Consider the following 236,853-nt stretch of genomic DNA (forward strand, 5'->3'; position numbering starts at 1 on the left):
ATCTGTCATTGAGTCAACAGGCGTGGTTTCGATCAGCGGTTATACGTGACAAGGTTTGTACCATAAGGTTCGTCATTGAGTCAACTGGCGTGGTTTCGAATCTACGGTTGTAAGTGACAAGGAATAGGGTCGCCTGTCCAACCTCGTGGGTTTTCTCCGGGTCCTCAGGTTTCCTCCCACGGCTAAAGACCCCCTACGCGCAAGCGAATTGTTGAAATACAATTGAATCATATGTTAGTCCTGAGTGGACGTTAAAGCCCATTTCTCTTAGATCTCTCTATCTCCCTCGTTAAAAATAGTTAAATTTTAAAGTTATAAATTAAATTCTCAATATCCGTAACAACCGAATATATATTATGTCTAACTTTGTTTAACTTTGTGTATACAGGGTAAATCTGTAAAAAATTAAAAGCATATTCAACAGCATAGTCAAGGGCCTATAATATTTATCAATCGTTATTTTGGCATTATTATGTGCAGTAACACATTGTCTACCGAAACACACACCCGTCACCATGGCCAATGGTATATTTCCAGGCCGGTTGGGGAAGAGTTCAGGAACGTTGGGGATTCCATACTTGTTAGGTTAGTGTTAGGGTTATGTACGCCCAACCTTTTTGTGTCTAACTAGGCATGTCGAAATTTCCGACAGGCCAGAAAATAGACACCGCCGTGGGCAATGATTATATTAACTTCCGAGACGGTCCTTGGGAAGTCTGAGTTAGGTTAGGGTTACGGTTACCTACCCCTTTTTGTGTATAACTAGGCATGTGGAAATTTTCAACCCTGAAAATAGTTATTCCCGTGGACACTGATTATATTAACTTTCGTCTATGTAAAAGTTGCCATGCTTCTATATTTATACGAAACGGAAAAAATATATATATTGTAGTGGGAGTAAACCGTAAGACTTGCCGAAATTCAAAGAAGTTAGGCACTCGATCCTACTCCTTGTCACGTACATGTAATATTGTACATTTTCACCCGAAAAGGACTTATTGAAATTTGCATTATAACTACCGTTCGAGTGATAATCTTCTAAATAATAGAGAAATTAAAATTGTTTAAGGATTAGTGAGGCAACTGGTAGGTAAGGATTAGTGAGGCAACTGGTAGATAAGTAACGTGTTCTAAGATAAGTAATGAGTTTCTAAGAATAATCAATAATATTTGGTGCTTTCATTTTTACTTTATTTCATAACCTATTTCATATATTTAATATTTTTGGTAATTTTAAAGGAGAGAGAGAGAGAGAGAGAGAGAGAGAGAGAGAGAGAGAGAGATGGGTTTAACGTCCACTCGACACAAACTAGGTCATTTTGGGACTAACATATGGTTCAATTTTATTTTAATTATTCACTTGCGCATAGGGGTCTTTAGCAGTGGCAGGAAACCCGGGGACCCGGAGAAAACCCACGAGGTTGGACAGGCGACCCTACTCCTTGTCACGTACAACCGGGGATTCGAAACCACGCCAGTTGACTCAATGACAGACCGTATGATACAGCGCGCGCGTGCTAACCATTTGACCTGGATATCCAACCCCATATTTTAAAGGAGCTAAATCGCTAATATTTGGGACCTAGATATTGACACAAATGGGTCGCAACGCATATAATAATGTAGTATGAATGTATATTATAAACTGATTTACATTCAGTCGTTTTTGTCTTTACTGTAATATCTAATTAGTTATGTTCGGCGAAATACGCCGGAAGTCTCAACCGAATGGCAATCTCTAGCGTCTGGTTATTCCAGTCTACACCGATAGTATTTATTGTGCATACTCACCAGATAAGAAAATGCCGTCGCCGTTTGACATGGCTTGTGGAATATGTCTAGCCTCGTTCTTCGAGTCCCTTGTTACAAATGGGTCTGAACACATTATGGTACACGATTACCAATGGTAAAATGTTTATTTTGTCTTAAAGGGCCAATCCCGATAATATTTTGGAGAATAAAACTGCTTAATTTTGTGTTAAAACCCCTTACCTAAGGGCCGAGCATAATCAATATTTGTGATATGTTTTCAAACAACTTACACCCGTCAGTCTTCATCTGGAAATGGAGACCGGTGTCCCAAGCTGTATTATGCGGTGTCTGGATAAAACCAGACTTTTATTTTATAAAAACAATGTGTAGGTGAAATTTACCTTTCGTTATCCAGTGCGGCACATGGGTCATTCACTGTATAGACCTCTAAAGTAACGGCGATGGATTATCAGGTCACTCAGCGAAAAAATTGACCAGAAATCTTAAAAGGGTTACGTGTCCGGATAAGCATTTTTGACGTTCACGTCCAAACAACACAATATTTTGAGCTGAAATTTTGAGACAAGGTGAATACATCATTCCTCATTATTTTGGCGCTTAAATTTCATACGAACTCGGACTTTTATTTTTGAGACTCTGTTCAAATCGGGATAGTCCCTTTAAATATTGGATATCAGAAGTCCATCTTTTAGCAGTAAGAACACAACATCAATGTTGATTCAAATTGACAGATAATTCGTGTTTTCAATGTCGAAGACTTTGGATGATACCGAGTTAGAGACTTCGCTACTTTAATGTATGTTCATTATTGATATATTAAGAAACCTGACCAGATTTAGTTCCAGGCCAGTACAATATAGAGACAGTTTATATATGAAGATCGCCCCTATATTGCAAAAGTGTGACCCACTTGATTCAATTACAGACCTGAAGCGGAAACGATACACATTCGCCCCACCCCCTTTATAGATAATATGTCATTAAACTTGTCTTGTTCAAATCATTATTATTATTACTTGACTCATCTGGAATATTTTGAACTTCATCATTGAGAATCATCCGACAGATTAGTCCTGCCTGTTTGTGTCACATTTTATGGATTCACATTATTATTTTTTTATAATGTTTATAATTTATTTATTATTTATAACTCAATTTTAAATGAAGAGTTTACCACCTTATTTCGAAGGTTTACATTTTGTTTTCAATGCTGACAGTGTGTCCATATGTAAAATGCAAACCAGTTTGTACAATACATTTTCCAAAAGTACGCCCTTGATAGCAAATTGAGACAACCAAATTACAGTAGAAATACTACAAGGTGTCTTTTCATTTCACCAGAACGTACACAATAATACCCAGCTTGGTATTTACGGTCGGACAAAACCCTTATCACTATAAATGATACGGAAAATGTCCACTTTAAAGAACTCAATATCCTAAACATGATTCCACATCAATGATTTGACATTTCGTCATTGCAATACTACACAAGTTTGTGTCAGATGTATTGTAGTAGAGAAGAATACCACCACCCCACCCCAAACCCACGAATTAATTAGAAAAGTATTGTTTAATTGTTTAAAGATTTATTATGTAAGAATTAGATAAAGGGCGAACAGTTCTCGCTATTATACTTTAAAAATTGTTAATGGAAAATGAATATTGAAAATTTCAGTCAAATTATTTCATTCTGAAGAAAGTTATGACTGTTTCAAGAATAGCGTAGTCTCAATTGCTACCGTTGTTACGATCATAAACAAAGTCTCGAATACCCATTTTTAAGTTTTATATGTTTCAATCTATCAAAAAGCGCGAGCATCCGATGGTCCCGAGAGTTGAGTATAGTCTTGTTAGGTTAATACACGTCTTATATAACATTGTAATTTGAAGGCAAGAGAAAGACCTGCATAATGCATCTTTAATTGGAAAAAGCATTGTTTTAAAGGATTGATAGCCAGATAGCTATGGACACAGAAAGAGATTATGAGATTAAGAGATTTAATCTTTACCCGAGAGATATTTAAATTTGGATTTAAAACCCCAACTGTTTGTTACAAACTTTGATATGAACTGATTCTACAGATGTATTGCATATACTTTGATGTATATATTAGTGATTTATATGAGCTGTTAAACCACGATTAGTGGTAACAGGGTCTGTTGTAGTAGTAGTACCTCAGTTCTTTAACGTCTGCTTCCACAAAAGTGATGCCGCGAAACAGGGCCCGTGTTAAGCTGTCTTATATCCGATGCTAAATATGGTGTTACCTGCAAAGTGGGCCTCTCACTATCATGCTCTTGAATATACAACCATTAATATTCAATCCTTAAAGTTATGTAAATATGTATAGTATATGTGGTTATTAACGTTATTTACTGTTTTGATATAAAAGGTAAAGGAATTACATTACATTACAGCCATTCAACTGAATGTACCTATCAAACATTTACATAGTATTTCACACATGGCTTTGTATTTGAATTTAACACATTTTATACCCCCACACGTAGTTCGCCTGTCAACAATTGGCTCAGACAAACTCAGTATAATTCACTTAAACGTTAGAAGCCTGCAAAATAAACTAGACTTACTGTCCACCGATTTTCCGATGTTGATATAATTACTTTGTCTGAAACGTGGATCAATGACTCTATTAGAACTAACATATGACGGTTAAGTAATTTTCATGAACCCAGTTTTGTTAACAGATCTATTGGACAAGGTGGCGGAGTATGCATCTACACCCTAAACGAAACCTTTCTAGTTGGCATATTCTACCGGAAACCATCATTAAATGTAGAATATTGCAATGAACTTGAAAATAACTGTAACTACTATTCCCCACATACTCGGAAACTAAACGACATACGCGAATCACAGAATACATGTACTCTAGTACAATCCTTGACTTGCGTTTTGTAAATTGTTCCATTTTATTCAAGCTTGTGAAGTCTTGGAAGCAGGAATAAGCAACCGCTGTCCAATCAAAATTATTGTAAACATATCCAAACCACAGAAAGAAACTTTCACCCGTCCAATTTGGAACTACGATACACAGAGTTTAAAACATCTGGAATTACTATTTGCAGAACCCAATCCAGCCTACCACTATTGCCACTGTCATCTCTAAAATTATTGTTGATGGAATAAAAAGCCATATCCCCTCTAAAAATGTTACATTAAGACTAGATGAATGGCTATATCCGTCGTCTAGTAAGAAAACCTAGTCGTATTCATAGGAAGGCTAAAAAAGATAATACCTCATCTTCATGGTTCAAATTCAGACAATTTCGTAACTACGTTGTCAGTGAAATCAGGAAATATAAGTTAGAATATTTTAGACGATACAATTAGTTTTAATAAATTAAATGATCGTAAAATGTGGAATTTAGTAAAATCAAACACTGTGAATGGAAACACTAAAAAAAAAGAACTCCCACCCCCCAAGTAGAAAACCCTAGACGACTCCCCAAATGTGAAGGGTTGGGACGGGCCCGTAGCCATGAGGTGGCTAAGCCGCTCCCCCCAAAATCGAATTAGCCCCCCGCCCCCCCCCCCCCCCCAAAAAAAAAAAAAAAATTTCGCCGGCAATAATGATTTTTTTAGGAGTGTTCAAATTGGTAGGCGACCAGTAGGCTCGTAGCATGGTCCACGGAGGCCTGCCTGTCATCATCACCTCCTGATTACTTGTCTTGATACCATACGTGTATTGTACATAAGTAATGTGAGGCGTGTTGGTCTACTGTCACTGAACACGTGTACTCACTCATCAAACTCACGTATTCGCGGCTCCTCTCGTCTCGCGTAGTCCTACCGGCCTAGGATCCGACTCGAGTCCAGTGTTGCCATTTCCACTGGCAGAACATTTTTGAACGTTTTGAGATTGAGAATTCGATAGCGACGAAGACAACACGATGGATGCATTTGTGATTAGAAAGAGGTGCCTACGGGCGCCTAAAATGTAGGTGCCTATTGTGTCTAACATAAGGTGCCTATTGTGCAGCCTATACTGTAATTCTATGAATAGAAAAATAGAACACCTAGAGTTCACTTGCAATTTGATACTACAGCTGTATTGCCCGGCCTAGAGTTCTCCGCGTAAATGAAAAGACACTCTCTACTACCCCCAAGATGATATCGGCGGGAGGAGTCGAAGAAGGAAATTTAAGAAAATTTAGCCATAAAACCCTGTCTGAGGCACTCCAATTTGAGGCCCAGGAATGCACTCAGATGCGAGGAGAGAGCACCAAATTTTCCAAATTTTCTGGGGGAAGACCTGAAGTCCCCCCCCCCCGCCCTGGCACGCGCCTTCGGTCCCTCCAAAAAATTCCATAGCCCCACCAAATTTTACTAGCTGGCTACGGATCCGGGTTGGGATGACCGCGCTTACGACCTCTAGCTGGTCGGTCACCTCTGGCCTGCGGCTGTGGTTTCGACCCCTGCATGGTGTGAGCGTAATAGTATGTGGCTTGAAGATAGGGGAGCCTTCTCAACCTCGTGGGTTGACTCCGGGTACTCCTGTTTCCTCCCACAGGAAAGACGCCTGCGCGTGGGCTAAGATAATAATAATAATAACAATAAAAATAAGACTTGTCTGCGATATTACCTTCAGTAGGAGCGGATGTTAAACACTAAGAACAACAACAACAATCCCCAAATGTATACCCTATGACGTATCTATTGAAGATCACAGTTTTTCCAATAAAGAAGTTGATAACATTTTATTATCCTTAAATATTAACCTCCGATCATGTGAACAATCGTATACTCAAATCATGTTTTAAAACCTTATCTAAACCCTCTTCTGTTTAACATATTATTCCAATTCGGTATCTTAAAAGATATTTGGAAGCTTGCCAATATTTCCCTGTTTATAAGAACCTGAGAGGTAAAAGGTCGCAAGTGACAAAACAGGCAAATTTGATATTTTTGCACCAAAACTTTATAAATTGACCCCTCCAGGTTATAACAAACAATGGTGACAATTGCAATGATACAAACTACAATATGGGTAATTAATATTAGGTAGTAAGTGGAAAACTTTACCAAGATGTCACCGGAGAAAGGTAGTAAGTACACTGATGGCAGTGTAACAAGGTCGTAAGTGACATTTAAATATGTGCAGTAGCAACTTCTTTCTGGCAAACTTCTTTCTGGCTTTCCCACAAAAGCCTGTGTACATTTCATTTTGCGATAGTAGTGTTTAAAATTGATCAACCCGCAGTAGACTTTAATCCTTAAGTGACATTTAGGGATTGGGCACATTAAAAAACACAATACAATTTATATGGAAAAAATAATCACTGGTCTGTACACACATAGCACGACGTTTCGACAAGTATCCTCTTATCGTTGTCGTTTTGTGGTTGATAACAATAAGGGGATACTTGTCGAAACGTCGTGCTATATGTGTACAAAACAGTGATTGTTTTTTCGATATAAATTGTGTTGTGGTTTTTTTTTCACAGTAGACTACACAAAGAACGGGGCTGTAGGGGGGCCTTTTTGCGATACTGCATGTAAGAGACGCTTTTAATACCCCACGTTCGCCGTTTCAATGGACTGTAGTACGGTATGCGTACACACTAGAGCGAATGGGAACTAGAGAGGGATAGAGCGAGGGTTGTGATGCAATGAGACGCCCCTTGAGAGAGAGAGAGAGAGAGAGAGAAGGAGCGATGGGTGGGGGGGGTCTGAGAGCGAGAAAGAGAGTAAGAGAGATCCACATTGTAACTTAAAGATAGGGCTATAGAGAGCTAGAGAGGGGGGGGGGGTAGTTAAAGAGGTGGGCTAGGGACAGAGAACTAGCGGGAGTGAGGGCTAGAGAGAGCGAACTAGAGAGGACGAGGGCTAGAGAGCGAGCTTAAGAGTGGAGTAGAGAGAGAGAGAGGGGGGTGGGGGCTGAGAGCGAGAAAGAGAGATCCACATTGTAACTTAGAGAGACAGGGCTATAGAGAGGGAGATGGGGGGGGGTAGCTAGAGAGGCGGGCTAGGGACAGAGAGCTAGCGGGAGCGAAGGCTAGAGAGAGCGAACTAGAGAGGACGAGGGCTATAGTGAGAGGACAAGAGCTAGAGAGCGAGCTTAAGAGTAGAGAGAGAGAGAGAGATGGGGATTAACGTCCACTTGGTTCAATTTTACTTCAATAATTCGCTTGCGCGTAGGGGTCTTTTATCAGTGGGGAAACCGGAGGACCCGGGGAAAACCCACGAGGTTGGACAGACAATCATACTCCTTGTCACGTACAACCGGGGAATCGAAATTACGCCAGTTGTTTCAGTGACAGACCTTATGATACAGCACGCACATGCTAACCGTTCGGCCATCCACCCCCCACCCCACACACACACACACACCATGAGAAAGATAAGAAACAAGATGGAAAGAGCTAGAGAAAGAGAGAGATGGTGAGAGCTAGAGAGCGTAAGATAGAGAGAGACCTAGAGAGATAGCGACACGGAAAGTGACAGCTACAGAATGGGCTAGTGAGGGAGGGACTTAAGAGAGTTATCGGTAAGGGGGGGAGGGAGCTAGAGGGAGAGAGATAGCTAGAGGGCGAGTGGGGAGGTCAAAAAGCGCTAGAGAGTTGGCTGCCAAGGGATGAGACTTGTCCCTCGAGAAGAGAGAGAGAGAGAAGGGCGGGGGTGGGGCTACAGAGAACAACCTAAGGGGGGGGGGGTAGGGAGTTAGCTCGCAAAAGAAAGAGGTGAGGGAGAGCTTGACCTCGAGGGAGAACAAGCTAGAGAGAAGGGCGAGAGCTAGAGAGTAAGCTTAGACTATTAGAGAGAGATAGAAAGAGAGAGAATCCACAAGATAAAGAACTAGAGAAAGAGCAAGAAAGATCGGGAGAGAGGGCGTGAGCTAGAGAGAAAGCTAGAGCGCGTGAGATAGAGACCTAGGAAGATAGCGAGATAGAAGGCGAGAGCTAGAGATGGAGAGATGGGGCGGGGTCTAAAGAGAACTATCGATATGAGGAGAGCAATCTAGTGGGTGAGGGGCGGAGGGTTAGAGAGAGATAGTGATAAGCCTGCGATGTGATGATACTATCAATCTACTGTGAGAAGGATAGAAGAGATCGAGAGAGAGAATGAGCTAAAGGCTGAGGGTGGTAGGGAGGGAGCTAGCAAGGGTAGGGAGTAGCGATAGAGAAGGGAGAGCAGGGAGAGCAGGGGGGGGGGCACAGCAAGGGAGAGTGGGGACTAGAGCGAGATAACAAGTGGGCGAGATAGAGAGGTGAAGAGAGTGAGATAGAGAGAAGGTTGTACGATACCGTGAGGCTTGACAGGGAGGGTGCGCGCGAGAGCCAGAGAAAGGTATCAAGATAGCGTGAGGGATAGAGGGAAGATGGGTCTGGGGTTAGAGAGGGGTATAACATCCACTGAACACAAACTAGGCCATAATTTTACTTCAATAATTTGCTTGCGCGTAGGGGTCTGTATCAATGATAGAAAGTCGGAGAAAACCCAACGAGGTTGAGCAGGCTACCATACTGTTAACCATGCCACTTAACTCAATTACAGACCTTAAGATCCAAAGCGTACCCGTAAGACCAATATAACTTCCACCCCATGGCAAAATCACATAAGGTCGTAAACAGCAATAAGTATGTATCTTTGGTTATAGGTAGAGAGTAGAAAAAGGTCGTAAGTGACTTTTCCGAGTTACCACACCTGATAACTGAAAACTTTATATTGCATTTCTAGCTATTCCCAATCATAACATACTGTACAAAATATTAGAAAAAACAATAAATAAACAATTTTACAGGACCATTTTCAAACCTTTAAACTCGATTTTCTCGAAAAGTGAAAAATGTCACTTACGACCTTTTCCCTCTCAGGGGACGAAATGTGATATACACGATGTGTGCAATTATAGGCCAATTTCACTTCTTAGTCGTCTAGGCAGATTTTTTGAAAAATGTCTTGATAAATACTTACATCATTTTTTAATAGAAAATAAAACTATTTCCCCTTTTCAGTCGGGCTTTAAACCAAACGATTCTACTATCAATTAATTGAAATCAATGATTATATTGCTAAGGCTAAGGATGCAGGACATGAAATTAAAGCTATATTTTATGACGTAAGTCGCGCGTCTATCCGAGTCTGGCATAATGGTTTACTAAACAAATTATATGCTGTAGGAATTAGAGACAAATTTTTACTCTTAATAAAACATTATCTTTCAAGTAGACAACAGGTTGTAGTTATTAAAAACGAAACTTCTAAAATTAAAACAGTGGAAGCAGGGCTCTGCCCTAGGCCCAGCATTGTTTCTCATTTACCTTAACGAAGTCATCAAGAACATAAACTCCCATATCAGACTGTTTGCGGACGATACGTCTTTGTATGTCATTATTGAGGACCCAGTTTTATGCCAATCTAGTCTTACTGTCTTAATGATGACCTTTCTAAGATATCTATCTACCTGCTCAATTGATTGGAAAGTTAATTTTAACCCAAATAAAACAGAAAGCATGACTTTTTCACGAAAAAACCCCTCTTCGTTTCATGTGAATTTTAACAATACCGACATAATAGATACAGCTGACTACAAACACCTTGGGCTAATATTCAATTCCTCAGGACAGTGGACCGTTCATATTAACTCCGCATTTACTAAAGTAGGTAAACTTGTGGATGTTCTTAGAAGTTGCAAATATAAATTGTCAAGGAAATCATTAGAGATTATATACTAATCATTCATTCTCCGTTTATTTGATTACGCTGATGTGATTTATGATAATTGTAGTAAATCTGACAGTGAAAAACTTGAAAATATTCACCTTGATGCCCTGAGAGCTATAACGGGTTTGGTTAAAGGTACATCTCACAAACTTCTATACACTGAATCAGGTCTCACTTCTCTGAAACAACGACGATATAGGCATAGGTTAACCATATTTTTCAAACTAGTAAACAAACTGCCCCCACCCCCTAAAAAAAACCCTGATGTCTTCTTGTCCCACCTAAAATATCGGACATTAATCCATATTTTCTGCGCGATACCAACCCTCTAAGATCTGTCTATTGTTACAAGGAAACCTATAAATCTTCCTTTGCCCCACTAACAGTTCGCGATTGGAATGAACTACCTGCTTCACTTAAAACATCTTCACAACGCCTATCCAAACATGATAAACAAGTTCCCTTACATTTTTACTTTGGCAATCGCTCAGTAAATATTGCCCAAACAAAACTTAGACATGGTAAAAGCACACAAAATTATCATAAATTTCTAATGCATGTCTCCGAAAACCCTTCATGTAAGTATGGCTACTACATGGAGAATACAGAACACTTTTTCTTCTTTTGCCCATGGTACAAGGAAGAACGAATCCGCATCATCGATAATCTCCTCTACTATTTCCACAATATTTCAGCAATTCTTGACGGAAACCCGAAGGTAAATGATTTTGAGAACCAGCCCTGTTTTGAAATTGTTCATTCGTATATAAGCGTTACAAAATGATTTAAACTGATAAAGTAGTGATCAAATTGACTAAAAAGCCTAAACGCCAAATTTGGTGTTAGGCATTGCTGTTATGACAGGATGACGGACAATAAAACTAAATGACAATTACTTTACTTCTTTTTAAGTGTACAATAGTCCTTATGTGCATTACCTACCCGTCATCTTCATGTAAAGGACCTTGTTAACAGATATATATATAAAAAAAACAAGGTACACATTTTGAAAATCTTAAGAAATGCACGCAGACCACTAGTTGGTGAATTTAGCAATATAAACCAATATGGGTCATCAGGTCAAGACAGTTTAACACTTTATGTTGGCCTAAATCATAGGTGGTTACTCTCTTTAAAGTAGCTAAGTCTCTAACTCAGTATCATCCAAAATCTTCGACATTGAAAACACGATTTATTTGTCGGTTTAAATCAACATTGATGTTGTGAACTTACCGGGAAAAGATGGCCTTGTGATATCCTATATTTAAGACAAAATAAACATTTTACAATTGGTACACGAATCGTGTACCATAATGCGTTTCAGCGCTATGTGTAATAAGGGACTCGAAAAACAAGGTTAGGCATATTCCACAAGTCATGTCAAACGGTGAGGCTATATTCTTATCTGGAGAGCATGCCCAATAAATACTAGCGGCGTAGACTGGAATAACCAGAAGCTAGAGATTGAAATTCGATTGAGAATACTGGCGTATGTCGCCGAACCTAACTGATTAGAAATTACAGTAAAAACAGAAACGATTGAATGTAAATCAATTTATATACATTCATATTACATTATTGTATGCGTTGCGACCCATTTGTGTCAATTTCTAGGTCCCAAATATTAGCGACTTAGCTCCTTTAAGATTACTACACAGTATGAAATAAAATATATTTATATAGTGGATGGGTACATAGTGGAAAATACAGACCCGTGTTAAGTTGCCCTCTTAATATTTGGTTAGTAGTAGACGAGTTTTCAAATTTACGATTCGGCATTAATTTGTTAACAGGTAGGTAACTTAGAGCTTAATAATGTTTTCTTCCCGCGCAATAAATTTGATTGGGTTATATTTCTTATAAATTCAATTAACGCTGGATTAAATTTTTTAAAGGGCACATAAAGCCCAACGATTATGAATTGTTTAGTTTATCAGATTAAATTAGGTTGCTTTATTCGGGCTGATTCCAGGCTTTTATGGTAATTTTGTAGCCCTATAAATTCATTATAAAGTCATTATCAAAGCAACTTCACATTTCAATCTTTTTTCGATATTATTATGGCTTGCTGGAGAAAACAGATTCATCATTTCACGATTTTTCGCCACATGAAAACTTTATTACTATTTTTTTGTATTTTTGCTTAAAGATAAGAGTCTAAAAACATTTTATTTTTTGCAGACAAATCCTCCGTATTAGTGACGATTGATTATACTATTCAAAATGGCGTCAGGTACTGTTCCGATTGACAAGGGATGGGCGTGGATTATAGGAATAGGTACATGTATAATTGTTATTCTTCTTGTTAATAAAAGAATGTGTGCTTTGAACAATGATACCAAAAAAACAATATAAACGCCATCACTACGGATCCTATAAAAACCATAGGATAATTGATACAACCGAACAATGGTTTTATTTAATTAAAGAATACGAAATTTAGAGAAAGAACTCCACATTTTTGCTATAAATAAAATTCAGAACAATTGCTTCGTTCTATGCGACGAACAGCTACAGCGAATGCAATTAATTCTGTGGTACTTTTAATCCAATACCCGAGCGATCCGATGGTCTAGAGAGTTGATTCCGGGTTTGTCACCTGACAATAATATTAGTCTATATAACATTTGAAGCCAGAACAAAACGCCATGCAATAAGTAAACTAACTGACAGATAATACCCAGATAAATCGCTATTTTTTGGCACCTAGAAATGAACACAAATGTAATATGAATGTATATAAAATGGTTTACATTCAATCGTTTCTGTTTTACCGTAATTTCTAACCAGTTATGTTCGGCAAAATACACAAAGAGTGCAAATTGAATGCAGTCATTAGCGTCTGGTTATTCTAGTCTACACTCGTAGTACTCTTCTGTGGGATATGTTTAGCCTCGTTCACCGAGTCGCTTCATTTTAACGGTAACATAACAACATCAATGTTGATTTAAATTGACCATTAAGTCGTGTTTGCAATGTCGAAGACTGTGGATGATATTGAGTTAGCGAGTTGCCTCCTTTAAATGTAACACCTGCTTTATTTTTGGTTAGATTGGTAGAAATAACGTTAAGGCGTTCTATATGGATGGGGCGGTCCATCTTAAAGAACCAAATTTCGACATTTTCGACTTCTCCTAGAGCAGGATGTCAACCACGGTTGACGGTGCTTATTCAGATTTGATCCTATTTGATCGGCTGCAAATTAAAAAAAAAAGTGATCGCCTTCTTCTCAAACACGCTCGATGGATTACAACCAAATTATGTTTTACTTTTTTTTCGACTGGTTTCTATTGCTTGATGTATTTCAGCTAATTTCATAGGCCTATAATTTATTTGGTAGTGTTCATTCCATTTAGGTCCAGTCATGCCGGGTGCAAATGAGAGGGTCAAATTGAGACAATTTAAGCACCTTCGACTGCTGGATTGATTTCAATCATCAAATCTGTTTACGGAGGACTGATTTTATGGGCCACATTCTGTACATTGATTTGGTTTGAAAATGTACTTTAATAATATCATTTCTGAAGTGGTAAAATATTGTTGTTTTTAAGGTATATTCGTACAGAACATGATTATGCTTGGTATCTTAAAGTGTTTTGGTATATTCCTTGTGGAATTCATAGATGAGTTCGATGCTTCGTCTACACTTGGGTCGTCTATTATGGGCATACAGTCGCTGACATACGCTTTTTCTGGTAAGCATGCATGTACTCAGTTATAAAATATCCTTTGTCAGACTGAAGATTTATTTTAAAAAATAACCTACTCAAAACACACAAAAAAATTATTTACACGTCATGCACGGTCATTAAAATAACCAATGCAATGTTCATTAAATAATGTCGATACCCAAAACACAAACAGAAAATATTTTCACGGCTTGCACGAAATAACCAATGCAACCTTTATTTAAAAAATGTTGATATAGGTTTTTCTATCAATTTGGAACAATTTTAGTATTATTTAGTATTATTTATAGAAGCTTTAATTACAAGGAAGAATATATATTATCAAAGAACCGTATAGCCCAGCTACTGATTTATCGGTTCCGCAGCCCACCACTAGCGTCCTCCGTCGTCATAATGTTCAGGTTAGATGAATTTGGAAAATGTTTTTGACATTGGTTTTGCAAGATTAGTATTTGGAAAGTTGTTTTCGGTGTATGTTTCTGATGAAGTGTAATTTTTATACGTCCACATTAAAATGTGGTCGTATATTGCCGTCGCCACCGTCCGTCGTCCACAATTTCTTGTGGACGCTCTAGAGGTTAAAGTTAAAATCAATTTATACACAGTATTTAAGGTCATGAGACGAAGAAGCCTATTGATATTCAACGATTTCTGATAATTACTGCCAGAGTAATATATATATATTTTTTTTGGGGGGGGGGGGGGGTGTCCTAAATCCGCCACCGTAAAATACAGTTAAAATAAACAAAGGTACAACTTACAAATCTGATATGACAAATGTCTGATTTTTAAAACAAATATCGAAATTAGATAAAAAATAAAGAAATAAAAATTAAAGCTGAGTTCCGATTACAAAACTACAGAAATGATTAAATAAAAAAACGTTAACGCCCTAAACAATCGTTATACGTGTTTTTAATTTGTAGAACAAACATGGAGATTGCTTACGGCGTACAAAAACAGAGACAGACCACGACCACATCGAAGTAATGCCTTGGCAAGCACAGTGTCCACATGCGGCTAGCTATACAACTACCAATTACCTACTGAATGATTGACGTTTTTTTTTACTAATTTCTTTCACTATCATTTCTGATTAGGTACATATTATTTTACTAATTAGACGAAATAAGTCTATGTACTTTTGCTCTAAAAATAATAGAAAAACTACCTTACTTCAAACAATAACAAATCTACCAACACCAACCATTTTTCTCTTATTTCGTAGATACACCAAATAATTTTCTGCATCATAAAGTCTAAAATATATCCAAAGCAGCAATAAATCTGTTGTTCCCTCCATTAAATAGTCACCATGATTGTGTTGTTATTTATGGCGACCAAGGGACATAAGTATTGATGTCCCTTAGTGTTATGTCAACAACATAGAATCGGTTAGCGTTGGCAGTGTAGGTATTGTTTGGAATAAAGCAGTTATTTCGTCTGATTAGTAAAATAATATGTACCTGATCAGACATAAGAATTGTGTAAAATAAACGTCATTCAGTCAGGAGGTAATTAGTAGTTGAATAGCTAGCCGGATGTGGACACTGGGCTTGACAAGGACTGCCTCTATTTTTGTACAAATTGTTCTACAGTTTGTTGTACGAATTGAAAACAAGCATGGTGGTTGTTTGGGGCGTTAACTTTTTATAAATTTAATTATTTCTGTAGTTTTGTGACCAGAGTTCAGCTTTAAGGACTGTGCATTAATAACTAAGAATAAAGAACACAGAGCTGTTTGGTTTTCCAGGTTTCAGGTTATATCAACTGTTAGTGCAAACAGAGTGTTCAATACAGTTTATTATACTCTTCAAAAAAAAGTAGGGAATATTAAAATGCAAATACCTATGCAGGTTGTGATATGATAAATAGTCATGGACACTTGACATGCTTTGAGAGTATGTTCACAGATGAAGAACTTATCGCCCCAACAGAACCACTGAGCTGCATGTGCGACCCGCAATAGCGCCATACACGTGGGAGTGGTTCGTTGTCAAATTTGACACTTCAAGGAAGGGTTGATGAAAACTGTCGCTTGCTGGTTCATACTATCCATGTTTGCTTTCCTATCGGTTCTTGCATAAGATTTACTTTGCTTTAGTGTGTTACGTTTAATTTGATCATGAGCCGTGTTCGTCGACGTCAACGTCAACGGACAACGCCGCAAGAATTGGCCGTGGCACTGCAAGAGGAGTGGGTCCGATTGCCTCAAATCGTGATTGGACGTTTGGTTAGGAGCATGCCACGACGAATTGCTGAATGTTTGAGGATTGGTGGAGCAATTACTCATTATTAAGACAAAAATCAAAGACGTCCATTTTCACTTATGACAGTGTATCTCTCTGCGAGTGAAATGGGGCCGTCATGTTCATGTTTAGGCAATTGGCCTGTTATTAACATACATTGGTTACCTCTTAATAAGACCAGCTGTGCATTTCCGCAGTTTTGTATTGTTTCTGAATATCCCCTACTTTTATTGAAGAGTATATTATTGATCTATGAAGACTGCTCATTATCTGACAATCAAATTCTTTTCTGTCATGTAACATTTGTTATAGTCATGTAAGAATGACCGCCCTCGGTGAAATTGGATATTACTAAAAGACGATCACAAAGTTAAGGTACATTTACGCTGTTTCGTTATGTTATAAACAAAATGTAGGTAGGATGTGTGAAGTAGACAGATAAGCTATGACCATTTAACCGTCCATAAATAATAGACTGAAAAATGGTAACAAGTGTCGGTCATAACATCCGGGCACTTTTGAGTAAAAAATAGGTTACGTGCTCTTGTTTTGAAATTAGTCTAACTTAACCAGTCTACCGACCATTCTCCGTCTGATTGACAGTCCGGGATAATCAAGGCTACTTTCTTTTTACGAAACATAATAGAAAGCTGGAACAAGAAATTGAATTTAGAAACATGCACGTTAGGCAACTCAACAATTGTTTTAAGAACCTTGTAGAAGTAAAATGAAACTACTGCTAGTATCATGTTCTTCCCTAACCCGAGTGTTTCAGAGATATTATTTGTACTAAACCAAAATATGTCACTCCTAATGGTATAGTTAATGATAAAGCAATTTAAAAAATACAAGGACGTAATTTCTAAAGCTGCTGTAATAACCAAAAAGTTAAATATTACTGCTATTCAGAATCGTCAATAATAGATTTTTACGGCTGTAATAGTTCATAGATGTTTAGAGCATTTCACGTGCGATGGCTATTTATACTCATAGACTCTGTTTTCGTACCGCGGGACTAGTCAGAAATCATTTCGAGACAAGCCACTCAAGCGTGCACATCCGCCGTGGTCAGTTCAACTTTCAGTAGAGAAAATTTTCGCTGCACAGGTCACCCTAACAGTAGAAGGTAGGAAGGCTTGGTAGACCTGATGAACTTGGTTAACGGGATTGGTTCTTGGAACTGGCAACTTCGATTACGCTGTGTAATTAAACTTAAGAGACTATGTTTATATTGGGTGGCCCAAACAAACGAGTACAATATTTAAAGTAGAATAATAAAAAAAGATCACTGGCCATCACAGTCCCTGGATTTGAATCCGATGGATTACGCCATCTGGTACAGTCTTCCTGAAAAGGTTTATGAAAGACGCACGAAAACATTTACGGAAAATGAAACTGGCGGATTAAATTCTGGCAAAATGGGCAGAAATATAAACTTTGAAGAAATACGATTTTAGATTTTATGTATACTGAGGGGAGTGTAATATGACCTCTCAATCCCCTAAAGATAATTTAACATTATTTTTTAAACTCGATACTATGTTAACACTATTTGATAGATTGACACACAATTCGGAGCCAAGTTGTCAAATATCAAGATTGTACAACATTGGAAATGTGATTGATATAGTTACTATACGTTTTGAATTATTCTACTTTAAATAGTGTACTCGAATTTGTTATAACCACCCGATGTATACTATCTACAAAGACCATTGACATGTTGAGAAATTATATAATACATAGTTACTATGCAAGAATAAAACAACAATTAACGTTTGAGCGAGTACTACTTGCAGCTTTACGAGAACCGAACTCAGCTCTGTCATAATATTATATGTCTTTATTATGGAAGCCTATAACTACCATTCCTAATTTCTACCTTTCGCCCCTTCAGAACACGAAAGTCGAAAAGTAGAAGTTACGACAAAATGTGAGGCGACAAGACGGTATACAAGCCAAAATCAACTCGAAAATAGGAAATTAAGAAATAACACACCGCGATAATAGCGCCCCCCCCCCCCCGTTTTTTCTTAATTTCTACTTTTCGACTTGCATTTTGGCTTGTATACCGTCTTGTCGACTTTCGACTTAGTCATATTTTTGTATTTATTGATGTCAGTAAGAAGGCGCCAACACGCTATACAAGCCAAAATGCAACTCGAAAAGTAGAAATTAGGAAATTAACACACTGCGCTATTAGCCACCTATGATCTGTCGTACTGTCGACTTTTCTATTTTTCGCCTAGGATTTTGTTGTAGTCTCTGCATTCCAGGTCACATTTGAATACGCGCAATTCCCGTTAACAAATGTGTCTGTGTGATAGGCACATAGGCAAGTTTTTAATAACAATTATTCAGTAGTTTGTTCACAATCAACGAAATCCGTTTATAATTTACCACGGTTCAGACAGAGACCTGGTGTAAATACTAGTGATAATCGAGAGGAGGCTCAAAAAACACCAGTTATTCACCACTACAACACAACCTTAACACAAGCGTAACCTGGGACTTGAATTGACTCATTGACGATTTTAACCGGTTTAGAAGACGCCCTTACACCTCTGACCTAAAATTGGTTTGAAAAAGAAATGGTGCTTTGTAAGAAAAGCGATTCCCTGTAAAAGCGAGGGGTCTAGTTGTAACCACTTCTAAATATGAAGAGAAATTCATGGAACGGGTGTCAAAATTATAAAACATCATTCTTTACTTAGTCTCTTACATCGTTCACCTTATACGGACAGGGTCGAACTAGGTCCTTATAATATATATCTGTCTTTTTAGCTGTCAACCCTAATCGCATATTAGATACCAATAGAGCATTCTGTAGCTACAAAGGACATACTATAATATAACACTGATGTATATTCATATACATGCTTACAGTATTATCTCCAAACTGTGTCTTTAATGTTATAATAGTATAGCATTTCAATACAGACAATACGTTAAGAATGCTTTCGTTAAATTTAAGGCATATAACTCGTTTTGAAGGGAATACTATTCATAAAGAATTTAATAATTATGTAGAGAGCTAATCACCATTACCAAGTATGAGAAAACATCCCAATGAAGATCTTTTGATATATTTATTTCATTTCAGCTACCATATCACTTCATATTTTAACATCTATATTTACCAACAGACAGGTCATGTTATTTGGATCAGTTATGGCTTCTTTAGGAATTGGATTGGGCTTCTTTGCGGAAAATATTTCGTTTCTCCTGTTCACATATGGTTCCTTGATAGGTATGTTGTTTCTTTAATGGTATATTATCGGGTGTCGCGGTGGCTCAGTCAGTAAGACTTTGGCACACCAACCCGGGGGTCCCATGTTCGATCCCGATGTTTGGTAGGTAGGTTCGTAGGGATGCAGGACAGGGGCCCTTGCAAGGGATAAAGTATAGTCGTTCGGGTGAGACGAAAAACCGAGGCACTGCGTACACATTGGCATGCTCGTAAATGAATATTGGCAGTTGGAATTTTATATAAAGGAATCCGTTAAAGGTGTCCGTAGCGCCACTGTCTGGGCAAAATCTTCCTTAGCCGAGTCGGAGTAGAACAGTGGGACGTTAAACCCTTTTTATTTCTGGTACATCATGCTTAAAATTAAATCACGAATTTTGTATTAAATTTGGTGCTTTTCTGATTTAAACAATATTTGATTTGATGATTCATGTTACTTACATGCATGGTCAATAAAAAGTAACTTAAGTTACAGCTTATTCACGTTCGCCTTCGTATTGATAATCAGACGAGGCGGCATGATATTCATAATACAAAATGCTAACCACAAAAATACATACACTATGATAATATTTGGGTGTATATTCTGCAAATAAGAGTTTAGTAAATTTAAAAAGTTTTATTAATTCCAATACATTTGACCGATACATTATTTTTGAAGACGTCAGATGCATGCAAACTCGTCTCCGTATTTATAATCTTAATTAGCAGGGTGCTTAGTAAATTGTTGTTGACATTGTGGGAAAAATTGCCACTTTTTTTCGCAGATGTATGACTATGATACCTATTATGACAGCCACCACTTTTACTAATTAGCTGGAAAAAAATACCAGAAAAGAACCACGACCTACTGGTTAACACAAAACTGTTACAATTTCGAAAGTTATATACCAATAAATGGAAACGTGTACACAATATCACCCAATAGATCCCATAAAGATTGAACTGAACAAAGAGTGTGAACAAATTCAACCTGCCTGACATTTTTCACACGAAATAAAAATAATCACACGTTATGTTTAGTTTCAAAGTGTACTAGATATCTTTCAAACTCATTACATTTGAAGCAAATGGCCATGTAATTTGATTGTCTTTCTTCTATATTTAACAGAGTGTGCCAGTCCGCCACTTGTTTCCTGGAATTCTTTTGTTTGTATCTTTGAGATATTTGATTGGAATTTAGTACGACTTCCATATATACATGTAGTTTGCGTTTTGTTGGATTCCATTCATTTTGTCTATAGATTTATGATCTCATACTTTTAGGTTAAATGTTGAGGTATTTTGTTGAAAGGTGTACTTAGTTAAATATGTTAGAAATATGTATGAGGTACCTATCAATCATAGATTTGGATCAGCTACTTACCGATTGATAACGTTCTGTAGTGAAATCTTTGTGGATCGCTACATTTGTTTTGGAAAGCAAGTAAATGTGCATAATCTGGTCGAGATTTTTAACCCGTGCCCCGCCGAAAAGCTAAGCTAGTTTATTATAATTATCCCCCGCCTTTCGAAGAAATAAAGTAGTTATTATAGTGGGTTCGACTATCTGTCTGTTCGTCAAACTTTTTGAAACACAATAACACTGCTTCTAATCGAGGTAGAATGTTCAAACTTTACATAGGTCATAATTAAGTGTATGTCTTGAGTAAATTAGAAAGTGCAGGGATACGCACTGCACCACACCTAATGTACACAAAACAGATCTACGGACAAGACACAATACGCACAAACGAACATATCACATACAAACGAGCATATCAAATTAAGTGAATGAATCTGGGGGTTAGCCGTAAGCGTCCATAGCGCTGTACAGTCCCGGGCCTGTAGTAATACAGAAACAATCAGGAATATAACCCAGAGAAAACCATTGCGTAATACCAGCACGAGTCACGATCTGCTATGTGCCACATGAAACATGAATGTAAGCATATTGATGTAAAAATTACCTATACAAGTAACCATATCGGTGAAATGTATAAAAAAAACCCAGGTAGTCTAAAACTAAATGGTCTAGATGAAACTTGGAGTACAGTTGCATTACATCAGTAACTTAGTGGGTCACATTTCAGAAAGGTACACTGAGCACAATCCTTTCTAGTTGTCCCCCGCCTTTCACAGAAAGCAGGGGACTATTAAAATGGGCCAATCCGTCTGTCACACTTTTTGGGGCACGATAACTTTCTAATTGAGAGTGATGAAACTTGGTGTATAGTTCCATTATATCAATACCTTGACAACGTTCGATAATGAGCATTTTCTGCTAAGGGTTAGCAGTTTGATTGAGACTTGAGTTCCATAACTTTGATTTTAAATGAGTGAAAGTGGTGAAACTTGTGACTTTGGAACAGATCTTTGATTCTAAGTGAGGGTGTATAATTTCATCATATCAATGACTAAGTTTGATGATGAGAATATAATCCTTTAGTGGCATTTAGCAATTGGAAACATAACAAAACTATACAGTTATATGGGACAACAATCACTGGTTTATTATACACAAGCACGACGTTTCGATAAGTATTCTCTTACCGTTATCATTGTGCTTGATAACGATAAGAGAATACTTATCGAAACGTCGTGCTTGTGTATAATAAACCAGTGATTGTTTGATAACGATAAGAGAATACTTATCGAAACGTCGTGCTTGTGTATAATAAACCAGTGATTGTTGTCCCATATAACTGTATAGTTTTGTTTTGTTTTGTTTTGTTTTGATGATGAGAATTTCTGCTTAGGCTAAGCAGCGATAATTGCGGTAGAATGTTTAAACTTGGTGCAGATGTTCATTAGGTGGACGTCATGGCTGAGTTCGATGACTAACCTTTTTTCCGTTAAAGCTAAGCAAGGCTAACAGATTTCATTGATCGATGCTTTGGGGCAAGTTATCTTTGATTCTAACTGATGGAGATAGTTTCACTACCAGGCACCGTACTTCGAAACCATGACGAGTTCGATCGTGATAATTTTCGACTACTAATAGTAAGTACAGGGAGACTGCATCACGCACAATTACACAAAACAAATCTATGGACATTCCACTATAAGCAGAAATCACAAACAAACGTACATATCTGATTAAGTGAATGGATCCGGGGGCTAGCCATAAGCGTCCACTGCGTTGTACAGTCCCGGGCCTGTAGTGATACACACTTCATTCAAAAATGAAAACTAATAATCAGGATGAATATAACCCCAAAACATTTTGTAATAACAGTACGGGTCATGATCTGCTATATGCCACATGAAATATGAATGTAAGCATATTGAAGAAGGAAAAAAAAAATAATAATCAGTGTGATTGCCCGATACTTTTCAAAAAGATTATGTGTAGTTAATTAGTATGTTTCATCTGTTTATTTTGGGATTGTGGCTGGGGACATCAACCTCGCTGTTGGCCTGTTTGAGCTAAACCTTGTCTGTTCATTTTAAACAGAATCGGGATATTTGAGCTTTTTTAGGCAATATTGGCCAAGGTTACCAACTTACAAGACATAGTATTTGTTTGCAGGAAGAATTTTTTTGTTTTGTTTCAGACTTTTGTATTCAATGTTAAGCTGTTTGTTGAAATTTTTCAGCTGCATATTTGTGTTCATTTCTTAAGACAAATGCATATTTTAAACTAAAAATTTAGTTATTACAGTCCTTATGTGTTTCAATGTGTTTACTATACGTTTTAAAAAAGCCAAAACAATATTTGATGGCCAACAGTGTCCCCTTACTTTCTTATTATATATATTTTCCGAATATGTTTGATAATAGATACCATTATAGCAAAGGGTTTTTAATGCATCATTTTTTTTTAAAATGGTGCGTCGAAAATCCATGACTCTGGGCATATTTTGCGTTACCGACTGCTAGTGGTTATGTAATGGTCAGAATAATGCCGTAAAATAATAACAACCAACAAAAAGAAACGCATTAGAATTTTTATAATTAATAAGAATTCGCGAATCATAGCTCATAATAGTTTTGTATTCGATGACCATGTGTACGGAGTTCAGCTAGCTAACAATTTGTTGTTCACTTGTACATGGTCATTAAACAGTGTTTTTCTTTTTCCTTTATTCAAATGATTAATCTACTGCATCAACGATATCAGCTTCACACTGATTTCCCTGTAGGAAGCCGGATGTCGAGCAAACGATTTTGCCCACGCACTAAATACAGACAAACGGAATCTAATTATATTAAGTTTACATAGATAACCACCCGCCAACCTATTTTATCTTATATTAGTCAGTGTCTTTGATTAACTCATATATCATGAATTTGAAATAATGTCTAGTTCAGTCGAAAGCAAATTAACGAACAAGTCTACACATAAAGAAGATAATACTTAAATAGTCGTATATTTTACGAATAAATCTATTAATAGACTAGTAAATATTATTGCACACACACACACACACATAATATAATATTCAAAGACTGAGGGCTACTAAAGCAAAAGACAGTTCGGATAATATCATTACCTTTGTCGCTACTCATAACCCCCAACATCCCAACTTCTTTAAAACAATGTACGAGAGTAGGGCAATCCTGGCATCAAACGACAACCTCAGAATTAAATTTGATAAGGTTCAATTCATTAAATCACAAAGACAGCCACCTAATCTGAAGCGTCTCCTAACCAAAGCAAAATTCAATTCATCTATCACAAGGACCGGCTTTTATGTATCTAAATGCCCGGATCTTCGATGTAAATGTTGCGACCATATTACGCCAAATAGCAAATATAATTTTCCTAAGTTTACATTTAGTGTCAACGACAATATGAATTGTGACACAAAAAATCTCATATATGTCTTGACTTGCAATGGGTGTCTAAATTTTTACATAGGGGAGACGTCCACGCATCTACGGGATAGAGTACGCAACCATCGACGGGATTGTAATATTGAAAATGGGCCCTTATTTGTAAATAGACATATTTTTAAATGTGCACAACACCTACAAGTAAAATTCCAAATTTTCCCTTTTTATAAAATGAAAGTCGATGACACCACGAAAAGGAAATTAATGGAAAACCATTTTATTAAAAAATATGTTCCTCGACTTAATAGTCAACAAGTAACAATTGGCCATTAGCTTCATTAATTTTCTTAAATCTATCCCATGATTATCTTAAACTCATTGTTCATAAATTGAACCCCATATACTACAGATTAACACATGTGTGTACATGTTTCTATTAGTTAACGATATACTATGTAACCATAGACAATGGTAACTATAGCCAATTAAAACCACAGTGTTACTATGTAAATATGTATAAATATACTATACTGTCCATCTTTATACAATGACATTATTTATGAATAGTCCCAAGACGGACGAAAAGTACTTTAAAATGTTAAAATGTTATTAAACCAGTGCTGAAATCAGTTTGTGTCGGCATACCTTTTTTTATCTTTTCATCATTTACCGTGAAACAAAGTAGTGCAGCTTTGCGGTTGTGCTAATAATTTTGGATATATATATATATATATATCCAAAGATATTATTGTATTCCGCCAAGCTCTATAAAAGTTATTGAGCTTGTCGGAATATAATAATACAAACCCAAAGATATTATTTTATTCCGCCAAGCTCAATAACTTTTATTGAACTTGAGTTATTGTGCTTATCGGTATATAATATCCTTGGGTTTGTATTTTAAGGCATAGAGTGGGCCAGATTATGTTTATGATTACTGTGATGAAAAAGAAGATATCACGTAATAAAAACAAAACAAAATGTCCTTCAGCAACATTCGTTTTTTATAAGCATCGCTTGTTTATTTTCAGGGATTGGAAATGCCTGTATCTATGGACCAAGCTTAGTAATGATTGGTAAATATTTTAATAAACGCCTGGGTTTAGTTACTGGTGTTGCAATAGCTGGAGGAAGTGTTGGACAATTTACAATGCCACCAGTTGTCCGACTACTGTTTGACAATTATGGTTTACGTGGGGGGCTACTATTGTTAAGTGGCATCATGTTTCAGTGTGTTATAACTAGCTCTCTAATGAGACCCACTTCGTATTATACATCTGAGCAGTCGGAAAGCGCTTCTTCACGTTTGGGTCTTATTTTTAAGAAAACTGCTAAGAAACGTGAACTATCAGAACACCTTGATTCCAGCGACCTACGAAAAGTGGACAGCGATGAAGGTTCTGACAAATGCTATTTCAAAAACATTATTGATTTGTCACTATTTAAAAGTTTGAAGTATATAATGTTGGTTTCTTCTACGTGCTTTGGAGTAGTTGGTGCAATCTTTGTAGCAGTTTATATCCCTGGTCACGCAAATGACCTCGGTATTAACGACCAGGATGTAGTATGGCTGATGACCATTGTCGGAGGTGCAGATTTGATAGGGCGTATAGCTTGTGGTGCACTGGCTGATAGCGGACTTATACAACGATACAACATCTTAGTAATATCGTTTCTTCTGAATGGCATCCTTGCTATTATGGTACCATTATTTACCGAATTTTGGCATCTATCTGTTTATTGTACGGTTTACGGACTCTTAGGAAGTTTCTACTTTTCTCTTATCTCCTTGGTCTTAAGAGATTTGTTTGGACTAGAAAAGTTACCGAAAACGTTAGGAGTCTTGTTCTTCTTTGAAGCTATAGCCAACGCTATTGCACCGTTTATTTTAGGTAAGTATATCAAAAGTGTATTGGGGTTCTTTCTAATTTATAGAAATTGGCCATACCAGGAATAATCAAACTTGTTCTTATTGTTTCTTATGCCTATAAGGGGATCGACCCTGCTGACAGTTTTAATCTCCTTTGTTTCAAACCACCACTGTACATGAACCGGTTCCACATTGTTTGCTGGTCTACAAATTTGTAAAGACGACAGCTATTAAGAGGAAACACCATTGCGTGTGGTTTGTGCAGATCTGTACAAAAGGTTTAAAAGTGCAATGGATATTCGCAACTTTTCAAACCATGTTCCCACATATTATAACACGGGTTAACAACGAACAACCGAGGTACTTTGGCAGCTAGAATTCGAAAAAGGTATAACGAAAATTTCGTCAAGGGGCGCAAAATTTTGTTGTGTCGGATTGCCTAGAATCAAAGATGTTTAATTTTATTCATTTCAAATGGTATAATATATTTATGTTTAGAATTAGTTCAAATTCCAGTGCTAGATGTTTTTAACAACGAGACAATGGGGCCATAAACCAAGATGTTGCCTATCATGGGAATAACGGTGGCTATCATTATGACGCTGGCCCACCAATCAGTAGGTTCCGGGTTCAATGCTGATGTTGGTCGAGAAATACTCTTGAGAATTTCCAGTCTGATTCACACTTGTCAGTCTAGTTGTTCGAATTGGACGTGTACGTAAAGAACCATTGATAAAGGAAAGGGGGAAACGCACATTACCTGGCATGTCATCGTCTCAATTAACCCGGTTAATGCAGAAAGGTAGGGCATTACATCCCATTTCATTTCGATTAACTATATTCAACTGTATTTTTCAGGGTCTCTACGTGATACAACTGGCAACTATTTGGCTTCCTTCTATTATATGGGTGGTACTTCTATTGTGGCGGCACTTATACTCTTTTCAGTAAGATTTTTAAAACAAGCAACCACTCCTACGGACTATGCAACAGAAATGTCCGATATGAACAATAAAGACACATGTGAACGTTTATTAGAACCGTTATAAATAGTTCAGTGGCGGTATTAATCAGGTTACATTGATTGATGATCATTCGGGAATACAAATGAATTAGATTAGATTAGATTAGATTATCTATGTGAAAATAAATATAAATAAATCAATACAAGGCAATGACGCTCCTGTCTTTAGCCAAGCAGCATTGCCGCATTATTTTGAGAGGAGGAAATTTCAATAATTTATGTCATCAGATGCAAAAATTTAGTACGGTGTTCAATCCGTGGAAACATTAGACAATGAGAAACGAACAGCTATATTAGCTGATTCATTAATGCTTGACTGTAGTTTAAAGTACAGAATCCAGTGATCGAATTCGACATGAGGAAATGCATTGTAATCGGTTATTGATTTTAAAGCATTGTTTATAGCGGGTGTATGAAAACAGGATGTCAAGGACTTTTTCCCTGATAATGAATGAAAATATAGCGAGGGTATAGTTTGACAGACTGGTAAACTTGGCAGGTAGTTTTGTCTTCAAAGCCGACTTCATTAGCCCAGTCGGAGCAAAACAGTATGACGTTAAACCCCATTTCATTTCATTTTTCTTCAAAGAATTAACTTAGATTTAAGGGCACAAGCATCCATAAAGTTACCAGCAAATTGGAGCAAAATTCAGTTTTCAAATAAAATGCAGTTCTACACGAAGATTCGTGAGCCATTATCAGTGACATACATGTAACAAAACGTATCCCAATAGACAAATGATGTATAGTGTAACCAATGACATAAAATAAAAAAACACGGAAGAAGTAATCAACACAATAGATAGTGAAGTTCCTAAATTGCAGATGACGCCCAGCATAATGTGACTCTCGGACAAAATATTCTGTGGTTAACCGCATCGAATATATTGTGTGGATGAAATAGCAGCTTGGTGTTAAAATATGTTGGCACTAAATGACAGTAAGATCTAAGGATGTCATTTACTTGTACAGTGCAAATTGGTTACCATAGCACATTCTTTCTGGAATCCTCTGCTGGTGTAATGATGTTCTCAAGTGGAACAGTAATAGACACCCATGACAGTTTCTCACTTGGTATATTCAGAAAGTTCTTTAATCATTCAATGCTAAGAAAATGATACATGCATAGGTGTCATTGATCGGACTAACGCATAAGTCTGTTCCATGGATAATAGTACAAGAAGTGTCAACATATTTAGAATGCGGTTGCACATTTAGTAGTAAGAAGATCGCTTCCACAAAACACAAACATAACCTATAAAGGAACTCCAATGGCTACCAGTTTAGGAGGCGTGAGTTTTATGCATATTCTCAAACGGATCAATTACTGAGACCGCTCCTGTCTACCGCCTACAACCGATCAATATCGGTCAACCTGTTCGAAGACATGGAAGTGGTGATGGCGCATCGCTTGCCTACCCAGCTGTCGGTCCGCATTCATCTCGAGCTTATGGTGCTCGAGCTTGTAGTGTATTGGGACCTCAATATGGAACAGCATGTCATGTGCAATGAGATTAATTAACAGTTTGAATTCTTTAAGCCTATCATTTTAGAATATATTTCCCGTGAAGTGCATGTTAGCTTTATTAATTTTGAAGGTAACATTTTTAAAGTTTAAATGCTAATTTATTATGTGTTTACAGCGGTTCTGGTATAAATCTTTAAAGTTTAAAAGTTAAATTTTTGTTTTCCATGGCTATTTTTAATGACATGAATGTACATATTTAAAGTTACAAGTTAAATAGTGTACAGTGTCTTGACATTTTGTTTGATGTGATTCAGTGAATCTCTTATTTTAATTATTATTATTAATAAAAACTGGATATTAACATCTGTACCAAAGTCATATATATTTTCCTGATATATTTCGTAATCGATGGTATTATCTGATCAGTAAGTTGTTGTAGGGCTTAAAGTCCGCTTCAATTCAATCCTAATTTTATATATATATATATATATATATATATATATATATATATATATATATGCGTTATCTGATAACCCACACATGGTACATCCGGCAATTAAGCTGGTCTACAGATAACAACTAAATTCACGACGTAAAATACTTCAATATGCGTGGTTTTCATTTAAGTAATGTGAACCCGGATGTGTAAAATATTTAAAGGGGATTATCTTCCGCCTCTGAAACCAAGGTCCAAACAATTTATGAAAGTGGTATTAAATGGTATATAAAAAATATGCATCTCCACCTCGGAAACAAATCTGAGCAATGATTTGCACTTTGATTTCCACCTTTTTCATAATTGAAATATTTACTTTTCCTGGATTGCATACATGCGTATTAAATACTTACTTAGTGGACATTTCTGTACTGGAAAATATAAGATCAAAGTTATGTACAATCTTGATATCAATTAAGTTGCTCATTTTATAACTCTTGCATTGTGGTACACCTCTTGAGGTGCATATAATACAATACGCCATTGAAAAAGTACTAACTAGATATCCGTAGACGTTAAACAGAAACACAAACTACTAGATTATGTCATCGGACCTTATTTGGGAAGCATGGGAGAACAAATCTGAAATAACATATGTCAGTATTTTAATTAGACTGGTCCCGCGTCCTATCAAAACACTTCAGTAGGATTTAGAAAACTATACGATGGATCTTTAATGACACCGTGACATTAAATAGGAAGAAGACAGTCCATTATGACATTATATGAAGATGCGTGTCACAAGTTTTAATGAAATTATTTCGACTGGCCAGTTAGGTTTGTTGGAATATCCATATTCGTATTAAGGATAAAATACATTTGAAGTTCGGATTTGAGGTGCCCTAGTATAATCATATCATGTAAGTAGAATTTGGTTTAGTAATTAACTGGATTCGTCTCCTGCGAAAATACAAACTTGATCGGTTTCTTTGCTATACATCAGTGTACTAACCTTCAATCAGTGTACAAACTCTGCTATGAACAACGGCGTATCAAACTGCCAATAAGATAATTTCAGATTTATTTCGACGATTTATTGAGATGGCGATCGAGGGCAGACGAAAATATTAATTCAAACGACAGCTTGGTTATTCTCTCAATCTAGTTTACTGTTAATTAGAAATAGAACCAAACAATTAACTAACTCAATAAACGTGATTGTTGCTAAAATAACCATTTTATTGGGTTTTTTTTAACAAGACAATTTGTATTATTTTACGTAGTTATTTCTTGTAATTTTCCATACAGTTTTAACAGATGTTTGTGGATACGTGCCACCGTATGATCTGTCCGATATGGAAATGATATAAAATTTGATTTAACGTCCTACTGGGCTAATGAATACGGGCATGTAATACAGAAGTTTCATTCGATTCTTCTGTTCCTAAAGAGTTAACTGACACAAGCCAAAAAACGAGGGAAGGATCACGATTTGGACACCAGCCATGTCACAATTGTAAAAAGTTTACTTTAAGCATGGCCATGGAATTTGTATGTCAGTATGGTCGATAGATAGATTTATTTGGCACAACATAAAAAAATCAAATGATAAATTATTATTTTAGAACTAATTTGGGCACCCCTTTAAAACTGGGGCTCCTCTCTTGATTGAATAAATAAAACTCTTAAAATATTAACTCGCGACTTTTTCTGCAGGGATTTGTGCCAAACTCCCAAACATCGAGGTCCAGGGCGAGCTGTTTTCAGGGGCGATTGGAAATATATAATTGGAGATATATGTTGTTTTTTGTCAAAATTACTAAAATTGATCTTCGTATCAACTGAAAAATACAATTGTCTCAATCCGAGGAGAAAAATGATCTATGTGTGAGGTGCAGGAATAGTGAGAATCAAACTAGTTTCGTTGACCGATGATGCATGTACGTACATTGAACGCGCTTGACTTTTAGTATCGCTCGATCTGTTTAGAACAAGTGAAGGGCAGCAGGAAAGTTGCTGGGCCACGAGTTTGTCGTTGGGGCAATGGGAATATGATGACATGGTACGGACATTTGCATGAGTATTTGAGGTAACCCAGCACGCCTCTGATTAATATAATTATTAAAACATGGACATTTTCTTATGTTTTTATTTGCAGATATCTGCCCTGTTCAGGCAACGCAGTAATCTACGAAACATGAATGAAACCGGAATCGGCAATGATACTTTTAACAATTTAACGGATACACTATTCGATTACCATTTTCCCTTTAACGAGTCAACGACTACTGACACTAACTCAACGGCTAGATTTTTTAACTACGCAACAGCGGCTTACAACATATTGCTATTATCAATAGGCAGCATTGGTAATATATTGGTGTTGATTGTTTACGGGCTGCGTTTTAAAAAATCCACGTTCAATACATTCATTGTTTTCTTGGCGGCCATGGATCTGATCTGTTGCGCTATAGAAATGCCCTTAGATGCAGCCAACATGATCCATCAAGAAATCATTCACGGATGTAAGGCAATAGTTACCATAGCAACCACGACAGCGACTGCTACCGGATTAACCCTGGTCGCTATAGCAGCATTACGTTACAGGGGTATATGTCATCCGTTAAAACCTAACATTTCTATATGTCAGTCTCGTATTATTGTGAGCGTGTCATTTGCTATTGCCATTTTTTGCTGTTGGCCAACTGGCGTTCTAGTAACAGACCAAATTGATCACATTGAGGGAGGCCTTGGTGTCATAAATTGTGCACCGGAAGACAGATTTGTAGACACAATTTATCCAGTGATTAATAGTGGTATTTTGTTCATAATTTTCCTATCGGCATTTTCTGCTATTGTTATTCTCTACTTGATGGTAGCAAGGAAATTGTGGTTGCGCAAGAAATATGGAATATCGTCGAATTCGAATCATAAAACATCCAATCAAAGCAGTGATTCGTCTACTAGAGCCCTGTTCAGTAAATCTGACAATTCGGGTGGTTTGCAAAAAGGTGTCGTGAGTACTCAAATTGCAAACAGTCAACAGAAAGTACAGAGTGGAGATTCCAGAAATACGAAGCTAAAAAATCAAAGCATGTTCAGAATGTTGTTTGTAGTAACGGTGATGTTTATGGTTAGCTATGTTCCTCATTTTTCTCTGATGATATACGAAGGTGCGGCAGGAAAACTGCAGTTGACCTCAGTGACTGAGAGTGTTGTGGGAATCGTTATCAGATCTTACCTTATCAACAGTGCTTGCAATCCGATTATTTACGGTTGCTGTAGCAACAAATTCCGAGAAGAGTTAAAAGTAATGTTTTTCTGACTAAAGTAACTAAAGTTACTTCAACACTTTGTGGACCCAGTATTGACAGATATCGAAGAATTTCTATTTTGATAAAGTAACTATTATTTTGTAAATATTGTATTTACGTGTCTTTACAAGAATTTTGAGGTTTGAGAGTATTATTGATGAAGCAATACATGACATCTACCTACAATATACTAAATTCCATTAACTTTAAACCAACAAAAAATCACAATTCTGTAAAACAAAATTAACGAAGTCTCGTACAAAATTATATGATATTATATTGATGTTCTGCATTAATTGTATGTATATATTATTGTTAAATTTTAATTGAGTTTGCGTTTTAGACTGCTTTGCTAAATGCTAAGAAAACAGAGAAAAACCAGACACTAATATGTTTATTTATAACCAATATCCCATGAAGTGAACTCTATCCTGGAACATATATTTTGGTCTGTATCTTTCGCGTATATCATGCTTCTCGACGGCCACGTTAACTGTCAATGTTTTTTCCACAACGCCAAGGGGGGCATTAGATATTTGTTGGCGCCAATGTGATACTGAAATATGTCTTTTTATGGAGAATAAATTACAGACTTCTTCTTTATCCAATCTAATGTTGAAAAATGTCGTGTGGTGAACATATCACTAATCATCAACTGGAATTCATCCAATATCCTCAGCCTGTAGGGGTGTGTGTGTGTGTGTGTGTGTGGGGGGGGGATTTCACTTAAAGGACAAAGTTGGTGTCAGCTAATATTAAATGTGTGATGGAATTGGTTAAACACATTTCAAATATAATTTTAACACAGGGATATTTTGCTACGGTAGTGCGTACCAAAGGTTTGTTTGAAGAAGCGGGAGGTGACGAAATATATTCTCATATATAACTGACTGAAGTAGAGAGCGATAACATATTCATGTTATATAACATTACCCCCCCCCCCCCCCCTCTTTTAAAGGCAAAAAGTTGTTGTATTAGACTGTGAGACGATATCTGTTAGAAACTAACAATTCATAAAAGAATTGGCTATCAGGAGATAAGAGAAAGCGAGAAAAATAGAAAAAGTACGTGCATTCCCTTGTTTTTATTCATTCTCTACTTACACATTTTAAGCGATAATTACATACTATTATTTTTTTCTTAATGCCACACTTGTGCCATTTGTAAAATAACCCAGAGGACACATATCAGTTCGACCATATCAGTTTCCATGGATATCGTTCTGATAAACCACAGCCTATAGCCAAAAATGGTTATGTGTCTTTTTTTTTTGGAATTACAATTAGCATTGTTCAAGCCGTATTTTATGAAAATCCATGCTGGCATAACTGGGAAAATTCGACTTTTGTTGTCATCAGCACCCTTTATTATCATGCTTTGGGGCCAAGTTTGGAACAGAACTGGTAAATAACATTTAATATTTTTTGGTGATTATTAAATAATTTAATTTATCACCCCAAATAACAAAAAATGTCATATCTTATGAACAAAAAATTACAGTGCTAGCTTTAAAATGTGCATTTTATACTGCTCAACGCCCTTAAAAGCTACGACTGTCTCAGCCACATCTGACAGATACCTATTTGAATTTTTTGTTCGTCAAATTTGTCAAAATACCAACGTTTTTGTGAAATTGTTATATTTTTATTTACGCATAACTTCACAATCGCAACACGGCGAACTAGTCAAGAGAGAAAACAGTTTAGGCTTACTGCTTAGTCAATAATGCTTGGCCTAGTTACACTGATGAATATTGTGCTACTATAGAAATAGATCAATATATTTGTTTAAAAACCGAGACAAGCATATTCATTACAGAGTCATGTGAATTACCTTGAGATTACAGATAGCAATTCTGCGTGCGACTGGACGCCATCTTTATTCCTTTGCCATCAACAACAAAGCAATTGAAAACTTCTAGCGTATCCAGATTAAATTTCAGGCCCGATTTCCACATTTTAAGTTCCTTTGTAATTTTCTTTTTCGTGGGTGTGTTATTTCAGGGCAATTTTAGTATGCCGGATTGGTAGAAGCTCCGGCTTCTGAAATCAACGTCTGATTGGTAATCTTGAGTACAGGACATGCCCAAATTGTCGATGAAGTTTCAATAATAGTTTATTCTTGTCTTCTTTAGAAATATTGTTGTCATATCGGCTTACTATCAAAATATTGTCAATATTGTCAAGCCCCCAGATCAACACATTAAAAGTGTATTTTAAATTGACAGGCATGAATGATGAACACCAAAAATTGTCGCTGAAGCATGTTTTAGGTCAATAACAGCTTCAAGCTTTTTGAGATAAGATAATTTTCGTATAACGGACTCGGTATTGAAATGTATGATTACGTCGACACAATCTGGGTGGTATCTAGAAAACGTTGAGAGGTACTGTGAACTCAAATTATTATGTGCCAGGTGTCGCAGGATGTCGCCCCCGCCCGACCGATACATTAACTAGTACATTGCAGAAATTAGTATCGAAAGCGATTTAACGCATACTCGAACGATGTGGTTGTGTTTTCTTCTCTTTTTTTTTTAAAAAAAGAGAAAGTTATAATGTATAACAATTTAAGCCAACGGTGAGGTTGGTGTCCCCCGCCGAAATCCCAAAATAAACAGATGACACATATTAATTAATTGCACATTTATCTTTTTCAAAAGTATCGTGTAATCAAACTGATTATCTATGCTTAGTCTAAGGATAAAACGTTCACGATCAAACTCAGTCAGGTTTTGAAGTACCTGGTAGTGAAACTGTACACCAAGTTTCATCACTCTCCTTAAGTTAAGAATCAAAGTTATCTTGTAAGCATCGACCAATTAAATTGCTTCGCCCTGCTTAGCTTTAGCAGAAAATATTAATAACTGAACTAATAATTCGCCCAATGAACATCTACACCTCAATTAAAAGTAGTGATGTTATGTTTCAACGTCTTGACTAAACTACTTATCGCTACTTAGCCTAGTCAGAAAATTTCCACCATCGACCTTAGTCAATGTATTATAATGAATCTATACCCAGAGTTTCATCGCTCTCACCCAATTAGAACCAAAGTTATCGTGTTCCAAAATCTCAACTAATCAAATTACTTATTTCTACTTAGCCTTAGTGTAAAATGCGCATTCATGTCCGAACTATGGCAAGGCATTCATCTAACAGACGGCTAGATCTATTTCATAGGGCCGACCTTAAGTTTGATCAAAAGTCACAAAATGTACACAGGGCTAGCGCTAAGCCTAACGCTGGACCCAGCCCTAACGCTAATAATAACGTGCCCTAACCTTATTTACATCTCAGCGACCTTGAATGAAATCTTGAGTTGACCTTAATAAATAGATCTAGCGCCTTATAGACATCTATACCAATTTTGAACATTCTACCTCAGATTGATGCCTAAGCAGAAGATGCTCAGCATCAGACTTTAATGTATTAATGTAATGAAACTATACACGAAGTTTCACTATTATCACTCAATTAGAATCAAAACTATCGAGCTCCAAGGTCTTGACCAACCAAATTGCTCTGCTTACCTTGAGCCGAAAATGCTCATTATCGAACTTAGTCCAGGTATTGATGTAATGAAACTGTATACCAGTTATCGTGTCCCAAAGCATCAACCAATCAAATTACCCAGCAAGGCATTCACCTAATAAACACCTACATTCTAGCCCAATTATATAGAAGGAAAGTTATTGTGTCCCAAAAAGTGTGACGGACAGCCTCATTTTAATAGCCCCCTGCTTTCTTCGAAAGGCGGGGGGGGGGGGGGGTAAAAACAGATGGGTGTAACAAATCTACCAATGAACACCAACCAATTTTTTCTTATTTCGTGAAATGTTTTACACAACAATGAAGAAACACCAAATAATTTTCTGCATCATAAAGTCTAGTATTATTGCTCCAAAAATATATCCAAAGCAGCAATAAAACTATAGTTCTCTCCATCAAATAAGTATGTTTTCACTCTCAATAGTTCTCTACATCAAATAAGTATGTTTCCACTCTCAATTGTTGTTGTTATTTATGCCGATCAATGGACATAACTTACATTTTTCTGGGCATTACAATAAAGGTACATTACTAATCGTTTATCGGCGGATTCGATCGGTTAGGATTTTGATTTTTTGCATAATCAAAGCAGCAATAAAACTATTGTTCCCTGCATCAAATAGGTATGTTTTCACTTCAAAAGGGTATAAAATTCCATGTTGTTGACAAACTCAAGGGACATAATGTCCACGAAAAATATATCGCCATCCAAAATTATGTCCTTTGAATTGATCATTGTAAATAATAAGATGGTAACCTTTCTTAACTATTTTCATATATATATATATACTAAGCAGCAAAAGAAACGTCAGGTTGGTATGTTACTCTGAATAGACGCATTGCATATAACTTGCCAAATGTTTTTATTGGACATTTGTGACCATATTTCCAACTTTACCTGAGCAATAAGGCTCTTTCCCAAACACAGAATTGAGCCCAGGAAATGTTCTCAAAAACGCAACATGACTTCTGAGATGGTAATGTGTTCTCCATGATTTTCATGTAACTCATGCTGCACGTGCTGTTAACCGGAACCAGCCCTATAAAATGCACCTCCATACCTGGTTGAATCATTCACACTACAACGACAGCAGCATGCCACGACTCACGACAGCTCAGAGGAACCAGGCGCTTGGAAGACTCGACGTTGGCCACACTGCCGTTGCCAATCACTCCCAGGTCAATGTTCGGACCATCTACAGGCTTCAGCAACGCTTTCGGGCCACCAACACCACAGATGATCGCCCCCGAACTGGTAGACCAAGGGTTACCACAAGGCGACAAGACCGCCATGTTGTGCGAAAGCACGTGCAGAATCCCTTCACACAGGCATCTGAGACAGCACATCAGACAGTGGAAACACACGGAAGACCCATCAGTACCGATACAGTGCGCCGACGTCTTACCAGAGAGAACATCCATTGCCGTAGACATTACCGTGAACCGATTTTCACCCCTCGTCATCGACATGGACGTCTACAGTTTGCCCAACAACACCAGAACTGGCGACACAGGCAATGGAGAACTGTTCTGTTCACAGATGAGAGTCGGTATTGCGTATCAACTGCAGATGGCAGGACCAGATTAATTTCTTGAACCCCTCTTTAGAATTTACGGTATTCTTATAGTTACACTGTAATTTGTCAACCCGATAAGTATTTCTATCCGGTAGTGACGAATTTCTCCAGTTTATAACTTTAAAATTTCCAAATGAAGCAGTTGAAAATTGTTAAATGACCGATTTCAGTATTTTCGTATTCTTTGTAAGCATTTTGGTTTTGCTTAATAATCCAAATGTCCGTATGTATGAAGGATTTTAAAATTATGAATATAAAGTTCAGGTATAATAATGTCCGGAATGATGATTAATTGTGCAGAAGTAAAAATTAAAAGAATGTTTTAGTAGGTTTGTTTTTAACGAAAACTCGACATGTTTTTTTCGGATTCACATGGGTGTGTCCAAAGTCAACAAAGATGTTTTGATACATTTACACCCCCATCATCAGTAGTCTATCTATGTATGGCTTGAAAAAAAAAGAGTAGCATGATTAATAAAAAAATATTATGAATTGATTTCTGTTTTAGTCACGATTGTCAGGTCTATTTTTTGCAGCGGCACAGACTTCTTAAGGCTTCGTTTGCGTTGCCTGTCCATCTATACACGGTCCATGCTATTTTGAAGTGAAAACATACCTATTTGATAAATAGAAATGAAATGGGGTTTAACGTCCTACTGTTCTGCTCCGAACTGGGCTAATGAAGACGGGCATACGCCATACGGTGTGCTATGAGTGAAATTTTGCCCGGACAGCGGCACCACGACCTACTCTTATATCAAATCCCAATTGTCAAGGGACTGTAATTGTCAAGGGTCTGACATAAACAAGATAAGAGAATAATACCTTGTTTTATTTCAGGGTCGTGGGTCTTTTCTTAGATGAAATCGAGTGCATACAATAAAGCCGTGAATGCCCCTGCCACTCTTCTACACGACTGTCCATGTGTGAGGCACCTCGTAGCACAGGCTTTCACAATCTGTAGGGACTTACTTTCTTCAGCTGACTGTTCTTCTTCTAAAACAGCGTTGTGTATTGGGGAAAACTTGTATTTTTTCCTTCAGCATCAAGCAGAAAATCCATTTCAGAAAGCAGTTTGACTTTCTTTAAAGGTGAACCATGGCTAATGGTACCTTGTGTGATCTGCAAGGTTGATATTTACAATAGGGTGAGAGTTGCGTATTCGAAGTTGCAGACCACATCTCGCCAGACATAGTGTTTGTTGTGTCCATGTAAATGAAACAAATCTTTGTAAGCATAATACCCTTTTCGTCCAGTTCACATGAAATAGCTCATAATTTCGTTTCTAGTCTTGCTGGTGGATTCATCAGCTTCGAGTGTTAGAAATGGCACCGGTTTTAAAAGTCTTCATTTAAATATTCACTGATTGTCTTTAGCTATCAACACATTAGATATGTAAGACGAATTTTTCCGCACTGTGGACAAGCGAATCCGTATATCCTCTTCACCAAGTTTCTCTCCAATAAACCGCATAAGATTGTGTTTTGTAATTAGGAAAATAAGTGATATCAACAGTTTTTTAAAATATATTTCTGTTCGAATAGAGCAAGCACCTTCTGGAATCTATACATAAAGGTAATTGAAGAATTACAAGTTACATACAAAATTGGAAGCTCTACTCGTCATCAAAGGGCAATTTACCGCTAAAATATAATTCGAATTTATTTTCTACAGTTAAAATTATATACTATAGGCTGGAACATGAAACTGAGATATGTACAGACAGTGTCTATATTGTACTATTCCACCATTATCAGCTAAGAATACCCCAGACTTAAAACTTTCTGACACAAACCGGGCACTGGTGCCGACTTGACCTCGATTACAAATATGGGACCGGTACTTGTAATCTACTAATCTAGGTCAATAAGTCGAGTTCAAACGTTTGAGTATAGTCACCTATCATTTCTTTCTTTATTAATTTTATGACTTGACTCCCAGAGATAAGTTTACCATTCCTTTCACTCTAGGGAATCACGCCGGCTATTAATCATTTTGAATTCGGTTTCTAATGTCATGTGAATCTGATCGTATCGACAAACCTGAACAAGAAAATAGAAATAACAAAGTGTCATTGAAAAAGGTAGGGGTATAATAATGACCTGAGTTACTATTCCTCCGTTACCTTTAAATTTCCATGTTTTTACCATTTCCAGAACATTGACGTTTTAGTTATGTCGATCTGAATCGCTGTGTTTTGTGAAGGAAATGTTCTATGTATGGTCTTTGTGTAGATCGAGTGAGCTTGACAGCACCTGTCCCTAGAGACACGGTTTTACAAACGGCGCAATAGCTATATTCGAGCCACAGGGATTTTCTGAACATCGAAAGTTCGTCATTGAATTTTTCGGCATTGTCAACCCTAGTTTTCTTGTCACATCCAGATGATGTCCCGATTGCCGGCCATACAGAAAACTCGGAAGTTTTACCGAAAACTCGGGGGAAAAACATCTGACTTTTCGGCACACACATGACGAAAAGTAGGATTTTAACCCCGAGTTATCCGATTTTTGCATAGTGTAAAAACGAAAACTCGTAATAGAGCCAGTGCCTTTAACGCACGATTCCTCTGTTTCCTTATTATAGCCATATATGGGATTTTCAGTGTTAAGTTATGGAAGAAAAAGTCACAACGCATTTTATAAACCGAATGTCACATTTTCTTGATTAGAATATCTAAGCTATGATATAGCAGACAAATGTCTTTTAAACACAGAACTACAAACAGTGCTTTAGACTAATGTCTTCTATTTCAGCCACTTCGCGCGACGGTTTTTTCAATGTTAAGCTATGGAGTAAACAAGCTAAGTCGACATTATAATACGACATCATCTTTAAAGCTGAACGATTACAAAACTACAGAAATAATTAAATAAAAAAACCCCACAAGTTAACGCCCTAAACATTCGCCATACTTGGTCAAATGAGGTCCCGGTAGGAAATAGGGTAATTCAAGTTTCCATTTCCTGTAATATAAACTCAACAAGAATAATTATTGGTAATTTATTATGGAGAATATCAATGTGATTACAAAACAACAACGACGTTTTGAAAATTTTCCATATTTAATTCACGTACGTTGTTGTAGCCGATAAGCAAGTTGATTAACCTCTTAATTAACAAGTAATAATTAGCCTGTTGTAATTTAGCCGAAAGTAGATTGATATATGATACCATAGTGGCCAGTCGGTTTATTGTTTTACCAATCGATTAGATTAAACATCAATCGTTTGAACGGGTCTTTAGCAATGGGAGGAAATCAGAGGACCCGGAGGAAACCTACAAGGTTGGGCATGCGACCCTACTCCTTGTCATGTACAAGCCACTTGCTTCAATGACAGACCTTTTGATCTAAATTCTGAGGCAAAGCGACTCTGTGCCCACGACCTGTGTAAAAGTTTGCCTAAACGCTTATGAAACTTACCGTTTTCTTGAAGAGTCACTGTGTCCAAAGTTTTACCAGCCTGTGTATTTATCTTCCCATCTTCTAACTGAAGGAGAAGTTTACTTATTTTGGTAATCTGAATAGTTTCTTCAGGGAGCCTGTAATATTTTCTGTGTATACGGATTTTGTGCCCCATGAAGTTTGCTAGGAAGTTGATGTGATCAAATCAGGGTGTTCTGCTTGCAGTCTCTGGCAAATTTTCGCAGAATGTCACGGAGTTCAACTGTGTTCCTGGACGGACAAACAAATAAAGGTTTCCACCATCTAGTTCTCCATGTGTCCTGAATCTGTTTAGCATTTCCAGGTCCTCCTTCACTTTAGGGTCCCCAGACTGGGTATTCTTGAAGTGTATTGACCCTGACATTGTGTTTAGTGGCCTGGGTTTCGACCAAAAGCTTGTACGTGCCAGATTTAATTTCATTTCATTTCAGATAACTGAATGTGTTTTATTTTATTTTATTTTAGTTTGGCAGAGGAAACCTTGGTCGAAAAAGACAGTTGGCAGTTAGTTGAGAGCACTTTTGGCCGGTATTTTGTTTCCGGGAGTCTACCTGGAAAAGCTCTTATTGAAGAGGCCAGAAGAGCTTTCCCGTTTCTTTATCAACGGCACTGGCAACATATAAAGTTTTACATAAAAAAACCCATAAAAAAAAAAACATTCTTCTAAAAAAAATTTTTTTCAATTAGAAAAGGGCTATTGAAATAAAAGAGATTGGATATTTTATATTACGAGGGTTGGCTGAAAAGTTATAATTTTGTGAAATTTGACCAAGTGTTATTTCTTGACGTCAAAGGGTCATGTATGTAAGGCTCTTTATTAAATTCTATTAATGCAAGGAGACTGTAATTTGGAAAGGTACCTCTGTATCCCAGAAGAGTAGAGCGTCAGCCATGGGAAAGATAATAACAGATTGACAAACAGTAGTATGCGGTTGCTATATTAATCATTTACTGGTAATGTTTTGTAAAAAGAATAACTTCTTCCACTAGTCTCTCCTTTGCCTAGATCTAGAAATAAAGGCTGACACTTGCCAAAACTGCCGTATGCCAACTTTGAATCGGGATTGAAGGCTTTGTTAAAAAAAAAAGTGTGCTTCCGGATTTACTGGGAACGAAATAAAATTTGCTGTATCTATGTATTTGATAATTAAAACTTTGTTTTAATCCCCTTGTCAGTTACTGTCCGATGGGTAAGTACAAGCTTATATGTAATGTAGGAGATTTGTATAGAAAATATGTAACCCGAGATCATTTCAGGCAGAAGAAAACAAATTTTACGTGAGAATTTGTCAGATTGGGCGAAACTTTCTAATTCCACGAGTTTAAGCATTTAGTAATACTAATAAGTAATGGATAGACCAAAAAGACAGTAAACTGCTAAAGAAAGTATGTCTTATAAAGCCGATAGATTCGTATAAAAGTGTTGACTTTGGGCCTAAGCCAGCCCACCATTAACACATTTTAAGAGAAAATTTGTCAAATTGTGCGAAACTTTCTAATTCCACAATAGGCATTATGGTAATACTAATAAGTAATCGATAGACCCAAATATAAACTGCTAAAGAAAAATATCAAGCCTATAGACTCGTGCAAAAATGTTGGCTTTCGGCCCAAGCGAGCCCACCAGTTAAATTGTTTATTTTTTGTAGCTGTCACCTACCCGTTTCTTCCGTAGAGACTATTCCACGGAGGCGAAGCTTAAGGGAGAGGAAAAAAAAACCCATGGAAAATCTATAGTAGTCCGCACTGCTGCCCTGGCTAGGACATGTCAATCTACCTGAACATGTGACGGCATTGTTTGGTTAAAGTGATAAATAAAAAAAAAAATAAATAAAAAAAAAACAGCCGCTGCCAGGCAGGATACGCCCACATTTTGCAAGAGATGGATAGAGATCAAGCTAAAAACAAAAATGATTGTTTGTACAATCAGGGACCATAATCCCGAAAGTTATGGTGTGAAATGCGCAAATATCAAAAGGGACTGGGCATTTTGGAATATATAGATATGTTTTAAGTTTCATCAAAATTGGATACAAATTGTGACCTTTAGAGGGTCGATAACCTTTATACTACATACTTACTTATACACAATTTGCGTACAAAGAGCGGCCATTTTGTCGGACAATTTCATTTCGATTTTACCGAAATTCAGGAAGTAACCTTTGGATGTGTGTGATTATCAAAAGGAACCAAGATCTATATGATAACATATATTTAAAGTTTAATCCAAATCGGATAAAAACTGTGACTTCTAGGGGGTCCACAACTATATATTTACACTATTTGCGTGCAAGTGGCAGTCATTTTGTCCAGCAGTTTGGGTCCAATTTTCACGAAATTCGAACTAAACCAAAATTGCGGTGTAACGGGGATATATTCGAACGTTTTTTTTTTGTTTTAAATCGGGACCACAAGCTTAAAACGCGACTTTTTGTACAGTCAAGGGCCATAATTCAGGAAGTTATAATCCGATATGCGCAAATATCGACAGGAACCAAGATCTTTGGGTTATAAACATGCATTTCAAGTTTCATCAAAATCGGATCAAAATTGTGACCTCTAGGAGGTCCACAACCTTGATACATCGGATGAGATCACAGTGGCTATGTGGGTAAGACGCTGGCTCGGTAGCCTGGAGGTCGGGTGTTCGGTCCATGCATTGGCTGGAAAGTTCATCCAGATTTTCCGGCGTGCTTCCCCCTTGTCAGTGATAGAGGAGCTGACAAGATCAGCTGTCTAGTCGTTCGGATGGGACGAAAAACCGAGGTCTCGTGTACACATTGGCGTGCACGTAAAAGATCCCTTTTTGTCGTCGCCCCTGTCCTCCCGGCCGTCCGTCCATAACTGTTTGTGGACACTCTACAGGTCACAATTTTTATCTGATTTCAACGAAACTTGAATTAAAGGTTTATCTCCATAAGGTCTCGGTTCCTTTCGATATTAGCATGTATCGGACCGTAACTTCATGGATTATGGCCCCTGATTGTACGAAAAATCGGGTTTTTAGCTTGTGGACCCCCTATACAGGTCACAATTATTATCCGAGTTAAAAAACCGTGTGAACATATCACCGTTACACCGTAATGATGGTTGAGTTCGAATTTCGTGAAAATCGGACCAAAACTGACGGTCAAAATGGCCGCCCCACGTATAACGCAAATGGCGTAAATATGTGGTATTTCAAGGTTCTAGACCCTCTAGAGGCCACAATTTTTTTCCAATTTTGATGCAACCTTAAATTTATGCTTATATCGCATAGATCTTGGTTATTGTCGATATTCACGCATATCGGATCGTAACTTTCTGAATTATGGCCCTTGATTGTATGAAAAATCGGGTTTTAAGCTTGTGGTCCCTCTAGAGGTAACAATTTTTATCCAATTTAAAAAAAAAACGTTTGAATATATCACCGTTACACCCTAATGATGGTCGAGTTCGAATTTCGTGAAAATGGGACCAAAACTACCGGACAAAATGGCCGCCCCTCGTACGCTAATAGTGTAAAAGTATGATATATCAAAGTTGTTGACTCTCTAGAGGTCACAATTTTCACCCGATTGTGATGAAATTTGAAATACATATTTATAACCCACAGATCTTGGTTCCTTTCGATATAACTTCCTGAATTATGGCACCAGATTGTACTAAAAATCGCGTTTTTAGCTTGTTGTCCCTCTAGAGGTCACGATTATTATCTGATTTGAAAAAATATATCACCGTTACATCGTATTGTTGGTTGAGTTCGAATTTCGTGAAAATCGGACCAAAAATGTCGGACAAAATGCTCAAATAGTGTAAACATCTGGTATATCAAGGTTGTGGATCCCTCTAGAGATCACAATTTTGATCCGATTTTGGTGAAACTTAAAATACATGTTTGTAACCCACAGATCATGGCTCCTTTTGATATTTGCGCATATCGGACCGTATCTTCCTGAATTATGGCCTTGATTGTACAAAATTTAGAGGTCAAAATTTTTTTATCCGATTTAAAAAAAACGTGTCAATATACCACCGTTACACACTAAGATCTTGGTTCCATTTGATAATCGCGCATATCCGAACGTAACTTCCTGGATTATGGCTCCTGATTGTTCGAAAGATTGCACTTTTAGCTTGCAGATTCTCTAGAGGTCACAATTTTTTTCCGATTTTAAAAACCGTTTAAATATATCACCATTCCACCATAATGAAGGTTGAATTCGAATTTCGGGAAAATTGAAATGAAACTGCCAAACAAAATAGCCGCTCTTTGTACGCAAATTGTGTAAAAGTATGTAATACGAAGGTTGTGGATCCTCTAGGGGTCACAATTTTTATCAGATTTTGATGAAACTGTGACCTGTACAATAAATCGCGTTTGTTTTTGGCTTGTTCTCTATCCATCGCCGGCAAAATGTGGGCGATCCTGCCCGGCAGCCGCTGGTGTCGGACAGTTGTGGTGCGATTTTCACGAAATTCGAACTCAACCATCAGTAGGATGTAACGGTGATATGCCAACATGTTTTTTTTTTAAATCAGATAAAAATTGGGACCACAAGCTAAAAGCGCGGTTTTTCGTACAATCAGGGGCCCAATTCAGTAAGTTACGATCCGACATGCACGAATATCCAAAGCAACCAAGAACTTTGGGTTATAAACATGCATTTCAAGTTTCACCAAAATCGGATCAAAATTGTGACCTTTAGAGGGTCCACAACCTTGATATACCACATGAAAATGTGGGTGTATAAAAACAAAAGTTTTATCGCCCTTTACTCAAGTAATGTCCTTTTTTATCATTCAAATTGGCCGCTTATATCCCTTGCCACTGATCTAGAATTGATACAGCCAAATAGCAGGTCCATCTTTCAAATGAAATCTGCTGTCTTCTCACTGCCTTTACAGCCCAGGCCTTGAGCAAAGACCACCCTTCAAAAAGCACATAGCATCGGCTGTCTAGTCGTTCGGATGGGACGAAAAACCGAGGTCCCATGTAGATATTGGCGTGCAAGTAAAAGATCCCTTGGCAGTTGGAATTCGATATAAGAGTAGGCCGTAGCGCCGCTGCCCGGGCAAAATTTCCCTCATAGCACACTGTATTAGCCCAGTTTAGGAGCAGAACAGTAGGGCGTTGAACCCCATTTCATTTCATTTCTGAAGAACTGGGTGTACGGGCGGCTAGTCGGGGTTAACTTACCAACAATTTTCTAATTGTCTCTCTGTTGGATTTTATTCTCTTTCTAAATAATACCAAGACATTTCTTTGTTTTCATGAAATAATTAAAGGGATGGGTGTGGAAGGTACGACTGTAAGCAAGTTTTCCGTCTATATGGCACGTCAGACCAAACCGGGCTATATTGCGCCAACATGGCGAAATATGAGACGGGCTAAATTAAATCACAAAACAATATTCATATGCATAAATAAAACAAATATCACATATGTGGATTTTAAAATTAAATTGATGAAGGTTAGCGTCAAATATCAGATATGTAAACACACCAGGTGCGGCAAGGACGGCACACTGTGGAATCCGCGTTGTTTCATTTTTGTCCAGTGGTCCCTTTAACCGTTCTTCTCCACATTATACTGATCAGCATTTGGTTGGAGTATTTTATAAGTGAAGCAACAATGGTGTCACTGTTTTCTTCATTTAAGACTAGTTCAGATTAGATTTTATGTGTTTATAATTTGTTAAAATGTAATTTGTCATTGATGGATGCTATAATGCCATCAATGTATCGGGGGGGGGGGGGGTAATTTAAGACTTGTAGCTACTTTATAAGCATTTTTCCTGTATGTCCCCGAAAGAAAATTCATTTAGATGGGTATTAGTCATAAACGAGGACAGGGTCAGTTTCCACTGGCAGGGCAATTATTTGCTGCATAATCTGAGTCTCAAATCAAATATATTGTTGTCAATAAGACAATGTGTTGTAATTGTTTAAGCTTTATCAAAAAACGAATCCAAATTATGTTTGAGATCGGAATGTTGTACAATAGAATATAAAGAAGAAAAATCTTACCGTTTTATATATTTAGCATTCTGCTGTCAGTATTAAAAAGACTGTGTATATTTGAAGTCGTGTGCAGGGTTCTGGCAAACTTTTATATCCTTATATTATTCCATCTAAAGGTGAAGTCTGATATTTACTGGAGGTTATGAAACTTTGAATGGATCTATCTTAACAATTTAAATATATATTTAAAATATACTAATTTTGGAGATGGCACAGTTTCGTTAATCCGTTAATGGGTTATATGTGTGATTTTAAGTATGACGGTATTTATGACGAATTTTCATTACCATATGCAAGTATCGGTATCGTAGCTATTTCTGTAAACTATAAAGTGTAAGGCCATGGAGGTCTCATTAACATTTTACTATTCCATGAAGGGATATTAATTTGCAGGAAAGAACCATGTATTGCTCGATGTAAAGACACCAAACTACTTCGTGTTCAACATGTTTTTAAACCATTGTAAAATATAGACAAGAATATATAGATTTTCTAAAAGATAATTATATATGTTTTAGTGAGGGGGATTTTGTTGGCACAGTGGTGTTTCCGCCTACTCATAATCCAATACCAACTGCTAAGGCTAAGGGTTCATTTACACACACACCATTGTACACACCGGGGGACCTCGATCTACTTCCTTGTAACCATTGCCAGTGTTAACCCTCGAAACTGAGAATCGGGCTTGAAATATCTCGAAGGTTCTTCTTGTCCTTGCCAAGATCCATACACGGATTCCAGTATATTACGTTCGTTTAATCGACTACCACGACACTCAAATTCATTAGAGTATACATATAACTGTGAAAACAACAATAAATATAAAGGCAGATCTTTCATTTGTAATGAGTCTGTAATCGATGTGAGTGCAATATTGCGATGCTAGTGCCTGTAAATTAGTAGCGTTCCCGCCTTACCCGTGGGGGTAATAATACAGATACACATGTTGTATAAAGCTAATCGTATTTAAGTGTCCCAAGAAATGAATGCTTAATGACCTTGAAAATTTTGTTGACAGTATTGTTTGGGGACTATTTAAATCGACATAGAAAAAATACAATTTTGACTTTTCACTGGTAGTTGATAAAAACATATCATAAAAATCTATTGAAACATGGACCAAATGGTCTGCATAATCTACAACCGTTTTCCCCCATTTCTTATTACTTGATAATCAAGTGGGGTGTAAGATGTCATTTGAAAGACTGCCAAGTTTAAATTCTCTTGAGACCCAATAATGTTCTTATCAAACAATAAATAAAACGTGTTTAATCATTATGTCCGAATATTGATAACTTCTGGTTTGTGTTGTAACAAATAGAAATTGGTTCATTCTAGTAACAAGTTGTCATTTAAAGTGTCTCGCGACCAAATAAACTTCATTAAATTGGAGAAAAGCTGTTTAATAACATTTCAAGACTTCATGTTCTCAAGGCCACAATATCCCATAATAAAAGACATATTTAGACTGACAGATTACAAAGGATACACTTGGTAAAATATTATTAAATCGACCAATTTTAACGTAAATTATGACCATCCAATGTTTCTATTGATTTCAAGCCCCTTTTTATTTACTACATTGTCTTTGGCGTAAATTTTTAAAGCTGATATTCAGGTGAAATGAACTTTTTAACCAATTAAATAGTCGGTATCGGTATATGGGTCTATGCTGCAGCTGCGTGGTAAATAATGAGCGGGCATTAATTATTACTAAAACCCGGTAGAAATCAATGATGCTTGAAATGACCCAATCTGATTAAAACACAGATCCAATTTCGTTTCGTTTTTATAGTTCAAAATTTCGATTTTACTTGTCTTTACTACACTTGGATCTGGAAGCGTTGTTATTTAACTCGTGGTCTGTCGAATCGAGCGTTTGCCCTTTTTGGCGCGGAACTGTGGGTAGACATTAGCGGCAATAGAAATCAAAACAAAGCAAAAGTAGATAAAAAATACATGGCGGCCGCTAATTGGTAAATCGAATAACTGACGTAATCGGGTCAAATGTCGCTTGCTTGGTACCTGACGTCATGTAACGTGAACTCCCACTATAACTTGTTAGATCTACATCATAGAGTTATATATAGAAACTATATATAACTCTATGATCTACATGTAGTGTAGGCCATCGAAAGTATAAAAAACGAAACGAAATATAGATCTATATTTTAATTAAATTGGAAATGACCGTAATAGGAATTAATCGATTTAACTATAAGACATCTTGATCAATATACAAATTTATTGCTGAGTTTGGATGACTTGATAAACACAACTATCATTATTTGTCTTAAAGGCACAAGCAGTCAAATCGTTCACATATATCTCGAAGTGTAAAGCGTGTTATTATTGTGTAATTAAGCACAGTCTGCTATAAACAAAACCCTCGTAAAGAATTTTACTGATTTGAAGGGGGCATAGCAAGATTATTGGTATTTTTGTCTCAGCCAGGTAAAGTAGGCGCTGAAAAATCGGCAGAAACCAAGGACACTTCAAACGACTTAAATTAGAAATGTTCTAGTCTACAGTTGATACTCGAGGATAACAAAAGACATGAACACTGGCAAGAGATGTTTTATTGGCATTTTACAATAACAAAGTGATAAAGGCAATGATAAAATAAATAATAGATGAATGAATGAGAAACATTATAAGGTTGGACATAATTATATTGAGTTAATTATTATATACATAGCATTTAGGCGTGGTAATAATCCAAACGTTTATACCTGTTTTAATATCATACACACTTGAAATTGTATTTTAAACATTGAGACTGTTTGCAAAAGTCACGCAGTCAAAAGGTGAAAGCGTGTTAAAACATGATTAGCTCCCCTTACTTTGTTACCCGCGAATGTTTTTGGCAGTTTCCGTTGTTGTACTATTCCCAAATCCGTAATGTAAAAAAGTTCTATTGGCCAAGAGATATTGCGACAAGCCCTGCGTTTTATTTAGGTTTTTAAGCTTTGTAGATATTTTGAGAACAGACCTATAAAACAAACGATGATACACAGAATCGTATCTGTGCTCAGTGATTATTTTCGAAACGACGAACATTGTCCCTTGATCAGTGTTTCCTGGTAAGACAGAAAATAAAAAAAAGTTACCGATTTATTTTAAATTAATATTTTAACGGATTCCGATTCAAATGTGTATAGGCAGAATACACACGCCAGGAACATGAACGACATTATTTGGACAAGTTTAAGGTAAGTTCGGGGTCTCGGTGGATAAGTTGGTAAGTCGCTGGCTCGCTAGCCTGGAGGTCGGGTGTTCGATCCCTGCATTGGTTGAAAAAGTTCATCCAGATTTTCCGGCTGTCTAGTCGTTCGGATGGGACGAAAAACCGAGGTCCCGTATACACATTGACGTGCACGTAAAAGATGCCTTGACAGTTGGAATTCGATATAAGAGGAGGTAGTGTCGCTGTCCGGGCAAAAATTCCCCTCATAGCACACTGTATGGCGTATGCCCGTCTTCATTAGCCCTGTTCGGAGCAGAACAGTAGGACGTTAAACCACATTTCATTAAGTTAAGTTCGTTCGTTCGTGGGGTTTTACATCTGCTTCCACCTGGGGTGATAACGCAGACAAGTTAAGGTAAGATTTTATTTTTAGTTTAATAGTTGAACGGAATCTGATCCAACTATATGCCGGTGGTCCACACTCATCATGAACATAACTCCGCTTTACATATTGTTTGAATCAAATATTTTTTATTCCAATACACAAGTACCCTTTGCTGGATCTTTTTTTTTATATCAACCCTACTTTCTTATGTATTTATTGTACCCTATTTAATTTTCTAGGTTTAACTGTCAGATCAAGATGTTCTAGGAACATTTTTTTTAATACAAGAATGGAGTTATATTTGGAATGATGATTAAGTTTATTGTTATCGATAAAACGTTTCAGGTGATTTAAAGATACTACACAGGGCCACGACCTATAAACTACACGGATGCAAATTAGGAATTATAATTAAAAGAGCCGGCCCTAATATAATTTAGTTCATAAAACTGGTTTAATACATATACACGTTTGTCAAAACATTTGTAGCCCTGTGGTAATGTTTGCAAGAAATACATTTTTTTTTCAGTTCACAAATCAATTTGGCGGTCATCAGATTTCACAACTATTACGGATTTTAAGTCAATAACTATATACAAGTCAATCTTTATAGCCGCAATTATCAGAATAAGTAATTTGGATAATTCTTCACATACTTGCGTTACGTAGGACAATATTCATCTTTTATTTTGATCCGTAATTAAATTGTCAATTTTATTGAATTTTATGTGCGAGTTTGCTTTGTAGGCTGGCAATCTGTTATCGTTGAAATTAATACGTCTACATATTAAGCAAAATAGCTGAGTTTGTATATCACTGTCGACAAAATAAGACACTTTAAACGAAAATTAGTAAAGCAGGCGACGTTCGCTTTATCGAACGTTTCGAAACTTTAATTGTATAGACATGAAAAACTACACACAATAATCCACAATGGATGGGATGAGTAGTGAAATTCTGCTTAGAACTGTTTACCGCTGTCTCGCAGGCATTAAATAGGATAACTTCTCTCTAAAATCTTTCAATATAGCACCTTTAACCGCACATCATCAGCCTCCATTTCGGCTTTCATGGCGTTTATCATACACATAACATACTGAAGAAAATTGATGTAAAACAGAAAATGTTGTCCTTGAAAATATTTTGATTTCATGAAAATTAAATACCGCGATATTTTATTAGCAGTTATCATAAAAGGTAGCCACGGGCGTTCGCAGTTTTTTCTCAATAGGAATTGGTAACATTTGCACCTAAGGAACCGAACTTATAAATTAAAGCTTTAAATAGAAACTGCAATTATAGACATATAGTTAGCTAACTGTATCGTAACAGTTACTTAGTAATCATTATGTAATGTCAAACTCTCTTCGAGTAGGAATCTTTCATATATTACGACGTTAATTAAACATGAATTAGTAATCATTGCTAAACCGCAGCCTCGTTTCGTTCATTCCTGGGAGTTTACGTCCACTGGAAGGGTATCGCTGCCAATATTAAATGCTCTGCTAAAATGTCTTTTCCATTGCTTATGTGTAAAATGTATAATGTATAAAGTCCTAATGATAAAGTCAAAATACCTCTAAGGCCAAAGTTAAATGTGAAACATCAAATTCAATGCGTCAAATGTCAAATGTTTTATTGGAAACTGCTGTTTTTGACGTGTCGACATTTTACATTTCCCTCAATACACTTTACATTTGCGCTCTGTCGAATCCCGGGGGGTTGGATGGCTGAATGGTTAGCGCGCGCTGTATCATAAAGTCTGTCATTGAGTCGACTGGCGTCGTTTCGAATCCCCGGTTGTACGTGGCAAGGAGTAGGGTCGCCTGTCCAACCTCGTGGGTTTTCTCCGGGGCCTCCGGTTTCCTCCCACTGCTAAAGACCCCTACGCGCAAGCGAATTTTTGAAATAAAATTAAACCATATGTTAGTCCCGAAATGACCTAGTTTGTGTGTCGAGTGGACGTTAAACCCCATTTCTCTCTCTCTGACTCTCTCTCTCTGTCGCATCCCATTTGTCCTTCACGCTTTCTTCGTAGCATCTTACGCAGATTACTAACTTTGATATGCAAATGTGGGATATCACGTGAATGATTAACATAATATACGGAAAAGAGGCCAAGATAAACCTGGCACACTATAAGCCAGCACACTATAAGATATTTACCACACGACATTGAGGCAATCAACATGGCAAACTATAAGAAATTCGCTGGACGACCGTGCCTGCGATGAAACCATGTAATTGGTATGACTAATCCGAGCCTTCGACAAATAAGATAAATTGAAAGTATAGTCTATATTTAGTAATTAGGTAATTATGAATGTGCCAGGAAATAACTGATATATTCAAAGAGCCAGAGAAACATAGTATCCAGTGACGTATAACACGATAACTGGAATTTCGTATTAACACCCGTATTTTGACATTTAATAAAAAAAAGTATATATGCATTGTGCCCAACAAATAATGAATGAACATAATTAAACATACATTATGTAAGAGCTAAATCAACTCTCCATGCCATCGCTATCCTGCAATGTTTACTGGATTTGAATACATTGTGCGATGGATGAATTAACATCAAAATGGATAATCGAGACTTGTTTTTTTTTATCGTATCGACTTTAGTAATGATGATCGACGCGAGGCCTAAGATTCAATCGCTAATTTCTGGGTTCAGAGTGGAGCAATTTGACTGAAATTTTCATCAGCATACTCCCTTTATGTTACCTATTTAACTATTATAGCGAGAACTGCCAGCTCGAACTAATCTCCCATAATTCCCCTTTAAAGCGAGGAATGGGTATACATGAACGTGCTTTTCATTGATATGTAACATATCTGGAATTTCCTATCATGACCCGTATTTTGACATTGCATACCCCCCACCCCCACCCCCTAACCCCTCTCCGTAATTATCGTAATATAGTTTAGTACCATCCAAATTTGATTGTTTTTCAAGGTAAGTAAATTTCTTATAGTGTGCCAGGTTGATTTTCTCTTATCGTGCACTGGCTTATAGTGTGGCAGGTTGATCTCGACCTCGTTTCCGTATATGTTAATAAATCGCGTGATATCCTACATTTGCATATCAAAATTAGTGAAATGAAATGAAATGGGGTTTAACGTCCTACTGTTCTGCTCCGAGATAGGCTGCTGAAGACGGACATACGTCATACATTGTGCTATGAGGGAAATTTTGCCCGCACAGCGGCACTACGGCCTACTCTTATATCGAATTCCAACTGTCAAGGGATCTCTTAAGTGCACGCCAATATGTACGCACGTATTAGGACGTTATACATTGTATATATTATAATCAATGGAAAAGACATTTTAGCAGAGCATTTATTGGCAGCGATACCCTTCCATACACTTCAGTGTATATAATCTAGTAATAAATAGGTATTGTATAAATATCTGAACCACCATGACAATTTAATACTAAACCATTTTCATATTAAAAAGTTAAAACTAAAATCATAAAAACCCTGGCAATTTCCAGATTGGGACAGGAAGCCTTTTTTTTTGATTTAGTTCTGGCAACATAAATTTTGAAACGAACTTTGAATGCTTCTCATCACAGGCATGTTCTATATATATTAAGGTTAGTATGTAGAAGAGATGTACTCCCAACAAACACGCCACCAAATAATTATACATATACACATTCTTTACCGTGGTACCATGTTGTCTTTTGTTTTATGGCTCCGCGACGTGTATCCGAACCTGTTCGGTGTTTTTACTTCTTTCCTTCTAAGTTCTATAGCGGATATTCAGGTTTAAAGGTGCAAATTTGAAGAGCTAAATCTGCCTATTGCAGGTCTATATTTAGGCTTCAAATGTTATAAATAAACTATTCATTAGACTTTTATTCACATGACAAGCCTATAATCAACTATCTACTGTCTGTTCCAGTTGACACTGCGACAAGAAAATTGACTGCCATTTCTTCAATTTTTAATTAAAACTGCTGAACCTAAGTCACATACCTGGAATTGCCATCCCATTACTTTCTAACACGAGGGGACCAATTTCAGATCAAGCTATATAACGTATCTCTTGAAAAATCGTGGTTACGGGTTCCAAGACCTCAGTTGTTTGTCCAACTGACTTGAATATTTAATTGATATAAACTATATACTAATTTTATCCTGAACTGACATGTGATGGAAATTTGGAAGGAGGCTATAGACATACACAATAATAACTCGGTTCATAATATGCAAAAGTCATCGCGGGTTGCATAGATATTCCTTTGCTGAAGAATTTGTCTTTAGAACTCTCGAAAATTTTAAAATTGAATTAAGGCTGGAGTGATGTTCAAACTAATTGTATATGTAACCTAATTTCTCATGAAGCCTTCAACAAAAGTAAAACGATTTTTTACGTTTTAAATCAAGGATCATAATAATTATGTCTGGCGCATTATCGCCCGCTTGATGCTGGTGTGCCATTAAACATCAATTACGTCATTTCATTTCATTTCTTAAATCAAGATTATGTAATGCCGAACACGGCACGGGTGTCTGTAGATGGCCTCTCTTATTATATAATTTTTCCTTTCAGGTTTTGTAGATGTGCCTTCCTTCAAAGCGGATTTTATGAATCTTCAGAAAAAAATGTTTGATTTAAGGGTTGAAAATATAGGGTTGTTTTTTTTCTCCAAAATCACAATAGATGTGTTGGGCAAAACAACGTAAAAGGGTGCTTTTGGACAATTGCGTCAAGTTATAACCCATCTTTTGATATTTATATGGTTGCATTGAATTGTGCTTTCCGATAAGTGGAATTAAAGATTTAAAATTTAAATATAAAGAAACAGGTACATTTGAAAAAAAAAATTGTTTAAGAAAGGTTAAAAGTACAAGTTTAGCCAAAAGGACGTCATTTCTAATGACAAAAATGTTACTTTACAATAATGAACAGTCGCACTAGGCAGCAAATAGTATAAATGTCATGGAAATAGAACAATATTTTATTCTTTTGAAAAGTGACTCCCACAAAATGCCCTATTTCTCGAAAATGGCAAAAATTCATGGATTCCCGGTAGATCTTATATATCTACCCTTCGTGTATATAAATATTTCGAGTACAAATATTAAATAATGAAAAAGTTAAATAATAGTTGCGGGAAAACAGAGCACGAAAAATCGGTTCCCGCCTTGCTCTGCTTATATACGAGGGCTATCCAGATATATCAGCTAAATTGAGATAAAATAATATTTTGTATCAATAATTATGATAGTTAGTGCCATGGTGATACTATGCCGTTGATTTTGTGTCAATCGGATAATCATTACTTAGTAATACGCTACAAACTGTATCGCCAAATGGAGAAAATTTAGATAAATATATTTTTAATATTTATTTACAGCTAATCAAAATATACATACTTTGGAAAACTAATAATGTGTTTATAAAAATGGCACATTTCCAGACCGAGTGGCTTAATGAGCAGTTTCTGCGAAATAAGCAAGTCGAAACAGAACATAATATTATTACAACCAAAAACAATAGTGTTTAACAAAAGTTTCACAGTGTGAAACCCTAATAACCGCAAAAAAACCGGGCGAATTTTCCTTCACTAAAACCGAATGTACCCGATTTGGAGATTCCTGTCTACCCTTTAAGCGAAATGCAAGCCTGCCAATTTACGCAGACGCACTCGTAATGTTTATATTCTGTGATAAAACAATGTCGAAATATGTGAAATTTACAAGAGGATAGTGGATTTTATCAAACATCTAGGCGTTAAGGCCTGACGAAGGGAGCAACGGGGTGATAATTTCAGTTACGTCACCAAGTTTTGGCCGTTTAAATTAAAAACTGAAGACATGGCGAAGAATATTAGACTAAGAGTATCTCCTGGACCAGACAGTAGAACGTCGGATAATGGGGATTTAATTATTTAATTATTTAGTCATTTAATTATTTAATTGAAAATGGGGAAACAAGGCTAAGTCTCGAATTAACAAGTACCATTGTTACGATAATTAACAATTTATGCCACATCTTGTTAAAACTTCAAACACTGATAATTTCGCTGAGAGGAAAGTCATTTGAATGGAATTTCCTATATATTTATTTTGCATGATCTATTTATGAACTATCATAGCAAGAACGGTCAGCTCTTTATCTGAATCTTACATAATGCATCTTCATAGATGCATTATGCAAGAGCTGAATCTGCCTATTGCAGGTCTTTTCTCGCTTCAAATAATAATAATATAATACAGTTGATTGAAATATTAAGTGGATTAGAAAATGTCAGCCATACCTTCGTTTAAATTATTTCGTATATTATCGTAGAAATGATACTAATTGTCAATCGAGACTATTTACGATATTTCGTGTCAACACTTCACAATTAAACTCAGAGTAAAGTAATTCGACTGAACTGTTCAATATATTAATTTCTAACAAAAGACACATTTAGTTACTAAATGCTCTTAAACATATTAATTTTTCATTATAAATTTTGAAACAGAATGGCCAACTTTGTATCAAAATCTTACATAATTCATCTTTAAAATAAATATAAATAGCACTCTAATTTTAAGAAGATGTATTAAACATTTTGTTTTAATTGCCTACATAACTTATAAATATTTGTGTTGAATCGGCGAAAGCTTGAAGAGGTAAATCAGTGTGATTAAGACTAAAATAGAATTATCATGAATATTGTTTCATTAAATACACATTATGTAAGATTTAGATAAAGAGGTAGCCATTCTTGCTATAATAGTTCGAAAATAGATAATGTAAAATTAATAATTTGAAAATTTCATTCAAATTACTCTATTGCGAACGAAGATATTAGCCTTTGAAGGTTTGACAAAACCTGTGCAATAATTTCAACCACCGTACTGGTTTGTTCGAAGCTAAGTCTCGCGCCTCCATTTTTAGCCTAAATCAAACTATGACTGAACTGTTCTAAACTATTTAATATCGGAGACATCCGATGCCATCGATGGTTGATTATGGCCTGGATAAGTTAATTAATGTCTAATTAATAATTTAGAAAATATTTCAGGCCTAAAGAAAGACCTGCAATAGGCAGATTTAGCTGTCGCATAATGTATGTTTAAATAGGCAATATGCAAGAGCTAAATCTGCCTATTAAGGTTTTTTCTTTAGGCCTTAAATGTTATATAAACTATTAATTAGACATTTATTAACAGATAACGACTATAATCAACACTCGATGCCATCTAATGGGTCCGATTTTAATCAGATTTGAATCCGATCTGTGGTTCAACGTCAGTTGATAATAACCGTAAAAATGGATAACCGAGAAGTTGCTATTATCGTAACGACGGTAACATACTAACAATAACGAGGCTACAGTGTTATTGAAATGAGGATTTCTCGACTCAGTGTTAAGTAATTTGACTGAAATTTTCAGCATATTCCCTTTACATTATCTGTTTCTTTTTAACAATTATAGCGAGAACTGTCGTCTCTATTTAATCGTCCATAATTCGGCTTAAAATGGCTGGGAAAATGAAGACGACCATAAACCATCCAGTGTGGTATGAGGGAAATTTCGACCGGACTGTCAATGTGTACGCGGGACCTCGGTTTTTGGTACCACCCGAACGACTAGACAGCTGTAATTGTGCTACTGACAATGGTAAACCACGCCGGAAACGTTTAATTTAAGACTACATAATTATTTTAAAAATATAAAGAGGGAGAATAAGCAAATACCTAAAATGTGGAATTTAATAATTATTCATATCGTCAAACGATACAAGTACATTCCCTGTGAATTATTTATATAAAATAACTTGAAGGAAGTTAGACTAATTTATTTACTTACTTATTTATTGTTTGCATTGTCTGTGTAGCTTGTGTCCGCAGGTTTGTCTTTTCGATGTTGTTTGTAGGTAGTATAGTGTGGTCCCGATGCACTTACTAACAACATCAATATGATACCATATAAAATTGTGAAATTGTAATTTATTAAAGGGACAATAACACTCTTGCTGGCTTGACAGCTCCAGAAAATAAAAAAAATAGCCTTATTCTAAGTACTAGATGTGTTAGTGTCCTACCTGTTGTGTAAATTATCCAGGCTTTTCAAATCATTTAGTTGAATTTTTCCAATTTTTGAAATTAGGTGTGTTAAGATGAAATTTGTATCATCAATTAATTGGAATATTGTAAAATAGTACAATTTGTTGACCAGAATAAATATTGGGACATATTATTCAGTTACAACAAGAGTGGTATTGAGCCTTTAACTTACCAAACATTGTGATGACGTGTACAATTTTTGATCGAACCCTTTAAATATACATGTAACAATGATGACGATGACATTTAGTGCATGCAAGGCAATTAGTGAATCTATGTATATCTATAATGCAAAAAAAAAAAAAATGTATACAATTTTCAATATTGTATACAATTTTAAAACACACAAAATCTGGAAAAGAAATTAGTATTTACACGGAATAAATTATGAGCAAAATCAAGTTGATAGGAACAGTCTGATTTTATGTCAAACACTGATGTTATATTTAGGCTAATTCACAACCAAAATTTCGCACACAGGGTTTTAAGCAAATAAAACTCCAAGGCGCTTAGATTTGTCAAAAGAAACGAAACAAACGCAGCAAACGTTCCCAATGCTTTAGTTTAGGCTTTTAAGACTTTAAAGCACGCATCCAATATAATTATCCGTTATCACTGTTTCCGTTATCACGGCATATACATATACATATCAAATGTTAAAAGCCATATTTACAATTCATCACAGCGGCTTGATAAAAGAATAAGATTTAACAAACAAGAGCAAATATAATCGGCATAGTCAATTTTAAATCGTCTCTCCCATGCAGCCGATACCAACAAAATTATTAATGTTTGCTCGACAAGATTGTCCATTTTCCCTTGTCATAGATGATAACGAAAATCTTGAATTTGTTAAAGACTCAGACATAGGAGTATAGCGCATATATGATCCTGAGTTATCCTGACTTCTAATGTACAGTCTTTCTGCGTTCTTTTGAGATGTACCAGAGCTTCCTGAATTGCGAAGGCTACTTCGGCGTGGAGAGAAGATCCTGTTTATTTCGTTGACCTCTTTCACTTTCTCTTTAGGAATCGTCTTTACACAGTAGCAGCACCGGCTAAATTCTCGCTTAAAATTTATGGTGAACATTCCTGGAAAATACAAAGTTCAAACCACTCCCGTCATTCTTTGTCTGTTTCTATGGATACGTCAGAGAGAATAAGAGTATATAAACGGTTGACCTGTAGCACACCTAGTAAAGAAAGGTCTCCTGCCTAATTTGGTCTTTAACCAACTCTTCCATTTTCTCGCTTCCCTTCCAAAAGCAGTTGTGAACATGCCTGCAACAAAAAGGGACCCCCAGTTACTCATTTGTATAATCACTGTTGGAATTTAATAAAAGAAAATAACCACCAACATCAACATGCAACGATTTCTCGACAACGTTATTTTTAAAATGCTGTAGTACTTCTAATAATAGGTTCGAATTTTTGGCCAAAAATATAAAAGACAGAGTCTCAAAATTCATGCATAAATTGACTACCCCTCTCACATAAGATACTAGAAAGTAAGTAAGGTACGTTAATATTGCAGGCATATCCACGGTGGTTTATCATGCAATATGGATACTTAAATGTATCAATCTTAAGAGGTTAAAATAAAAATCATAATATAGTAGATTTAAGTTTTTGAAAACAGGTTGCCAGGCAACGAAACATGTACACTTTATCAGCTACGGGGATGACGGCAATATACGACCACTTTAAAATTTAGTTAGAAGAATAAAAATATAGATTGCCAGGTAACATACTAAGCAGCTTTTTCTCAAGAGTCCTGCGTTCACAATAGAAACGCTTCACTGGCCTATAGCGTGAACTTTGCAGGCGAGGGACAACAACTCGGAGAATTAACATGCAACCCCTTTGACGCTTCCAGATTACCTACGACACACAACTTAACATAACTCATACCGAACGGATCATGGAGGAAGGCCGTGAATTAAGGTGAAATATCGGACCGGAAGATTGTCCGAAAGAGCCTATCTCACAATATACGACACAAGACCTACCACTTATATCTTGTAAATGTATAAATTTATAACGATGACAACAAATTAAGTCTATCACGTTGCTAGCAGTCTCAGTGTGAACTGGTGGGCCATGGGTCTTAAAAATGGTACGCTTTCAGAGTTATATACATCCGATCATGTAAACTTTGCAAATTACAACCATATTAAAAACTAAGTGTGGAATTGGACGCCTAAAATTCTACTGCCGAGTTGGGGGCTGTCTTGGCAAGATATTTGCTAGAGAAATACTGTATAAGAACTTGAATTTCTTTCCTTGTTCAACGTTGAAATACACTAAGATTAGATCTAAGAATCTAGTCTGGCTGGTTAAATATGAGTTAAGGATAAGGAATATCGGCGCGTTTCTGCTATTAAAGCAGGCATCTAGTCAAATATCAGGGCATAAATACTATAATTTCGCTTCATTGAGGAGCTTCTAATACCACATACAAATTAAAAATGATTAGCGAGTTCACTTGAAGTTTACTGTTTGTATTACAAGTTAACCCATGTTACTGCACAGGGTCATCCACCAGACTCATACCAAGAAGTGTCATCAGAAATGACCAGACTTCAGTAAATCGTGAAAATCCCGTGGATGTTGATTCCGGATCAATCGACTAGGGGTCAAGCAACATCACAGAAACACATTTTTGCGTTTAATATTTTACTTTTTATCATGGGTGGATAAACGTAAGTTTCGAGGAGAGGTCACTGAGTTGGGAGAGAGAGAGAGAAATGGGGTTTAACGTCCACTCGACACAAACTAGGTCATTTCGGGACTAACATGTGGTTTAATTTTATTTACATAATTCGCTTGCGCGTAGGGGTCTTTAGCAGTGGGAGGAAACCGGAGGCCCCGGAGAAAACCCACGTGTTTGGACAGGCGACCCTACTCCTTGCCACGTACAACCGGGGATTCGAAACCACGCCAGTCGACTCAATGACAGACATTATGATACAGCGCGCGCACGCTAACCATTCAGCCATCCAACCCCCCCACTGAGTTGGTGAAATGGCCCATTGATTGTAAGCGTTAAAACTAAATTTATATATAAAAGCAATAGTTCGTGCAATTGATGTTGTTATGCCTCCAAATTCCACTACTATGTGCACCAATTTAGGCGAAATTCATTTTTGGTAGTTATTTATTGCAGAAGATCTACTTCTTTGTTTTTAATAATTGGCGCCAAGAAGATAGATGTCATTACTTACAAAACCACATTTTCCCCCAACAGGATGTAATGTTAGTAATGAATCTAAATTTGGACAGCCGCTTCCATCTTCTAATGTATTAAAGTAATTAGCCCTTTCCTGGCAAATTGGCATGAACGATGAGCTTTAATTGGAGTAAAAGAAGAGGTTTTCTTTTAATAATGACCCAACAACCGGTAATAAATCAAAACCTTCCAAGGCGAAGACCGCATCCCTCGAGAGTCGAATCCCATTTACATTAGATGATTCTAGCCGCAGGTTTCCGCCGGCTGAGCTAATTTGGATCATGTTTTACAAGTATATAGAGGTAACAGGTGATTTAAGAAACTTCCACCTATAAACCCCATTTAATACGAACATCATAAAAGAACAAATTTACTCCAATCCTTGGCATATCCACGTAAGGTCAAATACTTTTAAAAATGTAATCACCACTTTCATGAAATGGTACAATTATCTTTTCTATTTTGATTAAATGTGATTTTATGAGTTTGCAGGATTGCTTAGTTTAGTTCCAAAGAACGGCAAATGGGTTCAGGTCCACAAACCTATATAGTATCCCGTATAAACTTGGCCCATTTTGTATTGCCACTAACCCAAAACAGAGAAAATAAAATTCAATTGCACATTCTCTCTCAAGTCATGGTTGGACTAGATGGGTATTCATTACACTTTTATTGCATACAAGTTATTGCTTTCGTGAATTAAGGCCATGTTAAATAGCTTTCTTCTGAGTTAATCCGGTCAGTGTGTCTGGCTGGAATGTTCATTAAAATTCCATGATATAACAATATTTTATAACAAAACAATAGAATTAAGACTATATTATATAAATACGATCTACATGTTGCCCATCGAGAAAATAAATTAGATAATTCTATATAACGTGAAATCATATTGCAACTATTTCCACACGGATATTTTTATACGCCAACATTTTCATGTGCACGTATATTTTCGTCGCCCCCGTCCGTCCAACCGTCGGTTTACATTTTGTTTGATGACAATCTCCAGGTCACATTTATTATCCGATTTTGACGAAACTTGAAATATTGGTTTATCTCGCAAAGATGTCGTTTCCTTTCGACATGCGCGCATATCGGAGGGTAACTTGCCTGGTTTATGGCCCTTGACTGTATGGAAAATTGTTATTTTTTGGCTTGTGGGCGCTCTACAGGTCAAATTTTTTTATCCGATTTTGATGGAACTTTTACAATCCAACGACCGCTGTTCTGTCGATATTCTGGCATATTTGGCTATTACTTCATGGATTATGGCCCCCGATTGTACGCAAATAGTGTACAATTATGCAATACCAAGGTGGCGGACCCTCTAGAGGTCACGATTGTTGTCCGATTTTGATGAAACTTACAATATTTGTTTATATTCCACAGATCTCGGTCCCTGTCGATATTCACGCATATCGGACTATAACCTCTTGAGAACAATTTTCATCCAATTTAAAACAAAACCCATTAAATATATCACCGTTACACCATAATAAATGTAGAGATCGAATGTTGTAAAAATCGGACCGAAATTGCCTGACAAAATGGCCGTTCCTCTTACGCAAATAGTGTTAAAGTACATGTATGTAATACCAAGAGGTCACAATTTTTATCTGATTTTAATGTGTTCCTTTCAATACCTGCTCGTATCTGACCCTAACTTTCTGAATTATGGCTCTTGATTGTATGAAAAATCGCTATTTTTTTAGCTTGTCTTCTGTCCATCTCTTGCAAAATATGGACTATCTTGCATGGCAACCGCTTATTAGTTTCAGTTACGGAAATGCATTTTTTCCACTTGATTACTTACTTCAAATTAATAATGATGGGTGGATTCTATAAGTATTTAAATAACACACATACATTTTCTGATATTGGTATTTTCCGAGACTTGAAAGGCATGTAAGTAGGTATGAGAGTGATAAAGAGGTATACAAAGCAACGAAATAAGACCTCACAAACAAGCTCCAGCCTACCCCGCCTATCTTTTACTAGTTTACTTAATGTTCTTCAAATCTATTTTAAAAAATGAGACTTACAAATTAATACAATTTATTTGGAGAAATCGCAGGTAACATATTTAACAAACTTGGTTGAAATCAGATGACTGGTTTAAATTTGACCTTTGATTAATTACCACCAAAGCAAAGAGTACCTTTAACTGGACAAACAGGTATAATCAGTAATCAGGCAATATCTACCAAACTTGGTTGAAATCAGTTGACTGGTTAAATGTTTTTAGAAGTCAAAACCGTTGAAATTTGAGCCTTAGAGATAAACTGGTCCAGCCCCTATTGAATATTTACCACCAAAGCAAAGGGCGTCTTAGACATTGATTCTGAATTGTGCATAACATGACCTTTTCAGAACGCTCGACATTTAAAGAAAATAATATTTAGGTATTAAAACCAGCGGTTGCCATGCAAGTTACGCCATAATTAATTTCGGGCCATAATCCAGGAAGTTACGGTCTGATATGCGCGAATATCAACAGGAACCGTGATCTTTGGGTTATAAACATCAAAATCGGTTAAAAACTGTGACCTCTATAGTGTCCACAAGCTAATAACGTGATTTTTCGTACACTCATGGGCCATAATCCATAACGTTACGATCCGACACATGCGCTGCCTGAACAATATTCGGTTGTACGTGACAAGGATTAGGGTCGCCTGTCCAACCTCGTGGGTTTTCTCCGGGTCCTCCGGTTTCCTCCCACTGCTAAAGACCCCTATGCGCAAGCGAATTATTGAAATAAAATTAAACCATAGGTTAGTCCCGAAATGATCTAGTTTGTGTCGAGTGGACGTTAAACCCCATTTCTCTCTCTCTCTCCCCGAACAATATTCCCGTTTACAGAAGGAGGCGCCAGTCATGACCAAGGGACGATGGTGTAGAGCTTACCGTTGGGGAAGTGGAGCCACCCCTTGGAAGTTTGGAAAACTGACTGTCTCTAACGCGTTTTCTTCCGATTACAGGCCGTGAAAACATCAAATTCAACGTGGTCTAATGTAGCTTAAGGTGATAACTGCATATTTTCTAAGAAAGTCAAACCATTATTATTTCTATATCTATTACCTAATAGATATCAAATCACTACTATACAATCATAGGAATCATTCTAGCAGTTACAAAACATTCACATAAAAATTTGAAATAATTTCTACTCGCCGACGGTATTTGGAAATTGTATCATTTCTTTTTACTGGAAAACTAAATCTACACAATGGAACTGAGGGTTGTCTCGATTGCCAAGGTCCCTGGCTAAACAGATAAGGATATTGATGCCTGGTTGATCAAGACTTTTCAAACCGGCTCACATGATAATAACACCGTAAAATCCAACGTTTTATTTAAAAAGAAAATCATATATTTACCAATTTCTCAACTGACACAAGTGAATTATAGGATTATTCTTTAACAAGGTAGAACTGTGTGTATAGATATGTATTTTAAGCCTTTATTTTAACACATTTTAAACATATGACTTAAAAAATGCAATTATCGCTTTAACATAGGTGGCTGACCTGAATTCCAATTAGCAAATCAATGATTTACAGTCGTACGTCTATGATTGCAGGGAAAATCGAGACAAAAGTCAGTGAAACTCCTAAAATTGGTAATATAAAGATAACGACGCAAAGCGTGGTGATACCCCCACACAGCAGATTATTCGAAAGGATAAATTATTGGATATTGATTAAATTTGATAAGGATGCCTTCAACAAATCTGACCTATAACGTGCTCACGGGTGGTTGTGTAACTCTGGAATGATTAATGTGTCTAGGCTTTGTCCAGTCATTACCTTAAAACAAACCCATTAAAGACTAGCCTCTAACATGTTCACAAGGTTTTCGGGAAAGAGGTGCAGAACTCTGGGACTGACGATTGTGGAATATCGAAAATCTATGAGCATACATTTCGTCAAGTATGCTCTTATTGTTATCAAACACAATATTATATTAACATTATTATATGAACATTAGTTCAATTATAGTATGCACCCTAATTACTTCATTGTTTGCTCTTGGAATATAAAGCCCCAAATCTCTTTTTATATCTGAGAATGTCTACTAATGGCGAGGATCTTCGCCATTTTCTTAGCGCGGAGGTTAGATTTAAGTATTTGAACGTCCTTTAATTTGACTATTTGGTGTGGGTGGTTATCGAGATGCTCTGGCCGAAGGGTTAGTGGAAACATTTGAATTATTTTATACGACTTATTCAGGGCCAGTTAACTTGGTAGACGGCTCCTTTCGGCTGTACTTGAGTTTGCCATTGACTTTTAATATCTGGTTCAGTGTTGTACACGCTACGTGGTCTCAATTTAGGACATCCTGACTTGGTACGCTATAGGTTCCGAAAAAGAGCAGTGATTCAACCTGGCGATTGGTCTCTCATTTCATGGTATCATTAATCGGTTCTTTACTATTGGTGAAAGGTAATTATTCAGGTTACAAAATACATGCGTAGATGATCTAATTTTTCCTGTAGAAAATCCGGTTCACATATATTTATGGCTTGGCGTGAGTGGATATGATGGAATTTTTGGATAGAGTGAGGATTAATAAATATACTGGTCTGTGTGGGTGCTTGGTTTGCGGTAAATATGTTTGTTTTCATTTGGTTGTTAACTTTCACGACTTGAACATCTAAGAGATAATCGTTTCTCTGCCTCAGTGGTGAATTTAATTCTAGCATGCTGGGTATTTAACTGAACTAATAGTAGTGCCATCGGTTCGCCATCTTCATCTAGTACCATAAACGTGTCATCAACCTTCCGAAGCTAACTTATTGAGTAATTGATGAGGTGCTGAGCGCGTGTTGTTCAATGTCTGTCATAAAAATTTCAAAAACTAATGGTGACAGATGACTGTACATGGGTAAACCACTAAATTTGTAAAGTATGTAGCGTCAAGACACACGGTAACTAATTGCAGGATATTAAATTAAGTTTCTGTGGTTATTTCAAATCTGGGAGCTGCTACATCATACGACATACTTCTTCTAGGGTGGCTTTTGACTCTGATTTTTCTACAAAATCCACCTTAGTCTTTCACGAAGCAGGTAGCTTAAATAGCGTCACAATTATTTATTTATATTATTAAGTAAGCCAGTCCCTTAGTCTGGAATACCTTTTCACTGTTATTGTTATATAAAATTCTTATTTTAAAATGGACATTATTACCAAAACCGGACTAAGTGGAACAGCGAAGTAAGGGAGGGTGCCTAAAACACGATCTAAAAGAAAACACCTACCAAGCCAGAATAGGTTGCTTATGTGTATACTAATATTTTAATATGTGACTGTCGTTTGTCTGTCTGTTCAGGGTTGGCGGTTACACTACCGATGTCCCGAAGCTGAAATTTGGTATATTGGGATTAGATCGGACCGGGAAGTAACATAGGCTAGGTGGCCTTGGGCTACCGCTTCCGGTTTTGGAGTTATACTACTTTCAACCAGTGCGCGCTGAGTCATGCGCCAGTACAAGCATAAATGCTTTCTCTAATATCCACCATCAATATAGGGGAAACTCGTTTAATTAAGCCCATTATGTTTTATAAATAAAGCGAATACACTGTCATTAAACCAATCCATAGTCATAGGTCACAAATGGAAAGATTACAAAATCATACTGATATACAGGAACGAGTTTCTACTTCACCCAGTTTACTTCCTGTCTGTTATATCACTACTGTGAAAGTGGATGTCAAACCACAGATATCCCGGCAAAATGTAGAAATACGCCAACAACGCAGATAGGTCTCAACAGCAGCTTATCCTTAGGAAAACTTAAATTTTTGCCAGATTTGATACTGATCATTCAAGGAAACTAGGTTCTACCGTTTTCACAAAGTTCCCCGGAAACACATATCCCAGGAACAGATTACTAAAAATCAACGAGATTGATCCTTTCCAATTTAAATACTTCGCATCAAATTTGAAAATCAGTGAGTTAATCTCCTCGTAGTCCAAATGCTGCACACCAAATTAACAAGGCCTATACTAGGGGTGGGGGGATGAATCCGGACCAGAAGCTCGCGGAACGCTGCATATCGACAGGATTTGTTCTCGCGTAATCCCAATCCTTCACACCATATCCTTCACAAGAAACCTGTTTACAGTGTATATTCCGAATTGGGGTGGGGGGTAACTCTGAAACAACAGGTCGCGGAACGCTGAATATCGATAAAAATAGTCCTCGCATGACTCCAATGCTTCAACCGAATTAGGTAATTCCGGAATGGAAAGTCGTGAAAAACTGAATATCGAAAAAACCCATCCTCTCGTGCTCCATAACAAATCCGTAAGAAATCCGTTAAAACTGTAGCATATATAGCGTTAACAATTTAACTCAGGAAAGACAGGGCGCTAAATATCGATAGTGTTCGTCCATGGGCATACGGGACCGATGATTGTTAGGGGGCTGGAACACTTGACAGCGGCACAAACACGTTTTCCCGATTTTTACTATTCGAGCCCGTGTATACAGCAAATTCAAAGTGTCCTAACTTAGGTAGCTGACCAGAATTCCATTCTATCGGATACAGTCCACGTTTTCCTGCTATTCCAGGCCGTGAATACAGCAACTTGAACATGATCCAATATAACGTTGCTGACCTGAATTCCAAACAACTAATTCACGGGGCCGCGGGGTATGGTCTGTGGAGGTCTCTTCCTCCCCGAGATGATTTAACCGCTGCAAATGCGCTTTTCTGCTACTGCAGTCCATAAGCTGAGCAACTTCAAAGTTGCCCTATCGTTCTTGAACATCGGATCTTCTGTAATTTGTGATTCTTTGAACAGACTAGCTAATAATGGCATCGATTTTTTCGTGCGCACGTAACATTAGTTCTCAAAAATCTACTTACCGTAGACAATCGGATCCATGCAGGAATTTGACACGGCAAACAGAAATAAGCCTCGTCGTATTTTCGGATCTAATTTAACCGCCGATTCTCTACAAGAAAAAGAAAGAATAAGACCATATAACATTGGAGTGCATTGAGGAATACAAACGAAAATGATAAACACCTTTAGATATTGATGTTATTATTAAGTATTATCTAGTTGTGGAGGTTTTGTATGCTGAAAACTGGGAGGGGTCACGGTGGCTAAATGGGTGAGCCACTGGCTCGCTGGCCTGGAGGTCGGGTGTTCGATCCCTGCATTGGCCGATAAAGTTCATCCAGATTTTCCGGCGTGGTTCCCCCTTGTCAGTGATGCAGGACGGGGTGCCTGACAAGGACAGCTGTCTAGTTATATAACAATATTTCTTCGATCAATATTTACATTATTATAAAGATACAATATTTAATTATGGGATCTGAAAACAAGCCGGAGCTTATATAAATCCATTTCCCGTAATAAATTACTTACAGACATATAAATACATTGTTTATAATTATAATCACGATTTACATACAGTTATAATTACAAAAGCAAAATGCTTGATGAAAATGTACAAAAAACGTAATATACATAGGTTAATGTGGTTAGCGACACGATTATCGTGGTGTATTCCCACTTACCCGGCAGGCTGTTAATCCTTTGATTGATCTTAAAAAACTATAGTCTGTTTAAAAGTAGTCACTCAAGAACTGTTCACTAGTGTTCAGCGTTAATGACCTCTGTGTATGTGTAAGCTATTTAATGTTATTTAAATTTAAATTTGTTAAAATCAATACAGTTTTAGTCTTAAAAAAGACATGGACTATAGTTTATAACACCATTGTTCTAGGATTAACTCTGGATTAGCGGCAAAATTTGACATCAAAGCCTGCCGGGTAAGTGGGAACACCCCATTATCGTATGTTGATAGTGTGGTGATGGTGTTATGCGTACCTCGAGCTATGGATAGTAGAAAGGGAAGGGGAAAGTCAAGTCTAAAACTTTGAACAGGAAATGAAAAGCATGTGAAGTGGGAAGGTGTTATTTATTTGACGATTGGAAAGGACAGCCGGCTAGTTCGGATGGTACGAAAAACCGAGGTCCCATGTACACATTGGCGTGCACGTAAAAGATCCCTTGACAGTTGGAATTAGACATAATAGTAGGTCGTCCGGGCAAAATTTCCCTCATCATAGCACACTGTATGGCGTATGTCCGTCTTTATTAGCCCACTTTGGAGCAGAACAGTAGGACGTTAAACCCCATTTCATTTCATTTCGTAAGCTGAAAAGAAAACGCCAGTGTAAATACACGCACTGAAGATACTAGTTCAAGTTTGAAATTATGATGGTACGCATCTGTTACCGGAACAGCTGTTTGCGAATAGATATTTTATAGATTTCAATAGCAGTTATCGAATAGTGGTAGCATAATGATGGATATTGTAAACGTTATTATAACGAATAGAAAATAACATATAAGCGATACGCAGGACTGGCTTTACAGTTAAACTGAACAAATCATTCGGTCTTGTTTATCATTCAGAAATTCACAGAAATTGTGTCAGTTCCCAAACTTTAGAATCCCAAAGGCCTGGCCATGACGGTACGGTGTAAATCATTGGTGGTACGCTTCGGTCAGCAGTCATCATCGTATATTTGTAAATTTATACCAACGAAGACAAGAACATGTAGCAATCAAAACTTCAAATATGTATATGAGAATGAACTGTAAAAAATAAACCATGCCTTGCTTCTCGCGGCCGTTCTAATATTTTCTGAAATCGGCAATATCAAATTTACAAATAAATTTAACGCATAAAACTTTATTATATGACAGTCGTGGCAAACATGATTGATTAAGCAATACGAACATGATAGATGATCGAAAAAAAAACCCTTGACCATTTCGGTGGTAGTAACCTTTTACACTCTATAAAATCAAAGCTGATGATGGAAAAAGAAAACGTTTGATGCCAGCTACGCTCAGCGACATTGCCTTTGTTTCAATCTCAATCCCCTAACTTTTAAAATCCGCATTACGGGCCTGCTACTGATCTCACTTAACTTTAAAGTACCTCCCATAGGTCACTTAAACTGGCCTTTGAATACCACTAACAGACTAAACACTTATAAGTTAAGACACCTTAACTTTAAGGGAAAATTCGATACTTAACACGCCTTTGAATACCACTTACCCTTAACTTACCATTTCCTCAAGATTATAACAATATAAACATTACGATATGGATCAATTAGACAACTGTTATATTCCGAAGTAAAAAAAATTGAAATTTGTTCATGAGGTAGACTTAGGTAAATTATGTACTCTCACGCAATAAAAATGGTGATAAAACTATTGCTGATTTTAAAATATATATTACCTGGGCTAGTTTAACTAATCGGTCTAAACTGAGTCGCTAATTATCAATAGATGGAATAAATTTTATTTCCTCCCTGTAAATCAGGACGTACATTTCTCATTTTTAAAGAAGCGCCCACCCTCGATTATAAACAGTGCTCTAAATTTCCAAAGATTTTTAATGCATATTTCTGGTAATCCGACATGCAGATGTGGTCATATCCAAGAAGACAGCGATCACTATTTACTGCACTGCCCCAACTATGCCACTCCACGTATCACAACATTAACTACCCTCCCACTTAAATCCAAACACTCAAAAGCTTTTCTTTATGGGGATACCAACGAAAGTATCTCTCGTACAACTAAGTCATTTTTAGTCAAGTTCACAAGTATTTTAAACTAACTAAACGCTTTGAATAAATAAGAATTAGCAGGCTATGGTGATTAATGATTCACGTTAAGTGATGATGATGATGATCATGACGACTTATTTATTTATTTATTTATTTGTCAATGTAAATAAGTAATATATACTTGTACATTAGTAATTGTATTGAAATGTATAATTTACATGGAGAGGAATTTATATAAGCTTCGGCTTGTTTTCTAATCCATTACATCAGTGTTGTAAATAATCTTTATGTACTTGAAATAAAAATATTGTTTAAACCATATGAAATATTTAAAGATTACAAAGTCATCTTTACTCAGATTATATTCAGTACTAGTAACCTGGGTTTTAATATTCACAGTCGGATTAGAACAGTGGGGCGTTAAACCTCATTTTATTTCATTTAATATTCATCAACTTTTTGGGGATTTTGTAATCCGTGCCCATGTGGTAATATATTTGACTTGATGTATTGCTGTCATAATTAGAATGGCTACAACAATATTATTCTTTGGGCTGATACATTGTAAATTTAATATCGAAAAGGAAGTAACCTTATCCATGTTTACATCACTCCCAAATGGTTAAATGTCTCTAAATCGTTAAATGGGCACATATGATTTAATGAGCGGTGTATACCTAATACTGTCCCGAAGACTATGCACAGGACTTTTCTTTGAAGATGGTTGACACTGAAAACGTTGCATCGGCGTGGAGTTTGTATTTAATTTAGAGTGCCAAGCACTACCAAACATAAGCTCTAATAAATGTTGAACTTAAAGTGATTACGTAACAGTTCCGATGGGTGTGATACTGAAAATGTCAGTATTAAAATACATTGGCCTATAAATAACTAATCACTTGATATTGTTAAAACTTCAATAAAATAATGAAGCATTGTAAATCGAATATTAACGGGTCTGAATAACAGTAATATTTAGATTGTCAATTGTGACAAAGTTAGGAGAGTACTTTGTGTTTATTTAGATATTTGCTATTTTAATATACATGTATATGCCGCTATGTTCGCCTGGAAAGGACATCTGTCTAGTCGTTCGAATGGGACGAAAAACCGAGGTTCCGTGTACACATTGGCGTGGACCTAAATGATCCCTTGGTAGTTTGAATTCGATATAAGAGTGGGCCGTTTCCTTCATAGCACACTGTATGGCGTAAGCCCGTCTTCATTTGCCAAGTCGGAGCAGAACAGTAGGACGTTTAACCCCATTTAATTTCATTCCATTTGCTATAAGCTCCATCGTTTGTTTTAGTAGAATTTATTTCATCGAGATCGCGTTTCCGAAAAGAAAACAACACTTGTCATTTTTTTTACGTTTTGTATGGTTGTTAAAACATTTGTTAACTTCCCGATATTGTTTCGCATAAAGTAGTCTGTATATTCCAGACCCGTCAAACAGGTAAACGGCGTTTTTATGATTCGATCCCGATTTTATTATACGGTTAAATGCGAGTGTTTTCAAGCCCCCAACTCCATTGAATATAAAACAGCATATATTAAGAGCCATTCAAATGGATATATCTGTTTAATGGCTGTTAAAGAATAAATGTTGGCTACTTTGGCAATTATGTTTGTATAATTGTTACAAATGTATAATTACTATTCGTCTTTGAAGGTAATCCCTTCCATAGTTCAACATTTGCGTGTATTCCGTTTAATGGTACGCAAACAGCACAATGTCATCTTAATTACAAGCCCGAATCCATTCTGTAAACAAAACCAAGCCAACTTAGTAATCATTATTTCATGTACTATAATGTATATTTCAAAACCAAGCACAACGAGGTAAATATTCTTTCATATACTATAATGTATTTTTCAAAAACATTTTAATGGACGAAATATCACTTCCGATCTAGAAACTTGTCTTGTGTACTTGATTTGGAATCGTTCTAGACAGCTATTCGGCGTATTAAACTGTAACTAATTCAACTGGTCTTTAGGAAAAGAAACATTTACAACAGCAGACAAGTCACTCCCCCTGGTATAATTATTTAAGTAAAGACAAATAAAAATTTGATAATTAAAAACAACACAAAAACACTGAAAGGGTGATAACTCTGGAAGTGATAACCGGGTATTAATGTAATTTCATAGACTTATTCTGCGCAACAATCAATGATAGAACGCATATAAAGTTTAAGCGGACCGGAATATAGCTTTTGTAGCAATAACATTCATAAAATTCCACAAAGTGAAAGTAACTAATGAAATTGTTGGATTTTAAAAGCTTATTCATCTTACTAATCTGTCCAATGCATATTAATTGTTGTTACTATGACATGCACAATTTTCTAAAATGTGCAGCGCAACGACAATAACTCTATAAAAATAATTAAAGAGAATAGTTAAAATTGTGCCTTCAATCAAGGAAAATGAGGCGGTAAAATCTCTTAATCGCTCCTCTATTTCGAACCAGCGCTAAACGAACCTTTCACCTACTACAGGCTTCTGAGAAACACTTGTCTTTGATATCACCTTAGGTGTAGGTAGACGTTAACACCATGGGTGTATATTAAAAATTATTTTCTAAATTTCTTTCAGGGTGGCATTCTTCTCGTGAACTAATGATTAGTTGGATATGAATATATTCCCGTCTTCAGCCCTTTCATGTCATAACAGTAGGACGTTAAACCCCATTTCACTTTTATTTGATATAAATATAGAATAGGAAGATACATTTAACTTAGGATTTGTGAGAAAATTAAAACTGGCAGAAGGCTTCTTCTGTAATCAACGACTAAAAGAAATTTACATGCATGATAAATTATTCCACGGATATCGATTAATTTTCATTTGTCGGCTTTCCTTTTTTAGGATGATTCTGTCTTTGATCAATTAAGCATACTTTCAGTAGGTGTATGCAGATATGTGTTAATTCACTTTACATGAATGATCAGGCTGCCAACATAGCAACATAAATCTACTTATTATTGTCTCTCACTAACCTCTTATCTCAGTTTGTGTGATCCACACATAGAAATAGACTGCACCACACATGGAAATAGTAACCCGCGAGACAAACCAACGCGCAATCAACGTTCCAGGGTGCTTTTGTATTTATTTATTTACAATAGTAAATTTATGTCAGATTCAAGATATAAAAATGGGTAATTCATCCATGAACTATTGTGTAATTTGTAATACTAATTCAGCTTGCTATCGCCGTGCATCTTAAATAAAGCCCCTTGATAAAACCCGCTTTAACATTATATTACCAATACTATTCCTGGCTAAATGCAACCAGGTTAATTGAAAAATATTGTACAATTGTAAAATCAGACAAGACAATATGCACGTTTGCGAGTTATATGATTGTGCTGTCCACTAAATTTTCTAAAAATACAAAAAGAAAGAAAGGTTCGACAAAATTTTTGTTTAGCTATGTAAACTTCTGGGCGACACTCGTTAGTACTTGTGGTTAATTCCAGAGATGGAAGGCAGGCAATCGATGAGTATATAAAAAAAATATTATTATAACGTCATTTCGGATGCGATTTCACATAATGATACACCCTGATGCCCCCGTTGAAAATTGTGATTATTCACCAACCCCTGACAAAACTGCAAATTCAAACGCTCTTTTTGGATTCTAAACCCACCCTACATAACAAAAAACTGACATCATTTTGTCTATGAAGTTTTAAATATAAAGCTCCCCTGTTTTAACGTGTCTTCTACAATGACACCCAAACGCCTAAAATACCAGAATGAAAATTTATTCCTAAACAATGTGCTTGATAAATTATTTTGAAATAAAACACGAACAAGGGAGATGGGAGAGCGAATGGTCTGTCGTTGATTCTAGTGGCGTAGTACGACACAAGGAGGTGGCTCGACCGTCCAAACGTGTGGATTTTTTAAATAAAAATTTACCACGTTAGTACCGAAATGACTTAGTTTGTGTCATTTTGTTAAACCTCACTCTCACCCGCCTTTGAACCCTATTGATCACTGTACATGTAGGTATTTTGTTATTATACCTTTTCAAACTGGTCATATGGATGAACGTTGTCGAAATTTATTTAGTTATTGGCCCTTGCAAACAAATCTAGTAATCGCTGTACATTTCGGAATATGGTGTTGTGCCTGGGAACCTATCACTGAACTAGACAATGTGGTTTAGACGTCGAAAACACATTGTATGTTGCGGACGTTTAGAATTGAATCACTGTGGATTTGAATGTGTCATTTATTTGTCTAATAAATAAATCTGAATTTGACCTCATACATTCTATAAAATTTCCGTCTTGAAAACAAATTAATCAGATTTCCATCTTGAAAACAAATTAACATATTCACGAAAATCGATAATTTTACTTTTCTTCACAGTCAAGGGCATGGATGTATATACTTTTCTATTCAGTCTGTTAAGCAGCTCGCATAAAGAAGGATTGATTTCATAGGTCGAGCAAAGACACAAAGAAAAAAATCATTACTTATTTCTATCATCTAATCCCTCTTCGCCCGTGATCTAAAACAAGCAATGCTTTACTTACAGTGCGTCACGGTCAAATTACGATAACAAAGCTGGACATGCAGTACACTGAAGAACATACATCATCACGGGTAGATCATGGCCATCTTGCGTGTTAGTTTTTTTCTACTTCTCTAATTAACGTGTATCAAGAAATTCATTTTTGATCATGATTTCGTAGAACATCATTTATCAAACACAGACCTGTCTAATGGTCAATTGAAAATTTGTAAAAGCTCCTCCGTGTAAGAAACTTAGTTTGCGGCTACCACGCCATTCCCGCATTGGCGATAACGACATACCAATGACAAAGACCATTTCGAGCCAAATGTAGATTAATGTCCCAATTTACTAGTCCACTTGCGGCTTTTCGATTAATTGATATGTTGTGTTTTATCTTAAGAAAGAGTTGATTTTTTGTTGGGATAAAGCAGTCCATTTGCTGATTACACTATTTTGCCAGATTACACTATTTTGCCTATACCGTTTGTTTTGGGAACACAACTGGTGTAGGCTGTCATTGATAGTCCATTGGCCAATCACGCTATTTTACCGAGATTTCGCCTAATAGTTTGGATGCAGCTATGGCGGGTGTGGCGCCAGGCAGGGTAAGCTTACTCTTCCGGACACCTGTTACCACTGTTTGTCGTGTAATTTGTACACGCGGAGCAGTCCATTTGCTGATTACACTATTTTGCTTGAATACACTATTTTGCCTATAACGTTTTTTAGGACTTCGAATTCTGTCTTATGGTTTGGATTGTTCGTACTTGGTTTTATCTTATTTCAATACTGTCTTGGCTTACTCGAAGAAGCACGGGTGTTCGTGACATTTTAGTTATAGAAATTGTTCAAAAATATAAGACAAACTTTAATAAGATAAATGAAAGAGTTTGCACATATTGGTTTTTAAAGGGATTATATCACCAAAATATTTCTCTTGCAAGTATTTGACCAGTTTGGAGAAACTGAAATATATAAATAGAAAAACACCAATAAAACGTGTATAAACGCACTGATTCAATCAAAAATATATATTATCATAGCCGCACGAGACCACTGCCCTCCCAAATTCAGACAACACAGTTGGGAAAATACAGGAAGATTAACAAATTAGCAATGATGGCAAATTAATTCCCGGCTATAACATTAATTCCCAACTATAGTCAATCAGATTCTTGATAAATCCATTCGACACATCCGTAATATTAATCTTTTTCAGACGTACACGAATTAGCCCAACGGTCTTAGTTTTAGTTCTTCGTTTAGTCAGAATCACGAAGCGGTTACACCAGGCGTAAATTCACGATAATCAAAAGAAAGCAACCACAATCCATGTAATAGACGATAAAACAGCACCTAGTGAGCTTGTCGAATATATCTTATTTACATCTACACCAATATCATATATAAAGCCTCTTTGGTTAGTTGTTGTGTCGTGGCGTTTCGCCGGATTTACAATAATTGGGGTAAGTAAGTAATCTGTGGTGTGATTTGTGTTGTGAAAAAATATACTTTTTTTTCTTAGTAATTGGTACTTCTGTTTTTATCTGTACTATAATATCAAAATAAAACTGTCACCGATAATCTATAGAAACAAATTGCAAATTGTTGCGCAGCGTCACAGAAATTTGATTTCATTTACTTGATGCAACTGTCAATTCTGGGAATTACTGCGAGTCCGAAATCATTACGTCAAAGTGTTACCTGAAGTCTGCTTTATAAATTCCACTTGGTTCAAATTAACTTTATTACAGTCGATTTATGACTGAACACATCTGCCTCACGTGGCAGATCATTAATGGTTGCTACAAGTCAATTCTATAATATTACCGCCAGCTAAATTCACATAGTTCAAACCTATTTTAAACTATCGATCGACGGCCGCTAAATTTAAACAGTGGTAACGGCCCGGGGTTTGAACAATCTCGAAGTTAATCTTAGCCCACGCAGTGATTCCCTTTTGCTGTCGTACTCTGTCTACTCGGTAACTTAATGGTAGGCATGCACAATATACTACACACTATTTTATCATATCCTCCAAAGCAGACCTGATAAGGTCAAGTAAAACAACATGAAAATAATTAAGAAATACGACACCAAATGAATGATGTTTACTAATCTAATAATAAACTGCCATGTAAAAGGATATGTTTAATGCGATGTCGTGACAAACGGCTTATTCTTACTTGAAAATTATATATTACTTTTTATTGCACTAAATGTTGGACATGAAGAAAATTAAAACAAGTGAAGCAGCCACGAGTCCCATGCACAAGGAATAGAAGTAAACTGGCCACTTTCTAGTTGTAACACCTAGAAATGTTATTACCAGAAAAATAAACGGACGCACAACTTTGTGTAAAGGCTGAAATGTTACAGTACAGTGGGCAAAATTTAATTAAACTTGGCATTAAATTAACCATGGATGAGGATCTAAACATGACCGAACATTTCTGCGCATCCTTCCAAAATGAACAGCCCAAGCCCCCAAAGACGCCAGGTGGCTAGTGATAGACAAATTGCGTCGGGATAATGTAAGATGCGTGCATTATATAAAATTCAATGTGACGACATGCTGACTATTCTTGTTCCCTGGAGATCCCTTACCACCATTATGTGTACCTGGTCGTGGGAGCCACGGTGGGTCAGTGGGTAGGACACTGACTCATTAACCTGGAGGTCCCGTGCTCGATCCCTGCGTTGGCCGATGATGTTCATCGGGGTTTTCCGGCGTGGTCCCCCCTTGTTAGTGGTGCAGGTGTAGATGTGAAAATCCCAAACCCATATACTTCCAAACGTGTGACACACACCCTCTTCTCTGTTACAGATTTTATTAGCCTTGTGATTGTCTAGGACTTCTTTTACGTTGTGAATTTACCTTTTTTGCCAATGGCACACTTTGGAACACATAACCAAAACGGCACACCTGGCTATATATATATATATATATATATATATGAGAAATATTTGAATTTTGCAAAATAAAAATACGGCAAGTCATAGACGGCATACAATCGTAGACACAGACTAGTCATAGACGAATAGTATGATTCCCAACTAAATAAAGAAAAACACAACCATAAACTTACCAGTAGACACCAGTGAACACTCATTTGGGATCACATAGTTTTTCGCATTTTCTTAGTGTGCCGTTCAAAATTGCGCGACAAACTTAGGAAGATCTTGCGGCACACCTGTGTGCCACGGCACACTGGTTGAGAATCATTGACTTACCGGATATCTACATCATTTTGCTCTCTTACGACCTGAATCCAGATGGTGTCTCTTCAACCACAGGCGCGGTATCTACTAACGAATCTACATGATATCTCTCCCGCAACGCGTGTCTAAACTCTATAGGATATAAATCAGTCTTATGGCAGTGTCCTCGAGACAGTGCTGTCAATTATTTAACATATCAAATATTATGTAATTAATTATGATGATTGGTTACTAAGCCTCATGACGTCAAGAACCACCCTTCTATACAGTAGAAACTTTCCACCAGATGTGCCAGGCGTGTTATTTTGTTATTAACCCAGAAATATTACCTTTTTAAAAACCTGTCACTCATTCAAATTGAGTGAGTGAGATATGACGTCTCTAGACATAATATGGTCGCGTCCATATTACTACACTGGACAGAAGATAACGTTTAGTCGTTTGGGTGGTACGAAAAACCGAGGTCCCGTGTACACATTGACATGCACGTAAAAGGCCCCTTGACAGTCGGAATTGGATATAAAAGTAGGCCGCAGTGCCGCTGTCAGGGCAAAATTTTCCTCATAGCACATTGTACGAGGTATGATGTATGCCCGTCTTCATTAGCCCAGTCGGAGCAGAACAGTAGGACGTTAAACCTCATTTCATTTAATTTAATTTTCTACCTGGTTATGGGTTTAACTATAACTAAATAAAATATTATTATGCTCATAACACCGGCGTTCATGCCATATCAGGCAAATGGTATGCTCATTTTATTTATGTCACGGAAATCAATGGTTATATGGTTATTCGCTGGAATTACCAAATCAGAAAAATCTGGAACATTACATCATAATCTCCACCATCCTCGTTATCCCCAGTGGTTTCATTTTGTTCTACTCCACTAAGCCCTGGGTTAATCTATGGGGGAGGGGCACGTTTTCAAGTTATCCACCCTTCTTGATTGTGTTATTTTTATCGACCAATCCCATAAATCGTTACTCTCGTCGGTAAAGGTTTGGAGTTAGCCTAAAGGGTTATCTACACTTATAAATACGAAGGCGAAACGACTGGTTTGTAAACTGTTTTTTGATTGGTTCGTAGACTTTAGCTACAATCAAGGTCAGGGCACATAATTTGAAATCGTGGAAATCCTATGGATTAACCCAAGGTATAGTGGAGTAGAACGGAATGAGAACATTGGGATACCGAGGATGAATCTCCACATGTGTTATTCCTCAAATCTTTACATGTGCTATACTTGGTGGGCAGCGAGTTTTAAGAACGTCTCCCAAATCTTGACTGTATTGTTGGAAAACAGACAAGAGCAACTTTGTTAAGTCAGAGAAGTCAGAAAAGAATGAACAGCTTTATTGTGTTCTCACCTTCAGGCTCTGGATTTACAGATCTGTGTTAAGCTTGTATTGATTGTGTTTCATAACCCAGCAGTAAATAAGGTAGTTAATTACCAAATATTAAGTTAATACCCGTTTCCCAAACAAAATTACTATTCATCATTCTTCCCGAATTCTTTGCGCGTGAAAATTAATGAGCCAGGGGCTTAATTATTTCAATTTATTTCAATATACGCCTGACTGAACTGACAGCTTCACCTTTAAAGAATTGTCTAGTAGGCATAGCAAATTAGGAATTTAATTAGGCAATTATAAAATCAATGGTTTCAGGCAGTTTAAATAAATTGAATGTCTATTGTACAGTGTGAAGGTAACAAAATGTTCATTTCAAAATTGACTGGCATAATAGTGATTCATTATAAATTCACTTGTTTGCATTTGCATACACATATTTTACAATAATCCAGAGTTATACATAATTTGTTTGCAAGACATAATTTTGCAAACTTAACAATCTTATTTACACACCAAATAGCAATTAATTCCAATACCCGACTTAATTAAAGTTCTGTCAATTGCACATAGTCATATCATCAATCTGTCGATCGAATGAAAAGAATGAAATGAAATTTAACGTTTCGTTGGCATTTGACTTCATGGACGCCAAAGGACAAATCGTACAAAGCCACACTAACGTTTGTGATTAGTTATCCCTTGTGGAACTGCGGTAGTTGAGCTGTAAGGGAACTGTGCAGTTGTTGCACTAATGAACACGCAACTTTATACATTGAATCTAATATAAATATATAATACTGATTTTAAACACTCTTTAACGAACTCGGACTGTTGTTGGATAAACATGCAGTCTTTTGGGCAGCGAAGGGGCTTGAAATTTGGTAAAGTTATTTATATTTTCAAAGCAATTCCGCCTACCCAAGATTTTAGTCTTTATTTTAGAGATGTTTACCATATCGAATTATATACTTCGTAAACTGCCCAATACATCATAATATTCTGACATCCGATATATTTATAAATGGGTTAATTCGAATTTTATGCGATTGTATGATATGTCAATTTAAAGCTTTTTGATACATGAATTGTCTTTCCTTTTTAGTTTATCTAGTTATATGAGTGCTGAATAAATTGACATTCTATCTAGGTTTGATCGACATTTACATCTATTACCGCTAGAAGCTGATCGGATTCACTTACATGTTCTATACTTATTAGGATTCACTAACATTTCGCATTTAGTTGTTAAAACACGGTTTCCATTTGTATTGGCTCGATTGTTTGTTTCAAATGATCAATAAAGTCTTTAAAATATCTGAAAGTCCCAGACAATAAAACAAATGTCCAGGTTTATAATTAATTTCATCACAATCATCGCGGATACTCAAGAATTGCCTTAAAGATGCATTGTGTAAGAGCTAAATTTACCGATATATTCATCTCCCTCGAAGACCCCAACGCGCAAGCGAATTATTGAAATAAAAAAATTAAAAAAACATATGTTAGTCCCGAAATGACCTAGTTTGTGTCGAGTGGACATTAAACCTCATTTCTCTCTCTCTCTCATCTCCCTCGAGCATTGGGTGGCCGAGATTTAAATGGATTTTAAAATTTAACTATAAAAAGTATAATCGAGGCTAAATACCGTGGCTATAATAATACACAATCTACGCTACATCTCAAAACAGTCATAACTATTGCCGGAATAAAATAACTTTAATGAAATTTTCAATATATACATTCTTCATTATCTATTTTTGAACTATTATATAGCAAACAAGGTGAGGTCTTTATCGAAATTTTACATAATGCATCTGTAACTTGTCTAACCCAAAAAGGATTAAACAGTCGAATTCACTGAAAGAGCCCGCCAATCCGCCCATATTTTTGTTACATTGACATTGAAATTAAATGAAATGGGATTACGTCAGTAACCAGATGTTCCGTGGCTCGATCCGGATATTGGCTAAGTCAGTGGTGTATGACGGTGGACAGCGTCCTGTCGGTCAGATGGGACGAAAATCCTAGGTCCCAAGTACACGTTGGCTTGCACGTAAAGGAACCCGCGATGTCAAGAGTTTGGGATTAATAGTTCTATACATACACTTACCTGTCAAACCACCACCACGCAGATAACAAAAAATATGGCGTCCAACACAAGACAAACACACCAACTGAAATACAGAAAAGATTATGTTAACAATATATTATTTTCATGGCCCCTTATATTTTGCAATGGGTTCAATATTAAGGCATCTCTAAATTTGAAAATGGCCTCCGAAAACATAAACGGTTAACTGTCCTGGACCCCGGGCAATATCCCATTCTGAAATTTACTTTACTTGTTTGCGACACTGACCACAAAAATAATTGTGGGTGGGGTGGAATCAATTCTTATCAACTAAAAGAAAAACCACATGAGCACCATATTGCTATATATTTCGGTATTTCATTATAAAATGGTTATCATTGTGGTTTTTAAATTGCTTCTCCAAAATCACTTTAGAGATTTTATAAAAGAAAAATATCATCGGAAAGCTTAACATATTGACAGTTTGCTGTCAGAAATTAACCTACTTGCTCTTGTTTTCCAGTCAAATATCATACATGTATCTACCTATTAGGAATATCATTTATTATTATCCATTGATTATAATTACCATTTGAACGGCACATAGACTATAATATTGTAACATTGATTATAAAAGTCCGATGCATTACGGAGAATGCTGACTTGATTTTTTTTACGGTCACAGCAGTTCCTCCCACGACGATACACACACAGAGTGTGTCAATTTGTTAATTATCGACGAAATGGGTTATGTATGCATCGGATAAAATATCTTAATAATTGATACTGGCTAATCGGTGGTGGCTTAACGTTTCCTTTAAAAGTCAAATACGTATGTGCCGGAATAATAGTAATACAGTAGTTAATGAGTAAAGTAGAGATTCGTGATTTGTAAGTACTGTATATCTATTATAAATAAGGACAGAAATGCATTGTCCATGAATACACGATGCAGAGCTTTTATTTTGTTGGATGTGAAATATAAAGTAGTCTTTGATAACAAAAGATCACCTAGTCTGTCGTTTTAGAGCACACGCCCGATTGCGACTTGTAATCCTCGTGGAGAAGACAATCTTATTTAGATATATACCGATATGAACCATCGTTTTCATGACGGTTCGGTTCTTTCTGTTGCTTCTAGCTTTTTCTGGTCTTCTTGAAATCAGTTAATCTTGTAGAAATTGTGGTTCGTTCTGATATCCAGATTCTCATATAAAAACTTTTCGCCTTCAGAGAGCTAAAAAAAACGTTTGCTGCAACACTGTATTTCTTTCAACAACGGCAACTAATCTCCTGCCTTCAACTGACATCCGAAATATGAGGGTCACGATTACAACCATATTAGAAATCTTTATTAAAAAAATTATTTTTGGAATCTGACTAATCCATTCTACCACATATGTAAGATTTGTGGACAGTGTGGGTTTTCTTTAAAGCTAACTCCTGTCACTGTTCTCTGTGATTGAAAGTTTATATCAAATCATTTATTGCTCACGGAAACATTAATTTTATATCTGTCTATCATTCTGGAAATTCTAGGAACAATAATGACATATTTCAACTTGAAATATACCCACTAAATGACACAATATTGTAAATATAAGTCGAAAGTTTTTCGAGAATATATTTTCTAATTTCCATACAGTATCTAATATCGTTATCGTGGTTCAATACTAATACAATATGTAGTAATAACAAATATATGATTCAAACCATCTTTTATCTACACTATATATTTCCCCAGACATAACAGTTTTTGTCTGATGAAGAAATTTCGGTTACATTTCTTTTACTTGATATGAATCCATGGAGACTTATACATGGTCATAAAAATAAATGAACCTGTCGAAAACACTAAATGACTAATTTCCCGTAATTTAAGGGACAATCTTGCGTTAATAATTCGCGGCAATGTTTTCAAATTGAGCACTATACTATTGTATTGTGTTAGTCGAATTGGGTTGACCGCAACAAAGGATACAATTAAGTCTATTGGTAAGATAAGTTTAAAGATTCAAATAGTCGCCTTGGGTTATTTCGAATATACATGTATAACGTGTAGACAATTACATGTATTTTCTTAAAGATGCATTAATGCCATTATGCAAGATTTAAATAAATTATTTAACATTGAAGGCCAAACGAAAGATCTACACAAGTCAGATTTAGGTCTTACATAAAGTATCTTTAAGGCACAATGTGCTGTTAATTATATATCCATCACAAAGGAATATAGTGCTCTAATAAATCGTCCTCAGATTCTTTACACATGCACAGTTTTATAATCTGAAAACTCGTCAAAACTAAAAGTGCTGATATGATCGAATGTATGAGTATAAACTATTTTGTGATAAGATAGTCTTTCTTTAAAATAATACATTCGTGGATGAAGCTAGTGTTTGTATTTGTAACTAGTTTTGGGTTTAAAAAAACACACAGCGAACAAACACTTTATAATATAGGGATGACACATATTAAGTAATTGCACATTTATCTTTTTGTGACCAAACTGCTTATCTATATATAGTCGAAGTTGACAATATTCTTAGTTAGAATCAAAGTTATGGACCAAAGCAAAACCCTTCATAACAATTACAGAAGACAACCCCACTAACTGAGCACGATATACACAAATACCTCAAATAATAAACGTCCCTCCACAAATCTAAATAACACACCAAATTAACCCAGTTATATTCGACTTTAAAACTTTTTTTTAGCAGAATCTCGAAACGAAACATTTACAGCACAATTATCATATTTGTCCTTACAAAAAAAACCTGACAAAAACATATTTAGTATGCGTTGCCCTTTACTGCTACAGGAAGATAATGTAAAATATACATATTTATAACCCAAACATGTTTTACAAAATACATGCATGCTTTATATTTATAAAGAAAATTACCTATAACTAAAGTCATTTTCAGCGTTCTAATTCTGGCTCTTTCAATATTACCCATGGCGGATCTTCTTAACCCTATCTTTGTTCGGCATGATGACTCTCTCAGTTGATCTGAAAAACAAATTATCTGAACCATACTTACAGTATTACAAAAAAGCTAAGATAGATTTCAGTGGGTGGAGCTATTCATTTGCTAAATAAAACAAATGACAAATTATATATTTTTATGTCGACTAGTAATTACTGATTGCGGAACAAACCAATTATAAACTTGAACAATTGTTCCTATAATTGACCCTTGCAATACATAGAAAAGGATACATCATGAACGTTTTATCAATACCATAATCGAATTGATGTTGTTAGTCTAAAATGTGTTCGGTGGATCTACAATTACGTAGCCGCAACAAAATAAACGTAAAGCCTCTGCAGAAATAATCCAGCTCGATTTAGTATTTTGATTTTTCACAACAGACAAAACATATGAAGTGTTACTAATCTGTTTTCTCTTTGAACAGACTAGTTTGAGAGTTGTGAGTTAAGTCGTGATAATATTATAGCAGCATCCGACATTATGATTTAACACCCGATTCGATTTTATTACATACTTCGAGAAAGTATTTGTTGAGTAATGAAACCTTCTAGTAGTTTATCGAGGGATGGCCGTCCTTACCGCACGGTACAAATAAAACCTTCTAGTAGTTTATCGAGGTTCGGGTGTTTCCGGAGTCCAAAATGGCCGCTTTATATAAATGAGAATTTTGGGGATAACTTACCCGAACCCTAACCCTTTTTAAAAGACTGAACTTAGGTCTAATTTAGGTTTTACTTCTCTTAAAAGGGTTAGGGTTAGGGTTCGGGTTAGTATTCCCCTAAATACTCATTTGTATAAAGCGGCCATTTTGGTATGAGTTCTGGTTTGTTCTGGAATTTGTTGCTTCTAGTGGTGATAATATTTGTACCGTGCGGTAAAGACGGCCAGCCCTCGATAAACTACTAGAAGGTTTTATTACTCAACAAATACCTTCTCGAAGTATGTAATAAAATGTAATCGGGTGGATTTAAAGTATTATCTTTATTTCACAATTTTCGTTTAAATGGTAAACATCATGACAATTATGGACAAACTATTGATTTTCAAATACGACTGTTATTCCACAATGAAAACAACAAAACGGTTACAGAGGCGTTCAGTAACATAAATAACAGTCCCGAAGATGAATAAAAGTTCGCGCATACATCATTATAAACCAAAGCTATTAGAATAAGAAATAAAAATAAAAATGCCACTAACAAAGGGTTATGTTATGATTATAGTGAACTAGTATTCTTTCTTTTTATTTTTTTTAAAGTTATCTCCCAAAGATCTCGGTTCCTTTCGATATTGGCATGTACCGGGCCATAACTTCATGGATTATGACCCCTGATTGTACGAAAATTCACGTGTTTAGCTTGTGGATACTCTAGATCCGATTTTGATGAAACTTGAAATGCATGTTTATAACCAAAATATCTTGTTTCCTGTCGATATTCACGCATATCGGATCGTAACTTACTGAATTATGGCCCTTGATTGTACGAAAATTCGCGTTTTTACATTGTGGTCCGTCTAGAGGTCAATTTTTATCCGATTTACAAAATCGTTTTAGTATATCACTGTTACACCCTAACAATGGTTGAGTTCGAATATCGTGAAAATCGAACCAAAATTGCCGGACAAAATGGACGCCCCTTGTACGAAATAGTGTAAAATGTGGTATTACAAGGTTGTGGACCCTCTAGAGGTCGCAATTTTCATCTGATTTTGATGAAACCTGGATATTCGCGCATATCGGATCGTAACTTCCTGAATTATGGCCCTTGATTGTACGAAAAATCGCGTTTTGAGCTTGTGGTCCTAAAAACCCAAACAAAACGTGTGGATATATCACAGTTATACACTAATGATGGTTGAGTTCGAATTTCGTGAAAATCGGACAAAAACTGACAGACATAATGACCGCCCCTTGTGCGCAAATAGTGTACACATGTGGTATATCAAGGTTGTAGACCGTCTAGAGGCCACAGTTTTTATCCTATTTGGATGAAATAGAAATATATGTCTTTATCATAAAGATCTTGGTTCCTTTTGATAATCACACATATCCGAACGTAACTTCCTTGATTATGGCCATTGATTGGTCGAAAAATCGCATTTTTAGCTTGTGGTTTCTCTAGAGGTCACAATTTATTTTCCGATTGTAAAAACCGTTTAGATATATCACCATTCCAACATAATGGAGGTTGAATTGGAATTTCGGGAAAATCGAAATGAAAAAGGCCGACAAAATAACCGCTCTTTGTACGCAAATTGTGTATAAGTATGTAATACAAAGGATATGGACCCTCTAGAGGTCACAAATTTTATCCGATTTTGATGAAACTTATAACATATCTTTATATTCCTAAAATCTCAGTCCCTTTTGATATTTGCGCATTTCAGACCATAACTTTCTGGATTATGGCCCCTGATTGTACAAAAAATCGTTTTTGTTTATAGCTTGTTCTCTATCCATGTCTTGCAAAATGTGGGCGTATCCTGCCTGGCAGCCGCTGGTAAGAATATATTCACTATCAATTAACAGGGTATGCTTCCAAAGTATTTATGAGCAGTCGTTCCAAGAACCGGTGTTATGTAGCAATGAGCTGGGGATCCTGTGGCTATTCTTGCTATGAGATTTTGGATTGATTGAAGGTGATTTAGTTAGGGATACCAATGCGAAGATGATTACAACAATCAAGGTTAGTTCAAAGGTTATCCACATTTCGATGTAGATCTTGTGATCATTCTTCTTGTGAGATTTTGGATTGGCTGGTTATTTAATTGATTTGTAGGGAGACCAATGACTGTTCCTATAAGTAAGGTGGGATAGAATCAATGATATCGATAGAGCTGTAACATAATCACACCACTATCCAATAATACGCCTAAATTATTGATAACTATAGTGTTGGCGGAAATTAATCAGCATCATATTTTGATCCGGTAACATGTAATTGCTGGGTACCATTAGCATACAGTTGGTGACATACAGAGAAAATCCCCAGACTGCTTTGAATAATACACGGTTAATAGCACTGGTTCTAAAACAAAAGCTTCGGGAACAGCACCGCCAAAAAGAACATATTCTGGTTGACAATGACAGATTGGTGGCGATATTAAGGATACGATTGAAACCATTCTAAAACAATACCATTATGGCACCGGGATAGAAGTTATTAGTGGTGTATCGTGTCATATGCTGCGTAAAGATCTAATAGTACCAGCAGTGACATACTCATTGGGTTCAATGTCAACATTGTTTAAGGCTGCCTTGTCCCTAGTGTGTTTCAACTGATTCTACAAAGGAAGCCAGGGCGATAAATTAAGCAGTAAAGGAGACACCCCCGCTATATTTCCGTGAATAATACTGATTAATTTTGTGTGGAAGAATCTTAGATTCGTTTATCCTAGTCAGAAGGCTCCCAGAACCATTTACTAGTATTTAGGAAGTATCAAAAAATACCAACGTGTAGTTGTTGTCAGGATAACATCATATAGACGAGGAACTAAAACAAACATTCTACCATTGTCAACAGGTTCTGAATATTGGCATTTATCGGGTCAGTCAATGCACAGCAGGAGTGGGTGTACTCTTATCAGCAGTGAATATTTGCAAGGCTGCTACATTCACCCAGAGAGATGACATCGGTGCGAGTTAAATAGACCACAATATTAAACTTTTTCCTTCTGCAAATTAATCTAAAAAATATCTTTGAAGTATTAGAGAAATAAATAAAGCTGTTCGAAGTATATCTGGATAAAAAAAATTCCTATTTAGTATACATAGGTACATAAAATAGTATGGGAAGGTGAAAAATGGGTAAAAGAAAATGGTCAAAACTGGCTATAGGGTAGTCATCAAGTACCTGCAACTGAAAGGACTAACCCTAATACAGATACATGCCGACATGGTCTCAACTTCGGGGGATGGTGTCTCTTCCTTTTCCACAGTAAATGGGTGGGCTGTGGAATTTAAGCGTGGCAGAGAGAGCCTTGGCGATGACCCTCGTCCTGGAAGGCGGTCAACAGCAACCATTCAAGAACACATTACACGGGTGCATGACATGGTGGTAGCGGCTGGTCGATGATTGACCACACGACATATTGCCCCATGAAAATATGCGCCATTTTGAAGCAGATCTTGATACTTTTGAGCCTGTTTCCATAAATGAAAATGAAACTAGTAGGTTGCCATTTTCCGAGTAATGATGATGCCAGGCAGGCCTTGCAACATCGTTGGCAAAAATGAGTACACCTCGAAGGGGACTATGTAGAAAAATATATGAAAGCCATGGGCTTTGTACAGGTCTTTCACAGATAGGCTTAGAGCTTTAAAGCCAGCTCTCGTAATAAATGGAAATTGTTAAAATTCGATGCGTTTCTCTAATAACAACACTTTATTTCCAAATGCTATTTTCATTGGAACTCTGAAATAATAAATTAGGCATATTATCGTAATAAGGATGATCATTGTGAATACTTGTGTTACGATTTTCTTCAGAGAACTCAATGAAAATCTGAAAAAGGTTAGTTATTTGAAAAGGAAAGAATAAATATGGTTCCGATTATGAAAAACATAAGAATACAATCTATTAACTTTCAACGTGCTTCATTTTTAAAGTTTCCTTTTGTAACATCAAATATAAACCCGTAACCATAGAGATACGATGGTTCATTAGTTCTTTAGATACATTGAATTGGGTATGCCGTAAATAAATTTCAGTTTTTTCTAGGGGGCTTTATTTCCATATTAAGATTTAGCGTAGAAGTCATTTAAAGCGAGATAACTTGCAGAGAAATTTCTAAATTCTCTGTATTACCAGTAGTATTTATATTTATTTTGTCACTTCTAGCATTTAATGGAAATAGAACAAAATGCAAATTATAATTACAAAATTTAAGGTTACCTCATATAAATTAGCATTGTATTATTATATTTGTATGTTTAGGGCCTGTGCTTCATACGTACACACACACACACACACAGCTCTTTCACTGTAAACAAGACTTTAATTTATACCTTCGACGCGATACAATGCGTGTTTATAATATACTATTCAAAAAAAGTAGGGGATATTTGATTTTTAAGTGTTATTAAAGTCACCTAATGAAACTGACGAAGAAACAAATGACAAAATGAAATGAAGTTCACATTCATCGATTTATTCCAAATGATCGTTAGACTAAGTAAGGCACAGACTGACCATTATAAGGGTAAAATGATACCCGGGGTCAAACAGCAAAGTTACCACAGCATCACAACCAAGTCAGTAACGGGTAAATCCTCCTCTGTTTGCCAAACAAGCATTGATCCGACGTGGCATACTCCTAATGAGACGTCTAAGGTCATTTTGGTCCAGATTGTCCCATTCCTGTTGCAACGCAGCAGCAAGTTCTTGGACATTGGCAGGACGTTGTTGACGTTGACGTAACCTCTGTCCAAGCATGTCCCAGACATGCTCGATGGGGGAGAGGTCGGGACTCAGTGCTGGCCAAGGTAATGTGGTGATGTTCTGTTGTTGGAGGTAACCTGTAACGATCCTGGCCCTGTGACATCTTGCGTTGTCATCCTGGAAGATGAAACGGCGGCCATGACGTCGTGCGAACGGCACAACATGGACTGCCAAGATGTTGTCCCGGTAGTACTGGCCTGTAACACCCCCTGCAACAACATGTAAAGCCGTTCTTCCAGCAACAGTGATGCCTCCCCACACCATAACAGAACCACCCCCAAATCGATCATGTCTGATGACGTTAACGTCTTGGAAGCGCTCGTTTCGACGACGCCACACCCTCCTACGTCTGTCCAAAAAATCAACAGTGAACCTTGACTCATCTGAAAACATCACATTGCTCCAGCGTCGATTATCCCAGTGTTGACGATCCCTACACCAACGACGTCTTGCCTGAATGTGATGATCTCTCAAACAAGGAATCACGCGAGGACGTCGGGCGCGAAGGTGACCCCTATGCAGTCGATTCCGAATCGTCTGGCCACTCACTCTCACACCAGTGTCTGTTTGAAGACGAGCGCTGATCTGATTTGCTGTGATGACACGATTTCTCAAGGCCAAGGTACGGATAAATCGATCCTGGGCTTGAGTTGTCGCCCTTGGTCGACCTGAGCGTGGTCTGTCCTGTACAGATTGTGTATCACGGTATCTGGACCATAGCCTGCTTATGACAGACTGAGAAACATTCATCGTCCGCGCCACAACCGCCTGTGTTGTGCCGATCTGTAGCATGCCAAGGGCACGTAACCTTTCAATTTGGGTAAGCCGACGCATATCAAAATTTGTTTTCTGGTCACTAAAACAATTAAACTGATGTTTCCACCCTGGAATTCAATGCCACAATTTGTTTTCTGGTCACTAAAACAATTAAACTGATGTTTCCACCCTGGAATTCAATGCCACAATGACTGTAACATTCAAAGTCAGGGTCGTGCAAATCTTGGGTTGGACCCCCATGATGATCCCAAGCATCACCTGCATTCCATGCGGTAGCTATTGGTGCGTTTGGGCGTCACATGTAACTGGAAATGTTTCTTCTGTTAGGTTCTATAGTGACTTTTTTCGTAGTCATTTGCATATTTTAGTATTATGCCCCCAAAATCAAATATCCCCTACTTTTTTTGAATAGTATATCTGCAAATTTGATTCGATATTGATTGCGTTTTCAATAGAAAAAGATATAAATTATTAGCGCTGTTATTATACCCAAATGCAATGAAATGAAATGGAATGTAACATCCAACTTTTCTGGGGGGGGGGGGGGTGGATGGCTGAATGTTTAGCGTGCGCGCGCTGTATCATAAAGTCTGTCACTGAGTCGACTGGCGTGGTTTCGAATCCCCGGTTGTACGTGACAAGGAGTCGGGTCGCCTGTCCAACCTCGTGGGTTTTCTCCGAGTCCCCCGGTTTCCGCACACTGCTAAAGACCCCTACGCGCAAACGAATTATTGAAATAAAATTAAACCATATGTTAGTCCTGAAATGACCTAGTTTGTGTCGAGTGGACGTTAAACCCCATTTCTCCCTCTCTCCAACTTTTCTGCATCGACTGGGTTAAGGATGGGAGGTGGAGATACTAATATAGTTTTGATGAGCAATATATACTCTTCAAAAAAAGAAGGGGATATTGATATGCAAATACCTATGCAGGTTGTGATATGATAAATAGTCATGGACACTTGACATGCTTTGAGAGTATGTTCACAGATGAAGAACTTCTCGCCCCAACAGAACCACTGAGCTGCACATGCGACACGCAATATCGCCATACACGTGGGAGGGGTTCATTGTCAAATTTGACACTTCAAGGAAGGGTTGATGGTTTATTATATCCATGTTTGCTTTCATATCGGTTCTTGCATAAGATTTACTGTTTAGCGTAACTTTGCTTTAGTGTGTTACGTTTAATTTGATCGGGAGACGTCGTCGACGTCAACGTCAACCGACAATACTACAAGAATTGGCCATGACACTGCAAGAGGAGTGAGTCAGATTGACCCAAATCCTGATTGGACGGTTGATTAGGAGCATGCCACGGCGAATTGCTGAATGTCTGAGGATTGGTGGAGCAATTACTCATTATTAAGACAAAAATTAAAAACGTTCATTTTCAGTTTTGACAGTGTATCTCTTTGCGAGTGAAATGGGGCCGTCAGATAAGCCACCATATGAACTGTTTATGTTCATGTGTAGGCAATTGGCCTGTTATTAACATACACTGGTTACCTCTAATAAAAAAATCAGTGCATTTCCGCAGTTTTGTATTGTTTCTGAATATCCCCTATTTTTTGGAAGAGTATATTACAGGGAGTGGCGGAATAATCGCTGGCGACATAGTTGCCCCAACAGATAACCACTGGCCCCTACAACCATGTTTATCTTAATAAATAATATAATCATTTCTTTACTCCATGACCTTTGTAGCTATGATATTTATTTACCGTGTATATTTTGAAACGAGTATGATAACACTAATCGGGGAAGGGTGTGTGTGTGTGGGGGTGGGGGGGGGTCTTTGCGCTTGCTCCCACCATGTTCCCAATTAACTTCAATTACCAATTACAAGACACACTAGATGCTCATAACACGTAGGGATTGGTTCCTCGTTTCGACGTTTGGCATGTCACCACACTGTTTTAGTTACAAAATAAGAACCGTATAATCATTGCAGCTTTATACTAAGGAATATACTAAATATACATATTATATATTAAAGATATCAATACTCGATTGTTATTAAACAATGTCAATAAGAACCAAATAGGTACATAACATGCACAAGGAACAGATCCAAAACGCGAGACCATTGTCCACTGTTAAACCTACATGCCTATAGTTTATATTCCAACGAGTATGCATAAACTATCTGATTTGGGGCCAGTTTATATATTAGAGTGGGCTGATCAACAAATTTAATTAAATAGCTTTTCATTTATCACCCAAAAAGGGGCCGTGTGGTTAAAACTCTACCTTTGTGTTCTGGGCAAATTATGAATGGATACTATCCATTTTGTAACAAAGAGTAAAAACAAAACTAGTATTCTATACATCACATCATATTGTGACGAATGATGAACCAGGGACAAAATCTGCTTATATTCGTTGACGTTTTAACGATATTCTAACCCCAAAACAATTAATTTTCTCCTCACTTAATTAATCAAGGAACTTTACCGCGTGTGATCGACTTACTGTGATACCACATTGTAATTTCTGGAAACGTGTTTGGGTTGATTAATGGTGGTCAATTCTTGAGATGCAGACATCGTTAACAAACATCTTAATCCTGTTATCAAAAAGTACCAGTGAGTCGATAATGTAGTCTGGTGGTACCAGGAACCTATACAACATGTTCATTAATAAAACGAATGGGTAGACCGAATCGCTTAAAACTACCAATTCAGTTACCAACAAAAACTGTTATATCTTTAAGAAATGATAAGGTCAGTAAGACGCGAAATTCAGAAAGCGTTGATAACATCTGTTATAGTGCGTCTTAAAATTTTAAGACTTCTTCTGATGATGCAAATACGCATACGCAGGCAACCAAATTCGTTGGACATCCATCTAGTAGTTTAGGTAAAGTCTACCATGTAAAAAGATAACAGAACACGAGTAGGTGACTTGCAAACTTCATGGATTTTGATACTGGTGGACACAGTAACACATTTTTAGTATGTTTTGGTTTTATTTTTGCAATTCTCCGAATTTATTATTATTATTATATTATTAGTATTGGTATTATTACTATTGCTGAAGTGCTGTATTCTGGGGTTGTAGCTTATTCCAACACTAACTACGAAAACTCAGATAAATATTTAAAATTGTACTTTTAATAAACGAGTGTCCAAAATTGGCTAACGGTCACAATAACGAGATAGGTATCGCTAGGGCGAGCCGGTCACCAGTCTAAAGTTACAGTAGACTATGGAACATATATACAAGCTTACGATTAAAATAATTATATAATAATATTTCACCAGAAATGTTAAATTGTACATAGGAAACAGATGTTTAAATACAGAAGATACAGACATAGCAATAACGCGTGTTAACTATAATTGCGTAATATATATCTTTACATTAAGTTTAAAACCAAACAGTTAAAAGACTTGAAAGATTAGCGAGATATCAATTCGGACATTGGTCAATTGCTATTTTAACTAAAATTAAATAGTAATAAAATATATACAAAGATACACTATAACACTATCCTCAATCTGCAAATTATATTCGGAATGCTGTGCTCTTTTGTAATTCAAAAATACTATTCTTACATTCTCAATAGTTGTTTTGAAAGATCTGTCGCCCGTTAAAAATATGTTTCTTTATACAGTCAATAGTCTCGCAGTAAGTTATGCTGATGACTTTCCATAAAAAGCTATACATGAATGTATGAGTGATCCAAAGCTTGGGATATAAAAAAATCAAAAACAAAAGAAAGCCAATGCTAGCAGCTCACAACAACTCTAGCAATAGCAATAATTCTAAACAGAACCAGGGATCGTAGTTGCAAAGCCTGGGCTACCCATCGACATTTTAATCAAACATTGGTCATTTTAAAACTTATACTTTAATAAAGCGACTGTAAACACTTTTAGTTAATACCTTGAGTTTTGTAATTGTTTAAGGATGCAATATTACTATTCAAAAAAAGTAGGGGATATTTGATTTCGGGGGCATAATACTAAAATATGCAAATGACTACGAAAAAAGTCACTATAGAACCTAACAGAAGAAACATTTCCAGTTACATGTGACGCCCAAACGCACCAATAGCTACCGCATGGAATGCAGGTGATGCTTGGGATCATCATGGGGGTCCAACCCAAGATTTGCACGACTCTGACTTTGAATGTTACAGTCATTGTGGCATTGAATTCCAGGGTGGGAACATCAGTTTAATTGTTTTAGTGACCAGAAAACAAATTTTGATATGCGTCGGCTTACCCAAAATGAAAGGTTACGTGCCCTTGGCATGCTACAGATCGGCACAACACAGGCGGTTGTGGCGCGGACGATGAATGTTTCTCAGTCTGTCATAAGCAGGCTATGGTCCAGATACCGTGATACACAATCTGTACAGGACAGACCACGCTCAGGTCGACCAAGGGCGACAACTCAAGCCCAGGACCGATTTATCCGTACCTTGGCCTTGAGAAATCGTGTCATCACAGCAAATCAGATCAGCGCTCGTCTTCAAACAGACACTGGTGTGAGAGTGAGTGGCCAGACGATTCGGAATCGACTGCATAGGGGTCACCTTCGCGCCCGACGTCCTCGCGTGATCCCTTGTTTGAGAGATCATCACATTCAGGCAAGACGTCGTTGGTGTAGGGATCGTCAACACTGGGATAATCGACGCTGGAGCAATGTGATGTTTTCAGATGAGTCAAGGTTCACTGTTGATTTTTTGGACAGACGTAGGAGGTTGTGGCGTCGTCGAAACGAGCGCTTCCAAGACGTTAACGTCATCAGACATGATCGATTTGGGGGTGGTTCTGTTATGGTGTGGGGAGGCATCACTGTTGCTGGAAGAACGGCTTTACATGTTATTGCAGGGCGTGTTACAGGCCAGTACTACCGGGACAACATCTTGGCAGTCCATGTTGTGCCGTTCGCACGACGTCATGGCCGCCGTTTCATCTTCCAGGATGACAACGCAAGATGTCACAGGGCCAGGATCGTTACAGGTTACCTCCAACAACAGAACATCACCACATTACCTTGGCCAGCACTGAGTCCCGACCTCTCCCCCATCGAGCATGTCTGGGACATGCTTGGACAGAGGTTACGTCAACGTCAACAACGTCCTGCCAATGTCCAAGAACTTGCTGCTGCGTTGCAACAGGAATGGGACAATCTGGACCAAAATGACCTTAGACGTCTCATTAGGAGTATGCCACGTCGGATCAATGCTTGTTTGGCAAACAGAGGAGGATTTACCCGTTACTGACTTGGTTGTGATGCTGTGGTAACTTTGCTGTTTGACCCCGGGTATCATTTTACCCTTATAATGGTCAGTCTGTGCCTTACTTAGTCTAACGATCATTTGGAATAAATCGATGAATGTGAACTTCATTTCATTTTGTCATTTGTTTCTTCGTCAGTTTCATTAGGTGACTTTAATAACACTTAAAAATCAAATATCCCCTACTTTTTTTGAATAGTATATAAGATTTCGGTAAGAATATTGATAAAATTCCGTCAAATTTCATCACTCTGAGCGGAGTCATGGCCGTTTGAAGAACAGAGTAGTGTCTATGTTATCTATTTTTATACGCCCACATTTTCATGTGGACGTATATTGTCGTCGCCTCGGTCCGTCCGGACGTCTGGACGTGCGTCCGTCCACAATTTGTGGACACTCTACAGGTCACAATTTTTATCCGATTTTGTTGAAACTTGAAATGTACGTTGATAACCCAAAGATCTCGGTTCCTTTCAATATTCGCGCATATCGGACCATAACTTCCTGAACTATGGCCCCTGATTGTACGAAAAATCGCGTTTTTAGCTTGTGGACCCTATAGATGTCATAATTTTTATTCGATTTAAAACACCGTATTATTATATCACCGTTACACCCTAAGGATGGCTGAGTTCGAATTTCGTGAAAATCGGCCCAAAATTGACAGACAAAATGGCCGCCGTTCGTTCTCAATTAGCGTAAAAATATGGTATATCAAGGTTGTGGACCCTATAGAGGTCACAATTTTTATCCGATTTTGTTGAAACTTGAAATGTAAGTTTATAACCCAAAGATCTCGGTTCCTTTCGATATTCGCGCATATCGGACCGTAACTTCCTGAATTATGGCCCCTGATTGTACGAAAAATCGCGTTTTTAGCTTGTGGACCCTTTTTATCCGATTTAAAAAAAACAACGTATTATTATATCACTGTTACACCCTAAAGACGGCGGAGTTCGAATTTCGTGAAAATCGGCCCAAAACTGACAGACAAAATGGCCGCCGTTCGTTCTCAATTAGCGTAAAAATATGGTATATCAAGGTTGTGGACCCTATAGAGGTCACAATTTTTATCCGATTTTGTTGAAACTTGAAATGTAAGTTTATAACCCAAAGATCTCGGTTCCTTTCGATATTCGCGCATATCGGACCGTAACTTCCTGAATTATGGCCCCTGATTGTACAAAAAATCTCTGTCTTTTTAGCTTGTTCTCTATCCATCTCTCGAAAATGTGGGCGTATCCTGCATGGCAGCCGCTGGTTTAATTAAAATATTAAATCCGCTGTAAATCCAAATGGGCTTGGCATGTGAATACATTAATGACGTGTATAACATTAACTAAGTATTGTTGTGTACAAGTATATATTGTCTTGTTATATTTTCATATTTTATCATTGCTTGATAATGACCAGAGAAGCCTAGTCGAAACGTAGCTCAGTAATAAGCAGTAATTGTATTCCATAAAATTGTGACCTGCATACATAGATGTGATACCGGTGATAATCTTCTTGAAAAAAAGCGAACTAACTTTCACTCCTGAAAATGTTCCTAAATCATGATTATGCTAACAATGCGGGGATAACTGTAAACCTAATAAACACCTACGCTGTAACTATGGCGGTATATTAGATTCAAAATTCTAACATGCTATCGTTTAATTTCTAACCTCCGTTCATGTAATTTCTAACCTTAATTCATGTAATTTCTAACTTCAATTCATGTAATTTCTAAATTAAGACAATGTATAATCCAACTTCTTTATTTGTTCAGTGTAAATTTTAATTCTGTTTCGTCTTATTTCTATTATTAAGACGAAAAATGTCTACTTCATTGTCACTTTACATGTTAATCATGAACGTCGAGCAAATTTAGAATTTTGATACCTCTACCTAGCAACCATCATTATGACGTCGTTTGGTGTCGCCACCGTGTGCTCAATTTGGCGATTGAGCACTGAGCGGGATCATTATGTTGCCACAAACGACTCGCTCTTCGTCATGTTGAATGGTTTAGCGGAGTGTAAAAATTGAAAACAACATCGAACGTGATATGGTTTGCAAATACTGTTTTAAATATAAGCTAAACAGCATTTGTTAATTTTTTTAAAGACAAGTGCAGGATTTGGAGAATTTTATTTTATTTTTATTTTACAGTTAAGTCAATTACTATTTATATACTGTTGATCTATAAATTATTCTTTTAATGCTCTAAAAATATCTCTTTATACTACCCGAACGACTAGCCACTGTCCGTGCCAGACCCTCGTCTTGTATCAATAACAAGGGACGGATAACCACGCCGGAATATATCGGTTATATCATAAAAAAGATATATGTCGATGGGTTATATAACATCGTCAGCTAGTAGCCTATACACACTGGCAAAACTACGCTTTATAATATTTCTGACATTATTAGTTCCGTCCTTGTGATTTGCGGAGGTTACCGTTATTGTAGGCATATACAGTGTCTAGTAGTTCGGGTCGGACGAAAACCGTTGCAGCTGTTATTCGTAATAAAAGTAGACCGTGGCGCCGCTGTCCGGGCTAAATTTCACTCATGGCACACCGTAAGTTCGTCTCATTAGCCTGGATGGTGTAGAAAAGTAGGACGATAAACCGCTATCTATGAATTTCGGTATTGCTTTATGCAACTTGAATAAAATAATTTTGGAAAAAAACTACCATAAAGTTAGTCAGGTCGGTGTAATGAAGGAATCAGAAATAAAAACTTCATCGCTTTCCACGTGAACAGATTATCCCAGTCTCCTTTAAAGGCCGTTTCATCCCTACAGTATGAGGTTTCTAAATTTATATCTTTGAGCCATATCAAGAACAAGTTTATCATTTTTGTTAGAGTAGTAATAGAATACAGATTAACAGTAAATACATATTATTGATGGCTTAACTGTCTTCAAGAAAATTTAAAAAAAAGCTGTTTGGCTTTTATTTGAAGTAGTATTTACCAGCCATTTCACGTTCGATGTTGTTTTCAATTTCACCATCGATTCCCAAGTTGTACGTGACCAGGAGTAGGGTCGCCTGTCCAACCTCTTGGGTTTTCTCCGGGTCCTCCCACTGCTAAAGACCCCTACGCGCAAGCGAATTGTTGAAATAAATTGAACCATATGTTAGTCCAGAAATGACCTAGTTTGTGCCGAGTGGTCGTTACCCCCCCCCCCCCCTCTCTCTCTCTCTCTCCCTCTCTCTCAGCACTCCGCCCAACCACCAACCAGGCGAAGAGCGAGTCGTTTATATAAAGATAATGGTCCCTACCAGGTGCGCAATCACCAAATGAGCACGCAGTGGCGACACCAAACGACTTCATAATGATGGTTGCTAGGCAGAAGTGTAAAAATTCTAAAGGTTTAAAGCATCAATGAAGAAGACGTTTTTCGTCTAAATAATAGAAATAAGATGAAATAGAATTAAAATTTACACTGAACAAATAAAGAAGTTGGATTATACATACACTGTCTTAATTTAGAAATTACACGAATTGAAGTTAGAAATTACATGAATTAAGGTTAGAAATTACATGAACGGAGGTTAGAAATTAGACGATAGCATATTAAAATTTTGAATCTAATATACCGCCATATGTAACAGGTATTTTTCAGTTTTAGATTATTATCCCCACTCTGTGTAAAGGGAATGTGCCATTTCATAGATGTCTGGTAGTGCCATACCTATGTGCCGATAGTGGGCAAACGCATATTTGTCAGATTGCAATTCCTCCAAATCTTAACCGCCGTTGATGAAGGTTGACTACGTTCACCAATTCGTTCCCCCCCCCCCCGGCGACTGTGAAGTTCATCAAACGGGACCAATCGGAGACCAAATAATTTTACTATCGCCTACTAATTGGGGCAGTATAATTAATCAGGTTATTCCAAATTTGTTCAGAAATAGAATAAACAGACTGTAAAACGCATCTGGTCTGGATTCTGTTTCTATCGAATACTCATCCACCCAACACACTATATGACTTGTTTCATACAATATCAGGGGATAATCGCCACAGAATTCATTTAAGATTCCTAGTAATATCTGGGTTAAATAGCTTATTGTGTGCTAAACAAGAGGGCATTTTCGCACTGAAATTAATTCCGATATATTTACTTTGTATTTGCCAAATTCTTATCGAATCTTCATTTGTTATAATCATTTAAATCTCTTTCTGAACACTTTACAGTCCTATTTTCTGTTAACTGTAAAAATATATGAAATGAGATAATAGCTCACAAACTCTTATGGATATTTAGGTGATGGGGTATCAGGGGTGCTTAAAAACGAACGTGGGGATGTATGCAGCCTTATGACATTGTTTTGCGTGGTGCGGTTGCTCTCCACGTTAGAGAGCAGATTTTGTACTCGTGTAGTAATATTGATGGAAACACAATTCCGCTCCAAGGTCCCACCTAATAAACAAACTATACAGTTCCAGGCCAAATTTTTGCCCTAACTCGATTTAGGGCCAGATGAAAATTGTGATAATTTTCAAGTAAATGCTATATTTATACTAAAAATTCCATCCGAATAACTAGACGCTGTCCATCACAGCCCCCTTCCCAGTTCATGCACCACTGACAAGGGGAAACAACGCTGGAAAGTTTGGGGAACTGTCTAGGTCAACACGATTATCAAACCCCGGACCTCCTGATTAGTGAGTCACGGACAAGTGGAAACCACGCCGGACTAGAATCGAACCCTGGGCTGCCCGGTAAATGAGCCAGCCCTATACTGAATCACCGCTGCTCCCTTGCACACTAATGATGGCACTTGCATACTAGTTGTACACTTACAATGCTCCACCCCCTCCCAACTGTAATGTATGACGTATGCTCATCTTCATTATAGTTATACGGGTTGTTGCAGAACAGTAAAACATTAAAACCCATTTGATTTTTTTTCTGTTCAGTACAATATTGTCACCCCATTACAGTATTATTTAGTTTTCACCATATCTATTTTATTGAAAAAAACTAAATATCTGTAGATGTTATGTTTCAGGTTAAATATTTGTTAGACCTTTAGCCTCAAATACTTGACAATTATCACAATTTTCATCTGGCTCTAAATCGAGTTAGTGCAAACATTTTGCTTGGAACTCTCTGGATTTGTGTTCCTGGTGTTATAACCTTTCCAAAAATGTATAGTTTGTTTATTAGGGAGGACCTTGTAGCGGAACTTCACTCTAGAAATTTTGGCTGCAGGCCTTATAATAATGTTAGGCTAATATGAAAATTTTAGCTTAACTATGGTCTTCACTAATCATTGCTTACAGATTCACAGACAAGCATAAAACAGATAGAACGGAAATCTGTGATACTATTTTGCATGAAATGAACCAGTAGATGACACTACAGTATCTATAAGGGAACACATGTGGTTTGTTTGTGAAATATTGTGAAGATAACAGGGTATGGGCTCTAGTAACCAATCATCATAAGTAATTACGTAATATTTTGCTAATTATATAATCGACAGAGCTATCGCAAGGGCGCTGTCAATGTTATAGAACTGATTTAGATTCTGTACAGATCAGACACGCATTATATTCTTTAGAGAGCCGATACCATGTACACTACACACTGTAGATACGTTGGGAGGTACCGTTGAGGTTCAAGAGACATAATCTGGAATGAGTAGACCCCGTTAATTCGTTGTAGAGTCGTAATATGATGTAGGAAGGTCCGTCAGCAAAATCGATCAGCGGGTTGGTGGGGTGCAGAGAAAGACATGTTAATTTTAAGTATTGTAATGTAGACTCTTGTGTAAACTGTTTCCATATAAAATGTAGAAACGAACAGTTGTATTGTTATTCATGAGTAAACCAAAGAAAATACTCAACGTGGGATGTCAGAGTGACATTTAGGAGAAGTCCTAGCCACAAAAAAGAGATTACAATAATATTTGAGCCCAAGACAAACCTAGCCTATCACAAGGCTAATAAAATCTGTAGCAGGGGAAGGTATGCCGCACACGTTGGATGTGGGGAGTTTTTGGAGTTCTGCTTTCACATCTGAACCAGCGACGTATATCGCTACACTTATCTGCTAGGGTGTTAATAAGTAAAGATATAAAATACGTCGGTGATTTTTCTATCGCTAGTGCAGACTAAGCTCTCAGGTTTCTCAGGTTTCTTCTTAAGCCGGATTTGTGATGGAAACTCACAATCATTAAGATGTATAAGCATCTAATATCTATCATCTCCTCGTTGCCTGTAGGATTGTTTTTTAGTTGCTGTCACCATATTCAAACCTTGATTAGATCAGAAATAACACGACCGCTGTAGCGTATTACACGGCAACACATTTCTGAGACAACCCAGACGATTTGCCGCCTATAGCTCAAACGCGTTAATTTTGAGTGCAGAACGGTCATATCAACCTAGTTGCCGTAATACAACTTCAATCACGGACAGTCTCATCGATCTTTGAACATCTATAAGTTGTGGATAGACAGACTGACTTGAGTAAATCATCAGTTAAATATTGCTTTGAACTAACCAACATATAAATGACGAGAACTACGACAACATATTAAATCATTCAATCATCGGTGCTTTAAGTCCATGACGCTTGATTTATAGACGCTCATCAAAAGTGTAATTTGATAAAGTGGAAAACCAAAATTCACAGTGGGAAAAAGGAGCAAACAACCACTATTCAAACCAGCCGAGGAAATGAAACGGGCCCCGAGTTCACAAAGCATTCTCAGACTTAAGTTGAGAATTTACTCAAACTTGTTCACCTTATTTTAACTAAAATATAGCCCTTTATAATAATTTTGTTGTTTGAATGTATGAGATACATCAATAAGAAACTATGTGCAAAGTTTTGTGTTTCTGCATCAAAGATATTTCTCATAAACAGTGATTGAAAGTTGAGCAAATTCTCAACTTAAGTCTGAGAATGCTTTGTGAACTCGGGGCCGGGGTAGAAGTTTAAACTTGAGTGCTACATAAATGGATCTCTTTACACAGGTTCTTTAACAAATCGAACTATTTCCGTTACTCAATAGTTTTCTACATATATCATCCATTAAATATTCCTATGATATCTGTTTAAAATGACATATTAAAGACCTTTCTGTCAAATTCCGACAGTATAAAAGTTCGGGCATCAGCTGTGCTTGGCAATACTTACGATAGAATTCGTCAGCATTAACACAATGACTAAACCTGTCTGATTTGTAAATTACCACTAAACAAACCCATTTGTCGTTACAGGCTAACGTAACTAAGATTAGGGTTCAAAACAATGTAGGTTTGGTCATAATCGACACGCGTAGGCGGTAAAACATTATGGCGAGAGTTAATAAAAGAGCTCTTATATTGTCACAGGCGATATCCGCATCAACATCACTATATTGAATAACTTAATTGAATTAAAAGAGGCTTATAGGAGGCTGAGGTTGTTCGAGACTCGTATGTATTACATCAATGCGATATCATAAATCACTAACGTAACTGTGTCAAACATGAATCGAACTATTCTATTCAGGTAGATGTGAGATGAAACGAATGAAAATTTGCTTTCCGCCATATCTTCATATAGGGTACCTTTGGGGTTATATGATATTTTTAATACGGCAAAATTTCAGCGTAGGTGTATCATGTCGTCGTCCCTGGCGGTATGTCCGTCAACAATTCAAATATGGTGTAAAGCATTGGAGGCATAAGAATATGAACCCTATCCATTTCCAGCGTTCCGTGAAGAAAAAGGACTTTGGTGGCGTGTGTCGCGGGGCGCTGTCTATCTAGTTTTGCGTAGCTATGTTTACACTTATATATCTAATTGACCAAGAGTTTCTGTAAACCTGGAGAAGCAGGGAATCTTAAAGGCTAATAATGCTCACAGAAGTGAAATTCATTATTTTAAAGTTTTATCTATTTAATTTGAATACGGTACTTCGTTTAAAATATTGAATCGTTTAAGAGTCAAACTTAAGCCAGTTTTTCTATTTCATAAAACATATTATTGCCTAATAATGACGAGTAAACCCTCGTATAAATGACACTACCTTTGTTCAATTTTATGGTTCCAGACAGAATAAATCTGTGATATCTGTAGATGTTAGTGTACATTATGAGGGAGAGGGTGGTGGTTAAAGATCACTCCACATTAATAGTGTCATTTCGACACTATCGTATTTGAATAGTTCGCATGCGGGCAGATTGAGCCAAGGTGGTTCGATCCCAGGTTTGTCTAGGAATTTCGTTCCTTGGGATTTTGCAGTCTAATTTCCACAAAACGTTCGGATCGGACGGAAAAACGAGGTCTGGTATAAGTGTAGTTGCTGACATCCACGTGAAAGAAACCTTGACAAAATTTGATCGGTGTGTGCAAAAATGTAGGATGTTAAACCCATTTCATTTTGCCTGCCCACAGATTTTTTTTAAAAATAAGGGGAAATCTGGAGGTTAGGCAATCGACATTTCCTTAAAACTAGGAAACCTCAGATCGAAACCGTGAAATATAAATAGAAGGTCGCGTGGCCTACACCGAACGCGTTACACCGCTCAGCATCCCATGAAGAAAATCGAAGTGCAGTTGAACATCCAGTAAGATAAAGACGTTTCACTAGACACATATTTTAGATATCCTCATTAACTTTTTACATTTGACAGTAATTCGAGTGTAAATCAAGATAACAAATGTGCCGATAATAATAAAGGGTGATGCTTTATTATAGATCTTATATACACAGCTTTAAATCGTTAATTTAAGATAATGTTTCGTATAATATTATACTGAAACGGGTGGGGGTGGAGACGACTGGCCGAATGCTTTGGACCATAAGGTCTGTCATTGAGTCAAGCCGTGTTATTTCGATCCAATATTCAACCTCGTGGATTTTCTCCGGGTCCTCCGGTTTCCTTCCACTGATAAAGAACCCTACACGCAAAAGAATTATTGAAATAAACTGAACCACATATTATAAGTCCCGAAATGACCTAGTTTGTGTCGAGTAGATGTTAAACCCCATATATACCGAGGCGCAATCAAAAGCCACCACTGATTGGACTGGTAGCCAAAATGTGTTTTTTGGCAAGATTGTAGTCTGGACAATTTCAGCACGGATGAACCCATGTAGCCCCTCGCAGCAGTACGCAAATATGGATTGCAGTGTGCGATCATTCAGATAATACATGTGCCGTATAAGCTATCATCAAAAATCAACAGGTTATATATAAGTAAGTCATAAATTTCAGAAAAATCCAATTATAATTGAAACCTCTGGGGCGCTTACAAAATTTCTTAACAAAGGCGATTAACTTTGAAAGTTATTTTCTAAAATCCTTTCAATAGAATAAACAACCAATATAAATTCGTAACTCTGGATCTGATTATCGAAATAATTATAGAATCAACAGGATTCTTCATTTCAATTTTGATATGAACCACTGTCGCCTCCTAAAAAGAAATCTTAAGGAATGTATGATGAAATTCAAACAATTCTCGCACCCCTATCCCCTCCCCAACACTAAATATTTTTTTTTACAAATGTTCTGATTTGATTGCTCGAAGTAATATAAAACAAGCCAACAGTGAGGCTGATGTCCCCCGCCGAAATCCCAAAATAAATAGATGACACATTAATTAATCGATTAATCGCACATTTATTTTTTTCAAAAGTATCAAGCAATCAAACTTATTATTAACTATACACTAAGTTTCACCACTCTCTATCAGATAGAATCAAAGTTATCTTGTCCCAAAGCATCGACCAATGAAATTGCTTTGCTCAGCTTAGCTTTAGCTCGAAATGTTAATCATTGAACTCGGTCAAGACATTCACTTAATGAACATCTACATCAAGTTTAAACATTCTACCTCCATTAAAAGCAGAGTTGTTATGTTCAATCTGAACGACAGACCAACCCTAGCTACCATTTAATTTTCGTACGTTAGTTACGTACATGTAATGATATAATGAATCTATACCCGGAGTTTCATCACTCTCACTTAATTATAACAAAAATTATCGTGCCCCAAAGCATCAACCAATCAGATTGCTTATCTCTGATTACAGTAAGCAGACAATGTTTATAATCGACCTCCATCAAGGCATTCACCTAATGAACACATACTCCAAGTTATTAGGAGAGTTAGTATGTTCCAAAGTCTTGACGAATCAAATTGCTTATCGCTCTGCTTACCCTGAAGAGAAAATGCTCATTATCGAACTTAATCAAGGTATTGATGTGATAAAACTATACACCAAGTGTCCTCACTCTCACTGAATTAGAACTAAAGTTCCAATCAAACTGCTTATCTCTGCTTACCCAAAGCAAAAAATCTCATCTTCAAACTCCATCAAGGCATTCACCTAATAAACACCTATGACAAGTGTGAACATTCTAGCTCAATTAGAAGGAGAGTTATTGTGTCCCAAAAAGTGTGACGGACAGACAGGCACACGGACGAACCCATTTTAATAGTCCCCTGCTTACTTCGAAACGCGGGGGACAAAAATACACGTGCAAGTAATTAACAAATATTAACTATGTATTTTGGGATTCAAGCGAGGACATCATCATCGATGTTAGCTGGTTTTATTTTGGTTTAAAACCACGATAATATGTCCACCCAGTCTAGTAGTTTGATGTGTTTTGGTTTAACGCTGACAATAATTGCTCAATCCAGTCTGGTATTTTATACTAGTTTAAATTGAACAAGAATAGGTCTATCCATTTCGTTTTAAAGTCAATATCCATCAAGTCTAGTACTCATCTAAAGGCTCTCTATCCATGAAATTCAGTACCGTTAATGCAACTTGAAATAAAATTTAGTCGGGGAGGTATAATGAAGCAATGAAATGGGGTTTACCTCCCTACTGTTCTGTTCCGATTTTGCTAATGAAGAAAGGGGATGGGTTACAAGGAGAAACGTTTTCGTTATAACGAGCAGATTATCTTGGTCTCATTTGAAGACCGTATCATTCCCATTTTTGGGTTTCTAAACATCATATCTTTAAATCAATTTAAGAAAATATTTATTATTTTGAAAGGATATGTTTGTTTATTTTCATATAAATGAAAAGAAATGTGGTTTAACTTTTCTCCACTAACGGGACTATTGAAGACGTGTGCTATACAAGAATTATTTCCCGGACAGCGGCGTATCCGCGTACACTTCATCGAATTCAGAAGACAATAATTATACTCTGTCATTGATCATGTTTCCGCAATGGGATAGCATGCCAAAATGTTCCTTAAAACAAAAGTTTAAGTATTATGTGGTACGGTATGCGAAAATTGCAGGAACGTGTAACTCGGGTGGGGTGGGGGCGGGGGTGATGAGAAGAGAAAGCTGCGGTGCTCGCAATTATGTTGCAGTTACATGACTACAATGCAAAGACTAAGCCCGCCCGCCGAATCGAATCATTATAATGGGCCGCCTCGGGGTAGGTGAATCGCAGTAAGCAGCCACACGCCACATGAACGTCCATCAGAGCACTTTCGTATGGTGGTTGATTGGTACCATGTCGTGATGTCGACCTTCATAAGGCGACAACCCAACATCGCGACATTTTAACCCGACATCATGGAAACCGGGCATTTTAACCCGACATTAAAAATGTTGTAATGTCGCGTTAAAATGTCGGGTTGTCGGTCATGCTCCCCTCAATACTGGGATTATGTATACTGATTCTGGTGTTGATCAAGAAAGTTCTCATGGATTTTGCATCGTGGTTTCTTCCTGTCGGTAGTGCAGGAAAGGGCCTGGTAAAGAACAGTGTCTTGTTGTGTAGATGAAATGACTGTTCTGCTACGACTGGGCTAATGAAGACCGGCATATCTAGTTGCCCGGATAGTGGCGCTATGGCCTACTCTTATTAAATTCCAACTGCCGATATGTACATGCCGGTTTTCGTCCTATCCGAACGACTATACGTTATCCCTTGCCAGGCCCTCCGCCCTGCAGCACTGTCAACAATTATTAACAAGCTATAATATATATTACCCTCCAATATATAGTTTTTAACAGTTATAAATTAACTATAATAATCATCCTGCCATTGATATGAGGAATTGTAATTTATTATCTAATAGTATGAGACGTTGACTGGATATTACATCAACTATATTATATTGTGGACAATTCTAATGAACCAGTGGCTGCCAGACAGGATACGCCCACATTTTGCAAGAGATTGATAGAGAACAAGCTAAACAAAAAGCGACTTTTCGAACAATCAAGGGCTATAATTCAGGAAGTTACGGCCCGATATGCGCGAATATCAATAGCAACCAAGATCATTGGGTTATAAAGATATATTTCAAGTTTCATCAAAATCGGATCAAAAATGTGATTTCTAGAGGGTTCACAACCTTGATATACTATATATTTAAACTATTACGAGGTGCGGCCATTTTGTCCGCCAGTTTTGGTCCGATTTTCACGAAATTCGAACTCAACCGTCATTAAGGTGTAACGACGATATATTCGAACGTTTTTGTAAATCAGAATAAAATTATGACCTCCATAGGGTCCATAAGTTTAAAAAAAACGTGATTTTTCGTACAATCAGGGGCCATAATTCAGGAAGTTGCGGTCCAATAAGTTGGGTTATAAACTTACATTTCAAATTTCAACAAAATCAGACAAAAATTGTGACCTCTATTGGGGCCATAATCCATGAAGTTACGGTCCGATACATGCCAATAGCGAAAGGAACCGTGATCTTAGAGAGATAAACCTAAAAATTATGACCTGTAGAGTGTGCACAAACAATTGTGGACGGACAGGGGCGACGACAATATATATACGTCCACATGAAAATGTGGGCGTATAAAAAGTAGACACATGTATGCATACATGCAGGCTAGCTGAAAAGATCTAAATAAATGAGAATTGCGAATGTTTGTGTCGTCTTTCAAGAGTAGATTACCCCAACCCACGCGTTCACTTTAAAAAAAAACTATCCTATGACAGATCACGGAATGTCTGAATTACAATGCAACATCTTGGGAAATATTGTTAATTTGATCGTTCGGTCCTTAAGGCTTAACGTCCACTTCCACCTTGGGTGGATTAGTCTTGCATAGGTAGGGGACGCGAGATCGATTAGAAGGCTTGTTCGATTCCGGTCCCTTTTGCAAGGTAGCGTCCAAGGTATGTTTTATCCAAAGGAGTTGCTACCAGCGCAAGTAATAGGGCATTGCATTGGAGACCGTAATATTTTAAGTGTTTAAAGCTATGATTTAGATGACCTTATATTGGAAATCTATTTCTATAGTTTCCACGCATTTTTCTTAGGATTACTCTCATCGAACACGAGAACTGAATGGTATTTTTCTTTGTATTAACGAATAATATTCTGGACGATTTGTTTTATTAAAAAATTATCAAGGTTTAATTTGTTACCAGTTTGAAAGCACACATAGAATAAATGTATATTGGAATCTTATTCCGGGAAATTGGAATTCATACGAAGGGTTTAGTTATTATCCCCTGTACACTTAAAGCGTACCGGCCAAAAGTCGTTGGCATTTGTCTGGAAGCAATCTGAAAACAGGCGTATTTCATGAAAAAAGTATTTATACTCATGTATTTTCTTTCAGAAATTGGATTTCATTGGGCCAGAAAGCCACCACCGCCATTGTTTAATCCATAGATGCCAATTTATATTCTCATTTAATTCTGATGGGAAGTAGATAACCTGAATGCACTTATTGAAGAACGTCGAGTTAGTAGAGATTATTCAATCCACTTACGTCTGATAAAGGTCAGCCATTTATAGAAATCAGGAGACAGTGGTTTATTCATCAAATTCCTCTACTTTGTAACCCTGATAGATTAGGTATTGATCGATCTTAATAAGTTTATATTTTTAAAAGAATGGCGTTTCTTTGCAGAATACAGAATCCTGTTACATTCCAATATCGACGCCATCGAATAGGTTTACAGGGAGTAAGCAAAAGGCACCACATAGTCGAATTAGGAAAATTTATTTAAAACCACTTTAACTCGATACACAATCGGACCGATGTATTTTTATTTTGACTTTTAATTAGTCTTCATCTGATTTCTCGTCATTGACAATACTGCTATTTCAATAAATACAACAAAACAAGACAATAGCGAAAATATAATATTACTGCTAGATAACACGGGTAAGGTTAGATAAAGAGCTAACAGTTCTCGCTATAATAGTTAAAAAATAGATAATGAAAACAGAATATTCTGAAAATTTCAGTCAAATTGCTTCAATCTAAACCGATTATAGCGATTCAATTTTAGGCCAGCCCCGACCATTACTAACGTTGGTAAGATAAACAAAGTTTCGATTATCCATTTTTACGTTGAATTATTCATCACAAAATGTATTCAAATCTCCTAATTACGCAGGCTAACGATGGAATCGAGAGTTGATTATGGTTGGGATAAGTTAATTAATGTCTAATTAATAATTTAGATAATATTTTAGGCCTAAAGAAATACCTGCAATAGGCATATTTAGCTCTAGCATAATGCATGTTTAATGTTTTTGTTTTCATGCAGTTAATATGGCAAAGTACAATGAAGCTTAATATTAATACTCGTAATGAAGCGAATTTTCTTCGATACTGAATGCGCTAAAGATATTCTTACTGCTTTCTAACCGACATTGATGACAATGAGATTGTGCAAGTGCACGCATAAATCAGACGATTTAATTTTTGTCGTGATAATCTTTTATGTAACCGGATGTGATTCTGCATTACTCTGGTTTGCCAAAAAACGTTTTAGCTTAATCTACACTAATGCAGTCGGTTTAAAAAATTGTTCTAATTCAGATTCTTGAAGATTTGAATTTCAGTCGGCCCAGAGAAATATATAGATGGGAATAACTGGACTCATCTTACCAGTCTTAATAGAAGAATGAGTGGTAGATATCATGTTTGTTTTATTCGCAAAGTCTGGTGGTGGATGATGCTTGATTAGTATATGAGGTTGAACATATTTCTTAATCTCGGAGCAATGTTCCGGTCATAATCTAACGGAAACCAAGCTAACGACGAGTCTCTCAATTGGTCTTTATATTTAGCAAATGACCAGGAACCAGGTTATAGAGAAATATGACATGTAAAGTATTTATTATGTGTCACGTTTTGTGATATATCAAACATATAAACTGGTTAGAGCCTTCGAAAGTCTTTTTTTTTAAGTCACATTCTTTATTTCTGAGTAAATTTTAAAAAAATGCAATCCCATACAAATGTTAAAGGCGGAGCAGTGTATTTGAGATGGTTGAACCGCCTCCTACATATTTAAAACAAAAATATTAATTTGGTGTTGCCTCAATATTGAGGAATCTGGGACACATTTAATTTAAAAAATTCAATAGTTTGTTGCACAAGTTTACGCATGAAAATAGATTTGGGAACAGAATAATCACATATTTATAAACGAATGTATATGTCTTTAAATAATAACATTTTTACTTGTATACTTCAGCGTAACCCTGATAATTAAAGGACGTGAATAACAACCAAGTACATGCTACAATTTATTGATGTAATTTGAAGTCTATGTCAAACATACGCTCCATCAACTACCATTAACCTAGTTAATGCCAATTTAAGCGAGACATTGTTTATATGAATAAGCTGAACAAATAGTAAGGAAGTCACGCCCTGGTGCTATTATTTGTGGGCCAGAAGAAGTCGAAGAGAGTATTGGTCTATAATATGTATACGGGTTGTGACAAAAATATGGTGATTTTGGTGAGGATTTCGACAGAAAGTTCACACTGAAGCATTGCCAATGAATAATTACATTGATGAATTGGTAGTTACCCAAATAAACGCTGCTTTTAAGAATTAGTGTATATTCAATTACCAGCGGCTGCCAGACAGGATATGCCCACATTTTTGAGAGATGGATAGAGAACAAGCTAAAAAGAAAGTGATTTTTCCTACAATCAAGGGCCATAATTTCAGGAAATTACAATTCGATATGCGCAAATATCGAAAGGAACCAAGATCTTTGTGTTATAAACTTACATTTCAAGTTTCAACAAAATCGGATAAAAATTGTGACCTCTATAGGGTCCACAACCTTGATATACCATATTTTTACGCTATTTGAGAACGAAGGGCGGCCATTTTGTCTGTCAGTTTTGGGCCGATTTTTACGAAATTCGAACTCAGTCGTCCTTAGGATCTAACGGTGATATAATAATACGTTTTTTAAAATCGGATAAAAATTATGACCTCTATGGGCTCCACAAGCTAAAATCGCGATTTTTCGTACAATCAGGGGCCATAATTCAGGAAGTTACGTTCCGATATGCGCGAATATCGAAAGGAACCGAGATCTTTGGGTTATAAACTTACACTTAAAGTTTCATCAAAATAGGATTAAAATTGTGACCTCTATAGGGTCCACAACCTTGATATACCATATTTTTACACTATTTGAGAACGAACGGCGGCCATTTTGTCTGTCAGTTTTGGGCCGATTTTCACGAAATTCGAACTCAGCCGTCCTTAGGGTGTAACGGGGATATAATAATACGTTTTTTTTTAAATCGGATAAAAATTATGACCTCTATAGGGTCCACAAGCTAAAAACGCGATTTTTCGTACAATCAGGGGCCATAATTCAGGAAGTTAAGGTCCGATATGCGCGAATATCGAAAGGAACCACAAACTTTGGGTTATAAACTTACATTTCAAGTTTCAACAAAATCGAATACAAATTGTGACCTCTATAGGGTCCACAATCTTGATATACCATATTTTTACGCTATTTGAGAACGAACGGCGGCCATTTTGTCTGTCAGTTTTGGGCCGATTTTCACGAAATTCGAACTCAGCCGTCCTTAGGGTTTAACGGTGATATAATAATATGGTTTTTTTAAATCGTATGAAAATTATGACCTCTATCGGGTACACAAGCTAAAAACGCGATTTTTCGTACAATCAGGGGCCATAATTCAGGAAGTTACGTTTCGATATGCGCGAATATCGAAAGGAACCGAGATCTTTGGGTTATAAACATACATTTCAAGTTTAAACTAAATCGGGTAAAAATTGTGACCTCTACAGTGTTCACAAGCTAAAAACGTGATTTTTCGTACAATCAGGGGCCATAATCCATGAAGTTACAGTCCGATACATGCCAATATCGAAAGAAACCGAGATCTTATGGTGATAAACATATATTTCAAGTTTCATTGAAATCGAATAAAAATTGTGACCTGTAGACTGTTCACAAACAATTGTGGACGGACGGACAGGGGCGACGACAATATACGTCCACATGAAAATGTGGGCGTATAAAAATAACAGGCTATTTCTATAAGTTTTGCTTTGGTATGTTTTTTAAAAACTTAATCTTTGCTCACTTTAATGCACTTCATCAAGTTTAGTTATTTGATCACAATTAAAACCACCATTGCAGGCAACATAGGTGTTATAATTACTAGACAATTCAAACCAATTGTGTGATAATTGCAACACTTGCACAGTTTCCAAGGTTTCGTTGCAAAGGGGCATATCTTTAAAATTTAACATCAAAAATCATTTAATTCAATGGGATCCCCCCTATCATACATCCAGGCAAAATTTACAACATTTTAGAAAAATTCGTTACAAACAGGTATAACTATTGAAAATCAGTACGACCCCTCCAAGCAACCAATACAATCTTTAAAAAAGGTCGGATGATAAGTATGTATGTTCTTCAACTGTTACATTATTCAACACAGATTGGACAATAATTCTAGCCTTGAAATTGTTAAAACGATTTCTTTAGAAAACTGCATAAACCCTAAGGTTAGCCTCGTTGGAAATGAAAAGGGGCGATCCTCTAATATACGATGTAACTTATAGATACGAATTTCAGAAAGATCAGGTGATAATCTAAGCCAAAGTGTGTTAACACGGATACGTTAAATGGGGCATAACTCAGAATGTTAAAATTTGAATTAGCTGAAACCGAATATTAGACTTTCTCTTATATTACAACCAATCAAATTGCTTAACCTGAGCCGAAAATGCCTATTATCGATCTTAGTCAAGGTACTGATGTAATGAAATTATACACAAAGTTTCATCATTCTCGCTTAATTAGAAGAGTGGGGGGTGATGAAAGGTCTGTCACTGTGTCAACTTGCGTGGTTTCGATTCCTCGGTTGTACGTGACAAGGAGTAGGGTCGCTTGTCCAACCTCGTGGGTTTTCTCCGGGTCCTACTTTTTCACCCCACTACCAAGGCAATTATTGAAATAAAATTGAATCATTATGTTAGTCCCGAAATGACCTAGTTTGTGGCGAGTGGACGTCAACACCCCCCCCCCTCCATCACTTAATACCAACAACTTATAGCAATAACATTATATAAATTTATTAACATATATAGGCATACAAAAACGTTAAAAACTCTTACCTTTGCTTTGCCTCGATTTTTTAGATATTTCACATAAAATAAGGGAGTAGGTTGCAGTGATGATGACCAGTGGTAGACCATATACAGCAATGACATTAAAGAGATTATAGGCTAACTCATGGCGGGCAGATGGAAAGAAGTTAAAGGTAACACACTGTGTAAACCAGGTAAATTGTGGATGTCTTTCAACATGAAATATCACACTCTGAAAAATACAAAATTTACATCTTTAACACATTCCCACCAATCCATGAATTTCAATCCAATTTGTAGCTTTCCTGACTTTTGTCACTTCACTATTTCGCATTCTGATATAAAAACACACAGCTATGTAAAGTAATTGAAGACTATTTTCAGTATGTTAAAAAAAAATAAGCATGCTTGATTAAACAGAAGCTGTAAAAATTCTAATGTTGATGGGGCCATTCTAAGTCCGTTTGAAGCCGGGCCGCGGGGCGTACGGTACCTACCATTAATATTTTGATGTGTTTTCATCAATGAAAGTTAAATAATCAATTTGAGTATATTTTAAGCCATTAAATTATAGATACTGGCCTCGAAAATAAACTGTTAAATAATCAATTTGAGTATATTTTAACCCGTTAAATTATAGATACTGGCCTCGAAAATAAAAAGGACGATTAAAAATACATCATTTCCTCGGTACCTCCAAATATATCAGATTTCATAATAAAAATGATGATCCCTAGTGTGTGATTACCGGTCAAATCGGTTTCTACACTATAAATATTATGTTCCTAGATTTAGAGTATTACCATCAGTATAGGGTATCGGGTTTCTTTCAATAAATACAAATAGTCGATTTATATTATTATTATTATTACCGTCAACAATTATTTGACTAGATCAGCTATTCAGTATTCCTACCCACATTGAAAAATTTAATCCAAAATTTCCCTTGTATTAGTACTGATTTGCATGTTTGAACCCAAATTTGAAAAGAGTATTTACCACTGTCCTATATTTTCTTTAAGTCTATGAGATGTGGAGATAAATTCATGTTCAGGAAATGAGTGTTTTTACATTTAGGTCCATGGTTTGCATTACAGAAGGCTTGTATTTGAGTAATTAAACACTATAAGTTGTTAAAGTTTTAATAAGAACAACCAGCGGCTGCCAGGCAGGATACGCCCACATTTTCGAGAGATGGATAGAGAACAAGCTAAAAAGAAAGTGATTTTTCCTACAATCAGGGGCCATAATTCAGGAAGTTACGGTCCGAAATGCGCAAATATCGAAAGGAACCGAGATCTTTGGGTTATACACTTACATTTCAAGTTTCAACAAAATCGGATAAAAATTGTGACCTCTATAGGGTCCACAACCTTGATATACCATATTTTTCCGCTATTTGAGAACCGATTTTCACGAAATTCGAACTCAGCCGTCCTTAACGTCTAACGGTGATATAATAATACGTTTTTTTAAATCGGATAAAAATTATGACCTCTATAGGGTCTACAAACTAAAAACCCGATTTTTCATACAATCAGGGGTCATAATTCAGGAAGTTACGGTCCGATATGCGCGAATATCGAAAGGAACCGAGATCTTTGGGTTATAAACTTACATTTCAAGTTTGTGACCTCCATAAGGTCCACAACCTTGATATACCATATTTTTACGCTATTTGAGAACAAACGGCGGCCATTTTGTCTGTCAATTTTGGGCCGATTTTTACGAAATTCGAACTCAGTCGTCTTTAGGATCTAACGGTGATATAATAATACCGTTTTTTCAATCGGATAAAAATTATGACCTCTATAGGGTCCACAAGCTAAAAACCCGATTTTTCATACAATCAGGGGTCATAATTCAGGAAGTTACGGTCCGATATGCGCGAATATCGAAAGGAACCGAGATCTTTGGGTTATAAACTTACATTTCAAGTTTGAACCAAATCGGATAAAAATTGTGGCCTCTACCGTGTTCACAAGCTAAAAACGTGATTTTTCGTACAATCAGGGGCCATAATCCATGAAGTTACACTCCGATACATGCCAATATCGAAAGGAACCGAGCTCTTAGGGTGATAAACCTATATTTTAAGTTTCATTGAAATCGGATAAAAATTGTGACCTGTAGACTGTTCACAAACAATTGTGGACGGACGTCCGGACGGACAGGGGTGACGACAATATACGTCCACATGAAAATTTGGGCGTATAACAAAATTAACAACAATTAACAACGATACAGAGATGTACAAAACAATCTGGAAAATGGCAATATTAACCCGAAAACAATAAATTCCAATCGCAGTCAAGCACTTAAGTCGATAAAACCTAAAAGCTAAATAGTCGATTATTCCAGAATAAATATAAACAACAAAATGTTTTAAACTAAAAAGATTATACTAATAACCACTGGAAAGTGACCCCTTTCCATGTTATTTTTGATTTATTCAGCATTACAAAATTAACAAAACAATAATAATTACAGACTTAAAGTAGCAAGTCCTTAACTCAATATCATCCAGTCTTCGACATTGCAAACACGACTTCTTGGTCAATTTGAATCTACGTTGATGTTGTTATCTCACTGTGAAAAGATGAGCTTATGATATCCAATATTTAAGACACATTTTAAAATTGGCACATTGACTTGGTTAGGAATTTCAATATATTAATATATTGGTAAAATATGCTTTATCGCCATCACATAAAACAACATTTTTGGCAATTTCATCAGCAATACATCTGGTAACTGGGATATCGAAAGAAGAAAAAGCAAAATAACAAATATACGTACATAGAAAAGATTTACTGTCAGATTTAACAGAAACATAATAATGAAATGAAATGTAAAGGGGTTCAATCTCCGGGTTAGCGAGCCAAAGTCTTACTCACTGATGCATGGTGGCTCTCTCATAATAATGAACCATGCTTTATGTATACTTACATTTAGAGGAGACGGGTAGTTTTATTTGCTCGTTAATCTCAATAAAAATAACATTGTTTATTAATGACAAAACTACAACCAAATACGGATCTTATAGTAGGCTTAATACTCTTTCCTGGACTGATCCGGGACCATCTCACATCGGTGAAAGTAGGTGAAGTTTTGTTTTGTCAACAATCATTTCGGACATGCGCATTTGCCCAGGAGGAAACCAAACTGAGTCAATCCATTCTGTCACACCGGTCTTAGTAGAAACAATAAATTGTTAATGCGCCGTTAATATTAGCGCGTATGCCAATATCAAAACACAAAATAATCCTTTTAAGTAGTAAGCTTTTAATACTTTTTATAACCACTTTCTATATGCCAATCCATGGTATGATGTAAGATCTAATTTAAAAGAATGGCTTTACACGTATTATAAATCTCTAAAATGGATTTCAACTTTTTAAGGTATAAAAACATGCATGATTAATGTAGATTAGTTTTAACAAAAGAAATACTATATGAAGATGGATACAACGCTCGTGTGCTAAAGGACGTATCGCTCGATGCTCTAGTACGTAAAAGACGAAATTACATGTATGTCTAAATGCGCATTTTAATGTAATATGAGTGTATATAAAGTGATTACATTCGGTGAAATTAGCAAACAATCCCTTCCACACCGGTTTATTATTATTATTATGTCGTTTGTAAATCAGTCAGTTTGATTATTTCCGTATTGTCTTCTGTGATAATATTTCTTTGTTTATAACAAATGGCACCCGAAGGCATCATATCCATAGAGTACCCGACGTCATGTGCTGGTTTTAAAATGTTAATTCTGTCTTTTAGACATCAAGATCCAACACTTTCACCGTAAGATAACAATATCAATATTGAATAAAATGGACAATAAATATTGATTTCTAATTTGTGTTTCTAATTTCGAATATTATGGTTAATTTTGACAAAGGGATCATAACTTGAAAACATTTATCAAACTTATACTATATATGAGGGCTGGCTAAAGATTCTAAGATTATCGGTGAAAGATCTATTCAAAATCGATGGCTCCCATTTAGTTTTCTACATAGTCTCCTTCAAGGTGTACACACGTTTGCCAACGATGTTGCAAGGCCTGGGTACCGGTCAGGAAGAAATTTTCTTCTGTCACCCTAAAAGGTCATTCACAGCTGACATGACGTCATCATTAGTAGGAAAATTACCCGCTGGTCCCTTTTTCATTTTTGGAAACAAGTCTCAGCCATGGTTACAAACCTGCCCAAACAAATTATCAGTATCTGCTTCAAAACAGCGCAGATTGTCATGGGACGTCAGGAATCTGACACGTTTCTGGTCGCAGTCAAGCGCTTTGGCAACCATCTTGCAGAAATTTGTGTAATCCCTAACTCGTTGGCGATAAAGTGCTCAGTCCTATCATGAGAGATGCCCACAACACTGACAAAATGTTACGGTCGATCAACAATCACCATGTCATTCACTTGAATGATTGCTATTGATAGCCTTCGGGGAAGCGGCCCGTCTTTATTAGCCCACTTCGGAGCAAAACAGTAGGACGCTAAACCCCATTTCATTTCGGGGAAGCGGGTCATAGCCAAGACTCTCTGCCACGCTTAAAATTCCGCAGCCCGCTTCTTTACTGTGGAGACCATGTCAGCATGTATTTCTGTTGAGGATAGTCTTTTAAGTTGCAGGTACTTGATGACTACTCTATGGTCAGTTTTCTCCATTTAAAGCAGTGGTTCTTACGACGGTGATTCATTCAATGATGCATTCAGTGACGCACTTAAACCTAATATTTAACACTCTAAACTGGCCACTGCATTATATTGGTTAGCTGTGTTTCACTACAGACTTTATAAATCCCACATGTTATTGACAATGTACACACGACCTGTATATTATACCACAGGATAAAGATAGCATCATGGCCGTTTCTTAAATATAATTACATGTAATACCGGTCAGCTAAAGATATACAATAACGTGGTAAATAAGACTCCATATATAGTGTGTTTTGACACCGCTCTTTATTAGATGTTAGTGTTCAGTTTCCCTTTTGTTAAACAGAGAGAGAGAGAGAAATGGGGTTTAACGTCCACTCGACACAAACTAGGTCATTTCGGGACTAACATATGGTTTAATTTTATTTCAATAATTCGCTTGCGCGTAGGGGTCTTTAGCAGTGGGAGGAAACCGGAGGACCCGGAGAAAACCCACGAGGTTGGACAGGCGACCCTACTCCTTGTCACGTACAACCGGGGATTCGAAACCACGCCAGTTGACTCAATGACAGGTCTTATGATAAAGCACGCACGTGCTAACCATCCGGCCACCCAACCCCCCAACCCCCCCTTTGTTAAACAGACATGGAATATGTTTTTTTAGTGTATGGAGACCCAGCTCCTTATTATATCTTAGTATCCAGTTCCACTCTTGGTGGAAGTATATAACAACGAGTTTCCTGACAGCAATAAACTTCCCCTCATTCATTATGCTAATATTCTGTTATCTGTAGTGTTACATAATTTTGAGTTAAAATCTTAGCTCCTTCAAAAAGTGTAGTTTGCAAATAACAAATCTATTAGTCTTTATTTCTTATTAAGAAGTCATTATTTTGTATAATCGCGTCTATTGTCTTTATGATTGTTGATGATTACGGGATGTGACCGAAACATGGCGTGGCGGGCAAGAATGTCCCCACCGGCTTCGAAACCGTTTTTAACCGCATTGTTGTGGTAAATATGTGAATCTGAATCGTGAATTAAAAACTTTTGTGAATATGATCCCCGTGAACATTTTGTGAACAGTTAATTATGTGATAAACTCTTTAATTTTCTGTAATTTAGTCATTCTAGTGAAATCCGTGAACATGTGACTTTCTTTCGTGAGTAATTTGTGAACATTTCATATTTATATGATTACGTGAATTCTGAACTAAGATGTTATATGTTTGCAATCTGTCTACTGTAAATTGTAATTTGTTGTTTAAATTGGTGATGTTTATGGTGTCACACAGTGAATGATTCGCGAAAGTTGCAAAGCTGAAAGGGACAACCACCACAACAGGCGCGTGAAGCGTCGAACCGGAATCTTGCCCACGTCATCTATACCGATGCTTAAATGAATATATCGTATTACGCTGAAGTCCCGAGATGCCAGCATTCTAGATCGCAAGTTTTTGAATACTAACAAAACAATTTAAAATAGACACGGACTTCATTTACTAGTGTATATGCAATATGCTGAAAATGACCATGTGTTGATTAATAAATAATTTAATATTTATCTCAAACCCCTTATCACAAATTGGTGATGGTTTTCATATTGTGTAGTAAGTTGCCAAGAAATGAGCCATTCCAATTTACACTTTCTGCACTTTGGTACCCTAGATGGAAAAGAAATGATTTTTCAACTTCTGTTTGTGTCAGCTTGTCTTTTATAAACCTCTCTGTAACTTCAACCAGCGGCTGCCAGGCAGGATACGCCAACATTTTGCAAGAGATGGATAGAGAACCAAGCTAAAAACAAACGTGATTTTTTGTACAATCAAAAGGGACTGAGATGTTTGGGATATAAAGATATGTTTTAATGTTTTAAGTTTCATCAGAATCGGATACAATTTGCGTACAAAGAGCGTCCATTTTGTAGGGCAGTTTCATTTCGATTTTCCCGAAATTCGAATTCAACCTTCATTATGGTGGAATGGTGAAATATTTAAAGTGTTTTTAAAATTTTACAAGAGCTGGATAGACATCACGCTAAAAACAAATGCGATTTTTTGTACAATCAGGGGCAATAATCCAAAATGTTATGTCCTGAAATGTGCAAATATCAAAAGGGACTGAGATCTTTGGGATATAGAGGGTCCACAAACTTCGTAATACACACTTCTACACAAATTCGAATTCAACCTTAATTATAGTGGAATGGTGATGTATTTAAACTGTTTTTAAAATCGGAAAAAAATTGTGACCTCTGAAGAATCCGCAAGCTAAAAATGCGATTTTTCGAACAATCAGGAGCCATAATCCAGGAAGTTACGTTCGGATATACGCGATTATCAAAAGGACCCAAGTTCTTAGTGTGAAATGGTGATATATTCTCATGTTATTTTTTAAATCGGATAAAAATTGTGACCTCTACATAGATGGCAAGCTAAAAACGTGATTTTTTGTACATTCAAGGATCATAATTCAGGAAGTTACAAATATCGAAAGGAGCCAAGATCTTTGGGTTATAAACATATTGTTCAACTCTCATCACAATCGGATCAAAATTGTGACCTCTTGTGACAAGCTTGATATACCAGATGCTATACACTATTTGCTTACGAGGGGTGGCCATTTTGTCCGACAGTTTTGACCTGATTTTCACAAAATTCGAACTCAATAAACATTACGGTGTAACAGTGATATATTCGAGCGGTTCTTTTTTAAATCGGATAATAATTGTGACCTCTAGAGGGACCACGAGCTAAAAACATGATTGGTCTGATTTTCACGAAATTCGAACCCAACCAGCCTTAGGGTGTAACAGTGATATATTCGAACGTTTTTTAAAATCGGATAATTATTGTGACCTGAAGCTAAAAACGCGATTTTTCGTTGAATCAGGGGGCATAATTCAGGAAGTTACTATCCGATATGCGCGAATATCGACAGGAACCAAGATCGTTGGGTTATAAACTTACATTTCAAGTTTCATCAAAATCAGAAGAAAATTCTGACGTCTAGATAGTCCACAACATTGATATTCCATATTTTTTAGGCTATTTGAGTACGAGGGGTGGCCTTATTTTGTGTTAAAATTGGTCCGACTTTTACGAAATTCGAACTCAACCATCCTTAGGGTGTAACAGTGATATATTTAAACTTTTTTTTTTAAATCGGATAAAAATCATGACCTCTATAGGGTCCACAAGCTAAAATCGCGATTTTTCGTACAATCAGTGGCAATAATTCAGGAAGTTACGCTCCGATATGCGCGAATATCCAAAGGAACCGAGATCTTTGGGTTATAAACTTACATTTCAAGTTCCAACAAAATCGGATAAAAATTGTGACCTCTATAGGGTCCACAAGGTAAAGACTCGATTTTTCGTACAATCAGGGGCCATAATCCATGAAGTTACGGTCCGATACATGCCAATATCGAAAGGAACCGAGATCTTAGGGAGATAAACCTATATTTCAAGTTTGAAATCAGATAAACATTGTGACCTGTAGAGTGTCCACAAACATGAAAATGTGGGCGATGTGGGCGTATAAAAATTTAAACACCAACAACGTGGAAATATCAAAGTAATTAATTCCAAAGTAAAAAATTAATTTCAACACCAACAACGTGGAAATATCAAAGTAATTAATTCCAAAGTAAAAAAAAACGGCAGTACGAGTTATTGTGATCAAATGAACACCAAAGATAACAAATAATTTATCCGATTAGTCGCTTGATGCATTCGACTCACTTCAGTTAAAAGTCGTAGCTATCACATGACAGTGATCTTTTGAACTTGAACAAGGTTCAACTTGAACAATGTTTTAACTCGGGACAGGGTACAAGTAGAATTTCCATGTTTTTATCTCCCATTCAAAGCTCAGAAGGTACCGGGTATAATTCCAGTGTTGATCGAGATAGTTCCTCGTTATTTTCCAGCAGGTTGTACTTTCGGATAGAACGAAAAACCGAGGTTCTGTGTACTGGTTGACCTGTACAGCTTTCTTATACCTCACTCCGTGGCCTATGTCGATCTTTATTAGCCCGTTTGCTACCGGAAAGTAGACCGATAAACCTCATATTAAATATATGACCTGAGGTAACCTAAAGATTCACTTTACGTACTATACGAGTAATCTGAACGGTGCACAAATTTGAAATCCGGACGTATAGCCGTCAACTATAACGTGACTTAGATTCGGATACCGGGGGTTTATAAACATGTCCTTCGAAGTGTAACTGTTAACATTTCTTCCTATGGAAAACGGCCTCTTTCTTGTCAAGCTCCAATTGGGAAAAGCCAGCATTTCATATTGCTCGGAAGAATAGCACAAAAATCCTTTCTTAATATTTAATTTTAAAAGCGTATGGAAGTTGACCGTCTTTTATCCTACATTTATATTACAAATAATTTTAGAGCTTTATGTCTCAGGTTGTTGATTATTCATATATTTTATTAAACATTGACGCGATGTCATGTGTTAACGTGTACGGGTATAGCGCCTCTGAACAACTGGAATTTTGGATGTATGCTTTTTACAAGTTGAAAATTAATAATAATAATAATGTTATTAAAAGTTAAGTATTTTTTTATGGGATTTTAAAATATTAAGTGTTGGACGAAAGAGGTAAGATATTGGTATGTGGGTGTAGCATACAGATCGCAGTGTTTGTCACTTTGTTGCATATTACGAGGGGAACATATTAAGGGTTGTACCTTTTTGAAACAAATGATACAGCTTTGCACTGTGTCAGTCAGCTTTTACAAATTTCTCTTGTAATATTCACGTACTATAATACACCACGGGATTTTTTCAGCCTGGTTTCAACATGTCAGTGGTGCAGAACAGAGGGCATGACAAAGTAGGCCCTATTTCCGTCATAGCACATTGCATGAGGTATGCAGAAAAAAAAAGTTAAAAACACCATTCCATTCCAGTGTGAATGCGTGGGTAATTCCCCTCAGATTAAATTGTGTTAATGGAAAGTATTCAGAGATTGAAACAAAAAATAATGAAGCATTTCTCTTTTGGGAGTTGGGGTTACTAGTGGGCTTTTTATCAATTTACAAAAGTTTGAACAGGAATTTAGTACTGTCGGTCAATTAAAGTTGTGTTAGAGAATATCATAACATGTTTACTAGAGTTTGTAAAGAGACGGATATTTCCCCCCCGAGTCCTAATTTAAATAGTATACCAGTTGTGGTTGTTAAAGGATCTTCATAATTCATTTTAAAAAAGCAAGACTTATGGATTCGCTATATTTTGAAACACAATAAATATTCTAAAATGTCTCCATGGGTCTCATTTTTTAAAAAAAAGTATACAAATTCGATAAGCAACTAAACTAATATTTATGACTGTCCTTGGTTTGTCTGTTCAGGGTTGGTTTGTGGCTACATTAGGGCTGTTCCGAGGCTGCAGTTTGGTGTAGAGGGGAAGCTCGGAGGGGGAGTAGCATGTGTCTGGTTGCGATGGACTACCACTTCCGATTTCTGAGTTATGCCACCCCTTCCCCGGGTATTATTCTAGTACACGATAAATTACAACATAAAAGTGCAAGTCAAACGTTAAAACCCTTAATGCCAAACGATGAGACCGATGGCATTTTAAAAGCAAAGTGCGTTTGATACTATTATAACAACAAATGAAAGTGAACACATACTTATTTGATGGAGAGGACTACAGTTTTATTGCTGCTTTGGATGTTTTGGAACGATAATACTAGACTTTATGACGCAGAAAAGTATTTGGTGTTTCTTCTCTGTTATGCAAAATATTTCACGAAATGAAAAAAAATTGGTTGGTGCTGGTGTAAGGCAGTTTTTCTGTTATTTTTAGAGCAAAAGAACGTCGTGGTTGACTTATTTCGTCTAATTAGTAAAATAATATGTACCTGTACCTGATCAGACATAATTGTGTAGCAATATTTGTTTCTGTGAGCTGATAGTGATAAAACTCCAATCAGTCAGGAGGTAATTGGGAGTTGACTAGCTAACCGGATGTGGACACTTCGCTTGACACGGTATACACTGGAAGTGGACGTGGTCTGCCTGTGTGTTTGTCCGCCCAAAGCGATCGCCATGTTAGTTATAGAAAATGAAAACAAGTATGGTCGTTGTTTGGGCGTGAGTAACTACGACAGAGTAACGATAATTCGAGACTCATCGGGGTGGGGGAGGGGGTTTTAGGCAGAGAGAGAGAGAGAAATAGGGTCCACTCGACACAAACTAGGTCATTTCGGGTCAATTTTATTTCAATAATTCGCTTGCACGTAGGGGTCTTTTAGCAGTGGGAGGACCCGGAGAAAACCCACGAGGTTGGACAGGCGACTCTACTCCTTGCAACGTACAACCGGGGAATTAAAGCCACGGCAGTTGACTGAATGACATACCTTATGATAGAACGCACACGTGCTGACCATTTGGCCATCCACCACCCCGGGATATGCCGAATGTTAAGATATGGTTATGATATAGTTACGAAATGAAAGAATTATGTACAAATTGTAGTGATTCAGTTATGAATATGCCGACCCGTTGACGGATGTGCCGAATTCAAAAACGTTCGTGTACGAACTACGAACAACACCAATTTGTTGCGAACAATACGAATGTGTAAGAACCAAATACGAATCCTTTACGAACCGTATACATACGGTGTTTCTACGAATCGGAAAAAAAGGTTGGACTCGGGACGATTCGTGGCCCATGTGAAAACAGTGCATTAGGGTACGCTCCGAACCCGATTCGAATGGCCATCGAATATGGTCGAACGTCCAAAAATTCAAACAAAATGCAGTTCGAATACTTAAATGTACTTCGAACGTAGCAAGGAATGCCACCTTATTGGCCCAGTTGCAGCTCAATCACCAGCTTCCGACGGCATTCGAAGTGCTTTCCAGCTGAATTCTTTTAATATCGGAATAGACTCCGGCAGCAATCAATGGGCATTCGGACGCAATCGAGGCGTATTCGGAACATTCTGGCAGGATTTGAAGTGGCTCGTCGTTTCGATTCTCCTTGGAATCCGATCCGAATGTTCTGTTCTGGGCTAATGAAGACGGGCATACCCCATACAGTGTGCTATGAGCGAAATATTGCCCAGACAGCGGCACTACGGCCTACTCTTATATCGAATTCCAACTATCAAGGGATCTTTTACGTGCACGCCAATGTGTCCACGGGACCTCGTTTTTTTGTCCCATCCGAAGGACTAGACAGCTGTCCTATTCAGACCCTCCGTCACTGACAAGGGGGAACCACGCCGGGAAATCTGGGTGAACTTTCTCGGCCAATGCAGGGATTGAACATCCGACCTCCAGGCTAGCGAGCCAACGTCTTACCCACTTAGCCACGGTGACCCGTCGTAAGAATGTTTAGAATGCACTTCAAAATGCATTCGGAGTGCTTTCTGGCTAAATTCTTTTAATATAGGAATACATTCCGGCAGCAACCGAGGTGCATTCCGTACATTCTGCAGGATTTGAGGTGGCTGGCCATTTCGATCCTCCCTCCTCGAATGCGTTAAGAATGTTTCGAATGCTGTTGGAATGTCGCAAGAATAATTAGAATGCAGTCCGAGTGCATTTAGAATACACTTCGAATGTTCCTTGAACGTTTTAAACCTGAACAAAAAATGGGGAACGGCCACAAGAATGGGTCGAATATTTGGAATGCAGTCAAAATTTTTAGAAATCACTTTCAGTATCCAATAATTTCGCATCTCGTATGTCTAGGGCTTCAGGTTTCCATAGTCAGTGGCACAGAATCGAATCGGACAAGGAAAAAGATTTAGTCTTTCAGATATAAATAAAATAAAACCAAGTACGAACAATCCAAACCGTTAGACAAAATTCGAAGTCCTAAAAAAAAACAAAAAAACGTTATAGGCTAAATAGTGTAATAAAGCAAAATAGTGTAATCAGCATATGGACTGTTCACCGTGTACAAAATACACGACAAACAGTGGTAACAGGTGTCCGGAAGATTAAGCTTACCCTGCCTGGCACCACACCCGCCATAGCTACATCCAAACTATTAGACGAAATCTTGGCAAAATAGCGTGATGTGGCCAATGGACTATCACAGCCTAAACCGGTTGTGTTCCCAAAACAAACGGTATAGACAAAATAGTGTAATCAGGCAAAATAGTGTAATAAAGCAAAATAGTGTAATCAGCATATGGACTGTTCACCGTGTACAAAATACACGACAAACAGTGGTAACAGGTGTCCGGAAGATTAAGCTTACCCTGCCTGGCACCACACCCGCCATAGCTACATCCAAACTATTAGACGAAATCTTGGCAAAATAGCGTGATGTGGCCAATGGACTATCACAGCCTAAACCGGTTGTGTTCCCAAAACAAACGGTATAGACAAAATAGTGTAATCAGGCAAAATAGTGTAATCAGCAAATGGACTGCTCGCCGTGTACAAAATACACGACAAACTGTGGTAACAGGTGTCCGGAAGAGTAAGCTTACCCTGCCTGGCGCCACACCCGCCATAGCTGCATCCAAACTATTAGGCGAAATCTCAGTAAAAAAGCGTGATTGGCCAATGGACTTTCGGTATGCAAAATGCACGTGATGAACAGTGTTAACGATGTAGTAGACAGACATTATCAGGGAGATAGTATACGCGTCAATTAAATATATCTAGAATAATAGCCGAGAGAGACATGTTATATTTACCAATCAAGTTAATATGACGGCCATAAAACTTTTTAAAGGTTTTAATAAGTTTAGTTCGCAAGTATCCCTGTAGTTGAAGCTTAGATGACAAATGCCTCGATCTACTTAAAAAATCAGAATAAAATGAACAAGCTCTCGCGTAACGAATTAGTTGAGACACAAACACTCCATAAGCTGGTGATATCGGAATGTTACTAGTCCACCGCTGTCAAGGGCAAAATGTCCCTCATAATGGTTTGTCAATCTTCATTAGGTAGATTTTTGCACAAAAGTAGGACATTAAATTTTATTTTGTTTTTCAGTCGGGCTGGTGCAAAAACTATCATAATCAACTCAATTTCATTTGCCGTATTATTTTCACTCAACATTACAAACCATTGACAGTACGTTAAAGACACTCTGGCCATGGAAATGAAAATAGGCCGCAGCGCACTGTCCATCCTCGGTATCCCCAGTGGTCTTATTCCGTTCCACTCCACTATACCCAGGGTTGATACATGGGGGAGACACGCCTTCAAATTATCCGCCATTGATGATTACTATTTTTATCGAGCAATAGCATAATAGCATAACGCCTTGTCACTGCCTGTTCTGACTGACATAAAACATTTTTCCCTTCAAAAAGATGATTTATGACATCTTTTTAGTGTGTATGCAACTTCTTTTATATTAAATATCTTGCCAACTTTCTCATCTAGTAAACAAGCCGCCATATTGTTGTGAACATAATGAGGCTAAAACTGGCTTGTAAACTGTTTTTGATTGGTTTCGTAGAATCAAGCTACGATCAATTAGCGCTAGATAATTTGAATATATGAATACCCCATGAATGAATCCCATGGTATAGTGGGGTAGAACGGAATGAGACCACTGTCCGGGTACAACGCATGTAAAGCTCCATTTCATTGCCGTCTTGTTCTCACTTAATTACCCAGGAATATTATTTATATTAGAAATCTGATAAATAACGGAGACAATTTCTTTTGTTGTAAAAACAATTTTATTTGACAGGACCTGTTGTTGTCATGGGCCTGTAAAAGTTCATGACCATCTTTCTTTTAATGATCTTCTATTTCCCCGGAGCATTAATGACGATCAAGTATTAACTACATGTAATTAAAAATCAATGGCAATTCTCTTACCAAACTGTAATGAATAAATTACTTATTGTTGTTTTGATCTGGAATATAATTGTTTTCATGTTTTCTGACATGACACCTACGAGACTGGCCTCATGGACAATCGCAAAATCAATCTACATATCATAAACTGACACGCGGTAAATTATTTTAATGCGGTTTATTGGTTAGATTCAAATTATGGATCAAAAATCCATTATTAATCTTGAAAAGTATTAAGACAATTTGTTGGTAAACAAACATTTCGGGAGCTATATCATCTTAGATATTTGAGATATACACTAAATTATGTGCTAATGGATTGACGATATCAGAAATGCATTCTGTATATTAAAAAGTAATTGTAGAATAAGTTACGTTAAATATATATTTAAACAAGGAATTGATAAGCATTTGTTTAAATTCATATTATGTGTCCCGGGCACTGTTTACACGATAAACATTACTGCTGTAAATTTTGTACGATTATTAGTCGAAAGGAGATGATATGTAGATGAATAGATTCATGGCTGCTTTACGCGAAGGGATGTTTTTATGGTTGCAATATGTTGCTTGAAATTAGAGGAAACCTTTCCATGGAGATTTAAACGTGACACATTACAGGCGCTTAATTATCTCAATTAAAGGCATTAGTTTAGTTTCCTTCGAGCACACTAATTGCATCGGCTACAGAATTAAACTAATCTGTATTTATAAACCTTCGTTTAATTTGGACATATATTGTTGTTACCTTCCGCCGTGCATAATTTCATCTCAACACTTTCAGCGCTGTAAACATCTGAAACAGATTGGGATCAGAGTGGTAGGGGGTCACAGATTTCAGCATGGGATATTGCCTGAATAGTGGCAAACCGTTGGTCACGAGTTTTGCATTTAGGGATTTTAAAGCTCTCTGGTGGGGGTTCAGGGTGTCTCCGAAATTATTTCGGTTTTTGACAATTTTAATGATATTGTTGCTTAAAACTGGATCTATTGCCTACGTGTTTGATACTCTACGGGCCGTTTCCGAACACATTTTGACATTTAAGCCAGTGAGTCTTTGCGGGGTTATTCATTTGGTATAAAGGAGGACACCTATGAAAAGTTTACTTTTTTCGTGAAACTGTTCATGAGGATACAGGACAGAGCTTGAAGACATTATCAAAGAGGATAACCTGTGAAATCAGGGTTTCACCTAACAAGGCAAAACGGTGGGGATAATCGACGATGGTTGATGCGATTAAAATTACCTAAGTAATGTGTAACAGATTGTAGACATTTGTTTGTAAAATCTTGTACACGATATTTTAGAATATTAAATTTTGAAACCCAGATCTTGGTAATATCAGGTAGCTAGCGTGACCTACCAGGTATTAATTAAAAGAATCATGACGACAGACTTCTGTTTTTGATCCCAATCGTATCGAGTAACAATCTCCTTAATTATTAACAAAATTTCAATTTGTATTCATTTGATCTAATCAATTAACCAGTCCCGTGCTAGCTAAATTCCACACAGTTTTAATTTAGTTTTATCGTGATATAAGAATAAATTTATTAGTTTGACATCAGTTCAAAATTATAACGTTTTGATGCAAGGCGTTGCGGCGATGATATAAAGGTCTATCAGCTGTGTAGGCCAATTTCGAATGACAAGAAGTGGGGCAGTATGCCTAACCCTGTGGGTGGCTCCTCAATCCCACTCAGGGCTAAGTGAAGAAAGCACTAAGGACTTTTATGTTCAGATAGAGATATTAGCACTTCGTAGCAATAGTGCTCAACCAGTGCCAAAGAACTCCGCGAACTTGCATATTATCAAGAGATGACAGGTTAATGACTTACCAGCCAGTTGAACTAAAAGTGGTTAATTTAAGAAACTTTAATTATATTAGCGATTGCCAGATTATCACACCATTATAGAACTATCGAACTCACAGATTAATCGGTCCTGGTTACGCAGATTTGATATCCATCCCTATTCATCCAAATCTTAAATTTCTGGGGTCATACTATCAACTTGGATCTACCGTTGTGCTATTTGATGTATCCGAAATGAAATGAAAATAAATGGGGTTTAACGTCCTACTGTTCTGCTCCGAACTGGGCTAATGAAGAGGGACATACGCCATACAGTGTGTTATGAAGGAAATTTTGCCCGGGCAGCGGCACTACGACCTACTTTTATATTGAATTCCGACTTTCAAGGGATCTTTTACGTGCACGCCAATGTGTCCACGGGACCGAGGTTTTTCGTCCCATCCGTCCTGCATCACTCACAAGGGGAACCACCCCGGAAAATCTGGATGAAATTTATCGGCCAATGCAGGGATCGAACACCAGATCTTGTAGCAATATTGTCGTTGCGACATTGTTTTCAAATTATAGGCGAGGAATAAGATTATATTATATTTCATTAAGTAATATCTTTGGCAAGTTGGTAGATTCACATATATGTAGAATTGCATTTAAATCAACTTAGTCTGTAATTGACAGTTGACACATAAAAAGAGTTATTTAGCCAAAACAGGTGTCTATAAAATACCACGAGATATCACGTGCATGGAAATTTACCATTGCATCATTTGGCTTAATTTAACCAATCATATCGTTAATTGCACAGGTTGAGGGTCATGATCACACTTGATTGTGCATGATATTCATAAGTCTTATAAAAGAAATCATAGTAAACTTTTAAGTCGGACTTCAATTAGATTCCAGAGAGGTTCCATCTGGGTTCCTAGACAGCCGCTTGGCTGGCTAGGGTGGAAAATGACTGTAGTTAATATTGTAATATGTACTCTGCATTGTACTATCTGTAAGCAGCTATATGATATATAAAATGTAAAAACTAACTGTTGCGTTGTTATAACTGAGAAACCAAACGTCTTAAGAAACCAGTAAGAAGCAAACACACAACGTGAAGCAGAAGTACAGACAGCTATGTAGTAAGAAAAGATGCATAGGTCGTATGTAAGATGTGGCGACCGGTCTGCCATTACCCCGTTCTCCATGTCAGACAGAAAAGCCCATGGTGCTACAACCTCCAGGCTAGTCAGCCAGCGTCTAACCCACCGTGATCCCCTGATGTGTCCGAATAAAAGCGTATAACATATTAAAAGTCTTAATTTACGTTACATATTTTCTGTGTTTGTATACAAATGTAGAAAATACAATAAGCATAAAATGGAAATAGACAAAATATAACAAAACTATCAATACACCCCCACCCCTCCAGCTGTCATGTTAACTTTATTGAAATACGTTTAAAGGGCACAGAAATACATCCTATATGCGTTTTCTTTCCATCATAATATTTAAACAGGCCCCGGGTATGCGATGTTCTCTTTTCTGAGGGTGTCTGAAACATTGTACACACTTGAGTTCCAGGATTATTTGCAGACATTGCTTTACGATCTACAAAATTAAATTTTCCCAATAAGCATCGAGTATATTGGAGGCGACAGAAAAAAAGGTGTTATTAAATTTTACACACAAAAAGGCATATAAAACATTCGATGGACAACAGATAAAGCTCCTTAAAGGGTTGGTAAAATGCCGTGCAAGGGAAATGTTACAGAAACATAACAAAGGGGAGGACAAAAAGCAAATTCGCAAAATTATAGCCTGTTTTTAGTAAAAGATCACATAACGGAAACGCATAAAATTGTAGGTGTTTGATAGTATTGCGGTTTGTTTCATCAAACTCCATTCATGGTTCATTGAGATACATTCACTAATGAATATGGGCATGGGTCAACGCGGATAAGACAATCGTTTCTTTCGTCATTCGCCGCATTTAAGAAATGGATAGCTTCTTAAGAGTCATTAGTAAATACATATTGTGATCGTAAGGTATCGTGGTTCATTATTGTTGCTAAAGGAGACTTGATTTTAGTTTTAAAAATCGAAAGTCAAATAAGTAAAATAAATTTTAAAGTGTTTCTAACGATAGTAAGTAGTAAGAAGCCTTTAATTTCATAATTTCACGTGACTTTTGAGCATATAAAGATGAAAAACACGTGCAAACACAAACTCGTGAGGTCAATCGATGCAAGTTTGCTTAAACTGAACACGCACACGTAACTTGAACTGGAAAAACAAATTAAAATTGTTATTTTCATCTTTGTTAGAAAATGCCGTGCCTTTCAAAAGTAGAAAGTCTATGTGCTATAGGTAGGCTCTATGCTGGTCAGTCTGTGGTCACTGTTGCAAGAGCCTTTAATTGTTCACGCCAGACAATAATTAATCTTAGAATGAGAGTGCTTCAAACTGGAACTATTGACGAATCTCGATTCACTTTCAGATTTGCCGATGGCAGAGTCCGAGTGTACCGCAGACGAAGTGAACGTTACGCTCAAGTATGCGTCAGAGAAGTTGACCGATTTGGTGGCGGCAGCGTCATGGTTTGGGGTTCTTTTTGTGCACATGGACGTTCTCCTCTTGTTGTCCAAGGGGACTTAAATGCTGTCCAGTACAGGGATCAGATTTTGCAACCTGTTCTTCTTCCGTTTATGTAGACATGGGCCTGGACTAACGTTTCAACAAGACAATGTTCGACCCCATACAGCGATTGCTATCCAGTGGATTGGCCGTCGCTTAGCCCCGACCTTAATCCTATTGAACACATCTGGGACGAACTGGGTCGACGTGTTCGTCAGCAAGTGAATCCACCACTGACGTTGCAGGACCTTCAACATGCTCTTGCTGAGCAGTGGCGACGTCTTCCGCGGGTAGTGTTTACTACGAGACTCTAGAGGGTGCCACAACCGTTACTAAACACTTTATTCCGATTGTTCTCCAAGTCTGTGAATTTCATTTTGGGGGGTACTGTGACATCACGAACGTTATCAATGTCAAGGACTTTCGGCGAGAGGTATTCTTGCTTTCTGTTGATGTCAAGGTCGTCTGTGCACAACATAACATAACACTAAATTAATTGCCTTAAACCAAAATTAGTAGAGGCATAGTAAATACTCAGCCAAATTAAAAACTTGACACTTGGGATTTTTGGGACTAGATTTTTAATATTGTCAAGTTTTTAATTTGGCTGAGTATATACTATGCCTCTACGACTTGTCCGTTAATTCGAGTTGCCGACCTTTTTGGAGTATGTGAAGCTACTGTTTTCAACGTTGTAGGTAAGCACATAAACCAATCTCATCAGTTACTGATAACCTAGCTAGGACTTTTGGTGCCAACGCTGGTTAATGAGTTTACTATCACACACCCCGACAACAAACCATACATGAAACATAGTTTTATGTAAAACAGTAAACACGAATGTGAATTGCAAACCTAAAATAAAGTGACACCCGCACTGGATCCAATCGCCGGTAGTTTTTTTCAACAAAATTTTCTTTTTAAAATCTTTAATTCTTCCACAAGGACTTTTACGGTTTTTTTTTTCATTTTAAGATATAAATGCAAAATAGACATTTAATAGTATAAATTTGGCAACGTATACACGAGACATCGGGTTTTCGTCTAATCCGAACGACTAGACGCCGTCCTTGCCCTCCGTCCAGCATAATTGACAAGGGGGAATCAAGTAGGCAAATAACAGTGCACTTTCGGGGCCAATTACTGGACCGAACTCGGGTCCTCTAGACTCCCCATTTGGTTTCAAAGAATTTAATGTTTTCGAGTAAAAATATATTTTCAATCAGTTGATATAGAGGCTGTATGACGCAATTTTCAGGTTTTCTGGCTCTTATTCTTGAGCAATATCTGAAATGGCCACGAGGTCATCGCATTAAAGAATTAACCGATGGTTTTCAAGTTAAAAAAAAAGGATTCCCTAATGTGCTTGGTGCAGCTCATGGGACAAATAGTTTCAATCAAAACTTCCGTCGACAGTCCAGAAACCTGCATTAACCGACAAAATTTCACTCGATTAATGTATGTGCCGTCTGTGACCACCAATACAAATCCACGATGTATTGGTGGGTTTGCCTGGATCTACACATACCTCCCGTGTCTTTAAAAATTCCTCAGCAGCCGCGGAGGATCCAGCTCAAAGGACTGTCATATTCCCTAGCAATACGCACATCCTTGGGGATTCTACATATGAATTAAATGATTATTTGATGGTCCCCTGCAAGAATTATGGAAACTTTACTAGATCCTAGAAGGACTATAATTACAAACATAGCGCTGCAAGAGTGGCTATTGAAAATGCTTTTTGGATTCTTCAAGGCTGTTTTCATAACAACTGTTTTATAGTACGAAATGAAATGACATGGGGTTTAACGTCCTACTGTTCTGCTCCTATGCTGGGCTGATGAAAACGGGCATACGCCATACAGTGTGCTATGAGGGAAGTTTTGCCCGGACAGAGGCACTATCGCATACTCTTATATCGAATTCCAACTGCCAAGGGATCTTTTACGTGCATTCTAATGTATACACGGGACCTCGGTTTTTCGTATCATTCGAAGGACTAGACAGCTCGGCCAATGCAGGGATCGAACACCTGACCCGACCTCCAGGCTAGCGAGCCAGCTTCTTACCCACGTGATCTCCTATGTTTATAATACACATGTGTTTATAGACAGGAGAAGATCTTGATGATTTTCTTCAAGATGGGAGACACCAATTGGAAGAGCGTGATACGCATGATGACGGTTCCCACGTCAACGTAACATCTGCCGTCAACAAAGACAAGCTATATCATTATTTGTATCGGCTAATTAAAAAAAAGTGTGTTATGTAAGATTTAGATTAAAAAAAAGCCGACAGTTCTTGCTATAATAGTTCAAAAATTAGTTAATAAAATTAATATATTGAAAATCTCATTCAAATTACTTCATTCTGTGCGACTTTATCACAGATTAAAAAATCTGTAATAGCAGGTTTAGCTCTAAAATAACTGGATTTCTCGGCGTGGTTTCCCTTGTCAATGGTGTAGGACGGAGGGGTTGACATGGAACAGTGTCTAATCGGTCGGATGGGACGACAATCCGAGACCTGCATACACGTTGCCAAATTCATACTTTTAAGTGTATATTTTTCATTTATTTATTCATTTAATTTAATTTCATTTCACACTAGAATACAAGATAGGAAAACAACAACACAAATTACATCGAAGTGTTAAGTCACCTGTTGAAATATTTCTCAGCTATATAATACTAAAACAAATACTAGAAACATTTAACTTATTCAAATTGAAATAATTACAAAATAACTAACACTCGTTAGTTCAGATGTGGAAATATAACATAATTCAAGATGTGAACATAAAAAAATGTTTCAAAGTCTTCCCTTGAGATGAATTCTTAAGGAACAAAATAACAAATATTGAGGTATACTACGATAACGGAAATAATGAACACAATTTATTTATTTTCGGGGGGATATGCCCACTACTGTTACAGCATTGAGTTGCATTTTTAAACTTTTCCAGAATTTATTTTAAAATATCTTTGTTTTTTCATGTTCTTTAAAAGTTTCATTCTGTTTTCCAATTGCTTCTATAAACCGGTCATTTATCTGCGTTTCTGGCATCTTCAGCGTCGTCTAGCATTGTTGCTTGTCGATCCACTCGATCCGTTTTATAATTGTTTCTTTTCCTTGAAACAAGAGAATCAATTTCTTCATCTTCAGTGATAATTTGTGTGTCATGGGTTTCTTCATGTGTTTCCCACTGTTAATTTTGATGCACTGATAACACGGCTGTGTATTATGCTTATCTCACAAAGAGTCATCCAATTCATCGAAGAATGGACAGGTTTTGGGGTCATGTCCAGGTTTATTAGTGTGATTTCTAACTTTTCTGTAGCTTTGTAGGATATTCCCCCATTTAGTTTTCAGTTGCACCCAAGAAAAGTTGTAACCACTTCCTAGCAGCTTTTTATAAGTAAGCAGGTGAAACAAAATTGGGCTAGGCAAAGCAATAAATGACTGAAGATTCTCATCTTTTCAAAGATTTCATTCCCCACCCCCCTCCAGGCTTACCTAAATTTCGTTTCGTCTTATAAGACCGAATTTGTGCGTTACCCTGTAATTAGATTTCAATGGCGTCGGTTAAGCAGAAGGGGACGTATTTTTAACATGTTGTGTTACTGACGCTAGCGAGGTAAGCAAGGTCTTATTTTCCCACTAAAATGTTCATTTACATTGTTCAGGCGTTCAGTGTGAATGACACACGACCGTTTAGCAGTAACAAGTTGCCCAGTAAAATTGGCTGGGGCCGATTTTAGTTTTGACAAGGATTCAATAGGAAGGTTCCTGAACGTACAGGGCGAGTGTAATGAGACCTACGTTCAGAGCTGAACTAGGGATACTCCACCACTACAAATGGCAATTACATAGCTCTGTCAAGCGTAACACACCACTCATGCCCTAAATCACAACAACAACCATCACCAGATACCCGGCAGACGTATATTCTGATGAGACCATATAGGAGACAATTGGTACACTTTTCAGCTAGGTTGACACCCGTTGGGCGCCCGCTCTAAATGTTTTCGTTCATCTATATAAATAAAATCAAAGGTGTCTGTGGGTGTGTATGTGTGTGTTTTCGCAAATCTCGCATCGTCACCGCGCTCCACCCCCATATAATGTGGTATCAAATTAGCCAGCATGACCCCGTGAATGTTTTGGGCCATCGAATCTGAGCCCCGTATGTATTTGGCCTCCGGGACGATTTTGGGCCCCGTGTCAAGCCGGGTATCCTGCTAGTTACAAGGGGGTGAGGGTCAAATTGTCTAAGCGTGTGCAATAAATCATAACGTCTGTTACAGATTGTGCGCCGCAATATTTCCAAGATTTACACAAATGAATATCAAAATTTTGATCAAATACTTATTATCTACCACACTAAAACTACTTGCAATGGCTTATTGTCAAGGACAACAGATTAGATCGAGATGGCACAATTCGTGGACGTATTCGATGTTTGGCCATGTGAACTTCCAAAATATACGGGCATTGAATGATACGAATGACCGTAAAAGGGCGACCTCGACGGGAATAGTAAATTTAACTCGCAAAATAAATTTAAGTAGTTACCTATTTATGATGCCCTATTGTATTTCTTTTTCAACACAGCCATTGTTTTTGAGACATATATATTAAAATATAATGAGGTTGATTCTACTTTTTGATTGACGTCTCCTAAGTTTTAAGTAAAATCCTGTAAATATACGGATAATTATTGGTCGATAGAAGTACATCAAAATGAGACGAGTGTTGTCAAAGTAAAGTGGCGCTATAGGTGAAGGGTTTTTATCTTTCTTTTACTGGACCAGTCTGTGAATGAGTGACAATCATTAAAGTCATTGAAGTTAGTAGTGTAATAATGCCACCTCTTATTGAACTTCCCATACACAGAATGCATTGGCTTCGTTAGCTAGTGCTTACTTGAATGACAAATACTAAGACGACTATGTAGGTTGCCAGGTAATACAAATAATAACGACCCGGACTGTAGAAGAAATGAAATGAAATGGGGTTTAACGTCCTACTGTTCTGCTCCTAACCTGGGCTAATGAAGACGGGCATACGCCATACAGTGTGCTATGAGGGAAATTTTGTCCGGGCAGCGGCGCTACGGCCTACTCTTACATCGAATTCCAACTGCCAAGTGATCTTTTACATGCACGCCAATGTGTACACGGAGCCTCGGTTTTTTCGTCCCATCCGAACGACTAGACAGCTGTCCGTGTCGGGCCCTCCATCCTGCATCACTGACAAGGTGAAACCACGCCGGAAAAGACTAGAGGAATACAAGACAACTGACATAAATTTATTTTTCCAGAAATACATTGCTTTTTGAATGTTTGGTGTGTATTGAATTGAAGAACCCTCTCTAGCCTAAGTGTCTTAATAATTTTGAGTGAATAAACCAGAATCAAAATTCAATCCATATATCTTGATGACATAATTTCATCCGAAAAAAACTATTTTAACGTGTTCTGTTTTTAATTTTTTGTACATGTTCTTGGACTGAATACATGAAAGAAACAACCATTCTTTGACGGTGTTCGCCTGCCTCATAACGTCTCTTGACGGCAATAGTCTGCCGAATAACGTCATAAAGTTAGATGTTATATAACTGCAATTAGGTTATAATTTCAGAAAGAGCTATGCCGATTATATTTTTCAATTTAGGAATAAAATTAAATGCATGAAAATAATGGTATTGTTCAGCTGCATAAATCAGCTATATAGGTGCAAGAAATGTCAATCTTAGCATGTTTAAGAAAATGAAGTTTTGAAATTTGTCACATTTAGCAATTAAGTGAAGATGATGAGATCGTTATCGTCGCATCTTGTTAAACAGCGCCTGTGAAACGAATGCATTGCGCAGTAACATATGGATGGATTACATAGGACAGGATCAGTTCCCAACTTCCTTTTGACAGGATAATCGTGTGATGTAAAAGCTGATCCTCGGTCTCAAAAATGGCGTTGTCAATAAGATGTATTATGCTTTGGGAAGTCAGGTTATCGAAAGTAATAGTGTTGGCATTCCCATGTTTTATTATGCATTTAGTCGCTTGTGAGTAAACCGCTTGAAGACTACTGACTAGAGAATATGCTGTAACAAAATTTTACAGAGACTTTTATGAAAAAATATATACATTGCGATATCTTGATATCGATGATAGAATAAACCTAATTTAATTCCCTTCTTTTCTAACGTCACAATCACTGGGAAGAAAATAATATATAATGTGCTTAATTAACCTTTAATGCACAGGTTTGATATTTCGACTGGTTTGCGTAAAACAGACCGGTTTGTTTACAAGGGAAAGAGATTATAAAGTAGCTCATTAGTATTTTATCTTTTGGATCAACCAATCCCTGTGTACATAACAAAACTACATCCCATGGTAAACAAAACTTACAAAGATGTTATCTAATTTTGACCTAGACGACGGAATTTTAAATTAAAGGCAGCGTTTGTCTTGAGAATTGAAAGAAACAAAGACAAACAAAAGATATTTAACTATTATTCTGTTGTTGTTTGGACATAAAAAAAACTTGTTAATGAGAACCACTGTATATTAAAGGACAATGTTGGTGTCAGTCATTATCACTTATGTGATAGAACTGGTTAAACAGGTTTCAAATATAATTTTAACACAAGAGATCATTGCTACGGTAGATGCGTTATGAAGATTTCAAGAAAGGGAAGTAAAGGAAAACACGAGTTATCCTTCCATATGGATCCAGAACTTTTCGATACAGTGCATCAGTTGTGTGGAATACACTTCCAGATAATATCTGACCATGTTATTCTGTCATTAAATGGCCAGTCATACGCATTACATTTGAGATGTATATAGCCATTTTGATTTGGATTCCAAAGAATCGTGTGGTTTGATAGCGAGAGCTAAGCCAAATAATGACGCCATCTTTGCAAGCCGAGGTTGTTATTATGAATTTTGGCTAGCGGTATGTTTGTCTAGGTTATATTGCATGTTGGGCAGATGAATTTAACACTCATAAATATATTTGAGACGCATTTTTGATGGTTATTTGTACAGATTATTTGGCATGCAGGTGGTTTTGTAATGTCAATTGGTCTCGAGATGGACCTTTAATCATGTTTAATTGGGATATAAAAATGAAACGTTTCAAATTTAGAAGTACTTAAATCATTTTAAAATACAGATGTGACATCATCCTTTGGTGTCGGCATACCATTAATGCAACTAATGCACGGGTAACGTGCTAATCGTAATTATTTATACTAAATGAAATATTGGACTGATGATTTCATTGAAATGCTTGTGCGGGATGGTGTCCGTATTTAAAATAGTTTAATGGTTCATCGTGAATTTTCCCCTTGGCAGTGATACAGGGAAGATGGCCTGGAATTGGTTTAATTGCATGACACGTAAGCGCACGCCCTTAAAAGTTATTTCTGGTAACTCATCCTTAAGTATATCAATTGTACATTAGCTGTTATAAAGGTATTCTCTACTACACTGTCTGGTTTCATTTCCCCAATCAGTCCAACTGATATATACCCCAACGATGATATTGGCACAAATATGACTACTTGTGGTCAGATAGAACAATTTAGCAGAGAAAGATCTGAATGGGAACAATGTCGAAAGCTTAGATCAGTATCTTCAAGCAAACGATTTACCAAGTACTGAAGTCTCTGATGATGGTTCGAACCGTAATGCAGTTAATGTAGGTGCAACGAAGAGACGCGCTGTTCTTTTGAGTGTCATAGGGCCAGATACTTATTCAATTTAAAAAGTTTACTTTCTCCAGATAAACCGGCAAGTACGTTGTATGAAACTATAATACAAACTTTACACCCATCCCCTCAGAAGCGTTTTATCGTTTTAAGTTCAATAGCCGCATTAAGAAAAAAGGAGAGACAATTGCTCAATATGTTTCTGAATTACGTAAACTAGCCGAGAAATGAAATTTCGGTGAAGCTTTAAATGACGAAGAGACAGGATAGTTTGTGGGATAGGTGATGAACGTATCCAACGTAGACAAACTGATTTAACATTTGATAAGGTGTATACAATAGCTGATGCACAAGAATTTGCTACACGAGATGCATCCGTTTTACAAGGTTTGGGTACCAATGATTTGACTTTAAATAAGGCCAGGTTGAACAAGGGAACTTTCCGTTTTTCCAAGGACAGAGAAACTCGTAGAAATTTCAAATTATGTTTTCGCTGTGGTGCAGATTCACATCAGCCTGATGATTGTCGTTTCATTAGTGTCACTTCTGTCATAAAAAATGGACACAGCAAAAGTTTGTTTGTTCGGGCGTTTCAAGAATAAGAAAAAGTTCTAGGAAAGGAAGAATAAAAAGCAGAATTATGCTAATTTAGTTGTCGAATCTGACGCCACAGATGTTTTTTATTCCAGGTATATTCATGTAGTGATAATTCCCCGTTGTTGGTATATGTTACGGTTGATATTAAAATTTTCAATTGGACACCGGCGGAGGTTGTATTGTAATAAATGAGGGAGATTGGGTAGTATGTGTTGATATTGGAGTGATATTCGGTAGTATTGGGTAAATGGTCCCGCCGCAATTTTATTTCAATAATTCGTTTCGCGTAGGGGTCTTTAGCAGTGGGAGGAAACGTGAGAAAACCCACGAGGTTGGACAGGCGACCCTATTCCTTGTCACGTACAACCGGGGAATCGAAACCACGCCAGTTGACTCAATGAAAGACCTTATGATACGTGCTAACCATTCGGCCATCCAACCCCCTGAATCCAAATGATTTCAAATTATAGGTAGATACATCCAATAATAATTTGTCTTCTGATCTTAATGAGCGCTTATGTTGATATAGAGATACAAGAATTTGAAGGTAACCTGGAGTGGTTTTTTTAATTGATCGATTTTAAAGTTAACCCTTTCTCGAACACGATGCCAATGTAATTTATTTAAGATTGGGGTGGTGTGTGATTTAGTTTTAGTGACAATGTAAGCAGCACGGTTTTGTAGTCGTTGAAGCTTTGAAACCAGTTCGTCCGTAACACCAGTTAGTAACGAATTACAATAGTCGATTCTAGACAGGACAAAGGATGCAGCAGCATCTATGGTTATTAGATGACGAATGCGATCTTTACAGACGATCAGCGTTTCCAATGTTAATTGATAGAATGTCACATTTCTTGATTCTATTTCCAGGACCCACGAGTAGAAAACCGAGTCTTTCATCGTTACGTTTAAGCATGTTGGATGACAGTACACCAAATGTTTAAAGTTATCTAGACATCCTTCCAGATTCTTGATGACGACATGTTGATATGACGACATGTTGATCCCCCGGAAATGGCTTGAAGCTGTCAATGAGCTGAGAGTCATCATCATAAAAATGATACAAAAGATTGTGATCATGAATTAGTTTACCTAAAGTATTAGTATACACTGTGAAGATTATGGGGCCCAACACGGATCCTTTGGGGACACCACATGATAGTTGTTGATGACTTGATGAGTTGTTAATTTCAACATACTGAAATGGTCCAGTGAGATAAGATGAAAACCATTTTAGGATGGATGCAGTTAATTCATAGATGACAGTCGATCCAGTAGGTTGCCGTGATCAATAGTATCGAAAGCTGTCGATAAATTCTAAAGGACCAACACTCCGATCTTTCCTGAATCAACAGATGATTTAATGGCATCCAGAACACATGATAGAACTGTTTCAGTGCTGTGACCAGCACGATAAGCTGACTGGAGCTCCTGAGGGAGTTAACATTTTTCTAAATGGCTAGTAAGTTGCTGTTTAACTACCTTCTGGAGAATTTTGGAAAGAAATGTCAGATTTGATACTGGCCGATAATATTTCAGCAATTGTGGGTCGAGTGTCGACTTTTTTAAAAAAAAGAAAGTAAGTGCTTTGACTACTGCAGTTTTAAAATGTTCCGGTACCATTGCAGTTAGTTATAATAGGCAAATAGACATCCATTTTTAGCAGGAAATGTGACGGCATGACATCCAAAGAGCATGATGTTGGTTTGAATTGATGAAACTAGTTTAAAAGAGCCAAACCGATTGATGAAACTACGGACCTGCTGTCCTCATATCCGTAAGTATTAATACAGCCAAGCCCAAATAGCGTTTTATTTGAATGTTAAAGACCTCCTATTGGTGTGAGTTCAGTTGTTAGTTTATTTCAAAGAGCAATCGACATGGTGTAAAAGGTTGGGATGGCCAAAGTGCTTATCTTGATGACATCAAGATTAGGGGGCTTTGGTTTGAAACTGAGAAAATGAAAGTGTTAATCTCTTTTGATTTATGTTGAATATTTAGATTTTTAAATCTCGGCTGAAGGTATACATCCTACTGGATCGAAAGTAAAGGCGATTAAAGATACCCCTCATTCAAATATGGCACCATTGTATGAATTGTTAAAATCTAATACGAATTTTATATGGCAAGAGAAACATAATTCTACATTTTAGAAAGTTAAAGATTTGATTACCAATGATATTGTACTAGTTCATTATGACCCTGGAGCTGATTTGGTATTAACTTGTGACGCTCCACCTGTCGGTATTGCAGCTATATAACAGAGAAACAACATGGTAAACTTAAACTCGTAGCTTTTGCTTCAAGAAGTTTAATGGTCGCCGAGAAAAACTATGCGCAAATTGAGGTTTTAACAATTATATTTGTGGTTAAAAATTTTAGACAGTATTTATTGGGTAGAGTGTTTTGTTTATTTACAGATAATGCTTCGCTCGCGACCATTATATTACATTTAACACAGCGAAACTTGTCGGTTAAAGCAAAAAATACCATTCCTTTTATGCTTTCGGTGAGTTGGATGTAACAAACAAATGAACCATACATATTGGCCAGGCTTACCTGTCCATTCAGCCACTGACTCTGCTCAGCACAGGGTAATAAAAGCATTGAAAGTTCAAAGTGGTAGCGTACATTAATTTCCCTGGTACGTTTAAATGCATGACTCCGATGTTCGCATTGGATTATCGCGTTATATTTACGCGGAATTCGCAAAAGGTGTGGTAACCCTGGTAAGGGGCACTAATTTGGTTAAGTTTAATCCTCTCCGACAACACTGCTTCACACCATATTTGAAACAATATCCGTTAAATACGGTAGCCTTTATCCCGTAAATAAGGTTTTCGGAAGGGGGGGGGGATACGCCGAATCTAATGAGCCGAATGCTTCACACTATATTTGGCAAACAAATTGGTTCAACAATGTAGACTCTATCCCATAAACAAGCTAATTATACAACCAGGTGTATAGCGTTTCTTAGAATGTTCCCATTAGTTACATAGAAGGATTGAGCAGGTTATATTATACAATCTCCAACCACTAGTGATAAATGTCGGCCATTAGAGCGATCAACAATTCAACTAAAGATTTTTAAGACATAATAATGGCCGCCTCTAGTAATATTGCGTGACATTTATTGCGTGGATTTATCTTTGACACATAAATTATGATTTAGTTTTCAATTTTTTTCAAATTTAAAAACTGATCTAAATCATAATATTGCGTGACATTTATTGCGTGGATTTATCTTTGACACATAAATTATGATTTAGTTTTCAATTTTTTCCAAATTTAAAAACTGATCTAAATCATAATTAATGTGTCAAAGATAAATCCAACATGAGCCACCCTAATACCAATCGGATTAAAACACAGATAATTTTACCTGTGTTTACTACACTAGGGTCTGGAAGAGTTGTTATATAGTCCGCGTTCTGGTTGATGTGAGGGATTAGGCAAGGAAACGGTCTGTTGAACGGACGGGCGGAGATTTGCATTCTAATCAGATTGCCCTAATACTATATATAATACTGATATCAACACCGGTTTACGAAAGATGCTTTCAATATGTGCAGTGTATAAAAAGTAAACGGTTGATGCAATGTAAATTGCCCACTTACATTAATCGAATGAAATATCTGTAGATCGAGCAACAGTTTCAATACAAATACTTGATGATAGAATAAATTGCGTCCTTTGATTGAAGTACAACGCCGTTCGAGGGTTGATTCAAAACGATGGACAGGTGTACGGAATAACAATTTGAGAGAGAATCATCCCCAATTCGCTGTGCACGATTAAGACAACCTTTACCAACTTCTAGCAGTCATTGACTAGATAACGGCTCTAATATAACGAGTTCCGTGCATGCGCTGATGATGCTTTGAAAGTTTGTGCGGCGTTCGTTTTGCCGAATTGCCAAAAGCTCCAAATGTACGTCCTGATTTACCGGAAAGAAATAAAATTTATTCTATTTAATAAGACCAGCGATACAGTTAAAGTCTATAAACTAGAGTCTGTATATGTTTATCATCAATTTTATTGCATGAGACTATTGATTAGACAGACTTTAGCATACTGATCAGCAGAGGGATGACATCGGTGGGGGTTAATTAGCTCTCAATATTAACATTTTCCTTCTGAAAATTAAATTTTAGAACATTTTTTTTAAGTATTTGTAAAATATATAAAGGTGTTTGGAGTATATCTGGATAAAAAACCCCATATTTAGTGTAAATGGGTATGTACAATGAGTAAAATGCAACCTTCTGCCCGAACCAGTTTGCGTTATTTAACCAATGCACGTGCTATCGAGCCAATGATTCCAGTAAACTAGGACTTACATTTCTGATATTTAACTAATCTTCGATCTCGATCAAACTGGGGCAATTTTGGCATTTGGTCGTTTTGCAGTCTATCCTGTGCGTGTTGTCCCGTCTGCTATTGTTTATATACAAGTCATTGTCAATTGATCAGATCGCATTCAAAATAATTTATGGTCCTTAAAAAGAAAAGGAAATTGCAATGTTTGTTTAAATTGACGTAAAATAAGGGGACTTGATATTTTTCTTTATTGACACTTATGTCACGAGATGATCTTGTTGCGTGTCCAGTTTTTATTGAACGTTTTATTCCTCTAATTGGACAAAGAGATTATGCAGAAGGTATAAAGTCTAACACCGTGAATCAGTTACAACTGTGAAAGGTTTATTGAATGGTGGTCGCAATAATCAATATTAAACCAGACATAATTTGTGAAAGCCAAGCCAATGAATCAATGAATAATGCGCTGGATTATAATTATGTCTATATTTCTGCAACTGAATACGAAATCGATAGAGGATTTTAAAATTCGTTAAATATCCCCTTTTAAACTTAAAGAATTAAATTAATCAATTATACAATCAGCATGTTGATTTGGTCTGAAACCTAAATTGTTACGGCAGATAATATTGTAGTCGCTGGAATGCGCATAAGGTTTCGATTAATGGTATACCACCTCTCCGCATAATTATATTTTTGAATCAAAAGATCAACCGGTATTCCAATTTTTTACGAAGTTAAGTTGTATTTTGTTTTGCTTTACATTTTACTAATGTATTTGCGGTGAGATCTAAATATTACTAAAATCAGTAATATACCTTTGAAAATAAAATACTCAAATTTGACCATATTTTTAAAATGTATATTCCGAATTGCTTAAGTAACACAACATCCACAAATCTTGCTATTACCACCTAAGAAACAGTATCCAAATTCTTAAAATATTTCTAATGACGACACAAAGACAGGATGCTTTCTCAATTGGAATTTTGAAGGAGCTTTATTTAAAATAGTGATGATTGTACAAGGGCGAAATGTCTTGATTACGTAATACTAATTCTTCATCAACAAAATTGATCAATTTGGCCAGGCGACCTTAAAGATATATTATGTAAGATTTAGATAAAGAGCTGATCATTCTTACTATAATAGTTCGACCAGCGGTTGCCAGGCAAGACACGAAGATACGCAAGAGATGGGTAGAGAACAAGCTAAACACAAACACGATTTTTCGTACAATCAGGGGCCATAATCCAGAAAATTATGGTCTGAAATGCGCAAATATCAAAAGGGATTCAGATCTTTGGGATATAAACATATATTTTAAATTTCATCAAAATCAGATAAAAATTGTGACCTCTATTTTTACACAATTTGCGTACAAAGAGCGACCATTCAAGCTTTATTATGGTGGAATGGGGATATATTTAAACGGTTTTTAAAATCGGATAAAAAGAATTGTGACCTCTAGAGACTCCACAAGCTAAAAAATACGAATTTTTTCGTACAATCAGGGGCCATAATCCAGGAAAGTCTGGTCTGATATGCGCAAATAACGAAAGGTACCGAGATCTTTGGGTTTCAACAAAAACTGAACAATTGTGACTTAGAGGGTCTACAACCTTGGTATTACATACTTTTACACTACTTTGTCAGGCAGTTTCTGTCAGATTTTTACGAAATTCGAATTCAACTTTCATTGATGTGTAATGGTGATATGTTAAAAGGGTTTTGAAAATTGAATACAAATTGTGATTTCTAGCGGATCCACAAGCTGAAAATGCAATTTTTTGAACAATCAGGGGCCATAATCCAAGAAACTACGTTCGGACATGCGCAATTATCAAAAGGAACCACATAAAATGTGGAGCGTATACAATTAGATAATGCAAAATGAATTTATTGAAAATTTCATTCAAATTGCTCCATAAAATTAGATAATGCAAAATGAATTTATTGAAAATTTCATTCAAATTGCTCCATTGCGAGCGAATATAATAGCTTTTGAAGAATTGATAAGATGTGTGCATTAATTGCAACCACCGCACTGGGTGTTTGAAACTTAGCCTCGCTTCACCATTTTTGATTAAATCAAAATATATGGCTGGCTGAACCATTCTAATCTACTTAATATCGGAGATATCCGATGGCATCGGGGGTTGATTATGGGCTTGACATGTTAATATGGCCTTAAGATTTAGCTCTTGCAAGATGTCCTGCTATAACTTTTAGATCACATATTAATAACAAAAAATTAGAGTATTACATCCTACTTTTATGCACATTCACTTTAGCGTGTACAAGGTTCCCCGTCCCCCGTCCCCGTCCAGTCCCGTCCCGTCCCGTGAGTTCTGTATTGGAAATCTCACGTTCTTTGTGCCGCGCCGAAGTGCACAATAGCAGAGAGAGAGAGAAATGGGGTTTAACGTCCACTCGACACAACTAGGTCATTTTGGGACTAACATATTGTTTAATTTTATTTCGCTTGCGCGTAGGGGTCTTTAGCAGTGGGGGGAAACCGGAGGACCTGGAGAAAACCCACGAGGTTGGACAGGCGACCCTACTCCTTGCCACGTACAACCGAGGATTCGAAACCACGCCAGTCGACTCAATGACAGACTTTATGATACAGCGCGCGCACGCTAACCATTCAGCCATCCAACCCCCCGTGCACAATAGTGGAAAACTATATATATTTGTTCGAATTAATAAAAAGTATTAGATAAATCTTTCGATCAAATTCTTTAAATTAGTATGATTTAAAGGCTATGACGATAGCAACATTTTTATTTAAATAAGTAGAAATAGAAAAGCAAATTTTATATCAGAATACACTGAAAACCAAAACGATTATTTTCTAAAAACACTAGACATTTAATATCCATCTCAGAAAGATTGTGTGATAATTGTGAATAGAAGAATTGTTAACTTTTGTATAGAATAGAATAACAAAACCCTTGAACACAAATTAACATCACGTTTTAAAGCTATCAGACTGTTGCCGAGAGCCATCCAATATGATTTGGAGTTAAATATCTTGATTTAGCTAATTACTTCGATATACACCTTCATCTTTAAAGTTCTCATAACCGTACAACTTGTTTTCAAGATCTTATTGGACGGAAATTTGAATGACGAAAACAAAAGTACAACAATGAAATATTGCCATATAAGACAGATTATTTCCCTGAAAGAATATTAGTAAACTGAACCTCAAAATTATGATTAATCTTTTTGGCATAAAATACGTCCGATAATCACTGTTATTGTATGTTCGTTCCAGTAATTACTATATATAGGCTAGAAAACTATATATATAGGGAGAGAGAGAAAAAAAAATAAAGGTTAAAAATGCCTAAAGAAAGTATATACTATTGTGTAATTGTCTACATGTTTACCATGTAGATAATTAAACATGTAGACAATTAAACAATAGTATATACTTTCTTTAGGCATTTATAACCTTTATTTTTTTCTATATTAACACTACTACGGTTTTAACTTCATACATCTATTGATATATATTGAAATTAAAGATGGCAAAATAAAACTACATTTTTATGCTAACGTTTTCACCGCGATAGCGGCTCTTCGGGCATTTATCTATCTATATATATATTTGTGACTGTCGTTTGTCTGTCTGTCTGTCTGTTCGGGGTTGGCGGCTACACTAGGTCTGCCCCGAGTCTGAAATTTGGGGTATAGGGGTAGCTCGGACCGGGGAGTAGCATAGGCCAGGTGGCGTTAGTCTACCACTTCCGGTTTCGGAGTTATGACCCCCGAGCGAAGCCGGTCTGTTCGGGGTTGGCGGCTACACTAGGTCTGCCCGAGTCTGAAATTTAGGGTATAGGGGTAGCTCGGACCGGGAGTAACACAGGCCAGGTGGCGTTACGACCCCCGAGCGAAGCCGGATATCCTGCTAGTTAAACAATAATTCAATTAACATTTGTCTGTGACGTCACAATGCCATAGTTACATTATTATACAGGCAAGGGTAGTAATTTTATTAGCCTACAGACTACAAATATTCAATCCCACCACGGTCTTTATTTTATTTAATTTAATTTAATTATTCTCTTATTTAGAATTAAGTTTCGGGTGGTACTTCTCAATAAAATAGCTTTCTTTTGCCTCCAAGGGGTCGTTGTTTTTGCTATTAAGTCTATATAAAGGAAAAACACTAAATTTGCCCCCACCACAAGCTGACAAGGGAGGAGCTATAGTAATGATGGACAGCTCATTCTATGAACGGAACATTGTAAAAATACTGAATGACACTGAATACTACCAGCTATCGGGCATCGAAGATAACAATGCCGTAAAGAAAAAGATAGTGAAATTTATCACTAAAAACGCCCGGCATCTACATAAAGGAGAAGAGGAATATTTAGAGGATTTTGAACCTATCACGGCTTACTTCCATGGTCTACCAAAAGTGCACAAGAGTAAGCTGATAGAAGAAGCTGTCAAACAATCTAATAATGAAGTTGTTGAAGTACTTAGTCCAGAAGACCTAAAACGACTTAGCAAATTTATAGATATCATCTTAAAACCATTATGTTCTCGCGTTAAAAGCTTTCTTCGCGATGATATAGATTTTCTACATCAACTACCTGCACAGGTAGAACCTGGTAGTACACTTATTAGCTTTGATGTAGTTAATTTATATAACAACTAGCAGGATACCCGGCTTCGCTCGGGGGTCATAACTCCGAAACCGGAAGTGGTAGACTAACGCCACCTGGCCTATGTTACTCCCCGGTTCGAGCTACCCCTATACCCCAAATTTCAGACTCGGGGCAGATGTAGCCGCCAACCCCGAACAGACAGACTTCGCTCGGGGGTCATAACTCCGAAACCGGAAGTGGTAGACTAACGCCACCTGGCCTATGTTACTCCCCGGTCCGAGCTACCCATATACCCCAAATTTCAGACTCGGGGCAGACCTAGTGTAGCCGCCAACCCCGAACAGACCGGCTTCGCTTGGGGGACATAACCCCGAAACCGGAAGACTAACGCCACCTGGCCTATGTTACTCCCCGGTCCGAGCTACCCCTACACCCCAAATTTCAGACTCGGGGCAGACCTAGTGTAGCCGCCAACCCCGAACAGACAGACAGACATACAGACAGACAGACAGACAAACGACAGTCACAAATATTAGTATAGATATACGCAAAGATCTGGGACTAAAAGCTGTCGAATATTGGCTAAACAACCACGCAGACTTCATACCAGACCGGTTTTCAAATTCATTTATCCTCGGTGCATTAGATCTTGTGATATCAATTAACATATTTTTCTTCAATGGCCTATACTATACACAAATCAAGGGACTCGCTATGGGTACGAAAGTTGGTCCTACCTACGCTACTTTAACTTAGGTTATCTTGAGGAAATATGGTATGAGAGGGTGACAACAACGTTTGGCAATGAATTCGGTGATTTAATTAAGACTTCATGGAAACGACCTTAGATGATTGTTCTGTGATACTCAGAGTATCTCAAGAAATCATCTCAGAGCTTCATAAAATGTTAAATAGTTTAGATGACAGTATTCAGCTTACAATTGAGCAGAGTCAATCCACATTAAATTTTCTGGATGTCACAGTTAAGCTACACGCAAACGGCTCTATTGAAACTGATGTGTATTACAAAAAAAACGATACACATCAATATCTAAATTTTAATTCTTGTCACCCACATCATACGAAACAAAACATCCCATATAACTTAGCTAGACGAATTTGTACAATTGTGTCCAATCAAGATGTCAAAGTTCAGAGACTACAGGAACTAAAAGGTTTCTTATTAAAACAAAAATATTCAGGTAAATTAATAAACGATACTAACCAAAGAGCATTGAGTCTGGACCAAAGCGTTTTAAGACAACCTAAAGTTCCTGTAGACTCTGGTAAAAGGAACGTTGCTTTAGTTACTACATTCAATCCGTCCCAGGAAAATGGGAAGTCTATCATTGAAAATTACATCCATATCCTTAAAAATAGCCAAACGATGGATAAAATATTGAGAAAAACAAATATAATCAACAGTCTAAAGCAACCTTTCAATCTAGCTAGAATTATAACATCTTCTAAATATGATTCAGTCCCTTCAATTCCAGTAGTTTCGAAATGTGGTAATTCAAAGTGTAAAACCTGTGACATTATCATTGAGGGATCATCCATAAAAATTAATGATGATAATACAGTTTATATCAAACAGGCAATGAATTGCCAATCGAACTATGTAATTTACCTTATAGCGTGTCCGGTGTGCAAGGGAAGGTATATAGGAAAGACCCAAATGATGCTTAGTCCATCGACAGCACATACTTGAACCAAAATACAGGATGATCCCGCTCAGTGAGCATCTTGAAGTATGTGGTGGGAGCAAATTTAGGGTTTTCCCTTTATATAGACTTAATAGCAAAAACAACGACCTCTTGGAGGCAAAAGAAAGCTATTTTATTAAGAAGTACCACCCGAAACTTAATTCTAAATAAGAGAATAATTAAATTAAATTAAATAAAATAAAGACCGTGGTGGGACTGAATATTTGTAGTCTATAGGCTAAGAAGTTACTACCCTTGCCTGTATAATAATGTAACTATGACATTGTGACGTCATAGACTATTGTTAATTGAATTATTGTTTAATAAATGCCCGAAGAGCCGCTACCGCGGTGAAAACGTTAGCATAAAAATGTAGTTTTGTTTTGCCATTTTAATTTCAATTATATATTACCAAAGAGCAGCTTTAATTAACTATTCTAATAGTGATATATATATTACACTAAAGGCGCTTTAAGGACTTTTTTTTAAAGAAAATGTCGTATTCACTATTCGGTCACCGCTGTACTTGGAGCAATATCGGTTAATGTATTTTTTAGTTAATGTTTCTCCTTACATTATTATTGCATCAACCCATTAACTAGCAGGTCTTGTTTCTAAAGTCGAATGAATGTGGAAGAACCTTAAAATTGGTGGACTTCAATATACACTAGAAAGGCGTGTAATGAGAGAAACAACTATACCATCGCTTAAACTTTTGATAACTGTATGTATTACTTAAAAGGGACAGTCGCATATTTCATACGACAACGTGGATTTTGACGATATAGCTAATATAACGTCTGGGCCGATGAGGAATGATCAATAGATCTGCTTAACACATTTAAGGAAATTTCATTTTTAAATTGTATGTGATTGACGAGATAATCGTGATAATTACTTACTCGTACAATATGCTCAGACAGTTTCAGAGTGAATTTTAGGGACTTATATGACCAACCCCATATTGAAACAGAATGTTTGTATTGCATCGAAAAGGTGCCACAGTTTCAGATAGTTACACAAGACTACAATAAAGGTTTTAGATGGTCTATCCTCACGAATTAACCAGTTTTATTCATTAAATATGCCTGGGAAGGTTCTCTTAGAGACTGCCATCACGACCAAAGTAACACAAGACACGCTTAAACGAACGATATAATGTTATTGACTTCTATATAATAAAGGGGGTGACCTAAAATAGAAATAGGAAAATTGCGAAGCGGTTGAAAAGCTGCGGTATCTAGTCTTATCACATACAATATTATTAGTGTCCAATATTGGTATTTTATATCATTCGAATGTGAACGAATTTATAGCTAGTTTGATTTACTTAGGTTATGATAAAAGAAAAAGCTTTGTAGTTTTGCGACCCCCCCCCCCCCAAAGACCCATTAATAGCTATATGCCGAATATGGCGTCATTACATTACCGGAGATTGGTAACTCTATTTATATGACTGAAATTCAGTTTAAAGAAAATGGCAGCTGAAATGAAACGTTCATCATTTAACCATCCGTAAAATGTCTCCATTTGCTCATCGCATTTAACTGACCAACTCCTACTTTAGTAATGTTAGGTATATCAAAATTTTATCAAAGGCCCAATTTGAGTTGAAATGTTGGTTTAATATATTGTGGGTGGGCCTAACTGGATATATACGATCCATGTCTAGTTTTTGACTTGCCCAATGATTGTAAATCTTGAAAGAGTAATATAATGGGACGTATTCAGTACTATTTTATGATGTTCACTCCGGTGTATAAATACATGACGTATTTTAGAAGACCTGGCAATCAGTACAACTAATTCTTATCAAGAACTCGCGAGTTACCTCGTCCTTTTCTTGCACATCCACAACGTTAACTCTAGTAATGCTTATTTCAGTACCTAACCGCTGACAAATAATGCTAACATTCCACCAAACTGATAGACCAACTACAACTTCCACCAACTTTACTACTCCATATACATTGTACGTCCTATCTGGTGGGATTTTAGAATGGTGTTTTGTTTGAATGATTATTGAAAATGGATAAATTAACACTATACGAAAATCCACCTTCCTTGAAGATCTCTTGAGTGTTTGACTAATTACAATCTCAGACAATGTCAAGACTTAAAGCTCGTCACTGATATATCCGGCAAAATTAAACTGGTTTTATCATATATTAAGAATAAGAATACAGTCTCCCACATCAGATGCAAGTACGGTCTCTAATTTGATATAAGACGGGGAGATACGGCAAATTATTGTTAATAATGAATAACCTAAGGCTCATTTACACGTGAAATATAAGTCAAGTAGATACAGCAATGTCTTGATTATTGAGCTTTTTCATCGCATTCTATATTACCAGAACTAAAAGGAATAATAATGTGATATGACAAGCTTTATTCTTTTAAACCGAAGTCGTCTTGTTTACTAATTTTTGTCAATTATTGTTTGTAGTTGTGTCAACTACAAACAATAATTTACCAAAATTAAACAGCAAATAAAATCCGTATATATACTGTTCATCTATACTAATATTTGTGACTGTCGTTTGTTAGTTTGTCTGTTTGTTCAGGGTTGGCAGTTACACTGGGACTGTACTGAGGCTGAAATATGGTAGTTAGGCCCGGGAAGTAACTTTGTCTGTGTTATCACCCTAGGTGGATGGGAACATTAAACACCAGGAACGAGCGAACGAAAGTCGAGTAACATAGGCCAGGTTCCCCTAATTCTCAATAACATAAAGAATATAAAACCGAGTATAACAAACAGAATATGTAACGGGCTCGCATTTGTTTTCACACCAGGGTTAACATGTATTGGTGACTGAAATAACGATTACATAAACGGTTATTGAGTTGCAACGTAAACGGTGTAATTTCTTGAATTTTATCGCGGTAAACACAAAATAGACTCTTACGTTTCAGATTCGCTCCAGGTGTTGGTGTACAAATTTCATCGGGAGATTCTGGTGTGTTGCAGAATGGAAGGAAGGAACAGTGTCTAGTCCAGTGGTTCTCAACCAGTGTGCCGCGAGATTATCTAAAGTTTTCAACGCCAGACTATGTAAATGCGAAAAACCACGTGATCCCAATTGAGTATTCACTGGTGTCTACTAGTAAGTTCATAGCTGTGTTTTTCTTTATTTAGTTTGAATCATGCTATGTGTCTATGGCTAGTTTGTGTCTGCCGTCTATGACTTGCCATGTTTTTATTTTACAAAATTCAAATATTTTTCATATATATTCTCTTCAAAAAAAGTAGGGGATATTCAGAAACAATAGAAAACTGCGGAAATGCATTGCTGTTTTTATTAGAGGTAACCAGTGTATGGTTAATAACCGGCCAATTGCCTACACATGAACATAAACAGTTCATATGGGCGGCTTATTATATGACGGCCCCATTTCACTCGCAAAGAGATACACTGTCAAAAGTGAAAATGAGCGTTTTTGATTTTTGTCTTAATAATGGGTAATTGTTCCACCAATCCTCAGACATTCAGCAATTCGTCGTGGCATGCTCCTAATCAACCGTCCAATCACGATTTGAGGCAATCTGACCCACTCCTCTTGCAGTTCCACGGTCAATTCTTGCAGTGTTGTCGGTTGTCGTTGACCAACACGTCTCCAGTGAATCTTATGCAAGAACCGATAGGAAAGCAAACATGAATATGATAAACCAGCAAGCGACAGTTTTCATCAACCCTTCGTTGAAGTGTCAAATTTGACAATGAACCCCTCCCACGTGTATGGCGCTATTGCGTGTCGCACATGCAGCTAAGTGGTTCTGTTGGGCCGATAAGTTCTTCATCTGTGAACATACTCTCAAAGCATGTCAAGTGTCCATGACTATTTATCATATCACAACCTGCATAGGTATTTGCATTTCAATATCCCCTCATTTTTTTGAAGAGTATATTTAGCCAGGTGTGCCGCTATTTTTTCATTTGTTCCAAGGTGTGCCATGTAAAAGAACAGGTTGAGAATCACTGGTCTAGTCCTTCAGATGGAACCACAAATCAATGTCAAATGTACACATTGGCGTACACGTAAAATAACCCTCGCACGTTATTTGAATTCGAAATAAGAATAGGCCATAGTACAACATTTCAGCCAATCAGAATCGATGGAACTTTATAATTGCGCTACTGTAACAGCCATAATCAACCTGAGACTATGCCAGTTAAATTACAAATATAACAACAAGATACATTGGAGCACATCTTTAGGATATTATAATAATCGATAGCGAGCAATATCTATAGGTTTTAATTTTTCCACCATTTAAACACTTCAATAATTTGTCTACGAGATAATACAATTTATGGATTATCTGGAAACTTAAAAGTATGGCTACGCAACGTTACAGTTGAACCAAAAAAATTGATCTATCGATCGACACAGTTGTAAAAATTGAAGTGTGGTCTGGTCAAACGAGATCTTAATTCTGACAGTAGGGGATGGTTTAATATTAAAGTTTCAAGATACCTTATGGAAGATTAGATAAAGCGCTGGCAGTTGTTACTATAATAACCCAAGCTAGATAATATGCTGCAATAGGCAGATTTGCTTCTCGCATAATGCGTGTTTAAGAGCCAAGAGGTGATAACAATTGTCGTCTATCTCAATTTCCGTAGCAAGCCACTAACTCAATGGTTTTATAAACATTCCTAGCAATGTAAACCCCTCAAATTAGACGTAGTATAATTATGGGGTAACTACTTATAGTTGGTCGATAGTTTGGAGTGCAATTTGGGTATTTAAAGATGCCCAGATACGTTCGCATTGGAATTGGGAGTATTTCAAATAACGTGCTTATAATTATACAAAATAGACGTTACTAATTTACCCCGTAAGCAATAATTTAAAAGATTTCTGGAAAATTAAACGAAATGTTCAATTAGTGTAGGTGGGAGATTTTATTCGTAATAACTATTGAGATTGTAACTACATTATAGATGAATAAAGATCATATAAATAAAGTATCAATTTTGAAATGTAACAATTGGAGATAGAAAGTTATCAATTTGCCTTTGTGTGAATAATTTATTTCCACATTAAGTCTACGATATTATACAAACATTGGTTTTTTTCGACATTTCTAATTACGGGTATACAAAGACAAATTAAAAATAAAAAAAATACGCGTAGAAGCGACTAAAAAGATGTAAATGACTGCCGTTCAATTTGGACTGTTTATGTTCGCGTATTTTATTGAACATAATTGAATGTAATTAACTTTATATACACTCATATTACATTAACTGTGCTTTTACTTTTAGACTCATTTTCGTCTATTTTTAGAATCCAACAAATAGAGCTATACACCCTTTAATTAAATGTTGTATAAGTAATGGAAGTACAGTTTAGCGTGTCCAATTACATGTAGATATTATCCGAATAATGCAAATAACGATCAGCGGTTTTTCAAGTTAAAAAAGATTATATAGTTAAATGAGATGCGGTCAAGTGGTTTCCTGCTAGGTGTCTAAAATATTTAAATTATGAGTGTTAGCAAAAGTTAATTCTCCGTGGTTGCCATGTTTTATTTAATTAATCCCTACTTTTCGCGCTCAAAGTGGTTAACCAGATTATCGTCAATGAAAGTCTGTGCTGATAATGGTCGGACAACTATTGGTTAAAACATTAAAAAAATCGATTGGGTGCTATTTACACCCTGGGAACGCTTTAATCAGATTGTATGTACACATTACGAACTATTTCGAAGATATATGCCTTATAACTGTCCATTTACTATACTCGTACAAATTTACAAAGGGTTCTTCAAGAAGTTGACGAATTTTGCTAAATAAAACATATTGTTCTATATGTTTTTGAAATGAAATGAAATGGGGTTTAACGTCCTACTGTTCTGCTCCGACTGGGCCAATGAAGACGGGCCATATGCCATATAGTGTGCTATGAGGGAAATTGAGCCCGGGCAGCGGCACTATGGCCTACTCTTATATCGAATTCTAACTACCAATGGATCCTTAACGTGCATGGCAATGTATACACGGGATTTCGATTTTTCGTCCCACCCGAACGTCTAGACAGCTGTCCTTGTCAGGCCCTCCGTCCTGCAAAACTGACAAGGGGAAACCACGTCGGAAAATCCCGATGAACTTTCTCAATGTTTTTGAAATAAGACGTTAAACATGAACGAAGAACTGAAATATAAATAAATGAAACCATATAGTACAGGATTGATAATATAAATTGATTATGAAGCTTATGTTACTACCATTCAATAATTTACAAAGGTCTTCTAGTTATTGAATTTATGGTATTTATTACTGTAACGGCAGTGTGGTATCAGTGATCAAGCGCTTTAAACCCATGTACAGAGAAGTTATGTAAAACAGCTCCGATATAATAATACTGATACGAATTATTAATTATAGTGGCGTATGTACAGAAACCATTATAAACAGCAAATATAGTGAAAGCATTTCCAGGCCACGAATGATACCCCAATCAGCGGGTAGTTCATCCAAACATTAATGAGCTAAACCGTTCCAAAATAACGGTTAATTAGCGTCCAAAAAAGTCGAACAAGATTTCGTAATAACTCCCCTGTTATCGGAAATAGCTGATATCAAGGCGGTTTCTCCTTTCAATAAAAACTTTAAAAAGATCGGATAGTATCTGACAAATCTAAAAAAAAAACTTTGCTAAATTAAGGACAGGAGGGGATAACTCTGGAAGTTATTATCGAACATGTTGGAAAATCAACAGCAAAAATTAAAGCATATGCACTTCAAAACGATATATTTTTTTTATTAAACTCTCTAGTTCACCAACAATAAATTTGACGGACAACCGGGTGACGGCAATATGCGATCGACATAATCCTATATTATTTTGCAGTGATAAAACGACGTGATATTAATTGAAACCAGTTTTCTTTAGAATGTCCCTCATGCAACATAGAAATATCACATGGTAACAAAAACGTGCTATCTTGCTATGGCCATTTATTGGTTATAATTATACCTTCAGCATAATATACATGAATGGGTGGGTGGAGGGGTAATTTTATCAAATAAAATACAAGTTCGCTAAAAATACACTTATTTTAATCACCATATAATTAAAAACATATTTTTCATATTATTCATTTCAATCGTAGGATAAAAAAAAAGTTATTTATTAGCCTGGTGCAATTTATGTTTGCATGATTTCAATTTATAATTTTCTATTTGACCTGATTTCTAACACAATCGCTTTGACTGCTTTTTCAGATCTTTATGATTAAAGTCTAAAACTTACGTCACAAGTGCTCGTTTATCTCAGGAAACATATGCAAATATTATAAGCATTCATCTGTAGAGGCACTCACAAGGCTATCAGTTTTGTCTAATAATGATAGATAGTCCAGGATTTTACCATTTGTGTTTTATTATAGGCCCCTTTAGTCAGTTATTTCATTTAACCGTTCATTAGAAATTTTATATTTCAGATTAAAACAAGCGTATTAAAGGCTCCAATTATCCTCGCAAGAATTTATCTAAAATTTGTGAATTATTGCATGACGGTGTACATGTATGATTCAAAATACCATAACCTTTAATCAAATTCGTCCTTTCGTGGGCGATATCGAAGACACCCAGACTACGAAAAAGCTCGCTTCCACGAGACTGATTGAAAGGCTAGACCAGCAAATGGTGGATTGGGGGGGGGGGGGAGAGAAAATTCGTCGCCCCCTTCATTAAAGGCAATATCGTACCTTCTGAGATACACTGTCTTATTAACTATTCGGTGCATTCTTACTCCAATCCAGAGACGTTACTACTGAGAACAAGTATTATTTAGGACCGTTGCTGACTGGGCCGCGACTACCACCGTTCGTTCGTTCTTGGTGTTTAACGTCTGCTTCCACATAAGTGATATCGCAGACAAGACATAGGAGAGCCGAAGCTGATTCCTTCCTGTTTTTTAGAATATGATTTTGCAATCTTTCCATTTGGCCTTAGGCCATGGATTTGGTTTAGTGGGAAGTTCTTCCCTTTATTTAATATAAAACATATCGTTTGGTAGATGATTACGTCTGCTTCTGGATTGGTAGATGTCATCGTTTTAGTGTTTAGGTGGAGGCCCGTCTTATCGTGGCCTCCCCTTACTCCACTATCCCACTCTCTGGGTTTGGTATCAATTTTATTTGCGGAATAGTGTTTAGGTGCCGAGTTCGTCTGACCGTAACTTCCCCTTACTCCACTATCCTGCTAGTTTGGTAGATGTCATCTTTGTGGGGTTTGTGTTTAGGTGCCAGGCCCGTCTTATCATAACCTCCCCTTACTCCACTATCCCATTCTGTAGGTTTGGTGAATGTTTTTGGTGGAATAGTGTTTAGATGCCGAGTCCGTCTGATCGTGACTCCCCCTTACTCCACTATCCTGCCAGTTTGGTATAAATCCCCTATGTAGTTTAGTGTTTAGATGCCGGGCCCGTCTAACCGTGACCCCCTCTTACTTCACTATTCTACTTAGTCCAACTGTGTCCATTAGGGCGTGGATTTGTTCGAAGATTTGCAGTTTCAGATCTGGTCTCGGGAAGAGTAGGTTCTTAGTGTTGAATGGTATGTTGTTGGTCTCCATTGTTCTCACTAGTTCCCTTCTCTCCTCCTCGTATACCTCGCAGTCTACCAGGACATGGTTGGTGGTACATTCTTCTCCGCACTCACAGATGATGACTTGGTGTTTGTAGTCTCACAGCCGCTCTTTCACCCTTAGCTTCGATATAAGTCTACAAATATCTCTTCTAGGGTGATTGAGTGTTGTCTTTGTGTAGATCTTGTCATCCAGCCGGAATCTGTATGTGTCAAGTTCAACGAGATTTAATTCCCAGATTGAATTGACCTGTCTTTTGACAGGTATATTGGTAGGTATATTCTAAACGAGCTGGTGCCCCTTTCAGGATTGCGTGAGCCATCCGTGTACACATGGACCCAGTCATCAGACGGCCAGTTGTCTTCCAGGTGTTCTAGAGAGAAAGCACGTGCAGCAGTGGGGTTGTTTTTCTTGTCAATTTTCTGCAGTAGATCTAGATTAACCGGCGGTATAGGGAACGTCCAAGGGGCGATCGCTGGGGGGTCGTGTTCATTTATCACGAGCTCCCCCAGTTGCAGTTCCTTGATTGTTTCCCTGATACCCTGGCCGAAGCTTTTCTTTCTAGGATCTCTTACATATCTTGTCTTTTGTAGACTGACAAAAGTAGGGCATCTTTCGCCCAGTTGCGAGATCTTGGCCCAATACCTTGTCGCTAGTTCTTTTCTTCTTAGGGATAGGGGCAACTCCCCGGCTTCCTGTAGTAATGCCTCTCGCCTAGTCCCAAGCCCTACGCCGGTCGCAATACACTGAGCTTTGTATTGGATGGTGTCAAGCTTACTTAAGAGTTTTGGCGCACAGTTCATGAAGGCCAAAGAGCCGTAGTCTAATACAGAGCGTATTAGAGCACGATACACCATCATTAATGTAACTCTATTGGCACCCCATGTGCTGCCCGTTATTTTCCTCATTAAGTTTAGGATTTTGGTGCATCTATCTACAGTCTCGTCGATGTGCGGTTTCCAGGTCAGCCTTCGGTCAAAGATTACACCAAGGAACTTGGTTTGGTCTTTAAACTCGACTACCACCAAGGACTCCACATACTTTATATGTTAAACCTACTGCGTGTCACATCACAACAGGCCAACTCATCTGTGTCTATAACATGATAATTACAAGCGAACTATGTTTGGTCTTTAGATGAACAACAGTGCCCTAATTCATTTGTTAATTATTTTGTTTATTGTGGAAACAAATTTAACTGGCATGCTAAAACATCAAACCATTTACAAGGACTGTATTAATTAATTGATTTGTTTGGTTCGATGAACTCACATATAGTTGACAATGTCAACTTTCACTCTGATCTAAACAAATACATTCTTTTATATTAAAAGCATGGATTTCCAGTTGATTTACCGTTGCACAGTGTTTATAAATGAAACATGATGTATGCAATCATGTTAGGTACAGCCATGCATGTATAAAAGTTCCGAGGCCATGGTTTCCATTCGTCCTCAGAGTATGTTATTCTATTTCATGTTTCCACTATTTTTTTTGGCATTATATCGCCTTTTTGTGCTAAATATTCAAAAGACATGTCTCTGGTGAAGTAGCCATTTGTTGAATTTTCCAAAAATCACAGCGAATTAAACACACATTATGAAGAGCTAAATCTTTCTATTGCAGGTCTTTATTTAGGCCTGAAATGTTATCTAAATTATTATTTAGACATTAATTAACTTATCCAGACCATAACCAACTCTCGATGTCATCGCGAGCTTGCGATGTTTATTGGATTAGGTTCCGATTTGCTGTTCGACTTCCATTCATGTTTTAAACATGAAGTAGATAATGGAGACTATGTTTTTTTTTTATCGTACCGACTTTAGTAATGATGATAGAGGCTAGGTAGAAAATTGAATCGCTAAAATCTCGGTTCAGAGTGGATCAATTTGACTGAAATGTTCAGCAAATTCCTTTTACATTATCTAGATTTTTAACTATTATAGTGCGAACTGCCAGCTCTTTATCTAATATCCCATAATGTATCTTTAAACAGTTACAGAATTGGAACAACATGGAATTGGAAAACTGAGAAACTTTATGTATAATAGTCTGCCTGTATCACGTACGACGTACTTGTTCAGTTCGACCTTGCCATATTGCCAAAGACATTTTAACCAGTTAGCGTATCGACTAATAAAGCTTGGGGCTAATATTGCATGAAGATAAAAGAACGAACTTTATCCATGAAAGAATGATTACGTCTTTTGTCTTACATCAAATAGTTCAACTATAATTTTCTGTATGAATCGTGTCAATATTGAATGTATTATTCTAGGCGGTATCTATATTTATTTACGAACCACAGGCAAAATCAAAAAATTAAAATTAAGCGTAAGACTACGTTCTCTGGAAGTTTGCACATATACAAAATAACAAGAATTTGTTAGTTGTTTAAAGACCTGAAATGAGTTATGGTATTAGGTGATCTGGAAAGAGAGAAAAGGTAAATATATGAAGTAAGCAATAAACCTGGTCGATGTTTATGTCTAATTCTTTGTGTTACTTGGTTCCCAGCCTAGAACATCTACATAAGTTTGGTGTATTCTTGAATCGATTTCCTGTGTTCTTTTTCCCGGTTGGAGCAGAACAGTATGACGTTAAACTCTATTCCATTCATTCATTTCATCGGCTGTTACAATATCCATGGTTAAATGAAATCTACATTACTTTTAATTGAAATGTCTAATTAAATAAATGCTAATTTATACGGGACGCTGTCTACAAAAACATACCTCACTACTGTTAATTATTGTAAATGTTTTCATGATGATTATATTCTAGGGAATGGAAATCTACTTGAAAGAAAACCAGTGATGAAAATCAAACCACTAGAGAACATCCTACATTACTACGTCAGACTATTCAAATTGATTGATTATTTCTATTTTTGGAAGACTATACGTATATCCCGCGCTAGACAAGCCTTATGCTACTCTCACACAGTGATATCCTTTCGAATAAGATTTGAAATTCGGGGCAAATTTGCCGAAAATGATACGATTGGCCTGCAGAAATGCCTGACTTTCGCGTGGGTCACGAATTGTCCAAAATCCAAACTGAATTATTCTTATTTGGTTCTTACACCTTCGTATTGTCCGTAGCAGTTCGTAGTGTAGATATCCGTCGCAACCCTTTCGTATTGTCCGAAACGGCTTCTTTTTCGATTCTTTAACAGCGTATCGAAAACAATCAAAAGTCGTGCCGATTCGGCAGAAAAAATCGTAAAGAACAGATAGATAGAGAGAGAGAGAGAGATGGGGTTTAACGTCCACTCGACACAAACCTGGTTCATTTCGGGACTAACATGTGGTTCAATTTTATTTCAATAATGCGCTAGCGTATAGGGGTCTTTAGCAGTGGGAAGGAAGCGGAGGACCCGGAGAAAACCCACGAGGATGGACATGCGACACTACTCCTTGTCACGTACAACCGGTGAATCGAGACCACGCTTGTTCATTCAATAACAGAGCTTATGATACAACGTGCACGCGCTACCCCCCCCCCCCCACTCCCGTAAAGAATCGATAGTAGCTACGATGCAGTTAAGAATTCGATGGCAATTGGGAAAAAAATATGTCAATATAGGGTTATGATAAATGTACGAATTGAAAGAATCATCTACGAATTGTAGCGATTTAGTTACGAATATGCCGAATTGTTTACGAGTATGCCGAATTATGTTATCCCAGGTTCCCACTGTCGTGCAGCGCGTTACGATAGGATTGTCCCTATTGAGTCCACTATCCGCTGCGTTCAAATACGGTCAAAAAGATTGCTACAACTGACCTCAATATATGATAAGACATGATAGGATCACCATGATTACTCCAGAATTAAAACACGAAATCGTGATAGTGGTAACCTAACATTAACGAATTTCACAGAATCGAATAGGAAGCTGTTACGGTCGATAATAAAGGATTTTTTTTTAATTTCTTTTTTGTTTTGTTTCTTTTGTTTTGTTTTGGGATTTAAGTGGGTTTCTTTTACATTTTCTAATATTATTCTTTAAAATTATTAACGTTGAAGCGTCGACAAAAAGTCGAATTAGCCACTGTAGAGGCAAAATGTCAACCATAACACACTTTATGGCGAATGCCCGGGTAGAGCAGAAAACTAGGTAGTTAAACCTCATTTGATTAAAATTTCATATAAACTCACGTGCTTTTATTACCCAATTACTATAACCACGCGTTACTTTATCTGGAATCTGTTTCGAGGTATAACTAAATTACTATTTGTAACTTTTAAGATTAGAACCTTATTAGAACATAAGGTCTGACTGCAATGTAATAAAGACCAGTATTTGTGCGTTCTTAAAGTTGGAACTGACAAGAAAATAACCACTTGTCACGAAACCTGCACAGGCTAATAGGAAAGTGGAATTCTAAGTCATACCGGATGCCATTCGTTATGATTACTTTGTCTATGGAAGATATGTACAAAGGTCCAAATACAAGTACCAAACATCATCAATCATTTATCATTGATGCGAAGCAGAATACTGCCTTAGCAAAACACACAAACTAACGTGCCCCTTTTCACATTTTTTATTCCGAAAAATGCCATAACATTCCTAAATTGGGAAATAATGTGACACACAAGACAATGCTATTTCGAAAAAAAACTATAGAATTATTTCGACAAAAACGAATTAATGCAAATTTGACTAAATGTACGGAGCCCTTAACGTGCCCCTTTTCATATTTCGTAGTCCGAAAAATGTCATAAGATTCCTAAATTGGAAAATAAAGCAATACTATTTTGAAAAAAACTATATTTCGACAAAAAAGAATTAAATGGGGTTTTTTTTCAGGAATTAAAATCTATTATTTTTCTACATCTTCACTTCGAAAGGAAAAAAAGAGACTACGATGCTTGTTTGAACGATACGGCGATGCTCAGGTGGCTTGACCATGATTGGCTTATGTTTCTCCGGTAAAGCTATCTAGAACAGCGGTTGGAAGCAGCTCTGGTTACGATATCGTCATATTTTAGATAACCCTTGAAAGATACGCTATGTAACGCAGAAGGCCTTGGCAGATGATTCATATTTTTGTTACTTTAATATTAATGATAATAAGTCAATTTATAGCGTGCTAATTCCACAAATAGCCATGTTCATGACGGTACAAAAACACAACCACTCTTGCAAATATTTCTCAACTATGTATGTTTTCAGTCTCGATTAAAGGAGTCGAATGATTGACGGGATCTACGTTTTTCACGTAGCGAATTCCTCAAAATTAATTGGCAGCAATAAGTCCAAAGGAGCTAAGTTAATATTTTGGTACAACAATGTTGTTCTTAGTACTTGATCTTAGATTTTTTGATGTCATGTAGGGTACTGCAAGTTCTCTCAAATAAGATGGCACTAAAGAGAAATCGATTTGAAGTCAGTTCTCACCAGAACTGGAAGCCAGTGATGTACAGGGGAGATACTGTCTCTCAAAGGAGTTCTCGTTACGATCTGCACTGCTTTGTTTTGTATGCTGCAGTTTATATATTGATATTTTTATACCTACAAATTTTTACGTTGACATATATTCTCGTCGCCCCTGTCCGTTTGTCCACAATTTGGACACTCTACGGGTCACAGTTCTTGTCCGATTTTGACGAAACTTTAAATATAGGTTTATCTCCAAAGGATCTTGGTTCCTGTGGATATTGGCATGCATTGCTTCCATACGTCATGCATTATTGCCCTTGATTGTACGAACAATCATGATGTTAGCTTGTGGCCACCCTAGAGATCACAATTTTTATCCGATTTAGATGAACCTTGAAAGGTATGTTTATAACCCGAAGGATTTGGTGCCTTTCGATATTCGCGCATATCGGACCGCAACTTCCTGGATTATGGCCCCTGATTGTACGAAAAATCACGTTGTTTAGCTTGTGGACCCTATGTAGGTCACAATTTTATTCCGATTTAAAAAACCGTTTGAATATACATTTATCACCGTTACACCTTAATGATGGTTCATTTCACTTCACTAATTTCAACAATTTCATGTAGATTGGACAGGGACTTTTGTTGTTAGGACGTTCACAAGATTTTACAAAGCAAACAAAGGCCATGATTCTAAAACAATTACTTGACATTGTTCATCCAATGGGTGTCGTAGGTGGATAATACATATAAATGTCAAATAGCTTGAATGATCATTTTGTCGTTAGAGCTGTCGTAGGATTCTACCAAGTGATTGGGGGCTTCTTGTAAGGATGGGAGCCTCTTGCAAGGATTTCATGGCAATTTGAAAATGTAAGATTTCAACAGTAACAAAAAAATTCCTTGGAAATGTATAAATTGGTGCCCATAAGGGACTCCGTGTAAATGCACAAAATGTAAACACTAATACCCAGATGATAATGAGGAAGCGCTAATACCTCCCTACAATCTGGTTAAAAAAACAGATCCTATTTCGTTTCGTTTTTATAGTTCAAAATTTCGTTTTACTTGTCTTTACTACACTTGGATCTGGAAGAGTTGTTATTTAACTCGTGTTCTGAATGGTGTCAGAGATAAGCCTATGAAACGGTCCGTTACGGCGATCTTTAGGCGTGTTCTGCACGGAACTGTGGGTAATCCACTAGTAACACCAATGCTGATTGGTTAATCAAATGTCTGACATCATAGGGTCATAAGTCGGTCTTTTGACCCCTGACGTGACCTATCGCTATAACTTGTCAGATCTTCATGTAGTGTAGGCCATCGAAAGTATAAAAAAACGAAACGAAATATAGATCTGTATTTTAATCAGATTGTACCTCCCTATTATCTCAGGAAACACGATGAATTATAGAATAGTTTAAAAACACAGGGTTTTCCTTCAACCTTGAGCTGTATGTCTCATTGTCTATAGTTGAAAAGATTATATCCCCAGGGTCCGTCAAATATAAGCTGTAGTTATTTTATCCACTTCCTTGACGGTTGATACAATATTAATGTGTGACTAATATAGAAAAAAAAACAATCTCATAATTACGGAGAAGGATGATTCTTGTCGGCAAAGAAACGCAGCCCTGGGCCCCAACAAAGATATATAAAAACGACAATTATTCCTTATAAATCAAAATGATTTGAAGACATCAGGGAAGTGATGCATACATCATTGAGACAGATCTAGGCATTTACATAGGCCAATGCCAAGAATTAACCACGGAAAGCTGAATGTCTCAACCTAGCCATTGGCAAAGGATTGAGATGTACTTTGGCATATCATTGCTTTAAAAAGTAGATCTTGCTTAGTTTGGAAGACCAAATAGCTCTTTATTCATTGTTCTTAATTCTTAGTTCTTTTAAGATTCATAATCCTTAATTTTTACCTCTTCATTTGTTGTCGTATTTCGCCATTTGTATACTAAAATTAAATTTTGTATCTTAAAATCAATATTTGTTCTACAAATCAGACATTTGTCATTTCAGATTTGTAAATTGTATTTTCGTTTAATTTAGTTGTATTTTAATGTAAAGATAAAATTTATTTTTGAAAATCAAAAAAATAGCCTACAATTACATTTCATTAGAGACATACAACAAATTTCCAAATACCAATCTTGCAAAACATTTCTCCAAAAACATTTCTCGAAATTCTTCGAACTGGAACATTATGACATGAGCGGAAATCATAAAATAATGGAGAATCGAGCAAGCATATGTACAATAAGAAAAGTCGGTCGATGACCGTGACTGTAGTGAAATCACGTGCGTAGCATGGCTAATCGGGCCGGGCCTCGAAAAAGAAAATAAATTGAAAGTAGTCTATTTCCAGTCATTAGGTTATTGTCTGATAGCGACATATTTATCAGTTCAAACGAAAGAGTGTTTTATCTCTTCTAAATTATTTAATTATAAATGTGCCATGGAGTATCTGATATTTTGAAAGAGGGGTAGAAAAATACTTTCCGTGATGCATTACACGATAACCCGCATTTTAACTTTTAAATACCTTTTAACTTCAGTAATTGATGTTAAGTTCGATCCAAATTTGATCTGTTTTCAAGGTACCCGTCTTCATTAGCCCAGTCGGAGTAGGATGTTAAACCCCATTTCATGTCGTTTTCAAGGTACGTAAATGTGAATGTGCCAAACAATAATATTAATAGATTTTTGAAAAGGGAAATACAAATAATTTCCAGTAGTAAATGAAAAAAACATCAGGAATTTTGTACTAAGACGAGTATTTTACCGCCCACCCTTTTAACGTATAGTGTTTAGTGTCAATGTCACCCAACTTTAATATCCTTTTCAAGTTATGAAAATTTAAATGTGCCAGAATATAATTTACATTTTTAAAAAGGTAAATGAACTTTCTTTTTAGTCGTATTCAGTGTGTGATATCTGGAATTTCGTAGTATGGCCGGTATTTTGAAAAATACCACCCCCCACCCTCCCCAATCACGTCAAACAGTTATTTTCTGGTACATTTCTATTCACATAAGAAATTCGTGATATCTGTTCATATTCTGCTGGAAAGTACGTTTACTGCTTGCTACAAAGATGTAAAAATATTTTCTGGCACATTTATATTTATATACCTTGAAAAAAGAACAAAATTAATTTGAATGTCACTAACCTGTATTTTTCTTATTGCGTGCTTGCTTGAATCCATAATGTTACCGGTCGATGAATTTCGAGAAATCAATGTTTTGCAAGATTGGTATTTGGAAATTTATTGTTCGAGATTCATTTTTTGTTGTATGTCTCTGATGAAATGTAAATGTAGACTAATATTTTGATTCTCTAAAATAAATTGTGTCTTTATATTAAAATACAATTAAATTAAACAACAATACAATTTACAAGTCTGGTATTTCAAATGTCTGATTTGTAAAACAAATATATAATTTAGGATACAAATTTTAATTTTAGTGTACAAATGTCAAAATACGACAACAATTAATGAAGAAATAAGAATTAAGGACTATGAATTAGTAACGGTGAATAAAGAAAGAGCTGTTTGGTCTTCCATAGCTTAGCGGTGGATCTGTATATTAAATTGATTTTTGGACCTATATCTTCGGGCAAATGAAACAAAGTGCCAAGCGTAACGTCAGACAGTTTGAATTTGTAAAATACCCAGGACTGCATCTACTAAACCAATACCAATTGTTTGAAATTTAATGAAGGAACAATGGGGTTATATAAAGTGCAATTAATTATATCCCCGAGTTTACTGGCTGAAATTATTCCAACCTTATAAGAATGGGAAAATTGCGCTGAATAATGAACGGATATTATTTTCTCTATTAATAGTTCATCATGTCATGTGCTACCACTAATCAATAAGGGAAATCTGTCTGATATGGGAAGTCAAATTTGATCACAGGATCTGTCTTTTGTTAGCCACTGGATCGATTTTACTTCTCTTTTGTATACATTTCACTAAGTAAGAAAGCTGAACTAACGATGCATGGATTTCCTTTTTGGAATGTGAATTGTAGGCGTGACACATTCATAGATGGTCACAAATCCTCGTTATAAACAAACCCAAGACGTCACGTAGGACCCGGTCTTATAAGAATACGTCTTCCCTGAATATTACATAATCTAGAGCGTCACCGGAACTATGACAGCTAGTAATCGTTAAATAAATTTACAGTATATCATTAAAATAACAAATTCCATCTAAACGGTTAAACTCGTACTCTTTTAGATATTATTTGCACCACATTCCAGACTATATTGCAAGCATAGACTTTCAAAGCATACATAAATAGAAGTTGTCTTAGCAAAACGCATATTGGTCCACAAATGATTAAAATAAGTTATTGTTGTCCTATGGTCACATTTTTACATTCACACCTCCTTTTTTGAAGTTAGCGAACCCCTGAAGGTCTTCATTTCCGTCTATTTACAGTGGTATCTACCCTTGTGTTTTGTCTAAGTTACAATATAAAACCTTATTTCGGTTAAATTTAAATAAGTATATGGAAGACCAATCAGCTCTTTAGTGTTGTTAATTCTTAGTTCTTAATTCATAGTCTTAAATTTCTTCATTTGCTGTCGTATTCCGACATTTGTTCACTAAAAATAACATTTGGTGGAAACTTTGGAACTTTGATTCTAATTGGGTGAGAGAGATGAAACTTCTCGTATATTTTCATTACATCAATAACTTGACTAAGCTCGATGGTGAGAAGTTTCTGCTTAGGCTATGCAGCGATAAGCAATTTGATTGGTCAAGACTTTGGAACATAACAATTCTGCGTTTAATTGAGGATAGATGTTCATAAGGTGAATGTCTTGATTGGTCGATGCTTTGGGACAAGATAACTTTGATTCCAACTTATGGAGAGTGATGAAACTTAGTATAGAGATTAACTACCAAGTACTTCAAAACCTTGACTGAGTTCGATCGTGAACATTTTCTGCTTAGACGAATTATAGATAATCGGTTTGATAATAACTTGACTAAAATCAATAGTGAGAATTTTCTGCTTAAGACTAAGTAGCGATAAACAATTTAATTGATTAGTCAAGTCTTTGGAATATAACAATTCTGCTTTTAATTCACGTAGAGTGTTTATACTTGGTATAGATATTCATTAGATGAATGTTGACTGAGTTCAATCACTACCATTTTCCGCTAAAGCAAAGTAGAGTTAAGCAATTTTATTGGTGGATGCTTTTGGACAAGATAACGTAGATTCTAACATATGGTGAGTGATGAAACTTAGTGAAGAGTTTCACTACCAAGTACTCCAAAACCTTGACTGAGTTCTATCGTGAGCATTTTCTGCTTAGACTAAGTATAGATAATCAGTTTGATTGCTCGATACGTTTAAAAAAAATAAATGTGCAATTAATGTGTCATCTATTTATTTTGGAATTGCGGCGGGGATATCAGCCTCACCGTTAGCCTGTTTAACTAATCACGAGAAAGAGTAAAAATTGTAATGTTATCAAACCAAATGGTTATCTATCTGTCATTAATATATAAAGCTTTCTGTGCTCAAATATTGGTTGCATTGATCGATAAAACCACTGCAACCTTCGAAGAATTGAAAAGCTCAGTGAAATATTCAAGATTAATGGATAATATTCTTAATTTTCAAAAGACCGTAATCTTATCATTATAGTCTTAAACCAGGTCTTAGATACGGCTATTAAAATGTCTACGCAAATTAATGACGCTCTGGCTATGGTTATGAATAGATTGAAGGCATCCTGCTTTGAGTTAATCCTTGGTGGCAATTCTTTACAGATAATGCTAGATTCCCACTATCACCATTCGTCCTAGGATTGAAATCGTGGTTTTAATCGAAAAGTAATTAATCGTGGTGATCCACCCTATCAAGTCTGATCATATATTGAGGTGGGTCGTAGCAATCGTGTTGACAATATTGAAACGAATCCCAACGTATCTACACATAGCAGATCGTGGACTCAATAGGGACGGCCCCATCATAACGCATCGCACGACAGTGGGAACGTGGCATTGGGTTTAGATCAAATCATCTTTAAACACTGTCAACAGCAGACTTGATATTCAGCAAAACTAAAACCTCGCTTGACAGCAAATGCCAAAGACGCTAAAGTTTTGGGTTTCCAAATTCAACCATAACGCTTATATTAGTCGATATTTCATCTAATGTTAAACGTTCTTTTCATAAATTGGGAAGCTGACTATATATAAGTCTGTCAGCCAGTGTGCTAAATTGGTAATGTTTTGTCACAAATTATCTGATTTGCTGATTTAGACCTATGATTACAGTATATTATCTTTTCACGCGGCATATCTTCAGATAGACGCTAATTTAGAAAATACATTAGGATAGATTTACAAATAAAAAAAAGCACCAATTCAGATAACCTTGCATTATATTGCTAAAATGATCATGTCACTTTAAAGGGACAATAACACTCTGGCTGGCTTGACAGCTCCAGAAAATAAAAAATAGCCTTATTCTAAGTACTAGATGTGTTAGTGTCTTACCTGTTGTGTAAATTATCCATTAAATCCTATTTTACTTGTCCAGGGGGTTCAAAAATATTTTTAAATCCAAGTCACATTTGAAAAGCTTTACGTCAGGCTTTTCAAATCATTTAGTTGAATTTTTCCAATTTTTTAAATTAGGTGTATTAATCATGAAATTTATATCACCAATTAATTGCAATATTGTAAAATAGTACAAATTGTTGACCAGAATAAAGATTGGGACATATTATTGAGTTACAACAAGAGTGGTATTGAGCCTTTAAAACACTCTCATTTATACCTAGCTCCCACTGGGAAAATATTTTCGGGGATGTGGAAATATAAAAAGTTTCTATCGATGTTTTTACCCCAAAACCTGGAGTAGTCCCACGAGTAATAGAACTTATTAGGCATTGGGAATGGTCCAGTGAACATTCCCTGGTGCTTCGGCTATGGTCATACAAAGCTTCTGGGCATGCCCCCCCCCCCGAACAATTGCCGTGAATCACCGGGGATGGTTCCAGATGATCAGTACAGTTCCGGGGTACCTTCGCTGATAATCAACATCATAGAGTGAATATCCCCGTAGATATGATTGTTTCCTTCAGTGAGTACTTGCGAACTATCCCGGGTGACTCTGGGAAGGAATGGGAGCTAAATATATGCATATTTTGGGATCAGCATCCCGATGGTTCCACATGGCTCCCGATGCATCCCAAAGGCTCATCAATTTACATCGGTAGTACATAATCGAGGCAGAAGATAGACAGTGCGACCTAGGTATTGTAAATCGCTATCGTTCGAGATTCAGTTGGTGTCGTTGGTGCTGCCCCAAGTGGCATCCTTTGTTCGGACGTATTAATCGCCGATAAGAACCATGCTTTGTCATGGCGCCTAAAATATGGAAAAAGGGGACTACAAGGAACGATGAGTTATAGACATGCATATCCATGGATATTATAAATAACTGAATTTTTTGACAAAGCGATGTAATACAGACATGGATAAACTACACATTACACTGGATCGAATATTTATAAAAGCCACACCTAAGAATAAATGTGTGATTTTTTTTATTCAAGTTCAAGATCAAATGCCTTACGGCATACAAATACAAATAGGACACTTTAGGACATAATGGAATTCATCTTTACAGTGCCATCACTATCACAAGGTAGACATAATTTTTTACGTTTATCTACTGGTATTTTACAGTATCGTCCACTTTCAATATTTAGAAGATGAAAAGACTTGTGAAATTTAAATAATACTTGTTTACTCTGATTTGACAAAAGCTTCCTTAGATAATATTATATTATAAACCAAACGTTGTAACAATGTTACGATACAATTCACATTTCCTACTTATATTAATTGTGGATTGCAGCTGTTGTATATAAGTATCAGTTAAATTTCTATCAATAATACCATGTACGCATTTTGAGAGAGAGAGGGTGTGGGGAGAGAGAGATGGGGTTTAACGTGCAGTCGACACAAACCAGGTCATTTCGGGACTAACATTCAATAATTCGATTGAGCGTACGGGTTTTTATCAGTGGGAGGAAACCGGGGTACCCGGAGAAAACCCCCGAGGTTGGACTGGCGACCCAACCCCGTGTCACGTACAGGCCTTATGATACAGCGCGCACATGCTAACCATTCGGCCATCCACCCCCCCCCCCCGCCCTGTATGTTTTGGACATATGTACTTGTTACATACAATACGTCGTAAACGTCCGGACTGGTGATCAGATAAAGTGCTTGAAGATAAATATGGTCTGATAATGCTCATCAAAACTGTATGAAATCAGATAAAACTCGTCAAAACTGTGTATGACTGGATATAAATAAGGACATCTGAATATCAATTTCGATGGTTTCGTCTTATCGTGTTGCCTTAAGATGTATTTAAATTATTTTTATGACATTAGATTGACGTCTTTGGCTTGCTTCTTCAAGTTATATTTAACTGGATTCTTAATAAGAGATAATATATACATACAGTATATGAAGTAAGTCTATGAAATATTTAATACGTGTAAGTTAACTAAGTCATATTTCGGTTGTATAATTGAACAGATAGTATTCAAAGGAATATTTATTTGAATTACTGAGTTCACGATTCCGGGAAATCAATGGTTATGCAAAGGCTAAACCTTTCGCGGTGATGAGGAAATTTCTTTTATTAAAAAAAAAAGAAAAAAAAAGGTGCATTATGTAAGAGATAAATCTGGCGTAACATATATGAATTATAGATTAGGCATGTATTCACATAACGAACCCATTGTCAATTATCTAGATCATCGGACGGATGGCCGAGATATTGAATGGATTAGAACACGTGCTCAATTTTATAAGTTAACGTTAATAATATGAATAATCGTACCAATGGTTCGTTAAAAAATCAAACACTAAAAAAGTATAAAGTAATTTTTTAATATATTCATTTTTCATTATCTATTTTTGAACTATTATGGCAAGACCGGTAAGCTCATTATCTAAATCTTAAATAATGCATCATTAACAGACGAACGAGACACAATTAAATAACATAAATCTGATAAATGTTATATGCACGGTATTTTATTTAACAACATTTAACTTGAATAATTGTACCAATGGTACTTCATAATCGAGACAATCGCATCAAAAATTCAAACACTGTAAAAAAAAAGGTATAAAGTAATTGTTAATATATTCATTTTTTATTATCTATTTTTGAACTATTATAGCAAGAACGGTAAGCTCAGTATCTAAATCTTACATAATGCATCTTTAACAGACGAACGGGGCACATTTCGTAACTGGTGAAAATAAATAACATAAACCTGTTATAGGTTATATGCATCGAATTATTGATGTTGTTATCTTATCGGGAAAAGGTAGGCTTCTGATATCCAATATGTAAGACAAAATAAACATTTTACGAATCGTGTACCATAGTTTCATCGTCATTTGTAACACGTGACAGGAAAGAGCGAGCTAGACATATTCCACAACTCATGTCATACAGCGACGCTATAACTTATCTGGAGAACATGCGCAATAGGCTGGAATAACCAGACACTAAAAATTTCTATTCGGTTGAGACTCATGCCGTATTTCGCTGGACGTAACTGATTTGAAATTAAGAGTCAAAACGGAAACAATTGAATGTAAATCAGTTCATATACAATCAGATTACATTTGGGTTAATTTCTAGGTCCCAAATATTAGCGATTTAGCTCCTTTAAGTATACATATAAGTGCCATCTGGTATATTAAAAATGTTAGTAGGGAATAAGTGAAGCGGGATTTAATGTTTCCTGGCAAGCTATCTACAAATGTATGCAAGTAAATATATATAACGCTCTAAAAGAAACCAAAAATAAATAAATTTATAATACTGAAGTACTAAATCAAATTATTTAGATAGTTTCTAATGGATCAACATGTACACAAATAAATACATTACATTCCAAAGTAAATTGTTAATTCAAACATCGAAGACAATTCAAACCTCTTAACTACCAGTTCAATGTACAATAGACCAACATCCGGGGCAATCTGTGTGTTAGAAATAACGGCTTGATCAAGGTATTCGCTAGTCTTGGTATCTGGACAAGAGCAATTCTAACGGATCACGTACAGATATAGCTGCAATATTGTAGCGGGCGAACTAGTCTTGTTCGCCTCTACAATTCATACACCCTTCGATGCTTTGCGCAAGAAAAAATAGCTTCCAATGCAAAATTCTCAACACATGTCATCACAGTTTGCATGGAAATAAATAATCATGTTACAAATAGTGAAGAGTGAAACAATGAAACCTTAAGTCTTAATACGCGTGTTCTAATTCTGGTTCGATGGCTATTTTAAAAACGACAGCAATATCGCGTAGCCGTTGGATTTGATTAAATTTATGAACTTATGTGGTAAGGTTTCAGTTTTATTTTTCAATGGCAATTGTTTTGTTATTTGTTAATCTATTTGCGGTACAGTTTGGGGTCAGTGTAGTTAGAAATTAAGGGAGGTAGGGGCCAGTAACTTTTTTGTCATCAAATCTTGCTCAAAGGAAGTCCTTAGAACAATCAACTACTGTGGCTGGGGCAAGATGGAAGACATCAGTAGTGGAACAATTTCTAGTACATATATACTTCAATTTAACTAAACGCACCCAATAAAATAAAATTGGGTTTAAACTCCTATTATTATGTACCAAAGGGGCACATGGTGGCGACCAAACGCGTCTTTAATCCAAAAATGGAACTAAACGTAGCTTAAGACAATAAATACGTCTGAAATAGCACACCAGATCATTCCCATTTACGTTACCACCACAACATAACATGTTATGTTAAGAGTTATTTTACTTTCTTAAGCCCCCTTGTTAGAGAAAAATTTCTTCTAATTACTACTGATTAAAATACAACACTTTGTATTAAATACACCATGCTTCGTTATGTTTATTTTAAATCAATGAAAATCGATGAAACAAACTTAAACTTTTTGTCAGTGTTGTCCCAATGGCAACATTTTGTTCTAATTGAGCCCGTCTTGATCCAGCGACTTGATCATTTATTGTAACAGACAATCGGTGTTGAATTTACGTCAGGTGGGACTTTATATGCAATACTGTGTATGTCTTCTTAGGGTTTCTGTAAATTAAATATAATCATATCTATTCTAATAGAAAATCATATAAAAAGTTTGAACAGAACTCCCAAACAGAATATAGGATGTATATTTTAAAAATATACTATAGTTAATTACCTGGCGTTGTACGGACGGGTATCTTATTGATTTTAAACAGAAAAATTAAAGAGTTTCAATAATAAAGCAATACCCATTTGTTGTCAATTTCATCATTAAATACTGGATCAAAAATAAAATGTATAGCGCCATTACATTTCTTGTAAAATAAACTCTTATTATTATGAAGTAATTTTAAAAGATCAGCTGTTTGGCTTCCTATAGACGACAACCGCATAAACACACTTTCACATATATACACGGATGATATTCTACCTGAAAATATGTTTCTAATGATCAGAAAAGATAAAATAATAAACATCATAACAGGGCTGGGATAAAGGTAATAGTAAAGCAATGTAATTATTATATATATTTTGCAGTAATGGCCATATAAAGAATTGAATAATAGAAGATTTCAAAAGTATTGAATAGATTTCCAAAAGTATTGAATAATGGAAGATTATAAAGTATTGAATAATGGAAGATTTCAAAAGTAATTAATAATTGATATGCAATTAATTCCATTAAACATGTATTATTGAATTACTTTTCAATAACTTTTTATTGCAAATATCAATATTTCCAACTAAGACAAGCCAAAATATTTTAACGTCAAAGAATAGCACAAACCCAATACATTAAAATCAATAACACAAAATAATAAACTAGCTAAAAAAATTCAAAACTAGCAACCGTTTTTAAGTTAAGATCATATCTGCAAACTAGGCTGTTCAGATCGCCAGAAAGCTTCCCCATTTAGACAGACAAGTGGTTGCCAGGCAAGATACGCCCACATTTAGCAAGATATGGATAAAGAACAAGCTAAAAGAAAATGATTCTGAACCCCTTACAATCAGGGGTCATAATCCAGGAGGTTAGGGGCTGAGATCTTTGGGATATAAAGATAGATTTTAAATTTCATCAAACTCGGATAAAAATTGTAACCTCTAGAGGTTCCACAAAACTTTTACACAATTTGCGTACAGGGATCGTCCATTTTGTCGAAAGTTTTGTTCAAGTTTCATCAAAATCGGATGAAAATTGTGACCTCTATGTGTCCACAAGCTAAATACGGGATTTTTCGTACAATCAGGGGCCATAATCCATGAAGTTATGGTCCGATACATAGCAACCGAGATCGTTAAGAGATGATCTACACTTGAAGTTTCGTCAAAATTGTGACTTGTAGAGTGTCCACAAACAAATTGTGGACGGACAGGGGCGACGACAATATACATGTACGTCCACATAAATATGTGGGCATATAATAATAATAAGGCTAGAAAGTAGCGCATCCAAATTACCCATTGTTCTTTCAACGGCAGATTAGCAATGCTTCAGTCTTTTCAAACCTCTTACATGAAAACGTGGGCGTATAAAAAGGAGAGAAAAAAATGAGGTTTAACGTCCACTCGACACAAACTAGGTCATTTCGGGACTTACATTTGGTTCAATTTTATTTCAATAATTCTCTTGCGCGTAGGGGTCTTTAGCAATCGGGGAAACCGGAGGACCCGGAGAAAAACCCATGAGGTTAGACAGGCCACACTACTCCTTGTCACGGACACAACCGTGGAATCGAAACCACGCCAATTGACTCAATGACAGACCTTATGATACAACGCACACGCGCTAACCATTCGGCAATCCCCCCCCGCCCCGTACAAAAAAGAAGCTGGTGGGCGTATAGTTACTTAGACGCACTAAGCACCATAACCACTCAATGGATATTTCTTTGTGTATAGTTATTCCACAATGATAATACATAAATCAATCAGTATTTCCAATTATATCATATCTTGCGCTCATGCCGTTATAGTCGGTTGCCGGTGAATACCAAAGAAATTTCCGGTAGATTTATGATAGACGTATATTGTCGTCGCCCCTATCCGCCCGTGCGTCCGTTCACAATTTGTTTGTGGACACTCTACAGGTCACAATTTTTATCAGATTTTGACCAAACTTGAAATATAGGTGTATCTCGCAAAGATCTCGGCTCCTTTCGAAATTGGCATGTATCGGATCGTAACTTCATGGATTATGTCCCCTGATTGTACGAAAAATCATGGTTTTAGCTTGTGGACACTCTAGACGTCACAATTTTTATCCGACTATGATGTATGTTTATAACCCAAATATCTCGGTTCCTTTAGATTTTCGCGCATATCGGACAGGATAACTCATATAGTTTTAGATGGAAATTGCACCGTACAGTCTTGATATTCAAAAGATTCAAATTTATCCTCTTGATTGTTCTTGTATTTAATCGATGACTTGCATATAAGTGCAACTCCGCCACCACGAGGGCCCCTTTGACGATGTTTGATAGAAAAACCATGTGTCCGAAATGTCATCATTTAGCCAAGTTTCAGTAATGCTGCATACATCCAGAGATTTATCAATGATAAAATCTGACAAGCATGTTGTTTTATTTCTCACAGATCTAGCATATTGTTTTTTTCGTCTAAGTTTTCTATCAGTTTTATTATGTTTTAAATTACTGTAGTTTTTAGAAGATTTAAATAGTAACATAGTAACGTTTTCATATGGACGTATGTTTTCGTCGCCCCTGTCCGTAACTTTCTGGATTATGGCCGTGAGAATGTACGAAAATTATGTAATACCAAGGTTGTGGACCCTCTAGATGTCAAAATTTTATCCGATTTTGTTGAAACTTAAAAAATATTTTTATATCCCAAAGATATCCGTTAACCTTTCAATAATCTTGCATATTGGACAGTAACTTCAGGGATTATGGCATCTGATTGTACGAAAAAAACGCGTTTTATCTTGTGGGTTCCTTTGGATAATTGCGAGTATCGGACCGTACGTCTTGAATTATGGTCCCTGATTGTACGTAAAATCGTTCTTTTTAGCCTGTTAACTGCTCATCTCTTGTCAGTTGTGGACGTATCTTACACGGCAATCGCTTGGTCTCCTTTTTTTGGCCTCCTAAAATCTCCATTCCGTTATCAGTAGTAAAGTGTGAATGATCATTCATTCTTCATTATCAATTTTTTTCATGTTTCAATCTTCGTATTTAATTATCTGAAATCGTCCAATTTTAGACATGCTAACCTCAACGATCAATTGGGTCCGTGTTCTATGGTCAATAGCGTAAAATTGGTTTCATTAATCAGTGAACCTAAATGTCGACAATTACAAGATTCGATCGATACTGAGATATAAATAGTTTTCTGACCTACTGTTGGTTTTGAATTTAATCTAAAGTGCAAACAAAATGGAAATCAGTGCTCTAGTACTAGGACGTTGTATGATCAATCTACGCGCATCCCTGGTATAAGCTTTTGGAGAACACAGTATATTGTTTATGTTTTCTATGCCGTGTTTCTTCTATAACGCTTAAAACCTACATGTACGTTTGTATATAGCTTGTAGAACTTTGGTTTTAGTCCCATCCACACGACTGGCCCAAACTTACGCTGTGGACCACACAGGTGCTAACCTAGACAGGTGGGTGAATTTAAAGCCTTTCAAAAGAACCGTCTACATATTTTAAGCACACGCAGACGACCAAAACAAACAAATATTCCTATAGTTTGCCTTCTGGCTTGTACACATCAGCGCTTGCCAGGCAAGATACGCCCACATTTTGCAAGAGATGGATAGAGAACAAGCTAAAAACAAAAGCGATTTTTCGTACAATCAGGGGCTATAATCCAGAAAGCTATGGTCTGAAATGCGCAAATATCGAAAGGGACTGAGATCTTTGGGATATAAACATATTATTTTTAAGTTTCATTAAAATCGGATAAAAATTGTGACCTCTAGAGGGTCCACAACCTTCGTATTGTATACTTTTACACACTTTGGGTACAAAGAGCGGCCATTTTGTCGGGCAGTTTCGTTTCGATTTTTCCGAAATTCGAATTCAACCTTCATTATGGTGGAATGGTGATATATTTAAACGGTTTTTAAAATCGGATAAAAATTGTGACCTCTAGAGAATCCACAAGCTAAAAAACGATTTGTCGTACAATCAGGGGCCATAATCTAGAATGTTACCTACCGATATGCGTGATTATCAAGAGAAACCAAGAGCTTTGTGATATAAACATTTGGCATGTATCGGATCAAATTATGGCCCCTGATTGTACGAAAAATCACGTTTTTAGCTTGTGGACACTCTATAGGTCACAATTTTCATCTGATCTTCATCTCGCACGCAAATAGTGTAAAAAAAAATATGGTATATCAAGGCTGTGGACATTTTAGGTCACAATTTTGATCCGATTTTGATGAAACTTGAAAAAACGAATGCTTATAACGCAAAGATCTTGGATCCTTTCGATATTTGCGCATATCGGATCGTAACTTCCTGAATTATGGCCATTGATTGTTCGAAAAATCGCATTTTTAGCTTGTGGTACCTCTAGAGGTCACAATTGTTATCCGATTTCAAAAACCGTTTGATTATATAATTAAGGTTGAGTTCGAATTTCGTGAAAATTGGACCAAAACTGCCGGAAAAAATGGTCGCCCCTCGTACGTAAATATGGTATGTTTGCATATGAAAGTTGATGCTGTGTGAAAGTTGCTATGTAGAAAGCGTGAATTACAAATGGGATGTGGCAGAGCGCAAATGTAAAATGTAATGAGAGAAATGTAAATGTAGACACGTCAAACAAAGCATTTTCCCACAAAACATTTGTCATTTAACATTTGACGTTTTACATTTAACTCTTACCTTAGAGAGAGAGAGAGAGAGAGAGAGAGAGAGAGAGAGATGGGGTTTAACGTCCACTCGACACAACTAGGTCATTTCGGGACTAACATATGGTTTAATTTTATTTCAATAATTCGCTTGCGCATAGGGGTCTTTAGCAGTGGGAGGAAACCGAAGGACCCGGAGAAAACCCACGAGTTTGGACAGGCGACCCTACTCCTTGTCACGTACAACCGGGGATTCGAAACCACGCCAGTTGACTCAATGACAGACTTTATGATACAGCGCGCGCACGCTAACCATTCAGCCATCCAACCCCCCTCTTACCTTAGAGGTATTTTGACTTTATCATTACCGGTATTAGGACTTTGTACATTGTACTTTTTAAATATAATCAATGTAGCAGACATTGTAGCAGAGCATTTAATATTGTCAGCGATACCATTCCATACGCTATAAGTCACAATTTGTATCCAATTTTTAAAAAAAAAAACGTTTAAATATATCACCGTTACACATCAATGAAGGTTGAGTTCAAATTTCGTAAAAATCTGATCCAAACTGCCGGACAAAATGGCCACTCCTTGTACGCAAATAGTATAAAAGTATGTAATACCAAGGTTGTGGACTCTCTAGAAGTCACAATGTTTTTCGATTTTGATGAAACTTAAAATATATCTTTGTTTCTCAAATATCTCGGTCCATTTTGATATTGGCGCATTTCAGACCATAAATTTCTGGATTATGGCCCCTGATTGATCGAAAAATCGCCTTTTTTTAAAACCTGTTCTCTATCCATCTCTTGCAAAATGTGGGCGTATCATGCCTGGCAACCACTGGTCATTACTTTAAGATCATTTAATGATATCAAAATGTGAGATTATAATCTTAGGAGATTTTAATTTATATCTAGATAATTTATGTGATCCATCAACAAGAAAGTTTTGTAAGATTTTAGACAATAGATCTTTGCATCAACATGTGACAATTCCAACGAATAAAGGTGGGCATATTTTAGATCTTAAGTTATCACCAGATCTGTTTCAGATAGCTTAATATCTCATCATTTCCCAGTGTGCTTCAATCTTCATATTAAACCACCTAACGCTGTCAGAAGAACATTTACGTATAGAAACTTTAAATCGCGGTCGCCTACAATATCACCCGATTAGATTGTATCACATACTTCGAGAAGGTATTTGTTGAGTAATAGAACCTTTTAGTAGTTTATCGAGGGCTGGCCGTCCTTACCACACGGTACAAATATTATCACCACTAAAAGCAACAAATTCCAGAACAAGCCAGAACTCATACCAAAATGGCCGCTTTATACAAATGAGTATTTAGGGGAATACTAACCCGAACCCTTTTAAGAGAAGTAAAAACTAAATTAGACCCAAGTCCAGTCTTTTAAAAAGGGTTAGGGTTCGGGTTAATTATCCCCAAAATTCTCGTTTATATAAAGCGGCCATTTTGGACTCCGGAAGCACCCGAACCTCGATAAACTACTAGAAGGTTTTATTTGTACCGTGCGGTAAGGACGGCCAGCCCTCGATAAACTACTAGAAGGTTTTATTACTCAACAAATACCTTCTCGAAGTATGTAATAAAATCTAATCGGGTGACAATATCAAGTTAGCTGAAGCTATGAAAACAGTAGCTCCTTTAAAAACAAAAACTGTAACGATTCGCCCTCACACTCAGTGGTATAATGAAACTATTTTGAAAGCCAAAAGCGAACGTAATAAAACAGAACATGTTTATTGAAGAACTAATTTAGAAATACACAAACAAAATATATAAACATTTAAAAACCCGAGTTAATTATATGATTGATAAGGCTCAAATCGATTTTAATTCTGATAAATAGAGCATGGAACAAATAAGCAGAAAGATTTGTACAAAATTGTAAATATCTTACTAGGTCATAATTCGCAGAAAACTATTATTCCGAGCATTGATAAGTCGTCTGACTTAACTAGTTGATTCTCGGACTATTTTACATCTAAAATACAATTTATAAGAGAGAGGCTAGATGCTATAAATACAACCTCTGATTACAGCCCACACATGTTCGATGACTCTAATGTTTCATCTATTTTAAATAAGGTTCATCTTGCATCTGAGGATACGGTTAGAAGAGTAATTAAATCGTCACCTTCTAAATCATGTACATTAGATCCTCTACCTACCTCGATTCTCAAGGAGTGCTTAGATGAAATTATTCATTCAAATTATTATTGATATTATCAAATCTAGTATTAATTCCCGATGTTTTTAAGTTAGCACATGTCATTTCACTGATTAAAAAGTCGATTCTAAACCCCAATATTTTAAAATTATAGACTAGTTTCATTTCAAAATTACTTGAAAAATTAATTGCAATCCAACTAAAGAGTCATATAGAAGACAACTGCTTAGACGCGCCATATAAGCAATTCCACAGTACCGAAACTGCGCTAACAAGGGTATCCAATGATATACTTCTTGAAATAGATGATAAGAAGTGTGTGTTTTTGCTTTTATTGGATCTATCTGCAACATTTGACACTGTTGACAACACTATTCTTCTTCGTGGACTACGTTTTAGATTTGGTATACAAAGTGATGCATTGAAACTGATAGAAAGTTATTTAGTGGATAGGACACAATCTATTTTATTAGATGGCGAACTATCAAAAGAATCTGTTTTAACTTTCGGTGTTTCACATGGATCGGTTTTAGGCCCGATACTTTTTATATTATACTCAACACCTCTAAGCACTATTGTTGATAAATATAACCTTAAATTTCACTTATATGCTGATGATACTCAGTTATATATTTCTTTTAACTTCAAATGTCCAGCTTCTTTTAACCTATCTAAACAACAACTTGAAGATTGTATTATAGTATTAAGACTATGAATGATGATAAAACAGAATTTCTTCTATTGGGGTCGAAAATCAATTAAATAAACACGTACATTCTAACTCACCCATTGTTATATGCGATTGTTTGATAATTTTATGAATATGGAAGCACAAGTTAATCATATATCTTAAAGCTTGTTATTTTAATATTCACAATATTGGTCAAATATGAAACTATTTATCAAGAGTTGCAACAAAAAATCTTTTTAACTCCCTTGTGACGTCAAGACTTGATAATTTTAACTCTCTATTAGCTGGCTTACCCCTTAAACTTTTTAATTAACAAACTCCAACAAATACAAAATACTTCTGCTAAATTAAAAACCTTGACGAATAAATATACAAGTATTACCCCTGTTCTCTTTCAGCTGCACTGGTTGTCCATTAAATATAGAATAGATTTTAAGATTTTACTTAATTCAGCACCAAAGTATTTATCTGAACTTTTAGAATTGTATACCCCAAACAGAACCCTACTTTGATCTGATAAATTATTTTTAAAGTAAAATATTGTAAACCTTTCTAGTTATGGGGCACGTTCTTTTAGTTATCAAGTGCCCATTTTATGGAATCAATTACCTTTTAATATTCGAATGTCACTATCACTATATATAGTTAAATTTAACAAACAGACTAAAACTTTCTTATTTTTATTGGCTTACAACAAATTTTAACAACTATTATGAAATAATTGTTTATTTAATGAATTTTTAACATGTTTGATGTAATTTACTTTTTGAATATATGTTTGTGTTACACCGTAAAGTGCCCTTGAACACATCTGTGAAGGGGGCGCTATATAAATTTTGTAATAATACTAATAATAAATCACACATTTCATCGCCCACTTCAAATACATTAAGCGTAAAACATCATGAGTTTAAGTAAGCTAATGCCAGAATTAGCCAGTTAAATTTACTTCTTTAAAATGCGAATCTAATATTCGCTTCCATTTTTTATCCGATCTTTAAGATTATGTTCAGTACAAAATCAGAATTATTTCAAAATATTGATGTTTAAATATACTGTGTTCCATATTAAGCTCACAAAGATTAAAGATGCCTCCCCGTACAAACTGTGTTTTTTATGACATAATATTTAGACTAAAAACATATATTTTAAAGTAAATTATCTGTCAAAAGTTTGCTTCAAATCCCTCGTAAACATTTTAATCGTAAGGAAATGAAATGAGATTTAACGGCCTACTGTTCTACTCCCATTAGACTAATGAAGACGGGTATCCCAAAGAATTACATCAAACCGTAATAAGCTATTTTAAATACTTGGTTGTCAGGTGACCTATTTGTGGGGAGACCCAGGGAATATTCTCAAGAATTTTCTCCAGTTTCCAATCTGCCTTTCCTCTCCAAAGTTCTTGAGAAAGTTGTTAAAATTAGATTATTTGAATTCAACAGTCTTTTCTAAGAACTACAATCAGCCTATAGAACTAGTCATTGTACCGAATCAGCTGTTAACAAAGTCCTGAATGATATAAAGAGGTCAGTGGAGGGTGGTCAAATTGCACTTTTGATATTGTTAGATTTATCAGCTGCATTCGAGTCCATTGATCATAGTTTTCTCTTAGATAGACTTCAATCAGAGTTCGGGATCAATGGCAGTGCTCTGAATTTCAGTCACCTTTTCTTTAGACAGCAGTCTGTTGTTGTAAATGGCTCTACAACGGACTCTTCGGTGTTATTATGCGGTGTGCCATAGGGCTCTGTTTTAAGCCCAGTGATGTTCACTGTGTATGCAAGACAGTTCGGTCATTATTTAAATGGTCTTGCAATTCGTCATCATCTTTATGCTGATGATACACAGCTGTCAGACTCGTTCAAAATCGGAGACGATCAACAAGCGATTGATAACCTTTCTTTGGCATTCACAAACATAAAGACCAGAATGGACATAAACCGCTTAAAACTAAAAGATGACAAAACAGATCCAATGTTGTTTGGCCCTAAACATAGATTATTCCAACTAGCATCATTCTCCCTGCAGTTCGGAAATAACACTATACAGTCAAGTCCTGTAGTTAAAAACCTTGGCCAGTAATTTACCTTTTATTCCACATATTGATGATTTATGTAAGAAATGTTATTTTCATGTAAGGAACATCAGGAACTACCTAACTCAGGATTCAGCTTCATCCCTAGCCCGATCCTTAATTCTTTTTCGCCTCGACTATTGCAACAGCTTTCTTGTAGATCTTCTACAATGCCACCTTCACCGCTTACAACCAAATCACCTAGCTCCAGCCACATCACAATTATATAGCATCATTAGCTCCCTGTTTCTTCCCGAATAGATTTTAAACCCGTAACTTTTAAATGTGTAAATAGCACTGCTCCTAAATATCTTTGTGAACTTGTTCAATCTTACATTCCATCGAAAAGTCTACTATCGAAATCTCTTAATAAACTGATCATACAATGTTGCAAGATGACAACATTTAGTTATGGTTCGTTTGGTGTAGCTACTGCTTCAAGGTGGAACTCATTACCTATTAACCCACGCCATTGCACCCCATTATCATCATTTAAGAAACTTTTAAAAACTTATCTGTTTTAAACAAGTTGTAACTGAGAGCTAAAGACTTTATGTAGATATGTTTTGTCAAGCGCTACCAGCACAATATTTGTGGAGTTTGAGGAATATAGAAATAGACATTTATTATTGTCATTTATTATATATTTATTATAATGCTGTCCCTCACTGTTTCAAAACCGGTAGATATTCGATCAACACAGCAAGCGCCCCCACCTTCCGACGTCACTCGAGCAGACAACAAGCCGACAGGTTGCCAGTTAGGGATTCCCTTACATTTTATCATGTGCGCGCTCCATGGGTGTATTTCAGGAATCCAGTATTTTTCATATTAAATAATAAAATGGTGTTTCTCTACTGTCCTGCTTTTATTGGAACCCCGCCCCCTTACATACTTTCGAGAGAATGCATCTTTAAGCGTAAACAAATACATTAGAAAAGAGGATATCTACAAATGATTACAAATATAAGTGTGGTGTGCTATCTTTCTATATAAAAAAATATGTGGCCTGAATTTTATCTGTAATGAAACTAGATCTATTTCATATTAACCCGATTAATACAGAAAAGAAGGACTTTGGCATGAAGGAATTTCATTTCATAGTAATTGACCTGGAACCATAATGATATTTGTTTATGAAGTTAACAATATGTTGAAAATCTAATATTGAACAGATGTTTGTGAAAATACACTTTATTAATATGACAGTCATACAATAACATTCTGTTAATATGCGTGAGTGTGTATATATATATATATATATATATATACTATTCAAAAAAAGTAGGGGATATTTGATTTTTAAGTGTTATTAAAGTCACCTAATGAAACTGACGAAGAAACAAATGACAAAATGAAATGAAGTTCACATTCATCGATTTATTCCAAATGATCGTTAGACTAAGTAAGGCACAGACTGACCATTATAAGGGTAAAATGATACCCGGGGTCAAACAGCAAAGTTACCACAGCATCACAACCAAGTCACTAACGGGTAAATCCTCCTCTGTTTGCCAAACAAGCATTGATCCGACGTGGCATACTCCTAATGAGACGTCTAAGGTCATTTTGGTCCAGATTGTCCCATTCCTGTTGCAACGCAGCAGCAAGTTCTTGGACATTGGCAGGACGTTGTTGACGTTGACGTAACCTCTGTCCAAGCATGTCCCAGACATGCTCGATGGGGGAGAGGTCGGGACTCAGTGCTGGCCAAGGTAATGTGGTGATGTTCTGTTGTTGGAGGTAACCTGTAACGATCCTGGCCCTGTGACATCTTGCGTTGTCATCCTGGAAGATGAAACGGCGGCCATGACGTCGTGCGAACGGCACAACATGGACTGCCAAGATGTTGTCCCGGTAGTACTGGCCTGTAACACGCCCTGCAACAACATGTAAAGCCGTTCTTCCAGCAACAGTGATGCCTCCCCACACCATAACAGAACCACCCCCAAATCGATCATGTCTGATGACGTTAACGTCTTGGAAGCGCTCGTTTCGACGACGCCACACCCTCCTACGTCTGTCCAAAAAATCAACAGTGAACCTTGACTCATCTGAAAACATCACATTGCTCCAGCGTCGATTATCCCAGTGTTGACGATCCCTACACCAACGGCGTCTTGCCTGAATGTGATGATCTCTCAAACAAGGGATCACGCGAGGACGTCGGGCGCGAAGGTGACCCCTATGCAGTCGATTCCGAATCGTCTGGCCACTCACTCTCACACCAGTGTCTGTTTGAAGACGAGCGCTGATCTGATTTGCTGTGATGACACGATTTCTCAAGGCCAAGGTACGGATAAATCGATCCTGGGCTTGAGTTGTCGCCCGTGGTCGACCTGAGCGTGGTCTGTCCTGTACAGATTGTGTATCACGGTATCTGGACCATAGCCTGCTTATGACAGACTGAGAAACATTCATCGTCCGCGCCACAACCGCCTGTGTTGTGCCCATCTGTAGCATGCCAAGGGCACGTAACCTTTCATTTTTGGTAAGCCGACGCATATCAAAATTTGTTTTCTGGTCACTAAAACAATTAAACTGATGTTTCCACCCTGGAATTCAATGCCACAATGACGGTAACATTCAAAGTCAGAGTCGTGCAAATCTTGGGTTGGACCCCCATGATGATCCCAAGCATCACCTGCATTCCATGCGGTAGCTATTGGTGCGTTTGGGCGTCACATGTAACTGGAAATGTTTCTTCTGTTAGGTTCTATAGTGACTTTTTTCGTAGTCATTTGCATATTTTAGTATTATGCCCCCAAAATCAAATATCCCCTACTTTTTTTGAATAGTATATATATAAACAATATTTATTCAGATTTTTATCTGAATGTAAATTGGGGAATCGGCATAGTCTATATACCCCCCCCCTCCCTGTTAGATATAGATACAAATATTTATATTTTATAAGTAAAAAAAATCTGCGAATAAAAAATATAATTTCAGTCGGTATATATTTGTTCTACATTATAAACTCTAGTGTTAATGTAAAGATATAAATACACACGAATAGTAAACTAGTATATAAATTGCTACAGGTATGTTTATTGCATGTAAAGGTTTTCAAGGAATCCGTCAAATACAAATTTTAAAAACAAAACTACCTAAGTTCAATTGCTTGGTTGTCATTTTGAGAACACGAGTGTATTTTCGGACTGGGATTTTGAAACGAATCGAACTTTTAACACACGATTTTTATTTCTGATTGATGATATTTTTATTCATGATATAGTTGCTAAACTTACTAGCCTATGAACACTACCACTAGGTAATCCATAATGTAGCAAAAACAACACACGCTTTGGAGTCAACCAAAGCGGTGGGGGTTAATCTCTATAAATTTAACTTAAACAGTTAAAATTAATTTTACTTTAGTCTGTAAATGTAGTATCAGATATTTCAAAATGACAAATCAAAATCTTCCTTGTCCGCCACACCCGTTAAGTATACATGCAGATATCACAGTATTAACGAAGTAGATCAGCGATGAAAGAAGACAATGATAGTTCATATTTCCTTTTAATTCTTCCAGGAAGAACATAGGATTCCTTGAATGTAGTTTTCAGTTGAGGTTTCGACAGCTGTACATAAACAAATATATCTATACACAACAATTTCACTGTTTACATAATGATGTATTTGGAGAGGCGTTGTGTCCCTTGCGATTCAACACCTTACCTAAAATTATGTTTAAAGTATTCTTCCGGGGAAAAAAATGTTATTAAATTTCCATAATATAATTATGGGAGAGAGAGAGAGAGAGAGAGGGGGGGGGGGGAGAATTTGATTCCACTGATTCGCTAGCGCGTAGGTGTCTTTAGCAGTGGGGGAATCAACGATGTTGGGGAGTCACGTACAAACTTGGAATCGACACCACGCCACTTCACCCTGTGGCATACCTTATGATCTAAAGCGCACGCATTAGATCTCTCTACCGCCGAACACCCGCTAAAGTACGAAGTAGCCTAGTTTATGTTTGCTAACGTATGACAGGAAATACAATGCTATTTGTGAACATATGTCTCCTTAATCGATTCCTTAGACATGTAAAGTATAATACATACGTGTGTTTATGAACTTTTCTCGTCAAGGTAATTATTGAAATATTGATTGTTATATATATATATACGTCCTTTCTGTATACACACATCATTGACCATGATCATTTTTATGGCTAGTGTCCTTTGTCCATGAATTAATTATGCCTTAAAGACCATCATGATACAAAGGGTTACAATAGCTCATATTTTCTCTGTATGGATTGAAAGGATTAAATACATGGATCTGTTTGACGTCAATAGAATTAATGGCGATATATGAACATATTGATGATTTGTAACGATTAAGCGTATGGTCAATTGTCAAATTAATTCGACACTGGAAGAGTATTAACTTACATTTTCTTGTCTTATTGGACGAATATTGAAATATGTAAATTGAGTGAGATATATCGTTGGAGAGAGGCCCAAAATGGTAGATGAAGTTAATTGTTTTATAATAGTTCATTGGCGAAATACAGAAATAAAGAAAACACGATCTCATAACACGTCAATGATGGTAAATTACGATCCAACGTCGTAACTGTATATTGTTGAATAATTATAATAATATAGTATTTACCTATCTGGCTATAATAAAGTCAATTTTAAGTCAAAAAGAAACATTTCTAAAAACAGTGACAGTCTACTGAATAGGTGGGGGAGGTAACGGGTGTGTTCACATGCTACTAACTGGGTTATTTGGCATGCCTACAGTAGTGAGGGGAAACAGGGTAACCCAGAAGACTTAATGCCAGTGGTTATTATCTGAAATTCAAGCTTAGACCTGTGCTCATGTAGCCTAATTAACATTTTCTGTTGTGTAATTTACCTTTCCGGTTATAAGGTCTTATGTAATGGAATGGTTTAACTTTCAGTAACCCCGAATCAATAGTTCCGTTAACCATTAATAACAGACGGATCAGGTGTAATTCTGTCGGTGGTTAAGCGTTATTACTCTATTGTTTGGGCATAGTGGAAAGTTTGATTTTTTTTCCAAGGCAACTACAAAAGTAGCGGAGATTACTTCTCGAAAATAATTTATTTTAACAAACATTATAGGTATATATTATTTTATATACAGTCTTTTGATAAATAAAATAACAATTTAATAACAGTGGTCGGGGTCTAAACTGACATAAAATCTAAAGAAATGGCAACGGTCTTGACCTTTGGTAATGGACGTGCCTGAAATCTATTCACCACATGGTGTAGAAACACGTTGGATTGACATAATGTCGATAAGTATAACATAGAGTGCACAATAGCTATGTCGGGATTTCCAAATTTTTAAACTGCAAATCTATATATGTGGACAGACGATGGGGAGAATCCTGGCATTGCTAAACTACGGTACTTGAAAATATCTCTAGAAGAATATTATAAAGAATAATCACAGACAGTAACAGAGTTTTCTGGGGGTTTTCGACTATCAAATGTAATAATCTGTATTGTATGAGAGTTTCATTACTGTGACACAAGGGGGCCCAAAGTTACTGGACATGAATACATTGCAGGATATGAATTACTTAAATTTTAACTATGTTTTACTTCACAATTAGTAATTGATTAATATCTGAAAATAGCCACACTTGGAAGCCCTGCAGCCAGATTGCCTGGAAAATAATTAAGTTGGTGAGCTGCGGGGCCCCTTTCACGTGCGAAGCCGAGTTCGTTAAATTGGCCATGTTAGTCATGTTAACGTAATAATCTAATATTTTAAACTATATGCATAATATAAAATCTGTATTTTTGAAACATTCTCATTAATATTAAATCTAAGTAATTTTAAAACAAATATGTTCATTTAATTACCCGTCTCTTGTTTTGGTTTCACATTTAATTTTAACAGGTGATAATTTGACAGTCGGCTTAACCAAACCAATCCAATGAAAATCTTGTTCTGTCTATTTTCCTCATGAAAACTTCAGACTTTTGGGCGGGGCACGTTGGTTTTGGGAATCTAGGATCACGTGGGATAGCTTAGCGCCAAATTGATGTTAGAAAGACCTCGTTTCGGCCCAGTAATTAAAGGAGGGTTTATTTTAGCCGCACTTATATTGCCTTTTTTGGCTTCTTTTGGACAAAAATTAGTACACTACCTTTATGATGTTAGTAGTGCGGAATGTCAAGCCGTCAAAAAATATTTGTTATTCACAAAGTAAGTTTTCTACGCATTTCAAGGAAAAGACAATATAAAACGTGGGTAGATTATTATAACGTGCGTCTAATTATTAGAATACTTCAAGCAAATAATGGAAAACCCCATTAGGCTCGCATTTTGACATTAAACGATATTTTCTGTAATTATTAATAACGTCCTTTATTTACAAAAAATAATTTAACTCTTCGTTATTATTTATGGATAATGTATCATGAAAGCGTGATTTTATTTCCAATATAACTTTCCAATCAAATATCATGAAAGCACTTACCTGCGGAATGCTGGCAATAATGCTAAATAACCAAGCTAAGGCTAACATAATTTTGCCTCTTCTGTCGGCATCGTTCAAACTTAAGGGGTGCATGATGGCAAAGTACCGGTCCAAACTTATAGTCACTAATATAAACGATGAAAGATAGAATCCAAAGGCACGGAAAAACATCATGACCCTACAGGCAAGGTCCCCGGCTTGCCACGCCACGGTAACATGCCAAACTGTTTCCAAGGGAAGCATTACAAAAGTCACTATTAAATCAGCAATTGATAAATGCATGATAAATAAGTTCACTCGCGATTTAATATTCCTGTTTCTAAATAACGTTATAAAAACCGTGAGATTTCCACAAGCCGCGATTATAAACAAACAAGAACAGGTTATGACAGAAACTAAATTGTCGTCGTTAAAAGTTAATTCCCTTGGTAAACTAGGTATTTGTTGCACACAGCTTATATTGAGAGTCGGAAGCGTCAGATTGCACACCTTTGGTGCCATTTCTGACACATTGGAATTCATGGCGGGGGCATGCATCCTCCTTTAAACAAAAGTGTTGTGCATCCTGTCAGCGTTTGTTGTATCCCTTTAAAATATTTCGAATCATAGAACGGTACGACTATTCTTGGAGAGGAGTGGCTATTGAACCAGTTTCTAGAAATAATAAAGATGTTATATTATATATTACACATTGTCAGCGCAACTATTTCTAAGACAAATACACACACAAATAGAAAATGAGAATTTCTCGAGTTGAACTGCATGTAATACATACAAAATTATTCAGTGCCAAATAGGTTTAATTAATTAAGACACAGTACATGTGTTACAGCAAAAACATATTCTTGCATACGATATTCAAGAATTTAATCAATTAAAAACATGATAAGCATTTCTTTACGAATTAACTGATGCAGTCTATTGCCAATTTAGAATTACTGTTCAAAAGGAAACGATACTTTAAGAACACTCATATTCTACTCACACGCTCGATGTATGCTATTCCTTTTCCCCGACTGTAACAAGTTAACTGAAGTTGCTGATAATTTCGGCCGCCAACTAAAATAGATGCTTACAGTGAAGCCGAACGAAAGGAGAATTCGATCGATGAGACCGACTATCGCTGTCGTATCTTTCTGTTACCACTGCTAAATACCCCGTATACTAGTATTCCCATTACACACACAGTAGGTTTACATCCGTCCGTGTATAGTACTGCAGTTCAAAGACTGAAGGAAAACCTGCAGATAAATTGATTCAGATATAATGTGCATCCGAGTAACTAACCTGTTTTTATAAATTAAATCTTGTAATATTTAGACTGAATGTTTTGTAATATCTATTTCATGACATGTTTAGTTCAGGACATAAGCTAATAGATCCGTGGGGTATGGCAACAATAACCCTACATGTCAATAGACACCGAAACGAGCAGTTCTACCTGCACTTAATTACTGTTTAGAAGAGACATCAATTTCTAATACTACGTAACATGTTGTATCTGTTGGTAAAGGACCGGATGTCCGGTTAAAATTTCCCTCATAGCACACTGTATGGTGTATGTCCGTCTTGATTAGCCCCGTTCGAGCAGAAAAGCAGGACGTTCAATCCTATTTCATTCATTGCTTTTGAGAGAGCGAAGTCGATTGATTTTCATGTAATATGTTTACATAACAAGGTCATAGAGTAATTTTATTCAGGACTGAAAAATATGTGGCTTATTAAAAGATCGGAACCTATACTAGTATCAAGCAGCACAAACAGATAACACATGTTCTGTCGCTGCATGTGATTTATAGTTTATTCAAAGAATGTAATTTCCTACCGATGGTTGAAATATTGGGAAGAAACCGATTTCGCATGTTTCTTCCGCTGGATGCAATTTTTAGTTCACTCAAAGAATGTAATTTCCGATAGATGGTTTAAGGGGCACACATTACGGAGTCATTAACAGTATAATTCTAATACACGTTCTGTTTTTTTTATATTAAAAAAGCCTGTATATTAGGGTTGTTTTGAGGGCATCCTTAATAGACTTTTATCGGGTGTGCTAAATTGGCTGGAAAAACAGTAATTGATTAACATTTCCTTTAGGAATAAATGGTTCAAAGTTTGCAATGAAGACAGTTGTAGGTTAATGCACATATTTAAAAGCCAGTTAAGTCCACAAGGACCGACCGGAGTTGTGTGATCTGTTAGTGTTCTTCCGGTTATTATTCTTTAATGGATTAGTTGGGGTTGTTTTAAAACTAGAACTGGTAGACGTGGGAATTGCAAATAGTCTAGTTTGGGCAAAACAAATGAGCGCACCAACATTTCAGTTAAAGCTGGATAGGATTTCATGAAAGCTAGTTTTCTAATATTATAGAAATGAAAATTGATTGAACGCCATGGTTTAGTTAGAAATGTTTTCGAGGTTAGTTCCAACTCGCTGACAACGCCTAGGGTTACTGCTGTGTTTGAAAAATGTGTCGCGGTATCACTAATGAATAAAGTCTCTGTTATTGGCCGATTCAATTTAGATTTACAGCTAATCGGAAGTACCAAAGTCTCTGTTATTGGTCGAAACAGTTGAGATTTACAGCTAATCGAAGTACTAAACTCTCTGTTATTTGTTGATTCAGTTGAGATTTAGAGCTACAATTTTTCATCATTTAGTTTTAGAAATATGACTTTCGTCCAGTTTCTGATGTTCCTTATGCCTCCTTAATTTATCTGTGTAATCTGATTAAAGGAGCAGGAACAATAAAACTGCTTCTCATTTACAATACAAGGGATTTGGGTGGCTGAAAGGTCTTACACGTGCGCTTTAGATCATAAGATCTATCATTGAGTCAAGTGGCGTGGTTTCGATTTCCACCCCTTCATGACAAGGAGTAAGGTCGCCTGTCCATCCTCGTGATTTTTCGTCGGGTCCTACCGTACCCACACCCCCACCTATAGCTAATTGAACTATATATTAGTTTCAAAATGACCTAGTTTGTTTCGAATGGAATTAAAACTAGACCGATTAGGTTTATCCGCTACCAATACAATGTGACGGCGTCTTGTTACATTGAAATTTCAATGTACCATAACTTTGTAAGTATACTAAACAGAATTTACCCACTAATTCCTATTAGAGATTAAACATTCACAATATTGTAGTTTGGATGAGATTCATATAGCGCTAAATGAATATTTTTTTATCTCCTTTTATCAAATTTAATCAATTCCACATATTTTATTTTTACGCAAAGAGGCCAATGTCTTTTAAAAGTTCAGTTATTCACGGTTAAGACACCACAAAATTGACAAAAATAAAATACGACAATCACACTTCTTACCATACCTATTAAAATAAATGTTGTACAAATAAAATTATTATGAATAAGAAGTGTCAAGGTCACCGTATAAGAATATGTTCCTAGAATGGAACTATATTTGACCTGATTAGGGTCGGCTCATCATTCAACGGCCAACTTCACTAAGACACCTAAGTAACAACATCGTGGTGATCCTGTGATACTATGGGGACAAATATGACTATCCTTGTCACGTCTATGACTTTCTTTGACTTCACGTTGTGGAATCAATTATTTCAATCATCAATTTTATATTGTTACTACAGCAAAATACAAAGGTTAAATACAGGAAAACTACAACATCTATTAGAGATACTTTAGGGGTTATTAAAATATCCACGGTCTGAGTTTAACATCCTTAATAACTAAAACCGAACGGCTTAAACATCACATTATGTCTCTCACACAGCCTCTCAACCGAGGCGGCTGTGGGCATGACGTTTCCCTAGGAACTCATGGATTATGTCTTCTCTACGGTCTCATGATGATGTCTTCACCATAGTCTCTAAGCAGAGGGGGCTATGATGTTCCCCCCTCGGACCGCTCTATGATGTTTTCTCTTCGGTCTCATCATGATGTCTTGAGAGTAAATCAAACCCGCTCTCCCCTATTATAGAAAGTATGCGTCAGCTATTAGGGCGGGACAATTACCATATTTGGGTTAGTGTTTCGTATGGACACCGTTTTACGTCAACATTATTCTATTTAATTGTACTAATTTGTGCACGAGATGCCTGGACGATAGTAACCCACTTCCAGAAATGGATATTGACATAACTGCTGGTGAGTTAGTCTAAGAAAGTAGTAGAATAATGCAAGCTACTTCATTACCCTAGTTTTCGTCACACATCATGTAGGTAACGAATTTCTATATTAAACAGAACACCTTTCTTAGAACTAAAATAACCCCTATAGTATTACAATCCTATCAGGTCTAGCATATATTGAGGCCAGTCGTAGCAGTCGTGTTGATCGTATCGAAACATATAACGTACCAGATCGTGGACTCAATATATATATAACCCTATCGTTGCATGACCGGGCGTTTTTCATTGTCAGACCCTTTTTTCTTAGCAAGGGGAATCCACGAAGACAAATACGGGCATTGGACTTGGGACAGCGCCTGGCTCGAAGAGAAACCGTGTAACCCAATTGGTATTGGGGTACTAAGAAATCGTTTGTTAGGATGTATAGCACTATAGCAAATATGACAGGGTTGATCCAGGGAACCGGCATTGACACCTTGTATACCTTTCAGTTACATATTGCGGCCGTTTTTTTTTTAAAACGCCAAATGCTTGTACAAATTTTTGATTCCTCGGATGTACGTGACAAGGAGTAGGGCCGCCTGTCCAACCTCGTGGGGTTTCTCCGGGTCCTCCGATTTCCTCCCACTGCTAAAGACCCTTACGCACAAGCGAATTATTGAAATAAAACTGAACCATATGCAAGTCCCCAAATTCCCAAATTATAAAAGCAGCGCCCAGCACAACTACGTGATAATTGAAATTTAGTTATTTAAAATTCCAAACGCTCAGAAAAAATAATCATTTCTGGCATAAAACACGCATACTGATTATGAGGTGTAACTACGGCTTTAGCATCAAAACTATTTTATATTTTTTAAAACGATCTAACTCGTTTGATGAAAGTACTAATTTTTAGTGTTTTTTCTCTAATATTTGAAAAATTAAAGAAAGAAACCAAAATACTAATTTAACGGCTAGCGCTTTCTGTTCGTACTGAACATCTTCAGGCCATTTTTATTTATGAAAGATTATGTAGAACAATAGACGAAACGTCATGACGTTACTATTATTAAATACAACATTACTTACATATTTCTACATTTAGTAAATAATTAATAAAAAGAGAATTATTTCATATCTTACTATAATATCCCTTTATTTAATTCTGGTGTGAACTTTTTGATTAAATAATTTTCTTTACATTCAAGTAAATCAATATTTAAAAAATTCAATTTGTACAAGGGAAATACGTTGAATTTTCCACCTCCACACGTTTCAATGTGTGCGCTTCGCTGGGAGTTGTATTTACCTAAATTAATCCTGCAAAGGTCTCTTTGAACGGAACAATACACATGGAAGCGGGTACACATTGAACTTTGGAATTCAAAGAGGAAACTGCGTTTCACGAACTTTCATCTCTATGGCATAGCACACATTATAAAATGGGATTTAGACAAAGCAGTGACTTTAGGACTATAACATTTATATCTGTATTTTCGTGTGCCATTGTAGCGATGCCAACGTTTGTTATCTTTTCTTTAAATTGCAACCTCTGGTTTTCACCAAAATCGAAAGTCTAGGCACACTTCCCTTGTCAACCCGAAGACAGAGTTTGAACAATACCAAAGCTTCCCCTCAGCCCACATCGGCATTCATTCTGTCCATTCGTTCCATTCATGCACGTGGGCCAAAGCAATGATCCGCTATAGAAAGCCTTGCCAATGCCCTGATCAGAAACATATAACATGTGGTTCTTCTAAGAATTATTTTTTTACCATTTGCCCAGTAACAGATACCAGTGGTAAAACGCCAGTTTGGGGGTGAGTTAAAAGGGTTAACAGACCCTTGGTCTCATGAAGTTAAAATTGGTACCAGATGTATATAAAGATAATAATTGATAATTTTGAATACAAATAGGGATTGAATTTAAATTTGACAATATTACCCGAAACGGGCCTTTAAATTTCCATTTGCTTATACTATTGACGATGACAAGGTTTGATACTTGGGGATTACCGATTCTTTGTTATTGTTGATATGGATGCATGCCATATTCCTGCTTTATGGGACATTTATTTGGTTTCTTATCGAATTATACAGTATAAATATAGTTAATGTTAGCGTGTTATTTCCCCAAACCTAAAATAGGTTAACATTTATAGTTAATTGTATATTGATTATATGAATGTTTTCAATTCTGTACTTTCAGAGGGTTGCCGCTCTATTGATGACCTTTCAAGAACAAATCGATTGTTTGTGTACAGTGACAATGACATTAGAATCTATATTAATTATTACCGATCATTAATTAAAAAAGAACACAACGCGAGCTACATATGAGTCCATGTGTATCAGTGACCGGATGGCATCATGTAAGTTTTTAACAAGGAACTAGCTGCTCTTGCTATATTAGATCATGAAATGAAATGAAAAGGGGTTTAACGCCCTACCGTTTTGCTCCGAACTGGGTTAATGAAGATAGGCATACGCCATACAGTGTGCTATCAAGGAAATTTTGCCCCGACAGCGGTACTACGGCCTACTGGAAAATCTTGATGAACGTTCTTGGCCAATGCAGGGATCGAACACCCGACCCCCATCCTAGTGAATCAGCGTTTTACCCACCATATATATGGCATATTAATGAAAAATGAATATTTTGAGAACTTCAATCAAAGTACTTTATTCTGAGTTATCAATGTTTTGACAAGATCTAGTGTAGATGTAAGAATTGGATATAGAGCTGGCTAGTCCTGTGGCGCCAGGGGTGAGGGGAATCGCCAGCCGGGAATTTATGAGACCAAGTTTTTCTAGATCAGTTTTTGCCTAGATTTCTATTCTGCACCAGTTCTTAGTATAAGAAGAATTAAGGACGACTTTTTCTGATTAGAACTTTATTAGAATAATAACATAAACCAGAACGAGGCTGGGCGGTATGGACAGCCAAGTATACAAAACTACTCTACTAGTACTGTTGATTATGGAGGGCAATAATCATCAAAATAGAACATAACATAGTGGCGCAATTCCTTCTACACCTTCTCTTGATTACATAAAAAACGTCAAATATCAAAAGATACATTAGTCTAAATCCTATTGTCCAGAGCGTAGCCAAGCGGGTGGGCGGCGCAAGCGTGGAACTCTAACGGGTGGATCTACTGGTATATCGCGGTTAACATTAGGTTCCTCTGGTTCAGGCTCAGAAGGATCAACGTCAGATTCATCACTTGAATCCGAAAAACTGTTATCCGAGTCCGTTCGAGAGATAGGTAGTAATGAAGACTGTCTAAACTGTTGACATATATAAAGCTCAGATGGTCGAACTTCATAAACTTTAGAGCGAAATTCCGATCCGTGAAGCTTGCGAACTGTAACAAACTTATTGTCGTTGAACGGTTCGACGACAATGTATATATCCCTGGCAGTGTGCTTAGAGCCATCGCGTTTAAGAAATACCAAATCACCAGAAGATACAATCGGACACTTTGAAGGCATGCCTTGCGGCAATCGGGTTCTTGTTAACATTTTTTATGCGACCAATGTCTAGAGAAATACCATGTTCATCCAAAACGGAACATTGTTGTAAGGCTTGAAAGCCGGTTGCTGCATCAACAAGAATACTAGATCTACCCATTTTAAGGTCAGCAGTAGATTCAATAAGAGCATTTAAAAGTGTGTCCCGCTTTTCATCTGAAATGATTATCGCGCGAGTGTAGGAGGAAAATGTATCTCTTATGACGAATATTTTTGGCGGTTCCGACACAAAATATCACAAGCAAAAGTTTGTCCAGGAGTTGAGGAGTGCGTGACTCTAGAATAATCCATCAATTCGGCTGGTAAACGCTGTAAAGAAGAACACTGAATACAGCATGATGTAACCGAATCTATTTCTTGCTGCGAATCCAGTAGACGTGGTACAAGGGTTAATCAGCGAACTGGATGTATGAGATGTGTTGTTGACGTTTGGGAAAGTAGGACGAGGGGAAATGTGTAGGGAGTGAAGTGCTGTAAAGGGATAGTTAGATGTATTATGAATGGTTAGAGTGGCTGTGGTGTTACGGTGAAATACTATGCCGCCACCGTAACACCACAGCTTTATGATTTGTTAGACAGGAGTGATGTAATGGGTGTCAACAACTGGGTATGCTGGTACCGTCGCAACGTAGCCGTGAAATATATATTGTGGGGGGAAGGGCGGAAACGGAAAAATATACAATGTTGACAGTATGTGCCAGGCATGAGGCTGCGCAGACCGAGCGGCAGCTCGATAGGGAGGGTCACCCTCATAAAAAAAATTTTTTTTAAATTTCAGTTTTCTGCAAGCAGTGAAAACACTATTTTGGCATTGTTTGCGGGGTTAAACCTAAAAATCAGATTAATACACCTATTGCACGATATTGTGAAACTAGCTGACGAAGACAGCTCGGGCGGCGATTGATCGACTCGGGGCTGCTCTGTCAGTATCTAACAAACGCATTTAGTTCGCGTACAACTTTTAAAAACCAAATGTCAGTATGGTATTTTTCACATAATTGGTTATCGCAAAAACAGAGTAAACTGAAAGCGAGTAATGTCGACTCAAACCTATAGTCTATAGCCTACTTACTACACTCGTCACTAGGCTTCCTATATTATTGTTTGTGGACGGTTTACTACTCAGTGATAAGCCTGCGCCGCAAAAAGAGGTCTCGCCTTTTATTATTAGTATAATGACTTCCTCATGTGCGGCAGGTTAGTTTGCTTCTAAAAACACTGTTTTCCGTTCCAAAAAATACAAAAGTAATTTTCTACCAGATGACCATGGTTCTTTTCACCGAGACTAGATAATTTCTCTCGGTGTAAGGATATAGCTATGGATAAGTTCATACAAGGTCAATAAATCCGCGGTCACTTCGGGTCACACTGTTGAGAAAATAAACCGATGGGTTTGTTTAGTAGCAAATCGAGCGTGAATCAACTGAGTTTGTACTGAAAAATTTTTGAGTGATATGTATGAACTGTCTTCATACATTCGGTTTATAATTAGCGATACACAGGTACAGTGGCAAGTGTTGTACTTCACAGACTGTTTACCTCCGAACTACCTCCGCACGAAATCCCCGATTTGGGTACTTGTTAAAAGAAAAAGAAATAGTACCTGTGCGCATGCCAGTAAAAAAAACCTAAGAGTTCGCGCATAAAAATGCCCGAACGTACCAGGCGCCAGGTCATCTAGAGTGTAAAAATATCGATTGAACAGTTTCTGAAGCTGTGTTTTTGACGGATGTTTAAAACGCAAATGTATTGCTGTTAGCAAGCCTGGTAGAACATGGCGTTGAACAATAATCAGATTAAGGGTTGGTACTAATACAACTTGTTGGGGCACTACTAAGACACCGTTCCGGGCAATGGTTGCGGATTGTAAATAACGTTTCACAGTGACGTTAACATCCTCGGGTTTAGCAAACACCCCCAGACGTTCCAATTCATCCATTTTATTTTGCAATTCTTCCAGATTTTTCCTGTCGTACATAGGTAACCTCCCCTTTTGTCTAGGAGGCTCTACGGACCCCATATTGATAGAAGCTTTAATGTTGCCTGACGCACCATTATATTGCCAGGTGTAAAGTAGAAAATAAAACTTTGTCTTTGTTTGATAATTGATGATTGGGAGCGACATTTGCAGGTTGTGAAAAGGGGGTAGGGTTATCTGAAGGCATAACGCTGTTAACACTAATGGGCTGTTCCACCGGGAGAATATCCCCACAAAGAATGTGACGTAATTGAGCAATGCAAATAAATCCATCGATTGATTTACTAATGTTAGGGATGGGCCACGAAGGGAACGGGGAATCACATCTTGGTTCAATACACACGTCAGAATCAGCATTGAAGCCTGTGGGAGTCGGCAATTCCAAATATTCACCAGGATGAACAACCTTAAGATACATTAGCACGCAGTAAAAACGAATCAGTACGGCGAACAACGGCAGAACTTGCGACTGCTTTGGAGAAATAATATTGTATTACTTGATTACCTATACGAATAGAGTCATTAGGAATATCTAAAACAATGTTATTTTCTTTCAAGAAGGGCATACCACATAAAATTTCCGCATCGAGGTCTTGAACAACTAAAGCGTCCAATTTTAATTGCATGGCCCCGCGGGTCACGATGATATGAATCTCACCAATGATCGTTAATTTTGATTTATGTACCATCGGCCTGGCTTGCTATGTGTTTGGTTGGCAGTATTGGAACCGAAAAGGTATTAGCAATTGAGAGTCTAATAAGGGATGATGTGGTCACAGAAATGAAATGGAGTTTAACGTCCTACTGCTCCTAACCTGGGCTAATGAAGACGGGCATACGCCATACAGTGTGCTATGAGAGAATTTTGCCCGGACAGCGGCACTACGGCCTACTCTTATATCGAATTCCAACTGCCAAGGGATCGTTTACGTGCACGCCAATGTGTACACGGGACCTCGGTTTTTCGTCCCATCCGAACGACTAGACAGCTTTCCTTGTCAGCCCCTCCGTCCTGCATCACTGACAAGGGAGAACCACGCCGGAAAATATGGATGAACTTTCTCGGCCAATGCAGGGATCGACCACCCGCTAGCGTCTTACCCACTTAGCCACGTGATTCCACCCAGAATCACAAGTGATACTGACAGGATGATGGCCGTAAAATACACCAAAAGTAGGCGAGGCTGCCATGGTTACCCTGGCAACAATTGTATCCAATGGCGTACTTTCACTTTCATCTAGTCAGGCAGCTGTGTCATCATTGATATCTAATGTCTCCAGCGCATCTTCGGCCTCGATTTCAGTACCCTCGTCGACCGATGAGACGCGGAAGGATTTAGCAATGTCATTTTTCTCAACTTTAGATAAATAATTACATTCCATTAAAGAATGACAATGACCTTGGCTACGCCTATTCGCAGCCCTACATATAAAACAGGTTTTATTATTAGTTTGTCGGTATTGTCGAGCGGATATAGGTTGTCGAGGTGTATGTGGAGGTCTAATTGGTCGAGTTCCAGTTGGTAGGAAATTTCTTTGAAACACACGAGCACGTGCCGATCCAATAGCCTCTTGTTTTAATTTCTCTAGAAAACCATCAATGGCGTCAGCTATTTGAGGTTGTATGTCTTTTAATGTCATTCGTTGCAAATCGTAAGCAAATGTTCGTTTGACTAAGGCAGGAAGGCCAGAATGAATCAATTCCATCCATTCAACAGTAGGGGACATAATTTCGTTACGTACAGGGGTTTCCCCGTCATGAACAAGTTGTGAATCCCAACGTAGTAAATTGTCCTGTAAGTGTGCAACGACACGTTGGTAAATTTTTTTAGGTCTTTCGCTTGTCTCCCAAACAATCTCAGCAAATTTCATGAATTGCGCTTCACTTTGCTTAAATCCATAATATTAACGTATTTTCTGGCAAATATTTTCAAAGCTGGTAGATGCCTTTTTTGATATCATGAGCTAAAAGCGGTGGGGAATATTCGGAAATAAACCCCTAGCATATCATTAAGTGATTTGGCCTTTAACGCTGCTGTCAGAGAATCGGGTGTGTCCTCTTCGTCGTCTGTAAAATTACGGGTTGGGTTTTCACTTGTTTCTTTTTGCCACACAATTATGGAAGAGTATCGCTGCCAATAATAAATGCTCTGCTACATTGTCTTTTCTATTGAGTATATGTAAAAAGTACAATGTACAAAGTAATAATACCGGTAATGATAAAGTCAAAATACCTCTAAGGCAAGAGTTAAATGTAAAACGTCAAATGTTAAGTGTTAAATGACAAATGTTTTGTGTAAAAATGCTTTTTTTTGACGTGTCTACATTTTACATTTCTCTCATTACATTTTACATTTGCTCTCTGCCACCTCCCATTTGTCATTCACGCATTCTACATAGCATGTTTCGCACAGCATTAACTTGCATATGCAAATGTAGGATATCACGTGACTTATTAACATATACGGAAACCTGACACACTATAAGCCAGAACAAGGATATTCACGACACTACAACAGGAAATCAGCCTAGCACACAATAAAAATTTACTCACCTTGACACTTTGGATGGCACTTTATGATGATTACGGGGGGGGGGGGCTGTGCAATGTCCAAATACAAAAAATTTCAGGTATCATGTTACATATTAGTGAAAATCACATTCATTTCTGTTTGTAAATATGTAAATAGTTTTCTGGTACAATCGTATTTTCATAATTTAAATCCAATAAATATCACACTATTAAAGTGGTATTAAAGTATAAATACTGGTCTAAATACGAAATTCCAGATACCATGTTAAGTATCACTGATTGCTCTTTTCAAATATGCAAATAATTTTCTAGCACATTCATATTTGCTTAACTTTACAAAATAAGATTAAAGTTGAAGTGAAGGAAGGGGGGGACTAAACTAAACTAAAATAAAGATACAGGGCTTAATCAAAAATTCTCTATGTCCATACTAAAAGATGTATAGTCATTCCTCTCTTTAAATTATATTAATTTGTTGGGCACAATGCTTATATATTGTTGTTTTTTTAATGGATCAAAGTAGGCTACTCAACTATGTATAGAGAGACCGGAATGAGTGGGGGTGTTTAAAATATAAAAATACCGGGTATTAATACGAAATTCCAGTTATTGTGTTATAAATTACTGGAAAGTATGTTTCTTTGGCTGCTCGAATCTACCAATTATTTCCTGGCACATTCAAAATTACGCACAGTCGTCTAGAAAGTTTCTTATGGCGTGCAAGCGTTTTTTTTTGTCGTGCGGTGAATATCCTTATGTTGTGCTTGTGCCGGGTTTCCATAAATGTTAATAAGTCACGTGATATCCTACATTTGCATATGCAAGTTGATGCTGTGCGAAAGTTGCTATGTAGAAAGCGTGAAGGACAAATGGGATGTGGCAGAGCGCAAATGTAAAATGTAATGAGAGTAATGTAAAATGTAGACACGTCAAAAAAAGCATTTTCCCACAAAACATTTGTCATTTAACACTTAACGTTTTACATTTAACTCTTGCCTTAGGGGTATTTTGACTTTATCAATATCGGTTTTAGGACTTTGTACATTGTACTTTTTACATATAATCAATGGAAACGACATTGTCGCAGAGCATTTAATATTGGCAGCGATACCCTTCCATACACAATTGGAACCTGTTCGTCTGCTGGGTCAAGGCCCACTAATAATTTAGCAAATCTCTTCTCTTGTTGCTGCATATAATAAACAAGACGATTACGCCAACTGTCAAATGATGAGGGGGTTTCCTCCTCCTGGAATTTCCAGGGTTTAAGAGCTTTCGCCATAGTGAAATAGTGAGAGTGTGCTGTGATGTGAATGAATGAATGGACTTTTCCGTAGCTAGAAGTAGAAAAGTTATGTTTACAAAATTCACAATCAGACGTCTAAAATCCTTGTTGATATCTTCCTAGGACTAAAACTACAATTGATACTTCTTCGGAGATGTTATCGGGGTTGTAATTAACTCTGCCACCACGCCAGTTCTTAGTATAAGAAGAATTAAGTACGACATTTTCTGATTAGAACTTTATTAGAATAATAACATAAACCAAAACGAGGCAGGGCGGTATGGATAGTCAAGTATACAAAATTACTCTACTAGTACTGTTGATTATGGAGAGCAATAATCATCAAAAAAGAACATAACATAGTGGCGCTGGGAGTTGATCAGGCGTTGACTTGAGTTGAGATGTGATAGTGTTGATAGAACTTAACATCTCTAAATAAGTATATAGGACCCTATTGGATAATAATAATAAAATAAAACCAAGTACGAACAATCCAAACCATTAGACAAAATTCGAAGTCCTAAAAAACGGTGTAGGCAAAATAGTGTAATCAGCAAATGGACTGTTCACCGTGTAATAAAATACACGACAAACAGTGGTAAAAGGTGTCCGGAAGGGTAAGATTACCCTACCTGGCGCCACACCCGCCATAGCTGCATCCAAACTATTAGACGAAATCTCGGTAAAATAGCGTGATTGGCCAATGGACTATCGGTATGCAAAATGCACGTGATGAACAGTGTTAACGATATAGTAGACATAATCAGGGAGATATTATATCTAGAATAATAGCCGAGAGAGACATGTTATATTTACCAATCAAGTCAATATGACGGCCATAAAACTTTTTAAAGGTTTTTATAAGTTTAGTGCGCAAGTATCCCTGTAGTTGAAGCTTAGATGACAAATGCCTCGATCTACTTAAAACATCAGAATAAAAGGAACAAGCTGTCGCGTACTGCATTAGCTGAGACACAAACACTCCATAAGCTGGTGATGTTGGAATGCTACTACTTATAAATGGAAAGTTAACAATCGGAAAGTCAAAGTCACCATGTTTATCGTACAATTTAACACTTAGTTTTTGGCAATTGTCAAAATCGAGACGAAGATCCAAGTAGGAAGCGTAATTGTCATTGTCAGTAGTGTTTTTAATTTCGAGCTCATCAGGATATACGAATTCTACATAATCACTAAATTTGGGATTATTCAGTGATAGAACATCATCGATATATCGATAAGTGAAATAAAAACGTCTGACTAATCGTTTATATGTTTTTACGAGTGCCTGTATGTAAGTTGCTTCGTAGGAATAGAAAAACAGATCAGCAAGCAAAGGTGCCCATGGGGATACCTACCACTTGCTGATATATTTTCCCTCCAAATTCAACAAAGATATTATCAATCAAAAAATCCAACGTCTGAATTATCTTGTTTGCGCTGAATTTATTTTTGGAATCACTAGGGTTCTTAACGAAATATGTGGAATTGTAATTAACAACTAAATATTGATATCTAACAGTTCCCGATTTAGATGAAAAGACACTGTGAATAATGTCTTTTAACCGAGCTTTTAATTTACTATGGGGAATTTTAGTGTACAAAGTAGAAAAGTCAAACGTTTGTATAGATGAGACTGAAGCAAGTGATCTAGATTGCAAACCATCAAGTAATTCTTTGGAATTTTTTAATATCCACATTTGATTAATACCACGACGAGAGTATATTTTGTCACAGTATTTTTGAATACTCTCTTTAAGTGTGGGATAAAGCACGAGACTGAGGAGGTTATACTGGGGAAAGAAAGACGGAAGAAAATAACACGAGAAAAAGAAGAACCGAGGCCGGCAGGCCGAGGTTTTTCTGTCGAAGGTTTTCTCTTCAGTCTTTCTTCCCCAGCATAACCGAAGTCGGGGACTTTATCTTGCTTATAAACCGTCTTTGTTTACATGTACGCGAAATGAGAATATCAAAGAATTCCCATAAGAAAAACCTTAGATTATGTTTTCTACCCTGGAAGAACAACCTGTTACAGGTTTTAAGAAAAACTTCCCTGTATATATACAAAGCTGCCCCCGACTTTCAGACTTCAAGTCATTCCGGGCATAGAATATACCACAAAGATGAAAGAGATTTACCGTTACAGGTTTATAACTGCCGTTAGTATAGATTTCAATACTTTTGAAAGTGGTTTTGTGGAACAACGGGATGAACCTGCTATAAAACGTTGCTTGTAGGGATTTTTATGTAGTTTAGGTATCCAATATTACAAGGGCAGATCTGTATAGGTATCTCCACGTGGAGTACCAAATGAAGTGAGTACAGATCTGTGATTGGATATAATTTCATCCTTACTAAGCGTAAAGCGTTTATACGTAGCACTGTCGATTGATCTCCCGAAATTAAGTTCTTTGAACAGACAGTCATAATAATGTTATTGGACGCTTTGTCATCCGGAACATTGACAAACTTGTCATGTAAGGCGTTGAGGTTTTCAACAATGCTAACATCATTGAAAATAGATTTGGGCCTAGTGTCGACTAACAAACGTTGCATGTAAGTTCTTCGTTTTAGTAAAACGACTGATAGACTTAGTTCAATCTGAGAGGGTATCAGAGATAACATCTTCCCTCTTGGTCCATGATTTAGCGTAGTCCTCTACGGCATCCATAATAGGTTTGGTCCCATGAAAATGGTCGCGGTTCTCGGTATTTGCGTCTTTTAGACAAAATCTCACGTAGCTTATTATTCTGGACTATGTTCAATTAACCAGTGTCCACATGTCCAGCTGGTTGGTAAAGGAAGGACGACGTGGAGCAAGAACAGGGTAGAGGGTTATCATATAAGTCTTTAGCATTGATGTCAGATAATGCGTTTCTGTAATTAAATATTTTGGATGCAATAACTGTTTTGTTTTGTGTGGGGCCCGGGGAGGGAGGGGGTTATATGTATGCAGGAGCGCTGCCTAAAATGGCGGATAATATGAGAATGTTAATATAAATGATGTTCATCTTCTAGATTAGTAAAATATTTATTTATAGCACTGTAAATGTCTAAAAAAAAAGGTGAATATAATTGTAATACTATAGGGTTTATTTAAGTTCTAAGAAATGTGTTCTGTTTAATAAAGAAATTCTTTACCTACATGATGTGTGACGAAAACTGGGATAATGAAGTAGCTTGTATTATTCTACTACTATCTTAGACTTATTCACCAACAGTTATGTTAGTATTCATTGCTGGAAGTAGGGTAGTATAGTCCAGTCTTCTCGTCCACGGATTAGTACAATTAACTAGAAGTTAACGGTGCATATACCAAACGGTGCATATACCAAACACTTACCCAAAAATGGTAATTGTCCCGCCCTAATAGATGACGCATTATACTTTCTATATAGGAGAGGGCTGGTTTGATTTACACTCAGACATCATTCGGAGCTCAAGGGAACATTGTACCCATAGACTCCTCGGCCTTCCAGCAACTCTGTGTAGGGCCGGTACAGATGATTCGGGAGTTCCACAAGGATCAGTCCTTGGACCTGTCCTTTCTGTAATGTATACTAAGAATTTGGGACAACTTATCAATAATCATGGTTTCTAGGACGACATTCTTATGCAGATGATACACAGCTGATCGCAAGTTATTCCCTTTCAAAAACTGTTTCATTCCCTAATTATTCTGACACTAGATATATTTAATTGACGCGTATACAATCTCCCTGATTATGTCTGTCTACTACATGGTTAACACTGTTCATCACGTGCATTTTGCATACCGATAGTCTATTGGCCAATCACGCTATTTTACCGAGATTTCGCCTAATAGTTTGGATGCAGCTATGGCGGGTGTGGCGCCAGGCAGGGTAAGCTTACTCTTCCGGACACCTGTTACCACTGTTTGTCGTGTATTTCGTACACGGTGAACAGTCCATATGCTGATTACACTATTTTGCCTATACCGTTTTTTTAGGACTTCGAATTTTGTCTAATGGTTTGGATTAGTCGTGGCTGTACGAGATGCAATATTTTTACCATGAGACACTGTGAAGAGGTTAGGTGGCCTCTTGGGGTCCAATTTAAGCGTGGACAGTCATACTAGTGAAATTTGTCGAAAATGTTATCTTTGGTCCGGGAACTTTATTAGCCAGGAAGCAGCTGCTACACTTATATGTTCTTTGGTATTCCCAAGGATTGACCACTGTAACAGCTTGTTAGTAGAAACATCTAGTGCCAATATTAAAAAAAATAAACTTGTAGAAAATACCGCAGCTCGAATTCTTACCAGATCATCAAAACACTCTTATATTACTCCTGTTCTGAAATCAATCTATTGGCTGCCAATCATCTTCAAAAGTCTGTCTTTGACGTATCAGTATGTGAATCATTCACAGTGAATGGCTTAGCTCAAATATAATAATCTAACTTTATGCACATACAAGTTCCCCCAAGTAACCTCCGGCCGAACACACATTCCTCAGTTTTGTTGCTCAAGGTGAAAATTAATATCATTTGGATACGGATCGTGCTCAGTGAAAGCGCCTTGTAACTATCTTCCAGAGATCATTAAATCATCTCAAACCCTTTGTTGTTTTACAGCAAGACTTACCAAGATTAATTAAATTAATTTAATTGTATGCTCAGTGGACATGCTTCTGTACATGAAGTACGTGCGCTATATAAATGTACATATTAATATTATTATTCGTCAGGCCGAAGTTAGATTTGCACTCCAGCATCCAAGATGGCGGATGAAATCAGCTGTTCGTTTTCCCGTCTTTTGCACAAATAAAATGCGGTTTAGTAGCCAGTTATCCGATAGAAACTATAATAGCATATTCCTGAAGCAATAGCCAGAGAAATGCCACTCTGGCCATTGCTGGATTGACTTCCGATACTTACGTTTTTGGGGGAGTGTCTATTCTTCCCATTCAATCAAATCGCTCATAAGTAAAGTCTTTCTTTTAATCTGGGGTCTTCCCTAAAACTTTGGACAGTGATTTAAGGTATTAAAAACGGTGAAAGTTTTGTTCCTCTCCAAACAGTATTGTTTACATTGTAGCCATGTTGATAGCCTAGTTTGTCACGCAATTAGTTTTTCTGCAATATTCTGCTATGCATCGGTTAATTGGGCGTAATAAATTTCGTGAAACATGACGTAACGGTATGTTAACATATTTGAAACTCTGTTTAAACCAGAATGATATTGTTACGCAGTTAGGTATTGGTTGTTAATCGGACTATTGACGAGTCATAATTTGGAACAGAAATTTGCTTTCATTACGGCAGTGTTGAGTGGGATTAGGTCTAATCAAACTAAACACTGCGGGGAGTATGCTAAAATAGTGACCTTACGCTCATATACAATTTGTTTTTTGTCTTTTTGAAATATCGCTTGATTCGTTTGTGAAGTATAGACAGATGTATATGATTAGTTCACTATTTAGTTTTTACGATTTGCTGTTCAAAAATTCATCATCCTTCTACTAGATCATGAGGTTATATTGCCGAATTAATAAATAGTCTAGAGAGATTAATTGTATTTACCAAGAGCAGCTCTTTTGGCACTTACAGTAAATTAAGCTTTTCAAACTTCATCGTTTGAAAATGTTAACGGTGTAATTGTGAGCTCAGTTTTCGTGATTAGGTACTTATTGGATAGATAGATAAATTTTAACGGTGTAATTGTGAGCTCAGTTTTCGTGATTAGATACTTATTGGATAGATAGATAGATAGATAGATAGTAATAAATATTTGTAGTTTTGATAATGGAACATTTTTTAAACTTGAATTTTTTGATGAAAGTATTTAATCTGCGTTTATATCTATTTGTTTATTTCTATTTTTATTATGGCTTGCTCTTAATGGAACTGGAAACCACGTTAATTTGGTTTGAGGTGCCATGTTACACTTTTCAGTGTGTAAATAAAGCCGTTTATTTTTCGTCATTTTTGTTGAAAATCGTTATTTTTGTACAAAAATGGAAATTATTTACTACTAAACGGGTCGCGTGCCACCCAATTTTTTTCTTGATCTTAATACTATAGATCATTGCCTTTTCAGTCAGCATTCCAAAAAAATACTTAAACCCGCAATGGGTGAGATATAGATAGAATAAAATGACATACTTAAATTAAGCTATTTTGGTACCTTGCAGCAATAAGTCTCTATACCAAAAACCGCGCCATGAAAATCCATCAAACTTTCAGAATGTATACTCACTAACCATATCTACTACGCTATAAAGTTTCATTAATCTACTCGCCGTAGTTTAGTTGTACGAAATAATTAAAAAGTGGCCTGAAAATGATGATTTTTTTGCTTCTTTCGGTCTTAAAATTTTAAAAAAATTTCTACGCTCTAAAAATTGTTCGATTGATCTAAAATTGTGGCAGTGGGGTTTGGAGGGGTTACCCATCATACATAAAAAAAAATAGTGAAAACCGGTCACCCACCATGTGCCGGTCCCTGCATGGTTCTCTCGCAAACCCATTCTTAAGTCATATCATGCCTTCACGACGAACGGTTATAACGTACCTCGAGGACGCATCCCTACTGAATTTGGAAATGGTCGCCAATGTTCTGAAAAATAAAACAGACGATTTGATAACAGTTGGTTTAGACGATACTACAAAGGCCGCGGGTCATCTAAAGATGGACGTTAAAACAGACCATTTGATAGTTATCAACCAGATCACGGGTGATAGACGTACATTCACGACCGGATATATAGAAAATAAGTCGCACAGTGGGATGGCGCCGACGCTTACGAGTTCAAGCTCTCGTGTCTGGCCGTTCTTGCTGACAGTTCTGTAGAAGGGATAAAAGAACAAATCGACTTTTGGATGTCCGATCGGGCTTCTGACTGTGCCTTAATATTGGAAAATTTAGGGATTGAAAAAGAGAAAATCCTTAAATGTTGTGGTCATATCGTACTTGGTATTGACAATGGCGTAGAAAAAGTACTCAAGGAAACCGAGAGAAAAATTGGTATTGATATCGATCTACACCATGGGTCTAATCGCTATTACGAAACTGTTATCGCCATCTCATGCCTCACATTCTGTATCTCTATACAACGAGTTCATGGCGTGGATGGAGTGGATGCTGGCGGTTTCAAGGGTTTTGTTGGTAATCGGATTGGGCGCGTAGCTGAACTTGCGAAGCAGTACTTGGTCAAGAAAGACGCGATAGAATCATTTTTCGAAGCAGTCGTTGATTCCAACTCTAATAAGCTTGTACTTGCTGTCCATACGTTCGTCACAAACAATTGGTTCAACTGTTGTGCGGAAGTGTACTCTCTGATTGGCGAAATCATAATATTTCCCATAATAGAATTACTGGGCATCGACAATTACAGTAAAAGTACAAAAGAAAAACAACGAAACTGGGAAGACGTCAAGAAATTCTTCAGTGATAAACTCATAGAACTCAATCTGCTGAAAGTTGGCTTTGGAAATACAGTTACTTGGGAAAGGAAAATTCATCGGCGCAATTATTGAAGAAGCTACAGTAACTTTAGAACGACAGCTAGCATGGATTTCTTTAAAGCCGAAGTAACCGAATCAAATCCTAAAATGCAGTTTACGCCGCTAACCAATTTAGGTTGTGAAGGAGAATTCGCCAAATTAGACAACAGAATCAAATCATCAGGCGGATGGATTGACAACAGTTAAAACTCACTCCATGAAAAACATTATTGAGACAAACGGACTATTGGTGAATTTCGATTTTTGGAGAAAAGTGACAACGAGAAACGCCAGTCTTGGAAGTGGGCACGATTGTCAGAGGAAGTAAAAAAAGTCAGAGCACTAGAGCGAGACTTCCTAGCAACAGTGAAAGTAGCCAAAGAATTAGCACTGAAAAGAGAAGAGGATCTCAAGCTAAAACGAACCAATAAAATGATGGAACTATTGGACTGCTGTAAAAAGCACCACGGTCCGGTAACTGTCACAACGATTGAGATATATAAGAATAGCTGTGACTCCCGACATTCGTCAGAAAAGGAAAATAACTATGAACGGACAATCTCGCTTTCAACAGTTTTCAAAATCGGAACTAAAACAATCCATAAAATCTGTTTTGAAACCGGATGGTGAAGTGTCAAGTGATATAGATGAGTTATTGAAAAGGGCACTTGATAGTAAACTTTGAACTATACTTGGCAAGTGGCACAAATATATAAACATACACTAATTAGTAATTGCAATAACGTTCATTAGTTCTGAATTAAATGTAGATGGATGAAAGTAACTAATATATGCTTTATGATAGTTTATTTTATATAGGACGTTAATTATTATGTGTGTTTTGTGTTCTTGCTTGTTCTAATATATTCCGTCATCTTGTGTTTTTACTCTAATTTTGGATAATTTTAGCCGCCATCTTGGATTTCCGCCATCGAAATTGAAGAGTCGAAATTGATGTTCAGGGTCAGAAATGGAATCAGCGACCCCAAAAATCATAGAAATGACATATTACAAAATGCCTTAAATGTATTCCTGAAGATATATTGAGAAAAACTCGATTTTTGGGTGATTTAAACCGCCATTTTGGATTTCCGCCATCTTGGAAAATTAAAATTGTTTTTTCAAGGTCAGAAACTTAATTGGCGACCCTGAAAACCATAGAAATGACATATTACAAAGGGTATTAGAAGCATTTATGACGCATTTGACTAAAAAAGGGTGATTTTCTGCCCATTTTGAAAAAAACGGCCCCCACCAACCTAAACATACATTTTTGGTAAAAAATTCGTCCCAAATCGTTTTTCTCGGACCAAGCCCCATTAGAAAATATCGGGCATTTAAAGTCGACCCGGATTCCCCCAAACCTACTTGTATAAACATAGAAACTATAGATCCCCGCTGATGTCACTACAATAATTTGAGATTTTGTATTGATAAATTGAAAGATAAAAGAAATGGGTTTTTTGTACATCACCTTTAAGCCTGTTTATTTGAATTCGTAATTTGCCTCTATAAATATATAATCTTTTCTTTTCTTTGGGTGAGGGTTGACGCAATGGGTCGTAATACACATTAGTCCACGCGCGTGCTTCTTGTTATTAAAGGGGGATAACTACCCTTTACAAGAACCGGAGTAAGACTAGTAGTTCTATCCTATCTATATTGGCTCCAATCCGTGACATTTCGTGGTCTATAACATTTCAACATTCCAGTAATCTTAATGTCTATCACCATGAGTCACAACCATCTGAATATGTTTGGTATCTCAGTTGCCTTCCACGCCCACTAAAAGAAAGCTATAGATTTATGTTTACCTCTTCTTCAAAAATATGAATATTCAAAAACCCGTTTTCGATTCTAGATCAAAAATCAACAAAGGCTGTCATGTAAAAGGCAGAACATGCACAGAGTGAGAATTACTATAAATGAAAAATTGCATTCGTGCTAGTCAAAGATTAACATCAGATTTGTCCGTTGACTTTAATTCTAGTCTCATTACCATCTCCACCTACAGTGCAACATGTCGTAGCGTGTTACTTAAAAGCTGGGTAATCTAGGGATACGCAAACTAGAAGTAGCATGTAACTATTAAACCAGTATCTTTACTCCTACAACCATAAAATCATGAATATTCATCAAATGACTATGAAGATTATGAATAAATGAAAATCATAATCAGTCAATGCCGTTTAAAAACCGCATTGGAACCACGCGTGTGTTTTGCTATTGAGAGGGGGCGTACACTCCACGCAGCCCCTACAATCATGGTGAACGTGGGAGAAAGACTATAAGTAGACGGAAGTACCACGTGCTAACCTTGTTGGCGAAATCACTTCGTCCATTTGTGTGGGTGGTATTACAGACAAGTGTTTCCTAAGGAACTTGCGAAAATAGACAGTCTTTGCTTGCTTTGTGATCTTGATTACTATAACTTTCAACTCTTTTGTACCTACCGAAATCTGATATAAAAAAAAAAGCTTAACAATACTACCTTAAACCTGAAATGAAAGCAAACGACTTTTAAGAACTTCGAGAAATCTTAGTCGCCCTGAAAGGTTTTCGTATTTTAATGCATTAATGCGAAACACCATTGTTATTAATTTTCGTAACGAGTTTAGCTCCTTGAATCATGTTAATGATCATTTGAGTAAGTGACTAATTATTTGTTATATACTGAGGGGTTCGTTAATAAAAGTTGCAACTACGACAATATGTGACTGATGATGTCCATTAAGATTGAAGCTTGTCCATTTCATGTTAGTATTGAGAAAGGAATATCTTTTAGGAGAAACGGGTGGATCATTAAGACCATTCTCAACACTGAACAATGCAGCACGCATATATAAATACCAAAGATGAAAGAAATATTATCACTGTTGAAAAACGCTGGCGAGACGGAATCTTCCCGAACTGCGATAAACCATGTAAGTAAGAGCCTACTTTACTTCGTGTTCTTATTTAGCCTTGCCTATTTATCTTTACATACAAAAGTTCAACAAAAATCATTTTCTACTTTACGTTTACGAGTTAATTGGTTTATTCTGAAAGTTTGCTTATTTTAGCAAATATTTTTTACATATTGTTAGTGATATTTATTTTCAAAAAGCCATGAAATAATTAACATAGGAAATAATGTATTAAATTAAGTGAAAATTAGTCACGCAAGTTGAACCAGTTAATTATTTCTTGAACAAAAAAAGAATAATTTTTCTTCTCGTATACATCCTAATTAAAATGAGGGTGTGTTTAAAATCATTTGTAATCCTATATATATATATATATATATATGAAAAGTTAAAGATAACTACTCTTAGGTATTAAATACACAAAAATATAATAGTTTTTGAAAAAAGAACTACATTATTTGTCGATTACTAGCACTTTCGCTTATTTTATTAAGCTCTTCGGATAGTCAACATTTTTGTAATACAATAATGATTATGACGTCATAGCGTCATAGTAACACAGAGGGAACATAACTTTAATATCAAATCAGACAACAATAACTAGGCCTATATACAATGAAATTACTACAGTTTTGCATTTAAAGCTGGCCGATATTTCTCAATAAAATATGCCTCTTTGGCTTCTAATAAATCATTATTATTGCTATTAAGCTTGTACATCGGAAAAACGCTAAATTTGCAACCACCACAAACATCTATATGTGCACTAAGGGGGATCATCCTATAATGTGGATTGAGTATATGATGTCGATGGAGGTTCATCCTTGTCTTTAGCATACTTATAGTTTTTCCAATGTACCGTCTATTACAGCCTGAACAAACAATCACATATATGACATAACTGGTTTTACAGTTCATGGGTTGCTTAATATGAAAGAATTTGTTATCGGTGATTTGGATTGAGGAGCCCTTAATTATTATTTTACAGGTCTTGCAATTTATTTCTCCACATTCACTTACCACCGGTGTATCTGGACTACTATTAAATTTTGAAGATGTTAAGAATTTAGCTAGATTTCGTGGCTGTTTAAGACTGTTAATAATCTTAGTTTTAGACAAAATTTTTGACATAACCTCACTATTCTTAAGGATGTGTAAATTATTATTTATCAAAGACTTCCCATCTTCTTGTGAAGGGTTAAATGTAGTGAATAAAGCAACATTTAGATTTTCGCATGCTGGGGATGTTCTTGGTAGTCTTAATTTTGTCTGATCTAGACTTAAGGCCCGAATCGTTGCATCTTCTATGAGACCTAGAGGATATTCTTGTTTCAATAAGAATGTTTTTAATTCCTCTAGTCGCTTAACTTTGACAAGCGGGTTCGAAACAATGGTACATACTCTTCTAGCTAAATTATATGGTATGTTCCGTTTGGTATGAGAAGGATGACAAGAGTGAAAGTTTAGATATTGGTGGGTATCTGTTTGTTTGTAATAAAGATCCGTTTCAATCACCCCCTTTGGTAAAAGATTAATGGTTACGTCCAAAAAGTGTAATGATGTTGGGCTAAAATCTATAGTGAATGTGATATTAGTGTCCAACTCGTTCAATAATTTATGTAATTTGGAGATAACTGTCATATCTGCTTTAAGTATTGTAACGCAGTCATCCAGGAAGCGAAACCACAGTGTTTTTATCATGTCACTGAATTCTCTATCAAACTCAATAGCAACCCTCTCATACCAAATCTCTTCTAAATAGGTGGGGCCAACTTTAGTACCCATGGCCACACCTTTAATCTGTGAATAATAATTATTATCGAAATAAAAAATGTTGTTAGACACAACTAAGTCCAAAGCTTCCAGGATAAATGATTTAGTGAAGCGTTTTGATAGCAACTCAGGATATGTGTCAATCCAATATCCAATCGCTTTCAATCCTAGATTTCTATCTATGTTGTTGTAGAGGTTGGCCACGTCGAAGCTTATTAGTGTGCTTCCCGGTTCAACCTCTTCCGGTAGATGATGAAGAAAATCTATGTCGTCGCGAAGGAAGCTTTTGACTTTGGTGCAAAATGGTTTTAATATGATGTCAATGAAGTTGCTTAAGCGTTGAGTACTACTAGTTGCCCCCCCCCCCCCTACAATTGGCCTAAAGGTTAAATCACGCGGATTGCGAATGTTAACAACTTCGGTTTTTGTAATTTTAACAGCTTCTTGAATAGTCTTGCTTTTATGGATCTTTGGCAATCCATAAAAATAGGCAGTGGAAGGTTGAAAATTACACAAGTAATCTTCTTCTTGTTTGTGAAGTATGTTTGTATGTGCACCAATAAAGTTTTGAATTTTTTGTAGAATCATATCGTTAGCTTTTAGTGAAGATTCTGCGTAATATTCCTTGTTGGAAAGCATTTTTGATATGTTCTCTTTATAAAATGAGGTATCCATAACCACTATAGCACCACCCTTGTCAGCCTTTTTTATAATTATATCAGAGCTATTTTTCAAGGCATTCAAAGCTTCTTTGTGATCCTTATTAAGATTTGATTTGAATGTTTTATTTTGGACTTGGTGCGTTGATATAGTGGTGATGAATTTATCAAGAAAAACATCCTGTCCAGCACGTGGTGTGAAGGTAGATTTGTTCCGTACTAAATATTCTGGATCTGATTGCCTTGATTCATCTAAATTGGAATCGTCTTTATGAAAATGATGTTGTAGTCTTAATTTTCTACAAAAATTTGACAGCTCAGACTTTAAAGTACATGTGTCACCTCGTGGTGTAGGGGTGAACTTTAAGCCTTTATGGAGCAATGAAATTTCCTTGTTGTTTAATGTGACACTACTTAAATTGACGACTGTTGGATCATTTTTATCTTTTATTAGTTTTTATATCGAGTTTTCGTTCTCAGGCCTCGATCTAAAAAATGGTCATTTTCCATCATGTATTCTACCGTCCTCGTTTTTGGACAGTTAGATTCACTAAAGCCTCTTTCTCGTCGTTCAGAAAAATAGTTTTGTTCTCCATACCGACGTAGACGCCTGACCTCTGTCCATTCATTATACTTGTTATTAAAAGTATTGCTTTGAGGTGATTTTCGCTGCTTAGACGTTCTTTGTGGTGACCTTCTATCTGGTGATCTTCTCTGTAGTGATAGTCTCCTCCTTGACCTTGGAGAGTTGGGGTGATCTGCATAAGATTGGTCCACGGGCATTCGATTTTCCCTTTGTTGTGGTCGGATATCTTGATTATTTTTCTTTTACCAAAGGGGGTGATTGAAACGGATCTTTATTACAAACAAACAGATACCCACCAATATCTAAACTTTCACTCTTGTCATCCTTCTCATACCAAACGGAACATACCATATAATTTAGCTAGATAAGTATGTACCATTGTTTCGAACCCGCTTGTCAAAGTTAAGCGACTAGAGGAATTAAAAACATTCTTATTGAAACAAGAATATCCTCTAGGTCTCATAGAAGATGCAACGATTCGGGCCTTAAGTCTAGATCAGACAAAATTAAGACTACCAAGAACATCCCCAGCATGCGAAAATCTAAATGTTGCTTTAGTCACTACATTTAACCCTTCACAAGAAGATGGGAAGTCTTTGATAAATAATAATTTACACATCCTTAAGAATAGTGAGGTTATGTCAAAACTTTTGTCTAAAACTAAGATTATTAACAGTCTTAAACAGCCACGAAATCTAGCTAAATTCTTAACATCTTCAAAATTTAATAGTAGTCCAGATACACCGGTGGTAAGTGAATGTGGAGAAATAAATTGCAAGACCTGTAAAATAATAATTAAGGGCTCCTCAATCCAAATCACCGATAACAAATTCTTTCATATTAAGCAACCCATGAACTGTAAAACCAGTTATGTCATATATGTGATTGTTTGTTCAGGCTGTAATAGACGATACATTGGAAAAACTATAAGTATGCTAAAGACAAGGATGAACCTCCATCGACATCATATACTCAATCCACATTATAGGATGATCCCCCTTAGGGCACATATAGATGTCTGTGGTGGTTGCAAATTTAGCGTTTTTCCGATGTACAAGCTTAATAGCAATAATAATGATTTATTAGAAGCCAAAGAGGCATATTTTATTGAGAAATATCGGCCAGCTTTAAATGCAAAATTGTAGTAATTTCATTGTATATAGGCCTAGTTATTGTTGTCTGATTTGATATTAAAGTTATGTTCCCTCTGTGTTACTATGACGCCATAATCATTATTGTATTACCAAAATGTTGATTATCTGAAGAGCTTAAAAAAATAAGCGAAAGTGCTAGTAATCGACAAATAATATAGTTCTTTTTTCAAAAACTTTTATATTTTTGTGTATGTGTATATATATATATATATATATATATATATATATAAAAGGATAAGCTTATAAATAAAATCTCCCTACCGATTTTTTATTTAGAAGCTGGTCGGATAATATAGTGGAAATCTTAAGTTTAATTTACTAGGAAGGTCATTGTGGGTGGGACAATTGAATGCCAAATCATATTTCCTGGCTAAGGAAAATTCTTGAGATTTTAAGGTGAATATTACAAAGACCATTGTTAATATACTCGACCCCAAATGTTTGAGCTAAGGAACTTGGGGCAACGAAAGTATCATTCACCTCCATGCTAAATAGTTACGTACTTTCTATTCCTTGGGCAGTGCTGCTTTGTGTTAACAGCTTTAACAATACAAATTAAATATTTATTTTACAGGTTCCGAATAAAAATAATTATTTCCTTCTTAACCGTTGCGATTAAGGCAAATATTGTTACAACTGAAAGCAGTTCAGAAACGACACATTTACCAATCTATTCGACGGAAAATGGTGAGAGCATAACGGTCACCCCTTGGTGCGACAATGAAAATACCACGGCAAATGAATCTAGTTGCCCAACAACTAATAACACAGCCATGGGGGCTACGGACGAGAAGATTGCTGCCAAAATTGATTATGTTGGTTATGTAGCAATTCCAGTTTTTCTCCTACTAGGATTAAGCGGTAATACTCTAACTATCATCGTAATGCTAAGCAAGCACTTCCGCAAAATGTCCGTTAGTATCATTCTGATTGCTTTGGCCTTCTCAGATACCATGTTGATCGTTTTGCTACCATTTAATAAAGGGTTTGTACGTGAAATACTTGCAGTTGATATACGATCTTTGTCATCCATAGGATGTAAGCTATTTTTCTTTATTTTCCGTTCTGCTAAAATGACATCCTCGTGGTTCGTGGTATTCTTGTGTTTGGAGAGATTTGTAGCCGTTTGGTTTCCTCTGAAAACTAAATTCATATGCACAAAACGGAATGCGAGCATTGGTTTGATGATTGTTTACGGATTCCTATTTAGTTTTAACGGCGCATGGACATTTGCATCACGATTAGCCAACGGAGCCTGTATTCCCCATTACCCTGAACCGGCCTATTTGTCAGCGATATTCGTCGTCTTGGGAACAATAATTTATTCGATTCTACCCATTTGTTTACTTATGATATTGACGCCCCTCATTTGTTACAAGTTATTCCAGCGTATTAAAGTGCAAAAAGCTCTCAGCTCTGGTAACCAAAATATAGGTGAAGAAGTAAGGAAAACCACCACGATGTTGATTGGCGTATCGATTGCGTACATGGTGCTTGTATCTCCCATAGCCATAGCACATGTCGTCTTTTACAATCAGGGACTCAACATCTTTGAGTCTACCGAGCCTACCATGGTCATCTACAGAGAAGTAGCTCAGATTCTGGAACAGCTTAATTATTCTATCAACTTCTTCATGTACGTCTTATGTAGCAAGAGTTTTCGTGACCGCGTGAAACTTGTACTCACCTGCCAAGAAGAACCATCCAGCAGGTACAGAAGCCAATATTCAACTAAAGCTTCGACTATCAGGGCGAAAAAAGAAGTGTGCACCGAAAAAAGTTCATCTGGAATATCAAGTGTCGATGGAAATCTAAGTGGTGTGAATTGTGCAGAAATTAATAATTCTAAACCAACCCGTGATGACTGTGATCCATAAGATGTAATGTTTATTTATTTGTTGTATTTTGTAATGTTGATTTGATATTCCATTCCAAATTCATAATATTTAATCAATTAAATAGAACATTGTGTGAAAGATCCAGATTCAAATTTGAATACACAATCATAAAATGTAAAGTAAAACTTTTAGTTACTTATTCTGGTTGATTAGGGCTTAACTAAAAGTGCAGTTTATTTTTATTGATACCAATGTACAAACTTAAAATTCACCAATAGCATATTAACTACTTAACTCTAATAGCGTTAATCAATCATGGTCGCCTTCGCGCTCGGCATAAACAACCTTTTAAACTAGTAAATGTGCAACACGGGAGTAATTTGTACATTTTAGAACGAGTATTCGTGTTACTGATTAGGCCCCTATCACACCAAACAAGTTCTCAAAAAGTAAAACCACCCTAGAAAATCGAAAAACGGGTTGTAGTAGGGATAGAATGTGTAAATAATATCTATAACACGATCCTTGTTCGTTAATAAACAGTCCTTAATAGTCTATCTCGTCTGTACCCCGTCCACACTCAGTTCAAATCATGTTCATTTCCAAGCAGCCCAAGACCGTCCAAAGTCAGTTTAAACCCATTCGTAACTAGTTCTTCCCCGTCCGCAACTGGTTTTATCTACTTTGTAAACCGTTCATCCGGTTCAGTGACAATTCAAGTCCTCATTCCGTTCTTAGTGCGTTCGTACATTGCATTTTTAATTCCTTCCTGGCTCGAGTGCTATAACATCCCGGCGCGTTCTTGACATTTATCATTCATGTTCAACGCTTCAATATGTGTAAATCAAGCCATACAAATATTGTACCACAGTTGCCTCGTGTGTTACATCATGCCTCCAAAGAAAGGTGCCAGGACTGCCCGTAGGGAAAGCAGCCACTAGTACTGCCCGAAGATCCTCGAGCTCCAGCTCCTCTGAAAATCAGCTAGATCAGGCCCTCCTTGCTGCGCCTTCCGAGCCTGTTCCTGGACTATGTAGATCTCTACACACTGCCTCAGTAGATGACAAGCAGCAGGCGTCCCTGGTGAAAGCCAAGACTCACACTGAGGTGATGGTGATCATGTGATATACCAGTCTGAGGACACGCTAAACCACAGAGAGAGTGACCAGAGGGTGCTGCTAATGGATGCTTGACCACATCACGCCGCAACGCGTCTATAGTAGCATCGAAGTGCGGCAATTCCGTTCATAGTTCGTCCATCTCGTTTTAAGTATGTTGGCACCCCGTCTAACTGCAGAAGGGGAAAAATTTTGAACACTCAAAGTTCTACATGTAGAGTACCCTTTCCACTCAAGCCATTCTGCCCAAACCCACTTGAGTCCGTAAAGTTCTAAAACAGATCGTAAACAGTTTCTACTACGTTCACGCCGTTCGCACACAGCTTCAGCCCGTTTGGCAACATTTTCCAGAACGTAGTTTGGTGTGATGGGGGCTTTAACTAAGACGTTGCCGATGGTTTATGAGATAAAATATTCACTTATGTTTCTGCTACTTCTGTATCTAAATTATACATCGAAACTGATCATTTGTTTCCGATAATTCAATTAACTCTATCAGTAGACTGGACACTTCCAGTTGTCTGTACAATACAACGCATGCGATGCAGAATAAAAAGCTTGGTTATGCAAGTCGTAATTTCGACCCTTGGTTATAACAGGCTGGAAGAAGTGTTTTCTCCGGTTATTCAAACTTCTAATGACCTGTTAGAGCAAGCGAAATAAATAAAAGACTGGGGGGTTTCGCAGCCCCTGATCCCCCACCCACCCCACACGAAGACGAAACCTACCTCTTGGCAGTGAAGAGCTAATGGCAGAGATGCAATAATGGGCTTTGCCAAAACACATATTGTAGCTGAGATATGCTGTAAATCGATTCTATCATGTTCTACACAGTCGATGTGAGGGACACTCCTTCCGCGACCCCTAACGATATAAATATTGGGTTTGTATGCTCCGCAACTCCTCAGGTTCCCATTATTTAACCGGGAAGCAAAGCAACTGGGAGAGGGGATGGTCGGATAAACCAAATATGCAAGTTAACCAAATTAAAGATTAAAATATACCGTGTTGTTTGGTGTATTATACACCACAATGACACACAAGGAACAATAAGGGCAACAAATCTATAAAGGTGATCAACATGGAACACTGAGCAAAACTGGCACTCAAAACACTTTCTAAAACAATAAACGATGCATTATGTAAGAGCTAAATATGCATATTGCACATCTTCAAATGTTATATAAACTGTTATTCACATGGCAAACCTGTAATCAACTCCCTATAACATCGGATGGCCGAGATTTATCGAAAAAATGGATAATGGAGTTGCTACAATAATAAACAAAATGTACATCTTTAAACAGAAAAAAGGCAATTTAAATGAATGAAACTATAATGGCAAGAAGGGCTAGCTCTTTATCTAAATCTAACATAATGCATCTTTAATGAACCATCCTCAAAATATATATAGAGAATCTCCTACCAGTCTTTTTTGATATCCAAAAATATCAACACAAGTTGATAAAGTAACAAAAAACGAGGCTCTGCCGAGTTTTTTTTTTTACTTTATCAACGAGTGTTGATATTTTTTGATATAAAAAAAGACGAGTAGGAGATTTTATTTATCACCCAATCCCTTCTTACATGCACAAATAGATAAATATAATTCTTTGCTATAGATTTCACTTTTACTGAACATTACGGCGTATTGATACATCATTTTTTGACAGCAATTCAACCATTGCAAAGTCCTTTATATTGACTTAGTGTTTCCATTAAGGTCAATTGAATAACAATAGTTCATTTTTATACGCCCACGTATGTCTGGACGTCCGTCCGTCCACAATTTGTTTGTGGACACTCTACAGGTCACAATTCTTATCCGATTTTGACGAAACTTGAAATATAGGTTTATCGCCAAAAGATCTCGGCTGCTTTCGATATTGGCATGTATCAGATGGAAACTTCATGGATTATGGCCCCTGTTTGTACGAAAAATCACGTTTTTAGCTTGTGGACCCTATAGAGGTTACAATTTTTATCCGATTTTGTTAAAACTTGAAATGTTAGTTTATAACCCAAAGATCTCGGTTCGTTTCGATATTCGCGCATATCAGATCGTAACTTCCTGAATTATGGCCCCTGATTGTACGAAAAATCACGTTTTTAGCTTGTGGACCCTATAGAGGTCGTAATTTTTATCCGATTTAAAAAAAAACCGTATTATTATATCACCGTTACACCCTAAGGATGGCCCAAAATCGGCCCAAAATTGACAGAAAAAAATGGCCGCCATTCGTTCTCAAATAGCGTAAAAATATGGTATATCAAGGTTGTGGACCCTATAGAGGTCACAATTTTTATCCGATTTTCTTGAAACTTGAAATGTAAGTTTATACCCCAAAGATCTCGGTTCCTTTCGATATTCGCGCATATCGGATCGTAACTTCCTGAATTATGGCCCCTGATTTTACGAAAAATCACGTTTTTAGCTTGTGGACCCATTAGAGATCATAATTTTTATCCGATTTAAAAAACCGCATTATTATATTACCGTTACACCCTAAGGACGGCTGAGTTCGAATTTTGTGAAAATCGGCCCAAAATTGACAGACAAAATGGCCGCCGTTCGTTCTCAATTAGGGTAAAAATATGGTATATCAAGGTTGTGGACCCTATAGGTCACAATTTTTATCCGATTTTGTTGAAACTTGAAATGTTAGTTTATAATCCAAAGATCTCTGTTCCTATCGATATTCGTGCATATCGGACCGTAACTTCCTGAATTATGGCCCCTGATTGTACGAAAAATCGCTTTCTTTTTAGCTTGTTCTCTATCCATCTCTCGAAAATGTGGGCATATCCTGCCTGGCAGCCGCTGGTTTAATAAAAAAAAAAGTTACTTTTAATAAGAAATGAACTGTTCTTTGAAAATAATAAAAACTACTTCCTCTTCAACTGACCAATCTCCTAAGGAGATATCGCAGTAGATTATGAAATATATCACACAAGCGATATCTACTGTAGAATGTATTATTGGGTGATAAATTACAGGTAACAACTATACAAACTTAAAAAACAATTTATAACTTGACGACTTATATGGATTAAATACAATTCATTAAAAAACCCAATTTCAATGTGTCTGCAGAGTTTCAACATGATCAACGAAAACTCGACGTGAATTGCACAGAAAATAATTCAACGTTCTTGAAATAAACTATAAGACTAATTATTGGTCTCAAAATGTTGGAACCGTAGGGCGGGACATATGCACGATCATCGCCATTTCATTATACGTAATTTTGATTTTTGGTGAAATTTGGTCTATACGCTTACTTTAACTGTGCAATCTGGTATTCTAAATTTCAGCTGGATGGGAGTGGCGGTTCCTGAGATATGGCCCACTGAAATTTGGCGGTTTTGGTTAAAATGGGCGTGGCCGCCAATATTCAAATCCCGAAGCCCTGTAACCGATTGGTTAAAATTTGTGAAATGGGTACTGTACGAGCGTATTTGACACACGGCCCTTTTAAAGGGTGATGATTTTATGATCTTTACTGTGACCTTGAACAAACGAATGTTAAATATTTTGGAATCCTTACAGAATTACCTACACCCAATTTGCCTAGTATAGCCAAATTTCCATTAGTCACATCTTAGGAACCGTTACTGCTGTTTGAATTGGTTCCGAGACCAAACCCCTATTATGTTTTTCGGTATGGTAACAGCCACGCTCGTGAAGACTAATAATTACGTGTTCGAAAAGTTTTGTGGTATAAAGCCCTGGGGGTTACTTGACGCAAATTCAGAAGCTAAGGAGGGTTGGGGCCACACACTTTAAAGTGTCGAGAACACAATGCAATGCTTCGATCATTTTGAGACTAACATATAGTATTTTGATTAGTTGTTGTGGATATGTGTGCAATGCGAGGATGAGATGTTTTCCATGGATTAAAATATTGTAAAATATCTTAACACAACTTTATTTCCTTCTTACATATCTTAATGACGCCTCTGCAAAACATATAAATATAGCAAAATGACAAGATTAAAGTACCGGTACCGAAAATATATGAACATGGCGTGTTAATTCCACTGTGTTTGCTTTATATTTTGGGGCGTTTGGCTTTTTTATTGTACGTAACTGATAATTAAGATATTCTGTCCCAGCCTTGTTCCAATGTTTCGATCCAGATAGTAAAACGAAAATCTGCTTTGTGGGATAGATTTCGGGATGGTCCACACCCAGTACTATTCATCACAGGCTTCCATAACCTATCATTGTGGGGAAATTAGATGAATTTGCCATTACGACACTTTGCTTCACTAAGCCCGTTGTTCACAAGTTTTGAGGTCAGTAATTTAAAATATTGTTTACACCCCTAGACGGACAGCGTGCGCAATATACGACCGCCGACATTAAAAAATATGGGTGTATAAAAATTGTGAACGGGAAAATATCTCCAGGGAACGCGGTCAAAGTTTTTATGATCCAAAAGTTCTGAAATTCATTAGGATTCGTCCCGTTGTCCCGATGAACAATTTCAAAAAGTTTTGAAAATTCCGTTCAGAACTCTTGTCTTGTATCGAAATGACTTAATTTTCTGCGCCGACTAGGGTAAGAAAGTTTGACGTACGTCATACAGTGTGCAATGAGGGAAATTTTGCCCGGACAGTGGCACTACGGTCTACTCTTATTTCGAATTCCAACTGCCTTTTACATGTAAGCCAATGTGTACATGGAGTTATCCGAAAGACTAGACACTTACTTGCCAGTCCCTCTGTCCTCTATCACTGACAACGCCGACAAATCCAGAAGAACACCAGGAGATAACCTGACATCTTATTAACGCGCCAGCGGCGTACTTACTGAGTTAACTAACTTCCACAAGATTTGAATTTCAACGTAAACAGGTGAATAAATCGGAAATATACTTTCAAATTATTCTGAATTTCAATGAAGTGCCTCTTTTAATGAATCTATCGCATCACATTTGTTACATTCCACTGTAAGCCTTTTCTGCATCGTGTTTACAAGTTTTGTGGTCAGTAATCTAAAGATGATCATATGTAAACAAACAAGGAAGTTGACAATAAATCACTTACCAACATGCTCAGAAAAATTCATTTTTTTATTGATTAGCAGGTATATTTAACAAATCAACAGTCAAACACACTATCAAAGAAAAATGGTAGATTGTACATAAAATATTTTTATCTGCCATATTGATTGGGCATTGTCTGCATACATTCCAGGACATTTTTGTACCGGGAGAGCTAATGTGGAGGGGTGATAGTCTTATAGTTTTTTATGCATCCCTTGCACTTTTGGCGTATGGTGGAAACCATGTAGGGTCTTGAGATATTAAGGGGCGTAAGCCAGACATGCTCGTTGCAAATACTCGTATCTTCAGCATTTATAAGTAAAGTAAAACTGAAACTGCAAGCGTTATTACTAGAGACACCTCTAATACTTGTGAAAGGTCGCTTTTTTGTTGTTTCTGATGCAATTTTATCGTAGGTGGGAGGAATAAATACTTGGTGGCCAAGGAGGTTGTAGCTCAAAATAGTCTAGGAACTACTGATCGAATGTCAGTATCATCTTTGCTAAGTAAATGCGAAACTACAATACCATGAAGGACTTACTTTATGATTTTATAATTACACAACTGTGTAGTGTACGATTCGTGATTCATATAGAACAATAACACAGAAAACAGGTTGGAATTATTGCATCCTGTAATACGTACACATGGCATCACTTTATTTAACGTACGCTTCCACCGAAGTGATATGCAAACAAAATCCAACCTCCTCTGGCTAGTATTCACTGTATAGTTAAGCCCCGATGTGTAAGGCCTGAGGGATGTGTTTCATATATACTCTTCAAAAAAAGTAGGGGATATTGAAATGCAAATACGCTTCCACCGAAGTGATATGCAAACAAAATCCAACCTCCTCTGGCTAGTATTCACTGTATAGTTAAGCCCCAATGTGTAAGGCCTGAGGGATGTGTTTCATATATACTCTTCAAAAAAAGTAGGGGATATTGAAATGCAAATACCTATGCAAGTTGTGATATGATAAATAGTCATGGACACTTGACATGCTTTGAGAGTATGTTCACAGATTAAGAACTTATCGCCCCAACAGAACCACTGAGCTGCACATGCGACACGCAATATCGCCATACACGTGGGAGGGGTTCATTGTCAAATTTGACACTTTAAGGAAGGGTTGATGAAAACTGTCGCGTGCTGGTTTATCCTATCCATGTTTGCTTTCCTATTGGTTCTTGCATAAGGTTTACTGTTTAGCGTATCTTTGCTTTAGTGTGTTACGTTTAATTTGCAATGAAACATCTTCAACATGATGAACGTCTACGTGCTATTGGCATCTTCAAATGGGTTCTACACAGCGAGCAGTAGCCAACATGCTTAATGTGTCACCGTCTGTGATCAGCAAACTGCGGAACCGGTACCAACAAACACACAATGATGATGATAGACCTCGTTCAGGTTGTCCTAGAGCCACTACACAAGGCCAGGATCGATAAATTCGTACACAGGTCCTGCGAAATCGAGGACAAACGGCCAATCAGCTTTCTGTAAACGTGTATCATGTTACGCCTCAAACGATTAGAAATCGGCTACATGCAGCCCGTTTGCATGCGCGACGACCACGTGTTGTACCTCCATTAACTCGCCAGCACATGGCAAACAGGCGTCAATAGGCGCGTGTAATGTTCTTAAATGAGTCCAGATTCACTCTGGATTTCACCGATAGGCGTGCTCGGGTTTGGAGGCGTGTAAATGAGCGTCATGTTAACGTTAACGTCAGAGAGCATGACAGATTCATATATCAGCAAGTGGTAGGTATCCCCATGGGCACCAACTGTGCATCTTTTTTTGCTGATTTGTTACCCTATTCCTACGAAGCCGATTACATCGGGCACTCGTAAAAACAAATAAACGATTATATATATAGTCAGACATTTTAATTTCACTTATCGATATATTGATGATGTTCTATCACTGAATAACCCCAAATTTAGTGATTATGTTGAATTCATATATCCTGATGAGCTCGAAATTAAAAACACTACTGACAGTGACAATTACGCTTCCTACTTGGATCTTCGTCTGGATTTTCACAAATGCCATAAACTAAGGTTAAATACGATAAACGTGATGACTTTGACTTTCCGATTGTTAACTTTTCATTTATTAGTAGTAACATTTCAACATGTGTCTCAGCTAATTCCTTACGCGAGAGCTTGTTCCTTTTATTCTGATTTTTTAAATAGATCGAGGCATTTGTCATCTAAGCTTCAACTACATGAATACTTGCGCACTAAACTTATAAAAACCTTTAAAAAGTTTCATGTCTCTCTCGGCTATTATTCTAGATATATTTAATTGACTCTTATACTATCTCCCTGATTATGTCTACTACATCGTTAACACTGTTCATCGCGTGTATTTTGCATACCGATAATCCACTGGCCAATTACGCTATTTTACCGATATGTCGTCTAATAGTTTGGATGCAGCTATGGCGGGTGTGGCGCCAGGCAGGGTAAGCTTACTCTTCCGGACACCTATTACCACTGTTTCTCGTGTATTTTGTACACGGTGAACAGTCTATTTGCTGATTACACTGTTTTGCCTATACCGTTTTTTTAGGACTTCGTATATTGTCTAATGGTTTGGATTGTTCGTACTTGGTTTTATTTTATTATCTGTTATGGTGTGGGAAGAAATCGCCATATGACTGGCAGAACGGACTTGCATGTTGTTCAAGGAAGGGTCACTGGTGTGTACTACCGTGACCCCATCCTGGCACGGATAGTTCTGCACTTTGCTCAACGTGCAGGTCGCCGTTTCATCTTTCAAGATGATAATGCTCTGCCCACCGCGCTCGTGTCCTGAATGACTATCTCCAGCCTCACCATAATGTCCATATGCCTTGGCCAGCCACGAGTCCTGACCTTTCCCCTATAGAGCATGTCTGGGACATCGGGAGACGTGTTTGTCGACGTCAACGTCAGCCGGCAGCACTGCAAGAGGAGTGGGTCAGATTGTCCCAAATCGTGATTGGACGGTTGGTTATAAGGAGCATGCCACGACGAATTGCTGAATATCTGAGGATTGGTGGAGCAATTACTCGTTATATAATAGGAACCACAATTAAATAGGCCATGATAACTTTGATAAGAAAGACTAACACGGGGTCAACATGTGTCATTGTTGAAACGGTAATTCTTTTTACCGTATTGAATTTATTGCGATACCCATTCTGGCCCGGTTAAGTCTCGCTTCCAATAATGATAGAGATTATACGTCAGGTACAAGCCTACAGGGGTGACATAGTTTAAGTGACGCAAGAAACAAATATTAATAAAAGCAAACTTTTTGGTAAGCACTTTTTGAAATGTTCTAAGAATCCTCCCAAAATGTATTGTTGTTACCAGAATTAAGGGGACGTTGGTGCTGACATTATGACCCCACATAAAATATGGGCGTATACAATGGCAAAAAACTTATTACAGACCTAGATAGGCTATGATAAACTAGGTTGACTACAATTTTAACTGATATCAGAATGAAATATTGGCCTAGCCAAGTAGCACTGATGACGCAACGCATCTAGCAACATCTAGGGCTTCCGGCGACTATAGTCGCGATTTTCGGCAACTACTTACTAGATAGAAAGTTACTTCGAGCATAACCTACTTTATGCGATCCAAGTTATAGATGTAGTAACCTTTCGTTGCTTTAAAAAGTTATTCTTTATTATTTAGAATTTAATTTTTATGAAAAAATGTCAACATCCTGCTTGTTGTCGACCAGGATACTCAATTAGACAAGTTTCAATATCTTATAATATATATGTATATTAGGAGTGTGGGGGGAATATTTTATTTACAGTTCAAGTTGATAGGGTGACCCACCATAAATAAATATCTCCATATATCTCGACAATTTCGCCACAATATTTATATATGTGCCAAGCCTCAAATCAGTTTCACACAATTATAGTCACTAAATAAACGATCATGTTGTACTTAATAAGCTATGACCATTAATCATCTATAAATAATAGACTGAAAACTGGTTCCATGTGTCGTCCATAACATCCAGACACTTTTGAGTAAAAGATAGGTTACGTGCCCTTGTTTTGAAATTAGAGTCGCTTAACCAGTCTATCGACCATTCTAAGGCTGATTGACAGGTCGGGATAATCAAGACTACTTTTTTACGAAACATAACAGAAAGCTAGAACAAGAAATTGAATTAAGAAATGAGCACGTTAGCTAGCTCAACAATTGTTTTAAGAAGCTTGTAAAAGTAAAATGAAACTACTGCTAGTATCATGTTCCTGTCTAACCCGAGTGTTTCAGAGATAGTATTTGTACTAAACCAAAATATGCCGCTCTTAACGGTACAGTTAATGATAAAGCGATTTAAAAAATGAAACGAACGTAATTTCTAAATCTGCTGTAATAACCAAGAAGCTTAATTTTACTGCTATTCAAAATCGTCAACAATAAATTTTTTACGGCTGTAATAGTTGATAGATTTGTAGAGAATTGCACGTGCCATGGCTATTTATAGTATCATACTGTCAGAAAGTTGGCCTCGACACGGCGAATGTGCACGCTTCAGTGGTAGTCTCGAACTATCAGCGGTTGACTGTATTTCTGTAGGTGCATGGGCCACGGTCAGTTGGGGATTTTATAATTATCGGTCACAACTTCTGGCTATAATACAATTAAACTACACATTGCCATATGCAGGATTTCGTATCTCTGAAGTGAAACAACTGATAACCGCTATCTTTCTGATAAAGTCTGCAAAGGAGTGACGAATTTCGGCGCCTGGATTTTTCTCACCGTCTGCCATTTGGGCAGCAGACATAACCGAAACAGGTAGGGTATGTTTTAAAGGAAAATATTTTTCGATGATTTGACGACTTGAAGATTAAAAAATGGTAGGAGGGTTGAAGAATTGGGCCGTATAAGAATGGCATTAATATTTATAGTACCTAATTAATTTTTGCGCTAGAAGGGAATGGAATTAATCGTTTAGACAATTGCTACAGGAAAAAATCGCCTCAACCGGTGGGTCCAGATAAGTTCTCGAATAGTATAAGTCATGGTGTAAAGGTTTGGTATGACCTATTCTATGAATTATGTTCATTGTCTTGAATTTTAGAATTAGCTTCATAAATTTTTTAGCATGACAGGGCGAAAGACGACATCTCCGTGTTTCAGAGAAAGGTCTAAATCTATTCTGAATACCGCTGGCTCGGTAGCCTGTAGATCGGGTGTTCGATCCCTGCATTAGCTGAGAAAGTTCATTCAGATTTTCCGGCGTGGTTCCCCCTTGTCAGTGATGCAGGACGGAGGGCCTGACAAGGACAGCTGTCTAGTCCTTCGGATGAGACGAAAACCCGAGGTCCCGTGTATACATTGGAATGCACGTAAAAGATCCCTTGGCAGTTGGAATTCGATATAAGAGTAGGCGATAGTGCCGCTGCCCGGGCAAAATTTCCCTCATAGCACACTGTATGGCGTATGCCCGTCTTCATTAGCCCAGCATAGGAGTAGGACGTTAAACCCCATTTCATTTCATTTCATTTTAAAATTTGGTCTGGTGATTGCAGACCTTGTGGGGATGAACTCTGTCGATTTTTAGCATTCTAAGACTGTTTGTGCCAGGATTATTTATTGTTAACACGTTAGAGCCAGGGGTTTTTGTAGGAATAGTTTTGATATGAAGCATAGGTACAGTGGACAGCAGATGATCCCTATCGATTTTCAGCTTTTTGCGTTTTGGAGTTGCGGTCCTTAATTTTTGTAGGAATAGTTTTGATATGAAGCATAGGTACAGTGGACAGCAGATGATCCCTATCGATTTTCAGCTTTTTGCGTTTAGGAGTTGCGGTCCTTAATGTAATTCTGACATTGTGGTATGTCGTTAACGGAACGCGGTAGAGGCTAGAGTTTTGACGGATTTTGTATGAAACACTGGGGTCATGATCGGATGGAGTTGTCCACCTTTTCGAAAAATCTTCTTA

The 236,853-nt window shown here is 36.8% G+C and overlaps 3 protein-coding genes across 3 annotated transcripts; 2 read left to right on the forward strand and 1 right to left on the reverse strand.

Annotated features, from left to right (window-relative positions):
• Window positions 1–29,966: 29,966 nt before the first annotated feature.
• On the forward strand, window positions 29,967–33,123 carry LOC126818445 (orexin receptor type 2). The gene is made up of 2 exons (XM_050545855.2): window positions 29,967–30,126; window positions 31,365–33,123. Exon 2 carries the CDS (start codon window positions 31,404–31,406, stop codon window positions 32,529–32,531), a length of 1,128 nt encoding a protein of 375 aa, XP_050401812.1. The 5' UTR covers window positions 29,967–30,126; window positions 31,365–31,403; the 3' UTR covers window positions 32,532–33,123.
• A 26,728-nt stretch (window positions 33,124–59,851) lies between these two features.
• LOC126817929 (adipokinetic hormone/corazonin-related peptide receptor variant I) lies at window positions 59,852–195,402 on the reverse strand. The gene is made up of 6 exons (XM_050545102.1): window positions 194,902–195,402; window positions 115,636–115,840; window positions 85,686–85,793; window positions 82,817–82,880; window positions 68,860–68,948; window positions 59,852–60,034 (listed from the first exon to the last, which is right to left on the reverse strand). Exons 1-6 carry the CDS (start codon window positions 195,400–195,402, stop codon window positions 59,904–59,906), a joined length of 1,098 nt encoding a protein of 365 aa, XP_050401059.1. The 3' UTR covers window positions 59,852–59,903.
• A 28,240-nt stretch (window positions 195,403–223,642) lies between these two features.
• LOC126817931 (uncharacterized) lies at window positions 223,643–224,746 on the forward strand. The gene is made up of 2 exons (XM_056100228.1): window positions 223,643–223,783; window positions 224,408–224,746. The coding sequence occupies exons 1-2, from the start codon at window positions 223,643–223,645 to the stop codon at window positions 224,744–224,746; spliced, it is 480 nt and encodes a 159-aa protein (XP_055956203.1).
• Window positions 224,747–236,853: the final 12,107 nt, after the last annotated feature.

The sequence above is a fragment of the Patella vulgata genome, chromosome 4 (genome assembly GCF_932274485.2).
Source record: "Patella vulgata chromosome 4, xgPatVulg1.2, whole genome shotgun sequence".
Taxonomy (NCBI): domain Eukaryota; kingdom Metazoa; phylum Mollusca; class Gastropoda; family Patellidae; genus Patella; species Patella vulgata.

Excerpts from the sequence above, each read along its gene's own strand:
- LOC126818445 (XM_050545855.2), top strand. The coding sequence starts at position 31,404 with ATGAATGAAACCGGAATCGGCAATGATACTTTTAACAATTTAACGGAT.
- LOC126817929 (XM_050545102.1), bottom strand. The coding sequence starts at position 195,402 with ATGGCACCAAAGGTGTGCAATCTGACGCTTCCGACTCTCAATATAAGC. Across the intron at positions 68,949-82,816 it reads GCGTGGTGGTGGTTTGACAG|AGAATCGGCGGTTAAATTAG; the intron begins GTAAGTGTATGT and ends TTTTTCTTGTAG. Across the intron at positions 60,035-68,859 it reads CATGGATCCGATTGTCTACG|GCATGTTCACAACTGCTTTT; the intron begins GTAAGTAGATTT and ends TTTTTGTTGCAG.
- LOC126817931 (XM_056100228.1), top strand. The coding sequence starts at position 223,643 with ATGGGGGCTACGGACGAGAAGATTGCTGCCAAAATTGATTATGTTGGT. Across the intron at positions 223,784-224,407 it reads AGCACTTCCGCAAAATGTCC|GGACTCAACATCTTTGAGTC; the intron begins GTTAGTATCATT and ends TTTTACAATCAG.